Consider the following 280248-nt stretch of genomic DNA (forward strand, 5'->3'; position numbering starts at 1 on the left):
TGAAAGAGAAGCAGTGGCTGGGAAGGGAGTGAGACAGGGTTGTAGCCTCTCCCTGATGTTATTCAAAGTGTATATTGAGCAAGCAGTAAAGGAAACAAAAGAAAAATTCGGAGTCGGAATTAAAATCCATGGAGAAGAAATAAAAATTTCGAGGTTCGCCGATGACATTGTTATTGTGCCAGAGACAGCAAAAGACCTAGAAGAGCAGCTGAACGGAATGGACAGTGTCTTGAAAAGAGGATATAAGATGAACATCAACAAAAGCAAAACGAGCATAATGGAACGTAGTCAAATTAAATCGGGTGATGCTGCGGGAATTTGATTAGGAAATGAGACGCTTAAAGTAGTAAATGAGTTTACCTATGTAGGTAGCAAAATAACTGATGATGGTCTAAGTAGAGAGGATATAAAATGTAGACTGGCAATGGCAAGGAAAGCGTTGCTGAAGAAGAGAAATTTGTTGACATCGAGTATAGATTTAAGTGTCAGGAAGTCATTTCTGAAAGTATTTTTATGGAGTGTATCTATGTATGGAAGTGAAACGTGGACGATAAATAGTTTAAACAAAAAGAGAATAGAAGCTTTCGAAATGTGGTGCTACAGAAGGATGCTGAAGATTAGATGAGTAGATCACATAACTAATGAGGAGGTATTGAATAGAATTGGAGAGAAGAGAAATTTGTGGCCTAACTTGACTAGAAGAAGGGACCGGTTGGTAGGGCATATTTTGAGGCATCAAGGGATCACCAATTTAGCATTGGAGGGCAGCGTGGAGGCTAAAAATCGTAGTGGAAGACCAAGAGATGAATACACTAAACAGATTCAGTAGGGTGTAGGTTACAGTAGGTACTGGGAGATAAAGAAGCTTGCACAGGATAAAGCAGCATGGAGAGCTGCATCAAACCACTCCCAGGACTGAAGACCACAATGACAACAACAGACCGTCGATGCTTTATGACAGGGTGCACTCTCATAGCGATACAGTCAGTTATCATCTCCAAACTGTTCCTGTATGCTATACTCATTACACAATGCTATACAATGTCTTCATATATTTCCGCATTTACCGTTTCGTTAAGTTCAATAAGGCGACCACACCGTAACCACTAAAAACACCCCATATCATTACACCACTTCCATCATCCTTCGCTGTTGGCATCACACACGCTGGTAGGTGATGTTCCCCAGGCACTTGTCAAGCCCTGACCGATTCATCGGATTGACACAGTGTACAGAGTGAGTCATCACTCCAGATCACTCGGTTCTCGTGGTGTCGCTTTTTACATCATATCGAGAACCACTTAGCACTTACTACAGTGCCTGATCGACCACTGTACCCCACACTTTTCAAATCCCCCACGCACAGTCATTGTGCTAGCTGGAGTTCAGATAGCACTTTGGAACTCGAGAGTGATTACTATCCTGATTTTATGGTATTTTTGACAACTACCCACTGTAATACTCGACGGCCTCTGCCCTTTAGCACGTAAGGTTTGTCTGGTCTGTTTAGCTGCGGCTGTTCCTTCGCGATTCCACTGCAGAACCACATCATAAACAGTCGACCTGAGCAACTTTAGAAGGGTTGACATGTTTCTGATGGATCTCTTAAGCAGGTTGTAATGCTATTGTAAATATAATACTGCCATTAATCTGTATATTTTAAAAGTTTTTGTTCCGTAATAATTTTGAAAAATTAAGCAACTATTATAACGAGAGTAAGCTTTTGTTAAGTGTAGTTTATATGTTTAAAATAACCAGTTAGACGTAGCTGGAATAAATGTATCAAAACATATTTTGTAAATAATTATGTAATATTTCAAGTACAACTGTAATTAATTACGTCAATTTTGTATGTATATGCTGTCATGCAATTGCAGATGGTTCATACTTACGGTTTTTGTAAGCAGAAGTGTAAATTGAAAAGGTGTAGGGATTATAGGTAGAACGGAACTCCGTTCTGTGCTGGAATAGAAAAGGTGGTGAGGCGCGCGAGTGAGAATTGGCGCGCAAGTGGCTGAGACAGTCGGTACTCGGTAGCTGACCTGCAAGTGGTGAACACGCATTACGTTGTCAAGCACTAGAGGCCCCGAATTTACCTGCAACACTGGGTTTTGGCCTCGGACGTGTTCTACATGATTGGCGCAGTACGGCAATAAATTCATAGCTCAGAAATTTGCAATTTTATCGTCGCCACCAAGGTGAAGACAGAGCTATGTACATCAAGAGCCGTACCTGCGCAATGTTACTACGCAGCACCGCCTCACGCCACCTTCGACATCAGTAACTGGCAAAGTACTTTATTTAGAAGTGTATCTCAGTATGAACCATCCATCTTCAATCAGTGCCTTTGTGATTAACCGTAATTTTCCTATTTGATTTACCTCGCTGGGTCCTTACCTAAACGATTTTATTCCGAGCATCCTGATGTTTATTGAAGCTTGAATAATAGTAAACTACAGGCAATAGTACTGTTTTGCTAGTAAATTCTGAAAATCATTATTAAATACTAAAGTTTGCACGTATCAGTTTAAGGGACACTGCTTTGCCTGACCATGAGGAAAAGTTTTCAATAGTATTTCTGAAAGTAAAGTAACATAATTGTTTAACTGCAACAGTCTTAACAGTAATTATTCGTGTTGCTTCTTCATGTCAAAGAAAGCCAGACAAATATTGGTGTTAGTAAAACGTTAACAAATAACAGTCCTAAAGAAATGAAATTTAGTCATGTTAAATAATAGTTTTGGTCATATGAATGATAGCTATAAGTTTAATAATTTTTTTTTGTATCCTAGTTGAAACATATGTGTGTCTTCTTTAAATAATTACTGAAGTATAGTGATAAATTCCATAAGTAACAGAAAGTGGAATTAATAGTACTTACTGCCAAGTGACCGTAGTAAATGGAAATTAAGTGTTTGTGTTAAAATTACGGAGTAAGCGAAAGTAGTTATTTATTCAGTGTCGAAAATTGACTTCATCTTTTTGTGTAGACACTGTGGCCGATTTGAGCTGGCGGCCGTTTTATTAAGCGAAACAGTTTATTGTTATAACTGGCTTTGTCTGATAAAAGGTTTCCAAAAGTAATTATTCTCACTGCTTTTCCCCCATACTGTATGATTCGGAGAAAAATAGTTCGATACTTTACCATTAGGTTGAACACGGTTAAAATCTCTCCGAGAGTCGATGGTTTGGAGTGTTAGTGCTACGTAATTTTGTGGTGGTGTTCCTGCCACTACTTACTACACAGCTCTTATAATCCGAATCGCGGATCTTCTGTCTTTACAGTGGTATAACTTAATCGTTCTGCTACCGTATTGACGAGAACGCGAGAGTACCGTTACAAGGTGATATCCAGAGCCTAGTCCACATTCGAAATCACTGAGCTCTCCTAACCGTAATTCTGCCATTACTACTTCTCTGCTACCAAACAACTTTCTTATTTAAATGTTTTTTTTTTAATTTTTCATTCCCTCCTCTTATGGAGGAGAGAAGACTGATTGAAGGCTTAATGTGTGCCCTTTGCAGCCAACAGTTGAAGACTGGAAGTGGGAAACGCTGAATGTGCAGAAAACAAATGTTTAGGAAAATGGGAAAATAACCTTATGGAAGTTCTGTTACAATTAATCTGTATTTGATGAAACATATATTCTGATATTTGACATTACAGTTAACATTCCAACCAAACACATTTTTAAAAAATGGCTCTGAGCACTGTGGGACAACTTCTGAGGTCATCAGTCCCCTAGAACTTAGAACTGCTTGAACCTAACTAACCTAAGGACATCACACACATCCATGCCCGAGGCAGGATTCGAACCTGCGACCGTAGCGGTCGCGTGGTTCCAGACTGTTGCGCCTAGAACTGCTCGGCCACCACGGCCGGCCACATTTGAAAAAGGAGCGTTTGATATTGAGCACGGACTATCACAAAACGTAACACTTTGGTAAGGCTGAATGTGCCACGCTATATAGCCAAGTAAACGCTGAATGTCCACTCAAGTTCTTACACTCTGACACCATTTACACAGAAATTCATTAAATGCTATATACACTCCTGGAAATTGAAATAAGAACACCGTGAATTCATTGTCCCAGGAAGGGGAAACTTTATTGACACATTCCTGGGGTCAGATACATCACATGATCACACTGACAGAACCACAGGCACATAGACACAGGCAACAGAGCATGCACAATGTCGGCACTAGTACAGTGTATATCCACCTTTCGCAGCAATGCAGGCTGCTATTCTCCGATGGAGACGATCGTAGAGATGCTGGATGTAGTCCTGTGGAACGGCTTGCCATGCCATTTCCACCTGGCGCCTCAGTTGGACCAGCGTTCGTGCTGGACGTGCAGACCGCGTGAGACGACGCTTCATCCAGTCCCAAACATGCTCAATGGGGGACAGATCCGGAGATCTTGCTGGCCAGGGTAGTTGACTTACACCTTCTAGAGCACGTTGGGTGGCACGGGATACATGCGGACGTGCATTGTCCTGTTGGAACAGCACGTTCCCTTGCCGGTCTAGGAATGGTAGAACGATGGGTTCGATGACGGTTTGGATGTACCGTGCACTATTCAGTGTCCCCTCGACGATCACCAGTGGTGTACGACCAGTGTAGGAGATCGCTCCCCACACCATGATGCCGGGTGTTGGCCCTGTGTGCCTCGGTCGTATGCAGTCCTGATTGTGGTGCTCACCTGCACGGCGCCAAACACGCATACGACCATCATTGGCACCAAGGCAGAAGCGACTCTCATCGCTGAAGACGACACGTCTCCATTCGTCCCTCCATTCACGCCTGTCGCGACACCACTGGAGGCGGGCTGCACGATGTTGGGGCGTGAGCGGAAGACGGCCTAACGGTGTGCGGGACCGTAGCCCAGCTTCATGGAGACGGTTGCGAATGGTCCTCGCCGATACCCCAGGAGCAACAGTGTCCCTAATTTGCTGGGAAGTGGCGGTGCGGTCCCCTACGGCACTGCGTAGGATCCTACGGTCTTGGCGTGCATCCGTGCGTCGCTGCGGTCCGGTCCCAGGTCGACGGGCACGTGCACCTTCCGCCGACCACTGGCCACAACATCGATGTACTGTGGAGACCCCACGCCCCACGTGTTGAGCAATTCGGCGGTACGTCCACCCGGCCTCCCGCATGCCCACTATACGCCCTCGCTCAAAGTCCGTCAACTGCACATACGGTTCACGTCCACGCTGTCGCGGCATGCTACCAGTGTTAAAGACTGCGATGGAGCTCCGTATGCCACGGCAAACTGGCTGACACTGACGGCGGCGGTGCACAAATGCTGCGCAGCTAGCGCCATTCGACGGCCAACACCGCGGTTCCTGGTGTGTCCGCTGTGCCGTGCGTGTGATCATTGCTTGTACAGCCCTCTCGCAGTGTCCGGAGCAAGTATGGTGGGTCTGACACACCGGTGTCAATGTGTTCTTTTTTCCATTTCCAGGAGTGTATTTCACATCATGAAAAGAATCATAACAAGTAGGTCCCCTTTTTCTTCACTTCTAGTTTTCTAACAGAGAGGGAGCAGTATGTCGTCCTGAATGGGTTGACTTCAACAGAACCAAGCGTAACTTCAGGTGTGCCCCAGGGCAGTGTAATAGGTCCGCTGCTTTTTACGATTTACTTAAACGATTTGGTTGATGGTATTGAAAGCGGCATCAGACTGTTTGTCGATGATGTTGTTGTCTACAGGAAAGTAGTATCACACGAAAGTTGTGAACAAATCAATGAGGATTTGCAGAAAATAAATGCGTGGTATAATGACTGGCAGTTATGTCTCAATATTAGTACGTGTAACCTACTGCGTATAACAAGGTGAAAATCTCCATTAATGTACGAGTACAAAATAAACGCCCGGTCTTTGCAAGCGGTTACATCCGTCAAGTATCTGGGTGTGACTATACGAAATGATCTCAAATGGAATGATCAGATCACACAAGTAACGGGTAAGGCAAACTCTAGATTGCGGTTTATTGGTAGAATCCTGGAGCGATGCAGTCCTTCAACAAAGGAAATGGCTTACAGTACGTTAGTTCGTGCAGTCTTAGAGTATTCTTCTTCTGTGTGGGATCCTTACCAGTTGGGTCTGATTCAAGAGTTTGAGAAGGTTCAAAGGAAAGCGGCAAGATTCATGTCTGGTACATTTAGCCATCACGAGAGCGTTACAAATCTCATACAAAGTTTGAAGTGGGACACACTTGTAGATGGACGACGCGCTAAACGGAAGGGGCTGCTTACTAAATTCCGAAATCCGATATTCGCCGAGGATGCAGAGCATATATTATTACCACCAACTTTCAAATCGCGCAGTGATCACCATTCAAAGATAACGGAAATTGGAGCTCGTACTGAGGCGCTCAGACAGTCGTTTTCCCCTCGCTCGATCCGCGAGTGGAACAGACGGGGGGAAATGTGACTTTGGCGCGAATTGTGTCCTCCGCCACACACCGCTTGGTGGTTAGCGAAGTATATACGTAGATACATAGAGGTAGACTTAGTTTGCTTGACAGTCGAAGTTGAGGTACATTACCTAGGGATGATCATTGAAGTTCTGTCCCTTTTTGAACACAGAGAAATCAGTCCAGTCTGGTTCAATAATTTCTTATCTGAAGTGAAATATATTAGTGAAGGTTTGGTTATCTTTAGTTTGCTGGTGTTAATATTCGTATTAGCTAAAGAAACCAGATCCTAAAAAACACCTTCACCCATGTTGATCACCATAAAAGGTTTTTTTACTCTAACTGTGGCCGCCATTTATCACACCACAAAATGAGTTCACATAGTATTCAAAGTACTACAATGGTAGAGCTCAGAGCACTCACAGGTTACAACAGTCACTGCCTTTAGGGGTGTGGCACATTTCGCGTTCACCGGGCTGCTGGCGAACGAACATCAATTCTCCTCCATCTATTGAACGTCTTGTGAACTAAAAGGAAACCTTTGTGGTACTTCCAACATTTTCCATGTTATTCGTCTTGGCACATGCAATGGTTTCCATGAAAAATCTATAGAACAATTTTTGCACCTTCAGCATTTCCCATTTCCAGTTTTCAATTTTTGGTTCTTCATTTACATTTTTAGGTTGATTCAAGTGTAAGTAAGTTGTTTTGATACATATTTTATATTCTTAGTCCGAAAACGTTTTTGTTAATTCTGCTGTTGATTATAGGCAGTATTATTTGATTTACACAATTAGCTATGAGTGTGTTGATGGTTTGTATGTTAACAGATAATGCTGTTGGTGTTGTTACTTTACTTATATTGTGCAAATATACATGTAGGTACGATGTGAGGCATTGAGCTATTTGACTGTTAGGAGGGGTTCAAAATGGCTCTGAGCACTGTGGGACTTGACTTCTGAGGTCATCAGCCCCCTAGAACCTAGAATGACTTAAACCTAACTAACCTAAGGACATCACAAACATCCATGCCCGAGGCAGGATTCGAACCTGCGACCGTAGCGGTCGCGCGGTTCCAGACTGTAGCGCCTAGAACCGCTCGGCCACTCTGGCCGGCTGTTAGGAGGGGGTGATGACTTGAATTTCAGTTACACATGTCATACGTGTATGGAATAATTTTACAGACACAGATACAAGTGGAAGGGTAGCCAGAGAGTTACACACATCAGTAGTTTGTAAGCTTGTATATACTTGTATAAGTGGACTCACACTTAACATTTATGTCGTAGTGAGTTAATCTAGCTTGACAAGACCTGTAAGGAAAAACTACGGCTGCAGGTATTGGCGGGGTTACATAAATGGGTGGGATATACGAGCTGGAGACAGTGAGGTTAGCAAAAGGCGATAAGTATTTATTGACTCTTCATCAACATGCACTGCATGTGGAGTAACAATGCTTAAGAATCTTGTGCGATTGGTAGGTTTTTTGTGCTTAAGATTAGTTTTGTGGTTTTGTTAGTCTGGATGCACTGAGTGTTGGCTCACTTTCTTATGAGTAAGTATGGTGATATTGTTTCGTTTAGTGAGTGCTGTGATTTGTACTAAAGTTTTAGCTGTGTATGTGAATGTGTAGTTTGGACATCTGTGTGTAGCCAGTGGTGTGTTGATAATGTCTTCCATGCTTCCTCTGTTTTTATAAGATGTGCCTCCCATATCTCGTTCTTAGTCTCAGCACGCAAGTTCAGATTGGTTCAATTCTTGTTGTTTCATAGACATCAGCAGTGGGTGTAATTTTTCAGTGCTCTTTAATAATCGCCGTTCTGTGATGTAGTTTTTGCGTCTAGGATTTAGGTATGCGAGCCAGATGGGCATTGGCATATGCCATTTACATTTATACTCACAAAATTTTATGAGCATTAAATAACAAAACAGCGCAAGCTTGTATTTTCTGCAACTTATCTAAGGCATTTGAGCGTGCAAATCAAAGTATTCCCCTAGAGAAATTGAAGTTTTGTGGTATTGATGGTATAACTGACAAGTGGATAATATCAGAGGTAATTGAAAGAATGTACAAAATTATACTTAGTTATTAAACGAATGTAGTCTGTGGACATTATTCTAACTGAGGAGAAATTATGCTTCGTTTTCCCAAGTCTCAGTTTAGGTCCTCAATTGTTCCTCACATATGTAAACGATCTTCCATCTAATATATAACAAGTAGAATTAGTTCTTTTTGCAGATGACTCCAGTACTGAAATCAATGCAAGCACACGTGCAGAGACAGAAGAAATGGTAAACAGAGGTCTTAAAATTTGTATTATTGACTGGTTTTCTGCGAATGGTCTCTCCCTCAATTAAAAACAAAAATCACAACATATTCAGTTCCGAACATCCAGGGCGACTACACCAGCGATAAGTGTAATACATCGTGAGGAAATAATAAATAGGGTGGAAACTTCAAAAATATTAGGTGTTCATATTGACGAGAATTTACACTCCCAAAACAGCTTTCTTCAGCCACATTTGCACTTACAAGGGAACCTCCCCATCGCACCCCCCTCAGATTTAGTTATAAGTTGGCACAGTGCATAGGCCTTGAAAAACTGATCACAGATCAATCGAGAAAACAGGAAGAAGTAGTATGGAACTATGAAAAAAAAAAGCAAAATATACAAACTGGGTAGTCCATGAGCAAGATAAGCAACATCAAGCATAATCTTAGCTCAGGAGCGCAATGGTCACGTGGTTAGCGTGAACACCTGCGGAACGAGAGATCATTGGTTCAATTCTTCCCTAAAGTGAAAATTTTAATTTCTTTATTTTCGCAAAGTTATGATCTGTCCGTTCGTTCATTGACGTCTCTGTTCACTGTAATAAGTTTAGTGTCTGTGTTTTGCGACCGCGCCGCAAAACCGTGCGATTAGTAGACGAAAGGCCGTGCCTCTCCAATGGGAACCGAAAACATTTGATAGCAAGGTCATAGGTCAACCGATTCCTCCACAGGAAAACACGTCTTATATATTCTATACGACACTGGTGACGGCATGTGCTTCACATGACAGGAATATGTTGTCAACCCACCTAACTTGTACACTTGGCGAATGGGTAAAAAGATTCTTCTACCTTGCCTGATTTAGGTTTTCTTGTGGATGTGATAATCACTCCCAAAAAAGTGATGAAAACACAAGAGTTTGTCTCATAAACTGCAACAAATGATTGCAACAGTTTCACAGTCGCACAGTTTTCCCTGTGTTCTGTCAAAACATATGTTTTTAACGTTTTCAAATTTTTCCGTGTGTAGACCGGCCATCCCTGCATATGTCCAAGCAAATCTGAACATGTCCTGGAATTTTCGAGAGCGAAGTTGATTATCTGTGAGTGCCTGAACTTTGATAATCGTCTGAAAACAAAAAATAAAACTTTTGACTGGAAGGTAGACTTAAACCTAGGACCTCTCGTTCCGCAGGTGCTCACGCTAACCACGGGACCACGGCGCACCCAAGCTCGTGTTCTCCTTGATGTTGCATATCCTGCGCATGGACTACTGAGTTTGTATATTTTGCTTATTTTTTCATAGTTCCACACAACTTCTTCCTGTTTTATCGATTGATCTGTGTTCAGTTTTTCAAGGCCTATCCACTGTGCCAACTTATAACTAAATCTGAGGGGGGTGCGATGGGGAGGTTCCATTGTTAGAATAATAGAAAATCTTGGAGAGTAACAAATCAGAAGTTGAAATATTTTCATTCAATAATGTCACGAGGAAGAATGCAATGAAGTATTTCAACTAGAAGGGAGAAAGAATTCGTTGCTCAAAAACGTGCTGTAAGAATAATATGTGGTACTCACCCACAATCATCTTATAGACAGACATCTGTTTAAGGAGTTGGGCATTCTGGTTAGTACGTCGCAGTATATAGGGTGCTTATAAAGGAATATCGGGGTTTTAACGCTTTATAATATTTATTATATTAAACGTACAGTTATAAATGACATGTCAAATGAAAGAGCATCTCAAACAGCTTTTCCAAGAACCTTGTAAATGTTCAATGTGAGCACCATTTGTCACACGCCCACACATCAATTCTATAGCCGAGTTCTTCCCAAACGTTGATAAGTGTGTCCTCCGTGATTGTAGCAACAGCTGCTTCAATCCGGTTTCTTAATTCAGCGAGGTCTGCTGGTAGCGGAGGCACGTACACACGATCCTTGACGAAGGAAAAAATCGCATGGCGTTTGGTCGGGTGAACGTGGAGGCCATGCAAAGCAAGCCCTATCATTAGGCCCTTTGCGGCCTATCCAGCGCTTGGGTACAATGAAGTTCAACCAATCGCGTACTTCGCTATTGTTTAACATTGATAAGGTTCTTGGCAAATCTGTTTGAGTTGCTCTTTCATTTGACATATCATTTATAATTGTAAGTTAAATAGAATAAATATTATGAAGCGTTAAAACCCCGATATTCATTTATAAACACCCTGTATTTATTCCCTCATGAGGTTTGTTGTACACAATTAAATGCACTTCAAAAGAAACAATGATGTAAATAATTATTACGGTGCTAGAAAGAAAAATGACATTCGTACTCCACATTAAGGTTGGCTTTAGCGCAAAAAATGGTGCACAACACTGCAATTAATGGAGCTTTCTAAGCGGTGAGAAAGAAGTTACATGCGTCGTAAGGATCATGTTTGTTTTTAATTATTAAACGGAGTAGTTGTTATATTCTTGCGTTCCATGCGTTAATAGTTTATCAAGAGACGTGAAATACACGTGAAAACAGCCAAATAACACTTATTCAGTTACATAGGCTACAACTCATTCATGAAGAAATACTTTCGAATCTGTCTTTATTTGGAGGTTATTCCGCTGAAAGCAAGAGAATATATACACATTTCATGCATGAGTAGCATAGATATTTCTGTTGTTGTATGTTGTTATTATAATAGGCACTTTCCGTGACACTTAAAATTTTTTTGTGGAGTCCTATGATTCGCCCTTTCCTACGTATCACTCGACTTTCTAATACACAAGTACTTTTGTAAAAGTAATTACGTTTGCTTCGAAAGCAAATGTTATGAAGATTCTTGCTGTTAGTGACTCAGATTTAGTAACAATTATGGAATTTATTTCTCGTGCATTGGGAAACAGTTTTATTGTTTTTGGCGATTTATTATCATGTCAGTGTGATCTTTCCTTAAGCTGCAATTTTGGTGTCTCTTTTAATACGTTAAATAATGTACGTATTACATTCCATATAGGTTTCCTACGTTCCACATTCACCAATTTGGCTGAAAGTATAGCGAACAAACCTCTGCTTTATTAGATAGATACATGACGACTTTCTGTAAAAGGTCAGATCTTATAGTGTTCATTAGCATTTTTTTGTTATTAATGGAAAGTGACATTATTCAGTAAATGTCTGTGCGTTACAAGAGAATCGTAATGCACTGTTTCGCATCTCCCAGGGACTAAAGGATCAGAAATGTGGCGTAACTTTTTACCTGTTGTTGTTTTCTGCGGCATTCCATACACTTCCTATTGTAAGAACTACGTTATATATAAAACGTTATTGTTCGCACTCAATGCAGTGTCGTATTCAGAAGTGTCGCTTGCTGGTCGCTTGGGGCACTGCTATCACATGAGAGAACAAAAACGAGACGAAATGTCGCGACTGTTATGTTAGACTGGGGCTGCACCTAAGAACTTTGATGAGTTACCCAGTAATATAAAATTTCTGACAGACACTAAAGTAAAATTTGGAAACAAGTTGAAAAATTTCTCCTTGACAACTCATTCTGTTCCATAGAAGAATCTCTATTATTGCAATGTACACTGAAGAGCAAAAGAAACTGGTACACGTGCGTAATATCGTGTAGACCGTTCCTGGAGCCACTCTGTTGTAATTCTGGACGTGTGGGGTGTCGCATTGTCTTGCTCGAATTGCCCAAGACCGTCGGAATGCACAATGGACATGAATGCAGGTGATTAGACAGGATTCTTAAAGTACGTATCACCTATCAGAGTCGTATCTAAGACGTATGAGCAGGCCCATATCACTCCAGCTGCACACGCCCCACTCCATTACAGAGCCTCAACTAGCTGGAACAGCCCCTGCTGATATGCAGGGTCCATGGATTCATGAGATTGTCTCCATACCCGTACACTCCATCCGCTAGATACAGTTTCAAAACAGACTCGTCCGACCAGGCAGCATGTATCCAGTCATCAACAGTGCAATGTCGGTGATGACGGACCCAGGCGAGGCGTAAACCTTTGTGTCGTGCAGTCATCAAGGGCACACGAGTGGACCTTCGGCTCCGAAAACCAATATCGATTGTGTTTCATTGAATGGTTCGCACGCTGACACTTGTTGATGGATCTGCATTGAACTCTGCGCGGCTGATCCCGGCGGAGGTTCGAGTCCTCCCTCGGGAATGGGTGTGTGTGTGTTTGTCCTTAGGATAATTTAGTAGTGTGTAAGCTTAGGGACTGATGACCTTATCAGTTAAGTCCCATAAGATTTCACACGCATTTGAACTCTGCGCCAATTTGCGAGAGAGCTGCACTTCTCTCACGTTGAACGATTCTCTTCAGTCGTCGTTGGTCCCGTTGTTGCAGGATGTTTTTCGGCCGCAGGGAAGTCGGAGATTTTATATTTATACGGTATACTCGTGAAATAGTCTTACGGCAAAATCCATCGCTACCACGGAGATGCTGTGTCCCATGACTCGTGCGCTGACTAGAACAACACGTTCAAACTCACTTAGATCTTGATAACCTGCCGTTGTAATAGCAGTAACCGATCCAAAAACTGCGCCAGACACTTGTCTTGCATAGGCGCCATACTCTGTCTGTTTAGATATCTCTGTATTTGAAGATGCATGCCTGTATCAGTTTCTTTGGCGCTTCATTGTATAAAATGTAGTGGGTAAGAATTACTAACTCACTTTTATGTATTTTCTTAAATAAAAAAATAAAAAAGTTCAGCAGGTAACAATATTTATAAACTAATTTGCGTTGTGAATGTAAACTGACTCGTTCCACACCATTCCGATTTATCATTCCAGTTATCCCTGGAACATGTGAAATTTCTTTCACTTCGATTACTATTTGCTAATAATGCAACTTCAATACAGCTCAAAAAAAGAATTGTCAAACGAAATACTGCAAAATTAAATATTAAAATTCATATAATATTGTGGGGTGTACTCTTCAGTTCCTTTTTGTCGATCCGCTACTGCAACAATCACTGAGTTACTGTATGTCCACTGTAACTTGGTGTTTTATGCCAAGAATGACCAAATCGAACATTATGTTTCAGAACTTCTTTTTATTATATCACCTAGTTTTTAACCTTTTTACGTACACTGGTGTAATGATAGGTCAGTCTTCTTACATATTCCATACAGTTTGCCAAGTCTGACATGCTGACTGCACGAATTTACATAAAGTACTCACGCAAGCAATTACATGCTTCTTGCACAAAATCCCGTAAGACACTGATGCACATCTTACTCCATCGAATGATCATGAAGTACTGACCCCTAGTGCCAACATGGCTGCCCTTTTATATATAATTTCGAACAATCCTCGGTATTGTTATAAAGTTTTTTTTAATAAAATTGCAATTAAAAATGTTACCTCAAAATTAATGACTCATTTCAACAGTTGCACTAGCTCTTATAGAGCAAATACATGGATGAATTTTCAAGAGTATAACATTTGAAGAGTGTACGAATGCTCAAAATATGAAGTATTTTTACTATTTTTACTAAATACAAAAGATACATGATTCGGAAAATGTTACTACCAATGTATATGTTTCCAAGTCTCCCAATGAATGTGGCATAATAGGTCTTTTATTTATTATTGACAAAACACCTAAAGAACTGCCTAGGTTTACATGCCACTTACAACATTTTCGCTAACTACATTTTAATTTTCTAATGAATTTTGATTCTCTCAGTTGGTTTTTCCTTTAAATACCACAGACTTTAATTGAGATACTGTTTTAACACAAATCCATCTCAGTTTCAAAGATATGACTTTGACCATTGTACTCGATCATTTCACCTGATTACGTTAATCCTATATATTCCTACCAATTGCAGGGCCTATATAATTTCATTGTACCAGTTTAATAAGTATAGGTTTACCTATACCACTACCTTTTGTTTACATCAGTGATTCCTATTTATTTCAAATTGGATCGAAAAATTCGTGTTTTAAATGGGTTTCAAAGGACTGTTACGTCTCAAACGTGAAACTAATAAAGTAACCAATTAAAAACAAATACGGGTCGTATGAATGTTTTGTATGTGTGGATTGCTGTCCGACTGGAGCAGCCGTGGAAGCGGCCTTCCACCTACATAATTAGGGTTGGCCGAAGTATGGCTTTGTTGAGAATCCGATACTCCACACTGAAGGGAACCAATCCAGTGTGTTCTGTCGCTTGCCCTTGGGCAGTCACAATTAGAGTGACGAAGTTTCGGGCGTCGTGTGTTAAGCCAGCTTAAACTGTGCGTGCGTGTGTTTAATTGTTAAAAGAGTCGTGTTTGAAAAAAAAAAACTATGAAACGGACAAGACAGAAATCCCTTCTGTTTTTTTTCTAAAAAAGAGACAGAATTCTGATGCACTTGTTGCGAAAGAGAATGGAATGTCACCACGTGACGCGGAATCCCAGCATGAAGAAGCGGGACCATGCAGGAAAACTGAGGAAGCAAAGAAGGGTGAGTCTCCTATTTACCATTGTAGAAAGAGTTATATGATTTTGAGCCGCAGTTTTGTAAAAAATAAAGAAGAACCTTCTAGTTTAACATTTAATTACAAGTGAACAAATGGGTCTATCGCAAAATACGTTACACCAATTTTTTCTAGTTTAGTTCTGCGTTAGGCTATTATATGAGAGAATTTGGTTATAATGTTTAATAACTATTTTCTATTTATATTTATAGTAACAACTGCCTGGATTGTGAGCGTTTTCCCTAGGAACTACTCACTTCAAAACTCTTGAAACGTGTTAGTCTGATGTTAATGAAATTTCATGTGGTTACAGGCACATGTATTGGCAGTGAAATCTCATCTTACGGAATTATTCAATCACTTATTGAAAGTTTCTTATAATTTTTCAAAAATAAGTTTTCCATGGCCAATATAAACATAGAACGCGTGTGATTGTTTTATAGCGCTCTTTTTGTGGTACCTAATCTTGAAACTACGATCACTGAGACTGTACAGTGTGATATAATTTTATGACGTTTAATACTGAATAATGGTTGCAACTTTGTCCATGTTGAAGTAGCTTTTTTTGCCAGCAAAAATGGTGACTGTTGATTGGCTGAAAAGTAAATGTGACAAACAGTGGCGGATAAAAAATTTTGCACCCCTGGCGGTGCAACTTAATTGTGAAGAAATTATTAGTACGTTAGCAGCAAAACGTAAAAGGCTAAATATAATACTTTAAATTAAAGTAATTAATGTTTATTTTTAAATTAACTTACGACCTGAAGTTACAGCAAATTGCCAAAGTGTCACAATTTAAATACAAAGACTAATATAATAATATTATTGCTTAATATAAATGATTAAATAATGATATTCAGAAATATATAATTACCTCTAATGTTAGCTTACAATTAGCTGCTTTTTCATAAATAAATACCTCAACAGCTACAATACATATGTTTTATTTAAAGACGCTTGGATCAATTAGTGTTTCTCTATAGTTTTACCCGCATGTAATATGGATGCTAACGTATTTGTGGGTTTTTTAATTTCTGCTTGATTGACTGTATTGGCGTTAAAAGCAAAACCGTTTTATGTAGCGGGCGAAGACAGGCTTACTTTCCTAAATGATAGTGTTGCCCCCCCCCCCCCCCATCTAAAAGCTGTAGGTACGTTCCTGCCAGTTCCGCTTGGGGTTTCTGGGTACTGTTGACCAGATAATGCACCTCTCCCACTTCATTGTTAAGCCTTCTTCCTTTAAGTCGCGCGGAGTGGCCGCATGGTTAGAGGCGCCATGTCACGATTCGCGCTGCCCCTCCCGCGGGAGGTTCGAGTCCTCCCTCGGGCATGGGTATGTGTGTGTGTGTTGTCCTTAGCGTATGTTAGTTTAACTAGTATCTAGGGACCGATGACCTCAGCTGTTTGGTCCCTTAGGAATCCACACACATTTGAAATTTCTTCCTTGGTCTTTTTTTCTGGTCAGCTGCGTGACCATCTGCGTCTGCACACTGGGCTGGGGCCATGTCGCCACCCTCGGCTGCATCAGTTTTCGCTACATCCTCTCCATGTGCGAGTGTAATGTGGGATCAACACACCCGGGACGCAGTGTTTTGCTATCGGCACGTGAGAACCCACGTGCTCCCGGGCAGGCGTAAGCGCAGTGGGCCTTGGCCGCTACAGCGATATATCGGGGTCATGCGATAGTCGCGTCGATAGAAAATAGTCGGCTTGGTTTTGTTTGGCTTCGGACGGACGCCGGCCGGCCTGCGGTACATAAATAGAGGACGCCACAGCCCCGCGCGCTGTATCAACCACCAGAATGCTTCTGCCACTGGCTGTGCTCTTTGCCTTCGGTCTTACCAACTTGCTTCAAGCACAGGTAAGTACGCTGCAACGCCTTCCTCGGTGCGAAATACCAGTCTCATTGTAAAAGTGAAAACCGTTTCTTTCTCCACAAATTTTTATTCGAGACAATGAAAGGAAACAAGAGGGAAATTCAAGAAATAATGCGACACGTTTTTTCCTCGTCCAATTTCGTTTGAAAAAAAAATAAAAAAAATAAAAAATGCGAAATTTGCTGTGGGAGATATAGCAGTACTCCCGAATCGTCCCCTATAGTTTCGTGAATTTCCGAGAGATGGCGGCGCTATACGTTGCCTTCGGAAATGTCGCCTGTAACGGAGATGTTTTCCAAGCAGGGCGCTGTCAGTGAGTTTCTTTTGGTGGAAAACCAGAGCATCGCAGATATTCACAGGCGCTTTCGGAACGTCTACGGCAGTGGTTCCCAACTTTTTCTAGACCATTACCCCTGAGTGCAATCAGACATTAGCTACTACCCCGCCCCCTTCCCCACATTATCACAAACATTAGCACCTAACTAAGCTGTAGAATGAAAGACTTTTCTTGGAAGACTTTTATTTTTAAAATGATGTTAGATGAATGATATTTAGTTTGTGTACGAGAGGTGGTGGCTGTGGAGGGGGGGGGGGGGGGGGGTTAGAATGAATGACAAAGGAATTCGTGGTGCATCGCGAGTACTACCCACAATTCCTGCTCAGATAAGAAAGCTAACTATCCACAGTGAGGGTAGGCACTTGTTGCAAAACATACTTTCCGTGCATTACTCCTCTCCATTGTGGCACTTGCTTGACCTCCACACTGCAACCCCATTTAAACAAGTTTAGATGGTGCACTATGCGTTATGTTAATAACTCACTTGGTTGTTGCTCTCCCTACTTCTGAACTGGCAGAAATTGGAAAACTTCAGGCTGTTAACGCTTTGTATCTAATCACTCTAATAATAATAATAATAATAATAAATTCAGGGTGTAAATGCTTTGTGCCTAATCCATCTAATCATAATAATAACAATACTGTCTACAGCGCAGTAGTAGCCTTTGTGTAGTTAACTGCTGAGTTGTGGTGTCAATTAATTACACTACTGGCCATTAAAATTGCTACACCACGAAGATGACGTGCTACAGACGCGAAATTTAACCGACAGGAGAAAGATGCTGTGATATGCAAATGATTAGCTTTTCAGAGCATTCACATAAGGCTGGCGCCGGTGGCGACACCTACAACGTGCTGACATGAGGAAAGTTTCCAACCGATTTCTCATACACAAACAGCAGTTGACCGGCGTTGCCTGGTGAAACGTTGTTGTGATGCCTCGTGAAAGAACGAGAAATGTGTACCATCACGTTTCCGACTTTGATGAAGATCGCATTGTAGCCTATCGCGATTGCGGTTTATCGTATCGCGACATTGCTGCTCGCGTTGGTCGAGATCCAATGACTATTAGCAGAATACGGAATCGGTGGGTTCTGGAGGGTAATACGGAACGCCGTGCTGGGTCCCAACGGCCTCGTATCACTAGCAGTCGAGATGACAGGCATCTTATCCGCATGGCTGTAACGGATAGTGCAGCCACGTCTCGATCCCTGAGTCAACAGATGGGGACGTTTGCAAGACAACAACCATCTGCACGAACAGATCGACGAGGTTTGCAGCAGCATGAACTATCAGCTCGGAGACCATGGCTGCGGTTACCCTTGACGCTGCATCACAGACAGGAGCGCCTGCGATGGTGTACTCAACGACGAACCTGGTTGCACGAATGGCAAAACGTCATTTTATCGGATGAATCCAAGTTCTGTTTACAGCATCATGATGCTCGCATCCGTGTTTGGCGCCATTGCGGTGAACAACATTGGAAGCGTATATTCGTCATCGCCATATTGGCGTATCACCCGGCATGATGGTATGGGGTGCCATTGGTTACACGTCTCGGTCACCTCTTGTTCGCATTGACGGCACTTTGAACAGTGGACGTTACATTTTAGATGTGTTAGACCCGTGGCTCTACCCTTCATTCGCTCCCTGCAAAACCCTACATTTCAGCAGGATAATGCACGACCACATGTTGCAGATCCTGTACGGACCTTTCTGGGTACAGAAAATGTTCGACACTGCCCTGGCTAGCACATTCTCCAGATCTATCACCAATTGAAAACGTCTGGTCAATGGTGGCCGAGCAACTGGCTCGTCACAATACGCCAGTCACTACTCTTGATGAACTGTGGTATCGTGTTGAAGCTGCATGGGCAGTTGTACCTGGTCACGCCATCCAAGCTCTGACTCAATGCCCAGGCGTATCGAGGCCGTTATTACGGCCAGAGGTGGTTGTTCGGAGTGCTGATTTCTCAGGCTCTATGCACCCAAATTGCGTGAAAACGTAATCACATGTCAATTCTATTATAATATATTTGTCCAATGAATACCCGTTTATCATCTGCATTTCTTCTTGCTGTAGCAATTTTAATGGCCAGTAGTGTAGTTTTCCTGTTTTGAAGCGAGTAACAAAGCAATTTCTGGAGTACTGGATATATTATCTTCAACTTTGAGAAGATATTTTCTTGAGATATTTAGCATTGTTACATGTATAAGTGTCGCTTTTATCATCACCGATGTATGGGACAAAGCATAACATATGTGTGTAACAGGTGGACTACGTGAGGTACCTGTAACCTCTACATTAATGCTACTAATTGAGAAAAATTAATTATTGATAAATTATATAATCAGTTTCAGAGTCTTACAAAATGGAGATATTAGTAATAATCTAGTTCGTTACTGAAACAGAATCGAATAGTTTAATTTTTAGCTCTCAGAAAATTACATATTACGACTGAGGGGGTAGTTAGCCCCAGGTTGGGAACCCCTCGTCTATGGAGACCTGGCAGCGAACAGAAGCACGATGAGTCGTTGGGCGAGACGTCTGTCATCATCGCAAGGTCGCGCAAACCTGTGAGATCTTCCGCGTGCTGGCCGGCTGCTCACAGCTGCTCACTCCTGCAGTGTTGGAACGTGCGGACACTCTCACACGACGTGATCGACGGATTTCAATCAAACACCTCTCTGCTCAACAGGACGTCCCTGTTGGTAGTGCTGACACACTCGACCACCAGTTTGGGTACCAAAAGGTGTGCCAGCCGCTGTGGCCGAGCGGTTCTAGGCGCTTCAGTCTGGAGCCGCGCGACCGCTACTGTCGAAGGTTCGAATTCTGCGCCGGGCATGGATGTGTGTGGTGTCCTCAGGTTTGTTAGGTTTAAGTAGTTCTAAGTCTAGGGGACTGATGACCTCAGATGTTAAGTCCCATAGTGCTCAGAGCCATTTGAAGGTGTGTGCCCGCTGGGTTCATCGCCCCCTAACACAAGACCATTAAGAGCAGTGAAAGACCATCTGTGTGGAATTGCTTGCACGCTACGAGGCTGATCCTGACAACTTTTTGTCGAACACTGTCACAGACGATGAAACATGAGTTCACCTTTTCGAACCGGAAACAAAACTTAATCCATGGGGTGGCGCCACCCCACCTTTTCTCTGAAGAAAAAGTTCAAAGCCAGTAAAGTCATGGCGACGGTCTTCTGAGATTCTGAGAGGGTTATTCTGGTTTATGTTCTTCCTCACGGTGCAACAATCAACTCTGAAGTGTATTGTGCTATCCTCAGGAAATTAAAGAAATGACTTCAGTGTGTTCGTCACCGTCTTTGCACCCGAGAGGAGCGCACAGAACTTGATTGGACTGTCCTTCCTCATCCACCCTACAACCCGGATCTTGCACCTTCCATGTGTTAGGCCCAATGAAGGATGCACTCCATGGGAAGCAGTAAGTCTATGATGGGGAGGTTATTGGTGCAACTAAATGTCGGTTTCGACGTCGACCAGTAGAATGGTACTATGCGAGCATATAGCGCCTCCCAGTAAAATGGAGTAAAGCCGTTGCATTGAATGAGACTAACTTGAAAAATAAGGTTTTGTGGTCAAGTGAGTGAGGAATAATATGGTGTATTGAAATTCTGACCAAAACCAACCTACTGCAGAAAAAAAATGTGTTGCATTACTTATTGAACGTTCCTCATAGTTTCGATATGGAAGTGTCAACAACCATCCGTAGTGGCTACACACCCTATTAAAACCCATGTACCACCCTTTGCAATGTCCAGGGGACCATCATAAATCTTGGTGAATTCATTCTAATTACTGTTTTTAATAATGGTGATGTTTCTCTTGCCTCACTGTGCATTTCGTTCAGTCACCTTCTATTCTATACTTGGGGTTGCCAACTTTTTTTGTCAAAATAAGGGAGACTTCGATCCAACAAAATTAATAGGACTGAAACAATTTATTTAAATCTAAAAAACAAGTTTATTGCATGCACCAACCAAAAAACAATTATTAGCTGAAGATCAACAAAATTGTTTTACTTGAAACTATATTTGTTTACACTTTGGTAGCTGTCTGAAGTTTGCGATTGTTCTTTACAAATTCTGCTCCATGTAACCCCCCCCCCCCTTAACTATTGTACCGCTAACATTACGTTGATATAACAAATTTATGCAGATTAATTAAATCGATATTCTTCAAATGTGTAGGATAGTTTTTTTAATTTGCAGCATCCTATTGGTTGACATTGTAATTCTGTCAGAGACAGCAAAGGACTTGAAGAGTATTTGAACGGAATGGATGGTGTCTTGAAGGGAGGATATAAGATGAACATCAACAAAACCAAACGAGGATAATGGGATGTAGTCGAATTAAGTCGGGTAATGTTGAGAGTATTAGATTAGGAAATGAGACACTTAAAGTAGTAAAGGAGTTTTGCTATTTGGGGAGCAAAATAACTGATGATGGTCGAAGTAGAGAGGATATAAAATGTAGACTGGCAATGGCAAGGAAAGCGTTTCTGAAGAAGAGAAATTTGTTGACATCGAGTATAGATTTAAGTGTCAGGAAGTCATTTCTGAAAGTATTTGTATGGAGTGTAGCCATGTATGGAAGCGAAACATGGACGGTAAATAGTTTGGACAAGAAGAGAATAGAAGCTTTCGAAATGTGGTGCTACAGAAGAATGCTGAAGATTAGATGGGTAGATCACATAACTAATGAGAAAGTATTGAATAGGATTGGGGAGAAGAGAAGTTTGTGGCACAACTTGACCAGAAGAAGGGATCGGTTGGTAGGACATGTTCTGAGGCATCAAGGGATCACCAATTAAGTATTGGAGGGCAGCGTGGAGGGTAAAAATCGTAGGGGGAGACCAAGAGATGAATACACTAAGCAGATTCAGAAGGATGTAGGTTGCAGTAGGTACTGGGAGATGAAGAAGCTTGCACAGGATAGAGTAGCGTGGAGAGCTGCATCAAACCAGTCTCAGGACTGAAGACCACAACAACATCCTACTGGTCGGTGAATTCGATGGAATATAGCTTAAACAAAAGATCACTAGTGAAAAACATACCCCGCGACCTGACGCCCGACACTGACCTCGATGCTGCTGACTCCTCAAGCGTTCCCAGGACTTGGGGTGCACCCGCGCCCCCCGGCTAATGGCGACGCGTCCATCAGCTGCAGAGTCACATACAGGTGTCCATTTGGGTCCCGCAAGCATGAGGCGGCGGCATCCCTTTCATACTTGACACCTGAGGAATTCCTGTCGAAATACGTGTTCACCTAGGCACTGGCATGATGATGCAGCGCTGCGGCTCCAGCGCTATACAAATCTGTTAAAATGCTTCCCAGAATAGCTCAGGGAGCATTTTCCCTAGCAATCCTAATGGGACACGTGAGATGCATCGGCTACCGTGCGCATGTCTTTATGTGCCCAGAGAGGCTGACACATCGCCACGAGATGTGCGCATAGCATGGCTGGAACTTTTCGGTGTCCTACAGCTACTGGTCTGGAGATGTCCTAATACCACAATGTCAGATGAGGGACAGCATCACGCCAGAGGTGGATGGACTGCTTCAACTTGTCTTTGAACATATGAACAAAGAATACATCACCTTACGCTCAGAACTTTCCATAGATAAATCGTGCAAAAGTTGCCTACAGTTCATCAAATACATACAAGACTCACAAGAGTATTGGGAACTAGGAACATATTTACCAGTGTAACTAAAATTAAATATTATGATTGATGCTGCAGTCTGATCGATGTACAGGTAATGTCTCTTCTTGACGGCTTTGGTTCTGGAACGAATGTCAGTATCTATAGCGCACATAATTTTCCACATAAAAATCTCTCTCATTCCCACAGGGTTATCAATGCGCTGAATCTGTACAGTGCCCGAAAAAGTTATGCTATGCCTACACTCACACCGGCTACGGCCAGCCGGTGTGGCCGAGCGGTTCTAGGCGCTTCAGTCTGGAACCCCGCAACAACTACGGTCGCAGGTTCGAATCCTGCCTCAGGCATGGATGTTTATGATGTCCTTAGGTTAGTTAGGTTTAAGTAGTTCTAAGTTCTAGGGGACTGATGACCTCAGATGTTAAGTCCCATAGTGCTCAGAGCCAGTTTTGAACACCGGCTACATGTCTCGATTCTCATCACTCCTAGGAAATTAGCTGACAAAGTCTTAGAATCAGTGCTTCTGGAAGGTGCTGCATCCTGCCAACTTTCTCCCAAACAAGTGTTATGAAGGGCAGGCATCCGGCACTATGTGATAATGAATAACGTACCCACGGACATAATACCTGAAAAGACATCACTGACATGGGTTGGTGTGCTGTAATCAACATCACTATTGATAGAACAACAAAGAAAATGCAAGTGTACACTTAGGGGTGCCGATGAGGGGACGTATTGTTAGTCATATTGCTGTCCTGTTTGTACGGTATAGCAGAGCCAGTTGAACACTTGCATTTGCTATATTGTGCAGCTGTTTACGAAATGAATCTATCACAACTTCCGTTCAGATATACTCCTCAGTGCGTAGAAATCACAATTCACTATGTCCAATCTATCCTCCCATTACGCCTAGACATAGGTATTTCTTTTTGTTTTTACATGAATAGTAGTTTGATTACTTCCCACAAATGTGTGTCGGAACTTAAGCCACGATACCTTTATGTTCAAGCAGCAGCATAACATTTCTGACTATAGGTGTATAAAAAAAAATAATTATGATACATCCACACTTGTACTAGATGGGTGTCGTTTTCACACTGAGAAAAAGCCTCCCAACATTATGTATTTGTCAATGAATAAATGATGTAATTACAATTTTAAAAAATTCCTAGAGTCTTTTCGGTTTATCGATTTCACCACTTCCACGGAATCTTCTGATATTTCTGGTATTTTCGATACTTGTAAATGCAGCCAGCATAGAGTGGCTTTGTAGATGGCCTAAGTTTCTAGTTACTCAATGGCTCAATGATTTCTTAGTCGGGGGAAAATTGTGTGATCTGTGTGGTGGAAGCTATGCATGGTATGCACTGACACAAACCCCGACTTGGCGGTCTGAATATATATAAAAGACGCCACTGTATGTTGGCTGGATTTACAAGTATCGAAAATACCAAAAGGTTTCGTGGAAGTGGTGAAATCGATAAACCGAAAAGACTCTAGGACTTTTTAAAATTGTAATTATACCATTTATTCATTGACAAATACGTAATGGTGGGAGGCTTTTTTGCAGTGCGGAAACGACACCCAGCTAGTGCAAGTGTATCACAATTTTTTTATTCACCTGCCATTGATAGTCAAAAATGTTATGCTGCTGCTTGAACATAAAGGTACCGTGGCTTATGTTCCGACACACATTTGTGGGAAGTAATCAAACTACTATTCACCTGAAAACAAAGTGAAATACATATGTCTAGTCGTAATGGGAGGATAGATTGGAGATTTGTGATTTCTACACTCTGAGGAGTATAACCGAACGGAAGTGGTGATAGATTCATTTCGTAAACAGTTGCACAATGTAGCAATGCAAGTGTTCAACTGGATCTGCTATAGTGTACAAACAGGATGGGCAATTTGGCTGTAACAATACGTCCCTTCATCGACACCCCTAAGCATACACTCCCACTTTCCTTGTTGTTCTATTGATAGTGATGTTGATTACAGTACACTGTCTTTTCAGGCATTACGTCTGCGTGGAAGGTTATTCGTTATCACATACTGCTGGACGCCTGCCATTCATAACACTTGTTTGACAGAAACTTGGCAGCATGCAGCATCTTCCAGAAGCGCTGATTCGAAGACTGTCAGATAATTTCCTAGGACTAAGGAGAATTGAGACATATAGTCGGTGTGAGTGTAGGTATACCATAATTTTTTTAGGCACTGTGCAGATTCAACACATCGGTAACCCCGAGGGTATGAAGAGAGAAAGAGAGAGATTTTTATGGGGAAAATCATGTGTGCTATAGATACAGAGATTCGTTACACAACCACAGTCTTCAAGAGGAGACATTACCTGTATATCGATTGGTGTCAGACTGCAGCAGCAATCGTAATATTTAATTGTAATTAAACTGGTAAATATGTTCCTAGTTCCCAATATTCTTATGAGTCTTGTATGTATTTGATGATCTGTAGACAACTTTTGTGGGTTTATCTACAGTATGTTCTGAGTGTAAGGTGATGTATTCTTTGTTCATATATTCAAAGACAAATTGAAGCAGACCCTCCATCTCTGGTGTGATGCTGTCCCTCATCCAACATTGTGGTGTTAGGACATCTCCAGACCAGTAGCTGTAGGACACCAAAAGTTCCAGTCATACTATGCACACACTCGTGTCAATGTGTCAGCCTCTCTGGGCACATAAACATAAGAGCGCAGCCGATGTGTCTCGCATGTCCTGTTATGATCGCTGGGAACAGTGCACCCTGAGCTTTTCTGGGAACCATTGGAACAGATTTCTATAGCGCTGGAGCTGCAGCTCTGCATCATCACACGAGTGCCTAGTGAACACGTATTTCGACAGGAATTTCTCAGGTGTCGAGTATGAACGGGATGTCGCCACCTCATGCTTGTGGGGCCTGAACGGACACCTGTATGTGACTCTGCAGCTGATGGGCGCGTCGTCACTACGCAGGGGTTGCGAGTGCACTCCGACCCCTGGGGACGCTTTCGGAGTTGGGGGCGTCGGGCATTGGGTGACAGGGTGTGTTTTTTAATAGCAATCTTTTGTTGAAACTATGTTGCATCGATTCACTGACTAACAGGATGCTGTGAATTTAAAAAAAACTACCCCATACATGTGAAGAATATCGATTAAATTAATTTGCATAAATTTTTTATATCAATGTGGTGTTAGCAGTACAATAGTTAAGGGGAGGGTGTGTGTGAGTGGGTGACATGGAGCAGAGCGGCAGGTTATGTACAGAACATTAGGTTAATTTGCATAATTTTTATGTAACAGGGGTGAGTGACAAGGAAAAATGTGCCAGAAATGGCTTTCAAAAGCATGTGAAATTCGAAAAGTGTACCAGAAAATGGTGGGAGGAAATAACTAATTGCTTAATTTGGTAATAAAAGCTGTGCAATAGTTTAAGGAAAAGGGGGTGACATGGGAAACCACTTAACAGATCAATAGGTTAAGTGTCGACAAAGGGCCAAACATTAGGTTAAGACACCTACAGTACAGTGCCGAACATTAGGTTATGCAAAATGTTTGCCCCATGTAATTACTTCTTACAAGACCTACATGTTTCCAAACAGCAGAGAACGATGAGCAAGAGAAATCCAACCCCCACAAACTGATTTTTTTTTGTAAATAAATAATATACCCTTGTATTTCCTGTTATGAGATTCTTCATCTCCACCAAAGAGCTCTAAATTTCCATATATTCCATACACTGCCTTGAATCCCATATATTGTTTAAATATACAATATCCACATGTTTTCTAAATTGTTTAAACAATATTCCATATACTACAATCGAACTCCCTCCAGATGACCGATCAACTGAGTCTTTTTCCCGCCAATTTCCAGGAGGGGAGGGGAGGGGTTTACTAGAAGGGGAGAGGTTAATTAATTGATCAATTTAATTGAGTAGTCAATCAAATTGATAAGAATGAGAATGTCTGTTCCAATAACTCAGACCTGAAAGTATACTTATAGCAGTGAGGTTACCTGAAGAGTGTGAGGGAGGTGGGAGGGAGGGGGCAGGGGAACAATAAGTTAAGGACCTGTCAGTCAAAGGAGAACAATAGATTAAGTACGTGTTAAAGGGGAAGAATGTGTTTGCCCCTGAGTGCATACCTGCCCCAGATGTATGCAACCCACACTAACAAATGCGCTCGTACGAACTTTGTTCCACTATTGACGGTTTGAATCCGCATCCGCCCATCCTGATTTAGTTTTTCCGTGATCTCCCTAAATTGCTTCAGGCAAATGCCTAGATGGTTCCTTCGAAAAATCATGGCCGACTTCCTTCCCCATCCTTCCTTAATCTGATGGAACCAACGACCTGACTGTTTGGTGCCCTCCCTCATCTGTTATTTGACATTAATATGGTATGTGTCGACCATTTGCCATTATCACGGTTCGAACTCTGCACAAGAGAAATTCAGTGAGATATCTGAATGTCTGTGGAGGAATGGCTGGCCATTCTTCCTCAAGAGGCAAAACCAGAAAAGATTTGAGGTCGAAAACGAAGTCGACGTCCTAATTAATCGCAGAAGTGTTCCGTTTGTTTCATGTCAGGACTCTGGGCAGGCCAATCCATTTCGGGAATATAACTGTCCACAAACCATTGCTTCACACGTGCTGCTTTGTGAAAGGGCGCATTGTCATCATCATCTCCCATCTGTTCCTCTGTGCAGAACACAATGCTGTAAAATGTGTTTGTATACTTCCACATTTTGCGTTTTCTTAAGCGCTGTAAGGTGACCATGCCCTAAACACAAAACATCCCCATAACGTAACACCACCTGCTGTGCACTTCACTGTTGGCACTACACATGATGGAAGGTAGCGTTCCCCATACATTCGCTAAACCCAATCCTCTACATCGAATTGCCACAGACTACAGAGTGACTCATCCCTCCAAATCTCTTGTTTCCAGTCATCCACTGCTCATTACCCTTTAGACCACCTCAAACGTCGCTTACCGTTGACTATTAGAAGATGCTCCACTACTGTATGCCATTCTGTTAAGTGTTTCCTCCCACTGATTTCATGAAGTTTTTTAGAGCAATCCTCCGCAATGCTGAACGTTGTGTGTCAGTCACTACGTGAGGTTGGCCTGGTCTTGGGTTGTCGTTCCTTCACGTGTCCACTTCACATGTGCGTCGTCAAGAATCCACTCGGGCAGCCTTAAAAGGATTGAAATGTCCCTGATGGATCTGTTATGCAGGTGACATCCAAATATTAGTGCACATTCGAAGTCACTGAGCTTTCCTGATCAACCAGTTCTGTCGTTGCTGTTCCTCTACTCACATCACAACACTCCCCCAAACCCCTCCTGTGATACTACCGGGTTCGCACTCGTGATACCTACTGATCAGTTTCACAGTGCATAGGGACCTCCAGATACTCTTGATCAGGTATGCATTTTTGATTGCCTGTAGTAGCTGCCACAGCCAGCTTTCAAAACCACGAGTAGCTAAAACAGGCGTTTCACGCTCCTTTGGATTGTTTTTATACAGAGTCCGCCAGAAAAATGTATACACTCTTTGTCAGGCTGTATCGAGATATCGATATTGTCATTCGATTTGAGTTACGAGTGTGCTGTAGTATAGTCTTTAGCTCAGCAGATGTTTGTACTTTCATCTCAGTATTGAGAAAACAAGATAGCTGGAGCACACTTGACATTCGAGGAAGGAAAATTTATTGTGAAATGGTTTTTCAAGTTTGACAATGCGATTGAAGTGCATCAGTGGAGGCGGGAGTCTGAAACAGAACCGCCAACCCGCCTAACAATTAAACGCATCATTGCCAGGTTTGACCTGCATGGAACGATTTGTGATATTCACAAGGGAAGATCAGGAAGAGAGCGTACAGCTACAAGTCCTGCTTCGTCGGCTCTCCACAGAAGTCTGCTACGCAATGTGCACGTAAAGTGGTGGTTAGCAGCACAAGTGTACGAAGAATTCTGAAAGCCGCAAACTGGAAAGTTTACATTCCATGATTACTGCACACGGTTAATGTTGACGATCCTGATCGCCGAATGCAATTTTGCGAATGGTATCAGCAAATGGTAACTGATGACGAACAATTTGTGACGAAGGTAGTGTGGAGTGACGAAGCACATTTTAAACTTAATGGAACCGTGAATCGGCATAACAGTGTGTATTGGGCACCGGAAAATCCGCTTGTTAATGTGAGTAAAGCGGTCAACCTACCAGGGGTTCGTGTGTGGTGTCGACTCATCTAGGGGCTTAGTAGGACATTTTTACTTTGATGCTGCTGTCACTGGAAATGTTACGCACATCAATTTTGCCAGGTATACGTGCACTTTATGAAAGAGGTCTTCTACCAACGGGACGGGGCGCCACCACACTACCACCTAGCTATACGAGCTTCCCTGAATGACAATTTTCCGGGGCATTGGATTGGACAAAGAGGGTCCATTGAGTTCCCTCCACGGTTGCCAGATCTAACACCTATGGACTTGTGGGGAACTGTGAAAGATAACGTCTATCGACGTAAGCCACGCACGGTGGAGGAACTTCGCCAGGAGATTACAGCGTCATGTGCAGCGATCTCCACTGTAACGTTGACTCGCATAGTTGCGACAACCGCTCGTCGTTCTGTTATGTGTATAGCTACCAACGGTGAACATTTAAAGTAACCATTTGCTAAACTGAAGGTTGTACAATATGTGTGATCAATTACGGGGTGAGTCAAATGAAAACCTTAAATTTTTTAAAAATATTTTGTATGGTGCAGAAGTGGTACAAAGCTGTATCACTTTTCAACATAATCGCCCCCACGCTCAATGCAAGTCCTGCAGCGCTTACAAAGTGCATAAATTCCTTTTGGTAGTCCGCGCAACCACTCATGCACCGCGTGGCGTACTTCTTCATCAGAACGGAACTTCTTTCCTCCCATTGCGTCTTTGAGTGGTCCAAACATATGGAAATCACTTGGGGCAAGGTCTGGTGATTATGGTGGATGAGGAAGACACTCAAAATGCAGGTTTGTGATTGTTGCAACTGTTGGGTACGGGCAGTGTGGGGCCTTGCATTGTCATGTTGCAAAAGGACACCTGCTGACAGCAATCCACGTCGCTTTGATTTGATTGCATTCCGCAGATGATTTTTTAGGAGATCTGTGTATGATGCACTGGTGACAGAGGTCCCTCTAGGCATGTAATGCTCCAAAATGACGCCTTTTTCGTCCCAAAAGAGAGTCAGCATAACCTTCCATGCTGATGGTTCTGTTCGAAAGTTCTCTGGTTTTGGTAATGAGGAATGGCGCCATTCTTTGATTGCTCCCTTCGTTTCCGGTTGGTGGAAGTGAACCCATGTTTCGTCCCCAGTAACGATTCTTGCAAGGAAGCCATCACCTTCTCGTTCAAAGTGCCGAAGAAGTTTTTTTACAAGCATCAACAAGTAGTTCTCTCATTTCACGAATCAGCCGCCGTGGCAGCCACCTTGCAGACACATTGTGAAACTGGAGCACATCATGCACAGAGTGGTGTGCTGACCCATGACTAATCTGAAAACATTCTGCAATATCATACAGTCACTCTGCGGTTTTCCTTCACTATGGCTTCAACTGCTGCAGTGTTCTGTGGAGTCACAACTCGTTGTGCCTGATCTGGACGAGGAGCATCTTCCACTGAAGTCACACCATTTGCGAACTTCCTACTACATTCGTAGACTTGCTGCTGTGACAAACATGCATCACCATACTGAACCATCATTCGTCGATGAATTTCAATAGGTTTCACACCGTCACTACGTCAAAAACCGAATAACAGAGCGCTGTTCTTCCCTGGTGCAAGTCGCAAGTGGAGGGGGGGGGGGGGGCATCTTTATACTGATGCTAAGACGGTATGTGTGTATCTGCACTATGCTGCCACCTACAGGCCATTCTGCACTCTGTCTGTAGCACGCTTAGCAACTTACAGGATAACGGCGCGAAATTTCGATTTGTTATTACAAATTTAAGGTTTTCATTTGACTCACCCTCGTATTAAATGTAAAATAAACACATAATACTTTCCGTTCCTTAAAGTGTGTATAGATTTTTCTCGCGGACTCTAAATTCGAGAGTTTCGCTCCCTTAAGATCATCGTACCTAAACGTATGTGGTAGGATACTGCGGAAACTCTTCTTTCGTTCACTAAGCAATCGTGGGAGCTGTGCCGAATATCTTCCAGAAGTCAAGGAACACGGCATCAGTTTAGGGAACCCAGTTTCAGACCCCTGGCTCTGCCATTCTGCAGTGCGTTTTAACCTGTAAGGCAGCTTATCACTGTATGTATGCTGCTAATTACATTGAGGTGAAAGAAGTCGTGGAACATGTCCTGACATCATGTCGGACCCCCTTTTGCCCTGCGTGCTGCAGCAACTCCATGTGGCATGGACTCAACAGGTCACAGGAAGTACCCTGCAGAAATACTGGGCCACGCTGCCTCTAAAGCCGTCCATAATTGCGAAAATATTGTCAGAGCATGATTTTGTGCACGAATTGACCTCTCGATTATGCCCCATAAATGTTCGACGAGACTCATGTCGGGCCATCTGTGCGACCAACCATTCACTTTAATTGTCCAGAAACGTCTTCAAATCAGTTGTGAACAATTGTGGCCGAGTGACACGGTGCATCGTCATCCATAAAAACTCCATCGTTGTTTGGAAACATGAAGCCTCCAAGTAGCCGAACATAACCACTTCCATTCAATGATAGGATAAATTGGACAACAGGACCCAGTCCATTCCATGTAAGCACAGCCACACCATTATGGAGCCACTGGCAGCGTGCGCAGTGCCTTGTTGACAACTTGTATCCATGGCTTCGTAGGGTTTGCACCATCCCCGAACTCTATGATCACCTCTTTACCAATTGAAATCGGGAATCAAAGCCACGGTTTTCGAGTCGCCTAGGGTCCAACCGATATGGTCACGAGCCCAAGAGAGAAGCTGCAGACGATGCCAGTGCGTTATCCGTGGTGACTGGTAATGCCTAAAATTTGACACTCTCGGGACACTGTGGATCTCTGAATATTGCATTCCCTAACGATTTCCCAAATGGAATGTCCCATGCGTCTTACTCCAAGTACTATTGCTCGTTCAAAGTCCGTTATTTCCTGTCTTACAGCCAGAATCACGTCGTATACCTTTTACATAAATCACTTGGGTACAAATGACAGCTGCGCCAATGTACTGCCCTTTTATACATTGTGTACGCGATACTACCGCCATCCTACATGCGCATATCGCTAGCCTATGACTTTCGTCACCTCAGTATATTACCAGTCGTTACGGCAGATATTATGTTACAGGCGTCCGCTGTAAACGCAACACTTCTCACGAATCCAGTGGAGGTCGGCCTTTACTATGAAACGCTTTGCCCGCACTGCCGGGGGTTCGTCATCGAGCACTTGCTTCCGGCGTATCTAAAAGCTCCAGAACGGATCAAGCTTAAACTGGTCCCGTATGGAAATGCTGAGGTAAGTAATATTTACTCCATTTCAATATTTTAATAGCTATTGCTCGTCGTATTTCAGAGGATTGAAACTGTTAACTTCAGCACAGACGGCTTTATTTCACGGCGTCCATCACAGGGTCGTGACTGGATTGAGGATTTCTTGTTAGATGCGGAGAGTTGTTGACACATGTAGAAGAGGCATCAGCTGTCCCTCAGGAAATTGTGTTGGGCCCCTTGTTGTTCATGTCGTATGTTAATGACCTCGCAGACTTTGGCAGATGATGTAGTTAAGTACGAGGGTCGTTCGATAATGAAAGAGACAAACTGATGTAGAAATGAAATGGTTTGTAGGAGGAGGTCTGTACTTTCTTGAGTTTAGGTTGGTATCACTGTGATGAGCTGAGAACAGCTGACGGATAAAAACTGTTTTGTTTATTACTTCAAAATTGCATTTAGCGATAATATGTCCACTTGAAATTTCCACTTTAGTTGAAAAACATTCAGTGATCAGTTTTTTTTCTCAAGGCGAAAATCTGACTGAAATCTTTCCTCGAATGATTTTCGTTTTTTGCGGTCTGAAGGTGAAAATCCTGCTTAAGTCCTTTCTCGAATGGTTTTATAGTATGATGAAAGCTGTATAAATGGTAGAAATTTTTACAAATAGAAACACTCGAACCTCAGCGACTAACGAGCAACGTATTTGTCAGCCAATTCGCGTCAACTCCTTCCCTTGAAACCGCCACTGACGAGATATTCGTGAAGCCGGCGTGTTTGCAATTCGACACATAGCGAAACCAGTTGCAGTAAGTGTTGGTACCGTTCCTAACGTTGTGAGTAACAAGCTCAAGTTCAGAAAAAAAGGTGTAAGGTGTATCTCGAAACATTTAACACAACACAAAAAAAGACTTAAAGTGTGAGCAGGCTTGAAAGAACGCTATTAAAGGGAAGGTGGTCTTTTTCCAAAAATGATTTTAACTTCTGATAAAACTTGGGTTCACCATTTTGAACCAGAGTCCAAAAAACAAAGCAGGGAGTGGAAGCGCACCAGCTCACCTGTCCGAAAGAAATTCAGAACGCAATCAACGGCGTGAAAAGCCATGCTGACCGTCTTTTGGGGTGACCAAGGTGCAGCCTTTGATAGTTATTTCGAAGATCAGCGTACAAGAAACAATGCCCGCTACTCAGACACGCTTGTGAAGAAAGTAAAGCCATCAATGAGAGTAAAACGTCGTGGATCTCAAAGGAAACGCGTGATATTGCTTCACGACAATGGACACCCTCACACCGTCCATTTGGCCGGTTGAATAATTGGGTTGGGAGATACTACAGTTCGTTCGTCATAAGAATAAACATGATGTAAACAAACACAAGCGCAATGATTGGTCAGCAGCTGTAGCTCTGCTACACTGGTGTTGTGCCGCTCTTGGGAGTAGGTCCTACTTACGTATTAGATATCTTATTACTATGTCATTGTAAATGAAACTTTAAGACGTTCTGAAATATTAACAGCCATCAACGTTTTTCGTAATCATACTTTAGCTACGAAATTTTTATTTAAAAAATCGTGCACAGTGCCAACCTCCGTAAACGCTACTTTTGCTCTGATTGTCCCGCTGTTCATACGTACTGTGCAAATGGATGACACTGCTTCCTGCTTCGTAGTAAAACGTGCGCGCGGTACAACGTTAATGACGAGGAACAAGTTGTTCTTAATATTTCTCACAAGCTTACGGAGAAAAATGAGCTTTATTATCTTTGGGACTCAAAATCGGCTGAAGTCCCAACACTTAAAATTCAACAACATTAGAACCTTTAAAATGCCAAAGGTTCTTTAAATTAGGCTGAAGGCCTAAAGAATCCTTTACCTTAAGGGCAAAACAACGTTAATTTTAAAAAAATCGGCTAGAAGCCATTCAGGTACAAACAACAAGAACAAATAAAATCAAGGCAGTGCACCCAAGAGCGCTTAGATGTTCAAGAGTCGGCCTGGAATTCAAACACTAACGCTCGCTTAGGTGAGATAGGCAGTCGGGCCAACCATTCACGATCCGACGACAACCCAACTGACCGACAGTCAACGGACCAAGCGACAGGACGTCCCAACAGTCCACAACGAAACTCAAACGACACAATGTGAACAGTTGGGGCTGGCTGGTAGATTAAGTAAAGACTTACCTTTCGTGTCCGGCATCGGTGAGCCACGGGCCTCATAGCAATGGGAACAGCCCCTCACACACTGACCCGCGTAGAGACCGCCAGGGGCCCCGGCCAAACTACGTACCGCGGAGAATGCTCCAGGCCAACCGACCGACTGCCCAGGCCTGGAAACGGTGAAAGGAGCAAGTATACGTCGGCCGATGAGACGACCAACCGAACGACCAACCAACGGTCGTCCCGCTCCAATCTCCCTCCGTCGGACACTTCATGTGTGTCGCCAGCGGTCAGTGAGCACTGGCTGTCGGCGCCTCACCGGCGCTCCGTCCTTGACTTCACTGCTGCTGCATCCCGACTGCACTGCTGGTCCGTCCCGAACTGACTCCAGACACACGGCGACCCGGAAACACTATTGGTCGCTCCAGCGATGGTACGACATTGCACTTATCGATACGCGCTGCTGCTGCCGCCCACGGGCAAGTAAGGCAGGAAGTTAGTGACGCCAGTAAATGGAATAAGAAGACGAGGCGGCAGTACCGTAATAGAAGATGACAAACAATAAGTGGGATAAACGCGAGCCGTGCACGGCTCAATTCAATTTGTTCAATTGGCTCTGAGCACTATGGGACTTAACTGCTGTGGCCATCAGTCCCCTAGAACTTAGAACTACTTAAACCTAACTAACCTAAGGACACCACACACATCCATGCCCGAGGTAGGATTCGAACCTGCGACCGTAGCAGTCACGCGGTTCCAGACTGTAGCGCCTAGAACCGCTCGGCCACACCAGCCGGCGCACGGCTCAGTGAGGTTACAAGAATTAACTGAAGTACAAAAAATGTATTTTAATAAAATTTACATGCATTGTAGTACAGGTCTTGCATTATTTTTCCACATAGTCACCATTTACCTAAATACATTTTGTCATCCGTGGGACGAGTTTTTTGAATCCTGAGTTTTAGACATCTCCCGCCTCCTTTTTCAGCCAGTTCTTCACTTCGATTTTCACCTCGCCGTCGTCGGAAAAGTGTTTTCCACGAAAGTGTTCCTTCAATTTAGTGAACAGTCACTAGGAGCGAGATTAGGGCTGTGAGAGGGGTTGCTAAAAACTTCCCAACCAACGGCTCTTGTGTTACACGGGCGGTGTGCGGACAAGCAGTGTCATGAGGGAGACAGACTCCCATTGCTAGCATACAGTGACATTTGTTTTGTATGGCTCTGCGAAGTTCCTCCACGGTCTCACAGTATCTTGCAGCATTTATTGTTTCACCTCTTTTCAAAACAACCAACGAACAGAACCCTTATCCTGTCCCAAAACACTGACACCATGATTTTCCTTGCTGTTTGCTGAGTTTTGAACTTTTTGGCTGAAGGAGAATGAGTATGGCGCCACTACATTGATTGTCGTTTGCTCTCTAGAGTACGGTGATAAGCCCAAGTTTCATCCCCTGTCACTATAGAGTAGAGAAAAGCCTCGCCTTCAGTCTCAAAACGGTCAGGAAATTCACCAGCAGCACTGACTCTGTTTATTTTGTGTGCTTCGGTAAGCATCTCGGCAACCCATCGCGCACACAACTTGCGATGATTTAGTCGATCACTTACGACTTCATGCACAACAGTTCGTGAAATGTTTGAACAAACTGCTTGCAGGTCGTCAGTTGTCGAACGGCGATCAGAGAGATGTCCAATTTCCTGCTCCACATCATCAGTCGCAATAGACGGCCTTCCGCTTCTGTCTTCATCGTGAATTTCCGTCCTTCCAGAATTGAAATTCCGTACATATTTCGTCAAATGCTGCCTTTACATTTCGTGCTCTCCACAAACTAAAACAATTTCGCTATGAATCGCAGCGACGTTCATGCCCTTAGCATTTAGGTAGCGAATTACATCGCGCACTTCGCACTTGGCGGGAGCCGGAATGATGGCGCTCACTTCTGACAGTCACCACGACAGTAATCGACAAGGAGGTTCGGGGGAGGAGGGAAGAATAACGAGAGCGGTGCCAGCAGACCCTCCTGAACGAGAAGACCTAGGACGCAGCGCCCAGACGGCAGGAGAACGGACGCTGTACCTGGACCGAGGCACCTGATGATGGCAACGTGGTCGATTGCCGAAATATTGTCTCCTATGCACACTCATACCAGGCTGTTCACCCGAGATTTATTTCGTCATAAAATACGCCTGGAGAAATTGAAGAATCACATCACATACCTCTACGGGGAGGAGATGTATCGCAGCATGAAAAGGATCGACAAGCTGTCATCGGAGAAGTTGTCTACTTAGCTCTTTTGTTTTTCTAATGAAGTGCCAAGAAGAGCGTTTGGTACCGAATTTTGCTAAGGTCAAGCATCACATCGACTCAGCGGCGTCCAGAAGAATCAAGAAACGTGCCAGCCTAGCTTTGGTACGAGGGAGAATGGGAATGCTCGTTCCATCCGCTGGATTTCTCCGATGCGGCAGTCGTACCAACTTCCCACATGGAAGCTACATGCCTTATAACCTTAGTTTCCCTCGTGCAATGATCACGCGAGTTAACATCCATTGAGATGAGGTTTTCACCAAAATGTTGGCGATATGGTCCCAACATTGGTTGCACAACCTCGTTCCTGTTCCACGGGGAAGTGACATTACCCTCAACTATCAGGAGAGTTGTACGGTGCCCCATGTAATGCCGTTCAGAACATTACTCCACCACCACTTTGATGTGGGTCACAGAGTTGAAGGCGTCCGATATTACCGGGTTTTCTCCGGACATGTCGTCTGTGATTTATCAGGGTACAAACAGATCCGAGTTACGTCCGTAAACAACACCTGACGTCACTCCGGGAGCGTCCTGTCTGCACGAATTCTTGCCCATCTGTAACGCAGTCCATGGCGTTGTGGTATACGACTTGGTGGTCATCAAAAGCGGAGATGACATCATACAATCGTCTCCCAACACTCTGATGTCAGACACGACGTCCTGTAGCTTCTTCTGACGCCAATTCAGTTCTGGACCACATTGCCCTTGGTCTGTATCACTCTAAAGTCGTAGATATCGAACATCCTGTGTTCCTGTCGAACGTGGACGGCCTGAGCGGCATAAGTCCTCAACACTACCTGTACGAGGTGCATTAAAGTTCTAAGGCCTCCGATTTTTTTTCTCCGGACTGGAAAGAAACAGAAACATGCGCATTGTTTTAAAATGAGGCCACGTTCATTGTCAATACGTCCCAGAGATGGCAGCACCGTACGGCAGATAGAATTTTACCGCCAGCGGCGAGAATGAGAACTGTTTTAAATACTTAAAATGGCGACGTTTTCCTTACTTGAACAGCGTGCAAATATTCGTTTTCTGAATTTGTGTGGTGTGAAACCAATTGAAATTCATCGACAGTTGAAGGAGACATGTGGTGATGGAGTTATGGATGTGTCGAAAGTGCGTTCGTGGGTGTGACAGTTTAATGAAGGCAGAACATCGTGTGACAATAAACCGAAACAACCTCGGGCTTGCACAAGCCGGTCTGACGACATGATCGAGAAAGTGGAGAGAATTGTTTTGGGGGATCCCCGAATGACTGTTGAACATATCGCCTCCAGAGTTGGCATTTCTGTGGGTTCTGTGCACACAATCCTGCATGACGACCTGAAAATGCGAAAAGTGTCATCCAGGTGGGTGCCACGAATGCTGACGGACGACCACAAGGCTGCCCGTGTGGCATGTTGCCGAGCAATGTTGACGCGCAATGACAGCATGAATGGGACGTTCTTTTCGTCGGTTGTGACAATGGATGAGACGTGGATGTCATTTTTCAATCCAGAAGCAAAGCGCCAGTCAGCTCAATGGAAGCACACAGATTCACTGCCACCAAAAAAATTTTGGGTAACTGCCAGTGCTGAAAAAATGATGGTGTCCATGTTCTGGGACAGCGAGGGCGTAATCCTTACCCATTGTGTTCCAAAGGGCACTACGGTAACAGGTGCATCCTACGAAAATGTTTTGAGGAACAAATTTCTTCCTGCACTGCAACAAAAACGTCCGGGAAGGGCTGCGGGTGTGCTGTTTCACCAAGACAACGCACCCGCACATCGAGCTAACGTTACGCAACAGTTTCTTCGTGATAACAACTTTGAAGTGACTCCTCATGCTCCCTACTCACCTGACCTGGCTCCTAGTGACTTTTGGCTTTTTCCAACAATGAAAGACACTCTCCGTGGCCGCACATTCACCAGCCGTGCTGCTATTGCCTCAACGATTTTCCAGTGGTCAAAACAGACTCCTAAAGAAGCCTTCGCCGCTGCCATGGAATCATGGCGTCAGCGTTGTGAAAAATGTGTACGTCTGCAGGGCGATTACGTCGAGAAGTAACGCCAGTTTCATCGATTTCGGGTGAGTAGTTAAATAGAAAAAAAATCGGAGACTTTAGAACTTGAATGCACCTCTAAATTGGAACCAATCGCACACGTCACTTTCACACGTCGAGCGACTTCCCCAATAGATGATTCTTCAGTGCGTAATATTACGATACGGATACGATCATTGGTCACGACTGACTTTCGTGCCATGAAGGATGTCCACTACACTGCTCCACAGACGTCTCTGATGCGTCCTTACTGGTGCTTTACTTTCAACTGAAACGTTTCAGTGCTTTCGAGTGCCGGCCGGAGTGGCCGTGCGGTTCTAGGCGCTCCAGTTAGGAACCGTGGGACCGCTACGGTCGCAGGTGCGAATCCTGCCTCGGGCATGAATGTGTGTGTGTTGTCCTTAGGTTAGTTAGGTTTAAGTAGTTCTAAGTTCTAGGGGACTGATGACCTCAGCAGTTGAGTCCCATAGTGCTCAGAGCCATTTGCTTTCGAGTGCGGTGTTCCACCGTAGGTAGTGCTCATGGTAACTGTGTGTATGTTTACAAACAATGTCAGCGGTGACCTTCCGATAATTACAGGAACAGTCACAATAGCAGCACATGTCGGGATGATACAACACTTTTGCCGATGTGTGTATATACACTCCTGGAAATTGAAATAAGAACACCGTGAATTCATTGTCCCAGGAAGGGGAAACTTTATTGACACATTCCTGGGGTCAGATACATCACATGATCACACTGACAAAACCACAGGCACATAGACACAGGCAACAGAGCATGCACAATGTCGGCACTAGTACAGTGTATATCCACCTTTCGCAGCAATGCAGGCTGCTATTCTCCCATGGAGACGATCGTAGAGATGCTGGATGTAGTCCTGTGGAACGGCTTGCCATGCCATTTCCACCTGGCGCCTCAGTTGGACCAGCGTTCGTGCTGGACGTGCAGACCGCGTGAGACGACGCTTCATCCAGTCCCAAACATGCTCAATGGGGGACAGATCCGGAGATCTTGCTGGCCAGGGTAGTTGACTTACACCTTCTAGAGCACGTTGGGTGGCACAGGATACATGCGGACGTGCATTGTCCTGTTGGAACAGCAAGTTCCCTTGCCGGTCTAGGAATGGTAGAACGATGGGTTCGATGACGGTTTGGATGTACCGTGCACTATTCAGTGTCCCCTCGACGATCACCAGTGGTGTACGGCCAGTGTAGGAGATCGCTCCCCACACCATGATGCCGGGTGTTGGCCCTGTGTGTCTCGGTCGTATGCAGTCCTGATTGTGGCGCTCACCTGCACGGCGCCAAACACGCATACGACCATCATTGGCACCAAGGCAGAAGTGACTCTCATCGCTGAAGACGACACGTCTCCATTCGTCCCTCCATTCACGCCTGTCGCGACACCACTGGAGGCGGGCTGCACGATGTTGGGGCGTGAGCGGAAGACGGCCTAACGGTGTGCGGGACCGTAGCCCAGCTTCATGGAGACGGTTGCGAATGGTCCTCGCCGATACCCCAGGAGCAACAGTGTCCCTAATTTGCTGGGAAGTGGCGGTGCGGTCCCCTACGGCACTGCGTAGGATCCTACGGTCTTGGCGTGCATCCATGCGTCGCTGCGGTCCGGTCCCAGGTCGACGGGCACGTGCACCTTCCGCCGACCACTGGCGACAACATCGATGTATTGTGGAGACCTCACGCCCCACGTGTTGAGCAATTCGGCGGTATGTCCACCCGGCCTCCCGCATGCCCACTATACGCCCTCGCTCAAAGTCCGTCAACTGCACATACGGTTCACGTCCACGCTGTCGCGGCATGCTACCAGTGTTAAAGACTGCGATGGAGCTCCGTATGCCACGGCAAACTGGCTGACACTGACGGCGGCGGTGCACAAATGCCGCGCAGCTAGCGCCATTCGACGGCCAACACCGCGGTTCCTGGTGTGTCCGCTGTGCCGTGCGTGTGATCATTGCTTGTACAGCCCTCTCGCAGTGTCCTGAGCAAGTATGGTGGGTCTGACACACCGGTGTCAATGTGTTCTTTTTTCCATTTCCAGGAGTGTACAACCGCCTACATGTCACTCCCATAGGGATCTCGAAGACAATGTTAGACTAATTACAACACGCACAGAGACATTTACCAAGCAATCACTCTTCCCGCGCCCCGTTTGTGGATGGTACGGGAAGAAGCCGTAATAACAGGTACAGTGGTAAGTGCCCTCTACCGTGGACCTGACAGTAGTCTGCAGAGTATGGATGTAGATGTACAAGCGAAGATTCCACTGGATGGAATGTTCTAGAACAACATTGCCGCAGCTGTCCGTTATTACGTAAGTGACCTCTATTAATGTAAAGGAAACGGGAATGACTTAGCCATAAGGTAGCTGCTGATACGACAAATAGAATTTACGTGTCATTGTGGGAAAACCAATACGATCGCCATGTCGTCATCTTTAGCTCTTTCATACGTGAACAATGCTCCTAACGTCTGGTTAATGGAATGGAATGTGTGTGAAATCTTATGGGACTTAACTGCTAAGGTCATCAGTCCCTAAGCTTACACACTACTTAACCTAAATTATCCTAAGGACAAACACACACACCCATGCCCGAGGGAGGACTCGAACCTCCGCCGGGACCAGCCGCACAGTTCATGACTGCAGCGCCGCAGACCGCTCGGCTAATCCCGCGCGGCGTCTGCTTAACAATTCATGTATTTACAATGTACATTTTGTAAAAAATCAATGGCACGGAAGTAAAGACTGACCAAAAAATGTGTGTACTCCGCGCTGTAGTAACATACATACATAAAGATATAGCTGAGAATACGAATCAGCGTTTAGCACAGCAACCACCAGGTAGAGAGCAAAGAAATAATAAAAGTACCTTTTATTTCATATGTCTCGGAACAAAGCTTGTACTATTATAATATCAGTAGTTTCGCAAAATTAGTACGAGATTGTAGTTACTATTGATATTATTATAGTACATGTTTTCGTGCCTGTATTTTACCGAAATTCTCAATAAGTCGTTGAAATCTGTTTCATTTAAAAAATTTCTTTCAATTGATAAAATTCGTCGTAGAGCGAATATGTTTGTATTAGCTTCAGTTTAGAAAACCTATTCGCATTATGTGATTGAGGCGCATATGGTCAAGAAATACTGGATTATAAGTGCTGTTCAGGGTAATGATTCACTGAATTTCCATTTAGTTAGATGGCTGTGTATCTAACAGAGATGTACACACTTCTATCGGTTACGCATAGATGCCTGCAACACTTTTTTACTTCTTGCAGGATCTGCTCCTTTAGGGACTCATCGTAAATCTCTAACAGGCTCCCTAATGCTACAGCCAAAGCGTCATCGGAAGTTTTAAGCACAAATTTTGTTTCAACAATTTGGAAACTTTTGGTGGTTTCCTTCAAGGTGCGAATATTCTTATATAAATTGATCTGTGAATTCAGACATTGAGCGACGAACTTCTTCCTGTATCGGTAATCCAACGTCATTAGCTACTTCGCCCACCATTATTTTATTTACTCTTTTTTTACTCGTCCGGTCAGTGTTAATATCCATATGATTGCATTTTTAGTGCAAAAAGTAACACCATTGTCTGTAATAGTTCTTCGTTCCGTCATTAAAACCTCATTCAGGATTTTCAATTTGGCGAGTCCTTTATACAAACTTACCTTTGGAAATTGTACATATCATTGGACAAAATTTATTTCCTTCAGTATCATGTACCTAAAGTGTATGTTGGTCAAAAAGGTGAAATCACATATACACTCCTGGAAATTGAAATAAGAACACCGTGAATTCATTGTCCCAGGAAGGGGAAACTTTATTGACACATTCCTGGGGTCAGATACATCACATGATCACACTGACAGAACCACAGGCACATAGACACAGGCAACAGAGCATGCACAATGTCGGCACTAGTACAGTGTATATCCACCTTTCGCAGCAATGCAGGCTGCTATTCTCCCATGGAGACGATCGTAGAGATGCTGGATGTAGTCCTGTGGAACGGCTTGCGATGAAATTTCCACCTGGCGCCTCAGTTGGACCAGCGTTCGTGCTGGACGTGCAGACCGCGTGAGACGACGCTTCATCCAGTCCCAAACATGCTCAATGGGGGACAGATCCGGAGATCTTGCTGGCCAGGGTAGTTGACTTACACCTTCTAGAGCACGTTGGGTGGCACGGGATACATGCGGACGTGCATTGTCCTGTTGGAACAGCAAGTTCCCTTGCCGGTCTAGGAATGGTAGAACGATGGGTTCGATGACGGTTTGGATGTACCGTGCACTATTCAGTGTCCCCTCGACGATCGCCAGTGGTGTACGGCCAGTGTAGGAGATCGCTCCCCACACCATGATGCCGGGTGTTGGCCCTGTGTGCCTCGGTCGTATGCAGTCCTGATTGTGGCGCTCACCTGCACGGCGCCAAACACGCATACGACCATCATTGGCACCAAGGCAGAAGCGACTCTCATCGCTGAAGACGACATGTCTCCATTCGTCCCTCCATTCACGCCTGTCGCGACACCACTGGAGGCGGGCTGCACGATGTTGGGGCGTGAGCGGAAGACGGCCTAACGGTGTGCGGGGCCGTAGCCCAGCTTCATGGAGACGGTTGCGAATGGTCCTCGCCGATACCCCAGGAGCAACAGTGTCCCTAATTTGCTGGGAAGTGGCGGTGCGGTCCCCTACGGCACTGCGTAGGATCCTACGGTCTTGGCGTGCATCCGTGCGTCGCTGTGGTCCGGTCCCAGGTCGACGGGCACGTGCACCTTCCGCCGACCACTGGCGACAACATCGATGTACTGTGGAGACCTCACGCCCCACGTGTTGAGCAATTCGGCGGTACGTCCACCCGGCCTCCCGCATGCCCACTATACGCCCTCGCTCAAAGTCCGTCAACTGCACATACGGTTCACGTCCACGCTGTCGGGGCATGCTACCAGTGTTAAAGACTGCGATGGAGCTCCGTATGCCACGGCAAACTGGCTGACACTGACGGCGGCGGTGCACAAATGCTGCGCAGCTAGCGCCATTCGACGGCCAACACCGAGGTTCCTGGTGTGTCTGCTGTGCCGTGCGTGTGATCATTGCTTGTACAGCCCTCTCGCAGTGTCCGGAGCAAGTATGGTGGGTCTGACACACCGGTGTCAATGTGTTCTTTTTTCCATTTCCAGGAGTGTAGATGGAAGGAGCAAGCGTGCTGCAAATCTTGTATCAATGTATGAATTGAATGGATCTTGCGCATCTTCCAAATTGCTCACAACTGTTTCCAAGTTTCCTTTTACGGCTTTAACTGAATTGTAATGAGCACTCCAATACGTACCAAACAATCGTTTCAAGCGTGCTTTTTGTCTTTTTTTTTTCAACAAGTAATTCCCATCTGTATGTAGAAGACGAGAACAATGATTATAACTTCTCTACAGTCCCAAAACAGGTCACGCTAGAGGGAAGACTAGAGAAAGCATATTATTAGCGCAGGGTGTGAATAGAGCTTTCGGACTGACTTCTCGAATTTTCCGTTGTACTCCTGCATGTACACTCGACACATGCCATTTTCATAATACTGAGACCTGCACTAGGCAGAATGCAGCCCACCTTTTTTCCAACTGCTATTGAATATCCTTTGACATACTCTCTATTTCACCCAGTTGGATTTTCATATTCGTAAAATAAAACCCGCGTTGGTAGCTGCAGATCTTAAGGTGACCATTTCCGGGACGGAGAGATATGCCAGCAGAGATCGAATCCAGCCAGCAGATGAACGACGAGGTATCGGTGCGCTGACCAGCCGGTGTGGTTTTTAAGCGGTTCCCCACGTCCCACGAAGAGAATGCTGACCTGGTTCGCATGTTCTGCCTCAGATACACTCTACGCATACGATTGGAACACTTTGTCACACTTGCACCCAGTATTTACTGTATACACCTAGTAGGTACACTGCTTTCATCTTGGAGGGCGAGTATGAGACTAATGACCTCAGCTGTTTGGTCTCCTTAAACGCTTACACAGCGGCAACGTAAAATAAACTACATAGTAGTTACACTACCGGCCATTAAAATTGCTACACCAAGAAGAAATGCAGATGATAAACGGGAATTCATTGGACAAATATATCATACTAGAACTGACATGTGATTACATTTTCATGCAGTTTGGGTGCATAGATCCTGAGACATCAGTACCCAGAACAACCACCACTGGCTGTAATAACGGACTTGATACGCCTGGGCATTGAGTCAAACAGAGCTTAGATGGCGTGTACAGACACAGTTGCCAATTCAGCTTCAACACGATACTACAGTTCATCAAGAGTAATGACTGGCGTATTGTGACGAGCCAGTTGCTCGGCCACCATTGACCAGACGTTTTCAATTGGTGAGAGATCTGGAGAACATGCTGGCCATGGCAGCAGTCGAACATTTTCGGTATCCAGAAAGGCCCGTACAGGACCTGCAACATGCGGTCGTGCATTATCCTGCAGAAATGTAGGGTTTCACAGGGATCGAATGAAGGGTAGAGCCACGATTCGTAACCCATCTGAAATGTAACGTCCACTTTTCAAATTGCCGTCAGTGCGAACAAGAGGTGACCGAGACGTGCAACCAATAGCACCCCATACCATCACGCCAGGTGATACGCCAGTATGACGATGACGAATACACGCTTCCGCTGTGCGTTCACAGCGATGTCGCCAAATACGGATGCGTTCATCATGATACTGTAAACAGAACATGGATTCATCCGAAAAAATGCCGTTTGGCCATTCGTGCAACCAGGTTCGTCGTTGAGTACACCATCGCAGGCGCTCCTGTCTGTGATGCAGCGTCAAGGGTAACCACAGCCATGGTCTTCGAGCTGATAGTTCATGCTGCTGCAAACATCGTCGAATTGTTCGTGCAGATGGCTGTTGTCTTGCAAACGTCCCCATCTGTTGACTCAGGGATCGAGACGTGGCTGCACGATCCGTTACAGCCATGCGGATAAGATGCCTGTCATCTCGACTGCTAGTGATACGAGGCCGTCGGGAACCAGCACGGCGTTCTGTATTACCCTCCTGAACTCACCGATTCCATATTCTGCTAACAGTCATTAGATCTCGACCAACGCGAGCAGCAGTGTCGCGATACGATAAACCGCAATCGCGAAAGGCTACAATCCGACCTTTATCAAAATCGGAAACGTGATGGTACGCATTTCTCCTGCTTACACGAGGCATCACAACAACGTTTCACCATGCAACGCTGGTCAAGTGCTGTTTGTGTATGAGAAATCGGTTGGAAACTTTCCTCATGTGAGCACGTTGTAGGTGTCGCCACCGGCGCCAACCTAGTGTGAATGCTCTGAAAAGCTAATCATTTGCATATCACAGCATCTTCTTTCTGTCTGTTAAATTTTGCGTCTGTAGCACGTCCTCTTCGTGGTGTAGCAATTTTAATGGCCAGTAGTGTATGAAGGAGAAACGACTGCAGGATCGATAATTAGAACACCCAGAATGGATTGCAGACTTAGCATTGCAAGTGGACTTGACTGCAACTGACCACAGTCAAACGTTGCAAGGTAACTTTTTTCTGATTTGATGGGGATGCATTTAAAAAGAAAATCGCGCTGTAGACTGTCAAAAACAACTCACTTCCCTAAACTCATCGGTGATAAAGAAAACGCGAAGTTTGAACAATTCGTTGTGGTCTTGACAAAATTAGAAGGACAAGTCTTGCACCTCTTTCCGTATCGCTTTCGAGACCGTTTGGCTGTTCAACTGAAAGTGCCACAGTGCATGCGCCGATCTAACTCATTGACCTGCAAGGTAATTCCAGTTTTAATGACAAACCTTTTTACGTTAAAACTGTCTACGACATCTGCATTGCTTTCCTCATGTAGCGTTTCCAAGTCTCCATAATCAGATTGCAAAAGTGCTGAAGTAGTTCGATCGACATATTTGTGTGAAACACTTTTTTTCGATTATGAAACTAAATAAGCTACGACTACGTGGAACCTGAGCGCTAAGCTCTGTGAAATTGTCTGTATCTGTACGTATGCTGACAGTTTGTACCACATAAAAATTATGTTTTCGGTCACCCAAAGGTTCTTACATAATACTGACAATTTGTTTTGTTTGTGACCTACACTGAAGAGCCTAAGATACTGGTACACCTGCCTAACATCGTGTAGGGCCCCCGCGAGCACACAGAAGTGAAGCAACATCATGTGGCATGGACTCGCTCAATGTCTGAAGTAGTGCTGGAGGGAACTGACACTATGAATCCTGCAGGGCTGTCCATAAATCCGTAAGAGTACGAGGGGCTGGAAATCTCTTCTGCACAGCACGGTGCAAGGCATCCCAGATAAGCTCAATAATGTTCAGAGTATGGTTGGCAGCGGAAGTGTTTAAACTCAGACCTCCTGGAATTGCCGAAGTCTGTCGGCGTGCACAATGGCCATGAATGGATGCAGGTGATCAGACAGTATGCTTACGTACGTGTCACCTGTCAGAATCGTAACTAGACGTGTCTAAGGTCCCATATCACTCCAACTGCACACAGTCCTCACCATCATAGAGCCTCCACCAGCTTGAACAGACCTCTGCTGACATGCAGGGTCCAATGATTAATGGGGTTGTCTCCATACCCGTATACACCCATCCGCTTGATTCAATTTGAAACGACACTCGACCGACCAGCCAACACGTTTCCAGTCACCAACAGTCCAATGTCACTGTTGCCAGTCCCAAGCAAGCCATAAAGCTTTGTGTCGTGCAGTCATCAAGGGTACATGAGTGGGCTTTCGGCTCCGAAAGCCCATATCGATCATGTTTCGTTGAATGGTTCGGTTCACACGCTGACACTTGTTGATGGCCCAGCATTGAAATCTGCATCAGTTTGCGGAAGGGTTGCACTTCTGTCACGTTGAACGATTATCTTCAGTCATCGTTGGTCCCGTATTTGCAGGATCTTTTTCCGGCCGCAGTGATGTTGGCGATTTGATGTTTTACCGGATTCCTGATATTCACGGTACACTCGTGAAATGGTCATACATGAAGATCCCCACCTCATCGCTACCTCGGAAATGCTGTCCCATTGCTCATGCGCTGACTATAGCATCAGTTCAAACTCATTTAAATCTTGATAAGCTGCCATTGTAGCAGCAGTAAGCGGTCTAACAACTGCAACAGACACTTATTGTCTTATGTAGACGTTGCCGATCGCAGCGCCGTATTCTGCCTGTTTACATATCTCTGGAATTTGAATACGTATCGCTATACCAGTTTCTTTGGCGCTTCAGTGTATCTGAAATATAAAACCAAGCACTGCCATTTAAATGCGGCGTGTTTGTGGTTTTCCCTTCTTCTCCCTCGACGCGCAATTAGACAGCGTGCCGTGCTGGTGGGGGAAATGTGCAGCGAGGTTGCGCTCTTTGACACTCGTACCGGGGCACGCTGAAATCTTGGCCATCCGTGCCTTAGAGTATAGGTAAAATCTTCATGTTTTCACTTCTATGCTTTGCTCATGTTTAAATTTAAGAAATAGTGTGAACTGATAACACAAATTAGTGTAATTTGCGTATCGTGGTATTTATTAAAACTGTGTTGAAAAATTGCGACAGGTTGAGCTTTTAATTCCATGAATTTGCGATTAAGTACCGGTATACAATGTAAACATGTGTTTTAGATGGCCAAACAGAGAACAAACTCCGGAAGCGAAATAAGAAATGGTTCAAATGGCTCTGAGCACAATGGGACCTAGCATCTGCGGTCATCAGTCCCCTAGACTTAGAACTACTTAAACTTAACTAACCTAAGGACATCACTCACATCCATGCCCGAGGCAGGATTCGAACCTGCGACCGTAGCAGCAGCGCGGACTGAAGCGTCTAGAACTGGTCGGCCACAGCGGCCGGCAGCGAAATAAAACGAAAAACATTGCTCGAAATATAAAAACTCATTGACTAGTTTAATGACTGCATTGCTAATTTCTACAGTTTTGATTTACATGTGTTTATTTCACATTGTGTGTATTCTCTACTTTTGCTTTGGTTTCCACAGACGTTTGAAACGCCAGAAGGATACAATTTCTCTTGCCAGCACGGTCCACGGGAGTGTGAGGGAAACAAAATCCACTCGTGTGCCATAGACATCGTCGAGGATCAGACCTCTTTGGTAAAGCTGGTGGAGTGCACGATCCGCAACGAGACATTTCCTGAAGCCATTGGCGAGCAGGTAAGCTATTCACTCATCCGTACCGAGTTCCTTTCAATCGACTCAGTTTGGCTCTGATCATACAGTGAGCACTCGATGACAGAAAACTCGTCTTCCGGTTCCTATGCTGCCATAAACAGACGTTTTGGTGGGTATACCACGTATAGTAGTATGAAACCGGAATTTGGTTGCAATAATTACACGTCTGTTGTTTGAAACTGATAAACAATATTTTATTCAAAATAATCTTCATTGCTATTTATACATTTCTCCCACCTCTTCGGCAGGCTATAAATGCCGCGCCAAAAAAGACGTTCCTCTTTTGAAGCAAACCAGTCAGCAAGCCATTTTCATACGAACTGAAGCGCTGTTGAGTGAGAGTGTGTCCCAGTGATGTAAGCAGATGATAAGCAGACGGAGCCAAGTCTGAGGATTAAGCCGCATGCCCTAGTAATTCCCAACTGAACGTCTCGACCGTTTCCCTAACCCGCTTTGCTGTGTGTGATGGGACATTATCGTGGAGCAATATGGCTTTGTCTTGCCTTTTTCCACATTCCGGTAGTTTTTCATGTAATGCTCGATTAAAATCGATAATTTGCTGTTGGTAGCAATCAGTGTCAACGGTTTCACCAGGTTTCAGCAGCTCTTAATAGATGACACCCTTCTGATGTCACCAAATAGTGCATTGTACTCTTTCCAAAGCGATTTGGTCTTGCAGTAGATGTCGATGGTTTGCCTGGATTCACCCATGATTTACGACTCTTAGGATTCCAAATATATCCATTTTTTATCACCTGTCACTATTCGATAGAGGAACGACTTTCTTTTGTATCTGGCGAATAGCATTTCAAAAATGGTATTTCGATTTGCTTGCTGTTTTTCATTCAGTTCGTGCGGAACCCATTTTCCCACTTTCTCCATCTTTCCCATAGCTTTCGACCGAAGAGAAATGGCTTTCTGCGTCACATTCAATTGTTCCAAGAGTTCCTGTTGAGTATGAGTATCACCTTAATCCGATAAGTCCTGCAATTCGTTGTCTTAGAACTTTTTCAGTCGTTTCCCGCGCTCGTCGTTTCTCACGTCAAAATCACCACTTTTGAATTTTTTCAACCACTCGAAACATTATGTTTCCTCAAGAGTATGTTCGCCGAAAGCTTCGACAAACACTCGATGCGACTCTGCAGCAGTTCTCTTCAACTGATAACAGAAAACCAATGCTGTTCGCAAATCGTAGTTCGTGGGCACAAAACTCGATATGTTTACGAGTTTGAAACAGTCACCGATGTATGAAACTTGGGTTACTGTGTGCCGACATTCATCGTCAGCCGTTACAGGAAGCAGATAGCACTGCAGACGCGGTCTCACGGGCTGTACACTGACGGCTAGCACCATCTATAGGGAACACAACCTGGTACATTGTCGCGAATAAAACAGTGACCCGAATATAAAATAAATTTCCTTTACTTTACGTCTATGGTCACAAACTTTTTGTTAACAGATTCCCGGTTTCGGAATATAATGACTATCTTCAGGTCTGTTTTATAAAAACAGATCTGAAGATGATCATTATAGACCGCAACTGGTAATCTGTTGAGATAAGTTTGTGGCCATAGACGTAAAGTAAAGGAAATTTAATCTATAGGGAAATTCCGGTTTCATACTCTACACCTGGTTTTCTGCATATAAGATTTCCCCTTACATTATTTACTGTGATGAATACAGACCCTTTCGTCTGTAGAAGGGGAGGGGGGGAGGGCTGGACATTAAGATTTGTAGGGTGTGTGGGGTGGGATGAATGTCGTAGGTTTCAAATTTTAGTGACATCGGGACTAATATGTAAAAACTTCTCTAAATCGTTAACACTTAATGAAATTATGTGTAGGTACTAAGTAGGTATAGCCTAAGTTAATTATCTTAAAGAATAAAATTATGAGAATCAGTAAAATAATACTATCGTATGGAAACTTACACTTACAGCAAATTTATGTGACAAGACTTTTTTACAGCATAGCTGTTGGTCACATCAACAATAATAGCTTTTGTGGGCTCCTTGTCCCCTTCTGCTGACACCTTTACACAAATTCGAAACATATCCTGAACTATCCTATTTCTTAATTTTGTCATCATCCCTGAATGACCTTTCTACACTGGAATTGGAAATAGGAATTCACAGCACAAATTTAACGATTATCGATAGCACTTGATAGCCAATGTCCGACCTTACGATAAAAGAAGCAATATCAGAAGACGAATCTCGTGACTTATTATGAGCAATATATTTCAAAGAATGCAATTCTGCAATAATAGCGTCCACATTTTTAAATCCTAACATCAAACACAGATCTTTACAATCATTATCACTAAATTCTTGAAATGTTTTAAAACTTTCAAAATATGCCTCTAGTTTTATCAATTTCAGAGCCTTTTCATTGAACAGTTGCTCAATTTCATTAATAATTCTTTCCGTATTTTTTTTTTTTTTTTTTACGTTTTTCATAGTTCGTTCCTTGTTCTGCGTGAATGGCACACCGTTAACTCCTGTTGGGTACACTTGTAGTTTTTAATTTTATTTAGTTTTTCATTTTCCGCACTATATTCATCGCAATGGTAAAGGCAGCCGATGACTCGATGTGTCTTAAATGTTCCAGAGACAGAAACAAGTACAGGGACTTGTGAAATTCTGTGCAGCTGTTTTTGTAAAACTTTACTTAAGTTTGAGATTGCATTTAATATATCACTCAAAGTGAAATTGTAATTAACGAGATTCCTTTCGCCAATTTGCTAAATCCACACCGTCCTTGTGCATATGTTAGCCGCGTGGAGTGGCTGCGCAGTTTGAGGCGCCATGTCACGGATTGCGCAGTCTCTCCTACCGGAGGTTCGAGTCCTCCCTCGGGCATGGGTGCGTGTGTTGTTCTTAGCATAAGTTAGTGTAAATAAGTTTAAGTAGTGTGTAAGTCTAGGGGCCGATGATCTCAGCAGTTTGGTCCCTTAGGAATTCACACACACTTGAACATTTTTTGTTCATATGTTTACATGCCATCATAATGGACCTGTATCACAGGAATATAGCACGAACTGTGCAATAGGTACTCATCCAAATGATGTGGATAGCTTCGAGTATTTTTAAAAACGTTTGTTCTAAAGTACTTTGAATTTCACACAATACATTTTCTCGTTTAGGTGAAGCATGAAAATGTTTCAAAATGAGCTTAACAACATGTAACGTGCATTTCATTATAGAGTGTTTATTTCTACATTTGGTGACAGCAATTGAAAGGCATAAACATCTGATAACCGAGCACATACCGCAGTGACAGAACCACTAAAATTAGCAGCACAATCGAAAGAGCATCTTAGTAATTGTCGTAAGAAAGTTTTCGTTTTTTAGTTCATTATCAATTGTTTAAATATAGATTCAGCTGTTGTACTCTTCAGTTCAATCAGACGTAAAATCCTTCCCTTCACTCCAAAAGACGGGGATGGCGCATCTTATCAAAGTAGCAAAAACAGTTCGCTTTGTTTAAAAACACATGTAGATTTATCTGCCGTAAAGGAAAAGTATTTATCGTGGAAAATTGTTTCATTTTGACTGTCTAGAACAGCTCCAGCGCAATTTAATAATTCTGAAGCATTATATTTGCTAACGTGTGTGGCCCTTCGACGCTGAAATTTAACCGACTGTCTTATGAAACAAAGGCTCATATTTTGTTGTGTGGGGTATTTCTTCCTTACTGAGGAAATACACACTTCAATTAAAGACGCTGTTTGGCGATTTAATACTTTTTGAATTTAATTTTTTTTAATTATCTGCACATGAATTGGAGTGTTTAATAGCCAAAAATTTACACTTTTAAAGGACAACAGCTATTGCATGTTTTTCTGACTAAGCGTGCTTTTCCGGTTTTCCTGCACTTCCCGCAGCTTTCCTACATTTGGTGATACGATCAGAAATGAACATTCCTCCCGTTTTTTTTGTAGAGTTTCGATATTATTTTTTTTTGTGCATTTCTCACAATTTGCAAGAAGCTTCACTCCCATTTCTGCCGGTTTTCCTCGCGTTCAACAGTTTTTCGCTCGAAAACGGAGTGGGAGTAACTGAATATTCAGTAAGCAATTCACCATCATATTCACTAGTATTTCTTTCATTAGACTCACATTGGTCTGTTTCTTCTGCTGTCCTTTATTAGAATAGAAAGCAAATAAAGTTTGTTGTTTCGACATTGTATTTCGCCACTAGCGGTTCTTTTTTATCCGACGAATTGTCCGCCCCCGGTAGCTGAGTGGTCAGCGTGACGGAATGTCAATCCAAAGGGCCTGGGTTCGATTCCCGGCTGGGTAGGAGATTTTCTCCGCTCAGGGCCTGGGTGTTGTGTTGTCCCACTGATCATCATTTCATTTCCGACGCACAAGTCGCCGAAGTGGCGTCAAATCGAAAGACTTGCACCAGGCGAACGGTCTACCTGACGGGAGGCCCTCGTCACACGACGTTTCATTTCATCCGACGAATTGATGAAGACCGCATGCAGATTGCATAATCACATCACTCTTCCACAGTAAGCTATTGACTAACATACATCACATACAATAAGGTTAAATTAATCAGAGAAATGAATTACAACAACTGTCGAAGTCTATAGCTAGCTCCAGTCTTTGTATAGAGACGGATCTTCCTTGCACGTACCATTTATACGCAGAGTTATCACCACATGTCCATTGTTGATTCCAAACTTCTTACACAGCTGCTGCCGGTACACTTGAAATTTGTCAAAACAATGCAAGCTTATTAGTTGTTACATTACACCAGACCCGACGATTATTTAAATTCGTACATTGTGTTGACTTTTAATATTACACATGCACTGATCAGCCACAACATATGATCATCGACCTACCATCGATATAAACCCGTCCAGACGATAGCTGCGTCAGCTGGCAGGGAATGGCTGCTAGTCAGACACATGCACGGTGCATCAGTGAACATGCTATCCGCGTGTAGAATGGGGAAGGATCGCGATCTGTCTGAGTTTGACCGAGGGCAGATTGTAATGGCTCGGTGGCACGGCATGAGCATTTCGGAAACTGCACGACTTGTCGGGTGTTCGAGGAGTGCTGTGGTGACTTCAACACGTGACGCAACCGAGGTGAAAGCACGTCCAGACATCGAGGTGTTGGGCAGCCACACCTCATTACAGACGTCGGACTCCACTGGACAGAGGTCCACATGGTGCCTGTTGTATTCAATTGCGATGCAATTTCTGTGTTTTATCGTCGATGTGAAGGTCCACAGGTTACTATGAACCTTGCAGTTGTGCATCGGAAACAACTACTTGACTCCCATGAATTGAACAAAGCAAAGACCGTTTGAAGCGTTAGTCTCCTGGACAGAAGTGAGCATGGTGCCTGTTGTATGCAATTTCTGTGTTTCATCGTCAATGTGAAAGTCCAAGAGTTACAATAAACCTGTATTTGTGCATCGGAACCATATACTGGACTCCCAGTAATGGATCAAACACAGACCGTTTGAAGCATTACTCCCCTGGACCCAAGTACACATGTTGCCTGTTGTATTCAATCTCGATGCAATTTCTGTGTTTCATCGTCAATGTGAAGGTCCAGGCGTTAAAGTAAACCTGCAGTTGTACATCGGTAACAACTACTGGACTCCCAGGTATGGATCAATGCACAGACCGTTCGAAGTGTTACTCGCCTGGACAGAAGTCAGCATGGTGCCTGTTGTATTTAATCCCGATGCAATTTCTGTGTTCCATCGTCAATGTGAAGGTCCAAGGCTTACAGTAAACCTGCAGTGGTGCATCGGAAACAACTACTGGACTCCCAGGAATAGATCAAAGCACAGACCGTTTCAAGCATTACTCCCTTGGACAGAAGTTAGCATGGTGCCTTTTGTATTCAATCCCGATCAAATGTCTGTGTTTCATCTTCAATGTGAAGGTCCAAGGGTTAGAGTAAACCTGCAGTTGTGCATCAGAAACCAATATTGGACACCCAGGAATGGGGAGACTGGTAAAACAGCACAGACGGCGAACTGTGGCTGAACTAACATCAGACTTTAATAATGGGCAGAGTACAAGTGTGTCTGAACAGGCACTGCACCGAACACACCTAACGATGGGCCACCGCAGCCGTCGACCCACGCATGTGCCACGACACCGGCAACTACGACTGAAGAGCACGTGACCATCGGCACTGGACGTTGGCGCAATGGTAGAGCGTTGCCTTCACTGATGAATCGCGGTACCTTCTTCATCATGCTGATGGGAGGGCGCGAATCCGTCGTCTTCCAAGGGAACAACTCCTCGACACCTGCACTGCAGAATGGAGACAAGCTGGCAGCGGCTCCATTATGCTCTGGGAAGCATTCACGTCAGCATCTGTGGGTCCACGGAGCTCGCGCAGTGCACCGAGTCAGCCAAGGAGCATCACTGGTTGCAGACTACATGCACTGCTTCATGACGATCATGTCCCCTGATGACAGTGGCATTTTTCAACAAGATAATGCGCTATGTGATGAGGCCAGGAGTGTGATGGTGGAACACACTGATGAGTTCCAGTTGAGGTCCCTGGAATTTATGGAAATTGGGTGACTTGTGTGTGCAGATGTGATGACAGCTCCCTCCAGCGACATATCAAGGCCTCATTGCGTCCATGCCGCGGCACATCGCCATTTTTATCGGTGCCAAAAGTGGACGTACCGGCTATTAGGTAAGCGGTCGTAATGTTCTGGCTGATCAGTGTAACTGATAGATACGAATTTCTCATGAGGGATGGAGATATATAATGTCTTGGGAATCTTTCTCCCCATGCCTCCCTCTGAATTGATCACTGGTTACCTGCACTCTTTATTACCAGTATGAAGGGAGTGGTATTACTTTGGCTCATGTTTAGATAATCAGAGACAGCTACAACTGCAGTCTCCATCGACATGTATGAGGTGTTGAAAAAGAGAGTGACACATATTCCTACAAGAGGAAATATTCGTCAAAACTAGAAGGGAAGTTGCAATATGATTATGTCCGAAAACTAATACCTGTTGAGAAATGGGCTGTTTTATTTGTGACGTAATGTGTATTTTATTAACAGATGAGACAGGGTTCACAAGAGCTGACACAGTAAATTACCACAATATGCATGTTTAGGCAGACGTAAATCCTCAAGCAGTCATACAGGTGAGGCACCAGTATCAATGTATGGCCAGGAATTGTGAGTGACAGATTCACAGGGCCACACACTTCAACAAACAGACTAAACAGGTGCTGTGGGGTACCACCGATTTCTGTGCAAGGAATTACCACTGCTGTTGGAGAATTTTACTCTTGCAGAAAGACAATGGTTGTGATTTATGCACGTCGAGGTACCACCCAATTTTCTAGGGATCAAGCAACAGTGCCTCACTGCAACATCCCATGTGCAGAAAGGAAAAGAAAGAAAAGAAAAGGAAAGGAAAGGAGGTCCAGTACTATGGGCTCTCCATTTGCTAAACTTGAATCTGTGGATTTCTCAATGTGGGGACATTTAAAGGTATTGGTGTACACCTGGCCCATCAGTAATGTGCAGAACATACAGAAGTGCAAGAGGAATGCATGTGATGCAATCCAAATGGAGCCAGATGTGTTTAGTAGAATGTGTGATTCAGTATAAAGAAGGATTTAAGGATTTGTCAGAATGTTGGGTAACCACATGCAACACTCAGCTGGGCAACCCAAGCTTAAAGCCCAAGTGGCACAAGCTGCCACTTGGGTTGCCAAGGTGAGAAGGGCACCAGGGGTGCCACTACTGTAAGATTTCTATGTAGGACATATCCCAATTTGTAGCTGTGCTTGGAGTGCCAAGCTGAAGTGGGCGCCAGGGACACCCAACTGCAAAATTTGTATATAGCGCATATCAGAATTAGTATAGGAAACTGACATGGATGAAAGTGTATTAGGAAAGGGAAAGGGGAAGGGGAACGGGAAGGGGAAGGGGGATGCAGCTGAGAAGTTGCTTCATTGGAAAAATGTTCTTGAACCGGTCCTGACAGCACAGCTGATAATTTACACATTAACATAACAGACAGTTGGGAATGAGAGGACTATTTGTCCCACATCTCAACAGGAATTTATTTCCAGATGTATCAATACAAGAACTTTTCTTCTAGTTTTGATCAATACTACTTCCTACAGCAATATGTGACACTTTGTTTTAAACAGACTGTATACTCCACAAGCTACTGTGCAATGTGTGCATTGTACTAATATTATAGATTTTCTTTCCTGGTCTCTCCTCGTAAAAAGCAAAGAAAAAAATGACTGTATGCAATGCAAGTGTCATATGGCATTGTTGTCATATCCCACAGGATGGCTTCAGGATCCTAGTGGAAAAGGTGTTCTTTCTCCACACACACTGGCCTCTCTCCTTGCAGATATGTGAAAGTCATGCTGTGTGTGTATTTGTGGTGTGTAGTTGAGTGTCGTGGACGCATGCATAGTTTAATATTATGTTCGTTGTAATAAAGTTCTTATAGAATGTAAATAGTTTTGGATTAAAGGATACCACTAAACGAAAAGCAGAAGTACTGAGCTGTTGATAGTCACACACAAAAGACAGAAAACCTGCTAGCTTTTGGAGTAATCCTTTGATGAGCTACAGTAAGTACACACACACACACACACACACACACACACACACACACACACACACACACACACTTCTGCCCCTGCACTGTGCCAGCTGGGCTAACAATGTCAACCCTTTGTTTCTTGACATGTGGATAGGTTGTGTTGGGGGTAGTGTCGGGGGGTGAGTGGAGAGGGAGATGGGAGGCAGGAGAGGGACTGGGGGTGGGTGGTTAGTGGCTGGGCAGGAGATGGCCAGTTTGTGGGTTAGGAATGCGGCAGAGAGGTGGTGGTGGTGGTTAGTGTTTAACGTCACATCGACAACGAGGTCATTAGAGACGGAGCGCAAGCTCGGGTGAGGGAAGGACTAGGAAGGAAATCGGCCGTGCCCTTTTCAAAGGAACCATCCCGGCATTTGCCTGAAACGATTTAGGGAAATCACGGAAAACCTAAATCAGGATGGCCGGAGACGAGATTGAACCGTCATCCTCCCGAATGCGAGTCCAGTGTGCTAACCACTGGGCAGAGAGGAATGGCAGGTATGTGGGCTACACACGTAATAAATACATGATTGTAGGGGCCAGTGGCAAGCAGCACACACTGAAGCCGTTGTAGGTGCATGAATTGGGAGAGGGTGACAGGATGGAGGAAGGGGAAACTTCTGGGTGGAGGGTGACTGATGCCAGGACGATTATTGGAGTGGAGGATGTGTTGTAAGGATAACTCCCATCTGTGTAGTTCAGTGAACCTCGTGGTGGAGGGAAGGATCCAGATGGAGCAGTTGTGAAGCAGCCATTGAAACTGAGCATATTGTGTGCAGCTATATGTTGTGACATCTAGTGGTCAACTTTGTTCTGGTCATTCATCCTGGTGTGCAGCTAATTCGTAGTCACACCAACATAAAAATCTGTGCAGTGTTTGCAGCAGTGGGCCAGCCTCTGATAGAATAGGATAAGCTTATGACAGGACTGGTGTAGGGCGTGTTAGGTGAGTGGATTGGGCAGGTCATGCACGTTGGTCTACCACAGGGATATGTGGCAAGAAATTGGGAGTGAGAGCAGCATAGGGATGCACTAGGATGTTATGTAGGTTAGGTGGCGACAGAACACCACTTCCAGAGGGGTAGGAAGAATCTTGAGTAGTACACCCTGTCAAAGGATATAGTTCAGTTGTTCCAGTCTGGGTGGTACTGGATGACGTGGGGGACACTCCTTTGTAGCGAATTCTTGGGGATGGTGGGAGGACTGTTGGTGTGTGAGGATGTGGTATGGGAAATCTGCTTTGTGGACTAGGTTTGGTGGGTAGTGCCTGTCTGTGAAGGACTTAGTGAGGCCTTCAGCCTACTGTGCAAGGGAGCTCTTATCACTGCAGATACGTTATCCGAGAGTGGCAAGGCTGTATGAGGGCGATTTTTTGGTGTTATGTTTGTGTTGTATGATAGTGAGAGAAGAGAAAGGGTGAAATGCTTTGCCAGCACATAGCCTACACCTCTCAAATAGTACCAAAGGAGAAAATAATTAATAATGCACAGTACTCAGAGTCTTTAAAAAATGGCGGAGGCCGATGCAGCTAAAGAAGGTGACTGTTAATGAAGGGAGTGTCGTTTTCGCATGACAGTGCTTTTCCCCGCACAGGTAACGCCACTGAGCAATTCTTGGAATTATTTGGTTGGAACATCATCAACTACCCAACCCACATCTCTGATCTGGCTTCTTCAGATTCCCATATTTTCACGGCTCTGAAGTTGTTTATGACTGAAACAAGTTTTCTACCGACGACGAGGTCCAGAGTGCTGTCAAGTGATGGGTCAGAAAGGTAGTAGGGGAGTTTTTTTGACGAAGGCGTTAGAAAGCTCATCCCTTGGCCCACAGAGTGCATTGAGGACGAAGGCGATTACATCTACGTAGAAAAATAAAAAAAGAGATCACGAAATTACTTTTTGGTTGCAAGTTAGACGTTAGCGTCACTTTTATAGTACGGTTTTTGGTTACTATACATATGATGCAAATCAGTTGTTCAAAATCGGGGCGTAATTACCCCCTCAGTCGTAAAATGAAATTTTGTAGGGGTAAAAACTGAACGATTCGGTTCTGTTTCAGTCACGAAATCAAGTTATTTTCAAAAGATCATTAGTATTATCAGAATTTTGTAAGACCCTAATACTGATTGTACAAATTATGAATAATTGCTTTTTCTCAGTTAGTAGCCCATCCACTACATACATATGTTGTGCTTCGTCCTGTACATCGCTGCTGATAAAAGTGAGACATATACGTAACAAATGCTAAATGTCTCAAAAAATATCTTCTGCAAGTTGTAGACAATAACTGCAGTAGTCCTGAAATTGCTTCATTACTCGCTTCGAAACAGATAAATGAATTAAGGGGGGTATGACGTCAAACGGGCCGACTTGGAGCAGAAGAGGCACCACAGGACATTTTAATTTCCACTGTCTATAATTTTACAAGTAAATTCATAAAACTTTGTCAGCATGACCAGGAAGGATTCAGGATTCACACTCGTAGCAGCGGAAGTTCAAAAACATAACAAAATAATTTTTTTACATGTGCAATTTCATCATTTTTTCACTTGCTATTGGCTGCATTTGTTGCTATAGGTGCACTTTTCTTCATAAGTAAGAGAGACTGTTCGATGAATTTTGCACAGCATGCAAACCATACTAACAGGTGTCTGAAACTCTAGAATCTATTTAATTTATGAAAAAAAATGAATGAGCTGTTACGTTTTAAACTTTATGTTTAGAAAAAAATCAAATTTTGTAGTTAATTATCTCAATTTTTACCACAGTTTTTAATAGATTTGGAAAGTTCTAGAGTTTCATACATCTGTAAGTACGGTTTGTATGCTGTGCAAAATTCATCAAAGAAATTCTCTTACTTGTGAAGAAAAATGTACCTATAGCAACAAACGCAGCCAACAGTAAGTGAAAAATGATGAAATTTCATATCTAAAAAAATATTTTGTTATGTTTTTGCATTTCCACTGCTATGAGTGTGAATCCTGAATCCTTCCTGGTCATGCTGACAAAGTTTTATGAATTTATTTGTAAAAGTATAGACAGTAGAAAATAAAATGTCCTGTGGTGCCTCTCCTGCTCCAAGTCGGCCCGTTTGACGTCCTACCCCCCTTAATTGACATCACGACATAGCAATAAATGCATAAGGGCTATCATAGTGCTGTACACAGTATTATTATTATCATTACTATTTATAATTGCCTAGGCTTGCGCGGCAAGAGTCAGTCGACATAAAAGTTTTCCGGGTATGATCCAGGAGAAGGCCACTGCAACTGTGGGCGAAACATTGGTTTTTCACCAGCAGCAGTAGTTTTATACATTATGACGCGGTGCCATACCCAGAAAACTTTTATGTCGATCATTATTATTATTACTATTAGTGGCTGTGGTCAGGTACAGAGCACTGACAGCCGGAAGTCGTCCGATTTCTGCCACTCCAGGAGTAAGGGGAGCAGCAATTAAGTGATTTACGAACAGCAAGTATAGTGCACACATCTAAATTTGCTTGATGTTAAATGAGGTCGTAGTGTGCAGGTCAAGCAAGTGTCGCAGTGGAGAGCAGTAATGCAGGGGAAGCATGTTTTGTAACAAGTGTCTACCCACAGTGTAGGTAGTTAGTTTTCTTATCTGAGAAGGAGTTGTGGGCAACACTTGCGGAGCACCGCGAATTCCTTCGTCATTCATTCTAAAACACACTCACGCGCAAACTGAATGTCATTCACCTTTTATCATTTTAAAAATAAAATGGTTCCAAGAAAAGTCTTAGTTTAGTTAGGTGCTACAGTTGGTGATATATGGGGGAGAAGGGGCAACACGAACATCACACACATCCATGCCGAGGCAGGATTCGAACTTGCGACCGTAGCAGCAGCGCGATTCCGGATTGAAGTGCCTAGAACCGCTCGTCCACACGCGGCCGGCTGATTTGCCTTTACACAAACAACCTGTTTTGGGGAATTGTTCATACCATCGTCTAATGCTCTGTGCTGCAGGAGAATCCACACCATACCTAATACGAAAGTCACGCCGGACAGTTATTACTGACCCGTACTACTGAAAATGTAGAACACAAAAAGCTTTCCGTTGTCCCGACACCATTTTTATTAGAACTTATCGTGGGCGCACATTGTTGCTAGCAAGCGGGAACCATATAAAACTCGAGAGTTTACTCTTTCCAACAGTACGCTGCTGATGCACATATCTCAAATAACATAATATTTATGTTATTTTTAAAATAGGTTGATTCTTTTTGATTCACTCTGTATTTTGCTTCTCTGTTTTATCTATCATCAACACTGGTAACTTGTCATACGATGCAGAATTCATCGGAAAATAACTTATGAAATCTTTCGGGTGCGTGATTCTGATTTGTCAGTAAATTAACACGTGACTGCTCCTTTTGTCAACCAATCTCGGACCCATTCCCACTTTTTACGCTGTTTTCTGTTGCTTCCAAACTATAGCTAATATACAGGGTGGCGCACGAAACGTGTTACGATTTTGTTTTTGAATGTAAACTTCATTGTCAATACAATCTGAAGGGAACATATACTACAATGAAGAGCCGTCCATGGAGATTTGTTCTAACTCAGCACATGCTCAATACGTCCACCATTTCGTTTCCTAACTTCCTTCAAACGAACACTAAAGTTAGTGATTACCTTACGGCACATGTCTTCCGTAATTTCACTGCAAGCTTGAAGAGTAAGTCTTCTGAGCTCCATTAAATCACGTGGACATTTCGGGAAAATTTTTTCGTTTAGGTAACCCCCCCCCCATGGATTGAGGTCTGGCCAATGGGGGGGAGGGGGAGGGGGGCAATTTTGTCCCTCATTGAAGTGACTTGGAAACCTGAGTGAAATGATCCACATGTCGAAAAGCTCTTGTAAAACCTCCAACACAGTGTTTGCAGTATGTGGCTTTGCTCCATCTTGCATGAACCACTGTGTGTTGAAGGGCAAGGCAGTAGCAAGAAGCTGTGGAATGAAGCTATTGCGAAGCATGCTCAAATAACGCTCGCTGTTCACAGTTTCTTCGAAGAAAAAGGGTCCAACAAGTCCGTGACTGGAAATTGCTGCCCACGCTGTAATCCTCGGAACATAATGTTATCGTTCATGAAGCACTTGTGGGTTTTCAGTGGCCCAAAAGCGTACATTTTGTTTCTTAACCACACTGTCTAAATGAAAATGCGCCTCGTCTAAAAACCAAACGTTCTTGAGAGTTTCTTCCCTATCCTGCGCCCACTGAGCAAACAGTAGTCTCTGCTGCTTGTGTTCTTTAGTGAGCTTCTGTGCACAGGTCTTCTTGTATGGGTACATATGGAGGTTATTTTTAACTTTTAAGAATGCGTTGAACGGAGCGTCTGGATATTCCCAGCTGCACTGCTACCTTTCTACACGATTTCCCGGGATTTCTCTGTACAGCAACTCGTACCGCTTCAATATTCTCAGGCGAACAAACAGGCTTCGCTTCCAGTACTGTTCCTTCCTGTACAAATGTATCGTACAACCTGTGTATGGTCTTCTTGCAAGGGACCCATCGTGTGTTAAACTGTTGTCGAAAACGCCTCTGAGTCACAACAAGGCTTTTCGTTTCATGAAAAGTAACACAATTGCCGATCGTTGCTGTGTCGTCAGTCTTCCACTGTCAGCCATGGGTAGCATTCATCTCACGCTAGGTGAGGAGAGCCCTACGTCGTAGTAACGTAGGCACGCGTCATCATGAGTTTCACGAGTTGTCCTATCTACTGTTGTGTGCATTCTATATATATCGACTGTTGTGTGCGTCTTGAATCTGCATTGTTATTTGTTTATGTGCTTTCATTGTCCTTTCATTGCCCGGTGTTGCTAGTGTGTACGTCGTTCTGAACATGGGCCCTAACGGAGATGGGAGAACTTTCGAGCAGATTCATGAAGATAGTCTGAAAGATTTCACTATCTTTCTTAGTTGATTTACAACACGAAGGCAAAATTAAACGGAACTAGATGGTTTAATGTTTCTAGCAACATTCGGAATTATCTTCAGAACCACTTCAATTTCTCAGTTTAACGTTTCTGTCCACATGAATTATGTATAATTCATTGGCTTTTATAAAAATACGAAACACTTTAATTTCTTCCTATTTCACGTTTTTATCCACATGATTTATTCAATATTAATCGGATTGAAAACATGACTAGACCCTTTTTTAACTTTCGTTATGGTTATGATTCCTTCATTCAGATATTCGTTACGTTCACGAAACACACAATAACATCCCACATTCTTTGGATTGCAGCTTAATAATTAATTACTTCACTTTCCTGTCCACAAGATTTATGCACGATTCATCGGATTTAAAAAGAATGGCAAGCTTTTTTTTTATTTCGTTATGGTGCCTTTGCTCAGACATTAATTATGTTCATGAAATACACAATAACATCGCAAATTATTGGGATTACATTTAACAATTCATTCAGCTGGGATGAGCATAACACACAACTACTACCACTTCGTTTGTACACATGTATTTACATTTAGCTTTGACGTTATCGGTACAACTGCAAAGATCGATATACGTACTCATTTAGTCGATTTAGGTTAGTTACGTCACGATGACGTAGCGTTACGTCATTATGACGTAGGGTTCTCCTCACCTAGCGTGAGATGAATGCTACCCGTCAGCCATTGCTGCTTACTAGTCTCCTAGCGGCAGTATCGTGAATTACACATTTTGTAACTCATTTGTTTTTCCAAGCTCTACTGGTACTGCTGTAGAGATCCCAGCGGGATATCTAATTTGCGTCGTAAATAGTGAAAGAAACAATTCATAACACATTTCGTGCGCCACCCTGTAATTGCAGCACACGCTTTCTTTTGGCTGTTAGACATCCTAACCTTGTAAAATCGTGTTGGCAAATGACAGTTTTTGTCAATGTTACTGATAGCATGAGGTCGCTTCGATATACTGAAGGTTTGACAAACTTGCATTGTCAATAAATATTGAACGTGTGCAGGTCCCTTAAGGGGAACAGCTGGCAGCGTGTTGGGTTTCTCAATAGCGACAGCGAACAGCGGGGCCTCCCGACAACATTGTGCGCGGCCTTGGGCAGCTGTGGGGTCCATATTCTACTACACACAGGGTGAGGGTGGGGTAGGTGAGGGACGGATCGCAGCCACGATGCACAGAGGGAGCGCGAGACTGGCTGCGAAAACTCTGCGTGCGCAGTTCGGGTCCGCGGCTTGGATATATTTTCGTGAAATCGTCGGGATAAAAATCAGTCTCTTTAACCCTTAACCAGAAACGTTATTTTGCTCAACACAACTGCGAGAAGCTCATCTGGAGAAACCAGCACGGCTTTAGGAAACAGCGGTCATGCGAGACACAGCTGGCCGTCTTTGTGCATGATATACAACAGGCTCTAGATACTGGCTCCCAGGTCGATGCCATATTTCTCGACTTTCGAAAGGCGTTCCGTACTATCACTTGCTAGTGCGCGCTTATGGTCTATCTGATGACTTATGCGGTTGGATAGAAAGTTTTCTAACAGACAGGGAGCAGTGTGTCATCCTGAACGGGGTGACTCCAACAGAAACAAGCGTAACTTCAGGTGTGCCCCAGGGCAGCGTAATAGGTCCTCTGCTTTTTACGATTTACGTAAACGATCTGGTTGATGGTATTGACGGCGGCCTTAGACTGTTTGTCGATGATGCTGTAGTCTGCAGGAAAGTAGTATCACACGAAAGTTGTGAACAAATCAATGAGGATTTGCAGACAATAAATGCGTGGTGTAATGACTGACAGTTATCAAATGGTTCTGACCACTATGGGACTTAACTTTTGAGGTCATCAGTCCCCTAGAACTACTTAAACCTAACTAACGTAAGGACATCACACACATCCATGCCCAAGGCAGGATTCGAACCTGCGACCGTAGCGGTCGCTCGGCTCAAGACTGAAGCGCCTAGAAACGCACGGCCACACCGGCCGGCTGACAGTTATCTCTCAATATTAGTAAGTGTAACCCACTGCGTATAACAAGGCGAAAATCCTCTTTAATGTACGAGTACAAAATAAATGCCAGGTCTTTGGAAGCGGTAACGTCCGTCAATTATCTGGGCGTGACTATTCGAAATGATCTCAAATGGAATGTTCAGGTTACACAAGTAACTGGTAAGGCGAACTCTAGATTGCGGTTTATTGGTATAATCCTGAAGCAATGCAGTCGTTCAACAAAGGAAATAGCTTACAATACGTTAGTTCGTCCAGCCTTGGAGTATTCTTCGTCTGTATGCGACCCTTACCAGTTGGGTCTGATGCAATAGATTGAGAAGGTCCAAAGAAAAGCGGCAAGATTCGTGACTGGTACATTTAGCCATCGCGAGAGCGTTGCAAATCTCATAGAAAGTTTGAAGTGGGACACACAGATAGATGGCGCGCTAAGCGGAAGGGGCTGCTCACTAAATTCCGAAATCCGATCTTTACCGAGGATGTAGAGCATATATTATTACCACCAACTTTCAAATCGCGCAGTGATCACCATTCAAAGATAAGGGAAATAAGAGTTCGTACTAATGCGTTCAGACAGTCGTTGTTCCCTCGCGCGATCCGCGAGTGGATCAGAGGGTGGTGGGGGTGGAGAAATATGACTATGGCGCGAATTGTGCCCTTCGCCACACACCGCTTGGTGGCTAGCGGAGTATATATCTAGACGTAGATGTAATCGCAGGTCCATATGGACCCTCTAACCAGCCACAAAATTCCTATAAAAGGCATAATCGATACGTAAATGTATAAGGAGCGTGCTAAAACAATTTTTATTATTTAGAAGTAGATATAAGCGAAGCAGCTTAACTCACATAATAAAGGCAAGGCATCAGGTCCAGATTGTATACCAGATCGACTGCTTTCAGAGTATTCTGAAGCAATAGTCCATACTTAGTAGCCATGCACAAGCGCTCGCTCGTCGAAAGATCTGTACCTAAATACTGGAAAGTTGCACAAGTCACACGAATACACAAGAAATGAAACGGGAATACTGAATTACAGATCCATATCACTAACGTCGATTTGTCGTAGGATTTTGTAACATATACTGTGTTCCATGTTTATGAGTTACCTCGAAGAAAACGATTTATTGACAAATAGTCAACACGGATCCAGAAAATACCGTCCTTGTGAAACACAACTAGCTCTTTATTCTCACGAAGTAATGAGTGCTGTTGACCAGGGGATGTAAATTGGTACCATATTTTTAGATTTTCAAAACGCTTTTTATACTGTTCCTCACAAGCGTATTCTAAACAAATTGTGTGCCTACCGAGTATCGTCTCACAGGGGAAGACCACGACGTTCGGATAACAGATATATTTCAAACTTTGTACAACTTAAGTAAGCCATTAAAACAACATAAAGGGCAAGTAATAAGGGGCACTACTCTGGCAGTTCCGAGAAAATCGCAAGAGACGTTTTACGCGTCTATTATCACGTTGAAGGTAAGCAAACCAAAGCTGCGGTTTATTGGCAGAACACTTTAAAAATGCAGCATGTGTACCAAACAGATCGCTTCCTTACACCACCCTTGTCGGCCCTGCTGGAGTATTGCAGTGCGGTCTTGGACGCGCATCAGATGCCTATTGACGGAGCACATCGAAAAAGTTCTAAGAAGGGCAGTTGGTTTTGTATAATCGCGAACCATGGGAGAGAGTGCCACGGACGTGACGCGTGAATTGGGGTAGCAGTTATTAAAACAATGGCGTTTTTCACTGCGGCAGGATCTTCTCAAATTTCAATCACCAAGTTTCTCCTCTGATTGCAAAAATATTCATTTGGCGCACACCTATATGGGGAGAAATGATCATCATTACGAGACAAATCAGAGCTCGCACTGAAAGAGTAAAGAGTTCGTTTTTTCTGCATCCTGTTCGAAAGCGGAACAGTAGGGAAATACACTGTGTGATCACAAGTATCCGGACACCTGGCTGAAAATTACTTAAAAGTTGGTAATGCCGGAATTAACATGGTGTTGGCTCACCCTTAACCTTGATGACAGCTTCCACTCTTGCAGACATACATTCAATTAGGTGCTGGAAGGTTTCTTGGGGAGTGCTGCACTGAGGAGAGGTATCAATGTCGGTCGGTGAGGCCTGGCACGAAGTCGGCGTTCCAAAACATCCCAAAGGTGTTCTATAGGATTCAGGTCAGGACTCTGTGCAGGCCAGTCCATTACAGGGGTGTTAATGTCGTGTAACCACTCCGCCACAGGCCGTGCGTTATGAACAGGTGTTTGATCGTGTTGGAAGATGCAATCGCCATCCCCGAATTGCTCTTTAACAGCGGGAAGCAAGAAGGTGCTGGAAACATCAATGTAGGCCTGTGCTGTGCCATGCAAAACAACAAGTGCAAGCGCCCTTCATAAAAAACATGACCACAGTATAACACCACCGCCTTCGAATTTTATTGTTGGCACTACACACGCTGGCAAATGACGTTCACCGGGCATTCGCCATACCCACACCTTGCCATCGGATGCCACATTGTGTACCGTGATTCGTCACTCCAGTCACCGTTTTCCACTGTTCAATGGTCTAATGTTTACGCTCCTTACACCAAGCGAGGCGTCGTTTGTCATTTGCCTGCGTGACGTGTAGCCCATGAGCAGCCGCTGTATCATGAAATCCAAGTTTTCTCAACTCCTGCCTAACTGTCATAGTACTTGCAGTGGATCCTGATGCAGTTTGAAATTCCTGTGTGATGGTCTGGATAGATGTCTGCCTATTACACATTACGACTCTCTTCAACTGTCGACGATCTCTGTCAGTCAATAGACGAGGTCGGCCTGTACGCTTTTGTGGTGCACGTGTCTCTTCACGTTTGCACTTCACTATCGCATCGGAAACAGTGGACCGAGGGATGTTTAGGAGTGTGGAAATCTCGCGTACAGAAGTATGACACAAGTGGCACCCAATCACCTGATCACGTCCGAAGTCCATGACTTCCGCAGAGCGCACCATTCTAGTCTCTCACGATGTCGAATGACTACTGAGGTCGCTGATATGGAGTACCTGGCAGTAAGTGATAGCATATTGTACCTAATATGAAAAACGTATGTTTTTCGGGGTGTTCGGATACTTTTTATCACACAGTGTAGCTTCAAGATGGTTCGATGAACCTTCTGTCAGTCACTTAATTGTGAATCGCAAAGTAATCATGTACACGTATATGTAGATCTAGATTTCAAATGTAAATCAACTTTTAACAAGCATTGTGTTATTTTTTTCTAAGTCTTATTTCTCAAATTTAACAGATATTTTTAGTCACTTACTTTGAGCTACAGAACAGAATTGGGGAGAAGAGAAATTTATGGTATTTTGACTAGAAGAAGGGATCAGTGGGCAGGACATGTTCTGAGGCATCAAGGGATCACCAATTTAGTATTGGAGGGAAAAAGGGAGACCAAGAAATGAATACACTAAGCAGATTCAGAAGGATGTAGATTGCAGTAGTTACTCAGAGATGAAGAAGCTTGCACGGGATAGGGCAGCATGGAGAACTGCATTAAACCAATCTTCGGACTGAAGACGACTAAAAGAAACTTTGTGTTCTGCCTTACGGCAGGTCCTGTCATGGGGGAAGCCTCGTCAGAGAGGTCCACCGCATGAGCGTCTAGGGAAGTGATTCCAGTGGTGGTTTCCCGTTGCCTTCCACTGATTATGATGAAATGATAACGAGGACAACACAACACCCAGTCCCTGAGCGGAGAAAATCTATGACCCAGCCGGGAATCGAACCCAGCCCCTTGGCGTGATAGACCGCCGCGCTGACCACTCAGATATCGGGACGGACGGAAGGCGACAACAACATAATAACAAAAAAGGCTTAAATTAAAAACCCTGCATATACTATGGGGTTCTTCATAATTTTCCCTTAACCTAAATAGGGGCTCTGTGCGCTATCAATTAGAAACAAAAATAATTAAACCATACACGAAAGTTGACAAACATTGCTGATGTCAGTAACTATAGTAAGTATGGCACATGCTACGCAATATGTTTTTTAATGTCGTTTCCAGATGAAATTAAAGCATCTAGCGTATTTTGTGGTTGTTTGGTGTAGGTTTTAGAGCTACATAGATAACGTCTCCGTCTTTTTCGTGAACCATTTTCGTGGAAGATGAATTTTCTTGTCGTAGATCATATTGTGGTTCAACAGCTGCCCCTAAGATATTATCCATCCTGTTTTTCAAGTCTGTTGAAAATTAAGAGTACTCCGTCTTTCTTTCTCTGGTAGATGGCATTATCATTAGTCCTATTTGTATTATGTAATGTCTACATTTCATACGTTTTCACTATTTGACGTTTTTCATAAAACGACTCCACTTGCGTTGCCAATGTTAAATATTGCCGATGAAACGTTGCATGACCACCGTTGAGTTTTTGCTCATTTTTGATCTAATGTATCAACATAACCTTTTGTTGTATTGTAAAATTCAACTGTCAAATTTTTCACTGTTCCCATTGACTGAATTGTCACGGTCAATTAATGAGATCACCATTACACTTCGATTCTTTTTTGCGACCTATGATGCCAATGTTTTAACCTTCACGAAACTAGGTACCGTAGTTTCTACTTCACGTCGTTTATTAGGTAAAATTTCAGGTGGTATTTTCCTTTTATTTTTGCGCATCGTTCCAACCACACCATTTTCGATCAGTTTGTCAACCTCCTCAACAGAAGATGACCAGTTATAGGCAGTTATATTTTTGTTTGTTCCAAAGAAAGATTCCGCAAGGTGCAGTACATTTTGTGTTGGTATTGGGAGATGGTTTTTTTTCTTTTAGAGACTGCTTTGCCTGTATAGATAAAAGTATAATATAAATAGTGTGTTTTAGAACACAAAGGCACATAATCTTGACGACATATTTTGCAGGTTTAGATTTCATATAAATGATGGCGAAACATTTTCCTCTAAAAATGAAATATCGAAATATTTGTGAGATGAGAGCAGCCCGATCATTAGATCTTCTTTCTTCCTAGTATTCACATCATCAAATCTCAAAGCAGATAACAGGAACATAAATCGCTTTATGGGCATCGTTATTCTGAATGTATCTCGGCCGGTTCAATTAGTTGCCCATTAACTTCATTGCCATATCTGAATATAACTGATAACAGCTACAACCGAAAGAATGTTTTTATTTCCAGAATGCCACATGGTTCGTGTAAGTTGCTTTGCTTTTATTCTTTTCTGTGCATTCTGTTAGTATCAGCAACTGCCATGATTCAGTTGGTGACATGTTTCGTTTTTCACGAGCTGGACCTTTGATACGAGGCAGATGCGTTATAACGTTGTGGCTTCTGAGTCTGGAACTACTGGGTGGATGAGTAATCACTTGGATCGATTTTTACCGATCGATTTTTACCTCGAAAATATGTATTAAGTTGATGCATACGTTCGTAGTGCTTTTCCATACGTTTAATAAACTCAACAGATACACATAACAGAGACTTCAGACATCAGTAATATAATCTCCTTCGCCATTTACAACAGTCTGCCAACGCTGGGGTAACTTTTCGATTCTGCGACTGTAGAAATCACGTAGTTCTGAGGCGAAGAACTCGTCGAGAAATCATCACTTAACACTTCCGGGCTGAGATACCGTGGTCCATACATGCGGGCGGGCATTATCGTGGAGTAGCGTCACTTCATGTAATCTTCCTGATGGTTGTTTTTGGATTGCGTTGGCAATGAATGTCAGCGGTAATGGTTAAACCTCGGGGAAGCAATTCGTAGTAAACCACACCATTGCTGTTCCACCAGATGCGTAACATTACCTGTTGTTGATGCGCACAGATATTTGCACTCCGAGTCGCACGATGGAGGAATGACCACATTTCATCACATTTGCCAGTTCTCGAGCAAACTGACTTGGGTCAGTGTGGATTAATGCGTTTAAACGATCTTAATCAGACCCTGAAGGTTTCCCTGAGCGTGGAGAGTCACTAATGTCAAAACAATCCTACTTAAGAGGAGGTTTACTATCTTTGGCCCGAAAAAAGCATGTTCTTTGAGATTTTTTTTCTCGGGATGTGTTATAGATATCAATGTCTAATTTGGTCAAAATGTCGAAGAGTAATGGAAAAGTGCCGTCGGAACGAAACAAAATTTCGATGTAGACCTCCACGCGCGGTATGTCACAGGTCACCCGGCTCGTCTGAAATCAAAATTGAGTTGACGTTAGCGAAGTATATAAGATTCTTTAGGAGTTGTACCTCGCTTAAGTTATTTGAGCCATAGGAAACAAAATGGCACCGATCTGAAAAAAAAAATAGTTTTTTTAACGATTTTTCGACTTCGTCGGCCAAGTAAAAATATTTATAGTTGATGGATCGGAATAAAAGTGGTACAACTTCTAGACAATTTAGTTAGCTTCGTCGGAAACTATCATGCCAGTCGGCTCAGTAGATTTGAAGTTACCATACCGCGCGATAGAAAAAACGTCATTTCGAGAAAAACGCGTTTGAAGCTTTGACTACATATAAATGCAATATTATGCAACTTACGTTCAATCTGCTATTCCGGGTCCATAAACTAGTCCTTCCTCTTCCCCACAGAGGGCGTTCTGCTCGATCTGGGCCATCCTGCACTTCTCCAGAGCCGCTCGTACGGCCGGTGACAAGCGGTTTTCGGCCACTCGAAGACGGTGGTCGTCCGAATGCTTGGCGAACTGCGTCGAATATAGTCCCAGGGTGACGTCCATGGTTGTCATGGTCTTCAGAATTGCTGAATACCCTTCGTTGAAGCTGCTCACGGCGAGGAAAGTCGCAATCTCCACAGTCTTCGCACCAGAATGCAAATGCTTGGGGTCTATCTTCCAAACACACGCGTTCAAACTTTCATTTGAATTTTGTGTTTTTCCTCCCAAGCACAGGTACAATAACTCGTCCTCCGAAAGAAAAAAACTGGTGCGTGAAAAAGGCCGATTTCAGGCGGATGCATTTTTTTGTTCAACCGCGAGTAACAAACATTTTCGTTCCGTATTCGGAAAATCCATTTCAGGGGTGAATTCTAAACACTTTTATGGTCCAAAAATGCAATTTTTTGAACCAAAATATAGTAAACCTCCCCTTAAAACGAGAAAACAATTTTCTTGCGGTCCTCTGTCCAGTGGCATTACGCCCATAGACGGCGCAATGTTTCCTGGGTGCGTTCGCTGCCTCTACTGAGTTCAAAACAGAAGAATATGTCGGAAAGGTTCCGATTTCTCCACTTGGCTCTCCATTTTCTAGCGTTTACATTCCACTATCTCCACATGACAAAATGACAATATGTAAACTCAAACAGTAACAATGAACACAAATAAAAAATGACAACCGATAAATAAACCCTTGGCTACCAGAATACTAACACGCAAAACAAAAATGCTACGAACTTATACACCAACGTAATAGTACTTGACAGCTGGTATCTCCTTCTACTGACTCGTCAGACGAAGAGTTACTTGAGTCAAAAGAAATTTCATGTTGTGTGTTTTCATCGACGCTTTTGTTCACTTCGTCAGAAGGTTGAAAATCGCTTAAAGATACTGTGTCCGAATAATTTTCGTCTGGTCTCCCGCATCGTTCCCTACACTCCTCGGACTATGGAACCTCATCGTCATCAATAGTTTAAAGATTTATTTTTCAGTACGTTAGTATACGCTGACTAAAAACATTCCGGATCTGGAATCGCGGGTCAAATTTGACTTAGGCACGTGCCTCACTTCTAGTAAGTTTCAAGCGACGAACGCCCGACCCCTTACAATGTACGGAGATTAGACTAGCGCTCAAAAGTGAAGCTCCGCCCGCACGTTTCGATTGTTAAAAGCTTTTATTGTTGTTGGCTGGTCCACATTAAACCACTATTGCAGTTAAGGGTTAATACAACAGTTACGCATAGTGCTGTAATGGCTACAGAATAGAAAAGTCAGAAGTATGGACTGCCGCTGTCCGCTGTATGCCCGAGGGGGCAGCTACGTAACCGCTTTGTGCCATTTTTTTCATTTTCATTTCCTTTCCGACGATGCCGTACCTCTCGCATTCGTCGGTTACTGGACTTTTTAGGCTTCTTGCGTTCCTTTCCTCATGACCTTTCCTCTGAACTTCATTTTACACGATTCCGAGAATATTTACGAGTCGTATGAGACGACAAGTTTCATTATTTTGTGATTTGCAGTTAATACCGATTTTCAATTATAGTCCGACGAATATTTTTATAGTCTCTCTTTTGGTGCTAGTAGTGTTCCGTAAGGTTTTCACAAAGACACTCGAATCAGTGTCCTCGTTAAACGCATTTCCAAGCAACACCAATTCACATAAATTTACAGAAAACTAATTCGAAACAGTCGCAGGTAAAGCGGATGTTGACAGATGTGATAATTACCGAACTATCAGTTTATTAACTTAGGGCTGCAAAATACTAACACGAATTCTTTACAGACGAATGGAAAAAGTGGTAGAAGCCTATCTCGGGGAAGATCAGTTTGGATTCCGTAGAAATGTTGGAACACGTGAGGCAATGCTGAACCTACGACTTAGAAGATAGATTAAGGAAAGGCAAAACTACGTTTCTAGCATTTCTAGCCTTAGAGAAAGCTTTTGACAATGCTGACTGGAATACTCTCTTTCAAATTCTGAAGGTGGCAGGGGTGAAATATAGGGAGCGAAAAGCTATTTACAATTTGTACAGAAACCAGATGGCAGTTATAAGAGTCGAGCGACATGAAAGGGAAGCAGTTGTTGGGAAAGGAGTGAGACAGGGTTGTAGCCTATCCTCGATGTTATTCAATCTGTATATTGAGAAAGCAGTAAAGGAAACAAAAGAAAAATTCGGAGTAGGAATTAAATCCATGGAGAAGAAATAAAAACTTTGAGGTTCGCCGATGACATTGTAATTCTGTCAGAGACAGCAAGGGACCTGGAAGAGCAGTTGAACGGAATGGACAGTGTCTTGAAAGGAGGATATAAGATGAACATCAACAAAAGCAAAACGAGAATGATGGAATGTAGTCGAATTAAATTGGGTGATGCTGAGAGAATTAGATTAGGAAATGAGACACTTAAAGTAGTAAATGAGTTTTGCTATTTGGGGAGCAAAATATCTGATGATGGTCGAAGTAGAGAGGATATAAAATGTAGACTGGCAATGGCAAGGAAAACGTTTCTGAAGAAGAGAAATTTGTTAACATCGTGTATAGATTTAAGTGGCTGTAAGTCGTTTCTGAAAGTATTTTTATGGAGTGTAGCCATGTATGGAAGTGAAACGTGGACAATAAATAGTTTAGACAGGTAAAGAATAGAAGCTTTCGAAATGTGGTGCTACAGAAGAATGCTGAAGATTAGATGGGTAGATCACGTAACTAATGAGGAGGTGTTGAATAGAATTGGGGAGAAGAGAAGCTTGTGGCACAACTTGACTAGAAGAAGGGCTCGCTTGGTAGGACATGTTCTGAGACATCGAGGGATCACCAATTTAGTATTGGAGTGCAGCGTGGAGAGTAAAAATCGTAGAGGGAGACCAAGAGATGAATACACTAAGCAGATTCAGAAGGATGTAGGCTGCAGTAGGTACTGGGAGCTGAAGAAGCTTGCACAGGATAGAGTAGCATGGAGAGCTGCATCAAACCAGTCTCAGGACTGAAGACCACAACAACAATAACAACAAACAGACACCACCGTTCTTAAGAGAATTGAGGTGGGAGAGTTGGGTCCCTACTTCTTTTTCCAAGATTTCATCACATAAATAACGTTCATCCAGGTTTCCCATAAAAGTAGATAATTACTCGTCCACTGATCTATCGTGGTTGTCGTCAACTCCATCGTCCATAGGCGTGAAGTTGGCGAACGCGTCTGCCTTGACATGTGGCTTGTAGAAAATCGCACGGCCGACTTGCAGTGGTGGAATGGTGGCGTTTCTTCCGCAGAAACTGTTTTGTCATGCGCCACACTCCGTTGTCGTCCAGTCTGAGGGTAGCGATTTTGCAGTGCCAGTCACGATTCCTATAGTGATCGACAACGACCTTAATTTCACGGCGAAGGTGATTTATTTGCCGTTTCGTCGCAGGTTGTTGTGCCAACTGCCATCCTCGAAATATATGGTTTTTCTCTCTGATGAACCCCAGAATATTTGGTGGTAGCTGCTTGGAGAAACGCCGATGATGGGGGTGGGAGTGGGGTGGGGGAGGGATGGCTGGGTCAACAGCTTGCAGTACTGTGAGCGCCTCATCCACGCCGGGTTCCTTATTGTTGGGGACAACAGCAACTGTGTCGGCTAGATACACTTTAAAGTAATCCCAGTCGAGATCTCTAAGCTGTCGACTATCACCCATTGTAGAATGCCTGTCCAGGTCAAGGCCAAAAATGACACGAACACGACCTGATCTGGTGGATGCAAACATCAGCTGACCCGTGCCTTTTAGGATAGCAATGTCTAGGACATCGGGGCAGCGAAGGTGTGCATAAATAGTTGGATCATAAAGCCCAGCTATTATCACATCGTGCATCTCTGCTGTTAGCACAATGGACTCACATTCGGGAGAACGGTTGAAACCTGCGTCCGGCCGTCCTGATTTAGGTTTTCCTTGATTTCCCCAAATCGCTTCAGGCAAATGCCTGGTTGGTTCCCTTGGAAGAGCACGGCCGTCTTCCTTCCCTATCCTTCCCAAATCCGGTGGGACCGATGATCTCGCTGTTTGGTCCCCTCCCTCAAATCAACCGACCAACCAACCTGCTGTTCGCGACGACTACTGACGTTGGTAATGCACGAATTCCATTCAGCGTGCTTCGTGCTAAGGTCTCCACCAATAAATATTCTGCTGCGTATTGAGAGAAACTTAGAAATATCTTTAGGTATTAAGTTTCCTCTAGGTGGGCGATGGGCCGCGATGGACGTGACTTGGGCCACCGACGTACTGACTGAGACACCAGTAGCTTCATGGACCTTCGATCTCGGAAAGCTGTATTACATGGTGTCGCAGTTTGGTTTTAACGTAGACGGCAGTTTTGCCTGCAATAAGCGGCATTCTTCAAAAAAATATCTTTAGGTCACAAGTTAATCATAAATAAACTCTTCTGTAATGTTCTGCTTTATACCTTCCAGAGTCCTCCATATCGTACTGAGATGTGTCACTAGCTGGCCGCTTGAAGCGAAGCTGTCCCACTGAGCGGGTGTATCGCAGGCCCCCGTAAACGATCAAACGTTTTGTAAAAATTTAACTACGCTTGCCAAATATTTGACCGTGTACGGCGCTGTTTGGCGTGTTTGAAAAGCGTAGATTGTGTTTTAGGTGTTTGTAGAAATTTTGATTGACTGAAAGTTTGACAAGATAGCGGATGTTATTTGTGATGATGTTTCGCCACATGTGTTTAGTGAAAAATTGTTTTCTTACAATTTTATCTCATTATATCGCGAATTCCACAACCGTGGAAACTGCGGTCAAATATAAAAACAAAATAGCACCGACAATTACCAAAATCGCAGAGGTATATCATCTTTTCTAGCCATATACACTTAAGAGCCAAAGAAACTGGTACACCTACCTATTACCGTTGAGGGCCACCGCGAGCACGCAGAAGTGCCGCAACACGACGTGGCATGGACTCGATAATGTCTGAAGTAGTGCCGGGGCGAATTGACAGCATGAATCCTGCAGCGCTGTCCTTAAATCTGTAAGAGTACGAGGGGATGGAGATCTCTTCTGAACAGCACCTTGGAAGGCATCCCACACATGCTCAATAATGCTCATGTCTGGCGAGTTTGGTGGCCAGCGGATGTGTTTAAGCTCAGAAGACTGTTCCTGGTGCTACATTCTGGACGTGTGGGGGTCGCATTGTCCTGCTGGAATCGCCCAAGTCCGTCGTAATGCATAATGGACACGAATGGATGCAGGTGATCAGACGGGATTCGCACGTACGTGTCACCTGTCAGGGTAGTATCTAGACCCATCAGGGATCCCATATCACTCCAACTGCACACGCCCCGCCCCGTTACAATGTCTCCGCCAGCTTGAACAGGCCCCTGATGACATGCGGGGTCCATGGATTCATCAGGCTGTCTCCCTACCCATACACGTCCATCCGCTCGATACAATTTGAAACGAGACTCGTCCGACCAGGCAACATGTTTCTAGTCATTAACAGTCTGATGTCGGTGTTGACGGGCCCAGGCGAGACGTAAAGCTTTGTATCGTGCAATCATCAAGGGTACACGAATGAGCCTTCGGCTCGGAAAGCCCATATCGATTATGTTTCCTTGAATGGTTCGCACACTGACACTTTGTGATGGCCCAGGATTGAAATCTGCACCAACTTGCGGAAGAGTTGCACTTCCGTCACGTTGAATGAGTCTCTTCAGTCGTAGTTGGTCTCATACTTGCAGGATCTTTCTGCCGTCCGCAGCGATGTCGGAGATTTTATATTTTGCTGGATTCCTGATATTCACGATACACTCGTGAAATGGTCGCAAGGGAAAATCCCCACTTCATCGCTACCTCGGAAATGCTGTGCCCCGTCACTCGTGCGCCGACTATAACACCAAGTTCAAACTCCCTTAAATTTTGATAACCAGCCATTGTAGCAGCAGTAAGCAATCTAACAATTGCGCCAGGCACTCGTCATCTTATATAGGCGTTCCCGACCTCGGCGCCTGTTTACAGATCTCTGTATTTGAATACGCTTGCCTATACCAGTTACTTTGGCGCTTTAGTGTATTACGCTTGAAGAGGGTATGACCAAAATCAATATTTTATGCATACTGTCACATACAAGTGACATGAAATAAAAGAAATCGAAGTCCTCCGGTTCTTCCACCGATGATGTGGCCTATATTTTCTTACGTTGTGATATTTAAATGAACAGTTCAAATGGTTCAGAACTTAGAACTACTTAAACCTAACTAACCTAAGAACAACACACATCCATGCCCGAGGCAGGATTCGAACCTGCGACGTAGCAGTCGCGCGGTTCCGGACTGAAGCGCCTAGAACTGCTCGGTCACCGCGGCCGGCTAATGAACAGTCTTAGAGGAATAAGTAGGAGAGAATAAATTTTCGCATACTTGTTGTTGTGTCTAGACAAGACAGTCTAGACACAAGGCGAGGTAACCGAAATGCACGCGTACACACACACCGGCTGGCGTGAGGTCTGAAACAGGATACGTGATGAATGCTATAAAGAAAAGTACGTAGCTGCGTTAACACTGAACTTTAATTCATCCTTGTGGTACATCGCTCCTGACGATACAAATAAGACTCTTTCAATACAAGCACTGTAAGGCGAATGGCGCCTTGCTAGGTCGTAGCCATGGACTTACTGAAGGCTATCCTAACTATCTCTTGGCAAATGAGAGAAAGGCTTCGTCAGTGTAGTCGCTAGCAAAGTCGTCGTACAACTGGGGACGAGTGCTAGTACGTCTCTCTAGACCTGCCGTGTGGTGGCGCTCGGTCTGCAATTACTGACTGTGGCGACACGCGGGTCCGACATGTACTAATGGACCGCGGCCGATTTAAAGCTACCACCTAGCAAGTGTGGTGTCTGGCGGTTGTCATGGTCTTCAGAATTGCTGAATACCCTTCGTTGAAGCTGCTCACGGCGAGGAAAGTCGCAATCTCCACAGTCTTCGCACCAGAATGCAAATGCTTGGGGTCTATCTTCCAAACACACGCGTTCAAACTTTCATTTGAATTTTGTGTTTTTCCTCCCAAGCACAGGTACAATAACTCGTCCTCCGAAAGAAAAAAACTGGTGCGTGAAAAAGGCCGATTTCAGGCGGATGCATTTTTTTGTTCAACCGCGAGTAACAAACATTTTCGTTCCGTATTCGGTGTTCGGCACACGCCATGAAGAAGAGCACATATTCGTAATCGCAGCATCGATTCCGAACCAAGTACAGTGCTGACGAGCAAGTTGTTTCGTACGCACTATACCCCAATGTCCATGGTGGAGAAGCTTTAAGACAGAGGACTGTAACGAACGTGGGACCACGACCCTAGACTGATCATTATCAGAACGCAACAACAAAACACCACGCCGTACAAAAAATCTCTCCTTGTGAGCAAAAAATCTGCGAACCAACGGATCCTCGATTCGGGACTTGGACAAGGGCCATTGCGTAGCAACAAAACGCAAAACGGTAGCAAGGACAGGGTCAGCAGCTGTCGCTGTGGCTACACGACGAAAATCAATCGGAAACGATTCGACCACATCATCAGTTTCCGCATCAATGAACATGCAAGCAAGTTCGGAAGAGTCGAATGCTCTATCCTCAGCAACAGGCAAACGGGACAACGCATCGGTGATTCCGTGCTTAGCAGTGGACCAATACAAGATATCGTAGCGGTACTGCGAGAGGAAAATAGACCAGCGAATGAATTTCTGCGCCGTACGCGGAGGTACAGGCTTGTTCGGATGAAAAAGCGATGTCAGAGGTTTGTGGTCCGTGATGATGGTAAAGTGACGACCACACAAGAAATCATGAAACTTTGGAACACCAAACACGAGAGCCAAAGCTTCTTTCTCTATCTGGGAATAATTTCTTTGCGCTGACGAGAGCAATTTGGACGCAAAGGCAATAGGGCGATCATGCGAACCATCTTCGTGCGCAAGCACAGCACCAATCCCGAAATCCTATGCATCTACCATCAACAAAAGGGGTTTCTGGGGATCGAATGGCGTAAGGCAAGTATTTGAAAGCAACGCCGATTTCAATTGGCGAAAGGCGCGTTCGCATTCCGTCGACCAGACGAACGGAACACCTTGACGGCGTAAGCGATGAAGTGGAGCTGAAATGGAAGAGGCGTGCGGAATATATTTATTATAATAGTTAATTTTTCCCAACACACTCTGTAGCTGCTTCAAATTCTGCGGCGAAGGCAAGTCCTGTTTGGCACGCGGATGTATGCCTTGGGCATTAAGGACATGTCCCAGATATGGCAAGTCACGAGCAAAAAACACACATTTGTCCTTCCTCAAGCGAAGACCATTTTGTCGCAAGACCTGAAATAATGTTCGTAGGTTTGCGAAATGTTCTTCTTCTGTCTTTCCGGAAATCACTATATCGTCCAGATAGTTTGCTGCAGTAGGGACCGACCCACAAATAGTTTGTAAATATTACTGAAAATGCAGGGGCGGATGCACACCCGAATGGCAGTCTTTTGAATCTGTACAATCCAAGATGCGTGTTAACCACCAATACGCGCTGGGATTCTTCGTCCACCGATATTTGCAAGTACGCATCTGCTAGATCCAATTTTGAAAAATATTTTCCCGGGCACAGTTTGTCAAAAAGATCTTCCGGGTGGGGCAAAGGAAAAGTAGCAGTCACTAGTTGTGGATTCACTGTTGCCTTGAAGTCCACGCAAAGTCTCAATTTTCCGGAAGGTTTTTGCAAAATTACTAAGGGTGAGGCCCAGAGAGAAGCCTGCACACGTTCAATGACACCTTGTGATTCTAAATCGTTTAATGTTCTTGCGACCTCGTCACGCAATGCGTGGGGAACATTGCGCGCTTTGAAAAATTTCGGTTACGCGTTGACTTTTAGTTACAAATGTGCTTCATAGTTCTTAGCGCAACCAAGGCCCGGTGCAAAAATGTCGGCAAATTCCTCACATAGACGAGAAACACTGGCGGAAGACACAGTCTGGTTCACTGATAGGACCTGATTGACGATAGACAAGTTAAACAACTGAAATAAATCTAAACCAAACAAGTTCACTGCAGCAGAAGAACGAAGAACGTAAAATGACACAAGTTTTGTTTGTCCCTTGTATGTTGCAAGAAGGCTGCACTGTCCTAACACAGGGATACGCTGTCCTGAATAACTAGTGAGCTGAACTTTTGCGGCACGCAACGGAGGGGCGCCCAGTTGTTTGTACGTGGCGTGATTGAGCAATGAAACTGCAGCTCCGGTATCGAGCTGGAACGGTATCACTTGTCCGGCAAAGTCCATTTCTACAAAAAGTTAATTGTCCTGCTGACGCCCAGAACAACTGTTTTGTGCAACTTGAATAGACACTGGTACAGAATCACTTGCAACGTGACGGGATTGCCGTCGACGTCGACGCACACTTTTTGTGGGACGAACACAGTCACTGTTAGAGAGAGTAACACTGGGCGGAGTGGCATTAACTACATGAATGTCCATGGGCGAAAGTTCACGAGCCAGAGTGTCCTTGGTTCGATTCCGGCGCGAAGCAAAGGGCCTGGAATGGTTGGTAGTGTCTGATCGAAGCTTTTTCTGGCAAACACTTTGAACATGTCCTTTCTTATTACAGAAAAAGCAAATAGCTTGGCGTGACGGGCAATTTGCACACGAATGTCTAGTTGCACACCGCGGGCATGATTTCAGCACTGCATTTGCTCGCTTGCGAAGCACACGAGGCGGTGCGGACGTGCGCGAAGGCTGTTTACAGTTCCGTGCAGCGCGCCCGGCGGGCCGGTTAATGTGACACACAGCTGGCGAAGTTTCAAATGATTCCTGAGCAAAGTCAAGTGTGTCTTGCCTATCCAATATGTCTATCACTTGTTGAAGGGAGGGATTGACTAGTTTCAAAATCTGTTCCCTAATGCGAACATCAGAAACGTTCTGTGCAATTGCATCACGCACCATAGTATCTGAATAAGGGAGTCCACAGTCACATTCAAAAGCACAATCCCTTTTAAGGCCTTGCAATGTTGCAACCCACTCCCGATTAGTTTGACCGGCCGTACGTTTTGTACGAAAGAACGTATACCTTTTTGCAACTACATCGACTGTTTCTTTGAAATAGGCATCTAAAGCAGACAGAGTTGCTACGTCGCGTCGGGGAAACAATTTCACTATCACACGGTAGGTGGACACACCTACACACGAAAGCAAAAACGGCTGCCGCTCATTACCTTGAATTCTGTAGGCGGCGAGATGGAATCCAAATTGGCGTGAACACTCCGTCCAGCTTTCTACATCCGGGGCAAAGGGCCGGAACTGGGGTGCAACTGCGTGTTGTGGCTGCGGTAGCGATGAAGCGGCGGCGGCCGCATCGGTGTGCAGTGCACGTTGACCCTGGACGAGCTGTCCAAGGGCATCCAATAACGCCTGCGTCTGCTGATTCTGCAAGCGATAAAATTCGGACAGTACATCTGGAGATTGTGGCGAAGCCATGACACAAGCAAATCAGAGCAAGTTACTATCAAAATTAATGCAACATGGGCGCGTCACCAATCCTCGGCGCCAATTTATGTTGTGTCTAGACAAGACAGTCTAGACACAAGGCGAGGTAACCGAAATGCACGCGTACACACACACCGGCTGGCGTGAGGTCTGAAACAGGATACGTGATGAATGCTATAAAGAAAAGTACGTAGCTGCGTTAACACTGAACTTTAATTCATCCTTGTGGTACATCGCTCCTGACGATATAAATAAGACTCTTTCAATACAAGTACTGTAAGGCGAATGGCGCCTTGCTAGGTCGTAGCCATGGATTTAGCTGAAGGCTATCCTAACTATCTCTTGGCAAATGAGAGAAAGGCTTCGTCAGTGTAGTCGCTAGCAAAGTCGTCGTACAACTGGGGACGAGTGCTAGTACGTCTCTCTAGACCTGCCGTGTGGTGGCGCTCGGTCTGCAATTACTGACTGTGGCGACACGCGGGTCCGACATGTACTAATGGACCGCGGCCGATTTAAAGCTACCACCTAGCAAGTGTGGTGTCTGGCGGTGACACCACACTTGTGTCTTCTGTTTCAGTATGAGGGCGAATTAACGCTAAACAAGTTACTAAACGTTTCACTGACCTTCCGCAGAATGTTGTTGTAACCATCAGGTTCTGAATATAACATATGTTAGCAGGTTCTCAGTTGTATGTGTATCTCTCGTTTTAAGCCGTTCTCTGTACCTGTACCAGTCTTGTTTTCTTCTCCTTCTTCTTTAAACGAAGTACCAAAGTCAATACCAGGACTGATTTGCCTGCATTTGTGGCCTTTCTCACTCCTCCAAAATACTTAGAAGATGGACAGTGCCGTGCGGGGTAGCCGTGTGGTCTCAGGCGCCTTGTCACGGTTCGCGTGGCTGCCCCCGTCAGAGGTTCGAGTCCTCCTTCGGGCATGGATGTGTATGTTGTCTTTAGCGTAAGTTAGTATAGGTTAGATTTAGTGTAGGGACCGATGACCCCTGCAGTTTGGTCCCATAGTCCTTACAACAAATTTCTAAAACGGACATCATCTGCTTCAAAGTGAGATTAAACTCATAAACGTTGTTTGGACGGGCACGGCTTGCTTGACAAATCCTCAGCTAGATAAGGGAAATCTTGTCAAACACGTTTGATCATTTACGAGGTCTTTAAACTGTGGTTCTCTGTTCATCATAAGAATAAACCTGACGTAAACAATACGCCATATATTCTTCCACATTTACTTGAATTTCATTGGATTTCGTTTCACGTGGTGCGGAAGCCAAGCTGTGTCCAGTACAGTCAAGTACGATCATTAGGATGTGTTTTATGCGGTGTTAACCCACGTAGCGATAATGCGGGACGGAACTCTGGCCAGCCAGTTGCTCCATATAATCTGCAATGATGTGAACTGTTGCCTTTCAGTCATAAAAGGAGATGAGCAAAGAAACAATACAGCTTCGAATGTCACTTAATTTTTAAAGTGAACGCAATGATATTCGCTCAAATTCCAGCAATACCCCACGCTTCTTAGGTGACCAGGCGGAAAGCATAAAATGCTCTCATTCTCACCTGACACAGTATTCTAATTACAAACACGAATGTTGAAAATTCCTAACTTGAACACAGGGTAATTTTTCTGAGCGAGCTGTGTGTAATGCAAAGGTATACTGCAAGGATTTCACTGTACTGTTGAATACTGAAGCCGCAGAAGGTATTAATTACAGTCAGTCGTCTGGTAATCGCTTAGCTGCTTCCTTATCCTAATTCGAGAAATACAATTCAATGTTGGAACTGTCATCTGCTACGTTGATAATGAGTCGATCAACAACAGAATCCATGAACCCACACAGGCACCGCATTTTCTCCTTTTCTGATGTGCTGTTCTGTATCCCGCCTGTGTTCGGCAGTGATATGTGAAAAAGCTGCGTGCTTTTGTTCCAGTACATGTGGCAGCTTCACGTTACATCTACGTGATTACTCTGCTATTCACAATTAAGTGCCTGGCAGAGGGTTCAATGAACCAACTTCAAATTGTCTCTTTCCGTTCTGATATGTCTGCGTAAGCAGAAGAAACTAGCGATCAAAGTCCGAAAACAATTTATTGGACTGTTCAATTAACCCAAAACAAATTCTCCAAGTATAACACCAACACAAAACAGTGATCTGTCTCTGAATCACAACTACATATAAGAATAATATAAAAACAACTGAAATAATTTCCTACTAGTCTACACCAGAGACTTCTCCGATATACCGAGCCTAATCCAGAGATCAGCGAGAAGAGCCAAGCCGGGCTGCCAGGGCAGCAGCTATCCACGTCTGCTAGCGGTCGATGAACTGCCGATGTGCGGCCGAGCGCCGGCCTTTATAGCGCTTTGGCGGATGAGTACCTCGGAACTATTTTCCATCATGTGGTTTGACGTGTGAAAATAGTTCCTGGATCTGCAGCGACCTCTTCCTTATGTTTAAATGAGCCGGTAGTGGCCCCTGGTAGCCGCTGGAGTCTTTGCTGTGTTGTTGTTGTTGTTGTTGTTATTGTGGAGGGGTTCTGTGTGCCTGCGAAGCGGGCAACCCGCGGCTGCAGGCTGTCAGTTTGGTTGCTGATACTCTAGGCGCCATGATGTCCGGTGGAGAAGGCCACAGCACGTTCCACTCTCGAACGGAGCGCGGAAAAAACAAGAACTTACATTTTTCTGTGCGAGCCCAGATTTCTATTTTGTCGTGATGATCATTTCTCCCTATGTAGGTGGGCGACAATAATATGTTTTCTCAATCGGAGGGGAAAACTGGTGATTGCAATTTCATGAGATGATCCCGTCACAAAAAAGACGCCTTTGTTTAATGATTGCCACTCCAATTCACTTATCATGTGTGTGGCACTATCTCCCCTATTTCACGACAAAACTAAACGATCCGCCCTTCTTTATTGTTATTTCTCGGCCCAAATCTCTTAACTTGGCTCCAGATCAGTTGGGTTAATAGTGTAATGGTACTGTGGCAAATGTAAAAACGCAGCTTTTGTGTGGTGAGCTCGATGCTATGAAAATGATTATTTTTCATGTTTCTATGACATTTACCACTCAGGTTCGTGTGAGACTAGATCCGTGGTATAAAACAATGGACATAGTCCAAGTAAAGTGTATTCGGTCTTCGTTCATGCACTAAAAATTAAATTGTTATGTTTTCTTAATTTAAGCAACCTTTATAAATAATCTTTCATAAAATATCGATAATAAATAATTTTTATTTGAAATGAAAACGGGAGTTTTGCGTGCAATATGTAATCAGGAACAAGAAGACGTGCATTATTCATAAAAAATGATATCGAACTTTATAATTACGAGATATAGGTATTTCAAATTGAACGAAAAAATTGACCAAGGTGAGACTTGAAGCAACGATCCATCAAGCTACTTCGCTACCAATTCGGCTAAGCATCCAATGTGTATACGTATTTCGTCTGTATCGAATACAGTCTCTCGGAAAATTTCAAAGCCCAGAAGAACATAAGAAACAATCTATTTCTCGGCACTTTTTAACCGTGTTCCACACACGTGTTTCACTTCGGAATGGGAAGCAGCCTCTGACATTTTCATACTGTGTATCAACAGCGCGACAATCAGAGCACAACAGTGCAGAGACAGTGACTGTACACGATTTTTGAAATGAAAACTACATAGCTAAAGCTTGATTAAGAAAAACGTTGATGGCTGTTAATACATTACAATATCTTAAGGAGGCCAAACCGTGGTTCAGGTCGAAAAAAATCGATTTTCGGTTTTTATCATATTTCGGGTTAAATGATGATGGCGTGCTCTTGGGTAAAATATTCCGGATGTAAACTAGTCCCCCATTTGGATCTCCAGGCGGGGACTACTCAAGAGGACGTCGTTATCAGGAGAAAGAAAACTGGCGTTCTACAGATCGGAGCATGGAATGTCAGATCCCTTAATCGTGCAGGTAGGTTAGAAAATTTAAAAAGGGAAATTAGGTTGAAGTTAGATACAGTGGGAATTAGTGACGTTCGGTGGCAGGAGGAACAAGACTTTTGGTCAGGCGAATACAGGATCATAAATACAAAATCAAATAGAGGTAATGCAGGAGTAGCTTTAATAATGAATAGGAAAATAGAAGTGCGGGTAAGCTACTACAAACAGCATAGTGAACGCATTATTGTGGCCAAGATAGACACAAAGACCACGCCTACTACAGTAGTACAAGTTTATATGACAACTAGCTCTGCAGATGACGAAGAAATTGAAGAAATGTATGATGAAATAAAAGAAATTATTCAGATAGTGAAGGGAGACGAAAATTTAATAGTGATGGGTGACTGGAATTCGGTAGTAGAAAAAGGGAGAGAAGGAAACGTAGTAGGTGAATATGGATTGGGGCTAAGAAATGAAAGAGGAAGTCGCTTGGTAGAATTTTGCACAGAGCACAACTTAATCATAGCTAACACTTCGTTCAAGAATCATCAAATAAGGTTGTATACATGGAAGAACCCTGGAGATAGTAAAAGGTATCAGATAGATTATATAATGGTAAGACAGAGATTTAGGTACCAGGTTTCAAATTGTAAGACATTTCCAGGGGCAGATGTGGACTCTGACCACAATCTATTGGTTTTGAACTGTAGATTAAAACTGAATAAACTGCATAAAGGTGGGAATTTAAAGAGATGGGACCTGGATAAACTGACTAAACCAGAGGTTATACAGAGTTTCAGGGAGAGCATAAGGGAACAATTGACAGGAATGGGGGAAAGAAGTACAGTAGAAAAAGAATGGGTAGCTTTGAGGGATGAAGTAGTGAAGGCAGCAGAGGATCAAGTAGGTAAAAAGACAAGGGCTAGTAGAAATCCTTGGGTAACAGAAGAAATATTGGATTTAATTGATGAAAGGAGAAAATATAAAAACGCAGTAAATGACGCAGGCAAAAAGGAATACAAATGTCTCAAAAACGAGATTGACAGGAAATGCAAAATGGCTAATCAGGGATGGCTAGAGGATAAATGTAAGGATGTCGAGGCTTATCTCACTAGGGGTAAGATAGATACTGCCTACAGGGAAATTGAAGAGACCTTTGGAGAAAAGAGAACCACTTGTATGAATATCAAGAGCTCAGATGGAAACCCAGTTCTAAGCAAAGAAGGAAAGCAGAAAGGTGGAAGGAGTATATGGAGGGTCTATACAAGGACGACGTACTTGAGGACAATATAATGGAAATGGAAGAGGATGTAGATGTAGATGAAATGGGAGATACGATACTGCGTGAAGAGTTTGACAGAGCACTGAAAGATCTGAGTCGAAACAAGGCCCCGGGAATAGACAACATTCCATTAGGACTACTGACGGCCTTGGGAGAGCCAGTCCTGATGAAACTCTACCATCTGGTGAGGAAGATGTATGAGACTGGCGAAATACCCTCAGACTTCAAGAAGAACATAATAATTCCAATCCCAAAGAAAGCAGGTGTTGACAGATGTGAAAATTACCGAACAATCAGTTTAATAAGCCACAGCTGCAAAATAGTAACGCGAATTCTTTACAGACGAATGGAAAAACTAGAAGAAACCGTCCTCGGAGAAGATCAGTTTGGATTCCGTAGAAATATTGGAACACGTGAGGCAATACTGACCCTACGACTTATCTTAGAAGCTAGATTAAGGAAAGGCAAACCTACGTTTCTAGCATTTGTAGACTTAGAGAAAGCGTTTGACAATGTTGACTGGAATACTCTCAAATTCTGAAGGTGGCAGCGGTAAAATACAGGGAGCGAAAGGTTATTTACAATTTGTACAGAAACCAGATGGCAGTTATAAGAGTGAGGGACATGAAAGGGAAGCAGTGGTTGGGAAAGGAGTGAGACAGGGTTGTAGCCCATCCCCGATGTTATTCAATCTTTATATTGAGCGAGCAGTAAAGAAAACAAAAGAAAAATTCGGAGTAGGTATTAAAATCCATGGAGAAGTAATAAAAACCTTGAGGTTTGCCGATGACATTGTAATTCTGTCAGAGACAGCAAAGGACTTGGAAGAGCCGTTGAACGGAATGGATATTGTTTTGAAAGGAGCATATAGGATGAACATCAACAAAAGCAAAACGAGGATAATGGAATGTAGTCGAATTAAGTCGGGTGATGCTGAGGGAATTAGATTAGGAAATGAGACACTTAAAGTAGTAAAGGAGTTTTGCTATTTGGGGAGCAAAATAACTGATGATGGTCGAAGTAGAGAGGATATAAAATGTAGACTGGCAACGGCGAGGAAAGCGTTTCTGAAGAAGAAAAATTTGTTAACATCGAATATAGATTTAAGTGTCAGGAAGACATTTGTGAAAGTATTTGCATGGAGTGATGCCATGTATGGAAGTGAAACATGGACGATAAATAGTTTGGGCAAGAAGAGAATACAAGCTTTCGAAATGTGGTGCTACAGAAGAATGCTGAAGATTAGATGGGTAGATCACATAACTAATGAGGAGGTATTGAATAGGATTGGGGAGAAGAGAAGTTTGTGGCACAACTTGACTAGAAGAAGGGATCGGTTGGTAGGACATGTTCTGGGGCATCAAGGGATCACCAATTTGGTATAAAAATCGTAGAGGGAGACCAAGAAATGAATACACTAAGCAGATTCAAAAGGATGTAGGTTGCAGTAGGTACTGGGAGATGAAGAAGCTTGCACAGAATAGAGTAGCATGGAGAGCTGCATCAAACCAGTCTCAGGACTGAAGACCACAACAACAACAACATCATATTTCGATAGATGAAGGTTTAATTTAAGTACTCTGAAAAGGATTTTGCTGACAAAATTTTTTTTCGAGCATTTACACGGCATTTTCCTACCACGTGTGTTTATGTGCCACGCCCACTTTTCTGTCACCCACTCTTCTGCATAAATTTTAGATCTTTATATCCCCTACATTGCACATTAGTGATTTTCTTTTACTCCCGAGTGTGTTGGCTATCCTTGGAATGCAACGGTAGGTATTCTTTTGTTTCTGCTGTTTGTAAACAACACGCTTTCAAACTCGCGGCTAGTTTTGTTCAAGTGTGATTTCGAGTAGTTGTTATACTCACGTTTGCAGTGCTTGTTTACGTGCCTTTTGTTGTTTATTGAAGATGCCGAAACGTGAAGGCATTTTCAAGAAACAACAATTTAGAGGAAACAAGTTTAGAAACTTTTCTGTACAAGAGGCTATGTCGCCTGGCTACGATGTTTCTAATTGTGATTCTCAACAAGTGCATCACCAAAGCAGCTCTCACCATTTCAAGAGAGTTACAACGAATTTACTGTTAGTGACAAGGGGTGCAGTAACATTAATATAGATTTGAGAATATTATCAGATGTAATTTCTAAATTTGTACAATGTAGACAGTGTGGTGAGTCACAGAGTGTGAAAATTTGTGAGAGTGCCAGTAGGAGAAATGGCCTAGCAATTGCTTTGGATTTAATTTGCACTAAATGCTCAGCTGTGATTTCATTTATGAGTTCTTCAAAACCAGTTGCAAGTGGCCCTTATGAAATATACTAGATTAGTTTAAGCCTTACGATCCATTGGCAAGGGCATGGCTGCAGGGAGAACATTTTGTTCAGTGATGAACTTACATCAACCACTTACATTGACCACTGGAAAATCGTTGAGGCAATAGCAGCACGGCTGGTGAATGTGCGGCCACGGAGAGTGTCTTTCATTGTTGGAAAAAGCCAAAAGTCACTAGGAGCCAGGTCAGGTGAGTAGGGAGCATGAGGTATCATTTCAAAGTTGTTATCACGAAGAAACTGTTGCGTAACGTTAGCTCGATGTGCGGGTGGGTTGTCTTGGTGAAACAGCACACGCGTAGCCCTTCCCGGACGTTTTTGTTGCAGTGCAGGAAGGAATTTGTTCTTCAAAACATTTTCGCAGGATGCACCTGTTACCGTAGTGCCCTTTGGAACGCAATGGGTAAGGATTACGCCCTCGCTGTCCCAGAACATGGACACCATCATTTTTTCAGCACTGGAGGTTACCCGAAATTTTTTTTGGTGGTGGTGAATCTGTGTGCTTCCATTGAGCTGACTGGCGCTTTGTTTCTGGATTGAAAAATGGCATCCACGTCTCATCCATTGTCACAACCGACGAAAAGAATGTCCCATTCATGCTGTCGTTGCGCGTCAACATTGCTTGGCAACATGCCACACGGGCAGCCATGTGGTTGTCTGTCAGCATTCGTGGCACCCACCTGGATGACACTTTTCGCATTTACAGGTCGTCATGCAGGATTGTGTGCACAGGACCCACAGAAATGCCAACTCTGGAGGCGAGCTGTTCAACAGTCATTCGGCGATTCCCCAAAACAATTCTCTCCACTTTCTCGATCATGTCGTCAGACCAGCTTGTGCGAACCCGAGGTTGTTTCGGTTTGTTGTCACACGATGTTCTGCCTTCATTAAACTGTCGCACCCACGAACGCACTTTCGACACATCCATAACTCCATCACTACATGTCTCCTTCAACTGTCGATGATTTTCAATTGGTTTCACGCCACGCAAATTCAGAAAACGAATGATTGCACGCTGTTCAAGTAAGGAAAACGTCGCCATTTTAAGTATTTAAAACAGTTATCATTCTCGCAGCTGGTGGTAAAATTCCATCTGCCGTACGGTGCTGCCATCTCTGGGACGTATTGACAATGAACACGGCATCATTTTAAAACAATGCGCATGTTTCTATCTCTTTCCAGTCCGGAGAAAAAAAATCGGAGGCCTTAGAACTTGAATGCACCTCGTACAGTGAGGAAAGCATGAAACTGGCTGCTATGGAAGCAGTGGAAGAAAATGATGGATGTTCGGATATTGCAGTTTACTTGATGGAAGTTGACAGAAAAAATGATATACTTCTCTGAATGGAGTAGTGACTGCCACGAGTGTAGACACCGGTAAAGTGTTAGATGTGGAGATAATGTCTAAATATTGCAAATGTTGTAAAGTCAATGAACATAAAGAACACAACTGTGTGGCTAATTTTAAAGAAACAAGTGGTGGTATGAAAGTTCATGGAGTACAACAAATATTTCATAGCTCCGTAGAAACACGAGGCATACGGTACACCAAATATTTGGGCGATGGTGACAGTAAGGCATACAAAAATGTGGTGAACTCTAAGCCATATGGAGATGCCATTATTAGCACAATAGAATGTGTAGACCATGATCAAAAACGTTTGGGAACAAGGCTGAGAAAACTAACTGTTGATATGAGAAGAAAAAAATAAGAAGACGGAAAATTGTTGACCGGACAGGGTAGGTTAACTAAAAGTGAAATAGAAAACTTGCAGGAATACTATGGGCAGGCAATTAGGAGAAATAAAGAGGATCTGGAGTCAATGAAGAGAGATGTTTGGGCCATATTCTTCCGTAAGTCCTCTACTGATGATAAGCCATGTCATGGATTGTGCCCATCAGGAGAGAGCTCGTGGTGCAAGTACAATAGGGCTCAGGCAACTGGAGAATATTATTCTCACCAGCATTCTCTTCCTGCTGCTGTTACTACAGCAATGAAACCTATTTTCAGAGGCTTGGCCGGCTGGGTGGCCGAGCGGTTCTAGGCGCTACAGTCTGGAACCGCCCGACAACTAGTCGCAGGTTCGAATCCTGCCTTGGGCATGGATGTGTGTGAAGTCCTTAGGTTGGTTAGGTTTAAGTAGTTCTAGGGGACTCATGACCTCAGAAGTTAAGTCCCATAGTGCTCAGAGCCATTTGAACCATCAGAGACTTGGCTCATCCTGACCTTCTAAGGAAACGTCTGCATGGGCAGACATAGAACCCAAATGAATGAATGTTTCAACAGCATAATTTGGAACCGGCCTCCTAAAACTGTATTTGTAGGCATGCATACAATGAAACTAGGAGTTTAAGATTCTGTTATTACATTCAATTGTTGTAATATTGGATAGTGTTGGGTACTGAAAAACCTGCCAATTAATCCTGGTGAAAATATGATCACTGGGCTGCAACATTGCTATAAAATTAGAATAGCCAATGCAGACAGCTCTGCACCTAATATGGCCAAGAAAGCAAGACAAACATCCAGGAAGGTGAAAAAGAAGCTGGAACACCTGCTAGAGGCCAAAGAAGGGCCATCATATGCAGCAGGACAGTTTTAATTAACTGTAAGTAACAAATTTCAAAAGTTTTTTTCTTTAAAGTCAATTTCTCGCAAACTAAAATTTTCAGTACATATGCCCCATTATATCAGAAGCTATCATAAATAAATGAATGAAATTTTCAGAGACTCTGCATAACATAAAAAGCCCCCTCAGGTACTACATTCATGAATATTCCCCTATTAGGAAGTTCACAAAAAATATTTTCTACAGAAAAAACTTAATATTTTTTGTTAATAATTTTAAAAAAGTATTTCTTAAAAACTATAAAATGGATAAAGCATATTTTAGTACAATTGACACTATTAGCATCATGTAACATGCAGTAGAAATATTAAGGCCCTGCATCAAATACTTTTTTTCAGAAAAGAGTCAGACGCTTGCCTAAATTAACATGGGTTAGATAGGTAGGGTGTGGTCTCCGTAAAGTTTCGTTTAACGTAACTTACAAGGGAAACTCCCTATCGCACCCCCCTTAGATTTAGTTATAAGTTGGCACAGTGGGTAGGCCTTGAAAAACTGAACACAGATCAATCGAGAAAACAGGAAGAAGTTGTGTGGAACTATGAAAAAATAAGCAAAATATACAAACTGAGTAGCCCATGCGCAAGATAGGCAACATCAAGGACAGTGTGAGCTCAGGAGCGCCGTGGTCCCGTGGTTAGCGTGAGCAGCTGCGGAACGAGAGGCCCTTGGTTCATGTATTCCCTCGAGTGAATGCCGGCACGGTAGCTCAGCGTGTTCGGTCAGAGAGCTGGTTAGCCTCTGTAATAAAAAAACTTAGTGAAACGATCAACAAACGAACTTAACTGGATGTCATGTAACGTCCGCAACGAACAAACACAATGATCAACAACGAACAAAATGGAAAAAAAAGTGAAAAGTTTAATATTTTATTTTCAGACAATTATCAAAGTTCAGGCACTCACACATAATCAACTTCGCTCTCCAAAATTCCAGGACATGTTCAGATTTGCTTGAACATATGCAGGATTTGACGGTCTACGCACGGAAAAATTTGAAAACGTTAAAAATGGTTCAAATGGCTCTGAGCACTATGGGACTTAACTTCTAAGGTCATCAGTCCCCTAGAACTTAGAACTACTTAAACCTAACTAACCTAAGGACATCACACACATCCACGCCCGAGACAGAATTCGAACCTGCGACCGTAGCAATCTCGCGGCTCCGGACTGAGCGCCCAGAACCGCTAGACCACCGCGGCCGGCATGGAAAGTTTAGTATGAGTCTCCCCCTCCCGCAACACAGGACAAATCGTGGGGAAATCCGGACGTATGGTAACCCTGCGAAAATCCAAAAGAAAGCTCGTGCCTGTATTGGTTGTAGCTGACAAGAAGCAACAAGAAAAAACGAAAAAGAGGGAATATACCCGACAATCAGAACCATGGACTTGAAATATTTCATAAACTGGCTGCAGGGGCGTTCAGTAAGTAATGCAACACATTTTTTTCTCGGCAAATTTAGGTTGAAAAAATAAGGAATTTGTTGTGGGACATCGTGGAATATTCCCGCTTCGACCCCTGTAGTTTCTTGACGTTCCGATAGGTAGCTGCGCTGTGAATTGCCTTCAGAATGGACGTGTGACGGAGGTGCATTCCAAGCAGAGACTGTCATTGAGTTTGTTCTCTCGGAAAGCCAAAATATCGCAGATATTCATAGGCGCTTCCAGATTGCATACGGAGACCTGACAGTGAACAAAAGCACGAGGAGTCGTTGGGCGAGACGTCTGTCTTCCTGCAATGTTGCAATGTGCGCACACTCCCATTCTAGATGATCAACGAATTACCTCGATGCTCAAATGGACGTCTTTGTTGGTAGTGCTGACCCATCGGTTCACCAGTTGGGGTACTCAAAGGTGTGTGGCCGCTGGATTTCTAACAGAAGACATAAACAGCGATGCGGGACCATTTGTGAGGAATTGCTTGCGCTTTATGAGGCTGATCGTGCCTTTTTTTTTCGAGCATCGTCATAGACGATAAAACATTATGAAACTTCCCCTTTGAATGTAAAGAATGACTGTGCTGGTAAAACTTCTAAGTTACTTTATTTTCAAACTCCAGAGTGAAACTGAACATACTGAGACTGTTTTCTCTTTACTTATTCTGATCATTTCTAAACTGACACACAATATTTTAGCGCAACGCAATCCGACTTTCAATAATCTCTAAAAAAAAAAAAAAAAAAAAAAAAAAATAGCCCTGACTAACAGTAACCTATACCCTTCATGAATCACTTACCACACAAAAACCTTCGTTACTCGAACTACTGCAATACAGCGAGCGCCAATAGTGCCAGCTAAATAAAAGATTCTAACTACTGAAGGCACTAACAACTGATAGGCATATAGTTAGCAGATGAAATATTTTGATAGAGAACAATGTATTTACCTTAATAGTGCTCAAAAGTCATTATATCTACAGGGTGGTCCATTGATCGTGACCGGGCCAAATATCTCACGAAATAAGCGTCAAACGAAAAATCTACACAGAACGAAACTTGTCTAGCTTGAGGGGGGAAACCAGATGGCGCTATGGTTGGCCCGCTAGATGCCGCTGCCATAGGTCAAACGGATATCAACTGCGTTTTTTAAAAAATAGGAACCCCCATTTTTTATTACATATTCGTGTAGTACGTAAAGAAATATGAATGTTTTAGTTGGACCATGTTTTTCGACTTGTGATAGATGGCGCTGTAATAATCACAAACATATGGCTCACAATTTTAGAGAACAGTTGGTAACAGGTAGGTTTTTTAAATTAAAATACAGATCGTAGGTACGTTTGAACATTTGGCAATACGTTTAACGACATTCCTCTCAACAGCGAGTAGTTCGCCTTCCGTAATGTTCGCACATGCATTGACAATGTGCTGACGCGTGTTGTCAGGCGTTGTCGGTGGATCACGATAGCAAATATCCTTCAACTTTCCCCACAGAAAGAAATCCGCCGTCGTCAGATCAGGTGAACGTGCGGGCCATGGTATTGTGCTTCGACGACCAATAAACCTGTCATGAAATATGCTATTCAATACCGTTTCAACCGCACGCGAGCTATGTCCTGACATTCATCATGTTGGAAGTACATTGCCACTCTGTCATGCAGTGAAACATCTTGTAGTAACATCGGTAGAACATTACATAGGAAATCAAAATACATTGCACCATTTAGATCGCCACCGATAAAATGGGGGCCAGTTATCCATTCTCCCATAATGCCGTACCATACATTAACCCGCCAAGGTCGCTGATGTTCCACTTGTCACAGCTATCGTGGATTTTCCGTTGCCCAGTAGAGCATATTATGCCGGTTTACGTTACCGCTGTTGGTGAATGACGCTTCGTCGCTAAATAGAACGCGTGTAAAAAATCTGTCATCGTCCCGTAATTTCTCTTGTGCCCAATGGTACAACTGTACACGACGTTCGCCATGCAATTCCTGGTGCATAAAATATGGTACGGGTGCAATCGATGTTGATGTAGCATTCTCAACACTGACGTTTTTGAGATTCCCGATTCTCGTGCACACCTACTGTGTGTGGAGTAGCCGCGACAGCAGCTAAAACACCTGCTTGGGCATCATCATTTGTTGCAGGTCGTGGCTGACGTTTCACATGCGGTTGAACACTTTCTGTTTCCTTAAATAACGTAACTATCCGGCGAACGGTCCAGACATTTGGATGATGTCGTCCAGGATACCGAGCAGAAGACATAGCGCACGCCCGTTGGGCATTTTGATCACAATAGCCATACATCAACACGATGTCGACCTTTTCCGCAATTGGCAAACGGTCCATTTTAACACAGGTAATGTATCACGAAGCAAATACCGTCCGCTCTGGCGGAATGTTACGTGACACCACGTACTTATACGTTTGTGACTATTACACCGCCATTTATCACAAAGCCAAAAAAGTGGTCCAACTAAAACATTCACATTTCTTTACGTACTACACGAATATGTAATAAAAAATGGGGGTCCCTATTTACAAAAAAAACCCAGTTGATATTCGTTTTACCTATGGCAGCGCCATCTAGCGGGTCAACCATAGCGCCATCTGGTTTCTCCCTTCAAGCTTGACGAATTTCGTTATTTGTAGTTTTTTCGCTTGATGCTTATTTCGTGAGATATGTGGCCCGATCACTATCAATGGACCATCCCGTTTAAAAAATTTCTTTTTGTGACGGACACACGTCCTGATCTCCGCTCATAATAACATCTCAAAACTCTTGTCATCTTTCTCCCCACATCCACCACTGCTGGCGGCTCACCTCCAACTGCCCAAGGTTGCTACCCAACTGCCCAACGCTAAGTTCTGTCCACATCCAACTGCCCAACACTACACTTGTTAAATCTTCCAACAATGAATCCGACAAGCCACAGACTGCACGCAGCGCATTCAGCGATTTTAATACAGAGCGCTACGTGGCGTCACCAACATAAAAACCTGAACAGCCTACTTACAACATGGGTTCATAAATTCGAACCGGAAAGAAAACTGCAATTCGTGGAGCGGTGACACACCATCACGGAACTCAAAGTCGCACTCTCAGCCAGTAAAGTTATGGAGACGGTCTTCTGGGACTCTGAAGGGGTTATTCTGGTGAATTTCCTCCCTCATAGGGCAAGGATCAACTCTGAAGTGCGTTGTGCCACCCTCAGGAAATGACGAAACGACTACAGCGTTTTCGTCCTCTCGTTCTCCGTGACAATGCAAAACCTCACGCAAGTCTGCTCAACCTAGAGGAGCTCACAAAAATGTGCTGAACTGTTTTTCCTCATTCACCGTACAGTCCGGATCTCACACCTTCCGTCTAATTGGCCCAACGCAGGATGCAGTCCACCGGGGAACAGTACTTGGATTGTGGGGGGGGGGGGGGGGTTATTGATGCAGTAAGACGTTGGCTTCGGCGTCGACCAAAAGAGTGGGCATACAGGTCCTCCCAATATGGTAGCTTCAGGCCGTCGCATTGAATGGAGATTATCTAAGTTGTTGTTGTTGTTCACACTACAACAACAACTTAGATAATCTCCATTCTAAGAGTGGGCACTAATGTGGTGTGTCTGCAGCTCGTGGTCTTGCGGTAGCATTCTCGCTTCCCGCGCACGGGGCCCGGGTTCGATTCCCGGAGGGGTTAGGGATTTTCACCTGCCCCGAGATGACTGGGTGTTGTGTCGTCTTCATCATCTTCCATCCCCATTACGGTCGGAGGAAGGCAGTGGCAAACCACTTCCGCTAGGACCTTGCTAGTACGGCGGTGCGGGTGTCCCGCATCGTCCTCTATGCTCCTCGGAGTATGGGACATCATCATCGTCATCATCACTAATGATTGGAATCCTGAGTAAATCCAACTAGCTTTCAGAAAAAAAGTATAGCATTACTTATTCAACGCTCCTCGTATTTTCGGATGAGGCCTGTAGCGTACAACAGGTTGTCAATGTTGACAGCACGTAAAATGGAGAAGCTGTCGACGAGTAATTAGGGGTAACTATGAATTCTGGCGACAGGTAATTCATTCAAATGGTTCAAATGGCTCTCAGCACTATGGGACTTAACAGCTGTGGTCATCAGTCCCCTAGAACTTAGAACTACTTAAACCTAACTAACCTAAGGACATCACACACATCCATGCCCGAGGCAGGATTCGAACCTGCGACCGTAGCAGTCGCGCGGTTCGGGTCTGCGCGCCTAGAACCGCGAGACCACCGCGGCCGGCGGTAATTCATTCGAATGCTTGAAGTTTTAGTGCTGTAATACCAGCAAATGCAAGCTGTGAAATTGTTATGAAAAGCTGTGAAGCAATTGTCTCCGCCCTACAAAGATATATTCAGGTAATTAACGTAAGCCTTTTATTACGGTTTGTGATAATCTAGTGAGACTGACATGCATTTCGAAGACGTCTAACTAGTCTTTGGTATGTATGACGTATTTTCCGAAGCAGAAGCGTTTTTCCACGCTACTGTGTAATTGAAAAAGCTAATACTATGTTTTCACATCCTAAAGTCGTAAATATAATGCTTACCCCTGCATTGGCCTATAAGATTGTTTTGTATGTACCCGGTCAGTAATTCTTCAGACGCGGCATTTTGTGCCCGTATTTTCCTTTGAAGATCGATTCCACATGGACTGATTTCTCTGTAGCGTTCCTTTCATTCAACCGTCATTTCTTTCTCACTACAGAAAGTGTTACGCCCGGTGGTCTAGTGTAGAACTGTTGGTATTTTAAAAAATACCGAATAACGATATTTAAAAAAATGTATTATTATCAGCTCTCGATTTATCAAAATACGTATCGATATATCGACGGAAAAGCATCAACGTATCTACCTAAAAAAATATCGGCTTCGCACTGGAAATATACAGACGGTTTTAGAGCTGTATATTTAAGTGTATGGGGTGATAAAGAGGTAGATGTACAGTTACAACTTGATGCTCGGAAGGAAATAATGGCCGGCCGCGGTGGCCGAGCGGTTCTAGGCGCTCAGTCCAGAACCGCGCGACTGCTACGGTCGCAGGTTCGAATCCTGCATTGAGCATGGATGTGTGTGATGTCCTTAGGTTAGTTAGGTTTAAGTAGTTCTAAGTTCGAGGGGACTGATGACCACAGATGTTGAGTCCCATAGTGCTCAGAGCCATTTGAACCATTTTTGAAGGAAATAATGAAAAGGTATGGATTAAAAATAAATAAAGATAAGAGTGAAATAGTGGTATTTGGAAGAGAGAAAGGGATCAACGGAAATATTACCTTGAATGAAGAACCCCTCAAAGTGGTAGAAAGTTTCACTTACTTAGGGAGTGAAATATCTGGGGATGGAAGATAACAAACGAAATTAATAGGAGGTTACAGAAGGGAGGCAATTTCTACCAAACAATAAAACACCTGATTTGGAATAAGAAAGTTTCAGAAAAAGCAAAACTCCTTATGTATAAGAATTATTACTTTCCTATTGTCACCTGTGGTGGAGAAACATGGACAATGACAGTAAGGGACTGGAGCAGACTGCAAGCAGGGGAAATGAGATTTCTGAGAGCAGTTAAGGGAAAAACAAGAATGGACATAGTAAGGAATGTAGAGATTAGATAGGACCTTAATCAAGAAAGTATGTGAGAAGAAATTGAAAAAAAGAGATTAAGATGGTATGGGCATGTTAAGACGATGCGTGGGTAGTGACTCCTCACAACTATGGAAGAACTAAAGATGGATGGGAAAAGACCTAGAGGGCGCCCAAGAACACGGTGGAAAATGGGAGTGAGAATATCTGTAAAAAGGAGAGGTGTGACATGGCAGCAAGTGGAGGAACAAAAGTGGTGGGAGGACCGTACCAAATGGAGAGGACTCATCAGCACCCAGACCCGGCAGTAGCTGGAGCGGGATCCGGATATACACTCCTGGAAATGGAAAAAAGAACACATTGACACCGGTGTGTCAGACCCACCTCCGGACACTGCGAGAGGGCTGTACAAGCAATGATCACACGCACGGCACAGCGGACACACCAGGAACCGCGGTGTTGGCCGTCGAATGGCGCTAGCTGCGCAGCATTTGTGCACCGCCGCCGTCAGTGTCAGCCAGTTTGCCGTGGCATACGGAGCTCCATCGCAGTCTTTAACACTGGTAGCATGCCGCGACAGCGTGGACGTGAACCGTATGTGCAGTTGACGGACTTTGAGCGAGGGCGTATAGTGGGCATGCGGGAGGCCGGGTGGACGTACCGCCGAATTGCTCAACACGTGGGGCGTGAGGTCTCCACAGTACATCGAAGTTGTCGCCAGTGGTCGGCGGAAGGTGCACGTGCCCGTCGACCTGGGACCGGACCGCAGCGACGCATGGATGCACGCCAAGACCATAGGATCCTACGCAGTGCCGTAGGGGACCGCACCGCCACTTCCCAGCAAATTAGGGACACTATTGCTCCTGGGGTATCGGCGAGGACCATTCGCAACCGTCTCCATGAAGTTGGGCTACGGTCCCGCACACCGTTAGGCCGTTTTCCGCTCACGCCCCAACATCGTGCAGCCCGCCTCCAGTGGTGTCGCGACAGGCGTGAATGGAGGGACGAATGGAGACGTGTCGTCTTCAGCGATGAGAGTCGCTTCTGCCTTGGTGCCAATGATGGTCGTATGCGTGTTTGGCGCCGTGCAGGTGAGCGCCACAATCAGGACTGCATACGACCGAGGCACACAGGGCCAACACCCGGCATCATGGTGTGGGGAGCGATCTCCTACACTGGCCGTACACCACTGGTGATCGTCGAGGGGACACTGAATAGTGCACGGTACATCCAAACCGTCATAGAACCCATCGTTCTACCATTCCTAGACCGGCAAGGGAACTTGCTGTTCCAACAGGACAATGCACGTCCGCATGTATCCCGTGCCACCCAACGTGCTCTAGAAGGTGTAAGTCAGCTACCCTGGCCAGCAAGATCTCCGGATCTGTCCCCCATTGAGCATGTTTGGGACTGGATGAAGCGTCGTCTCACGCGGTCTGCACGTCCAGCACGAACGCTGGTCCAACTGAGGCGCCAGGTGGAAATGGCATGGCAAGCCGTTCCACAGGACTACATCCAGCATCTCTACGATCGTCTCCATGGGAGAATAGCAGCCTGCATTGCTGCGAAAGGTGGATATACACTGTACTAGTGCCGACATTGTGCATGCTCTGTTGCCTGTGTCTATGTGCCTGTGGTTCTGTCAGTGTGATCATGTGATGTATCTGACCCCAGGAATGTGTCAATAAAGTTTCCCCTTTCTGGGACAATGAATTCACGGTGTTCTTATTTCAATTTCCAGGAGTGTAGATAGATAGATATTTAAGTATTGATTCATTAGTAGACAGTCTGTACATCAACAATCTAGCGGCCTGCCTAGCCCCGTTAGAGCAAGATTGAAAGACAACGATGTAGATTCACACATGGCAGTAACCACTTTCCCAACAGTGGTAACTGCGTGTAAGTTGCACAAAGATAGTGTCCGATGGGTCCGTCGCTCGATATCGTCACATGTCAGATTTGTCCGGAACACGACATACCGACTTCCCTGTTTTTTGTTTTTTTTTTTTTTTTTTTTCATTAATCAACGCCATCGACCTAGCAGTTGTAGTGTCAAAACTGTGTGGTGAAGCTAAATGTTGCAGTTTCTGTTCGTAGCGCCGAGAGCCGATTACGTCAGCATCTCCCCAGACACATCTCCATCCACCGCAACACCAAACGTTCGTTTAGATTTTTGGTTTAAAAATGGTTCAACTGGCTCTGAGCACTATGGGACTTAACTTCTGAGGTCATCAGTCCCCTAGAACTTAGAACTACTTAAACCTAACTAACCTAAGGACATCACACACATCCATGCCCGAGGCAGGATTCGAACCTGCGACCGTAGCGGTCGCGTGGTTCCAGACTGTAGCGCCTAGAACCGCTAGGCCACTCTGGCCGGCTAGATTTTTGGTCATCATTTTCTGCATCTGTTTCTGAAGAATGCCGATGTGAAGAAATTGCGGACCAGTTATGTTACAAAACGAAGAAATAGCACACTAGTTGCGTTAAAAATTGTTTTTAACGCAACTGGTGTGCTATTCCTTCACACTGGAAATCTTGTTATACCATTCGCACCGCCACCCGCTAGTGCAATCAGAGTTTTTCTTTTGTGCCACATGTACTTCCTTCAGACAGTCGAACAGAAGGATTGGACATAATGAAAGCTCGGAAGGTAGTAAGACTCGTTCACACAATGAAAGAAAACTTATGTTCTACTACAATTTCAAAAGATCAACTTCATATATTTACAGAAAATTGTGAAAAAAATTTATTTAAAATAAAAATATCGGTACTCCATATTGCCATTTTGATATCGATATATCAGAGGATATTCTGAAGGTGATAGATGTCAAATACAGGGCGCGAAAGGCTATTTACAATTTGTACAGAAACCAGATGGCGGTTATACGACTCGAGGGCTATGAAAGGGAAGCAGTGGTTAGAAAGGGACTGAGACAGGGTTGTAGTCTATCCCTGTGTTATTCAATCTGTATATTGAGCAAGCAGTAAAGGAAACAAAAGAAAAATTCGGAGTAGAAATTAAAATCCATGGAGAAGAAATAAAAATTTTGGAGTTCGCCGATGACATTCTAGTTCCGACAGAGACAGCAAAGGACCTGGAAGAGCAGTTGAACGGAATGCACAGTGTCTTGAAAGGAGGATATGAGGTGAACATCAACAAAAGCAAAACGAGGATAATAGTATGTAGTCGAATTAAATCGGATGATGCTGAGGGAATTAGATTACTAAATGAGACACTTAAAGTAGTAAAGGAGTTTTTCTATTTGGTCGAAGTAGAGAGGATATAAAATGTAGACTGGCAATGGCGAGGAAAGCGTTTCCAAACAAGAGACATTTGTTAACATTGAGTATACATTTAAGTGTAAGGAAGCCGTTTTTTAAAGTATTTGTATGGAGTATAGCCATTTATGGAAGCGAAACATGGACGACAAATAGTTTAGACAAAAAGAGAATAGAAGCTTTCGAAATGTGGTGCTACAGAAGAATGCTGAAGATTAGATGGGTAGGTCACGTAACTAATGAAATGGATATGATTGTTTTGCGTCATTGGCCGGGAGGCCCCTTACGGGGCAGCTCTGACCGACATGGTGCAGGTCTTATTACATTCGACGCCACATTAGGTGACCTGCGCCCCGGGTGGGCATGAAATGATGATGAAGACAACACAATACCCAGTCCCTGAGCGGAGAAAATCTCCAACCCAGCCGGGAATCGAACCCGGGCCCGTAGGACTACATTCCGTCACGCTGACCACTCAGCTGTCGGGGCGGACACCTAAGCAATGAGGAGGTACTATATACAATTGGGGAGAAAAGAAATTTATGGCACAACTTGACTCCAAGAAAGGATCGGTTGGCAGGACATGTTCTGAGGCATCAAGGGATCACCAATTTAGTATTGGAGGGCAGCGCGGAGGGTAAAAATCGTGGAGACCTAGAGATGAATACACTAAGCAGATTCAGAAGGATGTAGTTGCAGTAGGTACTGGGAGATGAAGAACCTTGCACCACGGAGAGCTGCATCAAACCAGTCTCTGGACTGAAGACTACAACAACAACAGCAACAACATATAGGATGAAACTTTTGGCAATTCATATCGATATTTTATCTAAAATCGATACTTTAGGAAATAAATAGGGATATATCGATATTATATCAGCAGCCCTAGTCTAGTGGTAAAACACGTGCCTGCAAACCGAGAGATCGCGGAATCGAATCCCGCCAGAACTACAGAGACTTTCAATTTACCTATAATCTATAGTTCGATTAAAATTACTTGCTATTTGATACTTCATGCGTTGGAGTTGGTTTCCTCCAATCAGAGCGCTCAAAGTCACGGCCGATCCGTTCGCCGTTGCCAAACTGCCACAACAATTGGTCAGTTCAAGCTGTCTGGCTTTCTTTCTCATTGTTGTTTGCATCCCGAGTCCTGGGTCAGGCCCCTTTACTTGTATTTCATTACACGTGATAACCACACCAAAACACATACACACACACACAATGCGTATCATACACAGCACTAACCAAACACTACTGAATCCTTCCGCACAATACGTGATTCAGTGTCACATATACATTTCGATACGGAGATGGAATTAGTTGCCAGAATTGTAGCTGCCTGTGATGTGATTCGAAAGACACCAGGGATATTTGTCAGTGTGCGTCAGAACCTTATTAGCCGATATCATGGTTGCATTGAGCTTGACGCCGTCAGTTTCAGCACATTTCGTAAGATACAGTACAAATGGTAAGTTCATTGTCGATTATGGTATCTACAGTTAAATAAAAAAAATACGCAGTGCTGTTATTTTATTAGTATCATCTCAAACTGGCTTCTCCGTCCGCAGGTCCCCTACCCCAAATTGCTCAGTGGAGCATTGTCTGTGTCCTATTACATTCTTGGACGCTCTTATGGAAACACACTTTATAAGCTTCGCACAACATTATGTGAAGACAAATTTTTGAAGGCCGCAATTCATCGTTGCTACTGGGACACCATACTTAAAAATGCAACAGCTTCACGAAGCAGACTGGCATAGTGCAAGGGTTAGCGTATAAATTTGCCACCTAGAAGGTCGTAGATTTGAATCGCGTCAAATTAAGTTGGATTGTTTTTTTCCAAATCTAATCAACAAACTTTCATTATTACTTTTAATCAATTAATTAGTCCAGATGTAGTTTTCTTTATTTCAAATAGTTCGCCAAGTGATTTTCATTACCGTATTGACTTTTTATTTGCTCCTATTTTAGGTGCGCTGGATTAGCCGAGCTGTGTAGGCGCTACAGTCATGGACTGTGCGACTGGTCCCGGTGGAGGTTCGAGTCCTCCCTCGGGCATGGGTGTTTGTCCTTAGGATAATTTAGATTAAGTAGTGTGTGAGCTAAGGGACTGCTGACCTTAGCAGTTAAGTCCCATAATACTTCACACACATTTGAACATTTTTTTGCTCTTATTTTACTTGCTATCATGCTTTTTTTGTTTGGAATCTGCTTTATCGTCCACAGTCTGCAACCAAGTGCCAAACAGGACAGCTTATCGGTTGGTAGGGTGAACAATCAACGTCAGCTAGAGGTATTACAGTCCGTTGCTTAGAACTGAAATTGAGATTTTTCTGTCTTGAGTTTGCTCGTAGAGGTAAGCTTTAATAGGCGTGAACAAAACGATCGTTATTTTAGTTCTGTTGCTGATTGTTGACCGCCGGTTTGTCGCATACATTGCACGACACGAAGTTGTGGTTACAGGGATGCCACAAGTTTCCCCATGTGAAACTCCCTGGATATTTCCCTGATTTTCAGAAAAGTCAAACATTTTTCCCTAACAAATTTTGAGATCTCATGGGTAAGTAAAGACATAAGTTGACAAAAAATGCAAGGACATCCATATTTCTTTCCCCAAAAATATTGAGTGATAAAATCAGGATATTTTATAATGAACAGTTTTTAGATGGAGGAAGCAAGGCAAATGGTATATGTGTTTCATTAAGACCACTGTTGTTATTTTATTTCAGTAAAACGAAACACATTTGTGACAAAAATACCCATTTCCTTGGAGTAGTAGGACAGATTTAAAATACCTTCAATGGTTTCAGAAATAACCTAAAAAAAAGTAGGCCTCTTGAAAGAAGTGTATAAGGCAGGAAAGACGATAATGATGTTTGTGGGGCGCTCAACTGCGAGGCTATCAGCGCCCATACAAATTTCCAGCCTTTGCCCAGTCCAATCTCGCCGCGTTCGTCAATGATGATGAAATAGTGAGAACAACACAAACACCCAGTCATCTTGAGACAGGTGAAAATCCCTGACCCCGCCGGGAATCGAACCCGGAAGGCAGAGAAGAGGTGTGTAAACCAATACTATAGGTGACCACCAATAAAATGCTGGTTCTACTATGTTCGTTATTGTTAGTTATTAGTCACTGTGTGATATCTATTATTTTACAGGTATTATGTGACTTTTCATTCGAGAAATATATGAATACATAGCGTACAAACCGCTATCGACCGCCATAATTTTCTTCTTCTTATCGTCCATACTTTCTAATGTATAAATTATTTTGGAAGTGCCAAAATGTACTAGAATAAATAAAATGATTATAAAACTCTGCACTGTACAATGTACTTGCGGTGAGACTGTCACAATTGCTGAAACTCATCGTCTGTGGCCTCTTGCCTGCCGAAGACCACCGCAGTCCTGGGTCCCTGTATAAACCTCGAAAATCCGCCGCATTACGCCACACACAGACAGACCTGTCCTGCAGGCATGTCGGTGAGACTAGATCTAACGGGAAGGGCCCGCACGTTAGTGGGAAATGATGGGCTTCAGATCGGCAGGACAGATCCGTTAGAGAAACCCACAGAAATGGCCTGCGCTTTTGGCTCGTCGTGGAAGTGCAGTCGTGTGGCCAGCTATTCACCTGTCACAGACACCATGTTCGTGAAATGAGACCGCGTTGATCAATCCGTGCAACAGATAACTGGCACAGATACTCTGAGAATCAATACAAGGGTGAGTCAAATGAAAACCTTAAATATTTTTTAAAAATATTATTTATTGTGGAGAAGTGGTACAAAGCTGTATCACTTTTCAACATAATCGCCCCCACGCTCAATGCAAGTCCTCCAGCGCTTACAAAGTGCATAAATTCCTTTAGAAAAAATTCTTTTGGTAGTCCGCGCAACCAGTCATGCACCACGTGGCGTACTTCTTCATCAGAACGGAACTTCTTTCCTCCCATTGCGTCTTTGAGTGGTCCAAACATATGAAAATCACTTGGGGCGAGATGTGGTGAGTTTGATGGATGAGGAAGACACTCAAACCGCAGGTCTGTGATTGTTGCAACTGTTGTATGGGCAGTGTGGGACCTTGCATTGTCATGTTGCAAAAGGACACCTGCTGACAGCAATCCACGTCGCTTTGATTTGATTGCATTCCGCACGTGATTTTTTAGGAGATCTGTGTATGATGCACTGGTGACAGTGGTCCCTCTAGGCATGTAATGCTCCAAAATGATGCCTTTTTCGTCCCAAAAGAAAGTCAGCATAACCTTCCCTGCTTATGCTTCTGTTAGAAACTTCTTTGGTTTTGGTGATGAGGAATGGCGCCATTCCTTGCTCGCTCTCTTCGTTTCCGGTATGTGGAAGTGAACCCATTTCGTCCCCAGTAACGATTCTTCCAAGGAAGCCATCACCTTGTAGTTCAAAGCGCCGAAGAAGTTCTTCACAAGCATCAACACGTCGTTCTCTCATTTCATGAGTCAGCTGCCGTGGCACCCATCTTGCAGACAATTTGTGAAACTGGAGCTCATCATGCACATTGTGGCGTGCTGACCCATGACTAATCGTTAAACATGCTGCAATGTCATTCAGTGTCACTCGGCGGTTTTCCTTCACTATGGCTTCAACTGCTCCAACGTTCTGTGGAGTTGTGCTCCAACGTTCTGTGGAGTCACAACTCGTTGTGCTTGACCTGGACGAGGAGCATCTTCCACTTAAGTCGCACCATTTGCGAACTTCCTACTCCATTCGTCGACTTGCTGCTGTGACAAACATGCATACCGCACTGAACCTTCATTCGGCGATGAATTTCAATAGGCTTCACACCTTCACTACGCCAAAACCGAATAACAGAACGCTGTTCTTCCCTGGTACAAGTCGCAAGTGGGGCGGCCATCTTTATACTGATACTGCACTATGCTGCCACCTACAGAGCATTCTGCACGCTGTTTGTAGCACGCTTACCAGCTTACAAGATAACGGCGTGAAATTTCTATTTGTTATTACAAATTTAAGGTTTTCATTTGACTCACCCTCGTACTAATGACCGAGCGAGGTGGCGCAGTGGTTAGCACACTGGACTCGCATTCGGGAGGACGACGGTTCAATCCCGTCTCCGGCCATCCTGATTTAGGTTTTCCGTGATTTCCCTAAATCGCTTCAGGCAAATGCCGGGATGGTTCCTTTGAAAGGGCACGGCCGATTTCCTTCCCCATCCTTCCCTCACCCGAGCTTGCGCTCCGTCTCTAATGACCTCGTTGTCAACGGGACGTTAAACACTAATATCCTCCTCCTCCCATCGTACTAATGAGGATAGGTAGCAACTCACCGTGAAGATGATCGCTCAGCTGCAGACAGGCACGTAGACAATCACATTCTCACAACTAATTTTTCGGCCATGGCCTTTGTCAGAAAACACAGAGCACACACACATTCACACAATCACTAGGGCACAACTCACGCACACGTGACCGGCATCTCCGGCCGGTGAGTCAACAATTTGTGAGAATCACATCCAAACGAACCACTCCTCGGCCTCCGTGCCTCTCGTCAGCAGCTGCTAGGCAAGGGGTACACAAAGCACGTCACAACACTGCTGCAGAAGCAACGAAAAAGGCGTGCCAAATTCAGAAGAACGCAAAATCCCCAAGACTGTCTAAGTTTCACGGAAGCTCGAAATTTAGTGCGAACGTCAATGCGAGATGCTTTTAATACTTTCCACAATGAAACATTGTCTCAAAATATGGCAGAAACCCAAAGAGATTCTGGTCGTATATAAAGTATACCAGTGGCAAAAAACAGTCTATACCGTCACTGCGCGATAGCGACGGAAATGTTACCGATGATGGTGCCACTAAAGCGGAGTTACTAAATACAGTTTTCCGTAATTCCTTCTCGAAAGAAGACGAAATAAATATTCCAAAATTCGAAACCAGAACAACTGTTATCATGAGTGATATAAAAGCAGATATCTCACGGGTTGCGAAACAACTCAAATCACTTAAGAAAGGCAAGTCTTCCGGTCCAGATGGCACATCAATCAGGTTCATAAAGACTTGAAAGTAGCACAGGCCACGCCAATATTCAAGAAGGGAAATGGGAGTAAACAATTGAATTACAGACCCCTATCACTGACCTCAATTTGCAGTAGGATTTTGGAGCATATACTGTACTCGAACATTATGAATCACCTTGAAGAAAATGACTTATTAATACATAACCAACACGGATTCATAAAATATCGTTCTTGTGCAACGCAACTAGCTGTTTATTCCCATGAAGTAATGACTCCTATCGACAAGGGATCTCAGATCGATTCCATATTCCTAGATTTCCAGAAGGCTTTTGATACCGTTACTCACAAACGACTATTAATCAAATTGCGTGCATATAGAGTATCGTCTCAGTTGTGTGACTGGATTCGTCATTTCCTCACAGAGAGGTCACAGTTCGTAGTGATAGACGGTAAATCATCGAGTAGAACAGGTCATATCTGGCGTTAAGCAGGGTAGTGCCATAGACCCTCTCCTGTTCTACATCTACATCCATACTCCGCAAGCCACCTAACGGTGTGTAGAGGAGGGTACCTTGAGTACCTCTATCGGTTCTCCCTTCTATTCCAGTCTCGTATTGTTCGTGGAAGGAAGGATTGTCAGTATGCCTCTGTGTGGGCTATAATCTCTCTGATTTTATCCTCATGGTCTCTTCGCTAGATATACGTAGGAGGGAGCAATATACTGCTTGACTCCTCGGTGAAGGTATGTTCTCGAAACTTTAACAAAAGCCCGTACCGAGCTACTGAGCGTCTGTCCTGCAGAGTCTTCCACTGGAGTTTATCTATCATCTCCGTAACGCTTTCGCAATTACTAAATGATCCTGTAACGAAGCGTGCTGCTCTCCGTTGGATCTTCTCTATCTCTTCTGTCAACTCTATCTGGTTCGGATCCCACACTGCTGAGCAGTATTCAAGCAATGGGCGAACAAGCGTACTGTAATCTACTTCCTTTGTTTTCGGTTTGCATTTCCTTAGGATTCTTCCAATGAATCTCAGTCTGGCATGTGCTTTACCGACGATCAACTTTATATGATCATTCCATTTTAAATCACTCCTAATACGTACTCCCAGATAATTTATGGAATTAACTGCATCCAGTTGCTGACCTGCTATATTGTAGCTAAATGATAAGGGATCTTTCTTTCTATGTATTCGCAGCACATGACACTTGTCTAAATTGAGATTCAATTGCCATTCCCTGCACCATGCGTCATTTCGTTGCAGTCCTCCTGCATTTCAGTACAATTTTCCGTTGTTACAACCTCTCGATATACTACAGCATCATCTTCAAAAAGCCTCAGTGAACTTCCGATATTATCCATAAGGTCATTTATTTATATTGTGAATAGCAACGGTCCTACGACACTCCCCTGCGGCACACCTGAAATCACTCTTACTTCGGAAGACTTTCTCTCCATTGAGAATGACATGCTGCGTTCTTTTATCTAGGAACTCTTCAATCCAATCACACAATTGGTCTGATAGTCCATATGCTCTTACTTTGTTCATTAAACGACTGTATCGAACGCCTTGCGGAAGTCGACATCTACCGTGTCTATGGCCCTCTGAGTCTCGTGGACGAATAGCGCGAGCTGGGTTTCACACGATCGTCTTTTTTGAAACCCATGCTGATTCCTACAGAGTAGATTTCTAGTCTCCAGAAAAGTCATTATACTCGAACATAATACGTGTTCCAAAATTCTACAACTGTTCGACGTTAGAGATAAAGATCTATAGTTCTGCGCATCTGTTCGACGTCCCTTCTTGAAAACGGGGATGACCTGTGCCCTTTTCCAATCCTTTGGAACGCTACGCTCTTCTAGAGACCTACGGTACACCGTTGCAAGAAGGGGGGCAAGTTCCTTCGCGTACTCTGTGTAAAATCGAATTGGTATCCCATCAGGTCCAGCGGCCTTTCCTCTTTTGAGCGATTTTAACTGTTTCTCTATCCCTCTGTCGGCTATTTCGATATCTACCATTTTGTCATCTGTGCGACGATCTAGAGAAGGAACTACAGTGCAGTCTTTCTCTGCGAAACAGCTTTGGAAAAAGCTGATTTACATAAATGATCTAGGTGATAATCTGAGCAGCCCCCCTAGATTGTTTGCAGATGACGCTGTAATTTACCGTCTAGTAAAATCATTAGACGATCAAGTCCAATTACAAAATGATCCAGAGAGAATTACTGTATGGTGCGAAAAGTGGCAATTGGCACTAAACAAAGAAAAGTGCGAGGTCATCCTCATCGGTACTAAAAGAAATCCGATAAATTTTGGGTATACGATAAATAGCACAAATCTAAGGGCTGTCAATCCGACTAAATACCTAGGACTTACAATTATGAGCAACTTAAACTGGAAAGACCACATAGATATTATTGTGGGGAAGGCGAAACAAAGACTGCGCTTTGTTGGCAGAACGCTTAGAAGATGCGACAAACCCACTAAAGAGACAGCCTACATTACACTTGTCCGTCCTCTGCTGGAATATTGCTGCGCGGTGTGGGATCCTTACCAGGTAGGATTGATGGAGGACACCGAAAAAGTGCAAAGAAGGGCAGCTCGTTTCGTGTTATCGCGCAATAGGGATGAGAGTATCACTGATATGTTACGCGAGTTGGGGTGGCAGTCACTGAAACAAAGGTTTTCTTTGCGGCGAGATCTATTTACGAAATTTCAATCGCCAACTTTCTCTTCCGAATGAGAAAACATTTTGTTGACACTCACCTACGTAGGGAGAAATGATCATCATAATAAAATAAGAGAAATCAGAGCTCGAATGGAAATATTTAGGTGTTCCTTTTTCCCACGCCCCATTCGAGAGTGGAATGGTAGAGAAGTACTATGAAAATGGTTCGATGAACCCTCTGCCAGGCACTTAAGTGTGAATTGCAGAGTACCCATGTAGATGTAGATGTAGATGTACAAGAAGTGGTGGCAGCACTGACTGCAAGCTGAGAAGGAGTGGTAGGAAGGGGAGAAGCGGTCAGAATGAGGGAATAGGTAAGTGGCGGACGTACTCGGTTGCATCCCGTGAGCGACGATGCATCACAACTCAGTAAACAAACCATTTCATGTTCTGAGACAAAAACGAGATTTGTCCAGTGTTTTTTTTTTCAAATTTCCCTGATACTTCCCTGACACGTTTGAAATTCCCTGATTTCCAGAACTTGTGGCAACCCTGGATTAGGTTAGGACATGAGTTTAAATCAAGGCTGCAAAACGCTTCGTCTGCTTCAGTTCAGTCATTGGTCACTTAATATCACATGTCGACGAAACGTCTCGCATTTCCGACATACCTCACGGCAGGCAGCTTCCCACATTCCTCCGTGTTACACATTAACAGCATTTGTGAAGTGGTCCGCCGTGTTTGTGTTTCGCCTGCAGCCGGGTGGTAGCAACACCGACTCAAAGGAAGGCCTCGGCGCTTGTTGGTGACGTCACGTCAGCTAGGCACGGCGAACGCCAGGTCCCTCCCGTTGTTGACTACACAATTTAATTTGTCTAATCGTGTTTCCAAACACAAGCTGTAACATTTCTTCTGTAACAGAAGCAGTGAAAGTGGATATTGCAATTTTCAATTCATCATTTTGGACGGTTTTTATAGACAGTTGCTTTCGCTGCACCCCAGAAGAAAAAGTCAGGTGGTGTTAGGTCAGGCGATCGTGGAGGCCAAAGTCCCTGTGAAATTATGTGATCACCAAAAACATCAAAATCAGTGACATTGAAACGCGAGGCATATGCACGGTTGCACCATCCTGTTGAAAATAACCGTTCAGTATTTCGCTTAACACAAGTTCTCCTATGAGTGGGTACCGAATATCACTGCAGTGTCGTTGTGCGTTTATTGTTTCGTTGAAAAATATGGGACCCACAATCCGACGTCTAGAAATTGCAATCCAAACTCCTATTTTCACAGAACGAAGTGGTTCCTCATGAATACACAATTGATTTGCAGTACTCCACATACAAGAATTTTGCGAGTTCATGTACCTGGATAAATGAAACCACGCCTCATCAGTGAGAAACGTTTCATTAAGAATATGCCTTCCATTTTGTTGAAATATTGACAATAATGCAGTCTCTTGCCATGATCAATGTTTTTCAGTTCTTGCACGACTGTAATTTTGTATGGGAAAAGTTTTAATTTTTACCATATAGCTGTGTGAGCCGTTCCGCCACTGACGTCGATTTCCTGGGCGAGTTTTCTTACTGGCTTCTTCAGACTCGTGGACATTTTATCGGAAATATCGAGTAGTTTATCCTCTGACAAAACACTAGGGCGACCACTTCTCGGTGCATCTGTCACCAAACCCGTACTTTGTTAATCAAATCTCGCACAGTATCGCGATATGGGAGTGTTGCCTCCGGGAGAAGTGAATTAAATGTTTGACGAACTGAAACTGTTTGTTTACCGCCAGCTTTGAGCACTTGTTCGACTAAAAACACACGTTATTCAATGGTTAGCATTTCAACAGTGTCAAAAACAAAACAAATGAACAAAGGAACTAAAGTTTAACGTTCACGTCAACACGTAACGACACACACCAGAGATACTACTGACGCTGGCTGAGATAAACGAGACAGTGGAATGTTCGGAGAGTCCACTTGAAGGGACGTAACCCAGGCAGGCGAACAATCATATGGTACGCACGGCTAACAATTATACGGCACTGCGGAGACTTTTTGAACACCACGTAGAACAGTGCACCGCGAAAATCTAGTAAAAGAAACAAAGGTGAACTCAAAGCATGAACAGAGCACACTAACACCGTGTGGCCGGCTCATGATGCTCTATAAACAAATGAAATGGCGAATATTGTCAAACCGTCAATGCACGACCTCATATGATTAGTACACGTTGAGAATACTGACAATTTTTTGGGGCCGTCAATACCGGTCGTCAATATTTCTGGTATCGACAGTACGTCAATAAGCGCCCTCAAACGGTCAAGGAATTGACTGCTTGACAATATCACTGGATGTGTGACGGCCCCTTATTACGTACAATACAATTCGCGAGAGGCGAAAGTCGAACAGAAAATTTAATAATAAAATCATTATCAGAGGAGACTAAACGAACTCTAGACAGACAGCTAAAGCGGGTTTACAGATCTCTATAGAGAAGACTCGGTGTATGATAGACATCGAAACAGCTCCTAGGTGTGCGGGGTGCCGGGGTGGAGAAGAGTTTGTACCTCTTTAATTCTGGCGAATTTTGCAGGAGAACGAGACATGCACTCCACCCCCTCCTTACTTACCACCCAATTAATTATGCGCACAACGGTAACGAAGGGAAATGATGGTGGGCCCTGCTAGTTGGTAAAATAAGGAGCGCACACTCATAATAATTTAATAAAAATCGTAATCTACTCAGAGAAAAAAAGAGAGCTTTATCATAGTAAACAACAGGAAATGGTATTCTGCATATATCTACGAAATATGTGCCTTAAATATTGCAATGAGATTTATTATACATCAGAATATAAAGGCACAGGTTAAAAGATAGGGTATTTTGAACTATTATGCGAATAAGAGTTGGCTCGAGAACAAGGGCTCCTATTCTCTGTCATGCAATAGCTTGACAATAATGACTGGAGGTCCTAATCAATCAAATATTACTCTCTCGGCTATATTGCAGTATCGCGATCAGTACTGAGAGCTCACATGGGATCACATGGAGAAACAAGCAAGGTGGACTCGTGGCAAAGCGAGCGCGCTTGCTGCTGAGGGATTCAGCAGTGGCGTAGCGTGAGGGCAGACTTTGAGACTTAGTCTCCCCTGTATTCCTGCTTAAAAAAGATGCAAAGTAATTCATAACAAAAATATAAATAACTTTCTACTAAGAGCTCTAAATGTGCGAAGACGTCAGTTTTGTAGTCCGCGCCGCACTCTTGAGTATTGGTGTATTTGCCTGCTTGAGACTCGACTGCTCCCAGTCTCTGCCTCCCTTCCCTTACCTCGTCACCTGGCTGTGTGCGCCCCTGTGCTGTAGTGGCATTCTCGGCTCCCCTCCACTTCTCCTCTTCCACGAAGGCTGATGCGCTGCACTTGCTAGCAGGTATCGAGACTAGCCGCTTCTATGCTGGCTTTTAACACGGAAGTGAACAGTCGCGCGGTTTGTGTTCATAGTCATTCTTGTATGATTTTAGCGCATATTTTCGTTGTGTCGCCAACATAAGTGAGCCAGCAACTGAACACCTTATAGAGTCTTTATTAAAAACGCCTTTTTCTACATTAACGAACGAAAACAGTGCGAATTGAAGGACAAACGACCTATTCCTATACTCAGTGTAGTTTTAAGTGAAGTCAAAGAAACACGCACTTTTCAGACAGCCTGGTACCAAACGTATAGTTGGCTGACTGCGAATGCAGTTAATAACAGATTATATTGTTATATATGTCTTCTGTTCGGTGGAGAAAAAGAATGGTGCAGTGAGGGCATTTGTACAATAAAGAACTTTGACAGGAAAGCACAAAAGCATCAGATATCAAAACGTCACCAGCAGAACAAAGTATCATTCCAGTTATTGAGCAAAAGTAGAATTGAGCACGCCCTTTCTGAAGCCGCTCATCTGACGGCAACGAAATAAAATGAACAAGTTGCATCCAACAAGAGAATATCGGCTCGTCTTATTCAGGCAATTGTATTTATTTGTAAACAAGAACTAGCCTTTTGTGGTCATCGAGAAGACGAATCCTCTAGCAACTACGGTAACTATCTGAATTGTTGGATTTACTAGCTGAAGGTGAGCAGTTAATCCGAGACCATCTGCCATCATCTTTAACCTTTAAAGGAACTTCTCCAGATATACAGAATGATGTAATAGAAATGGTAACTTTGGCAGTTAATGAGAAAATAAAATCTGAAATTCAGAACTGCAATTTCATTTCGATTCAGGCTGATGAAACATTAGACACGTCATGCAAGAGTCAAATGATTATAATATTCAGGTACTGTATTGCAGACAAAATTGAGGAAAGATTCGTTGGATTTTACGATGTTTCTGGAGATAAAACTGCTGAAGGTTTGTCAAACATTATTCATGCTGTGTTGAAAGATGGAATGTGGAAGGAAAAGTGGTGGCGCTTCAGTAAATGGAGGGCAGAGAAAGAGGACTAGAACAACTGATGAAGCAGTTCTGTCGCCATGCGCTGTTTATTCTATGTTACGCACACCACCTGAATTTGGTACTGTTACATGCCTCCAAAATCATATGACAAGTACGCATGTTTGTAAGTAATAGTACTACATTCCATTCGTTTTTCAGCAAATCGTCAAAACGAACCGTATTGTTAACTGAGAAAGGATTTAAACTGCCGTACGCGAGCAACACTCGCTGAAACTTTCGTTCCAGGGCAGTTTCAACAATATTTAGTCATTTCTCAGAGTTATATGGTGCTTTTACTTATGTAATTGATGATACAGACTCTCAATGGGACCCAGAATCTTTGAGCTGTGCTGCGGGAATGAAACGACGAATGGATGATCCTACGTTTGTCTACTTGCTTTGCTTCTACCGAAGGTGCTTTGTTTATGTCGATCACCTCTTTAGTGTTCTTCAGTCAAAATCTGTCAGTATAATTGCTTGCCACGATGAAAGAAGAATTGTTTTGAGAAACGTGTGACAATTAAGAACGGAAACATTCCTTGATGAATTAATTAAATGCAGCTTGTGTTTGAATGGCAACTTATCGTCCTGTGACACTCAAAAGACACGTCTCAGGGCATTAACTTACGAGATAATGGATTTGCAAATTGTTCAGATGGAAAGAAGATTTAAAGACTTTATCCCAAATTCAGTTTGTTGAACTTCTGAACGAAAAATGTTTCCCGAACTATCAAAAAGAATTTCCAAAGTTGAAACTGCTTCAGTTATTAGAACAGTATCCTTTTTACGAACAAAAAATGTTTCAAATGGCTCTGAGCACTATGGGACTTAACATCTATGGTCATCAGTCCCCTAGAACTTAGAACTACTTAAACCTAACTAACCTAAGGACATCACACACATCCATGCCCGAGGCAGGATTCGAACCTGCGACCGTAGCAGTCGCGCGGCTCCGGACTGAGCGCCTAGAACCGTTTTACGAACAACTTGAGCATGAACTGTGTAACATATACGCTGATGAGAAAAAAACACTTATCTCCAAGAATCCTCTTAAAGTACATTGTCAACAATGATTTAAACTCTGTTTATGAAGAAACAACGGAGTTCCTGCTTTTGGTTTTGACCGCAATTATAGCAAGCATAGAACGAAGCATGAGTTAAACGAGTGAAGGAATTCAATGTCCAACACCCGGCTGTCGTATTTGAGCACGTTAGAAATAGAAAAACACTACTCGGAGAGCTATCCAGTGATCAGATCTTTGTAGACCGAGTTATAGACTTATTCGTGTAAAGAAAAGACAGGTGCATTGCAGTTGTGTACAAGAAAATATAAGTGCTTCTTCTCTTGCTGCTGGAGTTCTACAAATTTGTCATCCTTTCTTGAACAAGTTAGTTATTATTATTATTAATATTATTATTATTAGTGGCGGTGGTAGTAGTAGTAGTAGTAGTAGTAGTATTAGAAGTAGTTGTTGTTTTATTTGATGCACTTTGTTTCATTTGTTTAAATTATTGTTTATTGTACTATTTTGTCTCCCTATAATAACTGTAGAGTCTCCCCAAATTTTACATCCACGCTATGCCACTGGGATTCAGTATAAAATTTATATGTCCTACAATGCTGGAGCCGCCAAATACTTTACCAATCCTGAAATTTGTAGCAGGTCGTCGGTAGGCAGCTTTCTGATGATGTAGGCGCCGACTTCTGGTGTGCAGCAACTCTGTTTCAACACCTGGCCTCGAAGGCTGCCCGAGAATTCTAAGTCCTGCCGAAAAAAGTGCGACTAAGTCGCAAGACCGTCCGATTCCAACGAAGATCAGATCCCAAATCAATGTGCCCACACAATGCAAGAGCGAAGCCTACATTGCTCAACACCCTACCATCCTCGGAAACTGCGAATCAGCATTCAGTTCTGATTCCAACTTTCCCCACAGTGTCTCAGGACATCATTCGCGCCAGTAGCGACCGTTCCCTCCAATTTCGAGCATGGCTTTATGACGTCAACTAGCCTCAGTTTAAGTTGACCAATCGTGCCTCTGCTATTCAGCCGAGGGCACTGAACTTGCCGTTTGACCGGCTACGAAAACAACATGCCTAGACCACTGGCCATCCGGCGCCAGACAGTCGCACCCATCAGGGCACACCCCACAAGTATTCTGAGAATCAAGCGGACAATGCAGTCAGTCGGTGCCAGGAGTCTCGTTCCGGACGCGCCGGATCGGTAAACACATAAACTGCGGCGGTACTCAGTGTCTCGCAGGTCGTTTCACCCTAGGCGAAACTCGACCGACGTCAGTCGCTCCGCCAGGTGCTTGAACCCACTGATGTACGACCCTCTCAGTATTTGGAGAATTGCAGCCACCAACCGAAAACGCAGTGTGCCGCGTCCTCCGTTGCTCGCCTCGCACAGGCCACCCAGGGAAGTAACCCAACATGCATACGAATCAAGTGAAAAGTATTTTGAGCTATCAGTACAAATACTCTCATTACAATAACCTTTCCAATCCCAAAGAAGCAAGTGTTGACAGATGTGAAAATTACCGAACTATCAGTTTAATAAGCCACGGCTGCAAAATACTAACGCGAATTCTTTACAGACGAATGGAAAAACTAGTAGAAGCCGATCTCGGGGAAGATCAGTTTGGATTCCGTAGAAATATTGGAACACGTGAGGAAATACTGACCCTACGACTTATCTTAGAAGCTAGATTAAGGAAAGGCAAACCTACGTTTCTAGCATTTGTAGACTTAGAGAAAGCTTTTGACAATGTTGACTGGAATACTCTCTTTCAAATTCTAAAGGTGGCAGGGGTAAAATACAGGGAGCGAAAGGCTATTTACAATTTGTACAGTAACCAGATGGCAGTTATAAGAGTCGAGGGACATGAAAGGGAAGCAGTGGTTGGGAAGGGAGTGAGACAGGGTTGTAGCCTCTCCCCGATGTTATTCAATCTGTATATTGAGCAAGCAGTGAAGGAAACAAAAGAAGAATTCGGAGTAGGTATTAAAATCCATGGAAAAGAAATAAAAACTTTGAGGTTTGCCAATGACATTGTAATTCTGTCAGAGACAGCAAAGGACTTGGAAGAGCAGTTGAACGGAATGGATAGTGTCTTGAAAGGAGGATATCAGATGAACATCAACAAAAGCAAAACGAGGAATGTCGAATTAAGTCGGGTGATGCTGAGGGAAATCGATTAGGAAATGAGACACTTAAAGTAGTGAAGGAGTTTTGCTATTTGGGGAGCAAAATAACTGATGATGGTCGAAGTAGAGAGGATATAAAATGTAGACTGGCAATGGCAAGGAAAGCGTTTCTGAACAAGAGACATTTGTTAACATCGAGTATAGATTTAAGTGTCAGGATGTCGTTTCTTAAAGTATTTGTATGGAGTGCAGCCATGTATAAGAAGTGAAACATGGACGATAACTAGTTTGGACAAGAAGAGAATAGAAGCTTTCGAAATGTGGTGCTACAGAAGATTGCTGAAGATTAGATGGGTAGATCACATAACTAATGAGGAGGTATTGAATAGGATTGGGGAGAAGAGAAATTTGTGGCACATCTTGACTAGAAGAAGGGATCGGTTGGTAGGACATATTCTGAGGCATCAAGGGATCACCAATTTAGTATTGGAGGGCAGCGTGGAGGGTAAAAATCGTAGAGGGAATACAAGAGATGAATACACTAAGCAGATTCAGAAGGATGTAGGTTGCAGTAGTAACTGGGAGATGAAGAAGCTTGCACAGGATAGAGTAGCATGGAGAGCTGCATCAAACCAGTCTCAGGACTGAGGACTACAACAACAAACAACATTCGGTCTGTTACCACCGTGCAATGACATAGAACATTAATAAAGTTTATGAAAATGAGAGGAGACATGCAAAAGAGGACATGGAAACTCTCAGGTGGATGGCAACAGAAGCAGGGAAAATTCAGAAGATAGAGAATGGATTGAATTTGCTTTTTCTCATACATTCACTGGGACTGGCGGAAAATATCTTTTCGTTGCTTAATTGGATAACTGTCTTTCTACATCCTACTGTCAACATAAATATAAAATAAGCGAACAGGTTGACAATTAATGTAGTCGACATAAAGCTAACTCAATAGTTACCAGTTTGTTTAAGCAAATTGGTTACAAAAGTGTGAGCGCGTTTCTCATTGTATCTGCTCAGTTCTGCATCCCCCAGGAGAGGACTGTCTCTTTTTCACTTACTTTGGGCAGCTACAAAGGAGTCGTCAATGGAAGTAAAACTACTCAAGTGAGAACCTAATCGTAAATAAAGGATACATGACGAGAAAAATATAGATGAAAAGCTTACACAAAACCACGAAACTACGCACAAACAGTTATATAGGAGCCAGGGGATGTGACATACACTCACTACATCTACATCTACGTGATTACTCTGCTATTCACTATGAAGTGCCTGGTACAGCGTTCAATGAAACACCTTCAAGCTGTCTCTCTACCATTCCACTCTCGAACGGCATGCGGGAAAATCGAGCACTTAAATTTTTCTGTGCGAGCCCTGATCTCTTATTTTATCGTGATGATCTTTTCTCCCTATGTAGGTGGGTGCCAACAGAACGTTTTCGCAATCGGGGGAGAAATTGAAATGTCATGACAAGATCCTGTCGCAACGAAAAAAGCCTTTGTTTTAATGATTGCCACTCCAATTCACGTATCATGTCTGTGACACTATCTCCCCTATTTCGCGATAATACAAAACGAGCTGCCCTTCTTTGTACTTTTTCGATGTCATCCGTCAGTCCCACCTGATGCCGATCCCACACCGCACAGCAGTACTCCAGAATAGGGCGTACAAGCGTGGTATAAGCAGTCTCTTTAGTAGACCTGTTGCACCTTCTAGTTGTTCTGCCAATGAACGACGCACCACGAAGATATTTTGCGAATGGGACGGAGATCGGTAGATGTGATGTACATGTACGGAAAAACAAATCATTACAATTTCAGAAACATTGGATGATTTATTAAAGAGAAAGAGCTTCACAAATTGAGCAAGTCAGTAACTCGTTAGATCACCTCTGGCCGTTATTCAAGCAGTTATTTGGCTAGGCAGTGATTGACAGAGATGTCTGCGGGATATCGTGCCAAATTCTGTCCCACTGGCACATTAGATCGTCAAAATCCCGAGCTGGTTGGAGGGCCCTGCTGATAACACTTCTGCTGTTGTTGTTGTGGTCTTCAGTCCTGAGACTGGTTTGATGAAGCTCTCCATGCTACTCTATCCTATGCAAGCTTCTTCATCTCCCAGTACATACTGCAGCCTACATCCTTCTGAATCTGCTTAGTGTATTCATCTATTGGGCTCCCTCTACGATTTTTACCCTCCGCGCTGCCCTCCAATACTAAATTGGTGATCCCTTGTTGCCTCAGAACATGTCCTACCAACCGATCCCTTCTTCTAGTCAAATTGTGCCACAAACTTCTCTTTTCCCCAATCCTATTCAATACCTCCTCATTAGTTATGTGATCTACCCATCTAATCTTTAGCATTCTTCTGTAGCACCACATTTCGAAAGCTTCTATTCTCTTCTTGTCTAAACTATTTATCGTCCATGTTTCACTTCCATACATGGCTACACTGCGTACAAATACTTTCAGAATTGATTTCCTGACACTTAAATCTATACTCGATGTTAACAAATTTCTCTTCTTCAGAAACGCTTTCCTTGCCATTTCCAGTGTACATTTTACATCCTCTCTACTTCGACCATCATCAGTTATTTTGCTGCCCTTTACTACTTTAAGTGTCTCATTTCCTAATCTAATTCCCTCAGCATCACCTGACTTAACTCGACTACATTCCATTATCCTTGTTTTGCTTTTGTTGATGTTCATCTTATACCCTCCTTTCAAGACACTGTCCATTCCGTTCAACTGCTCTTCACAGTCCTTTGCTGTCTCTGACAGAATTACAATGTCATCGGCGAACCTCGAAGTTTTAATTTCTTCTCCATGGATTTTAATACCTACTCCGAACTTTTCTTTTGTTTCCTTTACTGCTTGCTCAATATACAGATTGAATAGCATCGGGGAGAGGCTACAACCCTGTCTCACTCCCTTCCCAACCACTGGTTCCCTTTCGTGTCCCTCGACTCGTATAACTGCCATCTGGTTTCTGTACAAATTGTAAATAGCCTTTCGCTCCCTGTATTTTACCCATGCCGTCTTCTAGCGGTCTCAATTGGGGAGGGATCGGGCGAACTTGCTGCCCAAGGAAGGGTTTGGTAAGCACGAAGACGTGCAGTAGAAATTCTCGCCGTGCGCGGTCGTGCATTATCTTGCTGAAATGTAAGGTCAAGGTGTCTTACAATGAAGGGGAACAAAACGGGCATAGAACATCATCGACACACCTCTGTGCTGTAAGCGTGTCTTGGAAAACAACCAGAGGGATCCTGCTATGAAATGAAATGACACCCCAGGCCTTGTTGTCAGGCAGTATGGCGGGCGAAACTCAGAATCGTATCCCACCGCTGTCTGGGGCGTATCCAGACACGTCTTTACTGGTCATTTGGGGTCTATTCGAAACGGGACCCATCACTGAAGACACCTCTACTCCATTCAATGAGATTCCAAGCCGAAGACGCGTCTGGAGACCCCCCCCCCCCCCCCCAACATGCGTGTTGCCCTCCATTCGTCCCGACAACCAGGAGCAGTGGGTTGGGGTGCCATTTGATTTCATAGCAGGACCCCTTTGGTTGTTTTCCGTGGCACCCTTACAGAACAGCGGTACGTCGATGATTTTCTACGCCCCGTTTCGTTGCCCTTCATGCCAAGCCATATTGCACTTACATTACAGCAAGGTTATTTCCACCCGCATACTGCGAAACTTTGTACTGCTTGTCTTCGAGCTTGCCAAACCCTACCTTGACCAGCAAGGTCGCCGGATCTCACACTAACAAAGGACGTTTGGAGCATTATGGACAGAGCTCTCCAGTCATTCGGTATTTTGACGATGTAACGCGCCAAGTGGACGAAATTTGGCACTATACACGGTGGTCGGAAATTCCTGTTACAAACTTCTAGGACATGTAGAGGGTAATGAGTACATAACATTTTGAATAGGAACCCATGTCCGGAAACGTATCGTTTCCGTTCTACGACAGTTTCAATGCAGATGATTATCTCATCCACACCCACGTGAGGAATGTACTTAGGCGTGACCCAGTACAATTGTTGCAATCCATTTGAAAAGAATACTGACTCGTTCCATTATTCCTTACGCATTTGCATCACAACTTGCACTTTATGGTTTACATTAGTCGACAACAACGAGAACCTACCATCTACGGCTCCAGCCGCAACTTACCGATGCATTACAACAGAGGCTCGATGTGCCGACCACCAACGTTGTTACACACATTGAACCTCCGAAGCATGTTCTCCATCCCACGTGGTGTCACTTTAATGTCTTGTGCAGAGGCCAGAACTCGTGTGAACAGATCTTCCTCTGTCCCTACAGGTGTCTCATAAATTAGGCTCTTCATACGACCCCACAAGAAATCCGCCGATCGTGGCGGCCACGCGGTTGGACCACCACGGCCTATCCATCTTTCACCATACCGTCTGTTGAGATGTTTCCGGACAGCCAGTGAAAAGTGAGGTGGTGGTCCATCATGCTGAAACCACATTTCCTGACGGACATTCAATGGCACAGCTTCCAAGAACGGGTCCATTATGTGTCGTAGGGAGACTAAGTATGCGGGACCCTTGAGCTTGGATGGAAGGAGGTATGGTCCAATCACATAACCGTCCAGAATACCTGCCCACACGTTAATTCCAAAACTGTCTTGAAATCCCTGAACATGCGTGGCATGCGGGTTTTCGTCCGCCCAGACATGACTATTTCGAGCATTCAGAACACAATCCTTTGTGAACCTACATTCATCTGTGAAGAGAACTCGACGTGGAAACAGGGGCGCGCCGATGCAACGGTGCAGGAACCGTGTGCAGAAGGCGATGCGTTTAAGTCTGCTGGACCCATAGCGTGTACCCTTTGTAAGTGGTACGGATGTAATTGTAGCTCGTGCAGGACGTCCAAGACGGTACTGTTTCTAACAGCCATTGCACGCGCAATCGTTCGCGAACTCGTTGACGCGCTATCTTCAATGCGACACCGTGGAGCACCACAGTCCTGCCTCCTCACGGTGAAGGTACCCATTTCTCGTAGCCGTTGTGTAACGTGGGCAGACAGTTTGTGCGATGGAGTGTGACGGTGTGGAAAACGTTCGTGATACAGCCGACTAGCAGCTCTTCCGTTACCTCCAGCTTTGCCACACAGAAGCAGCATGTCTGTGTATTCCGCAAACGTCTACTGCACCATGTTTCCTCTATCGTTGATGCACAGGTATTGACTCGGTCTCACAGCAAAGCGGACAATAAGTGACATCTGGGGATCTTTTGATGTAGTACACATCATCGTGTCTACCCTGTTGCATACCAGGACAGGGAACTCTGGGACGTTTCTCTTGCCCTAAAGCCGTCGGCACACGGACCGTGCATCCGAACGTTGAACGATGAGCGTGCCGAGTTTCTGACGTCATAGCGTAGAATAGCACGTTCGGGAATCTTTCTGAGCGTGCGGAGCGATAGCTGGCATGTCAGATATTCTGAGCGTGCGTCTGAGCGTTGACCAATGAGATGGCACAACGCCGCCTACGTCACACGCACGCCGTCTCCCTTCAGTCCAGAGTTGTGAGGCGCCAGATTGGCATTCATTTCAAGCCTATATATACAGCCTATATGTATATATGCCGTTTCTGAGCACCAGCAAATTGAGAATCACTGGAAAATCCGTTGTTAACTGTGTGATTCGTTCCAATAAAATAATGAGAAACATCATATTCATGGTAAAAGAATTATTGTAAGTTGCGTATTATGACAGTAGGCTATTTGAAGGCAGCGACACACTGAAGATCAACCCAAAACGCATTGTTCTTGGTACAATTTCTTATAATTAAATTTCAATTAGTAACATAATTATCTACAATTAACATTTTCAGTTAGGGGACGATCCACGAAGATAACGGTTCGCGCAGGTCGAGAAACGGACACGATTGTGTCATGTAGTTGGTTCAGCGTACTGAGTTTCGCCGGCACAGTAGCTCAGCGTGTTCGGTCAGAGGGCTGCATGCTCTCTGTAATAAAAAAAACTGAGTCAAAGAATCAACGATCCACTTGAACGGATGTCTCGTGACGTCCGCCAAGACCAAACGCTATGAGCAATATCAAACAAAATGAATTAAAAAAAAAAAAAGTGGCATCTCTCTCCAATAATGAGTTTTTGTTGAGGCAGTGGTTCGCGTCTCAACAAACACAATTTTTTTTCCTAACATTCGCGTTTTTATTAGGTTCTGATGCTTTATTATTAGTTTAATATAAGTATAGACTATAATATTTGGTGTTATGTAAATATAAGTTCACCTTGCTTTGAGGGGTGACTTTGTTCGATTGGCTTTATCTACAGGACAGCTTGCGCTACTTGTATAAAGATATTTTGCTCCTTCTTCCTTTACGCTTCGTAATTCACCTGTTTCAAAGATTCTGCTACTGGGTAGGAACAGTGATCAAGTAAGACTGACCTTCGGGTTTTACTAAAATGTGGGAATGATGAAATAATGTTTATCTTATGTGGAGAAGTGTTCCAAATTTGTACTGTACTGTTTGTAATGGAACTTTTATAAGCCTGTGTCCTTATTGATTGGAAATGGTACTTTCCTTTTCGAGGAAGATGGAGGAAATGTGTGTTTTAATAGAGCTAACGTGGGAATTTTAAGCGCGCCCTTTGAGTAAACCGTGTGATTTACGAACTAGAAACATCCCTCAAACTGCCGCTGGAGTGCGTTGCGATCGCGTATACCACGTTGGGGCCCACGTACTGTGTGCACGAGTCGCATCGTTCCTGAGCGTTCAGCAGCACGTTGAACTTGACACGCTCAGCGTTCACGTTCGACAGCACGGTCCGTGTGCCGACGGCTTAAGCAGACGTTGACGAGGTACACATTTGAATTGAATCTGTTGTATACCGGAAACTATAAGATTCCGGACACGGGTTCCTATTCAAAATGTTCTGTACTCACTACCCTCTACATGTCCTAGAAGTTTGTGATGGGAGTTTCCGACCACCCTGTTATCTCCTTTGACGTGATCAATTTGTCAACCTCTTTCTTTTTATCAAATCATACATTTTTATGAAATTGTCATCATTTGTTTGTCCATACGCTTACATCACATCCACCGTTTTCCGTCCCATTCGGATAATTCATTTGTGGCTTGGCTTTTTTTTCCCCTTCCAGAGTATATTCGGCTAAACTGCTTCATGGTTCACAGTGCACAGTTCATTTGCAGGTTGCCTATCAATCAGCTTCCAACGACAACAAAAATTTAATTTTCAATGTGACATGTAATTAAGCACCACATTTAAAAATTTAAAACGTAACCTCCTCACTAAAGCGAGAAGCTACTTTCTATCTCCACCACGTTAAACTGTCCGTTTTCAATGTACTTTTTCTCAAAGTATTAACAGTAGAACACTGAAATTCTTTTCACATGCATTTACAAAATTTGCTTACACGTTGAAATTTTTAAGTCTCGTATAGTAAAATTGTAGTTTTGAAAAATGTATTAATTATGACCCATTTTCTGGCAAATTTTTAAAATAAAAAAGGTCATCGGTTCCTTTATAATATAAATTGAAAACTAAAAAATGTCACTTCACGAACGTTTACTAAGACAATTGACTGCTAGAATTTCATTGCTCTGGGATAAGTGGTTTCAGAGAAAAGGTATATTAGGATAAAGAAAGACAAAAGTTATGAGAAGGTGAGTTTAAAGTTTTTTCGCACTTGCAGTATATCTAATAAATTCCTGCTACGCTCTCATCATTGAAATTCACAGCTTAGTTTTCTGGCTTTGTTGTATATTTACCACTGATTTGCAAGCAGCACACAGTGGAGAATTATATTTCGGAAATTTTTTATGGGAGATTGGTAAGTTCACAATGTTATAAAGTTTTCCCTGCTGTTAACTCTTTTTCAATAGTACTCGTGCCATACGGAAATCTTATATTGTTTTTCATTATATTCACTGTTTTCTTTCTTCCAAGTCTCCCAGACGTTTTCTTAACAACTCTGGAGGGCGACATCTACATTTCTTTGCTCAGAAACGAAAAAAACACTAGTTGCGTTATTAGGAGAGAGCGTATGTACAGGCTCTTTAGTTACTACCATGGTGGTACGCAGTTAGGGGACGACCCACGAAGGTAACGATTCGCGCAGGTCGAGAAACGGACGCGATTGCATCGTTGCCTGTTCCAAACGACAGTTGCGCTAGACGCATGTACGAGGTCTGTTCAGATATTCCAGAACATTGTCCACAAAATTTTTCTGCGCTCACCTTTTGCTCATTGTGCATGGTCTCCCTCGAAGTGCTCTCTTCCACAATTCATACACCGCTTCCAACGCTGTTTCCACTTCCGGAACCAGTCGTGATGCGCCTTTTGCTGGATCGCGCGAAGCGCCGTCTGCGAATTTTCTTTTATCTCGCCTATCGTTGCAAATCTTCGTCCCTTCAACGGGGTTTTCAACTTCGGAAATAAGAAAAAAGTCCGTAGCGGTCAGGTCTCGAGAGTACGGAGGATAAGGCAGCACAGTGATTTCGGTTTTTTCTTTTTTTTTTTTCCTCTAACATGTCATGATGAACTAATGCTTCAAAGTCAAAGAGAACTATCATCGTGGCTTTGACATTTGACCTGACCTGACGAGCTTTTTTTGGTGTTGAACCTTTCCCGACCCATTATGAAGACTGAACCTTGGTCTCAACATCATAACCATAGAAATTTGAAAATTTGTGGTAAGGTCTTATGGGACCAAACTGCTGAGGTCGTCGGTCCGTAAGCTTACGCACTGCTTAATCTAAAACTAAGTTACGCTAAGGACAACACACACACCCATGCCCGAGGAAGGACTCGAACCTCCGACGGCGGGAGCCGCGCGAACCGTGACAAGGCGCATGAGACCGCACACGTCTCGTCACCAGTTGTAATTCTCTTCAGAAACATCTCGTCCTCATCTGCGCGATCGGAAAGCTCTTCACAGATTTCGAGGCGAAGATCTATCTGGTCTTGACTCATGAGCCGTGGGACGAACTCGGCAACAACTCGATGCAATCCAAGATACTGTGTCAGGATTTCATGACATGATCCAACTGAAATGTTACATTCTCCTAAAATCTCTGACAGTCAGTGTTCGATTGGCACGCACACACGTTGACTTTCCTGACATGAGCGTCGTCGGTAGATGTCGGTCGTCCTGAACGAGGGCCACCCTTAACTTCCGTCCGGCCATTTTAAAACAGTGTGATCCATGCGTAACACTGAATACGACTTAAGACTCATCACCGTAGGCTTCCTGCATCATTTGGTGTGTCTCTGTACAGGTTACCTTGAGTTTCATGCAAAATTTAATGCAGACGCTTTGCAGTCCTGTAACTCTCTCATCTTGAAATTCGCAGTCTGTGTGATACCACGTTCTACTGAATACAACACTGGACAATAACTAACAGACATGCAACGATCAAATTTCCTGCAGTTACACATTAAACACAGACGTGTGTAGGGATGCCAACCGCATGTCGCTCCAACGCACCATTGGCGCGAAATTACGAATGTTTCGGGAATTTTTGAACAGACCTCGTACGTTCTTGCGCTGGATGTAAGCGTGTATCCCTCAAATTATGTCTCTCGCTTGGTAGAAGGTGTCGCTTACCACCACTATCAGCCATGACAACTGGTAACGAATAGAATAAAAATTCGCTAAACAACTCGCAAAGATCACATTTAATGGTCACACTGGGTACGACATCCACAGCAAAGCGCTCAGAACACTACTCAACGCTCATTGGCTGTCGGAGGATGCGTGAAGTAGATGCGCAGAACGAACCTAAACTCGGTCGCCATTGTTTGTGACACCAACTATAATTAATGTTACCCTCTCATGTGTAGAAGCCGACCTCGGGGAAGATCAGTTTGGATTCCGCAGAAATGTTGGAACACGTGAGGCAATACTGACCCTACGACATATCTTAGAAGAAAGATTAAGGAAAGGCAAACCTACGTTTCTAGCATTTGTAGACTTAGAGAAAGCTTTTGACAATGTTGACTGGAATACTCTCAAATTCTGAAGGTGGCAGGGATAAAATACAGGGAGCGAGAGGCTATTTACTATTTGTACAGAAACCAGATGGCAGTTGTAAGAGTCGACGGACATGAAAGGGAAGCAGTGGTTGGGAAGGGAGTGAGACAGGGTTGTAGCCTATCCCTAATGTTATTCGATCTGTATATTGAGCAAGCAATGAAGGAAACAAAAGAAAAGTTCGGAGTAGGCATTAAAATCCATGGAGAAGAAATAAAAACTTTGAAGTTCGCCGATGACATTGTAATTCTGTCAGAGACACCAAAGGACTTGGAAGAGCAGTTGAACGGAATGGACGGGGTCTCGAAAGGAGGATATAAGATGAACATCAACAAAAGCAAAACGAGGATAATGGAATGTAGTCGAATTAAGTCGGGTGATGCGGAGGGAATTAGATTAGGAAATGAGACACTTAAAGTAGTGAAGGAGTTTTGCTATTTGAGGAGCAAAATAACTGATGATGGTCGAAGTAGAGAGGATATAAAATGTAGACGGGCAATGGGAAGGAAAGCGTTTCTGAAGAAGAGAGATTTGTTAACATCGAGTATAGATTAAGCGTCAGGAAGTCGTTTCTGAAAGTATTTGTATGGAGTGTAGCCATGTATGGAAGTGAAACATGGACGATAAATGGTTTGGACAAGAAGAGAATAGAAGCTTTCGAAATGTGGTGCTACAGGAGATTGCTGAAGATTAGATGAGTAGATCACATAACTAATGAGGAGGTATTGAACAGAATTGGGGGAGGAGAGGAGTTTGCGTCACATCTTGACTAGAAGCAGGGAGCGGTTGCTAGGACATTTTCTGAGGCATCGAGGGATCACCAGTTTAGTACTGGAGGGCAGCGTGGGGGGTAAAAATCGTAGAGGGAGACCAAGAGATGAAAACACTAAGTAGATTCAGAAGGATGTAGGCTGCAGTAGGTACTGGGAGATGAAAAAGCTTGCACAGGATAGAGTATTATGGAGAGCTGCATCAGACCAGACTCAGGACTGACGACCACAACAACAAACTCTCATGTGGAAATAAAACTGTGTTTCATTTGTTATTTCTCTTCCGCATGTCCTTGCAAATGTTTCTGTAAATTTTCATTGTCCTTGGATCACTCCTTGTTCATGGGGGCCCTCTCTTGAAGAGAAAATTTTATTACAACCATTCTTTATATTGTGTGAGAAAAGGACAAGTTGAGTTTCGCAGGAACGCTTCTTTGGATATCCGTGTTGATTTGTGGATACAAACATTTCTCCCTCAAGGGAATTTACTGTCATTCACTGTCGGATTTGTTTCCAGTGCGCCGGCGACTTGGGGATCAACTGGCAGCCGATACTGGAGTGCTCCAGAGGTTCGAGGGGCAGCCTGCTGCTGAAACGAAACGGGGACGTGACCGAAGCGCTGACCCCGCCGCTTCACGGCGTGCCCACGGTCACGCTCAACGGGGTGAGTAGACGGCCCGGCTGTTCTGTAGCCTACAGGGCAGAGATCAGTTTTACTTTTTAAAATATTTTATTTTTGGTGCAATTGCTTGATTATAGTGATGATGGTGATCTTTCTTTGTTCGTGTAAGAACTATGAAACGGACCAGATATTGAATAAAACGAAACTATATGGTTCTAGAAACCTTTTCAAACATCTCTGATGAATATGTGCATACTGAAGCGACGATTTAAAATTTGTACTATGGCCAGGATTCGAACCCAGGTCTTCTGCTCACTAGGCAGATGCGCTAGCCACTACATCACTCTGGCACAGTAGCTTTGCACAACTGCACGGACTTCCTCAGCATACCTCCCTCCTTAATCAAAATTCCCATTCACGCCTCAGTTCCCTTGGTATTCCCGCTAAATTCGAACAGCTTTGCAGAGGATCTCCAGCTGTACTGGTATAGCGCCTAGGCATCGAGTGAAATGGGGAACCGTACCTGAAACCCTGACGTTGGTTTATGTTTCTGTCGATTAAAGTGCCTCTGCCTGGGTTTCAAGCAGGATCCACCGTTTCCTTCGATGTTGAGCTGCTATTCCTGCACAACTGGAGAGCCTCAACAAAGTTGTTTAAGTTTAGGGGCCATGCCAAGTGATGAAGTGGGGATCGCATGAGATGCTGCCATAATTCGCGCTATCAGCTCCTCATCCATCTCAACATGTGATTCAAATGTGCCCAGATGAAAAAATCAAGGAGCCTCAAGTTGAGAGGAGGTGCAGACTATGCCAACAGCCCATTACGCTCTACCAAGTGCGCATCAAGAGTCTCACCAAATGATTTCGCACCACATGAGTGAAGTATGCAGATGCACCATCATGTTGGTACCACATACACTGTCACCCATTGAGTGGGACATTTTCCAATAACTTTGGCAATGTTTCCCCTAAGAAGATTAATGTTTATTTGCCTTTAGTTGTCGGGAGGCATGTATGGATCAATCAGATTTTCGCCTACCAAACTAGTGCAAATGCTGATGGCGAAGCATTCTCGGTGACTACAAACAAGGGTGCATGCGGATTTTCCAGTGCCTACTGGTGTTCATTGTAGCTGTTGAACACATCTTCCCTTGTAAATGATGCATCAGCTGGAAAAATACAGTGGGAATTCAGGCTGAATGCCCCACTTATGCAAAAACCACTGGCAGAATTCATTGTGATACATCAAATCTTCTAGGTTAAGGGCTTGAAGTTTCTGAAGGCAGTAAGGGTGCAAATCATCTTCATTTGCATACACCAGACTGTGGAATAGCTTGCACCCATTTCTCAAGCAACACTTCATGAGGTTGTTGAGGATATGTTTTGCAGCAGTGCTAATGCCACCTCTTCAAACTCTGGTCTCCGTGCAGGCTTTGACGACTGTGTCTGTGCAGCCTTTGCATCTGTACCACAAAATTAATGCATCGGGTTTTAATGTAGGCCTAAAATGCATATGCACGATTATGATACCTTGTCGGCAGACAACTCACCTCACGTGTCTGTCTCTCTTAGGACTTTGTGGAGGGCAGTGAACATCTGTGGACCTGGCACTCAGTTATTTGGAAACTGATAAATGTGCCTCCACTGAGCTGTGTGAGCATTTCCAGCTGCCACACTGTAAGCCCAGTGCATGTCTGCCCTTTCCTCCCAAGAAAAGTGCTCCATTTCCCATCAGCTCTGCACAGTACAAAGCACAAGAGTGCCTTACTTGCTGACACACTGACACAGGGCGAACCAGATTCTACAGTATGCACAGTAACTGCCCTCTGTATGACATTGGACCAAACAGGAATTTGGACTGCCAAATGCAATCTGTTCACGTTCCAGAAAATGCCAGAAGAAACTCTATGGTGTTGTCCCATCAGGAATACCTGATACCATATTGACTCATATGGTGGGTTGTATGCCTATCCTCCTGGCAGTGTGTGACACTGTTAAATGAGGCCTAGTGCCGAACACTAAGTGATGCAGACATGGTTGCTATGTGAAACTTGCTTGTTATGATCCACCCTACCAGCGCTCTCATTTTTTTACATTTATTTTAAAAACACCCTGTATAACTGCACATTGTCTAATAGTTCCACAGACGAATTTCAAATATCTTTAATAATGCTGTTTTTCACAGAACATTCTCCTGAAGTAAGAACATCATTTTTAATGTCATATATAAATTTCCCCTCTGAAGACTTGTTCATTAGTGTTTGTCCTACTCTAGCATTTTACCCCGTTTAAGGTCAAATCAGTGTATCACTAAGAGGTTCTGGGTCTTCAGTGCAGCACACATGGCAGATATTTTCTTATTAAGAGCAATATTCAGTCCTTATTTTTTCAATTTATTTTTAATCAAATGAGAAATTACTGACTTAACTACCAGATATATTGTTTGAATGTAGATGTCTTTTTTGACACTAGTAGTGCTGGTAATCATCTTCAACTGACTTCCTATTTATCTGCTTTCAGAGCCGCGGAAACAAAACAGCAATACGGGCAGACCTCTGGGGTGAAATTTGTAAGCTGTTGTCGGTGAGTGCTATATTCTTGGTGTTGAGCTGTTGCACATCAGTGTACCAGTGAATCTTCTTTTGCTCTTTTGACAACTAATGCAGATCAAAGATACTTAAATGCAAACATTTTTTGTCACACCTAAGAGAGATTATTATGAATATTAACTGAAATTCAGTAATAATTGTAATTAGTCAATATTATTGATATTCCCATTTTCAGGTAAAGTTATATCAATTAAAACACACAAACACTCGTCATATCTGGAAAGTAGGAACCAGACAATTTTGCTCTAGTGTCAACAAAAAACAAACAGGAAAGAGATCTGGATCTGTCTGATGTAAAGTGTGTGCTTGTTTGGGGGGAGGGGGCGGGGTACCACAGACTTATTTTCTGGATATTTCCTGCCACTGAATGTGCTAGATGATTAAAACATGTTTCTCTTCACATATAACACAGGTGATATGCAGCAGGTTTCCTAACATAATTCTAGCATAATTTCATGCTCTATACAATGCATGAATGGTTGTGTGGCTAACAGTTAGTCTCAATAAATTCTTTGTGTAAATTGTTACTAGCAAAAAACAAAATGAAATAGTCTCCCAAGTTGCAGGCTCTAAGGCAGTGTACCACGAACTAGAAACCTGTACACAAACAATGTCATACAACAGGAAAAGGAATAAAAAATAGTGAGTACATATATTACTCTCACCACTGATATTTTATCACGCCTGTCTTTGTTGTAGATGAACAACTAGAATGTCAGTATTAATTGTGCAAATACAACAAATGCACTACAACAAAAATGGCAGCATATGCCTCTAATTAAGAATACATCTATCCCTAATGAAGTCAAAGCCATAGCAAGTACTTTCTTTTGTAAGAAATTGTGAAATAGATTAAATTCAATGGCAATAACAATGCACACTCTGCATTCTTTCCGCAACCACTCAAACAATAGCTAGTCTGACTTATGAAAAAAAAAACATAAAATTCTTGTAAGACATTAGATAGGCCACAATAGGAGCAGGAATCTTTAAATGTTAAATTTTAGTGCTATCACAATTCCTTTGCCTGAAGATCATACATTTATCATTTTTTTCTGCAATAACTTATTTTTGTAGGACTGGCTCTTTTTGATCAGGTTGCGATGGGATTCCAGGTGGAAGTATTTTTAATTCACATTCATAAAAGATTTCGATATACACATATAAAGTCAATATTGCATTGTTGTAAAATCATTAATATTCATAAGATTTGTAACAAGTAATCTTATTAACATTCATCAGTTCAATGGCGTTTTTTTGTTGTTAGAATTCAACATTGCACAGTTTTTTGCTTTGAATGCAAAGTTCAGGATTTGATGCAATTTTCGCATTAACAGGGCAAATGATCTATAGTAATGATTACAATATTTTACTTTAGCAGCATGTCTCTCAGGGTTGGATAATCATCACACTTCCATACCAGTTTCCTTTAACTTGCAACATAAGCTCCACTGATTATCTCATCATTACAAAGGTGAATATGGTTAGTCATATCACATATGCAGGTCAGTTTGTATTCACAAATGCTCTTTACATTTAAATAATTAATTCATACTGCCCCCAAATTCAGCTTTTCAGAGTGATCTTTAATATTATTGATACCTAATCTGACAAGATCCTCAATATACTCTTAAACAAACATCAGAAAATCTTGCTCCTGGAACATGCATCATCATATTCCAGACACGGAACAATCAAATAGTTGGTATTGCACTGACTAATGTTTAAATGTAGATGCCTTGTTTGACACTAGCAGTGCTGGTAGTTATTTTCAACTGACTTCCTGTTTATCTGCTTTCAGAGCTGGGGAAACAAAACAGCAATACAGACAGACCTCTGGGGTGAAAATTGGTATATAACCTGTTAAAATTTTAACAATCAATAATGCTGGATATCTGTGCCAGAGTTGTTCGTTAACAAGTTGACTGTCCTAACACAACTCTCATCCCAGTCTGTGGTCAACATATCTGGGCTAGATACAGTTGCTTTTAGTCTTCCAGTTTTGCGCTAGTTGGTTGATTACTGACATTGACTACCTCTGTAATCACTGGTGGCTGATTCCTTCAATCATTTTCATTTGTTTGTTACTACCATCTATTCTGCCAGTGATTGTTATTATCATCATCATCATTATTATTATTCGATAGAATGTAATCTGGATTGTACAGACGTTTGTGGTGTTTTTGATTATGTCTAATATTACTATGGTTCTTCCTAGCCATTGGCTGGCTTTGTGCTGATTTTGCGAATTCAATTTCGTCTTGTTGCAAACAACACTATAATCCTTGGGTGCATTACATGCTGGACTGTTACTTGCTTGACAAAGCCTAGATTCAAACACTGTTCATTTCTTGACTTAATATTTTCATGTATTAAATCAGTCGAGTCAAGAACCAACATGAATTCTTTGAGGTTAACCTCTGATACAAGAACCAACGTCGTGAATATATCACTAACAGAACCTATCTTTGGACTGTCATTCCGAGATTAAGGTTGTATACTACGAAATGCACGAGTAAACACTCTCGATTCTGCCCAATAAATGTACGCTGGGGCTCATGTTGGGTGATCTGGGTGGCCAAACCAGTCACTGCAATTGTTTAGAATGTTCTTCAAACCTGTCGCGAGCAATTGTAGCCTGGTGACATGGTGCATTGTCATCTATAAAAATTCCATCGTTGTTTGCGCACATGAAGTATAAGAATGGCTGCAAGAGGTCTCCAAGTAGCTGAACATAACCATTTCCAGTCCATTCCATGTAAACACAGCCCACACCATTATGGAGCCACCACCAACTTGCACAGTGCCTTGTTGACTACTTGGGCCCGTGGTTTCTTGGTGTCTGCGTCACACTCGAACCCTACCATCAGCTCTTATCACTGAAATCAGGACTCATCTGACTAGACCACGGTTTTCCAGTCGTCTAGGGTTCAACTGATATGGTCACCAGCCCACAGGAGGCGCTGTAGGTTGTTAACAAAGGCACTCGCTTCCGTCGTCTGCTGCCATAGTACATTAACGCCAGATTTCACCGTACTGTCCATACGGATGCGTTCTTCGTACGTCCGACATTGATTTCTGCTGACAGTGCTGTTTGTCTGTTAGCACTGACAACTCTACGTAAACGCGCTGATCTTGGACGTTAAGTGAAGGCCGTCGGCAACTGCGTTGTCCGTGGTGGTAGGTAATACTTGTATTTCGGTATTCTCGTCACACTCTTGACACTGCGGATCTCGGAATATTGAATTTCCTAACGATATCCGAAATTGAATGTCCCATGCGTCTAATTCCTATCACTCCGCTTTCAAAGTCTGTTAATTTCCTATATCATTCCCCACAATCATGTTGGAAACATTTTCACACGAATCACCTGACTACAAATGGCAGCTCCACCATTGTACTGCCCTTTTATACCTTGTGTACGCGATATTACCTTCATCTGTATATGTACATATCGCTATCCCACGACTTTTGTTCCAACTTTGTTATATTAAAAATAATTAAAAGTGTTGCATAAATGCATCCAGTTTTTGCCAATGTTAGGGAACGAAGGGGTGGATTATAGTGTGTTAACTCATTGGGCTGGTTGTATGAGTTAATTCCCACTGGAATCGACCGGAGACATCAAAATTGTAGTAGACATACGGGAACCTTATTTTTACTGATGGTATTCTGGTTATCTGAGAGGACTGCCATCTATGGTCTATCAATAACTGACAACGTGCAAAATTTTTTTCAGGATCCGATACCTCCAAATTGTCCTGAGCCAGATGACTCTATAGTGGTTAACAATCCAGAATAGAAGATGAGGAACTGAATGTCTACAACAGACTGCCAATTAAACTTGTAAAACTGTTTAAAATAAAATGATTTTTATAAACTCCATAGTTGCTATTTCATTCTTTGCTACATATAAAATTATTCATAAGGCTCAGCAACAATTTAGCGATATTCGAACCTTTAAAAGAATAGATGGAACTGCTTACAGTGTATATAATCTGGGACCGAGTAAGGATACCGAATTAAAGCAAAACAGAGACTACTGCAAGGGTGCACTACATCATCCAATCCTTCGAAAATGTGTTGTTGTAATCGACATTAAGAGACTAGTTTGACTTACTGGTGCCAGAGCTTGGTCTCCCTCTGCAAACAACACAAACGCTACCATGGCCTGCATGTGAAACAGATTAATTTAGGTGGCAGCAGGGGAGGTGCAATACCACACTTATCACTCAATCCCATATTTTTGCTACTTAGCGACATAAAGCTCTTATCTCCGAATATGGGTCAATACCTGGTTGTCTTTCTGCATGAGCTAATCAGAAAGGACACCAAACAGCCATGTAAAAAATCATGGATCACTAGAGGGATTAAAGTCTCTTGTGAAAGGAAAAGCGACTTGTATCTTTCAGCAACAACAAGTACGGATCCTTCGGTAGTTGGACACCACAAAAAATACTCAAAATTACTAGGAAAGGTAATTACAAAATCAAGGAACATGCACATAATGAGGACAGAAATCAGTAATTCGGACTGGCTATATGAAATGTACTGAAACGAGATGTGGGACGACCAGCCACAGAACGAGATAATATTCACTGTTGAACTGAATGCAAGGCTAATAAATGATGAGTGACAGGTAACAAACATATTTAATAATCATTTCTTAAATGTAATGGAAAGTATAGGGACAAACAGTTCAAGAGAAAAATCACAGCAGTATGCTGAAAAAGTATTCTCATGAAATTCAGTCACATGAATGTATCAGCAACTTCTGATTCTGAAATTAAGAAAATTGTGCATTCTCTCAAATATAAAAGCTCATTTGGTTTTGGTAGTGTTTCCACTTCAGCATTAAAGATTTGTTCCCTTTAATAAGCCCAGTCTTACCTGAAATATGTAATGCGTCATTAACTCAAGGCATTTTTCCAGAGAGACTTAAATATCCCTTTGCCAAACCACTCTTTAACGACTCTCGACCTGTTTCACTGCTGACATCATTTTCCAAAATTTTTCAGGCTATTTTTTCCAGAATAGTATCTTACCGCAACAGTGATAGTATCTTCAGTAGATCACAGTTTGGGTTTCCAAAGGGTTGTTCTACTGAGAATGCTATTTACATGCCCACTCAGCAGATTAAACAGGCATTTAATAATACAATAACGCTGGCTAGTATTTTCTGCGACCTATCTAAGGCATTTGCTTGTGTGAATCACGGTACTATCCTAGATAAGCTGAATTTTTAAGGGACTGAAGGTACAGCCAAGCAATGGGAAATGTCATATCTAACCAAAATAGTGCAGAAAGTTGTACTTAGTAATTCAATCAATACAGTCCAGTAACTTAATTCTGACTAGAGAGAAATCATGTATGGGGTTCTTCAAAGGCTGTCTTAGGTCCAATATCGTTCCTCATATACGTAAATGATCTTCCATCTAATATACACACATCAAAAAAAGTTTTTCATCACCCTGGATCCAACAACACCTGAGGATAGGCATTGACTGTGGATATTGTATCACAGTCACAATCCCTTTGACCGTTTAGAGATGTCACTGAACCCGCCCAAAGATGTAAACAACCACGCATGAGCAGCGCCTATTAGACGGAGGGGGTCCGACAGCCGATCAGTTCCAGTCATTCCACTAAGAAGGAGGTTCACAGCTCGTGCTGTCTGTAGTTCAACTATGCCTACACGGTCAATACTGCGGTTCTATGGCGCCTGCATTGTTACTTTGTGCCAGGAAGGGCTCTCAACAAGGGAAATGTCCAGGCGTCTTGGAGTGAACCAAAGCGATGTTGTTCGGACATGAGGAGATACAGAGAGACAGGAACTGTCGATGACATGCCTCGCTCAGGCCGCCCAAGGGCTACTACTGCAGTGGATGACCGCTACCTACTGATTATGGCTCGGAGGAACCCTGACAGCAACGCCACCATGTTGAATAATTCTTTTCGTGCAGCCACTGGACGTCGTGTTACGACTCAAATTGCGTGCAATAGGCTACATGATGCGAAACTTCACTCCCGATGTCCATGGTGAGGTCCATCTTTGCAACCACAACACCATGCAGCGCGGTACAGATGGGCCCAACAACATGCCGAGTGGACCGCTCAGGATTAGCGTCACATTCTCTTCACCGACGAGTGTCGCGTATGCCTTCAACCAGACAATCGTCGGAGACGTGTTTGGGGGGCAATCAGGTTAGCCTGCGGGTCGACGTACACCGCTGGTAGTAATGGAAGGTGCCGTAACGGCTGTGCGATACGTGAATGCCATCCTCCGACCGTTAAATAAACCATATCGGCAGCATATTCGTGAAGCATTCGTCATCATGGACGACAATTCGCGCCCCCATCGTGCACATCCTGTGAATGACTTCCTTCAGGATAACGACAGCGCTCGACTAGAGTGGTCAGCATGTTCTCCAGACATGAACCCTTTCGAAACACGACTGGGATAGATTGAAAAGGGCTGTTTATGAAAGACGTGACCCACCAACCACTCTGAGGGATCTACGCCAAATCGCCGTTGAGGAGTGGGACAATCTGGACAAACAGTGCCTTGATGCACTTGTGGATAGTATGCCACGACGAATACAGGCATGCATCAATGCAAGAGGGCGAGCTACTGGGTATTAGAGGTACCGGTGTGTACAGCAATCTGGACCAATACCTCTGAAGATCTCGCTGCATGATGGTACAACATGCAATGTGTGCTTTTCATGAGCAATAGAAAGGACGGGAATGATGTTTATGTTGATCTCTATTCCAATCTTCTGTACAGGTTCCGGAACTCTCGGAACCGAGGCGATGCAAAACTTTTTTTGATCTGTGTACAATAAGCGGAATTAGTTCTATCTGGAGATGGCACTAATGCTGTAATTAATCCAAGTATACATGCAGCAACAGAAGGGGTGATAAACAAATTTTCTTAAAAATATCATTCAATGGTTTTCAGCGAATGGTCTGACCCTCAATTTTAAAAAGAAACAACACTTTCAGTGCTACGCATCTAGGGGTACTACAACAATGATAAGTGTAACAAACATTGAGGAAGTAATGAATAGGACGAAAATTTCAAAATTCTTATGTGGCCATTTTAATGAGAATTTAAACTGGAAAAAGCACGTTTTGGAACACCTAGTTCAGCCACGTTTGTATTTAGAATCATCGAAAATCTTGGGGAGACACTAATCAGTAGGTGGACATGTTTTTCACATTTTCATTCAATATGTGATATGGAATAACGTTCTAGGGTAACTCATCCTGAAGTAAGAAAGTCTTTGTTGCGTAAAAATGTGCTGTAAGAATAATACGTGGTGCTCACCCACGATCATCTTCTAGACATTTGCTTGAGGCATTGGGCGTTCTGGCAGTATATTTATTCCCTTATGACGTTTGTTGATATGGAATGTAGTCGAATTAAGTCGGGTGATGCTGAGGGAATTAGATTAGGAAACGAGGCACTTAAAGTAGTAAAGGAGTAAGCTATTTGGGGAGCAAAATAACTGATGATGGTCGAAGTAGAGAGGATATAAAATGTAGACTGGCAATGGCAAGGAAAGCGTTTCTGAAGAAGAGAAATTTGTTAACATCGAGTATTGATTTAAGCGTCAGGAAGTCGTTTCTGAAAGTATTTGTATGGAGTGTAGCCAAGTATGGAATTGAAACATGGACGATAAATAGTTTAGACAAAATGTGGTGCTACAGAAGAATGCTGAAGATTAGATGGGTAGATCACATAACTAATGAGGAGGTACTGCATAGAATTGAGGAAAAGCGGAGTTTGTGGCACAACTTGGCTAGAAGAAGGGATCGGTTGGTAGGACATGTTCTGAGGCATCAAAGGATCACCAATTTAGTATTGGAGGGCAGCGTGGATGGTAAAAATCGTAGAGGGAGACCAAGAGACGAATACACTAAGCAGATTCAAAAGGATGTAGGCTGCAGTAGGTACTGGGAGATGAAGAAGCTTGCACAGGATAGAGTAGCATGGAGAGCTGCATGGAACCAGTATCAGGACTGAAGACCACAACAACAACATGACGTTTGTTACAAACAATCCAGTACTGTTCAAAAGGAACAATGAAGTAGATAATTACAATCCAAAAGGAAAAGTAACATTCATTACGCCACTTTACGGTTGCCTTTAGCTCAAAAGGGATGCAAAATTCTGCAACAAAAAAATTTTTATCACATGCCTAGTGGTGTAAAGCGTCTCACAGGAAGCAAAGTAAAATTTGAAGACAAACTGACAAAGTTTCTCCTTGACAATTCTTTTCATTCCATATAAAAAGTACTGTTACAGTAATATGTAAAAGGTGGTAGGGTAGGAGTTACTAAGTCACATCTGTATGTCTTTTTTTCTTTTTGAGTAAAGAAACTTAGAAATGTTCAGAAAGTAATCATACGTACAAACTAATTTGCAATGTGAATGTCGAATGACTCGTTCCACATCATTACAATCTGTCGTGCAAAATGGTCCATGGAACATGTAACTAACTGATTAAATAACTTAATTTCTCTGTGTACCCACCCAAATATCAGTACACGTACTGTAATGGCACCAACTAAAGCCAGGTCCCAGCGCCAGAGACAAAATGGGAAGTTCAGGGTATCAATTGCTGCAAGTCAACGACATATGCTTACAAAACTGTCACCAAGCAGCCACTTGTGCGCCAACCCCCTGACAGGAGTCAAAGAAGGCTCAGGAAACTGACCACCCTTCGGGAACCTTCCGTGCCAGCGCTCGACGGCATGAACAAATGTTGCAGCGGTATTCCTTCCGCGTCGTCAGCTGCCGTATTTAAACTCCCCGAAGGTCCACCAGTGACGGTCGAGACAACTGGGCTACGGCATGACATCCAGTCTGTGTCAGTCGCTGTCGTGAGAGCAACGCCGTGTTATTACGCAGCCACCACCACCGCGACTGGCCCTCAAACCTGCGATTGCTGCCTGACCACCCAAGCACTTGGCAACACTGCACTCTACAGCCATCACCAGTCCGTATCGCCAGGTTCCAGCCGCCACTTACGTCTGGGGACAGCAAATTGTGGAGCCGTTCGGGTGAACTCGGCTAATTTCGGTTCGGCTGACTCCGGATCTGCTTCACTCGTAGCCCCTCTGGTGGCAGACAGTGGAAGCTTGACAGTTTACAGTTGACAGTCGCTGTTACTTTCGGCTGTGTTGTGTGTACTGTTCGTTACTTCGCTTGTTTTTGTTGTTGTTACCGTGTTGTTGTTATTGTGTGAACCGGTTCTCATTAGAAATATGGAGCAATACAATTGCAATTTGTGCACTGCAACTTATAGCAACAATGGAAACTTATATCGCCACATCCGCTGCAAGCACCCGGTTGCTGTTGGTGAAAAATTTATGTGTGTTTTGTGCGGGTATTCCACTCCCAGAGGAGATGCTCTAAAGCGTCATGAGAATGCTGTGCATAACACAGAACGCAAAAATATAGTACTGTGTGCTTTATGTGACTTTGGCAGCTCAAACAGAAACGGAATGCTTCAACATTATTCATTGCTCCATGATCTAGTTATCCGCGAAGAAAATCACGAATTTTGTGATCAAAGTAAATTTTATGAATGGAAACGTGAATTAGAAAAAGATACTGTGAGTGAATTTGTACATGCAAGAGGACAATGTAATAAAAGTGTGGATAGAAGCAGCAAGTTATATTTTAAATGCCACCGTGATGGAAATTACAGACCCCGTGGAAGCAATAAGCGTCACTTAAAACTAATGGGCAGTAATAAAATTGGTGGTCACTGCCCATCTAGAATGGATGTGACACTTTATCCATTAGGCCAAGTGAAAGTTATCTTTTGTAGCACACATGTGGGTCATCAGCAGGAGATGGGACGTTTGAGGCTTTCGAAATTTGAAAGAGAGGAAATAGCAAAGGAAATTGCTATGAAAATTCCATTTGATCACATTCTCGACTCCCTTAGATATCCGATTCAAGATAGTGGTTTGCAGTGTCATAACTTGCTGTCAAGAAAAGATATCCACAATGTAGCACAAAGTTACAACCTGAAGTCTGAGGCTATAAGACATGAAAACGATTGTACTAGTGTGGAATTGTGGGTGAGGGAGATGCAGGAGACAGGATCTGTTGTCCAGTACTACAAACCACAAGGTGTTGCATCACAAGAATACAATCTGCAAAATGAAGATTTCATTTTAATAATAATGAACGAACCTCAAAAAGATATGTTGTTGAAATTTGGAGGTAACTGTGTTTGTATGGACAGCACCCATGGTTTAAATGACTATGCATTCGAATTGACAACGTTATTAGTGTTAGATGAATTATGGCAGGGATTTCCACGTTCGTTCATGTTTTCCAATAGAGGAGATCTTCCAGTTATGGAAGTTTTTTTAAGTGTCATAAGAAACACACTGCAAGTCCCAGTACATACAAATGTGTTGATGTCTGACATGGCAGATGTATTTTTCAATGCCTGGTGCAAAATAATGACTCCACCTAAGCAAAGATTGTTCTGTTCATGGCGCGTTGACAGAGCGTGGAGAAAAAATCTGTGTAGGGTAAAGGGACACGAAAATCAAGCGCAAGTGTATAAGTTAATTAGAACATTAATGGAGCACAACAACCGAGAAAGTTTTCAGGGAATTTTAGAAGAGGCTATACACTACATGAAAACAGAACAGGACCTTTCGGAATTTGGGATGTATTTTGAAAAAACCTACAAGGCCACATCTACAAATTGGGCATATTGTTACCGACAGCACAACACTCCAAACACCAACATGCATTTAGAAAGAATGCACGGTGTGATCAAACACATATATTTGAAGGGAAAGAAGCCCAAGCGACTGGATGTGGCCATCCACGCACTTATGCGCTACTTGCGAGACAAGTTGGGTGATAGGTTGATTCATTTGAATAAAGGAAAACTGACGAACAAATTATCAACCATAAGGCAACGGCATCTATCATCAGAGCAGTTGAAACCTGAAAATGTTATTTGTGGAGATAGAGAGTGGGAAGTAGTATCAGCAAACAATGAGGATACATACATTGTAAAAAAATTGCAAGGCAGTCTATGCAAATGTGAGCTACGTTGCTCTGACTGCAATGCTTGTATTGATGAATACATTTGTAGTTGCGTTGATTCAGCTATCAAATTCAACATGTGCAAACATATTCATTTAGTTTGCACATTTACAGCTGAAAAAGTCGATAGCGAACCTGGGTCCTCGGACACTGACTTGATTGTCTGTGAGCCAGGTAGTGGCGATAATCAGGACGTCATAATAAAGGAGTTGCAAAACCCTGTCACATTGAGACACTTTAAAAGCCTGGAACACAAACGAGAAAAGCTTTTGCAACAGTTTAATTTATGTTTGAATGAAGCCACATCTGAAGAGGCATGTGAAGTCATCAGCAAATGTCTGTCCTCTCTGATGCCCACTCTTCAAGCTATGCAGTCTACATCAGCTGAATTACCTGCCCTTTCATCAAGCAAAGTTTCTCGATTTGAGCCTCAGAAAAGGTTTGTGGCCACCAAAAGGAAATGGGAAACAACGTGTGTGCCAATCATGAAGCCTGACATCTTGGAAAGAAGAAATATTGTCACTGGACTATTACCAACACCTCAAGATGAGGGATTGAGCAGTGACTGATATACACTTTGCAGGAGGGGTCTCGAGCCTCAATATCGAGACTTGGAATGGAGACTATACACAGTTCTTGAGTGAATGTTTAGAACCCTATTATTCTTGAATTGCTTTATTGATTTATTGTTCCATTTACATCTACAGCTGCACAATGTGCAAGAGATATTTGGATTTTTATGTTAATATTAACAGTTTTACATATAATATACATTTCTACACAATAAAACACATTAATATATTAATAAATGATGAATACTTAAATAAATGTTGTTACACTATATACAGAGAGAGAAAATACAAACGTTTTTCTGAATGAGACTGCATTGGGTTAACATAGAAAAATTTATTTTTGTAGGTATTCGTTTACTGTGTAAAAGCAGTCATCAGCCCAGTACAACTTCAATTTATATTTGAAGTGACCAATGTTTTGTATGTGTTTAATGGTATCTGGTAAGGCATTGTATAGATTGATATTAGGATGGTTAAGACCATTTTGAAATAACTTTGTGTTGGCGCTTTGAACATGCACATCCAATTTTTGTCTTGTATCATAGCTGTGCATTGCATGATTTTTGAGTGATGAGTGGTCTTTTTGTATGTAAGGAAGTGGCAGGATCATACTTTTTTGAAACAGTGGTCTACATGATTTGCTATTATCTATCCCTTCCATTACTCTTAAATTTTTTTTTTTAATTCCGAGTGTTTTGATGGCATCTCCATAATTTCCCCAGAACATAATCCCATACCACAGGTGAGAGTTTACAACTGCATAATATATGCACTGAAGAGTGTTGTAGCTGGTACAATTTTTTAATGTATGTAACACAAAACAATAAGTACGTAATTTTTTGTTCATTTGCTTAATATGTGCTTTCCATTTCAAGTTGTCTTGTAGATGAAGTCCAAGAAATTTGGTACAGGCTGTTTTGGCATTTGTCTGTCCATATAGCTCTAGATTTGGTGATATCAGATTTTTTGTTAGTGCTGTGTGAACATCCATAGCTACAGAATGAGATTTTCACTCTGCAGCGGAGTGTGCGCTGATATGAAACTTCCTGGCAGATTAAAACTGTGTCCCCGATCGAGACTCGAACTCGGGACCTTTGCCTTTTGCGGGCAAGTGCTCTACCAACTGAGCTACCGAAGCACGACCCACGCCCGGTACTCACAGCTTTACTTCTGCCAGTGCCTCGTCTCCTACCTTCCAAACTTTACAGAAGCTCTCCTGCGAGCTTCTGTAATGTTTGGAAGGTAGGAGACGAGGTACTGGCAGAAGTAAAGCTGTGAGTACCAGGCGTGGGTCGTGCTTCGGTAGCTCAGTTGGTAGAGCACTTGCCCGCGAAAGGCAAAGGTCCCGAGTTCGAGTCTCGGTCGGGCACATAGTTTTAATCTGCCAGGAAGTTTCATCCATAGCTACAGTTTTTCCAGTGTTTAGTATTAAGTCATTCTCATCAAAGTTAACATGTTAGCCTGTCAGTGGCTTCTCTTACATTTTTTACAAAAACAAATAAAACATATTTTTTTTAATTGACTGGTGTACTGAAGATTTTCTCGTATTTTGGATATGAGAAGCAAGATCAATTACCTCCTTAGCCTCTCCATTTCTGATTGATGAAATACGTAGCAAAAGGTGGGTAATTCTTCATTCTATTATATATACTGATACATATCTGCAAATTTTTACAGCACTCTTCGAGGCTTTTTAAAGAGGCACTCCATATGTAAATGGAGTGGGGAAAAAATCTAATAATCAGCACAGAGGGCATAACCTCTGTCATACTCTTCAGAATGAAAATCAGCTGAGAAGTTACAGAGTATAGATTTGTTTTATCTACATGGCCACACTACTGATTATATTTCAAAACCATTCTCCCTGAATATAATTGTGGATGTATCAAATGTTGCCATTAAGGAATTGTGTTGACAATGATTTACCCACACACCAAACTTTAGGCTTGTCAGCAATTCAAACCAAATTTCATCAAAATGGTAACTGATGAAATTTTAATATACATCTGAACAATCTGATACAGTATGTCTTATGTGCAATTTAAATTGCATATCTGAGGCAATTAAGATTATAAATCTTATCAAAGAAAGATACTGTCTTCTACTTCACCATGTTACTAACCACATAAAAATTGTGCTTTGACGGTTTCCTTTACATTTTAAAGCCTTTATCATTAGCAGCGATGATTTTCATTTGCTTTTTCTTTATCATCAGAAAACACAAATGGCAATCAGAGGGCACAGGCAATTAATGTTGTGAACTCGCACTATTACACTAAAGTACTTGTAAATTCCTGTAAACACAGTTTGCACTTAGCTACCAATTTCTTAATACGAAGTATCTTTAGCGAGTAAATTATCTATGTCACTACTACTGATATTATAGAAACAGACCGTCCAATTTTTAAAATATTTCGAGTACTAACACGTAATGTGTAGATCTTACTCTAATAATAGGCTCATTACGCTAATTACTTTATTTCATAAAGCCTGCCAGGTGTTTCTGACTCTTCAGTCCAGTGCAACCTATTAACAAATACTTCACCTCAGGCTTATGAAATAGCAATGTCGAAAAGGCTTCCTTCGAATCAAGTTTTAAATTTAGGACATTTCGAGAAAAGCAGACGCTAGGACGGCTATTGCGGTGTGAATAAGATCTTACTTTCTGATCAAAACTTGAAAAATATGAAATTGCTCAAATGTTTTGTGAAATGATTTATTATCTAAAAGTAAGAAATAAATAAAGATACATCTGATATTCCACGAATGATGCGTGACTTCATGTGAAGCAAATGAGGCATATCAAAGGTACTTTAGCCACACCTGACAAACATACTTTGATATGCAATGTAAAAACTATGAATAAAACTTTGTACACAGAACATACGAAACGATTACAACGTAAAGGGTTAAAAATTTTTTTTGAAATTGACCAGGTTCGAACCGCAGCGCATTAACAAAAGCCAGCGCCGAAACCACACGCGCTTCCTCTACGCTACAGATGCTACAGTAAACACTAATCAACATTCTTTTATTTAGCACTCTTATATATTTGTCGGCTATTGAAAGTTTGTGGTTAGATAATAAATGCGTGTCTTCACTTCTTCACAATAAAGGATGGCAGCCAAGAACAGGTGCAGGATAGAATTTTTTTATTAAAATTTTAATAAAAAAATTCTATCCTGCAACTGTTCTTGGCTGCCATCCTTTATTGTGAAGAATTTTAACAGTTGCTGCTGCAGCCATGTTTAAAATCTTGTCTTCACTTCATTGGCGAAGTAGTCAAACGTTTCGGTGCACATTCTCGTACATTCGCAGAATTTGTTTGTGATCCTCGTAGTTAATGGATAAATGCAGGGTGGCATTCTTTAGAAGCAGCTGATCGGCTGTGGTAGCCATGTTGTAGCGGGAGCTCGTCGTCTGCAGACCCGAAGTCTGCCGAACCGAAGTTAACCGAGTTCAGCCGATCGGCTCCACAATTTGCAGTCCCCAGACGTAAGTCCAGCCGCCTTCCCGTCTTCCAGAGCTCACAACGAACTCACACCGAGGTCCCTGTGAGGCACGACACAGCTCGCTTCGCCGTCTTCCTTGTAGCAGCTGCGACGAAGCAGCTGGCCTGCTACGACTGGTTAGTCGAGACATCGTCAGTGAAGTGGTATTGCAGCGGTGGTGCTGGGTAGCTAAACTGCTGGAAAGACAGAACTACGGTCCAATACCTGGTGGGACTCACAGTGTCGGTGTGTATGCCGTACTCATTAAGGCTCCAAGAATCAACACTTGGGGCAGAATGAATGCAGACAAACAATAACAAATGACTTTTTGGATCCACAAGCTGTCTTCTGCTGCTGCTCGCAGTACCTGCTGTAAAATGCTACTTCCTGTCAACCATCAGAGAAGTTTCTTTCCCGAAGGATATTAGAAATTATTTATGGTGTAACTGCGACCAGGACGGTCGCGGGGTAGCACTGACGGAAGGCGCGGCGGGACCCGCGGAGAGGCCCGCGAACAACAACGGAATACGACCGACACGACCAACGTAGGACAGAACGAATACGACAAGACCGAACAACAGAGTCACAAGGAAACAAACTCGTGCACGAACCAGGAAGAAAGCAGTCTAGCGCAAGCGAAGTGTAAACCGACGTAAGCGAGATTAGACTGACTGGATGAGTGTTTTTTTCCTTTATTGAATTTCGATTCCCCCCCCCCCCCCCCCCCCCTCCCAAGGGGGCGGGCTGGCAGCAACTTATTACGCTGCTCTGCAGCCTACAGACTTTTTAAAACGTAAGAAGATAAGAAACAATAAAAAAGGCGATAAAACGGTGACTTAAATTGTAAAACGGCGGAAAATTGAGGGAAGTTAAAATATACAGCAAAGGGTTGGCAAAGCTAATAAAATACACAGGAAACAGACAGGTAAACATGGCGAGAATGTGGTTTCTGTTCGCAAGAGATATAAAAATTCCACTCAGCAACAGAATGGCGTCCGTTCGCAACACTTCGAAAAGACACGCAACACTGAACACTCACTGTAAACACTGCACTAAAATGTCGGCCCAAAGTTGACACACCATAGCTAAGGGTAGGAGGGGGGGGGGGGACCTGAACAGATGGGGGGGGAAAACAAGGAGGGAGGAGAGGAAAAACGAAAGGGGGGCAACCAAAGGAGGGAGAGGACATAAGCAGGGGGGGGGGGGGAGGGGCAGGGCAGACGCGAGAGAGTTTTGTGGCGGCGTTCGTAGCGACAAGCAATTCGCTGTAGAAACGGCTTACGAAGTCACCGCCACACTTTTAATAGCGGGCCGACCGGTCCGCTGGAACAGTGAACAGAAAGATGAAACCCCAAACACTCTGATTAAATAAAAGTCGGTACTTATCTTTATTAACGAAGATACAGTAACACAGTAGGGAACTCCGTGTCTACAGAAATCTGTCTAGTTCGAGTCGGAGCGGCTAGGTCAGCGCCGGCTGACGACAAACAACAACTCTGCTGCGATGAACACACAACTGACTAGCAAGTACACAATTCGGTGGCGAGTATACAACTGAGCGGCGAATACAGAACTGTCCTAGCGCTCGCGACTCCAGCGCTTAAGAGCCCAGAAGCCAGCGGTGGCGCGCGCAGACTTGCGGCGATTTGCTGTCTCGCTGGCGCTGCTTATGCGGACGGCGTCCGGACTTTGATGCTGCCAACCTTTTGGCAGCGGGCTCGGGTGGCATTACTGGCTAGGATATAACAGAGAGAATGGGAAAAGGCAGAGGAGGGAAATGCAAAAGGACTCGGGGAGAGAAGGGGGGCAGAGAGAGGGTAGGTGGGGAAGAAAGAGGATGGAAGGGGGGGAGGGAGCCCAGGAAAGGATGGAGGAAAGGAGGGGTGGTGATTATCAGAGTTGATAGGAGGGATAAATGGAGGGAGAGAGGGCATCATCCAGGAGGGGGAGGTGATGAAGGGTGTAGAGATGGAGGGTAGGGGGGACACAACATTGAAGGTGCGACACAACATTGAAGGTGCGGCAGAGGGTGTTCGAGAGGACAGGAGTAACCAGGGGGTGAGGGGGATCAAGGCGGCGGGAGGTGTAGAGTAAGCAGATATGTTCGAGGAATAGGAGCAGATGGGGGAAAGGAATGAGGTCATAGTTGATCTGTGTGGGGAGGTGTATACAGAAGGCGAGATGGAGTGCATGACGCTCAAGGATCTGGAGGGACTTATAGAACTTGGATGGGGGGGGGGGGAGGGGGGCAGATATCCAGGCGGGACTGGCATAACAGAGGATGGGACGGATTAATGATATGTAGGTGTGGAGGATGGTAGAGGGGTGCAACCCCATGTCCGCCCAGTGAGGAGTTTGAGGAAATGGAGGTGGTTGTGGGCTTTGGATTGGATGGAGCAGAGATGAGGGATCCAGGTGAGGTGACGGTCAATGGCGAGGCCAAGGTACGTGAGGGTGGGGGTGAGGCGGATAGGACGGGCGCAGACAGTAAGGGAGAAATCCAGGAGCCGGAAGGAGCGAGTGGTACGACCTACGATGATTGCCTGGGTCTTGGAAGCTGGATGAGAGAGAGGCCGGCGCTTAAGTACGCTCTCGGGGGCGCCGCTATTGGCCGCTGGGACCACGTGTTCCACTGGTGGCGCCCTCACACAGGCTAGGCGCAAATTGAGAAGCGTATAGCACGTGTGACGTGACACTAGACTACTGCGCGACACGCACGTGCCGCACGGGTCACGCGGGTGCAGCGCATATTGCGACGCGTACTCCAATACTTCGCACGCGCCGACTGGCGACGCTCTGCGCTGACTGAACCGAAGCGCGCGCAACCTCTTACCGTTCTCAAACGATTTTACAGAAACTATTCTGTGAAAATATATGATTTTTGCCTTACTTGTAGCGTTATATGTCAGCTTCGTGCCCATCACCTCGCTAATAAGCATTCTTATTGTGATGTGCACATTTTAGTAAGACGCTACGCAAAACCCAAAAAGTTTGCAACGAAAATTAGGGGTCACTATGATTTTGCGTTTGGTGCGTATTACACCATATGTTGCTGCGTATGAAATTTAGCTAACATGCTGAATTTTTGTTTAGACTTGGGAGGAGATCTCTATCTGCCTCCGATCTCGAGAAAATGGGTCCCATGTAGCGCGCTCACTTCCGATCTCACTCCTGCGAGAATGAAATACTCGCAACATCTCTCGTATCACCTAAACCGCTCGAGACATCGAAACGAAAGTTTGGCGAATGATAGCACACAAGGAGGAGAGTGTTTTGCCAATTATTAAACACACGGAACTTTCTTATCTATGGCGATATATCACTACCTATACTTCTTTTTTTATTTATTTCACTCCAGTGACTGTAATTTTTTAAGAGTCATCGACAGCTAGCGAAACAAGAGCTTCCTAGTATGAAAATAAACATGAAATTTCTTTTTTTATGTTACGGCAAACCGATACTATGAGGTTTTTCGTAAGCTATTGAGCTCTGTAATTGCCAATTACTTGTTTAATGAGGCCCTACGTTTCGGAATTCTGTCTGAATAGCTGCTGTGAGACGAGTTTGGCAAATTACATTGTGACAAAGGAAGTACAATTAAACCAGTCACCAAGAGAAATGTGGCCTTTACTCATAAATGGTGATGCTTCTTCGAATGAGAAAAGGTTAACAACTCACACAAAAACAGATTGGCAATTCTGTTGGAATTTTGGTGGAATCCCCGTAACCCATGGCATTTTTAACACTGAGCGACGGGAATGGAAACTTACCAAAGGATTTTATTCCTTCTCTTGATCTGAGCAGTATTAAAATAATGACGAGCGTTCCTTCAGGCGGAATGATAGGCACATGCCGGATACTGATTACTCACCTAGGGCTTGCCAAACTGACAATGCGTGATAGCGAATAAAATAGTTGTTATTGAGAAAGATAAACAATTGAACTGTCGCACAACACAATGGTCAGTGTATTGTCAGCAGCGCAGGATAATGCGCGCGACAGGAATGCACAAGTCAGCCAAGTGTGCCTTGTGAGATGGAGTTAGAAAAACATTGTCATGAAAGTAGATCTGCCTTTGTCAGCAGCACATTTCAACAAATTAAATATATCTAATCGTAACACTCTTTTAGGATATTCCTACTTTCGTAATAATACCGACCATTATATGATAAATTTTGCCTTACTGTGTACTGAATTTTATTGCCTTTGGGTAGTGTTCCGTTTTTCGCCATTTGAACGCTCCAGCTTTCTTCGTTAGCACGTTACACTTTTCTGTTATTTATATCTGCATAGTTTTGTTTTGTTTTTCTTCTGTCAACAAAAATGTATACTTCAGTAACTGATGAGCCATTGGCCGCTGGAATTGAACCATATGTCTCCGTGATGTTTTCAGATCGCAAGAAGGGACAGAGGGTAGTGAATAAGGAAGCAAGGAATATTATAAAATCATATAATTAAGAATCAAGGCAGGAAAGTAAAGTAAGGTTATATTCTCGCTGCCTAGTATGCTAGCGTATCTGTACGATCTGTTACAAAAATTTAGAAAGGGATAATCTCCACAGGTGTGATCCCTTTGTTCTTGTGGTAAAAAGCGTCCAAGATCTGAAGTATAGAAGTTTCACTGTGATTACTCTGATATGTATGTAATAATGTAATACGAGACACTGTACTACATGCATGTGAACAACATATTTCCACTGCAAGTCAGAAATAGTCGAAAAGCAGTCACAAATAACAATGTTTTAATTGGTTCGCCGTGATGAGAAAAAGCATTTCAATTGTTGCATGCACATTATCAGCATTAATAAACTTATTATACAACAACAGGCTACACAAATGAAGAAAATGGTCTTATTGTATCGCAGCCGTCCACAATACGAGCACGAAGAGTCTCTACATTTGGTACCGGGGTTGGTAGAAAAGAGCTTTCAAATGCCCCCATAAATGAAAGTCAAGAGGGTTGAGGTCAGGAGAGCGTGGAGGCTATGGAATTGATCCGCCTCTACCAATCCATCGGTCACCGAATCTATTGTTGAGAAGCGTACTAACACTTCGACTGAAAATTGCAGGAGCTCCATCGTGCATGAACCACATGTTGTGTCGTACTTGTAAAGGCACGTGTTCTAGCAGCACAGGTAGAGTATCCCGTATGAAATCACGATAACGTGCTCCATTGAGCGTAGGTGAAAGAACATGGGGCCCAATCAAGACATCACCAACAATGCCTGCCCAAACGTTCACAGAAAATCTGTGTTGATGACGTGATTGCACAATTGCGTGCGGATTCTCGTCAGCCCACACATGTTGATTGTGAAAATTTACAATTTGATCACGTTGGAATAAAGCCTCATCCGTAAAGAGAACATTTGCACTGAAATGAGGATTGACACATTGTCGGATGAACCATTCGCAGAAGTGTACCCGTGGAGGCCAATCAGCTGCTGATAGTACCTGCACACGCTGTACATGGTACGGAAACAACTGGTTCTCCCGTAGCACTCTCCATACAGTGACGTGGTCAACGTTACCTTGTACAGCAGCAACTTCTCTGACGCTGACATTAGGGTTATCGTCAACCGCACGAAGAATTTCCTCGTCCATTGCAGGTGTCCTCGTCGTTCTAGGTCTTCCCCAGTCGCGAGTCATAGGCTGGAATGTTCCGTGCTCCCTAAGACGCCGATCAATTGCTTCGAACGTCTTCCGGTCGGGACACCTTCGTTCTGGACATCTGTCTCGATACATACGTACCGCGCCACGGCTATTGCCCCGTGCTAATCCATACATCAAATGAGCATCTGCCAACTCCGCATTTGTAAACATTGCACTGACTGCAAAACCACGTTCGTGATGAACACTAACCTGTTGATGCTACGTACTGATGTGCTTGATGCTAGTACTGTAGAGCAATGAGTCGCATGTCAACACAAGCACCGAAGTCAACATTACCTGCCTTCAATTGGGCCAACTGGCGGTGAATCGAGGAAGTACAGTACATACTGACGAAACTAAAATGAGCTCTAACATGGAAATTAAGCGTTTCCGCACACATGTCCACATAACATCTTTTCTTTATTTGTGTGTGAGGAATGTTTCCTGGAAGTTTGGCCGTACCTCTTTGTAACACCCTGTATAGGATACAGAATTTAATAAGTGTAAAGCCGTAATAAAGGCAGAAGTAAATTTATACAACAGTACGAGAACAGATTAGAAGGGCCTTAATTACCGAATGGTGAAAATAAAACATGATTTATACATGACTGATTGGAAAAAAAAAACGCTGGAACCACACTTGAAACAATGAAAAACAATTTAGCTCCAGTATCTAGGCATGGCAGTTTTAAGCTGAGGAACGACCATCAATTGAAGATTAAACACTTTTTTTTCTATAACACAAGAATAATTACGTTACAACAGATTAAGGTATATGTTGGCATCCCAACACAGGTCAAAATTTGCTTAAGGTGAAGGTCACAAACTAACGGATACAAATCGAGAATTATTCCAAGTATAAACTTCACTTGAACAGCGACAGTAAGCAGTTGGAGGAAACAGCGCGAAAGACGTAATGTGAGGAGGGCCATGCGAAAGGCGTTCAATGAATTCGAAAGTAAAGTTCTATGTACTGACTTGGCAGAAAATCCTAAGAAATTTTGGTCTTATGTCAAAGCGGTAGGTGGATCAAAACAAAATGTCCAGACACTCTGTAACCAAAATGGTACTGAAACAGAGGATGACAGACTAAAGGCCGAAATACTAAACGACTTTTTCCAAAACTGTTTCACAGAGGAAGACTGCACTGTAGTTCCTTCTCTAGATTGTCGCACTGATGACAAAATGGTAGATATCGAAATAGACGACAGAGGGATAGAGAAACAATTAAAATCGCTCAAAAGAGGAAAGGCCGCTGGACCTGATGGTATACCAGTTCGATTTTACACAGAGTACGCGAAGGAACTTGCCCCCCTTCTTGTAGCGGTGTACCGTAGGTGTCTAGAAGAGCGTAGCGTTCCAAAGGAATGGAAAGGGGCACGGATCGTCCCCGTTTTCAAGAAGGGACGTCGAACAGATGTGCAGAACTATAGACCTATATCTCTAACGTCGATCAGTTGTAGAATTTTGGAACACGTTTTATGATCGAGTATAATGACTTTTGTGCAGACTAGAAATCTACTCTGTAGGAATCAGCATGGGTTCCGAAAAAGACGATTGTGTGAAACCCAGCTCGCGCTATTCGTCCACGAGACTCAGAGGGCCATAGACACGGGTTCCCAGGTAGATGCCGTGTTTCTTGACTTCCGCAAGGCGTTCGATACAGTTCCCTACAGTCGTTTAATGAACAATGTAAGAGCATATGGACTATCAGACCAATTGTGTGATTGGATTGAAGAGTTCCTAGATAACAGAACGCAGCGTGTCATTCTCAATGGAGAGAAGTCTTCCGAAGTAAGAGTGATTTCAGGTGTGCCGCAGGGGAGTGTCGTAGGACCGTTGCTATTCACAATATACATAAATGACCTTGTGGATGACATCGGAAGTTCACTGAGGCTTTTTGCGGATGATGCTGTGGTATATCGAGAGGTTGTAACAATGGAAAATTGTACTGAAATGCAGGAGGATCTGCAGCGAATTGACGCATGGTGCACGGAATGGCAATTGAATCTCAATGTAGACAAGTGTAATGTGCTGTGAATACATAGAAAGAAAGATCCCTTATCAGTTAGCTACAATATAGCAGGTCCGCAACTGGAAGCAGTTAATTCCATAAATTATTTGGGAGTACGCATTAGGAGTGATTTAAAATGGAATGATCATATAAAGTTGATCGTCGGTAAAGCAGATGCCAGACTGAGATCCATTGGAAGAATTCAAAGGAAATGCAATCCGAAAACAAAGGAAGTAGGTTACAGTACGCTTGTTCGCCCACTGCTTGAATACTGCTCAGCAGTGTGGGATCCGTACCAAGTGGGGTTGATAGAAGAGATAGAGAAGATCCAACGGAGAGCAGCGCGCTTCGTTACAGGATCATTTAATAATCACGAAAGCGTTACGGAGATGATAGATAAACTTGAAACACGTATGTATTCATTACCAGCGATGGCGAGGCATGACAGAATCTCTGACCAGAGAGTTATTTATCGTAGTAGCACGTAGCGAGTCGGCAGGAACAGTTGTTGCATGTAGCGACTCGGCAGGAACAGTTGTTGTGTGTAGCGAGTCGGGAGAACTTGTAGTCAGTCGACAGTAATATCGAGTGGATGGTTGTACTGAGCAGAAGTCGGCATGCGTCGGCGGCGTGCTCTTCTCGCGACTCTGGTCACGGTTCGGGACGATGTATATTGTTATAGAAAGTAAAGATGCAGCATTGCGCACATCTAGTATTGTATGTTAATTGTAATTAATTTGTTCAAAAAACGCCCCAATAATAATTTTTTCTATAAAGTAACTTTTTTAAAGAAAAACATTCATTTCAATTTAAAGAATATTTCCTATGCATTTCCTCCAAGAATAAAAATTATATATACGCCAGCATTGCACGAAGCTATGTAGAAGAATGTAATTAAGAGCAGATATAGATGCAGTTTTTTATTGAGGTAAGAATTTTTGCTTTTTTATTCTGAATACAGGGCCGAAGGTCAGCGCTGCTGTCCTTATAAAATTTATCAGGCTTAATTATTTCTGTTGAGATGTTACATACGGTTCATGGTTCATTATCTAATTAATTTTATTGTGGGTTTATGATCAATCATCATTCTTTAATTTTGTAGGGAAGTTAAGATTCTGGCACATTTTTATTATCATCATTCATTTATTACATTTTTGCGGGGAGGTTACATTTGGCGACATCCGGCCAGGACCGTATTTCTTTGTGAATCTTCTGATAAGTAGTCATATATCTGCTCTTATTTACTTAAATATAATTAGCATTTGGCGCAACGTATTTTCTAATTTGTCAATCTTTGTTCCACAGATCATCGGCAATTTGTTGCTCTTTGTTGTAATAGTATTTGTTGGATTTTGCATTGTCTTTGTTTCATTTGCAAATAATTGTGATTTGTGTAAAAATGCCGCGAAAAACTGTTAACAGTACATCGCGAGGTATAATGAGTGAAATAACCGACTTAAATAACTTGACCGATAGTACTTGTGACACGCAGTGTAATGATGACAATCCTCAGTTTACTGACAATCAGGGCGTACCGACCACTAATAATGATTTTGATTCTAGTGATGAACAGACGAATTCAATTGTGTCCTCTGTTAATTTAACGACAATTGATGACGCGGAGCGTTCTGTTGCAATGAGCGCTGCCCAGCTTAACACAACCGGTTTGCAAAATTCACGTGACGAACAGACAAATTTCTCTAATGAAAACGAACAGTGTAATCAGAATGCGTCGGATTTATTTAATTCCGAGGTAGTGACTAACAGTGCGCATCCGATGGGCAAACCTTTTTGTGAATTACAGAATGACCAAATGGTCACACAAAACGTGACAATTGCAGGTATGCCATCAAACAGTACAGAGAATAGAGTAGGTAATGTTACTGAGGATCAAATTATAGCATTATTGCTAGACTTTCTCAAAGAAATTAAAGAATCGAACAAACAACTTAGAGAACAGAACAAACAATTTAGTGAACAGAACAAACAACGTAATGAAAATCACAAACAATTCATGAAAGAACAAGAAGAGTTTCTCAAACAACTTAAAGAATCGAACAAACAACTTAGAGAACAGAACAAACAATTTTCTGAAAGTCTAAAACAGCCGAACGAAAAACACGACAACCTTAACGAACAAAACAAACAAGTTAGTGAACAGATTACAGCAGTTACCGTGCAACGTCACGACACGAAAGAACAATCATGTGAAGAAAGTAAGGCTCATGCTAGGAACAAATTACATTTGTTGTACAGGAATTAAGTAGTACACGTGTAAGCACAACAGAATCACTTAAAGATGAAATTAATGCAGTCACTGAAAAATGTTCAGAAAACGCAACACAGATACGCGACGAGTTTAATTTAAAGTCACCAGAACTTTCACACACTCTGGATATGGAAGTCGATAAGAAATGTGAACAACAGAACAACCAAATTGACGAACGTATTAAAGTGACAGAAATGAAAAATATTTCAGTTAATAACACGTCACAGAATATGCCACATTGCGAGCATTTGTCACACTCACACAGCCAGTGTAACTTAAGCAATTTACAGAGACTACACGACTTAAAATCCGAAAAACTACGCAACTTGAAATCAGAAATGACACAAACAGATTCTCACACAAACCTGAACGTGTTCTCAAATTCAGTGACGAGAACGTAGATTACGAGCAATTTTTATCCGTAAAAAAATCTAAGGAATTTAATAATGACAGAACACAGGTACACGCTTTGAACTGGATACGTCGATTTATTTTTGTACTTTCACCACTATTACCTATAATGCAGAAACTAGCATTAGCATGGATACAGCAACTTGATTTCGAATTTTTACCGCCATTGCCAGTAACGCAAAAGCTAAAATTTATTTGCAGCGCGTAATGGACCTCAGGGGATTCATTACGCTTTAATGAATATGTGCCGTAGCGTGCACAGGGCCCCGAGCCGTAATAGTGCTGTTTCATCTTTAGTTTTCTGCACTGCTGCCTTCTCTTCTACTATCCTTTATATCTATCAAAACAGCTCTTTAGCTATTGCTCTATCTAGAATGAAGAATGAGTCAAGAAAACTCGATATGACAAATTTTACCGACAGTGTCAGTTTTTCATTAGACGCTCCAGAAATGACAACTATCGCCGTATCGCCGTGTGAAATTATCAGCAATAGCAAACGCATTTTTGTAACAATAGACGTTTTTCTCCGCAACAGCATCAAAGCCAGCCGTTAGCATACCTAACCAACAATGTAATGCACAAGGTCAACCAAGCTTTAATGTTTCACCGCGTGCACGTATAGTCTCAGCTCCAACAAATAGTAACGCACGGCAGCAAGGAAATAACTACATGCAGAAAAACACAGTATTTCAATTCCTATCGCAATGCGCCGTATAGAAGTGACTATCATAACAGACGTAAAAATAATGAGCACAATTTTCAGCGTACATTTAATGACAGTCAATCTTATCAGCAGCAAGAACATCAGCAACAACATATTATCATGAATGAACCAGACAGTAGGTATTATCCAGACCGTAATACGTCAGGAAGAAATAACAGAACAGTACAAATAGTTGAAATGCCACAGCATCCTCCCGAAAATAATAGCACATCAGATAGAATTTGACTAGATACAGTACAGGTTGCATATTCCAGTAACGCAAGCAATAATTTTGACACGGAGAATCTTGTTCACGAGAATGTTATTTGAAACATGCTTTGTTGAATGCACCACTTTTATCACACCCAGATCTTACTAGAAATTTTTCCATTGCCAACGACAGTTCTAACACCGCTTTAGGCGTACATATTTTTCAGGAAATTGAAGAAGATGGCTCTACAGTAATTATAAATATCGCTTTTGCAAGTTGCGTTCTGTCACCTGCTGAACGAAATTATTCCGTTACAGAACTTGAAACATTATGTGTAGTTTGGGCTTTTACAAGATTTAGGCATTTCCTTTATGGAAGACATACCACCGTTTACACAGACCACAGAGCGATACAATTTTTACTTTCGGCTAAATTTACTCACGACAGATTAAGCAGATGGAAACTTTACTTGCAGGAAATTAATTTCACAATTGTTCACATTCCCGGAACACAAAATGTTGTAGCAGACGCACTATCTCGTTCTCTCAGCAACAATTAGTAAGAAATCGCAACCAACTTCTGCAAAGCAAATTTCAGCGTCATGTACATTCAACAAGTTGCGTTTGAAAATTTCATTTCGTCGTCATTACAGGACATAGCACAAGAGCAAAGTAAAGACAGCGTATGGAAAGAGATTAAACACCTTTGGCAAGATAGAAAAACTGTTACGATTAGAAACCATTACACTGTACGCAATGACATTCTGTTTCGCCGCTCTCATCCTGACAGCAACAATTGGTTATTGTGCATTCCTGACGAACTTGTTAACAAATTAATCTGGTATACTCATTTAAGTTACGCACATTACGGAGCCAGAAAATGTTTTCTTATACTGAGACAGAACTGTTATTTCACCAACATGGAGAAACGTATACGACGAGTTTTAGCGTCATGTAAAAATCTGCCAGAAAGCTAAGTCAGACACAACTTCACATATTCCTCCATTACATCCCATTGTACCTGTTAAATTGAGACATATGGGCGCTGTAGACATTTTTGGTCCGATTCCCAGAACTAATAGAGGTTTTTGCTACATCTTTGTCGCTGTTGAACTCACTTCAAAATTTTTTACCTTCACTCCGTTACGCAAAGCTACTGCTAAAACCGTTTCGAAAGCATTTATAAAACATTTTCTATTTCATGCAGGGCATGTGTTGAAAGTAATTTCCAACAATGGATCACAGTTTCGATCTGCTATATGGACACGTATGTTACGAGCTAGGAACATTTCTCCGATCTATATATCCAAGTACCATGCTTCTTCGAACCCTTGTGAACGATTAATGAAAGAAATTGGTAAACTGTGTAGAATATACTGCCACAAAAGACATATTGATTGGGACACACACATATTTTCATTCCAGGATGTAATTAATTCCATACCAAATGAATCTACTATGCTATCTCCGTCTGTTATACTGAAAAATGTTGAACCACCTAACAAAATTAAAGAAATAGTAAACTTTCCTACATCTCGTCGACTACGACACCATGAAATAATTGACATTGCGCTGAACAACATCAAACGTGCCGCAGAGCGCCGGAGAAGACAGCAAAAACAGGTTTGTACACGCCGTGACTTACACATTGGACAGAAGATATTAGTACGTACACACTATTTATCCAATAGAGCAAAAGGTAGGTGCAGTAAATTTGAACTTCTATACGCAGGTCCATATCGGATTCGCAGCATTCCTCACCCCAATGTTGTACACGTCGAAACTTTGAGAACCAGAAAATCCAAAGGAAACCACCACATATCGAATATCAAACCTTTTATTGAATGAAGATACTTTATGAATTATCATACTGTAATGTCATTTCCTAATTTTTTATGATCACTTATGCAATTATATTCACATGAATACTTACTGATGATTATCGTATTTTTTCCTGGCAAGTGCCCGGCAAGGTAAGGTTAGCAGGTCGCTCTTCTTGTCGTTACACATCAGACTGTGCATATTTTTTAGATGAACTTACACATTTTATTGACCATTTATGCAATTATATTTATGTGACTACTTACTGATGATTGTCGTATTTTTCGTTGGCAAGTGCCCGGCAAGGTGAGGTTAGCAGGTCGCTCTTCTTGTCATTACACATCAGACTGTGCACATTTTTTCAGAGAAACTTACGTATCTTATGAATAATTATGCAATTTTATCTAGTGACATATTAATTTTATTGAATTCTCTCTCCATTAAAGTCTTTAATTCTCGCCTCTATTAACTACGCAACATACAAGCTAAACACAAAGAAGGTCACATTTCTTGTCATTACTTTTTTATGTATGTATGATTGTTTTCCTGTTTTGTTTGTATGCAATTTGAAATAGTTAAGATATAGCAAACACCAGTTGACTTTGACATTTTTGCCTTATGATATCTCAACATCGTGACTGTTTTTACATTTTTTTTTTGTTGCTGCTACATTGTGATACTCTGTGTACATTTTTTGCATCTGAACACTGTCTTTTTCACATATTACGTTTTCTGTCATGCTATGCTGTATGCTCAATTATGTTACTATAAACCAGTTTTTATTTAGTGAGTATATGATTTAAATGCAAGACATTAATCTTTGTTCATCATTTTCAGAAAGAAATAACGTGTAAAAGAAATAAATTAAACAGAAATGGGAATTTCACCCTCGGAATGAACGAAAGATGATGCAACAAGCTCGTGAGGAAGAGTAAATGGATCAGGATTAACAAGCATTAACAAGAATATACTATACACATCGTAGAATAGCAGTCTTAACTAATTTTTTCTTTCAGAATACAAGGCGATTGATGCGGGCTGTCAGACAGAACTACACATCTTAGTTTTAGTGATAAAATATGCCAGAAATAAGGAATAGTTGTGTAATGAGTAATGAAGTGACTTTTTTTTGCAGATGATAATGAATGGTGATTAATAGTGATGAAGAATATGCTACTATGGATAATGAAGTTTTTCTTTACCAGTGATGATAATAATGGAGTTATTATAATATAGATAATGAAGTGATGGATAATGAAGTTTTTTTTTTTACAGATGAGGATAATGTTGAAGTTATGTATTTGTGCTATGTAGTTATTTTAGAATTTGTTGCAGTTCGTTTTGACAGTATGTGTTATATTGCATAGTATGATCACTGAAGGTTTTGGAAAGGACAGCTAGGGAACACATTTTTTTTATACACATTTCACTACCTGTTAATTCGAAGTTCACTACTTTTCAGCATAAAATGCGTTTCTTCTTTCAGTTTAATAATCCATTTTTGTATATTTTGCAGGAGAAATTATTTATGAAATTAATGTGCTAGAAGCAGTTGTTCATTAAACCTATGTCATTTATGAATGTGATTACATATACTCTACTTGTTTCATAATCTTGCTACAGCTGACTCATGACGAATGACGTTTCACATCTTCATTTGCAGCAACAACTCAAAAGCAAATATTTTCATTCTCCAGTAATTACCCAACGCAATGCATTGCTAGAAAAAAAAAATGCTTTGTAACTGGCCAATGAATGCCAATGATTACTATAATTAGATTAATTATGAACATTATTCTGTAATACTATGTCCTTGATTACCTCTTGTTTTCAATGATGACTTTTGATGGTTTATAACTAGGCAATGAGTGCCAATATTCCCTGTAAAAACAATTCATGAACATTATTCTGTAATACTATGTCATTTATTAGCTCCTGTTTTCAATGGTGACTTCTGATGGTTTATAATTAGGCAATGAGTGCCAATGTTCTCTGTAAAACGACTCATGAACATTATTCTGTAATACTATGTCATTTATTATTCTGTAATACTATGTCATTTATTACCTCCTGTTTTCAATGATGACTTTTGATGGTTTATAATTAGGCAATGAGTGCCAATGTTCTCTGTAAAACGACTCATGAACATTATTATGTAATACTATGTCATTTATTAGCTCCTATTTTCAATGATGACTTCTGATGGTTTGTAATTAGGCAATGAATGCCAATGTTCTCTGCAAAACAACTCATGAACATTATTCTGTAATACTGTGTCATTTATTAGCTCCTGTTTTCAATGATGACTTCTGATGGTTTATAATTAGGCAATGAGTGCCAATGTTCTCTGTAAAACGACTCATGAACATTATTCTGTAATACTACATACATGGTATAGAAATGTTCAATAACTGGGCAATGAGTGCCACCAACTACTAGTGTAATTCTCAATGAAGACTAGTATGTGACTTAATGTCCTTCACTTTCTGACCTAATTACCGGGAATTACTGCAATATCCGTTTGTCCTGTGTATCCTCATGATCATGGAGCACTATATTTGGTTTTTGCACTAATTCTACGTTGGTGTACTTTACAAGAACGTGGTGTTGACATGCTGTCCACCACCGTGAGCGATGGAGATGTTATCATGGTCCCACTGTTTGGTGTACCTAATGTACTGCCAAAATGATAACATGGAATATTACTACGACATTTCAGTGTCTTGGCTACGCTGATTAATGCTTCTGGGAATAGAACTTCAGATTGTCTCACTTGGTGTTGTGCTTCTGTAGAAAGATATGGACTTTCAGTGCAGCTGCGTGCAACCTAAAGTGCTACAACCATGATGCAATCCTTCCCTTTCCTATCCTAATTCTTGTAACATAGTGAAAATCATTTTTTGCTAACATGATCTGTATTCATGGCCTATACATTTTGTGATTTGCTGATATGTTCTGACTACAGTGCGTGTGCACTTTTGTCATTTTTCTAACATAATTTCTACTCATTGTATATACATTTTTTCTTGATTTGCTGATATGTTCTGAACTACAGCGCATGTACACTTATGTCATTTGTCAATATGATTTGTACTCATTATGTTTATTTGTTGTGAAAACGCTAAAGAGTTTTTCAGTGTGTGTGCACTTATGTCATTTGTTATTATGTTTTGTACTCATTATATATATATATATTGTCATTACCTGATATGTTCTGTACTCAGTGCATGTGCACTATAGTTACTTCATGTTCTACATCTGTATATTCTGTGATTGTAAAGTTAGTTAGTTAAGAAAAATTTGTTGCTCATGGCAAGTCCAAATGACTCACCATCGCTACCAAATTTTTGGCCCCCCCCCCCCCCCAGTGGAGGGTTATGAAACACGTATGTATTCATTACCAGCGATGGCGAGGCATGACAGAATCTCTGACCAGAGAGTTATTTATCGTAGTAGCACGTAGCGAGTCGGCAGGAACAGTTGTTGCATGTAGCGACTCGGCAGGAACAGTTGTTGTGTGTAGCGAGTCGGGAGAACTTGTAGTCAGTCGACAGTAGTATCGAGTGGATGGTTGTACTGAGCAGAAGTCGGCATGCGTCGGCGGCGTGCTCTTCTCGCGACTCTGGTCACGGTTCGGGACGATGTATATTGTTATAGAAGGTAAAGACGCAGCATTGCACACATCTAGTAATGTATGTTAATTGTAATTAATTTGTTCAAAAAATGCCCCAATAATAATTTTTTTATAAAGTAACTTTTTTAAAGAAAAACATTCATTTCAATTTAAAGAATATTTCCTATGCATTTCCTCCAAGAATCAAAATTATATATACGCCAGCACTGCACGAAGCTATGTAGAAGAATGTAATTAAGAGCAGATATAGATGCAGTTTTTTATTGAGGTAAGAATTTTTGCTTTTTTATTCTGAATACAGGGCCGAAGGTCAGCGCTGCTGTCCTTATAAAATTTATCAGGCTTAATTATTTCTGTTGAGATGTTACATACGGTTCATGGTTCATTATCTAATCAATATTATTGTGGGTTTATGATCAATCATCATTCTTTAATTTTGTAGGGAAGTTAAGATTCTGGCACATTTTTATTATCATCATTCATTTATTACATTTTTGTGGGGAGGTTACAAACTCCAGTGGAAGACTCTGCAGGAGAGACGCTCAGTAGCTCGGTACGAACTTTTGTTGAAGTTTCGAGAACATACCTTCACCGAGGAGTCAAGCAGTATACTGCTCCCTCCTACGTATATCTCACGAAGAGACCATGAGGATAAAATCAGGGAGATTAGAGCCCACACAGAGGCATACCGACAATCCTCCTTTCCACGAACAGTACGAGACTGGAATAGAAGGGAGAACAGATGGAGGTACTCAAGGTACCCTCCGCCACACACCGTCAGGTGGCTTGCGGAGTATGGATGTAGATGTAGATGTAGAAAGTCAGACAGCGGCGAGGGCTGCCGAGCGTACGCACACCAGATGACGTGAAGAGCCCGGCTGAGCAAGCCGACGGGGCGTAAGTAAGCGGGATCCGACCGTGCGTAGCACGCACGAGCAATGGGCGACAAGAGACTTACTAACGACGGCTCCCCGCAGCACAGATAATTTTAATTAGACGGAATTCCAACACACTGCTGTGCATCAAATAGATACGAGTGTTGTCCAGAAAGTAAGTTCCGATCGGTCGCGAAATGGAAATCACAGTGAAAACCAGAAACGTTTTATTTCGAGCAGTTAGGTACACCTTCCTCCTACTTCGCCTCCCCAACTTTAAGTTTTGTCGTAATGTTGTATCTACTTTCCAATATCCTCGTCACAGAAAGCAGCCGCCTGTGCTTTCGGCCAGTTATCTGCACTGGTCTGCAGCTCGTTGTCTGTGGAAAAATTTTGTCTTCATAGCCAGCGGTTCTTGTGAGCAGAGATGAGACTCAGGGGGAGCCAATTGCGGACTGTATTGTGGGTGATCAAATACTTCTGGTCGGAAACGTTGCAGGAGCGTTCATTGCCCCTGCAGTGTGCGGCCGAGAATTGGCACGACGAAGGAACTGCTCGACAGTTATGTGGGCTGCATGACACAGGCGAAATCTCTAACCAGGCCCTCATACTTGGCCGGAGACGCTATTCAATACGCGTCTTTACGTGCTCACTGTTCATTCAAAACTGAAAAGAGCGACGCCACACGATCGACGGGCGTACTAGAGACACTGCCCAACACATCTGTGCAAAGCTTTACCGGATTTTCCCAGTGGTTTCCATTTCGCGACAGATCGGAACTTACTTTCTGGACAACCCTCGTGGACAACCCTCGTAAGTCTCAGGGTAGAATTAATTACTTTGAACTCTAACCCAACACCATAAAAGTTAACTGCTTTTTAATAAGTTAACCAAAACATTTAACAAACCAACTACCAATATTTTGAAAAAGTTGTTGCAGCAATAAGAAGGTAATATAAAAAAAATTCAGTATTCACATTAGTCCATAGCGGTTCGGAAAGAACAAATGCTTTCTGGAATGGTCTAAAATTTATCCGAGCGACGTACATAGAACAGACACACCATGTAATATCTTAGGCAGCGTAACCTTTATTATTGGCTTCAAAGAAACCAGAACAACAAAAGCAATTTATAAATTGGGAAATAAAAATAGCAAAACAGACACACATTCTGACATGAAGAATTAATCATCTGTGGCAACTGGTAATAATAGAGATTTCGCTGCGCCTCCAATTGAAAATTACAAGATCAATCAACAACATGGCGAATGGACCGCTCAGCACTGGCTGCACTTTCTCTTCACCGATGAGTGTCGCATATCCCTTAACCAGACGATCGTCGGAGACATGTTTGGAGGCAACCCGGCCAGGTTTAAAGCCTTAGACACTGTCCGGCGAGTGCAGCAAATTGGAGGTCCCCTGCTGTTTCGGGGTGGTATTATGAGGGGCCGATGGACGCCGTTGGTGGTCTTGGAAGACGCCGTAACGTCTGTACGGTACGTGAATTCCATCCTCCGACCGATGATGCAACCATATCGGCAGCATACTGGCGAGACATTCGTCTTCATGGACGACAATTCGCGTCCCCATCGTGCACATCTTGTGAATGACTTCCTTCAGGATAACGACATCGCTCGAGTAGGGTGGCCAGCATGTTCTCCAGACATGAGCCCTATCGACATGCCTGGGATACATTGAAAAGAGCTGTTTATGGACGACGTGACCCACCAACGACTCTGAGCGATCTACGTCGATTCGCCGTTGAGGAGTGGGACAATCTGGACCAACAGTGCCTTGTGGATAGTACGTCACGACGAGTACAGGCACACATCAGTGAAATAGAACGTCTCACTGGGTATTAGAGGTACCGGTGTGTACAGCATTCTGGACCTCCACCTCTGAGCGTCTCGCTGTATGGTGGTACAGTATGCAATGTGTGGTTTTCATGACCAATAAAAAGGGCAGAAGTGATGTTTATGTTGATCTCCATTCTAATTTTCTGTGGAAGTTCCGGCACCCTCGGAACCGAGGTGAAGCAAAACTTTTTTTGATGTGTGTGTAATTCTCACTGTCTAATTTCATTCACCGACATTACATCATCCTTGTTCTACTTTTACTGATCCCCATTTTTTGTTTATTGTTGTTTTCAGACATTATTCATTTAGCCAGTCTCAAATATTTGATATGTTATAATTTATGTTAGATTTTAAAAGGTACATCCAATCATATTCATCACACAGAGAACACACACACACACACACACACACACACACACACACACACACACACTCTCTCTATCTCTCTCTCTCTCTCTCTCTCTCACACACACACACACATATACAGGGTGAGTCACCTAACGTTACCACTGGATATATTTCGTAAACCACATCAAATACTGACGAACCGATACCACAGACCGAACCTTAGGAGAGGGGCTAGTGTAATTGTTTAATACAAACCATACAAAAATGCACGAAAGTATGTTTTTTAACACAAACCTACATTTTTTAAAATGAAACCACGTTTGTTTTGTTAGCACATCTGAACATATAAACAAATACGTAATCAGTGCCGTTTGTTGCATTGTAAAATGTTAATTACATCCGGAGATATTGTAACCTAAAGTAGACGCTTGAAACCTCCGACGTTCAGTTGCGTGTTGTAACAAACACGGGCCACGGTCTGCGAGCAGCATCTGCAAGGACATGTTTACGATGACGACCGTGTTTACGAGTGTGGCTCTAGTGCACTGTTGTGGTTTGGTCTAGCTGCCGCAGTGTCAGCATGTAGCGCTTGCTGCTATTGTTATTCTGCATTCGTCTTCGCACGCAGACCAACTGTAGTAAACCGTGTTACCAGACGTCTGTGATAGTGTAGTGTTGTAGAAACTGTGACCATGGTGTATTCGAACTCTGAAAAGGCGGAGATGATACTCATCTATGGCGAGTGTCGACTAAATGCAGCTGAAGCCTGCAGGGTGTATGCAGAACGGTACCCGGACAGAGAGCATCCAACGTGCCGCACATTGCAAAACCTCTACCGCCAACTGTATGCAACAGGTATGGTCGTAGCACGCAAAAGGGTCCGTAACAGGCCCGTCACAGGAGAAGCGGGTGCAGTTGGTGTGTTAGCTGCTGTTGCCATGAACCCACACATGAGTACACGGGACATTGCGAGAGCCGGTGGACTGAGTCAAAGTAGTGTCATGCGTATACTGCATCGTCACCGCTTTCACCCGTTTCATGTGTCGCTACATCAGCAATTACATGATGATGACTTTAATCATCGAGTGCAATTCTGTCAATGGGCATTAACAGAGAATGTGTTGCAGTTCTACCTGTTTACCGATGAAGCAGGTTTAACAAACCACGGGGCAGTGAATCTACGTAACATGCATTACTGCTCCGTGGACAATCCTCGCTGGCTCAGACAGGTAGAGCGACAGCGACCGTGGACTGTAAATGTATGGTGCGGAATCATTGGCGACCACCTCATTGGTCCTCACTTCATTGCAGGGGCCCAAACAGCTGCAACATACATCGCGTTTCTACAGAATGATCTGCCAACGTTGCTCGAAAATGTCCCACTGGAAACGCGTCGACGTATGTGGTATTAGCATGATGGTGCACCTGCACATTCCGCAATTAACACTAGGCTGACCCTTGACAGGATGTTCGACGGACGTTTCATAGGACGTGGAGGACGCATAAATTGGCCAGCCCGTTCTCCTGATCTTATACCTCTGGACTTCTTTCTGTGGGGAACGTTAAAGGAGAATGTGTCCCGTGATGTGCCTACAGCCCCAGAGGATATGAAACAACGTATTGTGGCAGCCTGCGGCGACATTACACCAGATGTACTGCGGCGTGTACAACATTCATTACGCCAGAGCTTGCAATTGTGTGCAGCAAATGATGGCCACCACATTGAACATCTATTGGCCTGACATGTCTGGACACACTCTATTCCACTCTGTAATTCAAAACGGAAACCACGCGTGTACGTGTACCTCACCCCTCATGGTAATGTACATGTGCGTCAGTGAAAAAGACCAATAAAAAGGTGTTAGCATGCGGACGTAATGTGCTGTTCCAGTCTCTTCTGTACCTAAGGTCCATCACCGTTCCCTTTGGATCCCTACGTAATTCGGTGCTCTCCGATACACACGATCGAACAGCGGAGGAGTGGTACTCAAGCGTCAGCTTTAGTTTACAATATCTCTGGATGTAATTATCATTTTACAATGCAACAAACGGCACTGATTACGTATTTGTTTATATGTTCAGATGTGCTAACAAAACTAACGGGGTTCCATTTAAAAAAGCGTAGGTTTGTGTTAAAAAACATACTTCCGTGCATTTTTTTATGGTTTGTATTAACCAATTACACTAGCCCCACTCCTCACGATCGGTCTGTGGAATCGGTTCGTCAGTATTTGATGTGGTTTACGAAATATATCCAGCGGTAATGTTAGGTGACTCACCCTGTATATATATATATAAGAAGAAATGCAGATGATAAACGGGCATTCATTGGACAAATATATTATACTAGAACTGGGAACTGACATGTGATTACATTTTCAAGCAATTTGGGTGCATAGATCCTGAGAAATTAGTACCCAGAACAACCACCTCTGGCCGTAATAACGGCCTTGATACGCCTGGGCATTGAGTCAGACAGAACTTGTATGGCTTGTAAAGGTACAGCTGCCCATGCAGCTTCAACACGATACCACAGTTCATCAAGAGTAGTGACTGACGTGACGAGCCAGTTAGTCGACCACCATTGACCAGACGTTTTCAGTTGGTGAGAGATCTGCCCGAAAGGCCCGTACAGGACCTGCAACATGCGGTCGTGCATTATCCTGCTGAAATGTAGGGTTTCGCAGGGATCGAATGAGGGATAGAGCCACGGCTCGTAACACATCTGAAATGTAACGTCCACTGTTGAAAGTGCCGTCAATGCGAATAAGAGGTGACCGAGACGTGTAACCAACGGCACCCCGTACCATCACACCGGCTGACACGCCAGTATGGCGCTGACGAATACACGCTTCCAATGTGCGTTCACCGCGTTGTTGCCAAACACGGATGCGACCATCGTGATGCTGTAAACAGAACCTGGATTCATCCGAAAAAAATACGTTTTGCCATTTGTACACCCAGGTTCGTCGCTGAGTACACCATCACAGGCGCACCTGTCTGTGATGCAGCGTCACGGGTAACCGCAGCCATGGTCTCCGAGCTGATAGTCCATGCTGCTGTAAATGTCGTCGAACTGTTCGTGCAGATGGTTGTTGTCTTGCAAACGACCCCATCTGTAGACTCAGGGATCGAGACGTGGCTGCACGATCCGTTACAGCCATGCGGATAGGATGCCTGTCATCTCGACTGCTAGTGATACGAGGCCTTTGGGATCCAGTACGGCGTTCCGCTTTACCCTCCTGAACCCACCGATTCCATATTCTGCTAACAGTCATCGGATCTCGACCAATGCGAGCAGCAATGTCGCTGTACGATAAACCGCAATCACGATAGGCTACAATCCGACATTTATCAAAGTCGGAAACGTGATGGTACGCATTTCTCCTCCTTACACGAGGCATCACAACGTTTCACCAGGCAACGCCGGTCAACTGCTGTTTGTGTATGAGAAACTGGTTGGAAACTTTCCTCATGTCAGCAAGTTTTAGGTGTCGCCACCGGCGCCAACCTTGTGTGAATGCTCTGAAAATCTAATCATTTGCATATCACAGCATCTCCTTCCAGTCGGTTAAATTTCGCGTCTGTAGCACGTCATCTTCGTGGTGCAGCAATTTTAATGGCCAGTAGTAAGACTCATACAAAATGTTTACAATGGTTTATCAGAACAATTAAACGATGATGCGTTCATCTGCCAAAAAGTGAAATTTATCTCGATGCAGTGCGATTAGTGACGTCACACTGATACGAAGATGATGTCTGCTGCCCGTGGTGTCGCAGTAACACAGTCGATGTCCTCCTCCGTGTTGCAGTGACATAAGGCCGAATCAACCAACAGGTGTATCGGTGAGAACAGCCCATGGCTCAAGCGGACGTGAAACGTGGCAGCCGGAAACTTTCTGTGCTACACACTATCCATTCCGTTGCTACACACTATCCATTGCGTGAAACCGCTCCTCCAATTCTTTTTGCGTCTCTGGCAGAATTGCAATGTCATCAGCAAATCTGCAAGTCACTGTTACTTCTGCCAGAAAGTTAATTCGGTTTCCAAGTTTTCTCCTTTGTTTCCTGAACAGCTTGCTCAGTGTTCAAAGTGAATAACATCAGGGGTAGGCCACAGCCGTGACTCACTCCCATCTCAGCCACTGCTTTCCATTAAGGTATTTCGACTCTTACAACTGCAGTGTGGTTTGTGTGTTACGAAGTCTCTTTTGAATGTATGTAACAGGTGTGTAGACTCATGTCATCTCGCTCGGATAGGAATGCACAAGTCATATTTTAAGGTCAAATCTTTTGTGAAGTATTTTAGAGGAATAAAGCTAGACCCACTGAAGATGACACATAGGTGTCCAAACATGTATACATCAATAATAAATGAAAAATGTTTTGTTAAAGGTGTAATTTTAATACCAAATGTAGTCTAACGTGTTAAGTAAAATGTGGACAGCAAATAGGACGAACAAAATGACAACATAAGCGTTTTAAATATGGCTACTGAAGATTATACATGTACATTGAGAAACAATAGAAGATCTACTGATCTAAATAGTGAGAAAGAATTTTATGACGCTACTTCCCAAGACGTTATGGATGTGATGTTACATGGTATTATGCTCAAGGTTTTTCAACAAGTTTCAGTATATTAAGCGTGTATGCAGTTTTCACACGTGCTTCTCGAAAATAATGAATGGGTGGCCTTAAATTAAAATGTAAGGGGAAACAAAGAGATAGGGCACATACTGAGGTGTGAAGGAGCGTTTTAAAATGTGACAGTTTGGTAGTGGGTGTCACTGGGCAAGTGGGGAGGGTAATAATTGTGAAGGGAGACTTAAGGCTTAGCTCCAGTGAGTCGAACTAGTCTATTGATAATGATTTCAGTGTAACATTTTCAAAGGATTGTATGGTGTACTGCTCACTTGTCATACTCTGTGTGTTCTTTTTTAGTTTGGTATCTTTCCTCAGTCCTGGTTAAGATCATTGTAAGCAGTTACTTGTATCATATTTAAAATTTGAATGGTCACAAAATGTTTTTGGGTCTTATGAATAATTCTGTACTTAGCAACGAATGAAACCGTGACTATATATGTTCATAATAACATTTTATTTTATACAGTGTAAGTAGGCTGTTTGTTTTCTGTATGTAAGTAGGCTGTTTATGTTTTCTCTATGTAAGTAGGCTGTTTATGTTTTCTCTATGTAAGTAGGCTGTTTATGTTTTCTTATTGGCAACGTTACGTAGTGCTCAATATGAAAATCACTGGCTGTGCTGTGTGCAGTCTGTGGCTAGTTTGCATTGTTGTCTGCCATTGTAGTGTTAGGCAGCTGGCTGTGAACAGCGCGTAGCGTTGCGCAGTTGGAGGTGAGCCGCCAGCAGTGGTGGATGTGGGGAGAGAGATGGCGGAGGTTTGCAGTTTGTCATGAACTGATATATATATATATTATGATTTGTGATGATATTAAGGTAAATACATTGTTTGCTCTCTATTAATATCTTTCATTTGCTAACTACCCCTATCAGTAGTTAGTGCCTTCAGTAGTTTGAATCTTTTATTTAGCTGGCAGTAGTGGCGCTCGCTGTATTGCAGTAGCTTGAGCAGCGAAGATTTTTGTGAGGTAAGTGATTTGTGAAAGGTATAGTTTAATGTTTGTCAGGGCCATTCTTTAGTAGGGAGTTTTGAAAGTCAGATTGCGTTGCGCTAAAAATATTGTGTGTCAGTTTAAGGACAGTCATGTATAATTGTTCTAAGGGGACGTTTCATATGTCGACCCTTAGCCGAGGATACCTCACTGGAATCTTCTGATTTTTTTCTTGTAGTTTGTGTAATTAGTGTAGCTTTTGTTTATTGCTAGCGCGTAATTGTAGAGAGAATTTCCTTTGTAGTTGTAGCCTTTCATTGTTGTATAGTAAAACAGTTGTGGCATGCATATAGATTTGCACCAAGTATTTCGCAGCTGTAATTAACAAGATATTATTTTCAGTGTTATGTTAATGTGTTCTCTTATTTTTGCTCTTCAAATTGTGTTTTTCTGTGTTGTCGTGTGAAATACTGTGACAATGATGGCGTGTGAAAAACGTAATACTAGGCTCCAAAGTAAACTGAGAAATGACAGTGAAAATGAGAGCAGTGTGTTAGCGCCACCGAGTTATGAATTAACTGATGTTCAAAGTAGTAATTTGGTAATTGTGCATAGGGAAATGGAGCGGGCGGCAAACAATGGCGTGGACAGTGAAACAATTAGTGAAGAGGGAAGCATTATCGATCGATCGGTCGGCAACAGCTCGCCTCAGGAATCCGAAATGACAGGACACAATTTCGCAAATACTGTAGATTCAGGTTTTGGGTCATCACCGTTTTCTCAAATAAGTCAAGACACATTTTCTGCTTGTCAAAATGTGAATGTTGTCGGTGCAAATGCACTGCCGAAAAGCGTAGAGAAACAGATTCCAGACACTAATACATTATTATTGCAATTAATGCAACAAATGGGACAAAAGCTTGAAAAGTTAGACACAATGGAACAACACCAGAGACAAACACAGCAACAGTTAGACACAGTGGAACAAAATCTCAAAAAGTTAGACACAGTGGAACAAAATCTCAAAAAGTTAGACACTACACTTGAACAAACACGTGAAGATTTAACCACTGAGTTACATAACATCGAATCGAAATGTCAAAAAGTCTGTAATGACGTAAAAACACAAATTTGTGAGCATTTTCAACCTATTTTTTCGCGGCATGAAAATGCATTACAGAATCACGAAGCAGCCATAAAAGAGCTGCAAACCATTGTTCATGAAAATCTTGAGACCTTGTGGGCTAAATTTGACTCAGTTGCATCTACCGATTCGGTTACGCAACTTGCAAAAGCTCAGGAAAACTTAAAGGACAAAGTAGATACTCTGAAACTTGGTTCAGAAAAACACGCTGAGGAAATAAGTACACTATCAGAGAAAGTAGCCGAACTTTCGGATCAATTCACTAACTTATCTACAAAGGTAGATGATGATCTGAATGACACAAGACCCGTAGCCTTCACTGACACAGAAGAGTATGAACAAATAAGAAAATTCAAACAAAATCAGAATCAAATTAATACACAACACCAAAGAGAAATCCGGGAAGTACAAGATCAGCTGACACAGGTAATACAAGAATTACGTATTTCAGAGGACACTCGCGCTCCAACACGGGAAGAGGGACTTAGAAACACGGAAAAGCTGCAAAATAATAACACAGGGCATTTCGGAAGTAATGAAAGAAATTGGGAATGTGCACCGAATTTTGAGATGGAACGGCCGACACGACCTAACAATGACCGATATGCGACTCGCCGTCATGATGATTTTGACTATAAGCTGTTCATTACTACACGTAAATTCAAAACATTTAAGAATTCTGGCAACGACATTCATCCACAAGCATGGCTCCATCAATTCTCTCATTGTTTTCCTCCCAACTGGTCGTTAGAACACAGATTAGAATTTATGTGTGGCTACTTGGAGAATGAACCAGCTGTAAGAATGCGATCGGTCATTCACGATTGCCACAGTGAAGGAGAATTTTACCATGCCTTCCTCTCAGCATATTGGTCTCAAGCCACACAAGACCGCGTAAAACATGGCATCATAATGATGAAACATTTCGAACAATCTGAATTTTCCAGTCTTGTGAAATATTTTGAAGACATGTTGCACAAGAATCAGTACCTGTCAAACCCATACAGCCCCTCAGAACTCATCCGCATTTGCTTCATCAAACTGCCTGAACATTTACGACATATTATTTTGGCAGGACGTTGCAAAGACGACATTGAAGCATTTCAGGGACTTTTACAAGAATTAGAAATTGACACTGACAATCGCGGAACGCGAAAGCAGGAACACAACAATTACAGGTCACATCCATCGCAATTCCGCGATGAAAGAAGTAATAACTTGACACGACAAGGCTATTCTCACAACGCAAATCGTGACCAAAACAGACACCACCCATATGACAACCATTGGCAGAGTAATAGTTACAGAGAAAGATCGCATTTCCGTAGTAATGAATATAACAGAGATAACCATAGAAACAGACAATATGGTAATCAGAACTATTATTACCAAGGGAGACAGAATAATTTCAGACGCAACGGACCAGCGCGCAGTTACGATTCAGGGAGAAATTCTCCACCACATGACCGACACGAAAGAAACTGTGTAAACTACCGACAAAACGACAGACCTGAATTCCATCCGAACTGGCGAGCTTTAAACAGAGCTGGGCCCTCTCGGCAAGGCGAATTTGTGGAAGTTAGGCCTCCTAATCCCAGTAACGACGCGCGGCAACAAAGAGACAGACAATGACTCGCACCGCAGGCATACACGTGCGCCGGCTGGCTCCGAGAAAAATAACATTATATCTGGTACTGCTAATGAGATTTTAATGCAACATTTTGGTTTACTTGAAAATACATTCCGGATTTAAAGTACTTTCTGTGAGATACCAGATGAGACAATAGTTAGTTTATGTGACAGCTACACGATTTTTATCACGACGCTACTAATGAGTGACAATTTACAATGTTGCTTTTGCGGTGTATCTGTTTTATATCTGCACAGTTTTCTGAATTCTTCTGGAAATCAAAACATGTTTTATTAGTAACTTTTGTGGTATAGCTACAAGGAGACAGCCTTTTCCATAGCACAACAATACGTTACAGTACAGTACTTTCCTCATCACGGCAATAAGCGTAATAACTAAGATATCTATACGTAAAGCATTTCACTTTTGTGTATCATGAGGTAAGTACATTGACTTTAGCAGAACTTTGCTTACAGAGGACGATAACTACGACAGTTCCACAGAATTATCTTACAGCAAGACGCGCATTTAGCGCTACAGGACACGCATTTGAGTGATTAATCTTATACTTAAAACACTTATTTTCAAAGATTTTTTAATTACAAAGAAAGTTTTCCGTGATACATTTCATTCCATTGCTGTAATTTGTAACACCTGAGGGTATAATTACGTTTATCCTCAGGGGGGTACACGCTTACTTTGTGTACCATGTGTTTGGCAAGCACAAGGAGCCCTAGCTAATATGGTATTTGCTTATACAACTTTACACATCGGTACCATATTTCTCTAACACACAAATTACACAGCTATCTGATCATTTAACTGAGAGATAAACATGTTTTTTACTACATCAGTGACAGATGTTTACGCAATTACACCGTTGGATAACTTCACACTTATGAAACTGTATTTTGTCTGTACTTTGTAAACTGTTCATATTTTTTCGGAATCATTGTGATACTATGAGAGCTTTGAATGATGTATTTGGTATGAGATCATGATTTTTAAAGTACGTTTGAGGCAGCTGACACTTTTGACATGAGCAGAGAATTATTTTAGGCTTAGAAATTATTGGAGGAAGTTACGACGATTTTGAGATTTGACTGAAGTGTTATGATGTTATTATTACGACGACGATGTGTATTATGTTGTTGAGGAATGTTTATTATGCTACGTATTTCTCATGATGAAATATTGAAGAAGTGTCGACGAATATGTATATGTATAATGAGGTAAGGAATAATGAGTAGTGTTTAGGGACTCTGATTTATGAAAAGGATGTTGGAAACCAAGAAACGTACTTTAAGAGTTATGAAATGTGTGACTGTATCACAATGCTGACCAATATTTTTTTTGGACACTTATATTTATAGGATTTTGTTTCTACAGATTTGCAACGCTAATTCTTGACCTGTGAAATATTTTTATGTGCGACTGTCTCTGTAGCGGAAACTGCTGTCGTAAATATTTCCGTAAGAAAGTTAACGGACCACCTACACATAATGCGTCGTGGGCACCCAGCTGTGTCAGACGCCTGGAGAAAAAGCCATTAGCGCGTGCCTTTCAGAGCACAGGAAAACACCTGGAGAACAAGCCATTAGGGTGTGCCTTTCATCGCTAATGCGACACCCTCGTTACTTGAAAACATATGATTACTCGCACTTTGTGCTAATTGCTGAAATGCTTATGAATTGATGGGAAATATTCGTACATCTGCACACCTGATTATGACGAGTGTCTTTCTATGAGAGTTGAGAGCTACTGACTTACGAAATGCCACATGACTATTGAATGATGTTTTTATGCTTTGGTTTGCGTAATTGCTTATTTCACTTGATATCTGGTTTCCAGCTGTGTTGCAGCATTGCTTTTATAAAATAAAATGCATTTGCTAATGTGAACACTTTCTGTCAACAGATCTATTAAATAATTATTTTATGATCCACATTCTTTAAAAAAGGAGCACTTGGAAAGGAAAGAACAATAAGAAGGAACTAGTAACTGCATACATAATATTCTTTTCAAGTACATGGTAATATTTCTTTTACAATAAGTTGTTGTGGTGCACCACTTTAATTACATAGACATTAAGATGTGAATATACATTTCCCTTATCTGCATTGTTGTTTAGTGTAATATTTTTTCTGCTTGCGCTATGTCATGTTTAGGTATAAGTTGCTGCTGTTTGCCAGGCATAGTGTTATTGAATTTGACTTTTGCTCATTTATGCTGCTAGCTTTGCCAATTTGCATTTTTTTGCATTGCTGTTTGTGTTGATTTGTTATGTGATGCTGCATTGCCTCGTCCCTTAGTTTAGCATCTGAGCTCAGTAGATTTAAGTTAGCTTAAGAGGGGGTAGCCTCTAAGAGAATGAGTTGCGATGAATTGGAAGAAATGCATTGAGAAAACAGGTTTAGGTAGGATTTTCTTGGAAATAAATGTTGAGGTAAGAAATGTGTGAACATATAAATACAGAAAGCATGCTTAGATAGAATTTTTTTTTTTGGTGGAAACAAAGGATGAAATAAGAGGAAAGATATATGAAGTTTTGGGTTGGACTGCAGTACCAAATGTTACACTGAAAACGAACCCTGTCCTTTCCTATTGGTGTTATCCCACTATGTGTTTGTGTACCCTTGAGTACTTGTTTTCTTCCTGTCTCTGTGTACTGTTTCATAGAATTTTTTTCTCTTCTAATACTAAGCTATATTCACTATGAGGAGGAATACTGTTATCCTCAAATATAAGTTGCATTAATAATATGTTATTTTCTTTGTAAAGTTGTTTACAATTCTGTTCTGTTTCAATGTTCATGTGTGAAATTAATGTTTCGAAAACTATTCTCATTATTTTATGTATGTACTTATGTCACTATTTTTGTAACACTCATGTATATGTTTATTTCTATTCTTTTGTAAAGCCTGTACTACAAATGTTATCTGTATTATTATGTTTTTAATGATGTCTTTTGTACCTTTGTAATTGTATTCTTATGTTATAAAATTGTAATTGTCACCAGTTCATGACATTATTAACTTGTTAGTTACATTTCACTGCACACGTTTCTGTTGGTCATAGTATATGGACAATATGTGAGAAGTAGGGACTGTTAGTGTTTGCAAGTGTGTTAATAATTCAGCAAGGGACTGGATAACAGCATTGCTGGTTCTAAGGACAATTCCAAAAACTTTGTGAGTGCACAAGTGGTGGTTTATGGACTTGCTATATTCTCCGCAAGACTCTTCAGTGGTGATTGTGCACCTGCACAGTCACAACAGATGGCTGCTGGCTATCTCTACAAGGACTACAGTGGGTCTGCATCTATGATGACCCACCAACGCCATTATTTCTACAAGGACTACAGTGGGTCTGCATCTTTGATGACCCACCAATACCATTATTTCTACAAGGACTGCAGTGGGTCTGCACCTCTGGTGGCCCACCAATACCGTAATCTCTACCAGGACTACAGTGGGTCTGCTCTGTGATGACCTACCTACCAATACTCTTCAAAATTTCGACTGACTCTGCTGTGGGTTTGCTCTGTTGTGGCCCATTACCTGTATGCATATCAAGAGTCAGCACTGTCTTTCCATTGGAAGGACAACACTACTTCTTCAAGACTGCATGGAAATCTACTACTTCCGTGTGCATTTTCTTTTACTGCTCAGACTTTGAGAAAAAACACTGCTATTCTACTGTTATGTACGATTAGGACTGTCTTTATGGACTGTGAGAAAATTTTAGCTTTTGACCAACATTGTATCAATAAGTGTGTGCATTTGACATGTTTGTTATTGTAATTATGAAAAATTTTATCAAATCATTATTGGCCACTGCCCAAAAAATATTTTGTAAAATTTTTGTGGGGAGCATGGGGGCTATGTAAGTAGGCTGTTTATGTTTTCTGTATGTAAGTAGGCTGTTTATGTTTTCTCTATGTAAGTAGGCTGTTTATGTTTTCTCTATGTAAGTAGGCTGTTTATGTTTTCTTATTGGCAACGTTACGTAGTGCTCAATATGAAAATCACTGGCTGTGCTGTGTGCAGTCTGTGGCTAGTTTGCATTGTTGTCTGCCATTGTAGTGTTAGGCAGCTGGCTGTGAACAGCGCGTAGCGTTGCGCAGTTAGAGGTGAGCCGCCAGCAGTGGTGGATGTGGGGAGAGAGATGGCGGAGGTTTGCAGTTTGTCATGAACTGATATATATATATATTATGATTTGTGATGATATTAAGGTAAATACATTGTTTGCTCTCTATTAATATCTTTCATTTGCTAACTACCCCTATCAGTAGTTAGTGCCTTCAGTAGTTTGAATCTTTTATTTAGCTGGCAGTAGTGGCGCTCGCTGTATTGCAGTAGCTTGAGCAGCGAAGATTTTTGTGAGGTAAGTGATTTGTGAAAGGTATAGTTTAATGTTTGTCAGGGCCATTCTTTAGTAGGGAGTTTTGAAAGTCAGATTGCGTTGCGCTAAAAATATTGTGTGTCAGTTTAAGGACAGTCATGTATAATTGTTCTAAGGGGACGTTTCAACAGTAATGTAATGTGGGCTGACAATCAGAATCCGTGCTCTGCCATCGTCTTCTATTCCTTAGTGTTAGCCACTGGAGCGTGATTCAAGTCATGGACAAGTTAAAGGCTTCGGTTGCTGGAACAATTTGTACATTGTCAATTAGTCGTACTTCACACATTAGAGTTCTCTCAAACAATAACAATACATAATGAAATTTGGTGTATACATCAAGATTCTTTGCCTGATTCTGATGGGGTTAACATATTCATTCAGTCTAATGAGTTAACAGACTAATCTACCCTTCGATTCCGTAACAATGGCAGAAATCTGATAAATATATGAAACACTTTTAATCGTTTTTTTAATATTGTTATGTATAATACCATGTAAAGATAAGTCGTTGTTTAAAGTTGTTAGCAAATATCTGGAAAAGTTCTTGAGTGATATACATCAAATTTTTACATGATATTTTAATAAATGTTCGGACAGACATAGCTCACACATTTTAAAATATATGTGGTGTATAAAGTTAAACGCACTACACAAAGGAGAAATGTTTTTATGAAAAATTTCGAAAAGTTCTTGACCGCTTTACTTCAAATTTTAACGCAATAGTCTAATAAGTGTTCAGGTAGACCTAAGCTAAATATTTTTAAATGTATATGGCATACAAATATATATATGAAATATATACAACTATACAGAGGTGTTGCTACCGAAATTCTCGAGAAGTTCTAGACCGACTCACTGAAAATTTTGACACGATACTGTAATAATCATTCAGTCGAACATAGAATACATTTTTTGAAACAACAGTGTACAGGCACTCTATTAAAAGCGACGGCAAGAAAGAGAATGTTGTGCAGTGTTCTGCTCTGCTGTGAAAACGTGTGGTTTTGTTTTATTTTTAGCAGTTTTAACTACAAAAGCAGGCGCTTCAACCATCAAACAAAATGTTTCTCCCGTTCATATATTTTCTCGCTATACATATTTTAAGCAAAACTTGTGCCCACAACAACTTGTTGTTTTGTTTTCCTCCTCACATTCGGTTTTCACAAAGAACAGGAAACTTGTATTGATGTATTATCGGCATATGATTAGAATACTACTACGGAATCTGAACTTTCAATAACAATAAACAACACTCAGAGTCTATGACAGGTGTTAATAGGAGGTGGACAGAGAGGGCAGGGGGAGGAAATGGACACAAGTAGGAGAAAGTCGGAAATGTAAAGAGAGAGGGGGAGCAGGAGGTGTACAGAAAGAGGAGAAGAAGGAGAATAGGATGTGTATCGAATTCTCCTACATCTGTAGCAACTGCGTTGCTGGGTCTGTTAGTTATATTACATTATGTACTTATTTTGTGACCCTTTTTTTAAAGTGGCTTGGACAATGTGAACCATGACACACCGTTATGGAATGAAACAGTATGTATACGATAGAATATTGATTTGAAAATTTACAAATATCAATATTCATAAAATTAAAGAATTAGAAAAACAGAGAAAAATTGTGAGAGTGGAGAAATAAACAAGACATTACAAAGGAAAGTTCATATGTACCAGAAGGAACTCCTGCACAGAATAGAAGAAGTTATTCACAAGGAAGTTTTACAGCTTACATCTGAAGGCTTAGGATGTACTATTAAATTTTTTCAATTTTTTCAGTTGTGTTGGAAGGCTATTGAAACTGAAAGCATTCTGTACAGTACTTAAAGAAGTATCTAAATGCAAGTGTTGTCTGAGTGCCTGGAGTTCACTGAATGCATGTTGCAGTTTCACCCAGTTAAGTCAGTACTGTGAACAACAAACCCTGTGATGGAATATGTGTACAGAGATGGTAGAGTTATAATTCAGAGGCACCCGAACGATGTCTTACATGAAGTTCGTGAACTGACGGACTAGACCAATCTGAATACCATTTTTTTTCCCGAAGAATAGTCTTGATGGGTGCACAGAGTTGTTCGAACATTTGATACCACAGAAAATAATAGTATGATAATAAAATTAAGCATAGGAGCTCGAATGCTTCAGTGTGAGACATAGTGGAGATTGCAGCATTCGGCACCTGCGCAAGGTCTTGAACCTAAGGTCCCAAGTAAATTTTTGATCTGTTCACAGTCCTAAGAATTTAAAATGGTAGATTTCACTGACTCTTTGGTCACCTTGGAACAATATTTTTCCTCTTTTACAAGAGCTATGTGCCAGAAAATGCGTGCACTGCATTTTGTGGCTGTTAAGACTTGATCCTTTCTTCGAAAGCGATGTGCTCACATTAAACGCTAGCGAGAACAGAGCTCTGTGGCAGCACCCACCTACCCCACTTTACATGACACCAATTGCACCAGGCAGATCCGAATATCCTCCCTGTTTGTTGACACTGACGCTGGAGGACAACCTTCTGGTCCCTAATGCAGATAAGAAGAGGATAAGAAGAGGATGTGTGTGTGTGTGTGTGTGTGTGTGTGTGTGTGTGTGTGTGTGTGTGTGTGCGTGCGTGCGTGCGTGTGTGTATACTGGTATTTTGATCGAAATAAGTCCACTTGATAATGGGAATATCAATAAAATCGACTTATTACAGTTATTTGTCTATTTCAGTTAAATATTCTCAGCAATATAACGTAAGTCTAATATAAACTTAAGCAAATGAAATCTACCTTGGTTATGAAACAAGTGTTCACTGATATTATTTCTTATATAGTACTTACCAACACTTTACAAATCTCATTCCAGAGGTTTGTGAGTAATTGTTGTTGTTCGTCCTGGCGCTGAAAGCAGATAAACAGAAAGTCAGTTGAAGATGATTACAAACACCGCTAGTGTCGAGCTAATAATCTACATTTAAATATATACGACCGTCAAAAATCAGCAATTTCTAATTTAAAAAAGAATAAATTGAAAGAAAGGGAATGAATAATTTTCATAATGTGAAAATATGTGCTGTATATGCTTCACAGAAGTGAAACAGGGTTTTGGCCACGAAAGCATAGTGTCGGGCTAAAATCGAAAGAATGACAAATACTGAAGTAGGGGAAACTTCAAATACGATATTTGATGGTTCAAATGGCTCCAAGCACTATAGGACTTAACATCTGAGGTCATCAGTCCCCTACAACTAAGAACTACTTAAAGCTAACTAACCTAAGGACATCCTGAGGCAGGATTCGAACCTGCGACCGTAGCAGCAGCGCACGTCCGGACTGAAGCGCCTAGAACCGCTCGTCCACAACGGCCGGCCACGATATTAGAAATGACATTTCACACACCAGTAGAATGAGCTGTGTGGAACAACCTTATTGTTGTTGTTGTGGTCTTCAGTCCTGAGACTGGTTTGATGCAGCTCTCCATGCTACTCTATTCTGTGCAAGCTACTTCATCTCCCAGTACGTACTGCAGCCTACATCCTTCTGAATCTGCTCAGTGTATTAATCTCTTGGTCTCCCTCTTCGATTTTACCCTCCACGCTGCCCTCCAATACTAAATTGGTGATCCCTTGATGCCTCAGAACATGTCCTACCAACCGATCCCTTCTTCCAGTCAAGTTGTGCCACAAACTCCTCTTCTCCCCAATTCTATTCAGTAACTCCTCATTAGTTATGTGGTCTATCCATCTAATCGTCAGCATTCGTCTGTAGCACCACATTTCGAAACCTTCTATTCTCTTCTTGTACGAACTATTTATCGTCCATGTTTCACTTCCATACATGGCTACACTCCATACAAATACTCTCAGTAACGACTTCCTGATACTTAAATCTATACTCGATGTTAACAGATTTCTCTTGTTCAGAAACGCTTTCCTTGCCATTGCCAGTCTACATTTTATATCCTCTCTACTTCGACCATCATCAGTTATTTTTCTCCCCAAGTAGGAAATCTACGTTATTACTTTAAATATCTCATTCCCTAATCTAATTCCGTCAGCATCACCCGAGTTAACTTGACTACATTCCATTATCCTCGTTTTGCTTTTGTTGATGTTCATCTTATATCCTCCTTTCAAGACACTGTGCATTCCGTTCAACTGCTTTTCCAAGTCCTTTGCTGTATCTGACAGAATTACAATATCATCGGCGAACCTCAAAGTTTTTATTTCTTCTCCATGGATTTTAATACCTACTCCGAACTTTTCTTTTGTTTCCTTTATTGCTTGCCCAATATACAGATTGAAGAACATCTGGGAGAGGCTACAACCCTATCTCACTCCATTCCCAACCACTGTTTCCCATTCATGTCCCTCGACTCTTATAACAGCCATCTGGTTTCTGTACGTAAATAGACTTTCGCTACCTGTATTTTAGCCCTGCCACCTTCAGAATTTGAGAGTACTCCAGTCAACATTGTAGAAAGCTTTCTCTAAGTCTACAAATGCTAGAAACATAGGTTTGCCTTTTCTTAATCTAGCTTCTAAGATAAGTCGTAGGGTCAGTATCGCCTCACGTGTTCCAATATTTCTACGGAATCCAAACTGATCTTCCCCGAGGTCGGCTTCTACCAGTTTTTCCATACGCCTGTAAAGAATTCGCGTTAGTATTTTGCAGCCGTGACTTATTAGACTGATAGTTCGGTAATTTTCACATCTGTCAACCCCTGCTTTCTTTGGGATTGGAATTATTATATTCTACTTGAAGTCTGAGGGTATTTCGCCTGTCTCGTATATCTTGCTCTCTAGATGGTAGAGTTCTGTTAGGCCGGGCTCTCCCAAGGCTGTCAATAGTTCTAATGGAATGTTGTCTACTCCCGGGGCCTTGTTTCGACTGAGGTCTTTCAGTGCTCTGTCGAATTCTTCACGCTGTATCATATCTCCTATTTCATCTTCATCTACATTCCCTTCCACTTCTATAATATTGTGCTCAAGAACATTGCCCTTGTATAGACCCTCTATATACCCTTTCCACCTTTCTGCTTTCCCTTCTTTGCTTAGAGCTGGGTTTCCATCTGAGTTCTTGATATTCATACAAGTGGTTCTCTTTTCTCCAAAGGTCTCTTTAATTTTCCTGTAGGCAGTATCTATCTTACCCCTAGTGATTTGCGCCTCTACATCCTTACATTTGTCATCTAGCCATCCCTGCTTAGCCATTTTGCACTTCCTGTCGATCTCATATTTGAGACGTTTGTATTCCTTTTTGCCTGCTTCATTTACTGCATTTTTATATTTCTCCTTTCATCAGTGAAATTCAATATCTCTTCTGTTATCCAAGGATTGCTATTAGCCCTCGTCTTTTTACCTACTTGATCCTCTGCTACTTTCACTATGTCATCTCTTAAAGGTAGTCATTCTTCTTCTACTGTATTTCTTTCCCACATTCGTGTCAATCGTTCCTTAATGCTCTCCCTGAAGCTCTCTACATCTGGTTCTTTCAGTTTATCCAGGTCCAATCTCCTCAAATTCCCACCTTTTTGCAGTTTCTTCAGTTTTAATCTACAGTTCATAACCAATAGATTGTGGTGAGAGTCGGCATCTGCCCCTGGAAATGTCTTACAATTTAAAACCTGGTTCCTAAATCTCTGTCTTACCATTATGTAATCTATCTGAAACCTGTCAGTATCTCCAGGCTTCTTCTATGTATACAACCTTCTTTTATGATTCTTGAACCAAGTGTTGGCTATGATTAAGTTATGCTGTGTGCAAAGTTCTACCAGGCGGCTTCGTTTCTTACCCCCAATCCATATGCACTCACTACATTTACTTCTCTTCCTTTTCCTACTATCGAATTCCAGTCACCCATGACTATTAAATTTTCGTCTCCCTTCACCGTCCGAATAATTTCTGTTATCTGATCGTATATTTCTTCAACTTCTTCGTCATCTGCAGACCTAGTTGGCATATAAACTTGCACTACTGTAGTAGGCGTGGGCTTCGTGTCTATCTTGGCCACAATAATGCGTTCACTATGCTGTTTGTAGTAGCTTACCCGCACTCCTGTTTTTTTATTCATTAGTAAACCTACTCCTGCATTACCCCAATTTGATTTTGTATTTATAACCCTGTATTCACCTGACCAAAAGTCTTGTTCCTCCTGCCACCGAACTTCATTAATTCCCACTATATCCAACTTTAACCTATCCATTTCCCTTTTTAAATTTTCTAACCTACTTGCCCGGTTAAGTGATCTGACATTCCACGCTCCGATCCGTAGAACGCCAGTTTTCTTTCTCCTGATAACGACGTCCTCTTGAGTAGTCCCCGCCCGGAGATCCCAGTGGGGGACTATTTTACCTCCGGAATATTTTACCCAAGAGGCGCCATCATCATTTAACCATACAGTAAAGCTGCATGTCCTCGGGAAAAATTACGGCCGTAATTTCCCCTTGCTTTCAGCCGTTCGCAGTACCAGCACAGCAAGGCCGTTTTGGTTAGTGTTACAAGGCCAGATCAGTCAACCATCCAGACTGTTGCCCCTGCAGCTATTGAAAAGGCTGCTGCCCCTCTTCAGGAACCACACGTTTGTCTGGCCTCTCAACAGATACCCCTCCTTTGTGGTTGCACCTACGGTACTGCTATCTGTATCGAGGAGGCACGCAAGCCTCCCCACCAACAGCAAGGTCTGTGGTTCATGGGTGGGGGGGGGGGGGGAACAACCTTACTAAAGTTGTTTAAATTCTGTGTGTGTAATTAAAACAAAATTTGCATTTAGTTTTATTCATGTAAAACACCATCAGCTGTCTGCAATGAAACAAGATTTGGAACCTGCTGTCACCTATAGCTGCACTCCCACATTAGTAGTTTCGTTATGGCGAGTGATGGTGAGTAAGTGAGCAGTTGTACGTGCAGTGACGTCAGCTGTCCTCAAGTGTCTCCCCGCTCAGGTGAGCATGGCTTGTCCTGTGCATCCCCCCCACCCGCACCCCCGCCCAGTCAACTGATCTAACACGTGGCGTGGTAGCACGTACGTCGTCGCTGCCGACCAGTGTATGCAGGGGGTTAGGGGCAGGAATGCACGTCTATGCATTGTGCTATTGAAGTAGCTACGGAGTACACAGCGCTTAGACTATACAACAAATTTAATAATTTTTTAACATGGTTTACCTTCACTAATATAAGAAAGATATTCCATTGCCTACTTCACCCTCTTAGGATTAGACTGTTGTATGCTATCAAGATATCAAATTTCATCGAACTGGATCAGCAGTTTAGTCGTGAAAACAAAAGACAGAGTTATTTTTGTATTTCGTAATATCACTATGGAACTGGTAAAATTGCGTCAAAATATACAGACAATGTAAAATACAGACACTGACCTACTGTATTTCATGGCAAAGCAAGCAGCCTGACGAAAAACAGATTCTCTCCCTGTGTGGGAATCACACGATTTGTGCGCGAGCACCAAGGGACGTAGACACCAAGACACATGGAAGTTATTTCGGTCCTGTAGATGTCCTCAGACAGCGTAGGTGGTTAAGGTGACCGCTTGCGTGTAGTGGGAGATCGGGGTTCATGTTTCTGTCTGGTACAAAATTTCACATGTTACTAGAAAATCGTATAGCCATTGTACAATCGTGTTCTCCATTGGCGAATGCATTTCATAGTTTAATATGGCTGCTCCTCTAGAAATGCATGCATGTAAGAAGGTATGTTAGATCGAACTTTAAAGACGCTGTAAAATGAAGGGGGTCGACCGAAGCGTCCGATCCCACCTGTCGGCTTTGAGCAGTAACGTAAGGCTGTTGTGGTGTGTGACGTCACGACGGCGTGGAATTTAGTTTGTGAGAGTGGCGTGTTTGTAGGTGTCGTTTTGATACGATCGGTGGTTCTCTCTGGTGGTGCGTTAGGTAATGTTTTTGGTTTAGTTTGCGAGTGTGGTGTCGTGTGTGAATTTTGGTAAATTGATTCTTTTTATGTCTATGGTAGGTATGGACATGACTGACAGGGTCACCAGTTTTCGGTTGTCGGCTATGATGGGGGACAGTGCGTTGTCTCTAATAAAATTTCTTCAACTATTCGAATTTTTGGATGAAGTCGTGTTCAGTTTGTCGTGAAGAAATGGGGCTTACTTAAAGTTCCGGCGTCTCGGACAAGGGGCGGCGGTATGTGGAGATGACGTAAGGATAACAGGTCAAGGGAAGTGTTCGATCCCAATGTGTGGCTGCGAATGTTGGTATTGGTATCGGGAGCTGCTGTTGAGCTATATAGATCAAGGGAAGTGTCCGATTCCAGATGATGATGTGTTTAGTGGTATTTGGGGAGTTTTGTGATGTCGGTTTTTTTCGTCGTTTTGCGTGGGGGTGGATGTCTAAATTTGTTTATATTTAGTATGTCCCCACCCTAAAACCCCCTATTTCCCGCGCTTGTACCGTTAGTGTCATTAGGCGTTTTGTGGAACGTGTGTGTGTTTGTTTTTCGATGTATTTTCGTCCTCATAATGTGTACGTAACGACTTTATATGCGCCATATTGGACTCGTGGTTTATGGTCGTTTCCGCCATATTTGTGACGTCATGGGTCAAAGCAGACGGGCGGGATCGGACGCTTCCGTATTTTCAATGAAGGCACCGCTCCACTGGATGATATATGAAATTTAATGCATTCCACTTTAATTATTTACACAGCTGGTGGATAGAAAGATAACAGGAGTTTAAGACAGTTATGAAAATCAGTAATATGACCGGTTTTTAATGTGCAGGGTGTCCACAACAGTCAGCGCCAGCTCTGGAGCAGTAAAAAGGCTAGGCACCAGCTGTGTGGAATATGGATGAAGATTAATGTGAAGAAGACTAAGCCAATGATTTTTACAAGGCAATCAACGAAAATTAAAAGTAAAAATTAGTGATGAGGTAGTGGAACAAGTTGATAACTTCGGTACATAGGTTGCAAAATTGCTAGAAACATGATGTTTAATCAAGAAATAAAATTAAGGATTGCTATTGCAGAATTGTGTCTTACACAAGGAGGTGTATTTTCCATGGTCCTTTAAATAAACACTTAAAGAAAAGATATTTGGTTTAGATGGAGTGCTATCGTCTATTGTGACGAAAAATGAACAATACGGTGAAGAGAGTAGAAATACGTAGAAGCTTGTGACATGTAGAAGTGGAGATGAATGGGCGGTGTGCAGTGGGCAGATGTAGCAAAGAGTGTTATTGTGTTACAAAAGCTGAACGAGAAAAGACAAATATTGGAAACAGTTTAGAGGACCAAAAGGAATTGGCTAGGCCACTGCATGAGAAATGACTTTATAATAAATAATTTCTAGAAACCATTTCAAGATAGAGAAACAACAGATAAAAATCACAATCGAATTTGGTGTTACAGCAGAATCAGTAAACATGTTCACATGGGGATGAATTATGATGAGACAACACAACACCCAGTCCCCGAGCGGAGAAAATCTCCTACCCAGCCGGGAATCGAGCCCTGGCCCGTAGGACGGCAATCCGTCACCCTGACCAATCAGCTAGCGGGGCGGACATCATGTAACTGATGTGGAGGTATTGAATAGAATTGGGGAGACAAGAAATTTTTGGCACAGCTTGACTGGAAGAAGGGATGAATTGATAGGGAACATTATGAGACATTAATCGATTACGAATTTTGTACTGGAGGGGAATGTGTTTGTGTGTGTGTGTGGGGGGGGGGGGGGGGGGAATTGGGGAGGGGGCGTAAATATCGTAGAGGGAGACAAAAGGTGAATACAGTAAGCAGATTCAGAAGGATGTAGGTTGCAGCAGTTATTTGGAAATGAAGATGCTTGCATAGGATGGAGAAGCTTGGAGAGCTGCATCAAATCATTCTTGGGACTGAAGATCCTGACAATAACGTGCCATCTGCGAAAAGCCGCTTATGGGACAAGAACCCCATTCCCGGTGGAAGTCTCTTTCCGCAGTATTATCTCCCCAAACAGGTGTTTCAACCTTAAAGAATGCTGTGTTGTGCGGTGATAGACCTGCCTAATTAGCAGAACACATGATCGTTGTAATCATCGTAACCAAGCAATTTCACCGAAAGTAAAACCTCGTTCAGATAGGCTAATAAAAAGGATAATTTCCGTCGAGGTCGGTCACCCACTCACCCCGTTCAACGTGATGGTGGGTAAGTCCGTAAGTGGCGGATTCAGCTCTTTAGTTTTGTCTCCGTTGAGTTTCAACAGTTGGCTGCCATTCGTCGACTTGGCGCAGTCCTCTATCGGACTCACTTCGATCCCCAGGTCCGTGGCACACTGAAAACAAGCCCAACAATAAACAACAATAAATTTTTTGAGGGGTAAAAGCGTTTATGTACAAATCCACATGGATTACAAAGTATAACTCGTGCTGAATTTATACGCATACAAAGTATTATACAGGGTGTCACAAAAAGGTACGGCCAGACTTTCAGGAAACATTCCTCACACACAAAGAAAGAAAATATGTTATGCGGACATGTGTCCGGAAACGCTTACTTTCCATGTTAGAGCTCATTTTATTATTTCTCTTCAAATCACATTAATCATGGAATGGAAACACACAGCAACAGAACGTACCAGCGTGACTTCAAACACTTTGTTACAGCAAATGATCAAAATGTCCTCCGTTAGCGAGAATATATGCATCCACCCTCCGTCGCATGGAATCCCTGATGCGCTGATGCAGCCCTGGAGAATGGGGTGTTGTATCACAGCCGTCCACAATACGAGCACGAAGAGTCTCTACATTTGGTACCAGCTTTCAAATGCTCCCATAAATGAAAGTCAGGAGGGTTGAAGTCAGGAGAACGTGGAGGCCATGGAATTGGTTCGCCTCTACCAATCCATCGGTCACCGAATCTGTTGTTGAGAAGCGTACGAACACTTCGACTGCAATGTGCAGGAGCTCCATCGTGCATGAACCACATGTTGTGTCGTACTTGTAAAGGCACATGTTCTAGCAGCACAGTATCCCTATCAAATCATGATAATGTGCTCCATTGAGCGTAGGTGGAAGAACATGGGGCCCAATCAAGACATCATGAACAATACCTGGCAAACGTTCACAGAAAATCTGTGTTGATGACGAGATTGCACAATTGCATGCGGATTCTCGTCAGCCCACACATGTTGATTGTGAAAATTTACAATTTGATCACGTTGGAATGAACCCTCATCCGTAAAGAGAACATTTGCACTGAAATGAGGATTGACACGTTGTTGGCTGAACCATTCGCAGAAGTGTACCCGTGGAGGCCAATCAGCTGCTGATAGTGCCTGCACACGCTGTACATGGTACGGAAACAACTGGTTCTCCCGTATGACTCGCCATACAGTGACGTGGTCAACGTTACATTGTACAGTAGCAACTTCTCTGACGCTGACATTAGGGTTATCGTCAACCGCACAAAGAATTGCCTCGTCCATTGCAGGTGTCCTCGTCATTCTAGGTCTTCCCCAGTCGCGAGTCATAGGCTGGAATGTTCCGTGCTCCCTAAGACGCCGATCAATTGCTTCGAACGTCTTTCTGTCGGGACACCTTCGTTCTGGAAATCTGTCTCGATACAAACGTACCGCGCCACGGCTATTGCCCCGTGCTAATCCATACATCAAATGGGCATCTGCCAACTCAGAATTTGTAAACATTGCACTGACTGCAAAACCACATTCGTGATGAACACTAACCTGTTGATGATACGTACTGATGTGCTTGATGCTAGTACTGTAGAGCAATGAGTCGCATGTCAACACAAGCACCGAAGTGAACATTACCTTCCTTCAATTGGGCCAACTGGCGGTGAATCGAGGAAGTACAGTACATACTGACGAAACTAAAATGAGCTCTAACATGGAAATTAAGCGTTTCCGGACACATGTTCACATAACATATTTTCTTTATTTGTGTGTGAGGAATGTTTCCTGGAAGTTTGGTCGTACCTTTTTGTAACACCCTGTATATCAGAGCTTTGTCTTCATCTCATTTACGGGCACTTAAGTCAATGTGAGAGCGTATTAACAGATAATACATGTATTATCCTCTATTATGTTATAAATAAATATTCCCATCCTATCCTGCTGCCCATTACAATCATAGCACTATTTAGTAAGCTGTATGATGTCGACAGATGGAAAGACTTTACGATATAAAGCTTATAAGTTGTATCCTTGGTGTGCACTATCTTTGCTACGTGCACAGGCAGTATCTTTAGTAAATGTATTTTCGCGCCAACTGACTTAGCTCCACATGTTGTCAGTGCACCTGAACTTGTATGTGTGTTAGATTATTAGAACGATGGTAACATAGACAGTTCAGTATATATTTAACAACATATTACAATGTAATAAGTGTCGTACTCATCGGACTTTGTGGGACTCTCAATCAATAGGCTTCATTTTGACTACATGTCTTTCCCTCCAACTTAACTCCCGTCGCTCTGGTGTCTTTGTTTCCCTTGATCTCCAGAACGCCTATGACCGTGTCTGGCATCCCGGGCTTCTCTTCAAACTCCAGACCTATGCTCTCCCCATCAACTTTGTCCATCTCTTTGCTTCCTTCCTCTCCCATCGTCCCTCCTATGTGACTATCCACAATTCCAACTCCCGTACTTTCTTTCCCTCTGCCGGCGTGCCCCAAGGTTCTGTCCTTTTCCCTCTCCTCTATCTCCTGTCCACTGCTGATATGCCCAAACCTCCCCCTCCTGTTCATCTTCTCCAATTCGCTGATGACACCGCCTTCCTAGCCCTTTATCCTACCCTTCAACGGTCCCAACGTACCCTCCAAACCTACCTTGACCAATTCACCGCTTGGTGCAACCAGTGGTTCCTCCGTGTTAATCCCTCCAAGACCAAGGCGATCATCATAGGTCACACCACCCGCTCCTTCCGCCTCCGCGATTTCTACCTCACCATTTATGGCTGCCCTATCCACCGCACTCCTACCCTCAAATACCTTGGCCTCACACTCGACCGCCACCTCACCTGGACCCCCACCTCCTTACCATCCAAAACAAAGCTGGCAACCGCCTCCGCCTCCTGAAACTCCTGTCCAGCCGGATGTGGGGTCTGCATCCTTCCACCATCCTTCACACCTACAAATCCTTGATCTGCCCCATCCTCTGTTATGCCAGCGTAGCTTGGATTTCCGCCCCGGTTCTATAAAGCCCTCCAAATTCTCGAATGCCATGCGCTCCACCTCGCCTTCCGCATCTGCCTTCCGTCCCCCACGACCTCATCCCCTTCCCCTACCTTCTCCTTCTCCTTGAACACATCCGCACACTATATACTGTCCGCCGCCTTGATCCCCCTCACCCCCTGGTGTCTCCCTTCCTCTCCACCCCCATCCAGTTGCCGCTCCTTTCCCATTGTGCCCCTCACTCTCTCCATCTCCACACCCTTAATCTCCTTTCCCAACGCAATTTCCACCATCTCCCCCTCCCGGATGATAAGCTTCGCCCTAACATCTACTCTCCTACCAACTAACTTCCTGCCTCCTCCTCAGGGCTCCCTCTCCTCCCCCTCCCTCCTCCTGAGCGGCTTGCCCCTCCTACTTCTCCTCCATCTCTTCTGCCTCCTTTCAGTGTCTCTGCACTCTCTCCTGCCCTGTCTTCCCTCTTCATCTCCTGCCCCACGTGTCTCCTGCCTCTTCGTGTACCCACTGATGCGCCTCCTCTCTTCATCCCGCCGCTTCCCCTGTTGCCCCTTGCTCTCCCCTCCTTTTCCATCCTCTCTGCCCTTTCCCTTGGCAGGTCCTGCCTGGCAGTTTTATTCTTCATCGTGTGTGCTCCAAATGGGTTTTAAGTGTGTTATTCCAGAGTGTTTTTACTACTGTGGCCGACTTTTAACGTGTGCATGTCCATTCAGTGTCTTCTCTGAGTTTTGAAGAATCGCCAATAGTGTTTTTTAACTTTCTGGTGACTGTTTTTTAACTGTCCTCCATGAACATCTCCGTGTTTATTTTTTACCTCCATTTTATCCCATTATTCTATTTTCCCCTTTATTGCCTTATGTACATAACATTTTATTCTTATTTTAAGTTATCATGTTACTCGGCTGAAGAGCGGCAGATTGTGCTGCTGACAGCCCTCCCCTGCCGATATGGGGCAGGGTAATGAAATGACGATAAAGAAGGGAAAAAAAAACGACGACATTCTGACAGAATGTAAGTAATGTATATCTCTCTCCAATTTTTGTAATTGAGCTACTTTATTAATGAAATGTTTGCTTAATTATGTATATACACCCTGTGCTTCACTTTTGTATTTTTGAGTTTAGGTGACTTTGCAGTGTTACTTGGAAATGACCATAAGGCCGAAATTGCAATAGTAACAATAAATATTTTATACAGTCAACGGCGACTATGATGTCTTTTAAGAAATATTATATGACTGTGAATCCCAACCATGAGAAGTTAATCAAATTCTGAACAATTTGTAAGAAATATGGAGTGAGTTGTGACAGGTTGAATGTTTGTTGCGGCAATAGGTGTTTTGAGCTAACGAGTTTTCAAGTATCACTTTATTACCATTGTTTGACATACTTAAGAAACAACTTCTGCACATATATTACCCTTGAAACGTCCTTTGGCAAATGGTAAGGAGTTTTTAAGATAACGTTACACATTATGTGGTCAGCCCATTCAGACCTATAGCAAATTACACTATACATAATTTTAAAACCAAGTAAACTGGTTCCAGATAAGAGAAATTAGTCAATGCTGTGCTGCCTTTTTTGACAAAATTTTCATGTTATTATTCTGTGTTATGACCAACTATAAACTGGCAACATCTGTAGGCACTGATAACTCTCATATAACAAGGAACTATTTGTCTTCTTTGGCGCCAGTGTAATCACAATACGTTCTTTTTTATACAAAGCTACTCTGAGTTCCTTAAAATGCCTTTGAAATTTCGGATATGGAACTTTGTGAGGCATTACATACCCAGCTACGAGATTTAAAAAAAAATAAAGTGTCTTTTTCCGGTGTTATTCCACATAACGACGGAAGATCTGTTTTCAGAAGATTCATATCTATTGCATTCAATGCTGTTGTTCACTCCTGTAGGGTACGAACAACATTCAAGTCGACACGAGCATGTGCAGAATGAAGTGAATTATTGTAAAACACAAAACTACAGAAGCGGATTTTTTAGACATTGTAGAACGTTTTCGCTCGCGCCGAGAATTTTGCTTCTCCGATAAGAGGTTGCTTCTTGATATCCATCTTAGATATGCAGACTGAAGCGACGAATGAAAATTTTATACCAAGACTTGGATTCTAATCCAGGTCTGCTGCTCACTAGGCAGACCACTACGCCATTATCATTCTCGTCGGACAGGGAGTCACGAATCCCGCCTCTAGTGAAATTTGGCTTTAATGGGCTATGGCAGCAGGCGACGAACGTGAGTGCCTTTGCTAACAGCACGACATCGCCTACAGTGCCTCTCCAGGCCTTGTGATAATATCAGTTGGATCCTAGACGACTAGGAAACCGTGGCCCTGTCTGGTAAGTTCTGATTTCAGTTTCTGAGAGCTGATGACAGGGTTCGAGTGTAGCGCAGACCCCACAAAGCCATGGGCCTTGTTTTGTTAGACAAAATAGGGCACTGTGCAAGTTGGTGTTGGCTCCACAATGTCTTGCACTGTATTTACATAGAATGAACTGAGTCCTCCGGTCCAACTGAACGAATCGTTGAGTGTAAACGGGCATGCTCGGCTACTTGGAAACCCTTTGTAGCCATACACGGACTTCATGTTTCCGTGATAATGCGCCCTGTCACTGGGCCACAGTTGTTAGCAATTGGTGTGGAGGAAATTCTGGAAAATTCGAGCGAACGGTTTGGCCACCCAGATCTCCCAACGTGAATCCCATCGCCCATTTATGGGGCACAATCGAGAGGTCAGTTCGTGCACAGTATCCTGCACCGGCAACACTTTAGGAAGTATGGACTGCTACAGACGCAGAATTGCTCATTATTTCTGCAGGTGTCTTCCAACGACTTGTTTAGTACATACCACATCGAGTTGCTGTAATACGCCGGGCGAAAGAGGTCCGACACAATATTAGGAGGTACAGTGTGACTTTTGTCACTTTAGTGTATTACCCCCTTGGTATCCCTATGGTGTAAAATAATCCCGGTAGCAGAAGTGTTGACGTCGTTATCTCAGGGGCGGATCACATTCAACAGCGAAAACCATAACAGTTGTTAAACCAGTATTATTTTCATCAGGTTGCCCTCCATGGGGTGGGTGCACGCAACGACTGTCGTTATATTGGGTTAGATAGAGGTAACTATTAGTAACAATTAATACGTAAAACTGTCACTTTTCAAAATAAGTGTTCAAAAGATCACGCTTTATCATATTGTTTTTATTTCTCGGCCACTAAGTGCGACGTATTGAAATGAAGCTTACAAGCGCTCCTAGCGCCAACAAACTGCATTTTGTAAATAAGTTCACGTTATACCTTTCGTTAAGTAACACCTAATTCAGTTAAGACAGGTCCCAACACGACAAAATATGCAATACTTCCTATAACGTAATTTACGTAGCCATATCAGTTTTATAATTAAGTTTAGCCCATGAGGCGTGAAATGTCGCAGTTACGTGCTATAGTAATTTTGAACATCTAGCACATTACAGACATGAGAAAAAGTAAGAATTGTAATTTTACATAGTTTTACTCATAACAATTTCATGTTACTACTTAGTTATTATACAACATAAATATTACAAAAAACGTCGTCAAAACTGTAAACTTCAGGCGCAGCTCATAGAGGGCGCCATACGCAAAACCGATGTGTACTGTGAAACCAACATATAATTTTACGACAGTAATGGTTGAACTGCGTAAGCATTCACTTGAGCACGAACAACTGCTACAATTCCGCACTGGTATGTAATGTTAACATTAAAAGACAACCATGTGATGGACTTGTAACTTTTGTAAATCGCTTTGTAATATATACTCTTGTATTTGTTTTTAGCATTGATAATGACCTGACACAGTTCGAAATCTGATCTGCGTTGTGACTATAAATGTCGTATTAAAACAACTTAATTCTACAACTGACTGCTGCTCTATCTAACCCAGTATTATTTTATTGTTCACAATAAACAACAAAATATTACTGGTTCACCAACTGTTGCGATTTTACTCCATTTTGAGAAAATGGGCATATACAGTTGTGGTTACACAACGAAAAGAAGTCTTTGTACCATGAACAGTGTGGCATGCCCTCACTTGATAAGACACTACACACGGTTCTGGAATTTAATATCGGACATTGTCGCGCAAACTCTGATGATCAGAAAATTTACGCGACGACCTGTCCTCCCCTTTACTGCCCACCAGATACTGGCAGTTAAAATTTCATCCACCTCTAGGATTTGAATCGGCTTACTTCCGAGCGGACTGCCGCCCAACTGCTGTGCGTTAGCGAGTTATTTTTTCCCCGATTCTTTTATTGCACTAAAATACAATGAACTACGATGTTATACAACTGTTGATACAAGCTTTTCACTATCAAACCATCCTTCAAATGATTACATTAATCAAGAAACTGAGTTTTCAAAAAATGAAGTGAACAAACTATAAGGCAAAATCAGCAAACACAATTCTTTAACACTGACGATATCTAAAGATAAATTTGTAGGAGCACTACCTCGGCCATTTGAAATAAAAGTTGCTATTAGACAAGGGGACGGTTCATCCCGTTTACTGTTTCACTGCGTTCTAGGAGAAATACACTACTGGCGATTAATATTGCTACACCACTAAGATGACGTGCTACAGACGCGAAATTTAACCGACAGGAAGGAGATGCTGTGATTTGCAAATGATTAACTTTTCAGAGCATTCACACAAGGTTGGCGCCGGTGGCGACACCTACATCGTGCTGACATGAGGAACGTTTCCAACCGATTTCTCATATACAAACAGCAGTTGACCGGCGTTGTCTGGTGAAACGTTGTTGTGATGCCTCGTGTGAGGAGGAGAAACGCGTACCATCACGTTTCCAACTTTGATAAAGGTCGCATTGTAGCCTATCGCGATTGCGGTTTATCGTATCGCGACATTGCTGCTCGCGTTGGTCGAGATCAAATGACTGTTAGCAGAATATGGAATCGGTGGGGTCAGGAAAGAAATTCGGAACGCCGTGCTGGATCCCAACGGCCTCGTATCACTAGCACTCGAGATGACAGGCATCTTATCTGCATGGCTGTAACGGATCGTGCAGCCACGTCTCGATCCCTGAGTCAACAGATGGGGACTTTTGCAAGACAACAACCATCTGCACGAACAGTTCGACGACGTTTGCAGCAGCGTGGACCATTACCTCGGAGACCATGGCTGCGGCTACCCTTGACGCTGCATCACAAACAGGAGCGCCTGCGATGGTGTACTCAATGACGAACCTGGGTGCACAAATGGCTAAACGTCATTTTTTCGGATGCATCCAGGTTCTGTTTACAGTATCATGATGGTTGCATCCGCGTTTGGCGACATCGCGGTGAACGCACACTGGTAGCGTGTATTCGTCATCGCCATACTGGCGTATCAGCCGGCGTGATGGTATGGGGTGCCATTGGTTACACGTCTCGCTCACCTCTTGTTCGCACTGACGGCACTTTGAACAGTGCACGTTACATTTCAGATGTGTTACGACCCGTGACTCTACCCTTAATTCGATCCCTGCGAAACCCTACATTTCAGCAGGATAATGCACGACCGCATGTTGCAGGTCCTGCACGCGCCTTTCTGGATACAGAAAATGTTCGACTGCTGCCCTAGCCAGTACATTCTTCAGATCTCTCACCAATTGAAAACGTCCGGTCAATGGTGACCGAGCAACTGGCTCGTCACAATACGCCAGTCACTACTCTTGATGAACTGTGGTATCGTGTTGAAGCTGCATGGGCAGCTGTACCTGTACACGCCATCCAAGCTATGTTTTACTCAATGCCCAGGCGTATCAGGGCCGTTATTAAGGCCAGAGGTGGTTGTTCTGGGTACTGATTTCTCAGGATCTATGAACTCAAATTGCGTGAAAATATAATCACATGTCAGTTCTAGTGTAACATATTTGTCCAACGAATACCCGTTTATCATCTGCATTTCTTCTTGGTGTAGCGATTTTAATGGCCAGTAGTGTAGTAAGGATCTGGAATTTGGAGCTAGAAAGATCACAAAATTGAATCAATAATTCCACAAAGGAAGACAAATGGTATTAAGGTAAACTGCCTGGCTTTTGGAGCCCAATTTGGAACACGAGAGACGCAGTTATTCAAATAAATCATCTGGAAGAAATAGTGAAAAATCTGGTCTCAAAATTTTAGCGGAAAAAAAACCAAATTCATGACAAATATAAAAATAATGCACCAAAATTCATAGAAAAACAGGTAGGTAAAATAGAGCGAGTTAGTAAATTTAAATATCTTGGAGAAGCTATACAACAGAAGGGACTAGAAAATTTTTAAATATATGTAAGAGGTAACGATAAGGAAGGAGCATATGATCTGACAAAGAATACTTACAACAAGAAATAAATATCTAGAAAAACAAAACTAAAATACATTACGACAATAATACAACCAGAATATTATATGGATCTGAATGCCTAACAATGAGCTATAAGCTGGACAGGATAGAGGTCCCTGGAAGACGCATTGTTGAAAAAAAATGATGGACGCAATACAAACTACAGATACCTGGAAAATGATAAATAGTGAGGAGATAGACAAAAACACAAAGGAAATATCAGAAGCAATGGTTACAAGAAGATTAATCTTTTTTGGACACCTCTACCGAATAAATGAGAACAGGCTCGCGAAGTAAATGTTTCTGTATTTCTAGAAGAAGAAATCACAACAGCATGAATTATAGAAATAAGGAAAGGAGTAGAAAAAAATTAGAATAAAAAATCGGAAATAGCAGAACGAAATCTTTTTAACAATAAAATACTACATTCAGAAGGCTTTCAGTGGAGATAAAATAAGAAATTCGGAACAACATAGAAAGAAGAAAGGAGAAGGCAACATAGGGAGAAGGTGAAGGACTACTGCAATAACAGAATACAAGGAAAGGAGAGGGTCTGAATTTATTACGTGTCCACAGCTGGTTAATAAGAAGATAAAAAACTATAAAAATAAGAAGCAATATCTGCAAGGCTACAAAGGCGGGGAGCGCTTGGTTAAGTCGTTCTCACCGCCCGAGCTCAGCTAATCTGAGTCGACTGAACGATAATCGATACGAATTCACGGCTGGCTTACCTCAGTCAGAATTCACGGCTGGCTTACCTCAATCAGTCTTGCTTCTGGGTATGTCTGGTTGCGGATGGTGCACTCCGCCAGGTTTAGCAGCGATGTCTGGTCTTGGACGTGGGCTATGGCACACGAGTGGATTTTGAGTCCTTCACACTCCCTTTCACCGTGCTCGCATGTGAAAGTGAGAGGAACCGTGCTATTAACCTGTGAAAGTAAAAGCAATTGACACACACAGTCTGTAATAAACACAAGCAAGTAAAAACTGTATAAGTTAGTAACAAAGTTAAGAGAATCTTCCGTCATTTCTTGGTGCTTTTCATTAATTAGTAACAAGTCATCGAATCTGTAGCTGAGTTTCTGTACACTGCTAAAAAAACAAAAAAGAAAAAAATTCACACACCTGGAAAGACGACGTCGATTTCCATCCATGACGGCATATGAGACCTGGGATACACTCATGCTCATAAATTGAAGATAATGCTGATACATGATGAAACAACGCTCTGGTGGGCGCTTTGCGGGTTTAAATCACCTCCGGATAAGACCATGCGGTGCATTTGACCTGCAGTCGTCGCACGGTGGCTCTGGCAGTAGTCCACATACGCAGAGGTGTGTTGGTGCATGTCAGAGTACGGTGCAGCGAATAAGTGTGCAGACGTTTTCAGGCGTGCTAATGGTGACTGTGTGCTGAAAATGGCTCAAAGAGCACATATTGATGACGTTAGGAGGGGTCGAACACAGCAGGTCGTAGCACAGGCCGTCCGTGTGCCACAAAGTGTGATGTCAAGATTATGGCAACGATTCCAGCAGACAGGAAACATGTCCAGGCGCTACAGTACGGGACGGCCACAGTGTACAAGAAGACCAATATCTCACCATCAGTGCCCGCAGACGGCCACGGAGAACTGCAGGTAGCTTTGCTCGGGACCTTACCGCAGCCACAGGAACAGTTGTCTCCAGGCACACAGTCTACAGAAGACTGAACAGACATAATTTATTCGCCCAGAGACCTACAAGGTGGATTCCACTGACCCCTGGTGTCAGGAAAACAGTACAAGGTCATTGGAACAGTGGTCCTAGGTTATGTTCATGGACGAGTTTAGGTATAGTCTGAACAGTACACCCCTGCATGTCTTTGACAGAGAAGCTGTGACAGGTCAGGTGTATCGGGACGTCATTTTGCACCAGTATGTCCGCCTTTTCAGGAGTGCAGTGGGTCCCACCTTCCTCCTGATGGATGATAGCGCACGGCCCCACCGAGCTGCCATCGTGGAGGAGTACCTTGAAACAGAAGATATCAGGCGAATGGAGTGGCCTGCCTGTTCTCTAGACCTAAACCCCATCGAGCACGTCTGGGATGCTCTCGGTCGACGTATCGCTGCTCGTCTTCAAACCCCTACGACGCTTCCGGAGCTCCGACAGGCACTGGTGCAAGAATGAGATGCTACACCCCAGCAGCTGCTCGACCACCCGATCCAGAGTACGCCAACTCGTTGTGCGGCCTGTGTAGTGTGCATGGTGGTCATATCCCATACTGATGTCGGGGTACACGCTTAGGAAACAGTGGCGTTTTGTAGCACATGTGTTTCTGGACAGTATTCTCAACTTATCACCAATAGCGTGGACTTACAGATCTGTGTCGTGTGTATTCCCTATGTGCCTATGCTATCAGCGCCAGTTTTGCGTAGTGCCACGTTGTGTGGCACCACATTCTTCAGTTATCCTTAATTTATGAGCGTGAGTGTAGATGTACTGACACTGAATGTTATCCCACAGCAAGTGGCGCAGCTACGGGAGCGCCGTCTGTGTCTACACTTTAATCGGGAATGCTCCCACCCAGAAGGCTCAGTATGGTGCAAAAGTGTGAAGCAGGCAGGCAACCTTGCCACGGACAGGCACTCGTGCCACCTACAGCCAAATGAGCGTGAGTGACAGGGATCAGATTGTGGCGGGATGGTTCTTCTGGAGAATTACCACACACGTTGGACGTGCTGCGTCAGTTGTGTAACGATGCTGAGATCAGCAGTCACGTGAACGTTCTCATAAACCGTAGGTGACGTTCTGGACGTTGACGCAGCACAGACGCCCACCAGGATCGTGGTATTGCAAGGGCAGCAGAGGCAAATGGTACAGCTACCAAGTGGCTCATGAGAAAGCTTGTGAGCCCAGACGTGTCAACAAGAACTGTTGCGAACTGTTTATTAGCAGTGGGGACAGGTACACGATTCGCGTGGTGTCGTCAGAAGATCGCTCGGGAGAGGAAATTGTGCGCCGTGGTCTTGAGCAATGAAAGTTCCATGGGACTGAAAGAAGGCCCAGTCATAGCAATCTATAAGAAAGGGTAGAAAATCGGATGCACATAGTTACTGGCCCATTTCACTGACATCGATTTGTTGTGTTCAGACATAGTGACCTTGATAGACTCTGAGAAGCTGATCTGCAGAAACCAGCACGGTTTTAGGAAAAAGCGGTCATGCGAGACACAGCTGGACCTCTTTGTGCATGATAACAACAGGTTCCAGATACCAACTCCTAGGTTGATGCCATATTTCTTGACTTTCGAAAGGCGTTCGACTCAGTTCCGCACTGTCGCTTGCTCCAAAAAGTGCGCGCTTACGGTTTATCCGACGAGGTATGAGATTGGATAGAACGTTTTCTAACAGACAGGGAGCAGTATATCGTCCTGATCGGGGAGACTTCAACAGAAACAAGGGTAACTTCAACTGTGCCCCAGGGCTGCGTAATAGGTTCGCTGCTTTTTGCGATTTACATAAATGATCTTGTTGATGGTATTGACTGTTTGCCGATGATGCTGTAGTCTACAGGAAAGTAGTATCAAACGAAAGTTGTGAACATATCAATGAGGATTTGCAGAAACTAAATGCGTGGTGTAATGACTGGCAGTTATCTCTCAATATTAGTACGTGTAACCTACTGCGTATAACAAGGCGAAAATCCCCATTAATGTACGGGTACAAAATAAATGCCCAGTCTTTGGAAGCGGTAACATCCGTCAAGTATCTGGGTGTGGCTATTCGAAATGATCTCAAATGGAATGATCAGATTACACAAGTAACGGGTAAGGCGAACTCTAGGTTGCGTTGTATTGGTAAAATCTTGAAGCGACGAAGTCCTTCAACAAGGACAATGCGTTAGTTCGTCCAGTCTTAGAGTATTATTTGTCTGTATGGGACCCTTACCAGTGGGATCTGATTCAAGAGATTGAGAAGGTCCAAAGAAGAGCGGCAAGATTCGTTACTGGTACATTTATCTATCACGAGAACGTTACAAATCTCATAGAAACTTTGAAGTAGGACACACTTGCAGATAGAAGGCGCGCTAAACGGAAGGGGCTGCCCACTAAATTCCGAAATCCGATCTTCACCGAGTATGTAGAGCATATATTATTATCACCAACTTTCAAATCGCACAATGATCACCATTCAAAGACAAGGAAAACTAGAACTCGTACTGAGGCGTTCAGACAGTCGTTTTTCCCTCGCGCGATCCGCGAGTGGAACAAAGGGGGCGGAATATGACTTTGGCGCGAATTGTGCCCTCTGCCACACACCGCTTGGTGGCTAGCGGAGTATATACGTAGATGTTGAGGTTCTACCTGCGCGCAAGTGATGGTCGCTTGCGCGTACGACGTAGACCTGGTCAGTGCTGTCTCTTAGAGTGCATTCGTCCAAGATATACTGACCCAAACCCAGGCCTTATGGTGTGGCGTGCACTAAGCTACAACTGTCGCTCACATGTGCTGTTTTTGGAGGGGACGTTAATCAGCGCTCGGTACTTGCAGTATGTTGTTATACCCATTCTTCTGCCTTCTTTGAAAGAGAAAGGTAACGTATTGCTCCAACAGGATAATGCCCGCCCACACGCTGCCCGTGTTGTGCAAGACGCGCCGCAGCTTCCCTGGCCACTACGATCTGCGGACTTGTCTCCAAACGAGCACGTGTGGGCTACGATGGGACGAGGAGTGACTGGTGCGGCTCATCAACCAACAACTATTACAGAACTACGTGAACACGCCGAGCAGTCGTGGCATAACGTTTCCCTTTGTACGATCGACTGGATGCCAGATTCAGCGCCTGTGTAGACTGCACCACGTACTAATATGGGTGTTCCAGCATGGCTCGATACCTCACACCTCAGAACCGCCTGTGCTATTGATGTGTAAATGTAATCATTTCGTGTACTCCATATACAGTGTTGCAACAATAAATCTTGAGTCAATTGGAAATCCCTGAAAGGGTGTACTAATTTTTTTTTCCGCTAGTGTACTTATCCGTCTGTGCGGGAAGATCCGACTTTTCAAGGTCTCATATCTTGGCTCCTATTCATAACAGAGGTAAGTGGTCATATGTTTTGGAGAACCCTTTGCCTAACGACCGTTTGTATCTATATCTGAAGAACGGGCATACTGCAGGTGTCCTGCATTACAGGGACAAAATTTAAACATTACATACGTCCTCCGGTCCAGCCAAATTGGGCAGATCAGTTGATCCTTCTGCGTTAGGAGCGGTCTAACACCGACCTTAGGCTCTATTTGTTCATCAGCGGTCCGTGAGGAAACTACTAAAAAAACCATAATTTTTGTGTACGAAAAGTACCAATTGTGGGAATGGTAACTTTTATGATTTATATTCATAGCAGATCGTAGAAATTTGTACCATAAATCCTTAAGACAATTTTCTGAGGACCTTGAAACTTTTTTCGAAATCATTATCCGTTATCAAGGTCTATGTTACAGACCTAACACACATAAAAACGCGCCTGATATTCGGTCTTAGGCGTAAATGTAATTTTAACTGACATAGTGAACACATGGCAGGGACTATAGGCTCATCGAAATAGTTCTGACGTCACCAAACTAAGTTTTCAGTCGGCATCTTCTCACGAATAAAACCTTGTGACTTGCTGTCTCTAAGGTGGACACTTCATGCCTTCACAAATATGCCGAGCGTAGTGCTGGAAAAAAATGTGCTGAAAAAGGTCTTAACATACCAAACTGAACTTAAAATCAATGTCAGAGATTTTATAAAATTGGCATGACTGAAAATTCAGTGAAATATTCCTAATAACATTTTTACAAATCATTAACTGCGAATTTTCGATGAAATGCGATCGGCGAGCAAAGTATTCGGAAGAAATACAAAGCAAACTATTTTGTCTTACTCTCTTACGATGCGAACTTATTTGTTATTTGAATGTATCAAAGTATACAGTATTTCCAAGCACATAAACAGTCAAAACTTTGGTGACGTACATAATTCGTTTTATATAAGCAGCACACACTACTATAGCAAGGAAAAGAAGGGGAGTAGCAGAAAAATACTCCTATCAGACCACAAATATGGCGGATATGTTCCTCTCGAAAGACTGACAGGTAAGTCAGTACCCATTCCGTCTTCCTCCCAAAACTTTTTGTGCTGGAACACAGCAGCAAAGAGACGGTGGCGGTGGCAGAGAGAGGTGGCAGTGGCAGTGTGAGAGGAAGGGAAAGGAGGACAAAAAGACGTCAGTGAAAGAGAACGAGAAATAGATGGAGATAGGTGCACTGGGACCGAAAGAGACAACAGACAGTGGAACTTAAAATTACAGATGGGTCGATCATCCATAGTCTTGGGGGTCTGGACGCTCCCAGACCGGCAAATTGGGGAGTAAAATAGGGGAGGGCGCATTTTGGACCGAAAATTTAAAGATGCATGTGCAGGAGCTGGACTACTCAGAATTATTAAGCTACCAACTTATGGTGGAGACAATAGTAGTGAGAAAGAAAGACAGAAGGAGACATTGTAAGAGGGAGAGAGAGAAATAGGAGTGATAGTGGGATATACTGTAAATCAATGGGAGGTAAATGAAACAGTGGGAGAGGGGCATATGTGGATAGTGGCAGTTAGAGGGAGAGGCTTTGTACGAACGCTTAACTACAAAGAGAGACTGGGTTAAATGATTTACAATGTTCTTGTTAAAAGAGTGAGAAGAATGCATTCATCTGTCAAAAATTTTGGGCAGGAAGATGGGATGAGGATTGAGACAGCTGATTTCCCACTTTCCTGTCTTTAAAAGAGGAAGAGCGTTTGTCCACTCACGTGGTAATGAATTACATGCAGTAAACGAAGTCGGCGTGTGAAACGCAGACATACCTCAGGCGTATAAACCGCGTGGAAAGGCCTCAGCTTCTCTCCACTCGGGACACTTAACAAAGAAAGAGAGTTTAAGAAAATAAACACCTTGCTCCCAATCGCGGATTCTTACTGCATACATACTCACGATCTCAGTTATGTAGTTACAGGCCTACGGATTAATTAATTAAAAAGCTAATAAGATTAATTGGTAAATTTATGCACGGAAAACAGTTTTCGCCTGTCGTAACTGTTATAGCATAGCACTCCATCTTCAGGTCACAAGTGGCCCATCGGGACCATCTGACCGCCGTGTCATCCTCAGGTGAGGATGCGGATAGGAGGGGCGTGTGGTCAACACACCGCTCTCCCGGCCGTTATGATTGTTTTCTCCGACCGGAGCTGCTGGTATTCGGTCGAGTAGCGCCTCAATTGGCATCACGAGGCTGAGTGCATCCCAAAAATGGCAACAGCGTATGGCGGCCGGGATGGTCACCCATCCAAGTGCTGGCCACGCCCGGCAGCGCTTAACTTGGGTGATCCCACGTGAACCGGTGTATCCGCTGCGGCAAGGCCGTTACGTAACTGTTATAAGTTTCCTATAAGTCATTTGATTAACACCAGACACCAGGTCACAAACAAGTGATTTGATGTCTGAACGGATATCAATATGCACGGATATCTTTGGTGAAGTTGACTTTAAAGACAGAAGAAATCTCCACCGATAGTGAAGTTTTATCTACCACTGTCCACGACGATACATTGGCGGAAAAAAATTAGAACTCAAAAAATAGAGTATTTGCAAGCAATTAAAGGTCTTTAGACGGCTAGTCAGGCAGCAGTTAGGGTTGACAGTAAATTGAGTTCATGGTTCAGAGCAGTTTCAGGGGTAAGACAAGGCTGCAACCTGTCTCCACTGTTGTTCATATTATTTATGGATCATATGTTGAAAACAATAGACTGGCTGGGTGAGATTAAGATATGTGAACACAAAATAAGCAGTCTTGCATGTGCGGATGACTTAGTTGTGATGGCAGATTTGATTGAGAGTTTGCAGAGTAATATTTCAGAGCTAGATCAGAAATGTAAGGAATATGGTATGAAGATTAGCATCTCCAAAACGAAAGTAATGTCAGTGGGAAAGAAATATAAACGGATTGAGTGCCAAATAGGAGGAACAAAGTTAGAACAGGTGGACGGTTTCAAGTACTTAGGATGCATATTCTCACAGGATGGCAACATAGTGAAAGAACTGGAAGCGAGGTGTAGCAAAGCTAATGCAGTGAGCGCTCAGCTACGATCTACTCTCTTCTGCAAGAAGGAAGTCAGAACCGAGACTAAGTTATCTGTGCACCGTTCAATCTTTCGACCAACTTTGTTGTATGGGAGCGAAAGCTGGGTGGACTCAGGTTACCTTATCAACAAGGTTGAGGTTACGGATATGAAAGTAGCTAGGATGATTGCAGGTACTAGTAGATGGGAACAATGGCAGGAGGGTGTCCACAAAGAGGAAATCAAAGAAAAACTGGGAATGAACTCTATAGATGTAGCAGTCAGGGCGAACAGGCTTAGATGGTGGGGTCATGTTACACGCATGGGAGAAGCAAGGTTACCCAAGAGACTCATGGGTTCAGCAGTAGAGGGTAGGAGGAGTCGGGACAGACCAAGGAGAAGGTACCTGGATTCGGTTAAGAATGATTTTGAAGTAATAGGTTTAACATCAGAAGAGGCACCAATGTTAGCACTGAATAGGGGATCATGGAGGAATTTTATAAGGGGGGTCTATGATCCAGACTGAACGCTGAAAGGCATAATCAGTCTTAAATGATGATGATGATGATGATGATGAAAATAGAGTAATGAAATTTCAGGAACACATTTGTATAGGTAAAAATTTAAGTGATTAACATTGATAGATCACAGGTAATATAAGTGCGAGATAAGCCATTATAACTGTGAAAGCAGGTGCATGAACAACAGGTGTAACTGCAAGAATGTTCAACGCAAGTAAGCAAACATGCATGCATTGTGTTGTATAGGTGCGGTTGTCAGTTTGTAGGATGGAGTTCCACGCCAGTTTTACACTTGGTCGTTCCGTATAGGAACACTTAATGCTATTTGTGGGTAACACTGGAGTTGCTGCCCCATCATGTCTCGTTTGTGCTGGACTGGAGACAGATCTGGTGTTCGAGCAGGACAAGGCACATGTCGACATTTTGTACAGCATGTTTGTTTACAAGAGCGGTATGTGGGCGAGCGTTGTCCTGTTGGAAAACACTCTCTGGAATGCTGTTCATTAATGACAGCATGACAGGCCGAATCACCAGGCTGCGTACAAACTTGCAGTCAGGGTGCGTGGGATGACCCCGAGAGTGCTCCTGCTGTCATTTGAAATCGAACCCCAGACCGTAACTCCAGGTGTATGTCAAGTGTGCCTAGCTCACAGACAGTCTGGTTGAAAGTCCTCCATTGGCCTCCTCCTAACGAACGAATGGCCATCGCTGGCACCGAGAGAGAGAACCAGCTTTCATCGAAAAACACAACAGACCTCCACCCTGCCCTCGAATGAGTACTCACTTGGCACCACTGAAGTCGCAAATGGTGGTAGTTCGGGGTCATTGGAAAGCACGCTACAGGCCGTGCGGGTCGGAGATGTCCTTCAAGTAACCGATCTGTAACAGTTGTGCCAACTGCTGCTCAGATTTCTGCTGCAGATGCAATGCGCCATAGCCATACTCCAAACACGATGGTCTTCCCTCTCAGTAGTGCCACGTGGCTGTCCAGAGCATGGTCGTACATTCTCGTGACCAGCGCTGCCAGTAATTATGTACAGTGGCTGAACTATCGCAGGAGGAACGTCCAGCTTCTCGAATCGTCAGAGACGAGGGTATGGTCAGGAGTCCCCCATGGAAGAGTAGGTGGACCACTCTTATTCTCCACACACGAAAACGTCCCCACGAACAGGGTGAGCAGCAATTTTTTTTTTTTTCTTTATTGTATTTCAAAATTCCCCATCGGGGCGGGCTGGCAGCAGCAAATGCGCTGCTCTTCAGCCGAAAGACATAGAACAAAACAATAGAAGACATTTAAAAACAGCAAAGGAGAGAAGAAGGCGAACATAGATATAAAAAGGGAGAACATCATGGAAGGCAATAGACAAAGAAAAAAACGGGGTGACTGTAAAATGGAGATAAAAAACTGTTTAAAAGTAGCACACACAAAAAGCCACACACTGCGACGATTAAAAGAACACAAGGCACAGTATGACTGGAGCATAAAGGTGTTGATGGATGGCATAGCACACAACGTAACACTGACGGCGAACCTCAAGGCAGTACACAATTAAAATCACACCTCTTGACGCACATGAGAAACAGCACTAAACACAACACTGATGTGGCACTCTGATGATGATCAATACAGAGGATCTGCCAGGTTCAAGGAGATGAGGGAGACCTGAAGAAGGGAGGGAGGGGAAGAGATGGGGGAGGGGAATGGGGGGCGCGCGGAAGAGGGCCAGGTAGGGAGGGATGTGGGAAGGAGAGAGGCAAGTATGGGGTGCAGGGTCTCAGGGGAGGGGGGGATGGAGGAAAATCCGGTCTGGGAGAAGGAGGAAAGAGGAGAAGGGGGCCCTGTGGAGGGGGGTGGGGGAACAAGGCCAGGTTATAGTTGGAAGGAAGGGTATATGTCACGGCGAAGTTCGTCATCCGGCAGGGGGAGGCGTTGGAAATTGCCCTGATGAAGGAGATGGAGGGTGTGGAGGTGGAGAGAGGGAGGGATACAGCGATAGAGGCGCGGCAACGGGAGGGGGGTGGAGAGGAAGGAGGAAACCAGAGGGTGGGGGGGATCAACCCTGCGAACAATGTAAAGGATGCGGAGATGTTGGAGGAACAAGAGGAGGTGGGGGAAGGGGATCAGTTCATACAGGAGTCGTGTGGGGGAAGGAAGGCGGATACGGAAGGCAAGGTGGAGCGCATGGCGTTCAAGGATTTGGAGGGCCTTGTAAAAGCGGGTGGGGGCAGAGATCCAGGCGACGCTGGCATAACAGAGGATAGGACGGATGAGGAATTTGTAGGTGTGGAGGATGGTAGAAGGATGCAATCCCCATGTCCGGCCGGACAGGAGTTTCAGCAGGCGGAGGCGGGAATGGGCTTTCTGCTGGATGGTCAGGAGATGAGGGGTCCAGGTGAGGTGTCGGTCAAGGGTGAGGCCAAGGTATTTCAGGGTGGGGGTGAGTTGGATAGGACGACCATAAAGGGTGAGGTAGAAATCATGGAGGCGAAAGGAGCGAGTGGTGCGGCCTATGATGATTGCCTGGGTTTTGGAGGGGTTGAGACGGAGGAGCCACTGGTTACACCAAGTGGTGAACTGGTTAAGGTGGGTTTGGAGGGTACGTTGAGACCGTTGAAGGGTAGGATAGAGAGCCAGGAAGGCGGTGTCATCAGCATATTGGAGAAGGTGGACTGGTGGGGGTGGCTTGGGCATATCAGCTGTATACAAGAGATAAAGGAGAGGGGAGAGGAGAGAACCCTGGGGGACGCCAGCCGTGGGATAAAAGATACGGGAGTTGGTGTTGTGGAGGGTGACATAGGAAGGACGGTGCGAGAGGAAGGAAGCGACCAGACGGACAAAATTGATAGGCAGGGCGTAGGTTTGGAGTTTAAAGAGGAGACTGGGATGCCATACACGGTCATAGGCATTTTGGAGGTCAAGGGAAACAAAAATGGCGGAGCGATGGGAGTTGAGCTGGAGGGACAGAAGGTGAACAAGGTTGAGGAGTTGGTCGTCAGCAGAGAAGGAGGGTCGGAAGCCACACTGGGTAAGGGGGAGGAGGTGGTGTTGAGCAAGGTGCCGATGGATACGGTGGGAGAGGATGGATTCAAAGACCTTAATGAAGACGGAGGTGAGGCAGATGGGACGATAGGAAGAGGCGGCAGAAGGGGGTTTGTTGGGTTTGAGGAATAGGATGACGCAGGAGGTCTTCCACAGGTCAGGGTAGAAGCCAGTACAGAGGATGACATTATAGAGGTGGGCGAGGACAGTTAGGAAGGAATAGGGACTTTCTCGAAGGTGACGGTAGGTGACACAGTCGTGACCAGGGGCCGTGTTGCGTTTGGACTGGAGGAGAAGTTTAATGTCTTGTGCTGTGATGGGAGTGTTGACGTCGGAGGGGGGCAACTGCCCCAAGTACTGGAGACTAGGAGCAAGTGGAGCGACTGAGGTATCAGCACGTTCCATGACGGTGGGGAAAAGAGAATAATCAAAGTGGGGATCATCGGGAATGGAGAAGACCTCGGAAAGGTGGGAAGCGAAGTGGTTGGCCTTACTGAGGTTGTCTGGAAGGGGGCGATCGTTATGGAGAAGAGGGTAGTGGGGAGCGGAAAGGGAACCAGTAAGACGATGGAAGGCGGACCAGTACTTGGAGGAGTTGATAGGGAGGGTGGCATTGAGTCGTGTGCAGGTCTGGCGCCAGTCCCGGCGTTTCGTTGCTGTAATAAGGTTCCGTACGTGTCGCTGTATTTGCCGGTGGCGTTGGAGTGTATCCCTGTCACGAGTGCGGAGGAAGGAGCGATAGAGGCGGCGGGATTCACGGAGGAGGACAGCCCGCGGAGGGAGAGTGGGACGGTGTGGGTGGATGGTTTTAGTAGGAACATGGGCCTCCACGGCGTCAGTAATTACCGTCTGAAGGAAGGACGAGGCGCGGATGATGTCGTCAGGATGGCGATAGGTAAGAGGGTGGCTTTCGACCTGGGTGGAGATGGAGTCCCGGTAGGCATCCCAGTTGGCACGGCGATAGTCATGGACGACCTTGGGAGGGGGTGCAGGTTGCGGAGCCAGAGGGGGGCGGTTTGCAGACGTTATGGTGAGAAGGACAGGGAGGTGATCGCTACCTGTGGGGTCAAGGACGGCGACAGTGATACGCCCAAGGAGGTTGGCGGAGGCAATGACAACATCGGGGGTGGTGTTACTTTCGGGTCGGGTGTGCTGGGGAATCGGAACAAGGTCACCCTGGATTGTGGAGAGGAACTGATGCCACCGCCGAAGGGCAGCAGGAGTGCGGCTATGGATGTTGAGGTCGGCGGCAATCACGTAGGTGGAGAAGGTGTGGTCAATGTGTGAGATGAAGTCATAAGGAAGAGGAGCAGTGGAGCGGACATAGATGGTGGCACAGGTAATTGTGAGGGAGGGGAAGAAGACGCTAAGGAGAAGGTGTTCAGTGGGGTCATTGAGGAGAGTTTGTGGCCGGACGGGGATATGCTTAAGGTGGCCAATCGCGACTCCACCCTGCGCACGAGGACCAGGAGCATCAGTGCGGTGGAGGATATAGGGGGAGGTGCGGATAGAATGGTGGGGCTGGAGAAAGGTTTCGTTCAAGAGGAAGGTGTCGACCTGGTGGTGTGAGAGGGTGTGCATGAGGAGGTATTTGTTGGAGCGGAAGGAGCGAATGTTCTGGAAGAGGATGCGAGACTCGTGCCGCGCCATGACGGGAAGGAGGGGGGGGGGGGAAGAGAGGGAACGGAAGAGACTTAAACTAGGGTGTCGAGGCGGGTGAAGGTGAAGTGGGCTTGGTTGTGGGAGTAAGTGGCGAAGGTGTTCAGGTGGAAAACAGAGCGAGCAGCAAGGGATATTTGTTGGAAGGTGTGCGGGCGCTGAAAAGGGTGAATGTTTTGGAGTACAACGGTAATGAACCGGATGATGTCCTCGGCCGTGGGGGGTGGACGGAGGGAATTGTTAGGATGGACAGGAGGATCGACGGGACGAACTGGGACTGTAAGTTCAGGGGTGGCTGGAGGGGGTTTAGCTTTACACTTGTGGGAGTATGTGGGATGGGGGCCATTGCAGGTATTACAGGAAGGAGGAGCAGCGAGGTTGGGGCAGTTCTTGAGAAAGTGGGAGGCCTTGCAATGGGGTCAGGTGGGGGGGGGGGGGTTTTGCAGTTGGGAGTCAGGTGGTCATTGTACATCAGGCACCGCTGGCAACGGTAGGATTGGGGAGGGGATTTGGAGGATTCAACAGGGTGGCGACGGTAGTATATCAGGGCACCCTGGGTGAGGAGATGGTCTATGGATGGGGCGGACTCTGAGAATACCCGCATGAGGTAGGTGGGACCAGAGGCATTGTGGATACGGCGGGCAGAGCGGATTTCCAAGTCCGGGTGGGAGTTCAGTTCTACCAACACTTCATCCTCTGTGATCACCGGGCTGAGCTTGGTGATCACAGCGGTGTAGGTGGGGGGGGCGATGGGGAGGCTGGGGCTGACGAGGAGTGGAAGCGGAAAGGAAGGGTGTCAGAGAGGCGTGGGGGCCAAACATAACTCGTGGGAGTTTTCGCAGGAGGTCTTTGTGAAAGGATGGGGACGGGGACTTGATAAGGACTGAGTCCCTGCGGGGAATGAGTTGGGAGATGGGAGCACCAGGTAAGTACTTTCGTATTTCCTTGGTGAGAGTACGAGCGTCGAGGAACTTAGGATCGGGAGTTGACAGGACAAAGGTATGGAGGGTGGGGGCCAAGGTAGGGGTGGCAGGAGGAGGGGTGGTGTCCATGGTGACGGCAGGGGGAGGGGGAGGTGGTGTTGATTTTTTGTGGGAAGTGGCGGGAGCAGAGTCGGTAAGGACGCGCTTTTGGGGTTTTTTGGAGACTGGAGGCTGGGAGGAGGGGAGAGGGACGGGGAGGAGAGGGAGGTGGCGGGTGGCAAATACCTGTGGCGTAGTGGAGGCACCGGGAGAAGCAGCTGGTTCAGTGGTGGCGATGGTGGCTCGGCGCGACGTGATGCGTGCGGGAGATGCAGAAGACGAAGCGACAGGGTTGGTGAGAGAGGGGAAGCCAACCACCTGAGGGGCGGCAGCAGAGGCGGCAACAGAGGCGTACGTGAGGGCGGGGGTAGTAGTGGGAGCTGTTGAGGGTGTGGAGGCTGGAGGAAGGGTGTAGAGGTGTGGGTATACAGCAGGGGAGGAGATAGGGGGGTGGGTAAGTGGGGGAAGGGAAGGGGAGGTGGAAGGAGGGAGGCCAGAGGCGGCACTCCAGGAAGTGACTGTGGGAGAGGGGGAGGGGGAGGTGTAGATGACCGTGGAGGTGGGAGTACTCATTGCAGACGAACGGCGACGGACAGACGGACGTGCAGCAGGCGGCGGCGGCGGCGTCGGCGATGGTCGGCGGCGAACAGACGGACGAACAGCAGGCGGCGGCGGCGGCGGTGGCGGCAGCGGTTACGACGACGGCGATGGACAGCCAGCAGGCGGACGGACGGACGGACGGACGAACGAACAGCGACAGCAGCGGGCAGACAGACAGACAGACAGACAGACAGACAAACACACACAATCTTCGAAGACGGAGATTCCACCCTGAGAGTAGCCCAGGCTTTGCAATCTGACGCTTTCGAAGGAGGGGATCCAACCCTCTAGATGAGCAGCAATTAACAGCTGTTTGCTGATATACAGGAAGATGGCGAGTACGGGTGGCGGGTGCGAATAACCTCTAACTCCGTATGAACGTGCCTCTCGAGGCACAGCAGCACCGACCGACCGCCGTGTCATCCTCAGACGTTAGGCGTTACTGGAAGCGGATGTGGAGCGGCATTTGGTCAGCACACCGCTCTCCCGGCCGTTGTGAGCTTTCGTGACGAGAGCCGCTACTTCTCAGTCAAGGAGCTCTTAAACTGGCTGTCGTGTACATAGTTCCGTGTAGTCAGCACGTACACAACTTTCCCACTAGAGCGCGCCCCGCTAAGCACAACAGCGAGCGCAGGCGCAGCGCTCGACCGTCTCCGCACTACCAGATGGCGCTGCCTCCTTAGAGATGGACCAAATTCTGCTTCCGTCGATCCGTGTATTAATATGCAACGCAGCCAATGAGATTACTGCTAACGTAGAACCTTTTCTCCTCACGGATCACACTCGCGCAGTGATACATGAACGCGCGAGGCATTATAACGAGTGTACAGACCTCCGATTAGTCAGTCTGTACCAGTCTGCATTTGTCTGCACCAGTCTGTACCAGTCTATAGTCAAGTTTCAGTCTGTGCCTAATAAGATTACCCATATTCCTGTACATAGCTATGAAGATAAATGAATAGACACTTTTGTCAAGTATCAGAGATATGTGAGAATAAGATTAACGTACCAAGACCAAAGGAACTTCAGATTTTCAATTGTAAACAGCATCCAGAATCAAGTTACGTAATGTCTATGCTTTTTATTATTTTAATAAATGTGTGTGAAAATTAATCAAGTTCTGTTTAAAGTTGGTCACTGTCAATCTGATACTCTAAGCGTGCAAGTGGCATTTCTATCGTCTGACCTAACGGCAGAAGATAAACGTGCAATGATAAGACCACGAGATATATTGCTGACACTCGCCTACTTCGTTAGAGCGACAAGTCAAATAATCTGATGGTGTGTATACCGAAGGTCTTACAGTAGTAGGCACACCACACTGGCCTCACAGGCTGACTGCACACTGTTTGCCAACAGTGTTCGGCAGACCCCAAATGGTCACCCACCCAAGTGGTAGCCAAGTCCGACAGCGCTAAGCTTCGGTTATCTGGTGGGAACCGATGTTACCACTGTGGCAACGCCATTCGACGCTAAATGGTTAGACACAGGGAGTGCTTCTTCGTACAGCCGGGCAGCTGGATTTGGCATTTGCCAGGCTGAAGTGAGTTGTGTCTGGGCTAGTGGTCGTCCCACCGTAGAGCCTCCTGGAGCGTCGCTGTGCTGTGGAAAATGGTTTGGATCCACTTTTGCCTTGGACAGTAATTTATTTCTTGACTAGTCAGGTGTTTTGGTATTGGGAAGATGGCTGATTATGTGGGTAATACCCAATTTGATGCTTTGCAATTCCTTACGCTTTTACTTGTGGCGCTGTTCGCTGTGTATTTTAGGAAGTGCCTTTTAAGCTGTGATATGAAGATATATGTTACCTTCATTTTTTTAAAAAGGAAAAGGAAATACAAAACGTTCCAGCTGATTTCCTAGCAAGTGTTATTTAAGATGCCTGTTTCAGGCGTAAGCTTGATCTTGATAACGAATGAGCTCTTTCTATGATGCTAAGACTGAAATGTGTCGAATTTTTTCATTTTGTGAATATTATAAGGCATATAGGCAGTCGTTTTTCTAGCGCTCTGTCTGCGGGTGGAACAGCAAAGGAAACGAGTACTAGTGGTACAAGATACCTTCCGCCATGCACCGTAGGGTGGTTGGCAGGCTATGTATGTAGATGTAAATGTAGATGTAGATGTATAGAGTAGAATGTGCTGTCCTCTGCAGCAGGTGTGTGTGTGTGTGTGTGTGTGTAATGTAACACTGATGAGTGGTGTGAAATAAAGCTTTACGTGTAGTTTACTGTGTTTAAATCGTCTTAAACAGTAGAAAGTAGAGAGAAAATGTTACTTACCACAGTTTTGCCAAATGGGACCAGTTTAACGGTGATACGATCTGGAGCCTGGTTATAAGCCGGAAGCAGCTGGTCTATGAAGAATCCTTTGCACGTTAGGTTCAGCGTTTCATAGTAGACGCCCACTGTCACTGTGTTATCAGCGATTACCTGTAACATAATATCTTCCGTAACGACTGGCAGTACACATACATGATGAAGCTGCCTTACACGATAAAACGCACTGAAGACGGACAAAGGCAAGGGTCTGGTTGTGAATTCCCTGGCGTAGGTAAAAGCCGTGTACGGCAGTCGCTTAGTGAACAAAATAAGAATGTCGGCCAGATTTGTGATGGATTCAGGACTTATTAGCGGATACAACTTTGCACGGCGCTCTAAACGGAGCAAAATTATTAGATGTGGAAGTACCCTAAGGGAGCACACCCGGCTAGCCACGCGGTCTATTGCGCTGCTTCCCGAGCGGGAGGGCATGCCGGTCCCCGGTACGAATCCTCCCGGCGGATTTGAGTCGAGGTCCGGTGTGCCGGCCAGCCTGTGGATGGTTTTTGAGGCGGTTTTCCATCTGCGGCGAATGCGGGCTGGTTCCCGTTATTCCGCCGCAGTTAAACTATGTCGGCGATTGTTGCGCAAACACTGTTTCCACGTATGCGCACACCATAAGTACACTACCAAGCAAACATATGGGGCTACACTCGTCTGGTATGAAACGTTCCCAGGAGTGGGGTGTCCACTGGGGGCCGAAGGCGGAACCACACAATAACCCTTGGTTTGGTGTAGGGCAGCAGTAGGGTGGGTGGACTGTTGTGGGGTTGTGGACCACTGCGGGTTATGGTGGGACGGAGCCTCTCCGTTGTTTCTAGGTCCTTGTTCAACAGACACAATACACACGAATGTTCAAATGTGTGTGAAATTTTATGGGACTTAACTGCTAAGATCATCAGTCCCTAAGCTTACACACTACTTAACCTAAATTATCCTAAGGACAAACACACACACCCATGCCTGAGGGAGGACTCGAACCTCCGCCGGGACCAGCTGCACAGTCCATGACTGCAGCGCCCAAGACCGCTCGGCTAATCCCGCGCGGCACAGTACACACGCACACACACACACACACACACACACACACACACACACACACACACACACACACACTAAGGGAGTGTTGATGAGAGGCTTATATTTTTCGTGATATTACATGCCGGGTAGCCAGATAGCTTTTCTTAAACCAACTTCAGTAAATTGTAGTAAGGAGAAGCTAGAGAGAGTTGCTTCCGAGACGGCGAGGGGTGTGGAGCTGTGCCGCCCCCAGCCCCCTGACGCTGCCTAACCAACGACAAGGTAATGAACACACGCGATGCCGCATAAGAGTCATAAGGCTTTACTCAGAACTGCAGAAGTCTCATCTCTTACATCCCCTTTTTGTGTAATACTAGTGTCGATCGTCAATTAAAGCTCATGGTATTCACATTTGCTACTAGAAGTTAAAATCTGAAACCCGGTGATTTTTCTGTTATATAATTATTGAGAAGCCACATCAGCCACTGTAATTTACGCCAAGTTAAATAAGTAATTAAAGGTAATTGAGGGTCACTGTAGACCGTTTTGATAGTTTTCTCTTTTATGAAACTTAACTTAAACCTAGATTATAGATGTGATATGGTATAGGTCATCCTTCGATCCATTGTAGAACTTGGAAACCCATTCAGGGAATATTCGTTCACATTTTTGTTGAATGCAGTTGGTTTTTATCATCCTATATTAAAACATTTCCTTTTATCAATAGTGCAATTTATAAACAATGTTTTGTGAGTAGAATAAAAATTCCAATGGTAAACTTAACTGCTTTTTCGACGTTATTTTACCAGCTAACTAAAAATAGGAAAGCCTTGAACCCCTTCCACTAAATTTAGTTAGTATTAAGATTCTTTTACAGGGAGTGCAGTGGAGCTGACGCTGAAATCATTAAGTATTTGATTATATTATCGCTAGTCTCACTGAACTCTTCTGAACTCTACATGTCATGTGTAGTCTGGCGTCTCCTTACCAGCAACAGGTCCCATGTTCAAACTAGTCAATTCCCTAAAAAACACGCTCAGAGCGTCGTTGCGCGAAAGTGGTAGGGAGATATGACTTAGAACAGACAGACACCACGCAGAATGTTAGACTGTTCGTAGGAGTCCTTGCTGGAAAATGATCTTCGACCAAAATAGACCATACTGTAAAGCAGATCAAATTGTTACGTAATGCGATTTCTTCATATTCTTGAATCATTTTTAATAAACAAAACATTTCGTCACTTTCAGTTACTAACTGTATGAAAATGCAAGTCGTTAAAACAAATTAAAATTCCTTACCAAAATGTGTAAGATCAAATAGAAAAAATGCTTTTTTTTATTTCTTTATGTACCTACGTTTTTCAGGATATATCGTTTCTTATCTCTCTGCAAATTGTAGTTCATTTTCATGCGATTAGTGAGTGGAAACAAAAACATTTTATTTTCATTTAGACAAAAAAGTTCAAATGTGTGTGAATTTCTAAGGGACCAAACTGCTGAGGTCATTAGTCCCTAGACTTACACATTACTTAAACTAACTTATGCTATGAACAACACACACACACAAACACAGACACACACACACACACATACACACACACACACACACACACCCATGCCCAATGGAGGACTCAAACCTCCGGCGGGAGAGGCTGTGTAAACCGTGACACGGCGCCTCAAACCACGCGGCCACTCCGTGCGGCTTCATTTAGACAATTATGACACAATATCTTTGGTTGAAATTTCTATTTTATAGTAAACTAGCTTACCACCCGCTGCTTTGCTTATGTAGATTGTATGGTCTCAACAGTTTTTTTTTTATTTAATGGAATTATGTTTTTCACAAAACGCAACATCACCTAAACTTTCCACGCTAATTAAGGCCATAGAAGCGGAGTCTTTTCCGGATGTACTTCTGACCAAAAAGCGGTTCTGGTAGCTGGAGTTCTCGTGGTGGCACTTGCATAGAAAGTCTCATCCCCTAACATACGTTTTCTTACAAGTCACAAACCGATTTTCATAAATTTAAATTAAAAGAAAATTTTTTATATGACGAAATACTTTCATAAAAATTTCATCCCCTATATCACTATGTGTCAGAGGTTGTATTTCCAAAAAAACTCTGAAACACATATTTTTTTATTTGTAACTGACAAGCGCAATACAAATTTTCACAGCTCTAGCATTGAAAATGTTTTCATAATGACACGCTTTATTTCCATAAAAGCTTAGGGGTTGTATTTCTAAAAAGACAGAAACACTTATTTTTTAGTTCTAACTTACAAGTCAAACTCCAATTTTCATTGATTTAAATTGCTCTAGTACTTCTTTAACCCATTACTGGCCGTTGCCCCTTTTTTGGGATGCGTATACACTCCTGGAAATTGAAATAAGAACACCGTGAATTCATTGTCCCAGGAAGGGGAAACTTTATTGACACATTCCTGGGGTCAGATACATCACATGATCACACTGACAGAACCACAGGCACATAGACACAGGCAACAGAGCATGCACAATGTCGGCACTAGTACAGTGTATATCCACCTTTCGCAGCAATGCAGGCTGCTATTCTCCCATGGAGACGATCGTAGAGATGCTGGATGTAGTCCTGTGGAACGGCTTGCCATGCCATTTCCACCTGGCGCCTCAGTTGGACCAGCGTTCGTGTTGGACTTGCAGACCGCGTGAGACGACGCTTCATCCAGTCCCAAACATGCTCAATGGGGGACAGATCCGGAGATCTTGCTGGCCAGGGTAGTTGACTTACACCTTCTAGAGCACGTTGGGTGGCACAGGATACATGCGGACGTGCATTGTCCTGTTGGAACAGCAAGTTCCCTTGCCGGTCTAGGAATGGTAGAACGATGGGTTCGATGACGGTTTGGATGTACCGTGCACTATTCAGTGTCCCCTCGACGATCACCAGTGGTGTACGGCCAGTGTAGGAGATCGCTCCCCACACCAGGATGCCGGGTGTTGGCCCTGTGTGCCTCGGTCGTATGCAGTCCTGATTGTGGCGCTCACCTGCACGGCGCCAAACACGCATACGACCATCATTGGCACCAAGGCAGAAGCGACTCTCATCGCTGAAGACGACACGTCTCCATTCGTCCCTCCATTCACGCCTGTCGCGACACCACTGGAGGCGGGCTGCACGATGTTGGGGCGTGAGCTGAAGACGGCCTAACGGTGTGCGGGACCGTAGCCCAGCTTCATGGAGACGGTTGCGAATGGTCCTCGCCGATACCCCAGGAGCAACAGTGTCCCTAATTTGCTGGGAAGTGGCGGTGCGGTTCCCTACGGCACTGCGTAGGATCCTACGGTCTTGGTGTGCATCCGTGCGTCGCTGCGGTCCGGTCCCAGGTCGACGGGCACGTGCACCTTCCGCCGACCACTGGCGACAACATCGATGTACTGTGGAGACCTCACGCCCCACGTGTTGAGCAATTCGGCGGTACGTCCACCCGGCCTCCCGCATGCCCACTATACGCCCTCGCTCAAAGTCCGTCAACTGCACATACGGTTCACGTCCACGCTGTCGCGGCATGCTACCAGTGTTAAAGACTGCGATGGAGCTCCGTATGCCACGGCAAACTAGCTGACACTGACGGCGGCGGTGCACAAATGCTGCGCAGCTAGCGCCATTCGACGGCCAACACCGCGGTTCCTGGTGTGTCCGCTGTGCCGTGCTTGTACAGCCCTCTCGCAGTGTCCGGAGCAAGTATGGTGGGTCTGACACACCGGTGTCAATGCGTTCTTTTTTCCATTTCCAGGAGTGTATTTTACTTATTTCTACGTAAGCTTTGCTTACCTGTAGGTTCAACTAACTGCTATGATGCCTGTAAATGTAAAATAAATAACTTTTTTCTAAGTACTTCACGTCAGGAAAATTATAAACTTGCGATTTTTTGTTCTCGCACTTGGCAGTACTGTATGTCTGCTGGTAGTTCCTGGACGACAATGAGCTGTGATTTAGTTGTCTGGGCGTGTTTGTTATGAACATATGGATGGCCATGTAAGATTAAGTATACTTCAGATTTTTTCAAGTAAGAGCAATATCGATATATTTTATGCGTCCCAATAATGGGACAATGGCATGTTACACTATCATTTATTGTTGATGTGCCCTATTCTTGAATACATGTATTATACAGAGAAGATTTGCATTTTACGTTCTTTGGATCTGCTTTTTTTCATGTTCTATTCAAATTTTAAGATTCCAACAGGATAAAAACATGCCACGTGGACTTACACTTGAAGAAATTCTAGTAGAAATAGCGAACCATCAAGAGAGTGACGATGAAGATGATGACGTAGAACTGGCGATTATTCCACCCGATGCAGATGTAATAACAGATGAAGAAGACATTGACGAAAATGTACTGAACAATGAGTCTGATGTACAAAATGTAGGTGGTACTTTAGATAGAACCTCTCACTTTTGGATGTCCGACAGAGAATAGTGATGTTTTACCTATCAGTACCAAAACGCAGAGGACCACAAGGAAGCAAATTGATGGGAGGACGGGTGAGCACAGATGTACGACTAGATCCAGGAAATCATTTCATTGTGTCACATAAAACACAGAAGAGAGTAAAACACAGAAGAGATGAGCTTACTGCAAGAAAAAAAAATTGTGATAGGTGCAACGTTGGTGTACACGGGAAGTGTTTTGCTTCATTTCATACTGAACAGACATTCAATAATATTAAAACATTCTTTATTTATTGTTTGCGTTGAGTCTTACAATATTATCCATGGAGAATAAGGTTGTGAATTTGCATAGCGCATTTGGCCAATGTCCCAGAAATGGGACGAATTGTAGTTTTTGTTCTAATAAACTGAAAATTTCCAAAACAACTTTTTATTCAATTAATCACTCAATGTAACGCACTTTTGTATAAAAGTTTGCAAAAAATGATCCGATAGAGTTTTGGCCAGAAATGGGTTAATAATGATTTAATTTCAAGAAAGCTTTCATTCACTGTTAGACCTCCATACGAAATCCGCCTCGTTAGCTAGGTGGTCAGCGCAACGGACTATCATACCAAGGAGCCTGGGTTCGATTCCCGCCTGGGTCGGAGATTTTGTCCGCTCAGGGACTGGGTGTTATGTTGTCTCTATCATCGTCATCTAATCCCCATCGACGCGCAAATCGCCGAACCGGCGTCAACTCAAAAGATTTGCACCAGACGACCTGTCTAACCCACGGGAGGCCCTAGCAACACGACGGTTCCATTTACCTCCATAGGAGTTAAATTTCCACAATTGCTAAAACACGTATTTCTTTATTTCTGATCACGAAACCAATCGCCAATTTTGGTTGCTGGATACTTAGCAGTGATAGGAAATCTTTTAATCTTCAATTCCGACTTTTCCATACTTTCATTTTACTTCCTCTTTTTTTCACTACTGGCCATTTAAATTGCTACACCACATAGTTGACGTGCTACAGATGCGAAATTTAACCGACAGGAAGAAGATGCTGTGATATGCAAATGAATAGCTTTTCAGATCATTTACACAAGGTTGGACCCGGTGGCGACACCTACAACGTGCTGACATGAGGAAAGTTTTCAACCGATTTCTCATACACAAACAGCAGTTGACCGGCGTTGCCTGGTGAAACGTTGTTGTGCTGCCTGGTGTAAGGAGGAGAAATGCGTACCATCACGTTTCCGACTTTGATAAAGGTCGGATTGTAGCCTATCGCGATTGCGGTTTATCGTATCGCGACATTGCTGCTCGCGTTGGTCGGGATCTAATGACTGTTAGTAGAGTATGGAATCGGTGGGTTCAGGAGGGTAATACGGGACGCCGTGCTGGATCCCAACGACCTCGTATCACTAGCAGTCGAGATGACAGGCACCTTATCCGCATGGCTGTAACGGATCGAGTAGCCACGTCTCGATCTCAGAGTCAACAGATGGGGACGTTTGCAAGACAACAGTCATCTGTACGAACAGTTCGACGACGTTTGCAGCACCATGGACTATCAGCTCGGAGACCACAGCTGCGGTTACCCTTGACGCTGCATCACAGACAGGAACGCCGGCCGTTGTGGCCGTGCGGTTCTAGGCGCTTCAGTCTGGAACCGCGTGACCGCTACGGTCGCAGGTTCGAATCCTGCCTCGGGCATGGATGTGTGTGATGTCCTTAGGTTAGTTAGCTTTAAGTAGTTCTAAGTTCTAGGGGACTGATGACCACAGATGTTAAGTCCCATAGTGCTCAGAGCCATTTGAACCATTCGAACAGACAGGAGCGCCTGCGGTGGTGTACTCAACGACGAACCAGGGTGCACGAATGGCAAAACGTCATTTCTTCGGATGAATCCAGGTTCTGTTTACAGCATCATGATGGGTCGCATCCGTGTTTGGCGACATCGCGGTGAACGCACATTGGAAGCGCGTATTCGTCATCGCCGTACTGGCGTATCACCTGGCGTGATGGTATGGGGTGCCATTGGTTACACGTCTCGCTCACCTCTTGTTCGCATTGACGGCACTTTGAACAGTGGACGTTACATTTCAGATGTGTTACGACCCGTGACTCTACCCTTAATTCGATCCCTGCGAAACCCTACATTTCGGCAGGATAATGCACGACCTCATGTTGCAGGTCCTGTACGGGCCTTTCTGGATACAGAAAATGTTCGACTGCTGCCCTGGCCAGCACATTCTCCAGATCTCTCACCAACTGAAAACGTCTGGTCAATGGTGGCCGAGCAACTGGCTCGTCACAATACGCCAGTCGCTACTCTTGATGAACTGTGGTATCGCGTTGAAGCTGCATGGGCAGCTGTACCTGTACACGCCATCCAAGCTCTGTTTGACTCAATGCCCAGGCGTATCAAGGCCGTTATTACGGCCAGAGGTGGTTGTTCTGGGTACTGATTTCTCAGGATCTACGCACCCAAATTGCGTGAAAATGTAATCACATGTCAGTTATAGTATAATATTTTTGTCCAGTGAATACCCGTTTATCATCTGCATTTCTTCCTGGTGTAGCAATTTTAATGGCCAGTAGTGTACTTATTCATTTGAGATCTGTTGCATACTGCATTAGAAAATAGATGTATGGGCACTAATCTAATTCTATAGGAAGTAAATTTGATTATGCGATTCCATGAGGACCCGTTTGTTAGGCATCAAGTATCTTGTAATTTTTTTTTTCATTGTCTTGATAAAATTCTATGGAGAAACGAGCGCCCATCACTTTTACAGTGATCCTCGAATTTCCTGCTAAGGAACGAAGGAAGACATTGGGAGGTACTTACTTGTGCGTGAAACAAGATGGCGAAACCGAACGCAGAGAGAACACCCAGTGGCAGAAACATCTTGGCGGTGTGGCGGCGGCGACAGTCCAGGGGACGGCAGCTCTGTCCATTTATACGCTGCCCGCCGGCTGGTGTGCGTCGGAAAGTAAACAAAACCTCACCGACGGGTGTTGCGGAGAAACGCGGGTGCAGACCTTGACCCGCGACTCGCAGCCGCGTCGAGGTGACTCCGTGTCAAGCAGGAAAACCTGTAATTTCTCGCGAGGCGATAACAAAAAAAAATGGCTCTGAGTACTATGGGACTCAACTGCTGTGGTCATCAGTCCCCTAGAACTTAGAACTACTTAAACCTAACTAACCTAAGGACATCACACACATCCATCCCCTAGGCAGGATTCGAACCTGCGACCGTAGCAGTCGCACGGTTCCGGACTGCGCGCGTTTTTTTTTTTTTAAATCTCATTTTTGTTCACTTTTGTTCGTTGCATCTGTTCGGGGCGGACGTCGTAAGACATCTGTTTAAGTTCGTTGTTGATCGATTAGCTCAGTTTTTTTTATTACAGAGGGCTGTTAACCTTCTGACCGAACACGCTGAGCTACCGTGCCGGCAATGCGCGCGTAGAACCGCGAGACCACCGCAGCCGGCAGGCGATAACACACCCCGCTACAAAGGTCTGCAGACTTATTCCATTGCGGAGCGGATAACTGGCAGACTCACGCGATCAAAGACCGCACCGTCCTTTAGGCAAGCCAGAACGGAAGCTCGCAAAAACCACAGAATAACACTCGATCTTAAATAGAGACTGGTCTGTGTCATTTCCATAGAAAAGTTTGCATTCTGCCACGGGTGACATCTTAACAGAGACAAACAAAGTAACAAGATATCAGTACCAGACGAGGTAAATTATGCATTACTCAGTGACGTCAGTGTATCATTACATTTTCCAATCAACGGTGCCAAAAAACCCTCTCCTTAAAATTAAACCAATAGACAGCGCTCGGTCGCAAAATTATTTGACCTAGGTTTCGGTCACTTCTAAGAGTGCCTTCATCAGAAATAAAACATTGAAACTGGCCTATAACATGAGTGCAAAGTTTTAGGGAAGAAATGTTTTTATAAGTTTAAGTACTGACTAGCAGTATAAAAAGAAAAGGCACAGTACTTACATGTCACGTATAAAGTAAATATTAATCGATAAAGCTTTAGTGACAGAATTCTAAAATAGAAAACATAGAAGGCAACCCACTGTAGGCTGCTCACGCCTATCGAGCTGCAGTAGCATCAGACTGAGGCGCCCGGCAGGTGAACATTACGCCAAAAGTGCCATCTAGTAGCCGCAAATACAAACAGGCTTCTTACAAGGGAACCTCCCCATCACACCCCCCTCAGATTTAGTTATAAGTTGGTACAGTGGATAGGCCTTGAAAAACTGAACAAAGATCAATCGAGAAAACGGGAAGAAGTTATGTGGAACTACGAAAAAAATAAGCAAAATATACAAACTGAGTAGTCCACGTGCAGGATAGGCAACATGAAGGATAACGTGAGCTGAGGAGCGCCGTGGTCCCGTGGTTAGCGTGAGCAATTACGGAACGAGAGGTCCTTGGTTCATGTCTACCCTCCAGTGAAAAGTTTAGTTTCTTGTTTTCAGACAATTATCAAACTTCAGGCACTCACACGTAATCAACTACGCTCTCCAAAATTCCAGAACATGTTCAGATTTACTTGGACATATGCAGGATTTGACGGTCAACACACGGAAAAAATGGAAAACGTTAAAAATGTATGTTTTGACAGAGCACAGGGAAAACTGTGCGACTGTGAAACTGTTGCATTCATCTGTTGCAGTTTATGTGACAAACTCTTATGTTTTCATCACTTTTTTGGGAGTGATTATCACATCCACAAGAAAACCTAAATCGGGCGAGGTAGAAGAATCTTTTTACCCTTTCGCCAAGTGTACAAGTTAGGTGGGTCGACAACATGTTCCTGTCACGTGAAGCACATGCCGTCACCAGTGCCGTATAGAATATATCAGACGTGTTTTCCTGTGGAGGAATCGGTTGACTATGACCTTGCGATCAAATGTTTTCGGTTCCCCTTGGAGAGGCACGTCCTTTCGTCTACTATTCGCGCGGTTTTTGCGGTGCGGACGCAAAACACAGACACTAAACTTATTACAGTGAACAGAGACGTCAATGAACGAACGGACAGATCATAACTTTGCGAAAATAAAGAAATTGAAATTGTAACTCCAAGGAAGACTTGAACCCAGGACCTCTCCTACCGCAGCTGCTCACGCTAACCACGGGACCACGGCGCCGCTGACCTCGTATTGTCCGTGATGTTGCCTATGCTCCGCATGCACTACTCATTTTGTATATTTTGCTTATTTTTTTCATAGTTCCATACAACTTCTTCCTGTTTTCTCTATTGATCTGTGTTCAGTTTTTCAAGGCCTATCCACTTCTAATTCTTCGAGAACATTTAATCTACGCCTTTTTTCTCAGTGTGCAGAATGCTTAGGCGAGTGACCTGTAATCAGAAGGTAGTCGGCAAAAGACTAATTCTGAGTGCTAGTACCATTTTTTCTTTAAAGATATTTGTATCTGACTGTAAAAGCACGTCTTGTTTGTCCTACGTAGTAAGACGAGCAGGTGTCGCAAAGAATTTTATATACACCAAAGTCTTTCAAAGGGGAACGGGTCGATTTTAAATTATGAACACATTTTTTTTTTCAAACTATTATTGGTTGAAAAGGCAACATTACAGTTGTATTTATTACGAAGGCGTTGTATCTGACAGAAGATGGATCCTAAGAAAGGAATAGAGAAAAACTTCTTCTTTAGACTGGACTCAATGATAGAGGTGCCGAGTGTAGTAACTCTTTTAACAGTTTTCTCTTTAAGAATGCTATTCACTATGGCAGGTTCGTATTCGTTATTAACTGCTATCGTTTTGATTAAATTAATTTCTTCCTCGAATTTTTCTTTCGGCAATAGAACAGAAGCAGCTCCGTGAATAGCCGACTCAAAGAAAGCGTTCTTATGAGATTGTGGGTGCATAGAAGTAGATACGATCCGATCGGTTTATGTTTCTTTACGAAAAATATTAACTGAGATTTTACTTTCTTCTACCGTAAGCGTCAAGTCAAGAAAATTCAATTGAAGGGCCTCGTTTTCGAATTCGCTGGTGAAGGATATTTTCTCGTTCAAGTTCTTTGAAGAGATTGAAAATACGGTTAATGCCATCAAAAACTCCTTTGTAGATGACTAAAATATCATCGACATATCTGAAATAAGAGAGAATGCCTATCGCTGTAGCTGAGAAACGGTTAAAGAGCTTTACTTTTAGAGAGTTAATGAAAATTTTTAAACATCTTTCTCGAAATGATGGCCTCCTTCTTCATGAGCAGCTACAACTACGTAACAGAAGCTTCTTCAACGGTATGAAGCCGTTGCTTGATATTTGATTTCGTGTTCCTTCGTGCAGTTACCGAAATGTTTTTTCTAAGTCGATTTATAATTTCTTGTTCATTAAATGGTTTATATTATCTACATTCCATATTATATCGTTATTTCTACTCGCTGAGTTATTCAGCTCCCTTTGTAATTCTGTAATGGCGATTTCAGCCTTTGAACAGTACTTGTAAGCTCTTATGTAGACAAACTGTTACCATGTCTGCTGCTGACAGATGAAGTATTGCCTCTTACTTCATCTATCAGATAATGTTCATCACAATATTCGCCTGTCTATATTTTGACTGTTAAGTAGCCTGTCTGTATTTGCGGCATGCCTTTTCTTTTTATACTGCTAGTCAGTATTTGCATTTGTAAAAAAACATTTTTTTCCCTAGAACTTTGTACTTATGTTACAGGCCAGTTTCAATGTTTTATTTCTGATGAAGGCACTCTTAGAAGTGGCCGAAACCTAGGTTAAAAAGACTTCATTTTGCGACCGAGGGATGTTTATTGCTTTAATTTCTTCTAACAACCCTACCATAATAAAGGTGAAAAATTAATTATGATTGTAGTGTTGCTCACGCTGCTAAATATTGCATTTTCGGGCAACAACAAAGTTATATTATGTGGCAGGTGTCATTAGAGCACAGTTAATGAAGTCATTTCTTGAAATAATGGATAAACTAGGCACTCATCTTTCCGTGTTTCCCACGCTGGTCTCGTTGTGAGCTCATGGCTCAATCGTCGAAAATCTAGGTAGTGATGATTCCAATCTCGGATGCAAAGAGGCCTAGGTGCTATTCTGCGACTTTCAAAAGTTTTATAGATGTGGTTCATAAACCATTCTTGAAGATTAAACTTTTGCAAGTTAGGACAATAGTGATGTAAAAAAGTAATCAGCACTCCGAACTTAAGTTACACTTCTTTTTTTTTATTACTTTTGTTGCAATATCACGTAACTCGCTCCAAAATATCACTTCACAATATAAAACATAATTGAAAATATCTTCCTCACTGTTAAAGTTCACACTTCATAAACTGACTACAATTAGCGTCTTTTTAACATGACGACCAAAACTTGACTCTCTAATAACCGCTTACGCGCCCAAAAATCAGAGTTACAAGTACGTCAGTGATCGTAGTGACAAAAGAAAGAATACACATAAGAATAATATCATTGCAATACATACATATCGATGTATGGAAGTACCCCTACATTAATGAAATCGAATCTGAATGTTGTCACAGAAAAATGTTAACTATTTTACAGAAACACAGTAGAATATTGCTGGTATCGAGAGGTTGAGTTGAGGTGCCGTAATGGTTACGTAATTCAAGTACCATTACAAACTGTCGCTGACTTTAAGATCTTTGCTTAAAGTAATTATAATAGCACGAAACACACATATCCTACACACCTGATAGTGCTTATATAAAGCGGGCCAGGAGGCGCGCGCCGCCACAGCTTACGGTGCAGCGACCTCTATGGGTTTTCAACGTCCATGACGTCTGGCGCGGATTCAAATTCCGCGGCGCGCGGTACCAGAATTTATTTATTTATTTCTTGTCTTAATTTTTATATTTGTTCTTCATACCAAGTGTAAAAGTATGAAACCGGAATTTGGTTGCAATAATTACATGTCTGTTGTTTGAAACTTTACTCAAAATAATCTCCATTGCCACGCCAACAAAACAGTTCTTCTTTTGAAGTTAACCAGTCAGCGAGCCATTTTCGTACATTTTCATACGAATTGAAGCGTTGTTCAGCGAGAGCGTGTCCCGGTGATGCAAATAGATGATAACTGGACGGACCCAAGTCTGGAGAATGAGCCGAATGCCCTAGTATTTCCCACCTGCACGCTTCGCTCGTTTTCCTGACCCGTTTTGCTGCGTGTGATGGGGCGTCATTATGGAGCAACGTGACTGTGTTGCCTTTTTTCCATATTCCGGTCGTTTTTCACTTAATGCTCGATTTAAACCGATCATTTGCTGTTGGTAGCGATCAGTGTTAACGGTTTCACCTGCTTTTAGCAGCTCATAATAGATGACACCCTTCTGATCGCACCAAACACAAAGCATTGTCATCTTTCCAAAGCGATTTGGTCTTGTGGTGTATGTCGATGGTCTGCCTGGATTCACCCATGGTTTACAACTCTTAGGAAAAAAAATGTTGAAATGTGTGTGAAATCTTATAGGACTTAACTGCCAAGTTCATTAGTCCCTTAGCTTACACACTGCTTAACCTAAATTATCCTGAGGACAAACACACACACACATGCCCGAGGGAGGACTCGAACCTCCGCCGGGACCAACCGAACGCTTAGGATTCTCAAAATATATCCAGTTTTCATCACCTGTCACTATTCATTGGAGAAACGACTTTCTTTTGTAACTGGCGAGCAGCATTTCACAAGTGGTCTTTCGATTTGCTTGCTGTATTTCATTCAGTTCGTGCGAAACCCATTTTCCGGCTTTTTGCACCTTTTCCATAGCTTTCAACCGAAGAGCAACTGCTTTCTGCATCACATTCAATTGTTCCACGAGTTCATAATGAATCTGAGTATCATCTTCATCCAATAAGGCTAGCAAATCATTGTCTTCGAACTTTTTCGGTGGTTTCCCGCGCTCGTCGTTTCTCAACGTCAGAATCACCAGTTTTGAATTTTTTGAACCTCTCGAAACATTGTGTTTTTCTGCAGCAGTTTTCTTCAATTGGCAACAGATAACCAATTCGGTCGGCAAATCGCAGTTCGCAGGCAAAAACTCGACATGTTTACGGGTTTGAAACAGATGCCAATGTATGGAACTTGGGTTACTGTGTGCTGACATTCGTCGTCGGCCATTACAGGAAGCAGATGGCGCTACAGACACGGTCTCACGCGCCCTGGACTGACGCCTAGCACCATGTATAGGGAAATCCTGTTTTCATACTTCTACACCTGGTAATTTCAGGGAGAAGCTAACCTAGGCAATACAAATAACATTTTTGTGGATAATAATAAATGTTAAACGTTAAATACTCTACATATAACACCCTTTAGTGGTCCAGATCTCAGTATCTTGACAGTCGCTGATGAGTAGTTTCCGCTGAGCAATCAGCCATCTTCAGATCAGTTAATAAAATAAGAGCAGTATCTAATCACAAGATTGGATGATGACACATTGTCATCAATATTACACATGTTTGTGCACAGAAGTGACCACAGAAAACGTTTTCCATACCTTCCTTATTCGAACACGTAAGACAATCATGAAGATTGTATAGTAACATTGTATCACTTACACTATGTGATCAAAAGTATCCGGACACCCCCTAAAACATACGTTTTTCATATTAGGTGCATTGTGCTGCCACCTACTGCCAGGTACTCCATATCAGTGACCTCAGTGGTCATTACACATCGTGAGAGAGCAGAATGAGACGCTCCGCGGTACTCACGTACTTCGAAAGTGGTCAGGTGATTGGGTGTCACTTGTGTCGTATGTCTGTACGCGAGATTTCCACACTCCTGAACATCCTTTGGTCCACTGTTTTCGATGTGATAGTCAAGTGGAAACGTGAAGGGACATGTACAGCACAAAACCGTACACTCAACACAGGAGGTCTCACCTGTTGACTGATAGAGACTGCCGACAGCTGAAGAGGGTCGTAATGTGTAACAGGCAGATATCTATCCAGACCATCACGCAGGAATTCCAAACTGCAAGTACTATGACTATCAGGCGGGAGGTGAGAAAACTTGAATTTCATGGGCAAGCGGTTGCTCATAAGCCACACATCACGCCTGCAAATGCCAAACGACGCCTCGCTTGGTGTAAGGAGCGTAAACATCGGACGATTGAACAGCGGAAAAACGTTGTGTGGAGTGACGAATCACGGTACTCAATGTGGCGATCCGATGGTAGGATGTGGGTATTGCGAATGCCCCGTAAACGTCATCTGCCAGCGTGTGTAGTTCCAGCAGCAAAATTCGGAGGCGGTGTAGTTATCGTGTAGGCCTGTTTTTCATGGAGGGGGCTTTCACCCCCCGTTGTTTTGCGTGGCATAACACAGCACAGGCCTACATTGATGTTTTAAGCACTTTCTTGCTTCCCACGGTTGAAGAGCAATTCGGTGATGGCGTTGTGTCTTTCAACAGGCTCGAGCATCTGTTCATAATGCACGGCCTGTGGCGTAGTGGTTACACAACAATAACATTCTTGTAATGGACTGGTCTGCAGAGAGTCCTCACCTGAATCCTACAGAACACCTTTGGGACGTATTGGAACGCCGACTTCGTGCCAGGCCTCACCGACCGACATCGATACATCTCGTCAGTGCAGCACTCCGTGAAGAACGGGCTGCCATTCGGCAAGAAACCTTCCAGCACCTGATTGAACGTATGCTAGGAAAGTGGAAGCTGTCATCAAGGCTAAGGGTTGGCCAGCGCCATATTGAATTTCAGCGTTACCGATGGAGGGCGCCACGAACTTGCAAGTCCTTTTCAGCCAGGTGTCCGGATACTTTTGATCACATAGTGTAGTAACATGATGTGTTAAGTGCCAAATACAGAGCAATGGACAGGATTTCAGCCGTAATGTAGTACCAGCCAACAGAACTGATGTCTGTCCAATTCACAGCAAAAAGGAGGCTCAAACAAACACTACCTACAGCAGAATGAGATTTTCACTCTGCAGCGGAGTGTGCACTAATATGAAACTTCCTGGCAGATTAAAACTGTGTGCCCGAACGAGACTCGAACTCGGGACCTTTGCCTTCCGCGGGCAAGTGCTCCACCATCTGAGCTACCGAAGCACGACTCACGCCCGGTCCTTACAGCTTTACTTCTGCCAGTATTTCGTCTCCTACCTTCCAAACTTTAGGCAAAGGTCCCGAGTTCGAGTCTCGGTCGGGCACACAGTTTTAATCTGCAGGGAGTTTCATATCAGCGCACACTCCGCTGCAGAGTGAAAATCTCATTCTGGAAACATCCCCTAGGCTGTGGCTAAGCCATGTCTCCACAGTATCCTTTCGTTCAGGAGTTCTAGTTCTGCAAGGTTCGCAGGAGAGCTTCTGTAAAGTTTGGAAGGTAGGAGACGAGATACTGGCAGAAGTAAAGCTGTGAGGACTGGGCGTGAGTCGTGCTTCGGTAGCTCAGATGGTGCAGCACGGTAGCTCAGCGTGTTCGGTCAGAGGGTTAGCTGCCCTCTGTAATAAAAACAACTGAGTGAATGGATCAATAACGAACTTCAATGGGCGTCAGGTGACGTCCGCCACGAACAACTGAAACGAACAATAACGAACAAAATGAGATTACAAAAAAGATGGTAGAGCACTTGCCCGCGAAAGGCAAAGGTCCCGAGTTCGAGTCTCGGTCGGGCACACAGTTTTAATCTGCCAGGAAGTTTCACTACCTCTAGCAAGCTGATTTCTCGACGTTGTTGTGTAAGATTTATGTCTGCACGTTGATCTGAATCGGGCACTCGTTCTGTTATTGACGTGTTGCATGTCTGTTCACTACTCTGTTTTGGGCACATCACAAATCTTGTTATTAAGGGGGTTGGACGTCAAACGGTCCGACTTGGAGCAGGGGAGCCACCAGAGGATATTTTAATTTCCACTGTCTATACTTTTACAAATAAATTCATAAAACTTTGTCAGCATGACCAAGAAGGATTCAGGATTCACACTCAAATTACTGGAAGTTCTAAAACGTAATAAAATAATCTTTTTACATGTGAAATGTCATCTTTTTTCACTTACTATTCGCTGCATTTGTTGCTATAGGTACAATTTTCTTTATAAATAAAAGAGATTCTTCGATGAATTTGGCACAGCATACAAACCATACTGACATGTGTATGAAACTATAGAATTTATTTAATTTATGAAAAAATAATTGAGATGTTACATTTTAAATTTCGTATTTAGAAAAGAATCAAATTTTATAATCAATCACCTCAATTTTTACCACAGTTTTTAATAGGTTTGGAAAATTCTAGAGTTTCATACACCTGTAATTATGGTTTGTATGCTATGCAAAATTCATAGAAGAATCTCTTTTACTTATGAAGAAAAGTGTACCTATAGCAACAAATGCAGCGAATAGTAAGTGAAAAAATGATGAAATTTCACATGTAAAAAAAATTGTTCTGTTATGTTTTTGAACTTCCACTGCCATGAATTTGAATTCTGAATCCTTCCTGGTCATGCTGACAAAGTTTTATGAATTTATTTGTAAAAGTACAACCAGTGTAAAATAAAAAGTCCCGTGGTGCCTCTGCTGCTCCAAGTCGGCCCGTTTGACGTCATACACTCCTTAAGTGGTATAGTGTTTAGATTAGGAAATGAGACAAAGTAGTAAATGAGTTTTGCTATTTAGGGAACAAAATAACTGATGATGATCGAAGTAGAGAGGATATCTACATCTACATCTACATGGATACTCTGCAAATCACATTTAAGTGCCTGGCAGAGGGTTCATCGAACCACCTTCACAATTCTCAATTATTCCGATCTCGTATAGCGCGCGGAAAGAACGAACACCTGTATCGTTCCGCACGAGCCCTGATTTCCCTTACTTTATCTTAGTGATCGTTTCTCCCTATGTAGGTCGGTCTCAACAAAATATTTTCGCATTCGTAGGAGAAAGCTGGTGATTGGAATTTCGTGAGAAGATTCCGTCGCAACGAAAAACGCCTTTCTTGTAATGATGTCCAGCCCAAATCCTGTATCATTTCTGTGACACTCTCTCCCATGTTTCGCGATAATACAAAACGTGCTGCCTTTCTTTGAACTTTTCGATGTACTCCGTCAGTCCTATCTGGTAAGGATCCCACACCGCGCAACAGTATTCTAAAAGAGGACGGACAAGCGTAGTGTAGACAGTCTCCTTAGAATGCCTGTTACATTTTCTAAGTGTACTGCCAATAAAACGCAGTCTTTGGTGTTTCTATGTGTTCCTTCCAACTTAAGTTGTTCGTTATTTTAATATAGTTGAATTTACGGCTTTTAGATTAGACTGATTTATCGTTTAACCGAAGATTAACGAGTTCCTTTTAGCACACATGTGGATGATCTCATCCTTTTCGTTATTTAATGTCAACTTCCACTTTTCACACCATTTCGATATATCTTCTAAATCGTTTTGCAGTTTGTTTTGGTCTTCTGATGACTTTATTAGTCGATAAACGACAGCGCCATCTGCAAACAACCGAAGACGGCTGCTCAGATTTCTCCCAAGTTTATATAGATAAGGAACAGCAAAGGGCCTATAGCACTACCCTGGGGAACGCCAGAAATCGCTTCTGTTTTACTCGATGACTTTTCGTCAATTACTACGAACTGTGACCTCTCTGACAGGAAATCACAGATCCAGTCATTTCGTGCTTATGGAATATCGTCTCAGTTATGAGACGATATTCCATAAGCACGAAATTTCACTACGAGCCACTTGTGTGGTACAGTGTCAAAAGCCTTCCGGAAATCCAGAAATACGGAATCGATCTGAAATCCCTTGTCAATAGCACTCAACACTTCATGTGCATAAAGAGATAGTTGTGTTTCACAGGAACGATATCTTCTAAACCCATGTTGTGTGGCAATAGACCGTTTTCTTCGAGATAATTCATAATGTTAGAACACAATATATGCTCTAAAATCCTGCTGCATATCGACGTTGACGATATGGGCCTACCCCCTTGCAACTACTTGTATGCCTAATGATAATATACTCTATTTTAGAACGAAGTACTCTAGTATTCTGTTGCCAAGTATATTTATGAATACCCTTGTGTTCAAACAACGTGTTGGTAATTTTCAGAGCAAACTGTTCACAAATTTCTCCATTGTCATGATATTCTGTCTCTCCATGTTCTCCCACTATCGGACATGATTCTCTAATTCCTACTCTGACGTTCATATCCCCCATGATAATCTGTTCCTTCCTCCTTGGGATTTTTTCCGTAGTCTCCCTAAGGATTGTCCAGAAAGTGCCCTTCTCCTGGCCTCTTGCTTCATTTGTGGGTGCATGTATACCAGTAATTAGAACTTCCCTGGCAAACAGTCATTTCTACCACAATAATGTTCCTTAATAAATTTTCAATTTGTGATTCTCTTTTTCCATGCTTTGTTTATCATGATGGAGGCTCCTGCTTTGGCTCTTACTGCTTTGGAGACCCTACTCCAGATATGTACATAACTACCTTCTTCTCCTTTGCCTTTCCTCTTGGTCTCAGAGAGTACAACAACATCTATTCTGAAACTGTCAGGTTCTGTTGGTAATATATTGTGGAGATACCTTGCACATTCCAGCATCCAAACGTCATTTTCCTTTTTTCCTTGCCAGTTCGTCGTCCGAGATTCCAGTTTTTCCGAGGCACATTGTTAGGTTTCCAGCATTTTAATTTTTTCACGTGAGTGAGGAGCTGGTCCCCTGCACAACCCCCAACCTGGAGGACCAGGTAATTTATTCTCAAGGTTTGCTTCCTTAAGCCTTTGATAAGTCAATGTCACGCTACAAGGCAACAGCTGCTGGTTTTGGTCCACCACAGGTATTTTATTTCATATCTGGAGAGCATTACCCTATCCGCCACCTGGGGAGGCACCCAATGGGAGACTAGCAACTCCACACGGGACTCCTGTTGTTTTGTGAAAGCTTTATCCGTTGCCACGATATAAGCAACATGGTTCGAAAGACAAATGTAAAACCTTATGCCAGATCAATGGTCGCCCGAGTCAACAAAAATCCACATCGGTTGCCAAGCTATGGCGGTCTAATGTCAAAATTATGGTAAGCCGGGGATCAGAATAAAAAACGCTCCTACCGAACCACAAAAAGTTATATACGTCCTCGTCAGCGTTAGGGATGTAAAAGGAGGGAACCAGCTTTTCGACTTATCTGGGAGCTACAAAGACACTTAAATCAAATTATCTTGACGTATTCGCGCTTCTTTACTTGTTAGTATTAGTAGCCACGTCACGCTAAGTAGAGTAACGTGCTACATGATGTCACGTCGTAAAACATGACACATACCGTCATATCATCCAACACCGCATTTATCATGTCGGGCAGTGTCATTCAAGTTTTAGGATGTATGCAGATTGTGCGAATCGATTAATTCCTTTTGCAAATGATTTAAATTGGGGCTCAAATTAATGCTCAGCTGATGGTACCGCAGCTAAGAGAGGTCACTGCACTAGGGAAGTAGGTTCAAATGGTTCAAATGGCTCTGAGCACTATGGGACTCAACTGCTGTGGTCATCAGTCCCCTAGAACTTAGAACTAATTAAACCTAAGTAACCTAAGGACATCACACACATCCATACCCGGGGCAGGATTCGAACCTGCGACCGTAGCAGCAGCGCGGCTCCGGACTGGAGCGCCTAGAACCGCACGACCACCGCGGCCGGCAGGGAAGTAGGGTTAACTTGTAAAACAGCGTGAAATATGTCAAGATGTTTTGATTTGAATGTCTTTGAATCTTGCGAGATAAGTCGAAAAGCTCTGTCCTGGGCATATTCGCCTTTTCTTGGGGTACGATAGGAGCATTTTTCATTTTGTTGGCGAAGGATGCCTATTTTGTAATATGCCGTACTGCAATATCCCGTTTGACCTCTGATGTTAAGGAACAGCGTTTTAGAGTTGACTAGATACTGTGTGTCCATTGGGGACGTGACTCAGCTGATTGCGTCATGTACAGACAACTGTTCTCCACCTGCTCTTCTGTTAAGTTGTATACAGGGTGGTCCATTAATAGTGACCGGGCCAAATATCTCACATAATAAGCGTCAAACGAAAAAACTACAAAGAACGAAACTCGTCTAGCTTGAAGGGGGAAACCAGATGGCGCTATGGTTGGCCCGCTAGATGGCGCTGCTATAGATCAAACGGATACAACTGCGTTTTTTAAAATAAGACACCCCATTTTTATTACATATTCGTGTAGTACGTAAAGAAATATGAACGTTTTAGTTGGACCACTTTTTTCGCTTTGTGATAGATAGCGCTGTAATAGTCACAAACGTGTAAGTAGGCGGTATCACGTAACATTCCGCCATTGCAGACCGTATTTACTTCGTGATACATTACCCGTGCTAAAATGAGCCGTTTACCAATTGCGAAAAAGGTCGATATCGTGTTGATGTATGGCTATTGTGATCAAAATGCCCAACGGGCGTGTGCCATGTCTGCTGCTCGGTATCATGGTCGACATCATCCAAGTGTCCGGATCGTTCGACGGATAGTTACGTTATTTAAGGAAACAGGAAGTGTTCAGCCACATGTGGAACGTCAGCCACAACCTGCAACAAATTATGATGCCCAAGTAGGTGTTTTAGCGGCTAATCCGCACATCAGTAGCAGACACATTCCGCGAGAATCGGGAATCTCAAAAACGTCGGTGTTGAGAATGCTACATCAACATAGATTGCACCCGTACCATATTTCTATGCACCAGGAATTGCATGGCGACGACTTTGAACGTCTTGTACAGTTGCGCCACTGGGCACAAGAGAAATTACGGGACGATGACAGATTTTTTGCACGCGTTCTATTTAGCGACGAAGCGTCATTCACCAACAGCGGTAACGTAAACCGGCATAATATGCACTACTGGGCAACGGGAAATCCACGGTGGCTGCGACAAGTTGAACATAAACGACCTTGGCGAGTTAATGTATGGTGCAGCATTATGGGAGGAAGTATAATTGGCCCCCATTTTATCGATGGCGATCTAAATGGTGCAATGTATGCTGATTTCCTACGTAATGTTCTACCGATGTTACTACAAGATGTTTTACTGCATGACAGAATGGCGATGTACTTCCAACATGATGGCTGTCCGGCACATCGATCGCGTGCGGTTGAAGCGGTATTGAATAGCATATTTCATTGCGGGTAGATGGGTCGTCGAAGCTCCATACCATGGCCCGCACGTTCACCGGATATGACGTCCCCGGATTTCTTTCTGTGGGGAAAGTTGACGGATATTTGCTATCGTGATCCACCGACAACGCCTGACAACATGCGACAGCGTATTGCCAATGCATGTGCGAACATTACGGAAGGCGAACTACTCGCTGTTGAGAGGAATGTCGTTACACGTATTGCCAAATGCATTGAGGTTGACGGACATCATTTTGAGCATTTATTGCATTAATGTAGTATTTACAGGTAATCACGCTGTAACAGCATGCGTTCTCAGAAATGATAAGTTCACAAAGGTATATGTATCACATTGGAACAACCGAAATACAATGTTTAAACGTACTAACGTTCTGATTTTAATTTAAAAAACCTACCTTTTACCAACTGTTCGTCTAAAATTGTTATATGTATCACATTGGAACAAGCGAAATACAATGTTCAAACGTACCTACGTCTGTATTTTAATTTAAAAAAACTACCTTTTACCAACTGTTCGTCTAAAATTGTGACCCATATGTTTGTGACTATTACAGCGCCATCTATCACAAAGCGAAGAAAGTGGTCCAACTAAAACATTCATATTCATATTTACGTACTACACGAATATGTAATAAAAATGGGGGTTGCTATTTAAAAAAAAAAACGCAGTTTGACCTATGGCAGCGCCAACTAGCGGGCCAACCATAGCGCTATCTGCTTTTCCCCTTCAAGCTAGACAAGTTTCGTTCTTTGTAGTTTTTTCGTTTGGCGCTTATTTCGTGGGATATTTGGCCTGGTCACGATCAATGGACCAGACTGTATACTGCGTCACTTTATAGGAGATTCGTTTTTTCTTATGTTATATGTTGTGTCACAGTGATCTGCCGATGCTGAGAGCGAAAAGAAGTTACAAACAGAAATAAAGCCGGCCGCTGTGGCCGAGCGGTTCCAGGCGCTTCGGTCCGAAATCGCGTGCCTGCTGCGATCGCAGGTTCGAATGCTGCCTCGGGCATGGATGTGTGTGATGTCCTTAGGTAGGTTTAAGGAGTTTCTAAGTCTCTGGCACTGATGACCTCAGATGTTAAGTCCCATAGTGCTTAGAGCCATTTGAACCATTTTTGAACATGGCGAACAAGACAAGAGTAAATTTATTAGTGCCAAACGTTACCGGAGATTTCCTAAGGGACTTAGTGTCTGAAGTAATGCTATAAACGTACGTTTGTCTTTCTTCATTCTATCTCTTAAGACGTCGGGTCAGTATTGCATCGGGTGTTCTCTCATTTCTACGGAATCCACACCGACCTTCCCCCAGGCCGGTTGCTACAAGTCCTTCTCCTTCAATTCTTCTGCTCGCAGGCAGATCAATGAAGGCAGCCGAGGAAGGGGAAAGACAGTGGCCAGCGAGGGACGTGCGTCAGGGGTGCACAAAGGTGCAATTTTCGCGTGGGGGCGGTGCGAAGGGCTGTAAGGGTGACCAAGCTTAGGTGGGCCAAGAGTTGTTCTACTGATCTTTCCGTCCTTTTGCAGTCGTATTTCCAACGATTTTCGATTATTTGTACACGAGTCAGAGATCGAGTAGCGAGTTCTTTAGAGCACTTTCTCCCTGGCGCACGTGCAGGTGCGGGTCAAACAATAAAATCAGAATGAGAAACTGTTAAATACGGCGTTCTCCAAGGCTTGTGGCTTGGACCACTGATCCTCGTAGTATACATTAATGACCTACCAGCATCAGTAACTAACAAATCAAATACAGTAATGTTCGTCGATGACACTAGAGCGTGAAATCCTCAATGTAGATTACAACTGAAATAATAACACAGCGAGTATGCAAATCGTTCGCATCAAATACTCTATCATTAACCTCTCAAAAACAAATTTAATGCAGTTCCAGATGGTAAACAGCAAGCTTCAAGCCCTTGAAATAGATATCAATAGTCAGAAATTAAATGAAACTTCGCATAAAGATTTCTAGGAATACAAATGGATAATAAATTACCATAGAATTAACATATTGTTTTCCTACTCAAGAAACTAAGCTCAACATGTTTTCCACGAAGACCTATTTTCCCTGTGTTTACAGGGAAACAATTTTGTCATACCTCTCGTTTTCCCACTCTCTGACTTCGCATGATGCAATATTCTGGGGAAATGCTGTAAGAGTCGGAGACGTTTTCAAAATACAAAAACGAGCTGTTAGGTTCATCTGTAGTGTATCAAATCGGACACCCTGTAGATGTCCATCCAAGATACTGGGGACAAGTCAATAAAACTACTTGTTGATGATATCTGTAATCAACAACAAATATCTTTTCCAAACTAACTGCGATATTCCTAACCATAATACAAGGAAGAAGCAAGGTTTTTGCAAATACTAAATTTCAGTATAGTACAAAAAGGCGTTGGCCAGACTGGAATAAGAATTTACGGTAAGCTCCCACTGAATATAAAAAAGGACATTATCCTGATGTATTCAAGAGGAAATTGAAACAACTGCTCATAAACCATACAGTACGTAATTTAAATGAAATTCTAGAGCTATAAAACTTGCGTAATCTGTATTATATTATAAATGATGTAATTTGCGTGGCAGTGTATGTAATATTGTATATCTTGTATGTACATTGTCTGCAGTTCCTTTTTTTAAACCTTGAATGTAGTATTCTATTTCTGGTATTTGTATTATTTACAGTATTGTTTGTTCTTCTTGTCTTTTTGCCCATATAGTATAGTATTCATCTACTTGGCCTACGTTTCGGTAAAATCTTTGTATAAAATTTAATTTGACAGAACCAAATAAAAATCAGATCTAATCAAATCATGCCATCCTACAGATTATGTGATCCTGAAAGCCATAGATCGAGGCGGTCAAGTAGATGCAATATTTCTTAATGTCCGAAAAGTGGATACCGATATGTGAGAACTACGCTCATTGAAGCTTGCACCTAAACAGGAATCTGTGAAATTTGCACCCAGTACTCCTGGAAGTTACCTTCTCAAGGCCTTTATTACACTGTAACAAGTGTTTGACAAAGGTCTTTGTCACAGATTTCTCAAACTCCTTTGATCAAGCTACTTCACTAGGCCTATTACATTGACGTTAAATTTTTCGTCATAGATGCTCGGGAACGGATGCTGAACAGTTAATTGCCTGTAAAACAGCAGATCTTGGTGGCGAACACATTTCCTGGAAAGAAAGAGAAGTGGAAACGATTGTGGATGAAACCGTGGACAATGAGAAAGAAGCTCATGCTGTAATTCTACAGGCTTTCGTGGCCGTTGTCACTGAAGTTAAAATCTTCTGGGTTATTAGGCCGAGTCATATTTCTACTAAAATGATCGTCGTTTCGACCCCTCTGCTGGGATCTTCCTCAGGATCTTCATGTATCCACTACTATTAGAGACGAGTGTCGCGTCCTAATATAAAGGGGAGTTTTCTCGCGTTCGTGCTAGAGATGTGATGTTGTGATCTTCAGTCCTGCGAATGGTTTGATGCAGCTCTCCATGCTACTCTATCCTGTGCAAGCTTCTTCATCTCCCAGTACCTACTGCAACCTACATCCTTCTGAATCTGCTTAGTGTATTCATCTCTTGGTCTCCCTCTACGATTTTTACCCTCCACGCTGCCCTCCAATGCTAAATTTGTGATCCCTTGATGCCTCAGAACATGTCCTACCAACCGGTCCCTTCTTCTAGTCAAGTTGTGCCACAAACTCCTCTTCTCCCAATTCTATTCAATACCTCCTCATTAGTTATGTGATCTACCCATCTAATCTTCAGCATTCTTCTGTAGCACCACATTTCGAAAGCTTCTATTGTCTTCTTGGCAACGGCCTTGCCGCAGTGGATACACCGGTTCCCGTCAGATCACCGAATTAAGCGCTGTCGGGCGTGGCCGGCACTTGGATGGGTCACCATCCGGGCCGCCATGTGCTGTTGCCATTTTTCGGGGTGCACTCAGCCTCGTGATGCTAATTGAGGAGCTACTCGACCGAATAGTAGCGGCTCCGGTCAAAGAAAACCGTCGTAACGACCGGGAGAACGGTGTGCTGACCACACGCCCCTCCTATCCGCATCCTCAGCTGAGGATGACACGGCGGTCGGATGGTCCCGATGGGCCACTTGTGGCCTGATGACGGAGTGCACACATATTCTCTTCTTGTCCAAACTATTTATCGTCCATGTCTCACTTCCATACATGGCTACACTCCATACAAATACTTCCGGGAACGACTTCCTGACTCTTAAATCTATACTCGATGTTAACAAATTTCTCTTCTTCAGAAACGCTTTCCTTGCCATTGCCAGTCTACGTTTTATATCCTCTCTACTTCGACCATCATCAGTTATTTTGTTCCCCAAATAGAAAAACTCCTTTACTACTTTAAGTGTCTCATTTCCTAATCTAATTCCCTCAGCATCACCCGACTTAATTCGACTAAATTCCATTATCCTCGTTTTGCTTTTGTTGATGTTCATCTTATATCCTCCTTTCAAGACACTATCCATTCCGTTCAACTGGTCTTCCAAGTCCTTTGTTGTCTCTGATAGAATTACAATGTCATCGAAGAACCTCAAAGTTTTTATTTCTTCTCCATGGATTTTAATACCTACTCCGAATTTTTCTTTTGTTTCCTTCACTGCTTGCTCAATATACAGATTGAATAACATCGGGGAGAGGCTACAAACCTATCTCACTCCCTTCCCAACCTCTGTTTCCCTTTCATGTCCCTCGACTGTTATCGCTGCCATCTGGTTTCTGTACAAATTGTAAATAACTTTTCGTTCCCAGTATTTTACCCCTGCCACCTTTAGAATTTGAAAGAGAGTATTCCAGTCAACATTATCAAAAGCTTTCACTAGTTCTACAAATGCTAGAAATGTAGGATCGCCTTTCCTTAATCTTTCTTTTAAGATAAGTCGTAAGGTCAGTATTGCCTCACGTGTTCCAATATTTCTACGGAATCCAAACTGATCTTCCCCAAGGTCGGCTTCTACTAGTTTTTCCATTCGTCTGTAAAGAATTCGCGTTAGTATTTTGCAGCTGTGGCTTATTAAACTGATAGTTCGGTAATTTTCATATCTGTCAACACCTGCTTTCTTTGGGATTGGAATTATTATATTCTTCTTGAAGTCTGAGAGTATTGGTTAAAATTCATAGCACTACCATTGGTGGGCCATAGTCATAGGCTAATATTCCCGCTCTGATGCAGAAGAAGGGGCGTTGTTGGGTAATCTCCTGTGGATACCATTGGCGGCCCATCGTCATTGAATAGAAAGGCACTATTCCACACTTAGGCTGGAGAAGGGGTATTGGTTGAAATTCCTGCTACTGCTATTGATTGGTCGTCATCATTGGCTAAATTCTAAACGGACAGAGCAAGGGAGGGGGAATGTTTACCCAAAATATTATTGTCCGCCGAGGTGACCTGCAGCGCGTTGTTTATGTCGCTCGCACACCGGTATCCACAGTAGATAGCCACCAACGCCCCTTCTTCTGCAACAGTGCGGGAATATTAGCCTATGACTATGGCCCACCAATGGTAGCCATATGAATTTTAACCGACACTACCACTTCTCAAGCACGAACGCGAGAAAACCCCTTTACAAGAGGATGCGACACTCGTCTCTGACAGTGTTCTAGCAGTAGTGGATGCCAAAAGATCCTGAGGAAGATCCCAGCAGAGGGGTCGAAACGTCGATCATTTTAGTAGAAATATGACGTGGCCTAATAACCCATAAGATTTTAATTTCAAACTCAAACTGTTCACCAGAATTGGCTTCGTGATCTGTAGCGCGAGGACATAAAGAACAACGAAAATTATTTGAGAAAAGGAGCACAATCATTCCGATCTGAGCTCGTGAAAGTGCGGCCCCTCATATCTGCATACGTGATACTCATTTAAGAAATCCCATTTCTTAATTTCATTTGTTATAATCGATGTGTTTGGAAAGCTTGCAACTGTGTCATTAGTGATTTAAATACACTACCGGCCATTAAAATTGCTACACCACGAAGATGACGTGCTACAGACGCGAAATTTAACCGACAGGAAGAAGATGCTGTGAAGTGCAAATGATTAGCTTTTCAGAGCATTCACACAAGGTTGGCGCCGGTGGCGACACCTACAATGTGCTGACATGAGGGGAGTTTCCAAGCGATTTCTCATACACAAACAACAGTTGACCGGCGTTGCCTGGTGAAACGTTGTCGTGGTGCCTCGTGTAAGGAGGAGAAATGCGTACCATCACGTTTCCGACTTGGATAAAGGTCGGATTGTAGCCTATCGCGATTGCGGTTTATCGTATCGCGACATTGCTGCTCGCGTTGGTCGAGATCCAATGACTGTTAGCAGAATATGGAATCGGTGGGTTCAGGAGGGTAATACGGAACGCCGTGCTCGATCCAACGGCCTCGTATCACTAGCAGTCGACATAACAGGCATTTTATCCGCATGGCTGTAACGGATCGTGCAGCCACGTCTCGATCCCAGAGTCAACAGATGGGGACGTTTTCAAGACAACAGTCATGTGCACGAACAGTTCGACGATATTTGCAGCAGCATGGACTATCAGCTCGGAGACCATGGCTGCGTTTATCGTAGACGCTGCATCACAGACAGGAGCTCCTGCGATGGTGTACTCAACGACGAACCTGGGTGCACGAATGGCAAAACGACATTTTTTCGGATGAATCCAGGTTCTGTTTACAGCATCATGATGGCCGCATCCGTGTTTGGCGACATCGCGGTGAACGCACATTGGAAGTGTGTATTCGTCATCCCCATACTCGCGTATCACTCGGCGTGATGGTATGAGGTGCCATTGGTTACACGTCTCGGTCACTTCTTGTTCGCATTGATGGCACTTTGAACAGTGGACGTTACATTTCAGATGTGTTACGACCCGTGCCTCTACCCTTCATTCGATCCCTGCGAAACCCTACATTTCAGTAGGATAATGCACAACCGCATGTTGCAGGTCCTGTACAGGCCTTTCTGGATACAGAAAATGTTCGACTGCTTCCCTGGCCAGCACGTTCTCCAGATCTCTCACCAATTGAAAACGTCTGGTCAATGGTGGCCGAGCAACTGGCTCGTCACAATACGCCAGTCACTACTCTTGATGAACTGTGGTATCGTGTTGAAGCTGCATGGGCAGCTGTACCTGTACACGCCATCCAAGCTCTGTTTGACTCAGGCGTATGACGGCCGTTATTACGGCCAGAGGTGGTTGTTCTGGGTACTGATTTCTCAGGATCTATGCAGCCAAATTGCGTGAAAATGTAATCACATGTCAGTTCTAGTATAATATATTTGTACAATGAATACCCGTTTATCATCTGAATTTCTTCTTGGTGTAGCAATTTTAATGGCCAGTAGTGTAATTCCACGAACACTGCACTAGCTACGTATTTTTTCATATTAATATGTCGCTTTTCGAGAATTTATTCACATTTTCTAGAGCAAATATAGTGATGGAAAAAAAATCGCAACACCAAGAAGGAGTTGCGCGACATAAACGAAAGGTAGTATGCGTGTTTCTAGGTCTGGAAGGTGATGTCTTTACAAATTTCGCGTTTGTCGTATAAGAGTGGCGCTAGTGAGGATGCAAATCAGGTTTGCTTTAAATACACACTCTAACGGTCACGAGCATTAGTTACCTTTGACATGGACGTGGTGAGCTGGGAATAGTTGGACGTGGGGAGCTGATGTTAGTCAACAATACCTTTAAGGCTACTCTGTGATATTGCAAAAGACTTGGCAGGAAAGTAGCCACCGTACGTAGTTTCTGGCACGAGAACTTACGATCGCAAGAAGACCGGGCTCCGCACGGCCACATGGAACTATAGAGAGAGAAGACCGCGGTGTTAGGCGTATGGCTCTGACGCATCGTACTGCACCTGCAACTGCAAACTGAGCAGCAGTTGGCACCATATTGACACAACAGACTGTTAGAAATCGATTACTTCAATGACGGCTCCGAGCCACATACCCTGTAGCGTGCATTTAAACAGACGAAAAATCCCAAAGATTGGCGATCTTTTACAGAAGCTCGAAATTTAGCGCGGACTTCAATGCGAAATGCCTGGCAGAAAATCCAAAGAGATTCTGGTCGTATGTGAAGTATGTTAGCGGCAAGAAACAATCAATGCCTTCTCTGCGCTATAACAATGGAGATACTATCGAAGACAGTGCTGCCAAAGCAGACTTCCTGAACACAGCCTTCCGAAATGCCTTCACAAAACAAGACGAAGTAAATATCTCAGAATTCGAATCGAGAACAGCTGCCAACACGAATAACGTAGAAGTAAATATCCTCGGAGTAGTGAAGCAACTTAAATCACTTAATAAAAGAAAGTCTTCTGGTACAGTCTGTATACCAGTTAGGTTCCTTTCAGAGTATGCTGACGCATTAGCTCCATACGTAACAATCATATACAACCGTTCGCTCGACGAAAGACCCGCACCCAAAGACGGAAAGTTGCACAGGTCACACCAATATTCAAGAAAGGTAGTAGCAGTAATCCACTAAATTACAGGCCCATATCGTTCACGTCGATATGCAGCAGGATTTTAGAACATATATTGTGTTCGAACGTTATAAATTACCTCGAAGAAAACGGTCTATCGGCACACAGTCAACATGGGTTTAGAAAACATCATTCCTGTGAAACACAACTATCTCTTTATTCACATGAAGTGTTGAGTGCTATTGACAAGGGATTTCAGATCGATTCCGTATTTCTGGATTTCCGGAAGGCTTTTGACACTGTACCACACAAGCGGCTCGTAGCGAAATTGTGTGCTTATGGAATATCGTCTCAGTTATGTGACTCGATTTGTGATTTGCTGTCGGAGAGGTCACAGTTCGTAGTAATTGACGGAAAGTCATCGAGTAAAACAGAAGTGATTTCTGGCGTTCCCCAACGTAGTGTTATAGGCCCTTTCTTGTTCCTTATCTATATTAACGATTTTGAAGACAATCAGAGCAGCCTTCTTCGGTTGTTTGCAGATGACGCTGTCGTTTATCGACTAATAAAGTCATCAGAAGACCAAAACAAACTGCAAAACGATTTACAAAACATATCTGAATGGTGCGAAAAGTGGCAGTTGACCCTAAATAACGAAATGTTTTAGGATATCCACATAAGTGCTAAAAGGAACTCGTTAAACTTCGGTTACACGATGAATCAGTGTAATCTAAAAGCCGTAAATTCAACTAAATACCTGTGTTGTTGTTGTTGTTGTTGTGGTCTTCAGTCCTGAGACTGGTTTGATGCAGCTCTCCATGCTACTCTATCCTGTGCAAGCTTTTTCATCTCCCAGTACCTATTGCAAACAACATCCTTCTGAATCTGCTTAGTGTATTCATCTCTTGGTCTCCCTCTACGATTTTTACCCTCCACGCTGCCCTCCAATACTAAATTGGTGATCCCTTGATGCCTCAGAACATGTCCTACCAACCGATCCCTTCTTCTGGTCAAGTTGTGCCAAAAACTTCTCTTCTCCCCAATCCTATTCAATACTTCCTCATTAGTTATGTGATCTACCCATCTAATCTTCAGCATTCTTCTGTAGCACCACATTTCGAAAGCTTCTATTCTCTTCTTGTCCAAACTATTTATCGTCCATGTTTCACTTCCATACATGGCTACACTCCATATGAATACTTTCAGAAATGACTTCCTGACACTTAAATCTGTACTCGATGTTAACAAATTTCTCTTCTTCAGAAACGCTTTCCTTGCCACTGCCAGCCTACATTTTATATCCTCTCTACTTCGACCATCATCAGTTATTTTGCTCCCCAAATAGCAAAACTCCTTTACTACTTTAAGTGCCTCATTTCCTAATCTAATTCCCTCAGCATCACCTGACTTAATTAGACTACATTCCATTATCCTTGTTTTGCTTTTGTTGATGTTCATCTTATATCCTCCTTTCAACACACTCTCCATTCCATTCAACTGCTCTTCCAAGTCCTTTGCTGTCTCTGACAGAATTACAATGTCATCGGCGAACCTCAAAGTTTTTATTTCTTCTCCATGAATTTTAATACCTACTCCGAATTTTTCTTTTGTTTCCTTTACTGCTTGCTCAATATACAGATTGAACAACATCGGGGAGAGGCTACAACCCTGTCTTACTCCCTTCCCAACCACTGCTTCCCTTTCATGTCCCTCGACTCTTATAACTGCCATCTGGTTTCTGTACAAATTGTAAATAGCCTTTCGCTCCCTGTATTTTACCCCCGCCACCTTTAGAATTTTAAAGAGAGTATTCCAGTCAACATTGTCAAAAGCTTTCTCTAAGTCTACAAATGCTAGAAACGTAGGTTTGCCTTTCCTTAATCTTTCTTCTAAGATAAGTCGTAAGGTCAGTATTGCCTCACGTGTTCCAGTGTTTCTACGGAATCCAAACTGATCTTCCCCGAGGTTGGCTTCTACTAGTTTTTCCATTCGTCTGTAAAGAATTCGTGTTAGTATTTTGCAGCTGTGACTTATTAAGCTGATAGTTCGGTAATTTTCACATCTGTCAACACCTGCTTTCTTTGGGATTGGAATTATTATATTCTTCTTGAAGTCTGAGGGTATTTCGCCTGTTTCATACATCTTGCTCACCAGATGGTAGAGTTTTGTCAGGACTGGCTCTCCCACGGCCGTCAGTAGTTCCAATGGAATATTGTCTACTCCGGGGGCCTTGTTTCGACTCAGGTCTTTCAGTGCTCTGTCAAACTCTTCACGCAGTATCATATCTCCCATTTCATCTTCATCTACATCCTCTTCCATTTCCATAATATTGTCCTCAAGTACATCGCCCTTGTATAGACCCTCTATATACTCCTTCCACCTTTCTGCTTTCCCTGCTTTGCTTAGAACTGGGTTTCCATCTGAGCTCTTGATATTCATACAAGTCGTTCTCTTATCTCCAAAGGTCTCTTTAATTTTCCTGTAGGCGGTATCTATCTTACCCCTAGTGAGATAGGCCTCTACATCCTTACATTTGTCCTCTAGCCATCCCTGCTTAGCCATTTTGCACTTCCTGTCGATCTCATTTTTGAGACGTTTGTATTCCTTTTTGCCTGTTTCACTTACTGCATTTTTATATTTTCTCCTTTCATCAATTAAATTCAATATTTCTTCTGTTACCCAAGGATTTCTACTAGCCCTCGTCTTTTTACCTACTTGATCCTCTGCTGCCTTCACTACTTCATCCCTCAAAGCTACCCATTCTTCTTCTACTGTATTTATTTCCCCCATTCCTGTCAACTGCTCCCTTATGCTCTCCCTGAATCTCTGTACAACCTCTGGTTCTTTTAGTTTATCCAGGTCCCATCTCCTTAAATTCCCACCTTTTTGCAGTTTCTTCAGTTTTAACCTACAGGTCATAACCAATAGATTGTGGTCAGAGTCCACATCTGCCCCTGGAAATGTCTTACAATTTAAAACCTGGTTCCTAAATCTCTGTCTTACCATTACATAATCTATCTGATACCTTTTAGTATCTCCAGGGTTCTTCCATGTATACAACCTTCTTTCATGATTCTTAAACCAAGTGTTAGTTATGATTATGTTGTGCTCTGTGCAAAATTCGACCAGGCGGCTTCCTCTTTCATTTCTGTCCCCCAATCCATGTTCACCTACTATGTTTCCTTCTCTCCCTTTTCCTACACTCGAATTCCAGTCACCCATGACTATTAAATTTTCATCTCCCTTCACAATCTGAATAATTTCTTTTATTTCATCATACATTTCTTCAATTTCTTCGTCATCTGCAGAGCTAGTTGGCATATAAACTTGTACTACTGTAGTAGGCATGGGCTTCGTATCTATCTTGGCCACAATAATGCGTTCACTATGCTGTTTGTAGTAGCTTACCCGCATTCCTATTTTCCTATTCATTATTAAACCTACTCCTGCATTACCCCTGTTTGATTTTGTACTAAATACCTAGGTATAACAATAACGAACACTTTAAATTGGAAGGAAGACCTAGAAAATGTTGTGGGGAAGGCTAACCAAAAACTGCGCTTTATTGGCAGGACACATGTAACAGACTTACTAAGGAGACTGCCTACACTACGTTTCCTTTTCTCTTCTAAAATATTGCTGCGCGGTGTGAGATCCTTACCAGATAAGACTGACGGAATACATCGAAAAAGTTCAAAGAATGGCAGCACGTTTTGTATTGTCGCGAAATATGGGAGAGAGTGTCACAGAAATGATACAAGATTTGGGCTGGACATCATTACAAGAAAGGTGTTTTTCTTTGCGACGGAATCTTCTCACGAAATTCCAATCACCAAGTTTTTCCTCTGAATGCGAAAATATTTTGTTGACGTCACCCTACATAGGGAGGAACTATCACCAAGATAAAATAAGGTAAATCAGAGCTCGTACGGAACGACACAAGTGTTCATTCTTGCCGCGCGCTGTACGAGATTGGAATAATAGAGAATTGTGAAGGTGGTTCGATGAGCACTCTGCCAGGCACTTAAATGTGATTTTCAGAGTATCCATGTAGATGTAGACGTAGATTCCACTGGCGCCAAACCACCGCCATTTGCGACTTCAGTGGTGTCAAGAGAGAGCTCATTGGAGGGTAGGGCAAAGGTCTGTTGTGTTTTCCCTGGTGCCAGTGATGGCCGTGTGTTGCTTAGGACCCTACCTACACGCTAGACACACTGGATCTACCCTTGGAGTTATAGTCGGGTGCGATTTGGTATGACAGCAGCAGTATTTAATACCACGAACCCTGATTGCAAATCTGTGCGTTAATCGGATGAATCGACTGTTGTGCTGCCATTGATGGACAGCATTCCAGGGGGCGTTTTCCAACTGGATAACGCTCGCCCACTTACCGCTGTTGTAATCCAACATGCTTGAGCCTTGGCGACTGGCGTTAGAGTGTTCTACTTGCATCGCTGATATCGATATTCTGGTGTCCTGCTATCTTTGACTGCTCCCCCCCGGCGGCTTTTCGCGTGAACGTATCATGAGAGAGTCTCCGGTCGGCGTTCATCGAGCCAACTTGTGTTGAAAAGAAGCCAGCGTCCCTAAAGCCGTCTGCACACGGACCGTGCTGTCGAACGTTAACGTTGAGCGTGCCAAGTTCAACGTGCTGCTGAACGCTCAGGAACTATGCGACTTGTGCATACGGTACGTGGGCCCCAACGTGGTATACGCGATCGCAACGCACTTCAGCGGCAGTTTGAGGGATGTTTCTAGTTCGTAAATCACACGGTTTACTCAAAGGGCGCGCTTAAAATTCCCACGTTAGCGCTATTAAAACGCACATTTCCTCCATCGTCCAAGAAAAGGAAAGTATCATGTCCAGTCAATAAGGACACAGACTTACAAAAGTTCCATTACAAACAGTGTGGTACAAATTTGGAATACTTCTCCGCATATGATAAACATTATTTCATCATTCCCACATTTTAGTAAAATCCCAAGGTCAGTCTTGCTTGATCACTGTTCCTACCCAGTAGCAGAATCTTTGCAACATGTGAATTACGAAGCGTAAAAGAAAAAGGAGCAAAATATCTTTATTCAAGTAGCGCAAGCTGTCCTACAGATTAAGCCAGTCGAACAAAGTCACCCCTCAAAAAAAGGTGAACTTATATTTACATAACCCATCAACTGTTATAACACATACTTATATTAAACTAATAATAATGTATCAGAATCTAATAAATAAGCGATTGTTAGGAAAAAAAATTTCGTAGCGTCAAGACGCAAACCACCAACCCAAACAACAACTAAATTCAGGACAATGATGCTGCTCATTACGCTAAACCCACAACACAATCCTCACATCTAATCATATTATGTTACGCATTTGTGAAAACCTTACTCGTATATATGTTACTAATTGAAATTTAATTATAACAAATTGTACCAAGAACAATGCATTTTGGGTGGATCTTCAGTGTGTTGTGCCTTCAAATAGCCTACTCTCATAATACTCGAGTTACAATAATTCTTTTGCCACGAATATGATGTTTCTCATTATTTTATTGGAACGAATCACACAATTAACAACAGGTTTTCCAGTGATTCTCAATTTGCTGGTGCTCAGAAACGGCATATATACATAATTATAGGCTTGAAATGAATGCCAATATGGCACCTCACAACTCTGTACTGAAGGGAGACGGCGTGCGTGTGACGTAGGCGGCGTTGTACCATCTCATTGGTCAACGCTCAGACGCACACTCAGAATATCTGACATGCCAGATATTTCTCTGCACGTTCGGAAAGACTCCCGAACGTGCTGTTCCACGCTACGGCGTCTGAAACTCGGCACACTCGACGCTTAACGTTCGGATGCACGGTCCGTGTGCCGACGGCTTAACCGTGGTGCATGGGCCTCGCTGACCTCGTCTTTTGTCGCGCCGGATGTACGGTACCGATCATGGGCGCCTTGACGTGCAAAATTGTGGTAGGTTCGTCGTGTCACGCTGAACAGCTTCCCAGCTCGTAATTTGCAAGCTCCAAGTTACGTATGACTTTTATTCTGTGTTTAACTAAGAAGATTGTTGAAACTTATTGTGGGACGGGTAACTGCTGGAGATGGTTCTTAACTTAGTTCCACAGTGGCTACTTTAAGGAGGCTGATGTTCCTCATTTCGTTTCTTGTCATCTGTGGAGTGGGTGTTTTAAGTGGTTTTCATGCAATTTTAACTTATTTTAGGACATATTGACCGACCGCTTTGGGACTGGTTGCGGTTGTCTACGCTCCCGGCAGCCGTAGATTCAGTGGTTTAATCATTTGTCACGGCAGTGTTTGGTATGTTTATTTAATGTTGAAAGTGCCTTAAGGTAACTGGAAGTGATTTCTAAGTTTCCTGCTAATTTACTGGGAGACGGGTAATGCTAGAGTATTGCTCCATACGAATTTGGGGGCATGCTTATTACATATTCCAGTGCAGCTGTGATTTGACCTTGTTTTCATTGCAATCTATTTGTCTGCAGGCCATTTGTTAAGTCTGCTCGATTCCTGGCGTCGGTGCGGCTATGGATCCTTGTCAGGACCGCTCATTGTGAGGCCGGTCGGACTATATATAAATATATACCGCCTGCTAGTGAGCCGCCGGCCGCGGTGGTCTTGCGGTTCTAGGCGCTGCAGTCTGGAACCGTGGGACTGCTACGGTCGCATGTTCGAATCCTGCCTCGGGCATGGATGTGTGTGATGTCCTTGGGTTAGTTAGGTTTAAGTAGCTCTAAGTTCTAGGGGACTGATGACCTAAGATGTTAAGTCCCATAGTGCTCAGAGCCATTTGAACCATTTTTGCTAGTGAGCTTGTGCACAAGTGGGGAGTGAACGCTCGTATTGCCTGCCGGCCGTAGCGTTATTGCTTCCAAATACTGCTGTGGGCCTTAACGCTTTTCTCTAAAGTTAAGTGAGGCCACTTTGTTAATATTAGCGTTTCTGTAAGTCATTTTACTGATTGAGTTATTACTAGCCATTCTTATTTAACACTTACGTTAATCATTTGTGTATCTTTAATGAATGTGCAATTTGTTATTTTTCCTGTGTGCCAATTTTGCGACCTTGGTTGGCTAACTACACTCCTGGAAATTGAAATAAGAACACCGTGAATTCATTGTCCCAGGAAGGGGAAACTTTATTGACACATTCCTGGGGTCAGATACATCACATGATCACACTGACAGAACCACAGGCACATAGACACAGGCAACAGAGCATGCACAATGTCGGCACTAGTACAGTGTATATCCACCTTTCGCAGCAATGCACGCTGCTATTCTCCCATGGAGACGATCGTAGAGATGCTGGATGTAGTCCTGTGGAACGGCTTGCCATGCCATTTCCACCTGGCGCCTCAGTTGGACCAGCGTTCGTGCTGGACGTGCAGACCGCGTGAGACGACGCTTCATCCAGTCCCAAACATGCTCAATGGGGGACAGATCCGGAGATCTTGCTGGCCAGGGTAGTTGACTTACACCTTCTAGAGCACGTTGGGTGGCACGGGATACATGCGGACGTGCATTGTCCTGTTGGAACAGCAAGTTCCCTTGCCGGTCTAGGAATGGTAGAACGATGGGTTCGATGACGGTTTGGATGTACCGTGCACTATTCAGTGTCCCCTCGACGATCACCAGTGGTGCACGGCCAGTGTAGGAGATCGCTCCCCACACCATGATGCCGGGTGTTGGCACTGTGTGCCTCGGTCGTATGCAGTCCTCATTGTGGCGCTCACCTGCACGGCGCCAAACACGCATACGACCATCATTGGCACCAAGGCAGAAGCGACTCTCATCGCTGAAGACGACACGTCTCCATTCGTCCCTCCATTCACACCTGTCGAGACACCACTGGAGGCGGGCTGCACGATGTTGGGGCGTGAGCGGAAGACGGCCTAACGGTGTGCGGCACCGTAGCCCAGCTTCATGGAGACGGTTGCGATTGGTCCTCGCCGATACCCCAGGACCTACAGTGTCCCTAATTTGCTGGGAAGTGGCGGTGCGGTCCCCTACGGCACTGCGTAGGATCCTACGGTCTTGGCGTGCATCCGTGCGTCGCTGCGGTCCGGTCCCAGGTCGACGGGCACGTGCACCTTCCGCCGACCACTGGCGACAACATCGATGCACTGTGGAGACCTCACGCCCCACGTGTTGAGCAATTCGGCGGTACGTCCACCCGGCCTCCCGCATGCCCACTATACGCCCTCGCTCAAAGTCCGTCAGCTGCACATACGGTTCACGTCCACGCTGTCGCGGCATGCTACCAGTGTTAAAGACTGCGATGGAGCTCCGTATGCCACGGCAAACTGGCTGACACTGACGGCGGCGGTGCACAAATGCTGCGCAGCTAGCGCCATTCGACGGCCAACACCGCGGTTCCTGGTGTGTCCGCTGTGCCGTGCTTGTGATCATTGCTTGTACAGCCCTCTCGCAGTGTCCGGAGCAAATATGGTGGGTCTGACACACCGGTGTCAATGTGTTCTTTTTTCCATTTCCAGGAGTGTATGTATTTTTAGTAAAAGCATATTTCGCTGTGGACCTTTATGTGGGCAGTTCAGTTTTATTAAGCTTTAAGATCTTTGTTTTTTAATGAAGTTGTGGTATTATGTGCCTGTGTAACTTTGGGTTGGAAGCGTATAGTGTTACTAGCTTTTTGAGATATGGTTAAACAAGAACGATTGTTTATGATTGATTATTTCATCGTGTCTACTATCTGCGATTTTGGTTGCAGACATAAAATATGATTTTTATTCGTGTTTATGTAATTCAATTAAAGTGAAGATTTGTATATTGCATCAGTAAGAGGGCAAATGTCCGAATTGAAGTTTATAATAAAGTCTGTTTTGAGTCAAATTAAAATTGTAAAACAGTCACAAGCTTCTCCACCACTAGTGATCCCGGGCTTCCTATTTCCTTTAAATAACTGTGGTGAGATTATAATTTTTGATTTTCTAAAGAATTGCGTATTACCACGGTTCAATGCTCTACAGTCATGTTGTCTTGGCATGCTCGACCGCCAGACCTGTCTCCAATCGAGCGCGTACGGGACATCTTCGGACGTCAATTCCAGCGTCATTCACTTCTGGTAATAACGGCGCCTGTATTGACAGACCAAGTGTAACAGGCATGCAACTCCATCCTATAAATTGACGCCCAGTATCAGTACAACACACTGCACGCACGTTTGCATGCTTGCATTCAAAATTGTGGTGGCTACACTGGTTACTAACGTACCGGCATTTCACATTTGCAGTGGTTTTCTTGCACTTAGATTCTTTTTTGGGGAACAAACGCACAAAACATGAACACAATTTCCAAACTCCAGAAAAGAGCCATAAGAATGTTGTTGCTGTTGTTCTGGTTGTTGTGATCTTCAATCCTGAGACTGGTTTGATAAGAGCCATAAGAATAATAACCAAAAATACTAGTTGAGCTCATTGTAAAGATCTGTTCAGAACACTGGAGATTTTAACTGCTCCATGTGAATACATTTACTAGTCAGTTGTACACATCAAAAATAACATTGGTAATTACTGCACAAACAACTCTGTCCATGACCATGCAACAAGAGATAGACTCAACTTACATTTACCAAGAAAAAATAAACATAAAACTCTACCAAGGAATAAAACTGTACAATAAATTACCAAAAGAGATTAAAGAAATTGCCAAAATACACTTCTTTAAAAAGGGAGTTAAAAAGTACCTGTTATGCAATACATTTTATACATTGAAGGATTACTTAGCTAACACAAATAAATAGCAATAATAATGATTACGAAATATCCAACACTCCACATAACACCTTCAATCACTCCGTCTTCAGGCCACGAGTGGTCTACCGGGACCATCCGACCGTCGTGTTATCCTCAGAGGAGGATGCAGATAGGAGGGGCGTGTGGTCAGCACACCGCTCTCCCGGACGTAACACCTTCACTTTATGTTTTTCCTTCTTTTTTTCCTTTCTAGAAATACTTACCCCCAAGCTATGCATAGGACAATGCTAACACCTCTGCCTCTTTCTGAGGTCAACATCTCACTCATTATGGAGGGATGCTGCCTCAGTTTTTCAGGATAGCAAATGGGAAGTTGCGGTACAGAAAATGGCCCAGAGATCACCAGTGTGTCTGTGTGTGTGTGTTTGAGTGTGTGTGTGTGTGTGTGTGTGTGTGTGTGTGTGTGATGTGAGTGAAGTGTTACGAAACGATGTGTGTATACAGGGTGAAAAGTATTTAAACCGACAAACTCTGGGAGGTTGTAAGGGACATAAAAACCATTATTTTTCCCTGATGTCATTTTTTCCTATTATTTAAACCGGTAGAGGCCGTATTACGCTCTTTAGTTGTTAGAGGCCGTATTACAATCTTCAGTTGTAGGCAACTGCTGTCCACCAGTGTAGTAGTGCATTGTCTGTGTTTACTAATGGAGCGATCACCTGAAGTGAGTAAACTGATAAGGTTGGTGCGTACTAAATAGCGCACCACAACGGACGAGCTGCACAGCGGGTTTATCAATAACAATATCCTAATCGCCATATCCCGCATCGTACGACCTTTGCTGCTGTGTACCAACGTCTGCGTGAGACCGGGTCATTTTGCAGATTACCTGGACATGAACGCCGTCGCACGGTAAGAACGCTGCAATTTGAGGAAGCTCTCTTGCAGCATTTGGAGCGGGGTCCTTCAATCAGCTCTCGTGCAATTGCACGTGACATGGGGACCAATCAGATGAATGTAAGAACAGTCCTTTGAAAGAAATTGTTACAACCATTTCACATCCAGCGTGTATCCTCTGTGTTGTTTACCGGCGAAGCAACGTTCGGGCGTGATGGAGTCTTCAACATGCACAGTTCGCATGTTTGGAGTGAGGATAACCCACATGCCACAGTTACTAGCGCTCATCAAGTGCGGTTCTTCGTTAATGTGCGGGTCACTGTTGTTGGGGACTGTTTAATTGGATCGTATCTGCTACCCTAGGCCATTAAATGGCAGGCACTATTGCAATTTTCTCGCCAGAGCATTGTTAGAATTGCTGGAAGACGTCCCGCTCCCTACAAGACAACGCCTGTGGTTCCAACCTGACGGGGCGGCGGCACGTTTCAGTCGTCGTGTGCGTCGTTTCCTGGACCGACGGTTCCCAGAAACGTGGATTGGCAGAGGTGGTCCTGTACCGTGGCCTGTTCGATCCCCAGACATGTCCCCTGTGGACTTTTTGTGTGGGGAGAGAAGCGCAATCTTGTTTACGCAACTCCTGTTGCATCACTGCCTGGATAGTAGCAGCAGCAGCAGCAGCAGCAGGAACAATTCAGGGTACTCCTGGGGTTTTTGCCCTTGTCAGACAGAACATGATCCGACGGTGTAACCTTTGTTTTCGTGTCAATGGAGGCAATTTTGAAAATCTACTGTAATTGAAATTGTGTTGTGTTAATGTGTTGTCTCTTGGTCATAAAAAAATGGAAAAGTGTTTGTTGGTTTAATTAATTTGCCGCCAAAGAAATCTTCCTCTACCGGTTTAAATACTCCTCATATTTGTTTTGATGTCCCCTACAACCTCCCAGAGTTTGTCGGTTTAAATACTTTTCACCCTGTAGCGTGTGCAGTCACTGATAGTGAGATATGAGTGAACAATGTGGCATTACATTATTTAATACGTTATTCGTAAAAAAAAGTATTGTATACCAGGAGTAAATCTAATAATTGTTTAACTATAAGTCTGTATATATATGTGTATACAAATTAGCTTATTTTAAATTGATCTGAATCTGTAAATACTTTGACATGTCCTACATCCTTGTAAAAAGAGATCTACGCATGAATAAAGCTACTACTTCTACTAGATTAAGGTGTGATCTTGCAATGTCTGAAGACTACTGAGGTCGCTGATATGGAGAACGTGGCAGTAGGTGGCAGCACAATGCACCTTTTTGTGTTTTTGGGGGCGTCCGGATAATTTTGATCACATAGTCATCATAATGAGTGTCGGTCCTTTCGAGGAGGGGACTGCTGGGCTGGGCACCTGCGAAGTCTCCTGGGTCAGCTGCAGCTTTATACCTGTAACATGCCCAGTTTGCTATATAATTGGTCGATTCCTCATAATCGATCACTGTGTTAGCGTTTTGCTTGGATTTATTTGCGTTTTGCCTGCAATACGGCTCTCCTGCGTAGCCGGTTGGTCGGCTGATTTACACCTGGGGGTGCCAGTTAATTTTACTGTGTTGCAGGGGTTCACCAATATTTGTCATGTATGTGCGTTGTTGTTATCTATAGGTAGCTAATTTTCCCTAAGCAGCCATGTCGCTTCGTTTGCTCTAATGGCTTTCACGCACAGACTGACGTCGCAGTGTATATAGTACGTGACTCCCACTTGCTTGTGATCGTAGGTACCCAGGTTAAGGACGAAAGGATTGTTCGAATGTCACGTTCCCTTGTACAGTCGTGTGGTAGACAAATGAATTCCCAAAATTTCATTACTCTACATCGATTACATTTTATGTGGTGTTCGTATGTGTGTTGTGTCTTTCTTGCTCTACAGTTCTCGTTTTTAGTTTACTGAAATCAAACGGTTTTATGTACATGGTTTTCCGAAATATCACATAAAAACCATGTAAATATTTATTCTTGATAATGAGGATACTTTCTCACAAAACTTCGAGCATACCATGAAAACATACGTATCTGGTGCTGTGTTTTATTATGTAAATCGTGAATGCCATGTCTGCTAAGGACTGTCTCTCGTTAGGTTAAGATTTCTAGTAACAGGCGAAAGCTATTCCCACATGCAAAATATTACACGAATCCCACAGCGTATCATTGAACGTATTATTCCAGAAACATGTAAACCAATGAACCAATGTTCACTTTAGCAGGGATTTATGAAAGGTAGGTTATTTAGAGAACAAATAAATACATTTATCTCACTATGTACACTTTGACAACATTTGGCTTTTCACAGTGCCATTCCCTTCCACATCCTCTGTTTCTTTGTGCGAGCTTAATATCATCCACAGTGCAGGCCTTCGGATGCAGCTGATTGCAGCAGCTATTTCTTTATAAGATTCTAATCGCTTACTACTATTTTTGTAGCCAGCTTTCTTTTTGTAATGAAGACTTCTCTCTTCATACTTTGCAATGTTCACTGTGGTGGGAGTCACGTACCACATACACTTCGACGTCTGTCTGTGCGTGAAAGCCATTAGAGCAAACGAAGCGACATGGCTCACGCTCTAACTACTGTCAAAGATCTTTAGTAAAAGCATCCCTAGTACGCTGTCAAACATGTAACCAAAGGGCTTTGATAAAAGAGCTTTGTCAAAGATCTTTTATATTGTAATACAGGCCTACCTGCACCTCGTCCACCATAAACGCTCACTGTGAGAAACGGGCTACCTGTGTTCCAAACGTCCACGTCCACCCCATTGACTGACCGCTTGGACAATGACTGTCATTACGACTATTGTGGCACGACTCGAACCTCCACAGTTTTCAGTTTGTGAGCCTTGTGTGTTTGTGCTTATACGAGGGGCATTCAATAAGTTATGCAACACATACAGGGTGTCCTAAAAGTCTTTCCCTGATTACATAAATTGACAACTCAGGCTAGAAGTAAGATACAAATACAAAACTGGTGTCTAATTGTTTACAAACTATCAAAGTTTTTTTCACACATCAGTAAACTTCCACATGAGCACCCTTGGTAGCACGTAGCACATCTAGGCGACATTCAATTTCCGTCCACACATTAGCCAACATCACTGGAGAGATCGATTCAATGACTGTGGTTTTCCGCTGCCGCAGGGTTTCAAGATCTGGTACATGTGTTTGGTAGACCTCGTCCTTGACATAACCCCATAAAAAGAAGTCTAATGGGGTTATGTCAGGAGAGCGTGGAAGCCAAACAGTTGGCCCATCACGACCAGTCCATCGCCCAGGAAAGGTCACATCGAGATAGGCATGGACGTCCAAACCTGAATGAGGCGGTGCACCGTCTTCCTGAAACAAGACATCGGGGTGATACTGAAGCAGCTGAGGAACAGCATACAGTTGCAACATGTCCAGATACACTGCAGATGTGATGGTAGCCTCAGCGAAGAAGAATGGCCCGATAATTCGATCGTGCAATAGCGCGCACCAAACATTCACCTGTGGACCGCCTCTGGTGCACTCCATGAGCCGGTGGGTCACTACTCCACTGCCAAAAAAGGTCGCTTCGTCGGAAAAGGTAGTTTGTCTGAGATAACCATCATCGTCCTCAATACGTGATAGCATTTCGACCGTCAAGTCATATCGACGTGTACTGTCATTGGGCAACAAGGCCTGAACGATTTGCACTTTGTATGCACGAAACAATAAACGTTTGTGTAATATGACATGGAGAGAGCCTTTTGGCATATGTAATTCACATGAGGCCCTGCAAACCGATTTCTTCGGACTTCACAGAAAAGACTGCCTTACATTTTCCATCCTGTCCACTGAGGTTCTTGGTCGATCAGACCTCGGAAGGTCAGCAACCGATCCTGTGTTCTTGAACTTCTCATACCAGGTTTTAATGCTTTTGACATCAGGTGGATTCCTTCCAAATGTTGTCTGGAAGTGTCTCTGCACTGTAGTTGGTGATCGTGTCTCATAGTACTACAGGACACACTGTGCCTTCTCCTGATTGGTTAACATGGCTTCTTGGGCACTGCACCTCATTCACTACTTACACACTGTGAATTTAAAACAGAAAAAAAACTTTGATAGTTGTAAACAATTCGACACAAGTTTCATATTTGTATCTTACTTCTAGCCTGAGTTATCAATTTACGTAATCAGGGAAAGTCTTTTCGGACACCCTGTATTTTTCTCGGCCAATTTCAGTTGTGGAAAATCATGGAATACTCCCACTCCAGCCCATATAGTTTCATGAAGTTCCGATAGGTGGCAGTTCTATACGTGGCCTTCAAAATGGCGTCTGTAATGGAGGCGCGTTCCAAGGACAGAGCTGTCACTGAGTTTCTTTTGGCGGAAAACCAAAGCATCGCAGGTATTTATAGGCGCTCGCAGAATGTCTACGGAGAACTGGCAGTGAACAAAGACTCGGCGAGTCGGTGGGCGAGGCGTCTGCCATCATCGCAACGAGGTCGCGCAAACGTGTCCAACGTCCCGCATTCAGGTCAGTGGCACACAGCCGTGATTCCTATAATGTTGGAACGGCCGGACACACTCATTTGAGGTGATCGAAGCATCACAAACACCTCACTGCAAATCGGACGTCTTTGTTAGTAGTGCTGACACACTTGTACACGAGTTGGGACGCTCAAAGGTGTTTGCTCGCTGGATTCCTCGCCGCCTCACAGAAGACTACAAAGAACATTTGTGCGGAAATCCTTACGCATCACAAGGCCGATCGTGACAATTTTTTTATCCAACTTCGTCACAGGCGATGAAACATGGGGTCATCACTTACAAGGGAACCTCCCCATCGCACCCCCCTCAGATTTAGTTATAAGTTGGCACAGTGGATAGGCCTTGAAAAACTGAACACAGATCAATTGAGAAAACAGGAAGAAGTTGTGTGGAACTATGAAAAAAATTAGTAAAATATACAAACTGAGTAGTCCATGCGAAGATAGGCAACATCAAGGACAATGGGAGTCTAGGAGCGCCGTGGTCCTGTGGTTAGCGAGAGCAGCTGCGGAACGAGAGGTCCTAGGTTCAAGTCTTCCCTCGAGTGAAAAGTTTAATTTTTTATTTTCAGTTTATGTGACAAACTCTTATGTTTTCATCACTTTTTTGCGAGTGATTATCACATCCACAAGAAAACCTAAATGGGGCAAGGTAGAAGAATCTTTTTACCCATGTACAAGTTAGGTGGGTCGACAACATATTCCTGTCATGTGACGCACATGCCGTCACCAGTGTCGTATAGAATAAAATGGTTCAAATGGCTCTGAGCACTATGGGACTCAACTGCAGTGGTCATCAGTCCCCTAGAACGTAGAACTACTTAAGCCTAACTAACCTAAGGACATCACACACATCCATGCCCGAGGCGTATAGAATATATCAGACGTGTTTTCCTGTGGAGGAATCGGTTGACCTATGACCTTGCGATCATATGTTTTCGGTTCCCATTGGAGAGGCACGTCCTTTCGTCTACTAATCGCACGGTTTTGCGGTGCGGTCGGAAAACACAGACACTAAACTTATTACAGTGAACAGAGACGTCAAGGAACGAACGGACAGATCATAACTTTGCGAAAATAAAGAAAGTAAAATTTTCAGTCGAGGGAAGATCTGAACCAAGCACCTCTCGCTTCGCAGCTACTCACGCTAACCACGGGACCACGGCGCTCCTGAGCTCGCAATTGCCTTGATGTTGCTTATCTTGCACATGGACTACTCAGTTTGTATATTTTACTAATTTTTTTCATAGTTCCACACAACTTCTTCCTCTTTTCTCGATTGATCTGTGTTCAGTTTTTCAAGGCCTATCCACTGTGCCAACTTATAACTAAATCCGAGGGGGGTGCGATGGGGAGGTTCCCTTGTTAGAATCGGAAGCAAAACGGCAAACAAGGAGTGGCATCACACAACCTCTCCTCCCAAGAAAACGTTCAAAGCTGCACCTTCAGCCGACAAAGTCATGGCGACGGTCTTCTGGGAATTTGAAGGGGTTGTTCTGTTTGATATCCTCACTCATTGTGGAATAATCAACTCGGAAGTCTATTGTGCGTATTGTGCTACGCACAGAAAATTGAAGAAACGATTTCAGCATGCCTGTCGCCACAAAAATGCAAACCAGCACCTCCTTCTCCTCGCACGAGCCTGCACTCCCCGAGAGGAGCTCTCAAAACTTCATTAGACTGTTCTTCCTCATCCACTCCACAAACTGGGTCTCGCACCTTCCGACTTCCATCCATTTGACCCAATGAAGGATGCACTCTGCGAGAAGCAGAATACAGATGATGGGGAGGTTATTGATGCAGCAAGACTTTGACGCAGTAGAGTGGTACCATGCGGGCATACAGGCCATCGCACGGAACCGAGATTATGTTGCAGAACAGGGGTTTGTAGCCAAAAGAGTGAGGCTAATGTGCTGGCGTAAACTGTCGCCTGCACACAGGTTGCGGCGGCGCGGTTCTTTCCGTCCCTTTACGACGGACCTGCACCTACTTGCGAACATTGTCTCAGCAGATCATCAGTAGGAAAGCTGAGTGAAACCTACTGTACCTCGACGTGAACCAGGCTGCAATTAAAGTCACTAATCTACGTTTCGGGAGGAACACGAAGTGAAAGGTTGGAAATTTTGTCCTCAGTTAATATATTCTGAAACTTAGGTGAAAAAGCATCACTGCCAAGCCTGTGCTAGTCTTAACACAGTCACTCACAATCCCTGTCACTCACGTTAGCAAGTTTATGGTGTTGCATTTCCCGAAAACGTAATAGCTACAAAAATACTAATTGTTTTTGATTCAGAACGCTCGCCAAATATTAAGTCTGTCGGTACCAAATGCAGTCACAGATTTTAGCCACCGACCTGCTCAATACGCCACGCGGAATATATGTCTTTTCTCGTCACAAAATTCACTTACAAATTCCGAAATTTCTACACACACATCGGAATAATTATGCCGTCACTTTCCAACACTTTTGATGTATGAAACACTGTTAGATCCGGCAATTTATCGTTTCCATCGAAACTACTACCGCATACGTCCGATCTCTTTCATGGCTAGGCTTCGACCTTTTCCTAGAATACTCTAAGTCTTCTCTACCAGCAGAGAAAAGCGCGCGAAGAATATTGCTTTACCATTGGTCAGTTTACTCAACAGCCAATAGCAAAACAACGTTCTCCCGCGTCAGTGCGCGCTTTTCATCAATAACCAATGGCAAAATAGCAAACCTAACGACTGCACCTTTTACCGACGTAATTATCTAATATGCTGAAGTTTTGTTTATGCATAAAGTTATTTATTATTGTTATTTATACCTGAATTAGCTTTCCCTTTACCATAAACTTACTTTACAAATCTATTCTACAAAAATCCCCTTTGTTCATATCCATACTTCTGCGAAATGTTACCACACTGAATCCTACTACATAACTCGTTAAACAATTATCTTCATATTAACATTAATCCACACTCACGCATCATTCATGTTGTGGACTGACAAGACATCCAGTCCACAGTGACGGGTAACCGAAAGGCACGCGTTTAATTGACGTAGGCTTGCTTAAGTCTGAAACAGGATACGTAATGAATGCTATAAAGAAAAGTACGTAGCTGCTGGAATACTTAACTTTAATCCATCATTTGTATACAGCATTCTTGATGATACAAGTGAGACTCTCTCTAGATATGGTTAATGGCGCCTTGCTAGGTCGTAGCCATGGACTTAGCTGAAGGCTATTCTAACTGTCTCTCGGCAAATGAGAGAAAGGCTTCGTCAGTGTAGTCGCTAGCAAAGTCGTCTGTACAACTGGGCCGAGTCCTAGTACGTCTCTCTAGACCTGCCGTGTGGTGGCGCTCGGTCTGCAATTACTGACAGTGGCGACACGCGAGTCCGACATGTACTAATGGACCGCGGCCGATTTAAAGCTACCACCTAGCAAGTGTGGTGTCTGGCGGTGACACCACAATTCATACTGCTAAAACACATTTATAACATTTTACATTGTAAGGTGTCAGGCAAATCCAACACCTTCCATGAAAACCCTGACATGATAAGCAATTCCAGTAGTATGTCACATAGCTCCGAATAAATCGTGACATTAAATTAACCAAAGTAATACGAGTGACGAGTGAGCAAATGGAATACCACAGACTAACACAAGAATGCCTAAATGCATGTCATACCTTCCCACCGTGAGACAGACGCAGTTCCGAGGGGAGAAACGAGAACAGAAGCCGAGAGCAGAACCGTGTTAAGCTGGAAGACCCTACGATAAGGGACGGACGGACACCCACGTCGCCAGCTAACCGCTAGGACCACACCACCCGCAAGTTTTAGCGTGAGACTTTTTCGCGTCTCTGTTACGTCAGGACCACCCCCCAACCAATGTTAAAAGCTAGAGCCCTCCAGAAGAACAGTATAGATCTTACGATAACACAAAAAGGGCTACACCACCCGCAAGTTTTAGCGTGAGACTTTTTCGCGTCTCTGTTACGTTAGGACCACCCCCCAGCCCATGTTAAAAGATAGAGCCCTCCAGAAGAACAGTATAGATCTTACGATAACGCTAAAAGGACCACACCAGCTGCAAGTTTTAGCGTTAGACTTTTTCGCGTCTCTGTTACGTTGCAAACTTTAAAAACATTGCCCCACCACGAAAAGTATAACGTTTCTCATTGGACAGACAGAATTTTGTAGGCGGAGCTTAAGGTTAACATTGAGACCCTGATTGGTCAGATGAAAACACAGCCAGATAGTTTTTTTTTAAACCAACTTCGGTAAATTGTAGTAAGGAGAAGTTAGGACAAGGATTGCTTCCGAGACGGCGAGGTGAGCGGAGCTGTGCTGCCCGACGTCCCCTGACGAACACCGACAAGGTAATGAACGCACGCGATGCCGCATAACAGCGCATAAAGCTTCACTCAGAACTGCAGAAGTCTCATCTGTTACACCCATTTTTTGCGTAAAACTAGTGTCGATCGTCAATTAAAGCTCATGGTGTTCACATTTGCCACTTGAAGTAAAAATCTGAAACGCGATTATTTTTCTGTTATATAGTTATTGAGAAGTCACATCAGCCACTGTAATTTACGACAAGTTAGATAAGTAATTAAAGATAATTGAGGGCCACTGTAGACCATTTTGATAGTTTTCTCTTTTGTGAACTTAATTTAAACCTAGATTATAGATGTGATATGGTATAGGTCATCCTTCGATCCATTGTAGAACTTGGAAACCCATTCAGGGAATATTCGTTCACATTTTTGTTGAACACAGTTGGTTTTTACCATCCTGTATTAAAACATTTCCTTTTATCAATAGTGCAATTTATAAACAATGTTTTGTGAGTAGAATAAAATTTCCAGTGGTGAACTTAACTGCTTCTTCGGCGTTATTTTACCAGCTAACTAAAAATAGGAAAGCCTTGAACCCCTTCCACTAAATTTAGTTAGTATTAAGATTCTTTTACAGGGAGTACAGTGGAGCTGACGCTGAAATCATTAAGTATTTGATTATATCATCGCCAGTCTCACTGAACTCTTCTGAATTCTACATGTCATGTGTGGTCTGACGTCTCCTTACCAGCACAGGTCCCAGGTTCAAACTAGTCGATTCCCTGAGAAACACGCTCAGAGCGTCGTTGTGCGAAAGTGGCAGGGAGACACGATATAGAACAAACAGACACCACGCACAATGTTAGAACATACACAAAAAGACATAATAACACTTTATGAAAATACTAGAACAGTTTATGAAAAACTTTCTATTACTTTAGTGCACTCTAATGGGCACAATCGAAACTAAATCAGTCCCCTATCCAATACTGTCCTCTATCGGCTGATACATAAACTACATGTGCGTCCAGTCTCGCATCACCGTCTGTCACTATCCAGCTCTGAAACACATCTCCCACTTAACTGCCTCCAAGGCAGGATCGTTATATGGCGCTACGCCTCACGGTCGGCAAAGAGGTTGCGAGACGATCGATACTAGGCACTGGAGCAAGCGCATCTATCAGGAGAGAGGCCAAAGACACCCTCGCAACCGACGCGACACCAACGCCCTCTCGACTGCAAGTATTTAGATCGTCGCCGTAGACCCGAGGGCGCAGTCAGTCAGTTAGAGAGTTGGTGAGTCACAGTCTCAGTCACTGTCCTAGCTGGCGTCTGTCAGTTTGTCGCGACCGGTGTAGTGTTTATAGGGGGACTTGTCCTTCACCAGCAGTGAGGCTAATGTTGACTATTATGGAAGAGCTTGTACCACAACCCATGGAATAGCTTAATGACAGGTAGCTTCTTGTTCTTGTGAATAAAGAACCCTGTTAATACATGTCTGCAGTTGTGTTGTTAAAATAGGATACCTGCCACCAAACAACATCCTCTCTCTTGCTTCCTCTGCTACAAGACTCTACACTGGCAACGACGATACAAAAGATAATATGGTATACTGAAATCCTGAATAAAACCAATATTCTTTCAGAAGAAAATACTCCCCATTATTTATTGAACGCCCCTCATAGGTTCGAAAGGGGAGTGTCAACGACCATCCACAGTAAGCCATGTGGCCCCTATGAAGGCCTAGAACGTAACAGAGGAGGAAGAGATGTCGATTTCTAAAATATGCCGAAGAGTCAGGTGATTTGCACAATCGAAGGTATAATTTCGTTACTGAAATAACAGAAAAGGAAGCAGCGAAGAGGACATTATACAACAACGAGGGCAAATAACATGGATATCAGAAAGAACCAGAAACACGACAAGAAGTTGAGCTTCAAACAGTGGTACTAACTATGAATGACGGTAGCTGTTTTGCATAAAGGCTCATTGCTTTTAGTGGAACAGCAGAAAAAGAGGCTGTAAAGAGTAAACAAGACTCTTTTCTGGTTGGGACCTTCAAATACCATAGCAAGCAGTTTTCTCAAATATACGCAATTCACGCAGACATCGAAAGTTCAAAGTATGAAGCAAATACCCATCTGGTGGCCTTTGCATTCTTACGAAACAAAAGAAAAGAGACATGTGTCCACCCTTTCTGCAATGTTATCGATAATGTACCAGAATGGAATCCTAAAAATGTCACGGTTGATTTCGAATCAGCTCCGATTTGTGCGCTGAAAGGTTCTGGTCCCATCGGTTGAACTGCATACCTGGCATTCCCATGTGAAGAAATCTCTTTGGAAGAAAGTACAAGACTTAAGACTGCAAATTCGCTTGTGTGCTGCTCTGGCGCTCCTTCGACCTGAAGATGGTTGCGATGGCTGGCACGAGATATAGTCACAAACACTGTACAGCGCCAAGCTCTCTCAGCTTTTCGACTGCTCCGTAGACAGGTGGTTGGAAAATAACGAAGTCCGCGCTCTGCTAAGGGCGGAGCCATTATACCGCCAATGCTGTGGAATGCTGGCACAAGAAAATTGATAATTTGCTGGAAAGTCGACGCTAAAATCAAAAACGTGATCGTGTTCATGAAGAGAGAAGCAGAGAATTCGGGGTGTGCATTAATGAAAGCAGAGTTAAATATGGAAGGTAAACAAAAGAAAATAAACCTACAGAATTTGATAAAAAATCTGAAGAAAAAAAAACAGTAAAAGAAGCGCAGACAGGATGGTGACATCAGGGCTTGTTTGTGAGGAGTATACTTTTTGAGTCATCAATATTCTAACTGGTTTGATGCAGCCCGCCACAAATTCTCTCCTGTGCCAATCCTTTCATCTCAGAGCAGCAATTGCTCACTATGTCCTCAATTATTTGCTTGATATATTTGAATCTCTGTCTTCATTTACAGTTTTTACCCTCTACAGCTCCTTCTACTGCCATGGAAGTTACTCATTATGCCTTAACAGAAGTCCTGTCATCCTGTGCTTTATTCTTGTCAGTGTTCTCCGTACACTATGTGAACGAAAGTGTCCGGACACCTGGCTGAAAATGACTTACAAGTTCGTGGCGCCCTTGATCGGTAATGCTGGAATTCAGTATGGTATTGGCCCACCCTTAGCCTTGATGATAACTTCCATTCTCGCAGGCATACGTTCAATCAGTGCTGGAAGGTTTTTTGGGGAATGGCAGCCCATTCTTCAAGGAGTGCTGCACTGAGGGGAGGTATCGATGTCGGTCGGTGAGGCCTGGCACGAAATCGGCGTTACAAAACATCCCAAACGTGTTCTATAGGATTCAGGTCAGGACTCTGTGCAGGCCAGTCCCTTACAGGGATGTTATTGTCCTGTAACCACTCCGCCACAGGCCGTCCATTATGAAAAGGTGCTCGATCGTGTTGAAAGACGCAACCGCCATCCCCGCATTGCTCTTCAACAGTGGGAAGCAAGAAGGTGCTCAAGACGTCAATGTAGACCTGTGCTGTCATAGTGCCATGCAAAACAGCAACGGGTACAAGCCTCCTCCATGAAAAACACGACAACACCGTAACATCACCGCCTCCGAATTTCATTGATGGCGCTACACACACTGGCAGATGACGTTCACCAGGCATTTGCCATACCCACACCCTGCCATCTGGTCACCACATTCTGTACGGTGATTCGTCACTCCACACAACGTTTTCCCACTGTTCAATCGCCCAATGTTTACGATCCTTACACCAAGGGAGGCGTCGATTGGCGTTTGCTGGCGTTGTGTGTGGCTTATGAGCAGCCGCTCGCCCATGAAATCAAAATTTTCTCATCTCCTGCCTAACTGTATAGTACTTGCAGTGGATCCTGATGCAGTTTGGAATTCCTGTGTGATGGTCTGGATAGATGTCTGCCTATTACACATTACAACCCTCTTCAACTGTCGGCGGTCTCTGTCAGTCAACAGACGAGGTCGGCCTGTATGCTTTTATGCTGTACGTGCCTCTTCACGTTTCCACTTCACTATCACATCTGAAACAATGGACCTAGGGATGTTTAGGAGTGCGGAAATCTCGCGTGCAGATGTACGACACAAGTGACACCCAATCACCTGACCACGTTCGAAGTCCGTGAGTTCCGCAGAGCGCCCCATTCTGCTATCTCACGATGTCAAATTACTACTGAGGTCGCTGATATGGAGTACCTGGCAGTAGATGGCAGCACAGTGTACCTAATACGAAAAACGTATGTTTTTAGGGGAGTCCAGACACTTTTAGTCACATATTGTATATTCCTTTCCTCGCCGATTCTCCAGAGAACGTCCTCATTGTTTATCTTAACAGTCCACCCAGTTTTGAAATTTGTTCCGTAGAACCACATCTGAAACATGATTCACCACCCATACAATGATGTGGTTCAGACGTACATTCTCAGAAGTCAACATTACGCATTTCTCACTTATTGGACCTTTCTGCCTGCGTCCCCTTCTTCATCCATTCCATATGGAAACATTTCTGTGCGTCTTTCTTGCAGTTAACCGCCAGATTTGCACCTGGTCGCCAAATTTGAGACTGTTTTTTTTTTCTGCGTATATAGGTTCCGTGTTGACGCATTTCAACATCTGCCACGTTTTGCTGCCGTAAGACAATTAATGCCAACAGTGGACCTCTCTGAGTAGCTGCACTTTAATTATGCTTAATAGCCAAAGAAACTGCCTAATATAGTGTAGGGCCCTCGCGAGCACGCAGAAGTGCCGCAAAACGACGTGGCATGGACTCGACCAACGTCAGAAGTAGGGTGGAGATCTCTTCTGAACAGCACGTTGCAAGGCATCCCACATATGCTCAATAATGTTCACGTCTGGGGAGTTTGGTGGCCGCAGTAAACGATTTAACAACTTTATCAGACATTTGTTGTATTATATAGACGTTGCCGACCGCAGCGCCGTATTCTGATGTTTACATATCTGCATCTGAATACGCATGCCTATACCGGTTCCTTTGGTACTGCAATATAGTAAGCCTACACGGGCGATGCGTGACGTGGTTGGTTTGTGCTTGACGTTCGGTACGACACGGCATTGTTACGACATTAATTGCCATCAAAAATCACGTCGGGGCCACCAAAAATGTTGTGACAGGTGTGAAATGAACTTTGAAGCAACATTTACTGTTTGGCGTGTTCACACAATGCAATTTGAGAACACACTATAAACATCCAAATTCAACAATGTCGTAAATACGCAAAACAAAGAATAAACACAAAGTCAAAGATAGTACATCTAAATGTAATCACTGTACAGCTTGCTCACTTGTACACCACGATGCACTACACTGCACAAACTCTATGCAGGCACTGCAACATTAAAAAAAAAACAACAACAAAAAAACAGAAATGTGGGAACTTAAAGTTTGTTGTGGTCTTCAGTCCTGAGACTGGTTTGATGCAGCTCTCCATGCTACTTTATCCTGTGCAAGCTTCTTCATCTCCCAGTACCTACTGCAACCCACATCCTTCTGAATCTGCTTAGTGTATTCATCTCTTGGTCTCCCTCAACGATTTTTACCCTCCACGCTGCCCTCCAATGCTAAATTGGTGATCCCTTGATGCCTCAGAACATGTCCTACCAATCGATCCCTTCTTCTAGTCAAGTTGTGCCACAAGCTCCTCTTCTCCCCAATCCTATTCAAAATCTCCTCATTATTTATGTGATCTACCCATCTAATCTTTAGCATTCTTCTGTAGCACCACATTTCAAAAGCTTCTATTCTCTTCTTGTCCAAACTATTTATCGTCCATGTTTCACTTCCATACATGGCTACACGCCATACAAATACTTTCAGAAATGACCTCCTGACACTTAAATCTATACTCGATGTTAACATATTTCTCTTCTTCAGAAACGCTTTCCTTGCCATTGCCAGTCTACATTTTATATCCTCTCTACATCGACCATCATCAGTTATTTTGCTCCCCAAATAGCAAAACTCCTTTACTACTTTAAGTGTCTCATTTCCTAATCTAATACCCTTAGCATCACCCGACTTAATTCGACTACATTCCATTATCCTCGTTTTGCTTTTGTTGATGTTCATCTTATATCCTCTTTTCAAGACGCTATCGATTCCGTTCAAGTGCTCTTCCAAGTCCTTTGCTTTCTCTGACAGAATTACAATGTCATCAGCGAACCTCAAGGTTTTTATTTCTTCTCCATGGATTTTAATACCTACTCCGAACTTTTCTTTTGTTTCCTTCACTGCTTGCTCAATATACAGATTGAATAACATTGGGGAGAGGCTACAACCCTGTCTCACTCCCTTCCCAACCACTGCTTCCCTTTCATGCCCCTCGACTCTTATAACTGCCATTTGGTTTCTGTACAAATTGTAAATAGCATTTCGTTCCCTGTATTTTACCCCTGCCACCTTCAGAATCTGAAAGAGAGTATTCCAGTCAACATTGTCAAAAGCTTTCCCTAAGTCTACAAATGCTAGAAACGTAGGTTTGCCTTTCTTTAATCTAGCTTCCAAGATAAGTCGTAGGGTCAGTATTGCCTCACGTGTTCCAATATTTCTACGGAATCCAAACTGACCTTCCCCGAGGTCGGCTTCTACTAGTTTTTCCATTCGTCTGTAAAGAATTCGAGTTAGTATTTTTCAGTCGTGACTTATTAAACTGATAGTTCGGTAATTTTCACATCTGTCAACACCTGCTTTCTTTGGGATTGGAATTATTATATTCTTCTTGAAGTCTGAGGGTATTTCGTTGTCTCATACATCTTGCTCACCAGGTGGTAGAGCTTTGTCAGGACTGGCTCTCCCAATGCTGTCAGTAGTTCTTAGTAGTGCTTAAAGTAGTATGAGTAATTTCTCAACAAGTTACTCATATGAATTCATCAGCTGGCGTCAATGGAATAACGATGAGACAAGAAGAGTGAAGTAACGCAGGAAGGTTCTATAGATGATATTTTCTAAATGATGGATATGAAGTTTCTTGTCCATTGCTTTATTAAAAGTCAGGTTCCTTCTTTGAAATGATACAAGCTGAAAGTGTTTCAGATAGCATTTGTGTACTCCAGATGGATTTCAGAGAGAACTATTGCTCATTAGGATGAGCTGCAACATGCACATCAGAGAAATCACTATTTATATAGCAGTGGCTTGTGCAGGTACCAGTCCAGTTTCCTATGTTGCGTCATCTGACTGTCTGCAACTCGATGAGCTAGCTATTCATGCTTTAATCAGAACACACATCAGAAACTGAAAAATGCATTTTTTAATCTTAAGGTGGTAGAAATATCCTCTGTTAGTACTAGCCAACATTTCAGACAGGGTACGCATTAAGCGACGTTCTTGAGGACAATATTATGGAAATTGAAGAGGATGTAGATGAAGATGAAATGGGAGATACGATACTGCGTGAAGAGTTTGACAGAGCACTGAAAGACCTAAGTCGAAACAAGGCTCCAGGAGTAGACAACATTCCATTGGAACTACTGGCGGCCTTGGGAGAGCTAGTCCTGACAAAACTCTACCATATGGTGAGCAAGATGTATGAGACAGGCGAAATACCCTCAGACATCAAGAAGAATATAATAATTCCAATCCCAAAGAAAGCAGGTGTTGACAGATGTGAAAATTACCGAACTACCAGTTTAATAAGTCACGGATGCAAAATACTAACGTGAAATCTTTGCAGACGAATGGAAAAACTGGTAGAAGCCGACCTCGGGGAAGATCAGATCCGATTCCGTAGAAATATTGGAGCACGTGAGGCAATACTGACCCTACGACTTATCTTAGAAGCTAGATTAACAAAAGGCAAACCTACATTTCTAGCATTTGTAGACTTAGAGAAAGCTTTTGAGAATGGTGACTAGAATACTCTCTTTCAAATTTCGAAGGTGGCAGGGGTAGAATACAAGGAGCGAAAGGCTATTTACAATTTGTACAGAAACCAGATGGCAGTTATAAGAGTCGAGGGGCATGAAAGGGAAGCAGTAGTTGGGAAGGGAGTGAGACAGGGTTGTAGCCTCTCCCCAATGTTATTCAATCTGTATATTGAGCAAGCAGTGAAGGAAACAAAAGAAAAGTTCGGAGTAGGTATTAAAATCCATGGAGAAGAAATAAAAACTTTGAGGTTAGCCGATGACATTGTAATTCTGTCAGAGAAAGCAAAGGACTTGGAAGAGCACTTGAACGGAATGGATAGTGTCTTGAAAGGAGGATATAAGATGAACATCAACAAAAGCAAAACGAGGATAATGGAATGTAGTCGAATTAAGTCGGGTGATGCTGAGGGAATTAGATTAGGAAATGAGACACTTAAAGTAGTAAAAAAGTTTTGCTATTTGGGGAGCAAAATAAATGATGATGGTCAAAGTAGAGAGGATATAAAATGAAGACTGGCAATGGCAAGGAAAGCGTTTCTGAAGAAGAGAAATTTGGTAACATCGAGTATAGATTTAAGAGTCAGGAAGTCGTTTCTGAAAGTATTTGTATGGAGTGTAGCCATGTATGGAAGTGAACTAGTTTTGACAAGAAGAGAATAGAAGCTTTCGAAATGTAGTGCTACAGAAGAATGCTGAAGATTAGATGGGTAGTTCATATAACTAATGAGGAGGTATTGAGTAGGATTGGGGAGAAGAGAAGTTTGTGGCACAACTTGACTAGAAGAAGGGATCGGTTGGTAGGACATGTTCTGAGGCATCAAGGGATCACCCATTTAGTATTGGAGGGAAGTGTGGAGCGTAAAAATCGTAGAGGGAGACCAAGAGATGAATACACTAAACAGATTCAGGAGGATGTGGGTTGCAGTAGTTACTGGGAGATGAAGAAGCTTGCGCAGGATAAAGTAGCATGGAGAGCTGCATCAAACCAGTCTCAGGACTGAAGACCACAACAACAACAACAACAACAACAACAACATTCAGGAAAGATGATTGTGATCGTATGACAAATTTAATGAAACAGAAGTTCTGGCAGAGGAGGTAAAAACACATACTGAGGAGATAAAGCAGCATTGGAGTGATAACAGAACTCTTTCAAGCACTCATCGAGACCACAGTCCCAACGTGTTTGAGAAATATACAGTGTGTTGTTGTTGATATACAATCTGAACAGGGACATTTGCACAAATTTGTTGGATAAAATGTCACTGATGAATGTGAAAAAAAAATAGTTAAGTTTCTTAACAGTAGGAAATTCGATAAGACGAAGATGTGTCTACGTCAGGCAATCGTGTTGTCCACCCAGTTCGTCAGGTGCGACTGGCAGTTGTGGTGGATGCTAGCCAGCAAGCCATTGGTGCAGCTCTACACCAGCATGTCGAAGGCCACAGGCGTCTCCTGGGCTTCTTCTACCGTAAGCTTACGTCGTCATAAGTTACGTGGAGAGCTTAGGATAGGGAATTGCTGGCAATGTATGAAGCTGTCAGGCATTTCCGGCCACAAGTGGAAGCCAGGTCTTTCACGCTTTTCACAGACCACAAGCCGATTACTTCCGCCTTCAGTAGGAACAAGGATGGCTGTTCACCAAGACAATTTAGACAACTTGAATTCATCGCCCAATTCACGACAGACCTGCAGCGTATAAAAGGAGCTGAGAACATCGTGGCGAATTTCCTGTCTCGGTTGGAATCAGTCTTTCAGGCTGTTGACTGCTGCACAAGAGACAGACCAACAACTCGCCGAATTCCGTTGCGAAAGTGCATCTGTGGCAAATACAACCTGCTGGTGAACGTTTGCGAGTTTGGTGCGACGTATCACGGGGAAAACCGAGACCCTCTGTACCTAAGAAATTGCGAGGGCAATTGTTTGATAGCATCCATGGGCTGGCTCATCCGGGAATAAATGCCAGCGTCAAACTGATGGCAGACTGATTTTTGTGGCCCAATATAAAGGACTGCCTTAGTTGGGCAAAAACGTGCTTAGATCATCAGATGGCCAAGGTTAGCATTACCTCCTCACTGCAGTGTACCGCTTCACCAGATGGGCGGAGGCGGTTCCAGTATCGGACACTTCATCGGAAACGGTGGCACGGGTATTTCTTTTGTTGTGTATCACACGTTTCGACTGCCCTTTACATGTCACCACAGGCCAGGGACGACAATTCGAATTGACGCTGTTCTCAGAATTGGCCAACCTCTGCGGTTGCCACCATCATTATATGACGCAAAAAGCAATTGAATGGTGGAACGCGGGCATAGAATGTTAAAAGACTAAATAATGTGCCACGCGCAGTCTTGATCGTCAGCGTTGCCACTGGTTCTGTTGGGCCTTCATTCAGCATTAAAAGCAGATTTAGGAGTATCCACTGTACAATTGGTTTATGGTGAACCCTTAAGACTGCCCACAGAATTCTTCACCAATCAGACTGGGGCACCAAAGACCGAACTGCCTTATGTACTGCAAGTGGTGCACGAGCATTTGGCCAGACTTTGCCCATCGACATGGGGCTGTATGTATGTTCGTGCACAAAGATCTACGGTCATGTACACATGTGATGCTACGGACAGATGCTGTCAAGTCACTGCTGCCGCCCCCATATTTTGGGCCCTTCTCCCGGGGCGAACATACCGTGCACATAGAACAAACTAGGAAGACCAAAGTGGTATCGTTGGAATGCGTCAAACCTGCACGTATGGTACCGACCGAAGAGTATGTACACGCTGAACACGACGTGGCACCTTCAACACTATTGGACCCGGACGAGCCACAAGAGGAAGTAGCATCGTCACTGCCAGCGCTGGAGGCTGAAGTTCAAGCAGTGCCTTCAATACACACGAGAGCTGGACATCGGGTGAAGTATAAATACCGTAACATTCCCAGAGCCCCGCTCTACCAGAGGAGGGCTGTGTGGGATTAGCCAGAAGAACATCCGTAAATGCTCAATGAAACGCAGCATTATTCTGTGGCGTGCGTAGAAAATCTGTTTTACTTTTTGATTTTTATTGTTATTCTTTGTATTGACTTAGATTTTTCAGTTGATTGATATTCGAGCTTGTGGAAATAAAAAGTTATTGCCTGACTACTACGTTGTATCTATGTAGCGGACAGAGATAAGCTGTAGTTGGCTAAAATATCAATAACTTGTTGCGCGATAGAGGCCTCACCCGAAAATATTTCATGAAATCTTTCG

The 280248-nt window shown here is 43.4% G+C and overlaps 2 protein-coding genes, 1 non-coding gene and 1 pseudogene across 3 annotated transcripts; 3 read left to right on the plus strand and 1 right to left on the minus strand.

Annotated features, from left to right (window-relative positions):
* Window positions 1-16875: 16875 nt before the first annotated feature.
* On the plus strand, window positions 16876-137845 carry LOC124717116 (GILT-like protein 1). Its single transcript, XM_047243838.1, has 6 exons — window positions 16876-17028; window positions 32402-32569; window positions 49111-49284; window positions 131248-131394; window positions 133872-133934; window positions 137700-137845. Exons 1-6 carry the CDS (start codon window positions 16969-16971, stop codon window positions 137760-137762), a joined length of 675 nt encoding a protein of 224 aa, XP_047099794.1. The 5' UTR covers window positions 16876-16968; the 3' UTR covers window positions 137763-137845.
* Window positions 137846-146916: 9071 nt separating this feature from the next.
* On the plus strand, window positions 146917-146991 carry Trnas-cga. Its single transcript has one exon. It is a non-coding gene; the product is annotated as a tRNA-Ser (tRNA).
* Window positions 146992-181783: 34792 nt separating this feature from the next.
* On the minus strand, window positions 181784-226831 carry LOC124716756 (GILT-like protein 1). The gene is made up of 6 exons (XM_047243300.1): window positions 226772-226831; window positions 218434-218583; window positions 201941-202111; window positions 191773-191919; window positions 184472-184531; window positions 181784-181899 (listed from the first exon to the last, which is right to left on the minus strand). The coding sequence occupies exons 1-6, from the start codon at window positions 226829-226831 to the stop codon at window positions 181873-181875; spliced, it is 615 nt and encodes a 204-aa protein (XP_047099256.1). The 3' UTR covers window positions 181784-181872.
* Window positions 226832-244941: 18110 nt separating this feature from the next.
* On the plus strand, window positions 244942-245058 carry LOC124717609 (annotated as a pseudogene).
* Window positions 245059-280248: the final 35190 nt, after the last annotated feature.

Source organism: Schistocerca piceifrons, chromosome 9 (genome assembly GCF_021461385.2).
Source record: "Schistocerca piceifrons isolate TAMUIC-IGC-003096 chromosome 9, iqSchPice1.1, whole genome shotgun sequence".
In the NCBI taxonomy this organism is placed as follows: Eukaryota; Metazoa; Arthropoda; class Insecta; order Orthoptera; family Acrididae; genus Schistocerca; species Schistocerca piceifrons.

Excerpts from the sequence above, each read along its gene's own strand:
- LOC124717116 (XM_047243838.1), top strand. The coding sequence starts at position 16,969 with ATGCTTCTGCCACTGGCTGTGCTCTTTGCCTTCGGTCTTACCAACTTG. Across the intron at positions 17,029-32,401 it reads CCAACTTGCTTCAAGCACAG|GCGTCCGCTGTAAACGCAAC; the intron begins GTAAGTACGCTG and ends ATTATGTTACAG. Across the intron at positions 133,935-137,699 it reads AAATTTGTAAGCTGTTGTCG|GATCCGATACCTCCAAATTG; the intron begins GTGAGTGCTATA and ends AATTTTTTTCAG.
- LOC124716756 (XM_047243300.1), bottom strand. The coding sequence starts at position 226,831 with ATGTTTCTGCCACTGGGTGTTCTCTCTGCGTTCGGTTTCGCCATCTTG. Across the intron at positions 191,920-201,940 it reads CAGAAGCAAGACTGATTGAG|TGTGCCACGGACCTGGGGAT; the intron begins GTAAGCCAGCCG and ends GCTTGTTTTCAG. Across the intron at positions 184,532-191,772 it reads CCACCATCACGTTGAACGGG|CGCCAGGACGAACAACAACA; the intron begins GTGAGTGGGTGA and ends ATCTGCTTTCAG.